General features: G+C 38.2%; 9 protein-coding genes across 24 annotated transcripts; 4 read left to right on the top strand and 5 right to left on the bottom strand.

Moving 5' to 3' along the window:
• The first annotated feature begins 10,890 nt into the window (after positions 1–10,890).
• On the top strand, positions 10,891–14,071 carry LOC118814693. Of its 2 annotated transcripts, none has more exons than XM_036580423.1 (4): positions 10,891–11,189; positions 11,456–11,489; positions 11,922–11,987; positions 13,137–14,071. In XM_036580423.1, exons 1-4 carry the CDS (start codon positions 11,001–11,003, stop codon positions 13,592–13,594), a joined length of 747 nt encoding a protein of 248 aa, XP_036436316.1. In that variant the 5' UTR covers positions 10,891–11,000; the 3' UTR covers positions 13,595–14,071. The 2 variants fall into 2 exon arrangements, with proteins under 2 accessions (XP_036436316.1, XP_036436314.1); XM_036580421.1 differs by having other exon boundaries at positions 11,919–11,987.
• A 33,098-nt stretch (positions 14,072–47,169) lies between these two features.
• sh3glb2b (SH3-domain GRB2-like endophilin B2b) lies at positions 47,170–106,337 on the bottom strand. 10 transcript variants are annotated; one of them, XM_036580406.1, is made up of 14 exons: positions 106,194–106,337; positions 96,522–96,663; positions 92,656–92,667; positions 88,842–88,970; positions 78,832–78,965; positions 73,864–73,956; positions 71,107–71,118; positions 64,442–64,504; positions 61,095–61,118; positions 59,425–59,514; positions 58,866–58,966; positions 57,028–57,042; positions 56,606–56,837; positions 47,170–49,887 (listed from the first exon to the last, which is right to left on the bottom strand). In XM_036580406.1, exons 1-14 carry the CDS (start codon positions 106,254–106,256, stop codon positions 49,780–49,782), a joined length of 1,218 nt encoding a protein of 405 aa, XP_036436299.1. In that variant the 5' UTR covers positions 106,257–106,337; the 3' UTR covers positions 47,170–49,779. The 10 variants fall into 10 exon arrangements, with proteins under 10 accessions (XP_036436299.1, XP_036436302.1, XP_036436300.1 ...); XM_036580409.1 differs by lacking the exon at positions 71,107–71,118; XM_036580407.1 differs by lacking the exon at positions 92,656–92,667.
• Positions 106,338–112,416: 6,079 nt separating this feature from the next.
• On the bottom strand, positions 112,417–132,498 carry pip5kl1 (phosphatidylinositol-4-phosphate 5-kinase-like 1). The gene is given in 9 exon segments (XM_036580418.1): positions 112,417–112,953; positions 116,489–116,649; positions 117,304–117,424; positions 119,774–119,829; positions 119,945–119,979; positions 120,084–120,208; positions 124,529–124,683; positions 125,787–125,837; positions 132,360–132,498. Coding segments are annotated over 9 exon segments (1,074 nt in total). The 5' UTR covers positions 132,462–132,498; the 3' UTR covers positions 112,417–112,685.
• Positions 132,499–140,361: 7,863 nt separating this feature from the next.
• On the bottom strand, positions 140,362–144,001 carry dpm2 (dolichyl-phosphate mannosyltransferase subunit 2, regulatory). Its single transcript, XM_036580428.1, has 4 exons — positions 143,930–144,001; positions 143,327–143,416; positions 142,254–142,356; positions 140,362–141,026 (listed from the first exon to the last, which is right to left on the bottom strand). The coding sequence occupies exons 1-4, from the start codon at positions 143,930–143,932 to the stop codon at positions 140,971–140,973; spliced, it is 252 nt and encodes an 83-aa protein (XP_036436321.1). The 5' UTR covers positions 143,933–144,001; the 3' UTR covers positions 140,362–140,970.
• A 1,354-nt stretch (positions 144,002–145,355) lies between these two features.
• Positions 145,356–207,944, bottom strand: fam102ab (family with sequence similarity 102 member Ab). Its single transcript, XM_036580417.1, has 13 exons — positions 207,853–207,944; positions 207,514–207,550; positions 206,916–207,232; positions 171,820–171,940; positions 171,160–171,189; positions 157,851–157,967; positions 156,476–156,522; positions 155,394–155,560; positions 155,196–155,300; positions 154,057–154,258; positions 153,301–153,422; positions 152,005–152,074; positions 145,356–151,870 (listed from the first exon to the last, which is right to left on the bottom strand). Exons 3-13 carry the CDS (start codon positions 207,059–207,061, stop codon positions 151,825–151,827), a joined length of 1,173 nt encoding a protein of 390 aa, XP_036436310.1. The 5' UTR covers positions 207,062–207,232; positions 207,514–207,550; positions 207,853–207,944; the 3' UTR covers positions 145,356–151,824.
• Positions 207,945–210,356: 2,412 nt separating this feature from the next.
• slc25a25b (solute carrier family 25 member 25b) lies at positions 210,357–239,419 on the top strand. Of its 5 annotated transcripts, none has more exons than XM_036580400.1 (10): positions 210,357–211,350; positions 231,299–231,425; positions 231,658–231,745; positions 233,294–233,405; positions 234,622–234,780; positions 236,109–236,261; positions 236,575–236,682; positions 237,065–237,232; positions 238,248–238,398; positions 238,587–239,419. In XM_036580400.1, the coding sequence occupies exons 1-10, from the start codon at positions 211,000–211,002 to the stop codon at positions 238,772–238,774; spliced, it is 1,605 nt and encodes a 534-aa protein (XP_036436293.1). In that variant the 5' UTR covers positions 210,357–210,999; the 3' UTR covers positions 238,775–239,419. The 5 variants fall into 5 exon arrangements, with proteins under 5 accessions (XP_036436293.1, XP_036436297.1, XP_036436294.1 ...); XM_036580404.1 differs by lacking the exon at positions 210,357–211,350 and adding an exon at positions 224,050–224,137; XM_036580401.1 differs by lacking the exon at positions 210,357–211,350 and adding an exon at positions 228,402–228,689.
• A 6,507-nt stretch (positions 239,420–245,926) lies between these two features.
• Positions 245,927–254,891, top strand: uap1l1 (UDP-N-acetylglucosamine pyrophosphorylase 1, like 1). Its single transcript, XM_036580405.1, has 9 exons — positions 245,927–246,382; positions 247,664–247,868; positions 248,355–248,530; positions 248,681–248,853; positions 249,193–249,386; positions 250,123–250,263; positions 250,514–250,699; positions 252,037–252,103; positions 254,578–254,891. Exons 1-9 carry the CDS (start codon positions 246,094–246,096, stop codon positions 254,674–254,676), a joined length of 1,530 nt encoding a protein of 509 aa, XP_036436298.1. The 5' UTR covers positions 245,927–246,093; the 3' UTR covers positions 254,677–254,891.
• A 746-nt stretch (positions 254,892–255,637) lies between these two features.
• Positions 255,638–261,962, top strand: zdhhc12b (zinc finger DHHC-type palmitoyltransferase 12b). The gene is made up of 5 exons (XM_036580420.1): positions 255,638–256,168; positions 258,720–258,859; positions 259,001–259,090; positions 259,206–259,372; positions 259,992–261,962. Exons 1-5 carry the CDS (start codon positions 256,072–256,074, stop codon positions 260,305–260,307), a joined length of 810 nt encoding a protein of 269 aa, XP_036436313.1. The 5' UTR covers positions 255,638–256,071; the 3' UTR covers positions 260,308–261,962.
• A 525-nt stretch (positions 261,963–262,487) lies between these two features.
• Positions 262,488–285,673, bottom strand: pkn3 (protein kinase N3). Of its 2 annotated transcripts, XM_036580392.1 has the most exons (22): positions 285,368–285,673; positions 281,989–282,265; positions 279,865–280,019; positions 277,962–278,091; positions 277,476–277,627; positions 276,685–276,904; positions 275,761–275,940; positions 274,543–274,652; positions 273,453–273,596; positions 273,121–273,196; positions 271,460–271,676; positions 271,110–271,212; positions 270,964–271,025; positions 270,398–270,467; positions 270,214–270,305; positions 269,210–269,386; positions 268,823–268,885; positions 268,653–268,729; positions 268,352–268,494; positions 267,210–267,317; positions 264,181–264,261; positions 262,488–264,076 (listed from the first exon to the last, which is right to left on the bottom strand). In XM_036580392.1, exons 1-22 carry the CDS (start codon positions 285,386–285,388, stop codon positions 263,876–263,878), a joined length of 2,859 nt encoding a protein of 952 aa, XP_036436285.1. In that variant the 5' UTR covers positions 285,389–285,673; the 3' UTR covers positions 262,488–263,875. The 2 variants fall into 2 exon arrangements, with proteins under 2 accessions (XP_036436285.1, XP_036436286.1); XM_036580393.1 differs by lacking the exons at positions 279,865–280,019; positions 281,989–282,265; positions 285,368–285,673 and adding an exon at positions 278,845–279,246.
• Positions 285,674–288,358: the final 2,685 nt, after the last annotated feature.

Raw genomic sequence — 288,358 nt, 5'->3', positions numbered from 1 at the left:
TGGAGGTGACTTCAGCCTTGAGCATAGAAAGTGTCACTGGAACTGGTTAAGCAGTTCCAGTTAATTGAGCAACCGGCTTTTTTATTTTTCGGTGTCAGAAAAAAAACAGTAAATCTACATTTAACAGAAAATTACACAAAAGCCTTCGTCAATAAGCATGACAACAAATCTGTCAGCATTCTTTATTTCTGTACACTCTATTGCCACTTTAGCTTTTCCATCGTTTCAATCTTTAAAAGAACCAGTTCCAACTATGCCTTCCCAACAAAAGCTGTTCCCAAAGCTCTCGCTAACACGTTCCTCTTCAAAGAAACACTAATATTCACGCAAACAACTACTCAAACTCACCTTAGCTGCCTTTAAATTTCTTTCTTATGTGAATCTAAAATGGCTGTTGGAGATCTTTCAGAAGAAATTAGACACAAGATAATCAAAGAGCATAAGGAAAGAGAAAGTCAAAGTGGAAAAACAGGAAATTTCCAAAACTGGAGTTCAAAAAACAATGAAAAGATGAGACACAAAAATGAGACAACCATGCAATCCTGGTAGACCACCAACACTGTCAACATCAGATAATTGGTGCTTAAAGCTTTCATCTTTGAGAGAGAGGAGAAAATCAAGCTCTACTTTTACTTCTGAAAGTGGGAGTTTCTCTCCATCCTTTCATTGTAAGAAGGATGTAAAGCTGTTGAGAAACCTGGACATGTGAGGTTTTATCTAGTAAGATTTTATGCAATGATGAGTCTTAATTTGTCGCTGGGATTACTTGAGTTGTGAGAAGTAGAAAATTCAACCAACTTCTAAGACTGAACTTTGAAGGTGTCGAAAAAAATCATCCCTTCAGATTTCTTTGAAAAACTGAAAGCAAATATCTATCTATCTATCTATCTATCTATCTATCTATCTATCTATCTATCTATCTATCTATTCCAGTATCTTGCAGGGAGCAGAGTCATTAAACAACAAATGGTGAGGAATGGAGTGAGGAATCAGTGTGCTTCCAAATCAGTGTGGCTCCGGAAATTTAATCTACGAATATAATGTCTCTTGGCCTCACCAAAGATGAGCATGACTGTTTTTAACTCATGGTGGTGAAAGCATAGTGGGGATGCTTGGAAAGGTTGCCAAAGCTTGCTTTTTCATTATGCTGGCCTGTCTGCAGTCCAGACCACACTGAAAATGTATGGTGCATTATCAAGCTCAAAACATGCTGCCTCATTAAGTTCCTCAAACACAGCAATAAACATGCTGCTGTACCAACTTTTTTAATGCTGCCACTGGACTCCGGAGCAGTGGAAATGTATTCTATGGAGTCAAGCATCACGTTTCCCTATCTGGCATTCTGAAGGACGAGTCTGGGTTTGGTGAATGCCAGGAGAATGTCACCTGCCTGATTGCACTGTGCTAACTGTAAAGTTTGGTGGAGGAGGGGTAATGCTGTGGGGTTGTTTTTCAGAGGTTGGTCTAGGCCTCTTAATTCTAGTAAAGGGAAGTTTTACAGCTTCAGCACTCCAAGACATTTTGGACAATTCTATGCTTCCAACTTTGTGAGAACAGTTTGGGGAAGGCCTTTTTCTGTTCCAGCATGACTGTGCAGTGCACAAAGTCCATAAAGGCATGGCTGAATGAGTTTGGTGTGGAAGAACTTAACTGGCCTGGACAGAGCCCTGACCTCAACCCCATCAAACGCCTTTGGGATGAACTAGAATGGAGATTGTGAGCCAGACCTTCTTGTCACACAGTGTCTGACCTCACAAATGTTCTTCTGGATGAATGGGCAAAAATTCCCAAAGACACACTCCAAAATCTTGTAGAAAGCTTCCCAGAAGAGTGGAAGCTGTTATAGCTGCCAAGGTGGGGGCTCAACCCCATATAATTGCCTATGGATTCAGAATCAGATGTCATAAAAGCTGCTGTGGGTATAATGTGTAGGTGTCCCAATACTTTTGTCCATATAGTGTATCTGAAATCCATTTGTGGTCAAGAATAGAGCAGGGATCTGATATTTTCTCACATCTAATTTCTCAGTAATCGCTATGGTCTGAGCTACTTATGCTTCCAGTGTAATCTGTCCCAGACCTAACAAGCTGTCATGTGTCTTGTGTCTTGTACAGTATGTTTACAGCAGCTGTCAAATTCACTTGTGTCAAGTCATAAAGTAAAGAAACTTTTTACTCTGACTTGGCGACACTAGTGGTACCTCCAAGCCCCTAATATTGCCAAATAAGGAGAGAACAGACAGGCTAAACAAACAACTGAACCAGGTAAGTTGTGTGAAACTCCTTTTAGCTAAACATTTAGTAAACAACCAAACTTAGTGGGGCATTCTTAGAGGCCTGATCCAATTCTAAAATTACATTTTAATATTAAGTCAACAAGAATTACAAGCAATACAAAATCTACGGTTTTGACAACAGTTAACTCAGGTTATACTCTTGTGACTGGCTAATTTAACGAAGTGGTTTTGGCCCCTGGCTGCACATGCACACATTAATTTTTGTAAATAGGAATCCCGTCTGTAGCAGTTTTCCACTCAACAGTGCAGTATTGTCATTTCCATTGCCAATTGACCCGTAACACACTTGAGTACACATGCTGAGTCAGAAGGTATGAGTGGAGTTAGACATGATCAAAGTTGACTGAACTTAGTCAGCGGGGACACAACATCCCGGACTTGTACAGAATCCTTGTAAGATTTACTCATCAAATAACAGTGAATCATGGAATTGTGATGTTATCTACTTTTGCGGACATAGTTTAAATGTAATAAGATAAATAAAGGAAATGTAAGAAAAACACCCATTCTGGATTTTTTTCAGGATTACAGGAACATGAAAAGAGAACCTAAACAGAAGAATGGATAAAAATAGGGAAAATCTCAACTGGTCAACACACTCACACAAACACATAACCTCACACGCAAAGGCTTAACTTTCAGATCAAAAATTTAAAGTAAATCAGCAGACTACAACTCTAAGAGCTGAGGGGGGCGGGTGAGAGCACATGCAGGTGTCTTTCCTGTCCAACACACACTTGGACAAAGCAGTTATAGCTTTATTTGCTTATTGCATAGGCAAATTATATGTAAAACAGACAGTCTACATATTCAATTGATGATTTATCATTACAAATCAAAACCATTATAATTATTGTATGTTATATTGGTTCAGAAAAGCCAAAGGCCTTGAAAGTTCCTGAATGGTCACATTTCACCCAGTTATACAGGGATGGAAACACCCAACTCTGGCTCCTGTACTATTGACCGTCGTCCTGTCTGGTATGACAGATTGGAGATGGGCATCAACAAGTCCTTATCTGATGTCACAGTGTCTTTCTCAATGTATGTCACAAGCCTTGCAGAGACACAAAAGACAATATTTTCCTAGCCTGTATTTTCTAGGTGTAAGAAATATATTCTTAAATAAAATGCTCCATATTAAAAAGATTCTAATTTAATTACGGGAGATACTACAGATATATCCCTTCAACTGTCCCTGGCATATACAATCATGCAAAAGTTAGAACACGTTGGGCCAGATTCATGAAACTCGGTGGCAACAGCACTATGCCACAAAAATATGTGTGGCATGATAAATGAGCTGTTTATAAAATCACCTTGGTGGTGATTAGCACGCTGGTGTCTTTTAATGCTGCAATATTTCTTTACCTGTGGGATTTGTAAAATCAACAACAATCTATATGAGGTTATATAAATTAAAGTTCCACATCAAGTGTGGCTCTAATTGGCTGCCTAAGGGACACGATGAAAGAAACAAACAAATCCAGAATTCTGAGCCACAGATTTTAAGGGAAGAAGTGCAAAATAATAGTAAATTGTAAATAGTCAAATAAAAGCTTCAAATAGTGGTAAATTGTTAATTAAAATGCTTTTAACTTTTAATCAAGAAAACGAGAATCGGAAAATGACGTATAAAAAATTTCATTATAACATCTTAAAAATGAATACACACACACAGACACACACACACACACTTTCTAAGCTGCTTATCCTTCTGGGTCGTGGGGGGAGCTGGATCCTATCTCAGCGGTCACTGGGCAGAAGGCAGGAAACTGAAAATGAATAAAAACTTTAGAAAATGAATAAAAACTTTTAATTGTAGGAATTATTTTCTAGCATGTAAAATTTTATTTCTGATTGGCAAGAATTCTTTATCTCAAAAATTCTATTTTCACATGTGAAAATGAAAATTCCACTAGTAAATATTACATTTTAACTAGTACAAATTCAGTTTTGTCTGGTAAACAATGTACTTTCACTAGTAAAAATGTCATTGTCGCATGTATAAATTAAATTTCTTTGTAGAATCCATTGTAAATTGAAAAAGGGGTACTTCTTGCAATAAAATCTATTTGAACATATAATTAGAATCTCAACACATCAAACTGTTCTTCACTTATATGCATTACAAGATAAGCCTACTATCCACACACAGGAGGGGAAATTTGTCAAACACTGAATCTGAAGGGAACGCATCTATTAGAAAAAGTCACTTCTCACAAGCTGCTGGTACTCGTTTGTGCCCTCTCCATATCTGGTTCTGGGCAATTCATAATGACCCTTTATAAACTGCATTACCCAGGGGGCACAATGTGACACTCATCAGTTTCCATTCTCCTGACAAGTCTAGTACAAAACAAGTAATGGTAATGCTAATCAAGTCAGGTGACAAGTATAGTAACGTAACGTTAACGCTAGTTAAAATAACAGCGATGACGAATAGAGCACGTACAGCCTTATCTCAGTGGTTTGTCCGCTGACCATGAGCAGAGGAGAAATAAGTTTGTGCAATTAATAAAGAAAGAAACGGTCATATGGAGGAAAAGATCCTCTGTGTCAGCATTTCACTGCTGCTGACTAATGTTACACTAAATGTGATTCGTGGTTTAAAGCTGCTGCTACAGCTGCTTCTCATAGGAACAGTTCATTTTCTCCCTGAACAACCATAAGCATCTGAGAGAGCGAGTGCTCGGCAGAGAGCAGATGTTCCTTCACTGGAGCCGGTGTACATCTACAGTCACAGGTGAATTTCTAGATTAGCTTAACGTAGGCAAAAAAAAGCTTTTCCAATAGGCCAGTGTTTCTCAACCCTGTTCCCGGAGGCCCACTGCTCTGCACTTTTTTGTGTTTTCCCTGCTCACAACACACCTGATCCAACTGATCAGCTCATTAACAGCCCATTATCGAGTTAAAGTATCTGTGTTAAAGCAGGACAAGCACAAAAATATGCATGGCAGTGGGCCTCCAGAACCCTGGGTTGAGAAACACTACAATAGGTGAAGAGCTAAATGTCCTTTTGGACATTTCATACCTTTTGGCTTAAGTTATCCAGTTGACTGAGAAATCCAGATTGTGAAATACATCCCTAGACTACATTTCACAGATATGCTGCAAAAATCTCAAAAACCACTTTCATCAACATGACTGCACCTGAAATACATTTCACAACACGTCTGGGCAACAGGCCGATAAGATATTGTCAATGACGGACAAGTAACTCGAGGGAGATGTGTAAAAGCTGAATCACCATTTCGAAAAACAGAGCTGAATCACCGTTTCGAAAAACAGAAAAGACTAATTTACCATTGAACAGCTCGTAAATATGTTGGATAATTGGGGTTCATGTTTAAGATGTTTGTGGGCACAAGGCCTGCTGTAATGCTAGCGTTATCACACTGTTTTTTTTCCAACTTATTTTTAGCTTAGTAGAGTGTAGGCAACAGAAAATAAATTCTGTTGTGCTTTGGAACTTCAGCTTGCCTGAAACTGACTCGCTGAAGGAAAAAAAAATAAATAAATAAAATAAAAAACAAGCTTAAGTGGCTGGGTTTTACCCCAGAGCAGCTAGCACTAACCTGGAAAGTTCTTTTGATTCCCATCTGCAGCCAAGAAACAGAATCAATACAAAGGCAATAAATAATAGGTACAAATAATGTTTTTTTTCAGGTTTACTGTTAAAACAGTTATAAGGAAGCCTTAAAATTCTCCACTGTTTCTGCTATGTGTAATTTACTTAGTAACATAGTTTTAAAAAATGTCTGGTTACTCAATATTAATATATGAATATATTTGTGGTTTTATTAAAGGTTTTCATAAAAACTGGTAATACGAAAAAAAGCATATACACTAAAAATAAAATAGCAAGTAGGTCAAAGCTGCAGTGGGTCTCGTGTATTTGCTTTGGGGGGGTGTATACATATCAATGATCACGTTTTTTGTTTAACTAGAAAATATTGTGCTAATTAATGTTAGATGTCACCCAGACTTATTTCATTTCATATTTTCACTTATTTCAACCTTTTCTAACAGTGCACTTCAAACTAAGAAAACACATGCAACTTGTTGCAAAGCCAGTCACAACACAATGGAAGTGAGCCACAACACAGAAGAAATGTTTCTAAAAGACTCTCAAAATGGATGAAGTATCTGTAATGGAAAAATAGTGAGTCGTTAAGAACACGGACTCACATTACAGTAATTTCCCAACACACCTGGTCCAATGATTAAGTTGATTAAGCGTGCATTAACATTATGTCAGCTCTCATTGCCTGCTCCAGTCAACTGCTGCTCCCATAATCCCACTGCCCTTTCATGATCTAAGCCAACAATTTGCCATATCCCAATAACCAAATCTTGCTAATTTGACTATAAAGTGTATCTTTACACACCGTGCTGATTTTAAAATAGTTAACAAACAAGCAGCGATGGTATTTCCTTGAAAGATGATATATATATATTTTAAAATTTAGATGAAAGATGGTATATATATTTAAATGTTTTCTCCTAGCAATGTAAAAAGTAACTATATTCGCAATGCTTCTTTTACAAAATGTAGCTTGGCGTGAATACAGATATACAATGTGGTATTCCCAATACTTGTATTCCATTACATCCCAACCCTGTATATATACACTTGTGTATGCCGTATGAGAATACAGGACATGGAACATGTAATTCAGCATAAAGAACACTCTTAAAAATGTTTCTTCAGTGTTTCAGTAGAGGCAGTCTATAAAGGCAATGGTTATATATGGAACCATCACAGCTGAAAGAACCATTTGAATGCTTTAATGGTTCTTTTGATGGTTAAATGGTTCTTCTCTATGATGTACAACCCCTTTGGGCAGAAGGCAGGAAACACCCTGGACAGGTCACCAGTCCATCTCAGGGCAGACACCCAGACTTATACATTCACATCTGGGGGTTATTTAGCATGTCCAGACATGGCCTGACTGCATGTCTTTGGACTGTGGGAGGAAACTCACACAGACATGGGGAGAATACGCAAACTCCACCCAGAACGGACCCTGGGCACCCAGCCAGGGAATCAAACCCAGGCCCTTGGCTGCCAAGTTTCCATTTTGGAAATAGCCTACACGCTTTCTTTGGACAATAAAGATATATAAGTTTTATATATGGTGGTATAAAGGGTTCTATTATTATTAGACAGAGATAGATTTTGCTAAGAGTGAATACAACTCATTCAGTCTGTGTCATGTTATATTGTATGGTTATACTGTATCATTTTCTTCTTAGTCACATGACTTGCCAGCATTCTGGCCAGTTGATTAAATTCACATACCCACATGACTCATTAGGTGTAAAAATGTCACGTCAATCAAATGCTTGATTGAGTAACGTACTCAAAGTAGTAAAGTAGTACACTTAAGTGATTTGTGTACATTCTAATTAACTACGCGGATTATTTATATATATATTACTCCAAAATTCTACTGTTCTACTAATTGAAATAGAAAAAGAATATAAATAAGATAATAGGTTTAAGTTAGATCTACATAATCCAAGTTAATACTGTGCTTCTGTGCTGTAATAGAAATATGCTCAGTGGTAGGTTACATGGTTGCCTGCACTTACAGCCAACAATCAGATGGCTAGGTGGTTAACTGTGGAGTATAAGAAAGTCGCACACATAATGGAAAGTAGGCCAGGGGAAAGATAGATGATGAAGCAAATGGGAAAATGGGAAATATGTTGAATTTCACTAATCAAGATTAAATTGACAAAGCAAACAATTATGAAGTACATCTGACAATGTCACTTAAATGAGGTCAGATTTTACAACATTTCTGCATAATTAAGTGGTTAAGATGTAAACAAAGTCATTCAGAGTGGTTCACTGTGGTGCCTTTAAAAGCTCTTTCACAGAAGGTTATTACATGAAATCGTTAGGAATACGCAGCCTGATGTCTGAGAGATTATAGTTTTGGGATAAAGTTTTGGCTTAAAACGTATTGTAACCAATTTATTTTAATCTATTTATGAAAGAGGGATATATGAAGTGTGTTCTAAGGCAAAATAGTCTCCAAAGAACACTTTTTTTTTTCAGATTTACCACTATTTTACCATCATCTTGGTTTCACTAACTCAGTTTCCCTGACCTACATGCATTTGTTAAGCCAAACCCAAGAAAGAAAACTAAAACAGCAGCAGAGCAATTTCATTTTTGAGTGCAGAGCCTCAACATGTCATAAATTCTTGATAGATACAGGGAAATTGATCTTGAGTTCTGCTCCCTTATATAATATAGTTTTTCTCAATTGCTTGCTGGCAGACAAGTCAGAATATCTGAAGCTTAGGAGTTTTTGACTTGTGTCAGTGTAGCATTTCAGTGCTCTTCTCTCTCATTACAAACTGTTTACACACTTTTATCAAATCACTAACCACAGTTCTCTATCTTTAACCACAAGTTTCATGGCAATCTCTCATAAAATTCAAAGATAAGATGCATAAATGTGGAAATTACTGTTACAGAGCTCAGACTGCAGCAGGACAAACTGTGTTGCTCCTGACAAAATGCTTCTTTTGAAACTGTCTGGTGCATTTCATCGTACAATCCGCTGGCATGTCAGTGGAGCAAATTACCTGACTGAAATATTCTTTTCATTCAGTCAGGTTCTTTGTTGGTCTTTGCTGTTGTTCTGGGACCAGTTGTCCCAGCTATACATAAGTTTGGCTCGCCAGCAGAGCCCAGCAATTCACCTCAATCTTTCCAGTCCTATGGGCATTTTGATTACATCAAAATGCTAGCTGAACTACTATTACATCAAAATGGTAGCCTAACTGCTATTACATCAAAATGCTATTACCCTATCTTATCAGCCCCTTTCAAAAATGCAGAAAAGATTTTATAGCAGCCATACAGTGTGTAAATCTTATCAAAGTATTTGGTGGCACCTCTTGTCATCATGGCACCTACTTTGCGAAGTCCTGCCCTAGAGGGCACTGTAGGGCATTATATCTCATTTCCTTCACTGGGATTTTTTTCTTTCCATTGCAAAAGCACTTCATCATGTTTTATCATTTGAAAGGGCATCTAAGGACATCAGAAAGACACCTGTAGGTAGACACCTGTAGGTAACACCATTTTCTCTACCAGAAAGGGCCACTGTCTGCATGGGACACTGTCATGCAGGGGTGGAATAGAGGGCACTTCATAATGACACCCTTTTCCATTGGAAGGGCACCCATAGGGAACGTCAAATTTAAATCATTGTAAGGGCTCATTACAGGACACTGTATCACGTTTTCTCCACTAGAAGGGCACTCATCAAGACATTTGTCAAATCTTCTTGCTCTAGAAGACACATCATCATAATTTATTGCATAATGGGGAATCCTAGATGGTACGCAATCATTTTTTCCAATGTGAAGAGCAGCCAATAGGACACTCTCTCATTTTCACTACTCTAGAGGGCACTTCAGAACACTTTTTTAACCACTAGGGCACCCAGGAAGTGTAAACAAGGTCATTCAGAGTGGTTTGGTGTGAAATGGAAACATACTGAGTCAGAATTGTTCACAGTGGTGGTGACGTCCACCTCTTCCTCACAGAAAAGTATTACATGAAATGGTTAGACATGCTCTGCCTGATGTCTAAGACATTGTCTTATAATAGTTTTGTGTTAATGTTTTGTCTCAAAATGTATTTAAATCCATTTATTTTATGTCGGAGAGGTACATAAAGGGCGTTGTGAGGCAAATATTCCTCCCAAAAAATTAGGCTCATCCATGAACTCACAAGTGACGTGTCTGGGAGCGCAGCTGTGCGCGCTTGGAGGTAAGCTAGGGTGGGGCGGGGGGGCTGGTGCAACACCACCAGCATGTATTCTCCCACACGTTTCTGCGTTTGCTAAAGACCACATGGAAATCTATCACTCTCTACGCCTCTAAGTGAAAACGCAATGGCCGGATTTCCTTAGTCAATGCTTAGTCAAACTTAGTCAATGCTTCAAATATAGCCAGAGGAGGAAACGTCTGAAATTAAACTGAGAAGAAAGCGAAACTGGGATATCTGTACAGACCTGCGCTCCCAAAACCTGCATCTGCACTCGGTGCGTTGTTCCTCCTTACGTCATCCCGTCAGGATTTCCCCTTGCGTTGGGAATCCCGTTGGGATGCATTCTTCTCTTCTGTGATGAAAAACCTGCTGTATGTTATGAAAAATGGTTCTGTACGGCACAGGTACACAGGCACAAGACATACAACAGTAACGTTACCATATGTAACCTTTTTTTGCTAAGAGTATTTTTGTTTTAGATTAATGGTCTAGACAGTAGGAGTAAAATTGCTCTAATAAAAAAAAAAACAATACATGAAGCATGTAGAATATAGGCCCTTTAAATGTCTTAGTGATAAAAAGCATTGTTTACTATTACATATCTTGATGGAAGCCTGAAATTGTTTGTTTTGTCGCTTTGTTCATAGTTTTCGATCACGTATGCGTCTGATGTGTCTCTAACGTGAGTGTGTTTTGGTGGAATTTTTGTGTATACAGTTCAGGCAAAAAAATAACTAGCCAATCGTAGCGCAGGGGGCGGGGCTTGTGGGAGTACGCGTGGGAAGAACGACGCTGTTGGGGCGGGTCGTTGATCCCGTGCATATAAATCTTTACAATGCAAGCCTGGGTCAGTGAAACACAGCTGGTTGTCGGTAACCGAAGTCCAGTCGACGAGTCTGTGCGATGGCGGCGAGCAGTAACAGCGAGACAGGCGTTCAGGATGTGGAGCGAGCAGAAATGGTCCGCCTCATGATGCAGCACTGCCGAGAGATGAAACGACACGAGACGTGCTCCCGCTTTGCCACTGGATTCCTGCTCCTTACGCTCTTCGCCGCTTTCCTCTTCGTCCAGGTCTCAGGACAGAGCAGTAAGGTAACGGAGTTTGAAACGTTTGAGGTAGCCTTTTGTAGTCGGTTTCGTATTCGAAGTTTCCGTTCCACCTTAAATCGTGCAGCATTCTATTCTGGCGCCTGTACAGGCGGCAGTGTGTAACTTGCACTGTTTAAGGTGGAACGGAAAATTCGAATAGGAAGCCAAATTCGTCCTCGTACGAGTTTACCGTTTGGACTGGCGCTTTGTGCAAGTTTGCATTGCTGTCAGTTCATTTTTCTAACTGTTTTGTCTCCCATTCATTCCAGGATGCACCAAGTGAGCAGCCAGTGACAAACACAGGTGTGTTTTACCTTCAAACACAATTTACAGTGGTGGTGGTAGGAACCAGGGGTCGTTTTATTTACTATCCAAAACAACCATGTCTTTATTTTTTCTGTGTAATGTTGGTAATGGTAAAATAGTGGTAAATAGGGGGAAAAAGTTGTGACTTAATGAACATGTTTTAAAAAGACCTTATCTTTCAACCATTATAAAACAATGTCTCAGGCACATTCAATTAAAATGAATTAAACAGGCATCTGGTTCCTGTCAGCACTACTGTAAACAATTCTGTAGGTTTCTGTAAAATAGCAAATTTTACATCAAACCACTCTGAATGACTTTATTTTATACCTTAATGGTGTAATCTTGATCTATCTATCTGTCGGTCTATCTGTCTATCTATCCATCTGTCTATCTATCTAAAAGGTTTGCCTTCTTTTTTTTCAGCAGGTCTGGTTCAGGCACGACGCAGTGGACAGTCTGGTAGACACCGTGTGCACTCTGTACATCTGCTGAGTAAGTAACTCAATTCAGTCACTCAGTTTCTAACACTTACACACACAGTGCACTGTATATCCAAACGTTTAAGGTCTGAAGTTTGAAAGTTTGGAACAACTGAAAAAGACACATTTCAAAACAGATACACTCAATAGCTGAAAGGGTTCTTCAGATTGATATAGGGTGTGCTGTAGATGTGCTTTAGATGAAAAGAGGACTAAAAAGGGTTCTTCTGTTGTAACAATCTTGACATTGTAACAATAGAAGAATGCTTTTAGGTGCTATATAGAACACTTTTAAAAAGCTTCTATGTAGAACCATGTACAGCACATTCTCCATCAATCTGAAGAGCCCTTTCATGATGTAAAGAACCCTTTAATCATGCAAGGTGTTCTTTGAGTGTTCATGGTTCTATATAGTACACTGTATGTCCAAAAGTTTGAGGTCTAAGATGTGATAGGTTGGAACAACTGAAAAAGCACCAGTAGTGCCACATTTAAAGACAGATATTCTCAATAGCTGAGTACAGTGATTTTTACTCAGTGTTTCTCATACTGCACTGCACAAAATCCAATTAAACAGGACTAATTATGCGATCTTTGTAATGATACATGTGGTTGGTCAGTGTTCTGTAAGTACTGATAATATACTCAGAATTGTTGGAACATTGCTCTAGGGATTAGATTGCATTCAGCAAAAAGCTTTAGTGAGGGCAGGTACTGATGTTTGATCATTAGCTCTGGATCACAAACGTCACTCCAACTCACCACAAAGGTATTGAATGGACACAGTTTCAGTCTCCACAGTTCAGTGCATGGGGGGCTTTATGCCCTTCTAGTCCACACTTTGCATTAGGCATGGTGGCCTTGTGCCTTTTGATGGCATTTTATGAGTGTGTGTGTAATGTAATGGGTGCACCTTGAATTGGCTGAATTCACTAAATAGAAATGAGAGTAGAATACTTTTGGACTTACAGTGTATATACATTTTAAAAACTGAACATTTAACCACTTAACAGGTAATGGATAAATGACTAAAAGTCATTGTGAGTGTGATATTGTACCATTGCTGCAACCTTCCTGTGTGTATGTATGATATGTATGCATTATGCCAAGTTAATGTGATCAATACGGCTAATTTTACCTTCCTCCCCTGATGTTTCAACAGGTCATCATCCGGATCCAATCACTGAGATGAAAAATGACACCCATGTCATCCGTTGGCGTGAATCCTCTAAACTCAAAATGATAGACAACAACACAGGTCTTGTTATCCCTAGCAACGGCTGGTACCTTGTTAACCTTAGAATATCATTCCGTGTGCCTTATGGGCCGTGTCCTTGTAAGCACTACTTAGGAGAATCGGAAGACGAGGAAGGCAAGGAAGACACTCTTTGCTTTTTGAGCATTGCTGTTAAGCAGAAACATAGTGAGTACCCTGGTTGGATTGATGTCGTACAGGCGAAGGAGACCATGCTTTGTACGCTCGGTTCACGTCAGGCCATTAATTTAAGCAGAGTGGTCAATCTGAAAAACTCTACTGTGCTAATAGTTACCATAGCTTCAGACAACCATGATCTTATCAGCAGGGAAATTCACGACTACTTTGAAATCACTCGTCTGTGATACTACTGTCACCTTTAACCACATATCGGTATTACTGTGCATTTATAAATGTATTTTCAGATTTATATTATTCATTGAACTATTGTGAACTATTTATGAGCTACTTACACTGGCTTTAAAAGTACTAAAGGGTTCATTACACAAGGAGAAAGAGAAGTAGTTCTACATAATATTAGCATGGTGGTTCTTGTGATTTTTTTTTCCTTATTTTTGTTTGCTTTTTGCCTGCTTAAACTGGTCATTGAAGTTCTTCTGAACTGCACTGTCCAAATTGTTATTAAATAACATGATTGCATGCATACTAAGTATCCATAAGGTATCATATGTTTTACTATGGTAAATGAGGTCTTTTCAGTCCTTAATGACAGTAGATTGGCACATTGTTGCCAGCTGGTAGGGCTGTTGACACGTTTTATGTTAAAACTTGTTTTGTACTCACATTTCATTGTTGTAAAATGGTGGAATGGACCAAATTGTCTTTTGAATAATAATAATAAAATCAGATTTCTGTAATTATCCTCCTGTGTTCATTATTGTGCCTAACAGAGTATTGAAAGAACATCATAACTGCAACATGCTTGTTGAAATGCAGCAAACATAAAGCAAGAATTGGTGTGGGATAGTACAGTACAGTAGCCTAAAAGGTGATAGATACATCAATAAAGCATTACAATGTTCACATATTTTGTGTTAAGAACTTTTGAGAAATCACATTTGCTAAAGTGAACTTATGCTCGTTGTTTAGCCTAAAATCAGATATCAGTTTGGGGGCCAGTTTCTCAGATGGAGTTCTCTAGGCTGGGTTGGGTTAAGTACACTCTAACGGCCCATGACCACAGCTTCCCAACTCTGGTCTTGGAGTACCATGCACATTTTTGTGTTTTCCATGCTCCCAGCACATCCACTTTAAATCATGCAGAGCTTGTTAATGAGCTGAATAATTGGATCAGTTGTGTTGGGAGCAGGGGAAACGCGGAAACATGTGGGACAGGGGGTACTGCAAGACCAGGGTTGGAAACCACTTTTCTAGACAGTACAAGCCAAGAAAAGTTTGAAAATGTTGTATGTAAATACTTCATGTCAGCTTCATGCATGTTTGAGAAATTACAATACATTCAGATTGCTGGACTCTTATCAAGTATCAAAGCGTAAATTTGTCCTGCTTTCACAAACTTTTCATTTTTCATCAGCATTTAATGTGTCCACACTTTGTCTCGCATTTTCTCTTCTTCCAATCCAAGTTATCCCAATTCCAAATTTCAACTCATCAGCCGTTAAAATCTTACTCCACGTCTCAGATGTCCAGTTTCAATGTTCTGGTAACACTTTATAATAAGGGTACATGAACTGGCAGTAATTAAGTAATTAAGTAATTAACTAATGAATAACTAATCAGAAAGTAATTAGTCATTAATCAGGAACAAATGAATAAGTCATATATTAACAACCACAAGACTAAAATACTGACACATGTACTAATGAATGAAGATGAAGGTAATGAAGGCTTTATTCAGTGCCTGAATTTATTAGGAATTCATGTGTTAATTAAACACCCGAAAAAAATGTTAGTACACATTGGCGAACTGCCAGAAGCTCTGTTAGTTTCATTCTATTCATGCAATTTATGATTACCTATGTCATACTGCAATGTCGTACTGTTACAACAGAAACATAAACTGTTGTATGTTTAATAAACTGTAAACTAGTTTCTTTACTGAAAATAGACATTTGATTTAATTAAAACTGTGAATTATCTTAATATATGCCACAGTTATTCTGAGAAATACCACCTTCAGAAAATGAAAATGTGTTTCCCGTTATACATCTATTATTCTTTTTAAAAATTTGCTATATCTAAATGTTTTATTAATGGAAACACAGCATTTTGCAATTTATGTTATTCCTCCTTTGACAGGGACTCTTATTGTGAAGGGCTATGTGTGTGCGGTGGCAGTGCTTCACAGGGCCTTGTAGTAAACAGACTGAGCCGAGACGGCGAGAGGGCGGTAACTGCGCTTAGCCGAGTCTAACCCAGCGCCGTATTCTCCCCTTTCTTTTGTACTCCGTTCTGAGTTTTTCAGTAAAGCTGAGTCACAGACTCGATCTTCAGCTTGTGTGAGTTATTTGGAAACACTGCTGCACTATGAATATCTTTGTGACTTTAATTAGCTGGCAGTTCTGTCCGTTTTACAGATGTTTGTGGAACTACAGAACCAGTATGTATTGGTTTCTGTTCATTTTCCGTGTTACAGTGACAGATTCACCTGCTCTAGTTCTGTGTATTGTGTAGAAGTCATAAGATGATAATAAAATATGCTTTTTTATTTCTGTGAATTTCGTCAATGTCATGTTTTCATATGAGCCATATTGAAGCTACTTATCCTTAATCACTGTTCTTGAGAGGGCAAAAGAATGACTGTCATTTTAGTAAGTAAAATGATTAACCATGAACTCATGAACTCATCATGAAGAATTAGTATATAATCAGTAATGAAGTGTGATTCGCTCATCACTTTCACGGGCACAAACATGAATTCATTATGAAGAATCAGTATTTAATGAGTAATAAAGTGTGATTGGTTCATCACTTTACTTTAGGCGGCACAAACATTATGAATTCATCATGAATTATCAGTAATCACTGCTTTCTTATAGTGAATTGAGAATTGACACTGCATAGTTTTGTATGTTTCTCACTCTGACACACCTCAACCAGCACAACAGGAGCTTGTAAATGAGCAGTTGAGTTCAATCAGGTGTACTAGATCTGGGAAAGCACAAAAATGTGCATACAATTAAGGATTCTTATGACCCCAGGAGAAAGACACTCCAATAATTAACTCATTTCTGAGTTCAGTGGTAACTGTAGGCTAAACTATTCCCTCATGAGGCACTGTATATCAATACAGGAGTTAAAACGTCATATTATTAACATGAAAGATGAATTAAAACTATGGCAACTGTCACAAATGAGGACTAGTTACAAAACAATGTCAGTGTAAGCTTTTAATTTTACTGAACAGTCACCAGGTGGGTAGAAACAGACAAGGTAACATAAGAAATCAAAAACAATAAACTCAAGACCTGACAGATAGAAACAGGCAAATACAAGGGCTGCTTACACAACATGATGAAGAAGAAGGACAAGATGATGAGAGGATGGAGCTATAAAGAAAAAAAAACAATTGACTTTGATAGGCATAATATTCCAGAGCACTGTGTCTCAGGGGGATCTTGTGACAACATTAATTAACACATGAATTCCCAATAAATTCAGGCACTGAATAAAAACTTTATTACCTTCATCTTCATTCATTAGTACATGCGTTAGTAATTTAGTCTTGTGGTTGTTAATATATGACTTATTCATTTGTTCCTGATTAATGACTCATTACTTTCTGATTAGTTATTCATTAGTAAATGCCTTAATTACTGCCAGTTCATGTACCCTTATTATAAAGTGTTACCAGTGTTCTAGTATAAACTGTCTTATTTTTTGTCTATTTTCTTTCCTCAGTAAGAGCTTCTCGACAGCTACGCATCCTTTCAGACGCATAGTCTTCAGTTTAGTTGTATTGTCACAATTAAAAGATGGAGAGAAATGAGGATCTTTTCAGATCTGATGCAAACAGAGCTTGATTTACTCCTCTCTCTCAAAGATGAAAGCTTGAAGTGCAGTTTTGGCAGTCTACCAGGTCTTGCACAGCTGTTAGGGGTCCAATTTTCTCTATATTTTTACTACACACTTCAAAAAACTGGTTCTTTAAGGGTTGTTTAGTAAAGAAAATGTTTCTAAATTGAACCATAAACACTCAAAGAACTCTTTGCATGATTAAAGGATTCTTTACATCATAAATATGGAACCGCCCCAGGACCCCCTGTATTTCACACCTTGCCTGTTAACCTGCCCAGATTATGATCCTTTAGAGCTATAGTGCCCCTCCCTAGAAACATAAAAATTTCTTAATCACACTTAGTGCATTTCCACTGACCTGATCACAAAAGTTGTCAAAATGTACAAGTATTACACATTCAGTGTTTATTTATGGCACATGGAACTCCCTAGTTAATTCATGACTCTTATCATTTGAGAACAAAGACCTTTCTCCGTCATAATTAGTCACAAGCAAAGTCGGAAAAAGGCCTCAAGTGGCTTTTGCTTTTGTGGAAACAGAAGACAGCATATATATTAATCAGCCATGACATTAAAACCACCTCCTTGATTTTACACTCATTGTTCTCTGTAGTTCTACAATTACAGACTGTAGTCCATCTGTTTCTCTGCATAGTTCATTAGCCCTCTTTCACCTTGTTCTTCAGCGGTCAGGACCTCCACAGGACCACCACAGAGTAGGTATGATCTTGGTGGTGGAGCATTCTCAGCACTGCAGTAACACTGACATGGTGGTAGTGTGTTACTGTGTGTTGTGCTAGTATGAGTGGATCAGACACAGCAGTGCTTCTGGAGTTTTTAAATACTGTGCGTTGGTCCACCTTGTAGATGTAAAGTCAGAGACAGTATCTCATCTGTTGCTGCACAGTTTGTGTTGGTCATCCTCTAGTCCTTCATCACTGGTCACAGGACGCTGTTGGCTGAATATTTTTGGTTAGAGGACTATTCTCAGTCCAGTTGTCCATGTTGTCTTTGTATTATTTTCGAATAAATATAGGGTTACAATGATTTGCACATCATTGCATTCTGTTTTTATTTACATTTTGCACATCGTCACAACTTTTTTGGAAACAGGCCAGCACATCTTCAAACAGTCCTATTGGAGACATGTCCAGCACTAAGGACTTGCAAAATCATACGGATGAATTTCACTTGCGAAGATCACTAACATCACAATCCAAGTTGAAAAAGTTGCCTAATGTTTTTTTTGTTTTTTTTATTGGATGTTTATGGCTGGATCATGAGACAAATTTGGTCTGTGAATACATTTGAAACAAACAGGACGTAAACATACAAGAAGGGTGGTGTCTCTAGCCTTTGAGTTCCCCATGGTCACCAGATGGTAGATCTGGTCAAGATTATGAGAATGAGGAGTGTGAGGCCATTAGCTGGTCTGACTGGACACCAATTCTCTCCTGAGCTATTGTTGTTTTAAGTGGTACAGCGTAATGACTCACATATGAAACCCTTCGAAAACATCTAGCCTACATGTCTACATGTACACTCTCACAAGGGTGTCCCAATTTTTGTTGTGAAGGAGGGGTAGGGTGAAGTGTTAGGGCTACATGGCCCTCCAAACGTAGGTTTTTCAGAGGCACAATCCAAATGGAGTGTTATGAGAAAAAAAGAAAAAAACGGCACAAATGGACCCACAAATGTAAGTATTTTCTCCATAAAAAATTACTTAACTATTGTATTATCTTAGGTTAATGTCGTTTCAATGTATTATGGTCGTTGTCTTCATAACAAGCATAAAAAATAATAATAGCTAATAAAACGCTAATAGCATGCTAATGTCTCGGTAGCTAGCTAGCTAACTTTCCGGTTCCACCTTAAATAGTCCAGCAGTATTGATGCCTGAAGCGCCAGAATGCCAAGTACATGTAACTGCTGCACCATTTAAGGTGGAACGGAAAAATTCGAACAAGAAGCTGGTGAATAGCTGACTTCAGCTTCATATCACCAAAGAATTAACAGTGGGTGATAATAAATAGTTGTCTTAAACCCCCTCTTTGAAAGCATGATGCCCTAAATGTAACTAAACCCCAGCAGTGAGGTTGCTGAACTTTTCCCTTCTCTGCTGTCACTGGGCCGGGTCGCCTACAGAGCACCACTAGTAGCCTGTTAATGAAGCGATGTTTTTTTTTTTTTTATTTGAGGATTGTCCCATTTTGTAGGGCAAGATTTCAACCACTACTCCTTGTAACTCAGTTCCAAGGGGTTAGGGTGACACTCAAAAACAAGGGATAGGGGTAAAAAGAAGAAATGGGATTGGACCTTACTCCTCCCCATTCATTCATTCATGCATTCAGGGCCTCAAGGGAGTACACCATCAAGCTACAACCACCCAGAACACTTTGTACAATTCACATCTACTACAGTCATCAGCTTTCATGTTATTTTCATGAAAAACTTAATGTATTTCATTTCATGAACATAATAAGCTAGATCAGGTGTGAAGAATTAGAGTTAAAGCTAAACTATTAAAACCATTAGTACGTACGTGGCATTTGGTGGACACTCTTATCCAGAGCCACTTACATTGATTATGATGCAGAGTTCAGCAAATGTACAGTTAGACATCTTGCTCAAGGACTTTTATTGGAACAACTCTGGCTGTCTAAACAGTTGGAACTGTTCATTTGTGGTCACGATTTCTTAATTTGTTCCTATGATTAAAAATGTATTCTCTCATTTTTTAATTGTGTGCATTGTTTCTTTTTAATTGTGTACATGTTTTTTATTCCTGTGCAAAAAACATAAATGCAGTAGATATTAGCCGTTTTACTTGTCCTGTGCAGAAGTAGCCAACAGCTCCCGAAAACTGTCTAACAGGTTTTATTAAGCTTAGACGGATGCGATAATGGACAGAGATGCTCATGGGTCTGATTTGATTTGGGAGCATTATGAGGACACTGCAGCTTCCTTTTGCAACGGGGCATCAGCTAACGGCCTAATTAATTCCAGACCCAAAAACCAAATTTAAAAAAATGGTCAGCTGATGCGAAGCTCATACTTAATAGTGGACCTCTTTCTGTGAGAACAGAATCTACACACACTAGCACAAAGGCATGAACAATTCTGTGGCTTAAAAACATGTCATGAATCTGACGTAGACTTTTTCTCAGGACCTTCCTCAAGAACACATTTAAGACGAAACTTGGGAAGATATTGGTGAATGAGGCCCAGTGGCTCTAAACTAAAATAGCTGTGTAGGCTATGTCAACATGACAAAACTAACGAAGACTATAACTGTGCCCTATTTAGTGCACTATTTGGGGGTTCTGCCATTTTGTAGTGATGTACTAAAACACAGTGTAGAAGACTAAGTGTAAGTAATGAGCAAACCCGTATAACGTTAGTGTTCAAAATCGTTTACCATCACTAATTCTGTTCTCTATAACAGTGTTTTATATAGTGATCCAGATTTTCAAATGTTGGGTGTCGTGATTAGGGGACCATTTCAGACATGGCAAATGTCTTCATCCAAGCACAAAGTCATCAAAGATAAGATTAAGATCCACTGTGATGATTCATGGTTTAGGTTCTGGTATTGTTCACATCACTGCCTACATTTCAGTTAGTTTATGTCATCTTCAGTGGGGTAAAAGTTGTGTGGATGTAAGCCTTGTAGGTTGGTTAGGCCTGCATTTTGGTCAATATGTATGTACATAGTCTTGGTTTTGTTTAGTCTGGAGTAACTTGTTGCTTTATTCCTTTGCTTTCTATACGAGTGACTAGCCTTGTTTCAAGCTCAGCTACATCAATTTTTGCCATACAGTGACAAGCTCCATCCATTGTGATGTTAGCTGTGCAATCAGAGGAAAGTCCGTTTCCTGAACATGCGATGCTGCATTCATCAATTGGATTACATTCATTGTAATACACTAATGAAAAGAGCCATTAAGCACAAAAATTCAGCTTGACCTGACATTTTGTACGTTATCCCTTAATTTACTTTGTGGTTTATTAGCCCTGCTGAAAAAAAGACATCAGAACTGCTAGGAATAGGTATTGGCTTGATGACTATCATTAGAGACCACTGTTTTCCTGTAAGACACCTTTAGACCCCTTTAGGAAACCATCAAATGCATCTGGAATCAGTCCCAGTACACCTGTGCCTGATGTGTGACTGTAGTGCAAGGTCACCGAACCTCCTCATGGAGTTTAGCTCCAATATGCATTTGATAGGCTGCCTCCACGGTGCATCTCATTCAGCCAATCAAGGACTTCTGAAGAAGATTGTGAGCTGGAACAGGTGCAGCAGACTGTAGTAGGAACTACATTCTGCAGGAAGGTAGATCTCCAGGACCAGGGTTGGTGACCACTGCTATAGTGGTAGTGCAGGGTTCAGGAGGCCTTAAAACAGGAGTGTTCAATCTGCAGAGGGCAGGTTTTCATTCCAAACAAGCACACCTGGGCTGTGTTCAGCCCTGACGAAACATAGTAAAACATTGATTTAAACAGAAACAGTCATACGTTGAGAACTGTTATGTCATGGAAGCGTTGCAACTATGGCAGCTGTTCCGTTCTTGTCATTCTTTTCAAAGAATTTTCTGGGCCTGATTAATAAAAAACACAATAAAATACTCCTGATATATTATATTTAATTATTGTGTACACCACACTGCATGTGTAGAGGACCTTATTAGAACCCATTGTGTGCACTGCCTATTTAATATGGCGGGGTGTATACACACGTCACTGCTGATTGGGTAACACCTCTGACACACTCATCAAACCAGAGAAAATGTACCCCAAGGTCTGTTGCACACCGTTTCACACCATGAAACATGTCATTCAACACAGAAACCATGGCAAAACGGTGCAGAACATTTCAAGACTGAATAACTGATCTTGTTTTATTGGAGTGAAAACCTGCAGCCACAAGGGCCTTCATTTTGTATGGAGGTTTACAGAGCTGTCTGTCAGTGGGCCAGATTGAGATTGCACTCACCACTTAGATGTTCACTTTAGAAATTTGCCCATTGAAATGCTGATGTTAATCCTTTAAAAGGCCTGAGCCCGCCGATGGGCCCAACGTTTTATTACATACTTCTACGACAGTAGAATAGCTCTACCAGTTTTCAGTGGAGTCCCTGTAGTTTCTAAATACTCAGCCTTAGTATGTAATAAGCCTGGGATTTTAGGAGTTATTCTGTGTTTGTGGGTGAGACATGTTTCATTTATTGTTAGCCTTGCCCTCTCCTGCATGATTTGAATCGCATTCTTCGCTGATGACACATCCCGCTCGCTCTTTGTTAATCCTGACGTAATTCAGACAGTGCAAGTGGTGAACACAAATTGACTTTTGAAAGTGAGACAGAGCACTTAGATCGCTGCAGAAATCAAAGTGGAATATTGTTCCTGTTCTTTGTGTGTTAAATGGCGTTTGTTATGTCCACCCTCTGACAACAATGAATTTTTCCGGTATTAGGCAGACAGACGTGGCACCGTGCTGTCCCTAAAACAACAATATCTCAGCCACCCATTACATATGTCTATGGTGTAAAAACAATTTTCTAGTGAAACTTGCCTGCACAATAATTAATCCTGTCTCCTTGGTCGGTTCATACCAGTTGACTACAGACATGTGACCTGCGAATAAGCAGGCAGGAGAAGCTGGCTGACTGATGACTAAAGAGTTGTAGAATCTGAGAATTCTATTTTTGTGCATATTCATTCAGTATGAGCAGCAGTGTAGAAATCCTACTCAAATGAGTCACCACTTACAGTGAGAAACAGTAATAAATGGAAAGATACGCCAAGCATAGTTGATGACACTCATCATGTGACACAATGATAAGGCCTGTCATAATTATTGCAAATTTGACCTGACTGCAATTAATAAAGGTGAAGAATATTTTCCACAGTATTTTACCTGCCAAAAGCACATGTTTACATTGCAACAATTAGAATTGAATTAGGTGTGTTTTCATCAGTTGGTCTGAGAGAAATACATATTAAAAAAAAAAAGCAGAAAAAAGAAGCCGAAAAAAAGTGATATATTAACCATTCCACATTTTTTTTTTTGGATTATTATGTATTATTATATTATTATTTTTGGATTTTTATGTGGCATGTTATTTATGTTATGTTTATAGGCTAAAAAGTTTGATATTAGGTTATGACAAACATACACTAGAGAGTCAACACTAAAAAGGAAAAACACTCTGTGTTCCACAAAGGAATAAAAGTTTCATTCCTTTAATTTAAGACTTCCATGTCTATTTCTTAATCCTAGAGCCACGCCGTCTTCAGGTTTCAGAACTCTAGGCAATGTAGTTGTAATATTTACCCAATGAACACCAATACAAATAAAATGAACAGTGAATAACAAAATGTTCACCAACATGTCACAGATCACATTCAGCAGAGGTTAGAAAGTGACAGTGGCCCAATCCTATTTCACCCCTTGCCCCTACCACCTGGCCCTTAGCCCTCTGTTTTGCGCGTTCACTTCTAGGGTTAGGGTGTCCCAATTTTTGTTGAGATAGAGGGGTAGGGTGAAGTGTTAGGGCTACATGGCCCTCCAAACGTAGGTTTTTCAGAGGCACAGTCCAAACAGTGTTATGAGAAAAAAAAAATGGTAAGATGGCTGCGCAAGCGACCAAAAAACCCACAAATGTGAGAATTTTCTCTGTTAAAAAATTACGATAACTATTGTATTATCTTAGTTTAATGTCGTTTCAATGTATTATGGTCGTTTTCTTCATAACAAGCATAAAAATCGCTAATAGCATGATAATGTCTCAGTAGCTAGCTAGCTAACTTTCTGGTTCCACCTTAAATAGTCCAGCAGTATTGACGCCTGAAGCGCCAGAATGCCAACCACTACTCCTTGTAACTCAGTTCCAAGGGATTAGGGAAACACTTGAAAACAAGGGGCAGGGGTAAAAAGAAGAAATGGGATTGGGCCAGTAACTCTAAATAACCACTACAGCCTTTACAACCTTTAATGTGTTAAAATGTAAACCTTCACAGTCGTACATGTTGTGCACTTTTTAGATGCTCCCTTAAAGAGTTTTGCTGTTTGGGCTTTTGTTGAGCAAAATTGATCAATTTTGAAATATCTTTGGTTGTAGTTTGTTCTCTGTGTTCTCAGCTGTGAGAGTTAGTCTGATCATGTTTATTTCATGAGAAATCAAAACAAGAAAATAGAACATCCACTGAATGTCTACTATGAAACCAGATTTACCGCGCTCGTTTAGTTGAAGAGCCCTACAGCTCGACCAGCACTAACACAACAAAAATGCTAACAGCTAAGTGCTGATCACAACAGCTCCAAACTAATCCCTCACCACAACTGCGGACTGAACCGCATCTGTGAAAATGAAATGAACTCACAAACACAGCTAAAAAGAAGAAAAATGGGCCTTAACAACAATTAACAACACTTCATTCACACCAGCAACAGCTGACGATAAACAAAGAAATGAACTGTAAATTAGTTTCTCCAGGATGCTCGACACAACTGGAGCGAAGTGCCCTCTTGTCCAACACAGTCTTTATACAAATAATATAAAGAGCACTTGTTTGTCATGTGCTGGATGTTTAAACATCCCATTCACTGATCGCTCATGAATAAACACCAGAGTCGCTATCCAGAAATCTGCCATCGACTTCAGATTAAGCTCATTCAGGGATTGTCTCAGTTTCAGTGAGGTTCTCTTATTCAGCAGTTGGTGTGTGGAGTACAGAGTTGCAGAGCTGTTTGTGTCATCTGTTTCAGGGAAGTATATGTGTCGGAAATGTTTTACAAACCCATAATCTGTGCCACAGTTTGGGAGCCACTGCTGTAGGGGATCTGTTAACTTATTTTCACTTAAAATCAACAAAATGTATCATACAGGCAGACATGGCCCCAGGCTGTCACTAGAGCAGCAATATTCCCAGCCACCCATTTCACTATTGTGCAAAACCTTTCTAGCCACACTATAATAGTCTGCACTATAAACCGACCAAAAGACAGGACGAATTGTAGTGCAGACTATTATAATGCAGCTAGAAAAATGGTGCTTTGGCTGAAGACACATGTTCTTCTATTAAGCAGGCAGGAGAGGCCGACTGACTGATGACTAAACAGTTGAAGAATCTGGAAAATCCATTTGTATACAAATCCAAGTCTAGGAAGCCTACATGAATCACCACTTATAATGAGAGACAGTTATGAATAGAAATACATGCCAATGCACTCTGTTAGAAATAAAGGTTCTGTGCAGGTAAATTTTTTTGTTCATCAAGGTACAAACAATGTGAATGTAATCTCAAGAGTACAACAGTGGTTTTAGGGTCCAATTGTGTACCTTAAATACATTTTTCCAGTACATATTTGTACCTTTTCATAACCTAATGTTTTAAAACAGAACAATAAAATAAAAAGCCTGGAGACGAGACGGGGTGTGGAGTCAATATAACTTGGAAAATATAATTTCAATGGATTATTGTACAGGACTACTGCCACAGTGATGCTTTTAAACTTTTATTTCTGAGAGTGTACTTGACATGATTATTAGGCCCTTTACAATTATCGCGTACTTGAGCTGAGCTTTAAAAGAAGCACACTTATTTTCCATAGTTGTTAGCTGTCAAAGTCACATGTTCACATTGCAACGAATAGAATTCAATTAGCTGTGTTTTCATCTGAGGCAAATACATGTAAAATGAAGCCGAAAACACATTTATTGAGACATATACACCGATCAGGCATGACATTATGACCACCTCCTTGTTTCTAGGCTCATTGTCCGTTTTATCAGCTCCACTTACTATATAGGTGCATTTTGTAGTTCTACAATTACAGACTGTAGTCCATCTGTTTCTCTGCATACTTTGTTAGCCCCCTTTTACCCCGTTCTTCAGTGGTCAGGACCCACATGGACCCTCACAGAACAGGTACTATTTGGGTGGTGGATCATTCTCAGCGCTGCAGTAATACTGATGTGGTGGTGGTGTATTAGTGTGTGTTGCACTGGTACGAATGGATCAGACACAGCAGTGCTGCTGGAGTTTTTAAACACTGTGTCCACTCACTGTTCACTCTATTAGACACTCCTACCTTGTCAGTCCACCTAATAGATGTAAGCCCACACAACGCTGTTGCCTGGATATTTTTGGTTGGTGGACTGTTCTCAGTCCAGCAGTGACACTGAGGTGTTTAAAAACTCCAGCAGCACTGATGTGTCTGATCCACTCAGACCAGTGCAACACACACTAACACACCACCACTACATCAGTGTTACTGCAGCACTGAGAATGATCCACCACCCAAATAGTACCTGCTCTGTGAGGGTCCATGGGCGTCCTGACCACTGAAGAACAGGGTAAAAGGGGGCTAACATAGTTATGTATAGTTTTACATTTCTTGAGACATTTATATGAGTCCCTCCAACAAAAAAAACAAAACCATTCCACCTTTTTTTGGATTATCTGCTATTATTCTGTTTTCTATTTTATTTTATACAACATTTTACATTAAAAAGCCAAACTACACTCTTAAAAAAGGTGGTTCTTCAAGGGCTCTTTAGTAAAGACAATGGTTCTACATAGAACCATGAACACTCAAAGAACTTAGGGGTGCTTAAAGGGTTTTTTGCATGGTGAAACTGTTCTTCAGATTGATGGAAAATGTGTTCTACATGGATCTCTCTAGCACCAAAAAGCTTCTACTGTTACAAGCTTGATCATAACTACAGCAGAACCCTTTTCAGTGCTACACAGAACTGTGTTCAAAAATTTTCCATATATATAGACTGTGAATGTGTTAGAATGTCTCTAATATTTGATCTGTTGACCGGTTCCATATTTCAGATTTATGGCACGCCTCGCTAGGCAGTCGCTCTCAAACACTGTCCACTTAATCAACTGAGTCAGTGTACTGGTGAGGGGGTTAGATGAAATAGGCCGACAGATAAAAGTGGTTTCATGCTCTTTTGGTGAAGTAGTATTAGTATTTTTTTAAATTAATACAGTAGTTTATTTTGACATTGCTGCTGTATTTCATGTCACAATACTTATTTTTTCAGACATCTGATCAGTTAGAACAGATAAGAAATAGTACTACGTTTAAACAAACACTAAAGAAGTGTGAACACAGTGATTTCTATTCAAAATGTGGCATACTGTGTTGCATTAAATCCCATGAAATTTTTGGTCTCTTTATAATGAAACTTGCAGTTGGTCAGTCTTCTACAGGTACATTAACAGGTCTCATAACTACATACATCGTTTCACAGTAGCTCATAAATAATAAGATTGAAGATTAATAGCTGACAGAAAAACCCAGGGATTTAGTGGTTAAAATGTTCAACCTGCCAGGATTGCAGTGTAGTATTGAGCTCTTAGTATACTATCATAAGAGGACAATAAGAAATAAAGCAGCATGACGTATGACATTATTATTCATAGGACATTATTTGTTGTGTTACTAGGATGTGACTGATCCCATGACTATTTTTAGATGAGGATATTACAACAATAGAATGTCTCCATTATTGTGTCAACACAAATATGCAGAGGAAGCGTTCAGTGGATATTACAGCTGATGACACATAGCTAAAATAAACTATAAATGCTATAAATGAATACTATGAATCTTAGATTGGTAATGGAAACAGCAAGTCCCTTATGTACACATATGAGGCATAACTGTTGGACTTATCTCTGTCATAAAAAGTAACATATGGAGATGATCTCAACAAATAATATGCATGAATGGGGGAATTCCCACTTTGGTTAGTGCTGTTGGAGGTAGGACTGGGTGATTAATTAAATTTTAGCTTATATTGCTCTTTTGGCTTCCAATGATTATGAAAAGAAGATAATCAAAATAAAACGATTGCTGAGCTCTCGTTTTGTTTTGTGGTATAAACAGTGCACCCCTTTTCCTTACAGTACCTAAATGCCCAAACTCATCTCATTTATTTTAGTAGAATTTATTTTTGTTTATTATTTTTATATATGTTTAGTAGTTTTCAGTAGGTTGTGGAAATGTACTACAATGTATTTATTAATCTAATTGTGTAAATAATTCATTTTGATCTTATTATTTTTAATGTGAGATATATATATATATATATATGAGTAAGGATTGATTTAGTTTTGATTGATTACTAAAGCTGCTTGAATAAATCAGATTCAAGATACAAGATATAGAATCACAAAACAAGACAAGGAATCAAATGTGCAGCACTGTTTCTGGACATTTGAGGACGCTAAATGACATATTACTTGGGAGCACCCACACATAGTAGTAGGGTAGGTGTACCCTCATCGTATTCTTTTTTTTCAAGAACAGCACAATACTTATTGTAAGAAAATATCTGGATCCACTGGGTTCTTTGACAAGTAATATTAAATATATTTTAATATTCAGGCCCCACTAGTGGCTCCTTGGCTCTAAGAGCCTGCTTGTTCTGCTTATGGCTAGATATAGCCTTGGAAATATGTACAGGAAGGAAGTTTGCAGCAAAATAGAGGCTCTTTAAATCTAACCTACATGTTTTAAGGAATGGGAAGAGCACAAATTTTTGCCATATGAAACCACATTCCAGACCTAGCTAGTATTTATATTCAATATATAAATATATTTATATTCAGCTAGTATATATTTAAAGTAAAGGTTATATATAGTCTATCAGTCCTCAAATGATATAGCCTCAATTTCATCTTTACCAACCTGCAGACTATCTTTACTGTAACTGCTTAAAAAAGAAATACAGTATATAAATTATTATGTTGCCACATGGAAATGGACATCAGATGGGCTTGGGTAGCTTAGCTAGCTAGCTGGTGATTTAGCTGACTTGCTTCAACTTGACTGCTGCAGTAGCGTAGCATGAATTCAGTGTTTCACCATTTGAGGTGGGCAATATGACGATATTTTATCGTTATGGTGATACATCACATATACATATTTTTACATCTTGGCCACACGAAACTGCCTTCTGTAAAGCCCACCACACACCGTTGCGCAGTGTCCAAAAATTCAAAACCATCGTTTTTAATGGAGGTACATACATCCACTCCAGCACTCCACATCACCGGCGCTCCTTAAATCCAAGCACTGTTCAATTTCTCAGCACGTCAGCGCAGGCCACGCAGCATTTTGCCATTATTACATTAAATTATGGGGCTTGAAATTTACACTGAGAAAGGCAGTCGGTCTATAGAGAAACAGAGGAATGCTAAAGGTATGTCACCTCAGCTAATGTTACTATCCGAGCCTTTTACAGCTCGTATCTAACAGCTCAAAAAAGGCCAGGTTGTGAAGAAGTAGTAAACTGATGCCAAGCGTGATAAGTGAACTGAACACTTTATTTCATTCAACTCATAGAGTAGAGTGTAAAAATGAACCTAGCTTTTATCGTTTCTCTCCATCAGCAGCACTCTGCTACATGCCGCTCTGCTACATGCCGCTATGTGGCAAGTCCAGTGTATGGCATTCAAAATTGTTGTCTATCTACTGATTTAAACTGAAAATGCTCACAGGACTCACATCAGATGTCGAAATATCTGTGGTAAGGCTACTGTCACATCACCTTTAATGAACTCAATGTGAGTCACATCGGAAAAATAATGATGACTGGGTTTGGTGTAATGTAGCTCAAGCAGCCCAAAACACCCTCCACAACAGAGAACGGCTGATCTTCCAGAGTAATAATTTTCATCACTTTTCCTGTAGCAATTGTTGCTTTTGGACTGTTTTTTTTTTTTACTTCTTAAAGAGCTGCTTAACTGGCTGAGTAGCTGCAGGTTTTGCTTGTGTGTGCGGAGTTGTAGCGCAGTCAGCGTCACCTAAACATTAACAGTAAATAAATAAATCATTAAATGTCAGTTTGAAATATCGGCAAGTTCTTAGCATCGGCCCAATGCCGTTTGATTTTTAAAAAAGCAATTATTGACCGATACTGACATGATTCCATTATCATCATGCATCCCTATGAGCAACCTCATGTTTCATTTCAAAAAAGAGCATACATAGTCCTGTTTGCTGCCAGAGAGATTGGTAGAAGTGCCCATCTTTTCAGGTTCTGTTTAATTCTGGACAACATTGGATGAATCTTGGATTCATAGTTTTTGAAAGTACTTTTAAAATGTGGCACTAATTTGTCTGTTATAACTTCTTATAATTGTGGGAAAAATAAATATTGTGACATATCATGTATTGTAAAAAATCGTGATATTACATTTCGCCCTGTATCGCCCAACTCTTGGGTCTAACCACCAAGAGTCTAGGGAAAATATTATACACAGTGGTCTCAGTCATGTAAATGTATATTTAATATTTAAATCATTAAAACCTAAATAATTCTTCTGGCATAAACATTAGTTAGCTAGCTAGTTCTTGTAGCAATCTTTTATACTGGTATAATTCTGATAGCTGATTTATGTCCAACAACTACATTTAGCATGATGAGGGAAAATGCTGCAGAACTTGTGATGCGTTTAAAGCAGTGGTGGGGAACTGAAGGCTGAATTCCTGCACAGCTTGGTGATTTCCCTGCTCTAACGTACCTACTAAACCTAATAACTAACTGAATCAGGTGTGTTTAAACAGGGAAATCACAAAACTGTGCAAAAATCCAGCGCTTCAGGACAGGAGTTCCCCACCGCTGGTGTAAAGTAATAGAATTTTTGTGTGGTTGTGCCCTGATTAAACAAACGTTTTTTTTTTTTTTTAACTAATGTACAACCCCCAATTCCCCCAAAAATGTAAATAAATGTAAATAAAAAGGGAAAGGAATGATTTGCAAATCTCATAGACCCATATTTTGTTCACAATAGAACATAGAACACACATCAGATGTTGAAAGTGAGATATTTTACCATTTCATGAAAAACATGAATTTATTTAGAACTTGATGGCAGCAACGCATCTCAAACAAGTTGGGAGAAGTAAGTGGTAGTAATGAAAAACAGCAGGAGGAGCAATTTGCGACTAACTCACATGACTGGGTATAAAAAGAGCATTTTAGAGAGGCAGATTCTCTCAGAAGCAAAGATGGGCAGAAGTTCACCAATCTGTGAAGAACTGAGTCTAGAAATTGTGGAACAATTTCAGAAAAATGCATCTCAATGTAAAATGTGAAAACTTTGAATATCCCACCACCTACAGTACATGATATCATGAAAAGATTCGGAGAATCTGGAGAAATCCCTGTATGCAAGGGACAAGGCTGATGGTCAATATTGAATCCGCGTGATCTTCAGTCTCTCAGGTGGCACTGCATTAAAAACAGGCATGTCTCTGTACTGGAAATCACTGCATGGGCTCAGGAACGCTTCCAGAAATCATTGTCTGTGAACACAGTTCAAAAGCCTGCATCTCTGGTGGTATGGGGTTGCATCAGTGCCTATGGTGTGGGCAGCTTACACATCTGGAAAGGCACTATCAATGCTAAACAGTATATAGAGGTTTTAAAACAACATATGATCCCGTCCAGACAATGTCTCTTTCAGGGAAGGCCTTGCATATTTCAGCAAGACAGTTTTAAACCACATACAGCATCCATCACAACAGCGTGGCTTCACAGAAGAAGAGTCCATGTGCTGAACTGGCCTGCCTGCAGTCCAGACCATTCACCAATAGAAAACATTTGGGGCAGCATGAAATGAAAAATATCCAACAAAGACAAAGAAGACCCAGGACTGTTGAGCAGCTAGAACCCTACGTCAGACAAGAATGGGACAACATTCCTCTCCTAAAACTCCAGCAATTGGTCTCCTCACTTCCCAGACATTTACAGACTGTTGTTGAAGAGGGGATGCTATACAATGGTAGACATGGCCCTGTCCCAACTTTTTTGAGATGTGTTGCTGCCATCAATTTCTAAATGAGTTAGTGTTCTTCATGAAATGGTAAAATGTCTCACTTTCAACATCTGATGTCTGTTCTATGTTCTATTGTGAATAAAATATGGGTCTATGAGATTTGCAAATCATTGCATTCTGTTCTTATTCAAATATATTTACATTTTATACAGCGTCCCAATTTTTTGGGAGTTGGCATTGCTATTTATTTTTATTTTTATATGTAATTTTCATATTTCATATTTTGTTGAGCTAGCAGACACAGAGACACATTGACATGGACCTGAATTATTTTAAAGTATTTTTATATTTGGTATAATTCCTGCATATTTGCCTTTAAATTATTTTTGAATTGGCATTAAAAACGTCTTACTGATACTAAACATGCCATGAGGGTGCCACGATAAACATACCAAATTGGGCTTACAGTCATGCTTTATCATCAGTGAGGATGCTCTTCATGCTGTGTTGTTTGTTTGGGGTGTTCCCGCTGAGTCACTCTAAATGTTGTTGCATCACAAATAACGTCTTTCCTCCAAAGTAGAGGCGTCTTTTTGGTTTTTGTTTATATGCAATGAATTTATCTTCTCACATCTATGACATTGTTTATGCACGATTAACTGTGATTAAAAGACATTAACATTTACATAGTTGTACATTATGGAGTGCTCTTGTGTAAAATTATAGGTGGGGAAGAGAAGGCCTACTGATTTTGATGAAAAATACATGTCTGTGATTTTTAGTTCACCTTTATTTAATAGAGTGATCATGCTTGTTGTATTTAAACTTATAGTTGAAAATAAATCAGGAAACTGTTCAATCAAGTGTAGTCCTACCATCACAAACATATTATTTGATATTATACATTGCACAAATACAACACACAACATACCTTAATTTCAAATTTTCAATCCGATTTGTAGCTTTCAATCTAAACTATATTTAGGTACAAAATGTTTGTTTGTTTTTTTTTGTATTTGAAAATTGTGAACTTTTATTTTTACTCATTTTTTTAAGAAGGCAATGTTTAATTCACTGCGATGGACTGGCGACCTGTCCAGGGTGTATCCTACCTTCCGCCCAATGACAGCTGGGATGGGCTCCAGCACCCCACCGCGACCCAGAAGGATAAGCGGTTTAGATGACGGATGGATGGATGGATGGATGTTCAATTCACTAAATACAAAAAAGATAATGTTTTAATTTCAGCTAATTATGGAAGTCCAGAGAGGCAAAGAGCGGTGGCTATCATTTTCTGCATTGTTATCTTAGGATAACAAGTTAATTATCTTGTGATCTTAAGATAACAACTTTGTTGTCTTGAGATCACAAGATAATTAACTTGTTATCTCAAGATAACAACCTTGTTATCTCGAGATAACAAGATAACTAACTTGTTATTTCAAGATAACAGCTTTGTTATCCCAATATAACAAGATAAGATAATTCTTGTTATCTCACGATAACAATTCAAAAAATTATAACTACCTTATGGTCTCTCTGGACTTATGGTCTCTCTGTAGCTAATAAAAAAGTGAAATAGTTCTACATTGGTGGTCCACTTTTATTTTTCCTATTTTTGGTTCTTTGCTTTTCAATACACGCCAGTGTTAAAAGGAATAAAGTGTTAAAAGCATAATGTTTCATTTTTAATGCTGTGCTCATTAGAGTGATAAATCATGTCACAATATGTCACAATGTTTTTTTTTTAAAAGGTTCAGCTTCAGCTTTCACTTGAATCCCCTTGTTTCAGTGAGCTAATTAAACAAAACAGAAGAAGCATTTTAAGTTGTGCATATAATGAGAGATGCCACCTAAATCATTAGAATCTGATTGCCAGTGCCAGAAATATAGCATGGAAACTTAAAGAGCTGGAAAGATTTCCAAGATGTTATGGCACGTTTCCATCAGGCCTGCAGGAACTTGTACTTTAGGTTAAAAGAGTTACCTGAGATCCTGTCAGTCATGTTTGGTTTGTACCTTTGTGCAAGGAAGTCCAATTAAACTGGCTCTAGCTGCAATCGGTCATGAAACACAAATGCCTACAGCTATAACTGCTGGTACAGTTATGCTGTTGATGTTTTTTCCACTACATGTAGCCTTGTTTACATTAAAGGGACAAAATGGTGATGATACCAATAATAATAAAATTAAAAATTAATTGCAAGTATAAAAAACGTGCAACACTTCTGATTGAAATCTGATTCTGCTGTTTTGGCAGTAAAATTTTCTTCTGAATTAAGCAGTGGTCCACTGTAGATGTTAGAGCTAGACCTTCAGTCACTATGGGATTTCCACTAATTTGTAAAATGTGTACCACTCTTTAAACAAAATGTGAGTGATCAGGCAAAACACATCTCTTATTTTAATGGGATTCAATTTAAACTATACGGCATCACAGAATAGCACAATCATTAAATGAAACATAGCAATAAAGAAAGTACTGAAATGGTTCAAAAGTTTGCATCTCCCTAGTTCTTAAAAATTTAGCCTCAATGACGACTTGCAGTCATTTGTGATAGTTGTGGATGAGGCCCATTATTTTCTCAGGTGGTAAAGCTGCCCATTATTCTTGGCAGGTCCTGTACATTCTTGGGTTGTCTTGCATGAACTGCACGTTTGAGATCTCCTCAAAGTGGCTCAATCATATTGAGGTCAGGAAACTGTGATGGCCTCTCCAGAACCTTCCCTTTTTATCTGCTGTAGCCACTGAAGGGTTGACTTGGCCTTGTGTTTTGGATCATTGTCATGTTGGAAACATGTAATCACATGTTGCATTCTGAATTCATGGTCCTAGCCCAGAAAAGGATGGCATGCCCACTCCAGGTAAGGGAAAAGGACCTGTCCCAGGTGGAGGAGTTTAAGTATCTCTGGGTCTTGTTCATGAGTGATGGGAAGATGGATTTTGGAGTCGGCCACAGGCTGGGACAGATGGCAGCAGTAGTGTGGTCACTGCAAAGCTCTCTCTTTACTGGTCAGTCTACATCCCAACCCTCACTTATGAGCTATGAGTCATGAGCTGTGGATAATGACCAAAAGAATAAGAATACAAGTGGCGAAAATGAGCTTTCTTCGCAGGGTGGTGGGCTACACTCTACTTGATAGGGTGAGGAGCTCAGTCATCTGATCAGGATTCAGGCATCTGATCAGGATGCCCCCTGTGCACTTCCCGGTGGGGGTTTACCAAGGACGACCTACCGGGACGAGACCCTGGGGTCGTCCTAGAACCCCCTGGAGGGATTATCTCCAAGTTAGCCTGGGAGCGGCTCGTGGTCTCCTGGAATCAGCTGGAGTAAGTTGCGGGGGACAGGGTTGTTTGGGATTCTCTGCTTTCCCAACTGCTTCCGTGACCCTATCTGGATTAAGCGGTTAAGGATGATGTTGCATTCATCTTGCCATCAATTTTGACTAAATTCCCTGTGCTGCTGTAGCTCACACAGCCCCAAAACATCAGAGATCCACCTCCATGCTTTACAGTTGGTGTACTTTTCATCATAGGCCTTGTTGGCTTCTCTCCGAACATAGCGTTTATAGTTGTGACTGTAAAGTTCAACTGTGGTCTCTCCTCCCTTTAAATGAGTTTGTTCCAGAAGGTTTGAGGCTCGTCTAGGTGCTGTTTGGCATATTGGAAGCAGGCTGTTTTGTGGCATTGGCGCAGTAGTGGCTTTTTTCCCATTTATGGTCAAGTACCTCGTTATTGTGCATTTTGAAACAGCCACCCTACTTTTTTGCAGAAAAGCCTCACCTAAAGTTGCTTGTGGGTTTTTTCTTTGCATCCCGGTCAATTTTCCTGGCAGTGGTGGCTGAAACTTTGGTTCCACCGCCATGCTTCCATGCTTGATGCTTGTTGGTCTACCTGATCTTGGTATTAACAGAACACCTAATTTCCACTTTTTAGAGTTTGAACACTACTCTTATCTTTTTATTTCCTTTTCCTGATTTATAAATTTCAACTACCTTTTTTCACAGATCCTTTACCCATGGCTCAGTATCCAGCACATTCAGCGCAGCCCTGAATAAAATGTGCTGGGGTTGACCCCGTTTATACCAGGTCTCTTTATTTGTCTAGTGTCTGCATTGTATCCTGATAAGACTTTAGCCACTTGCATTTACACTTGGTAGTCAAATGCATCTCCGGATAGTCGGACTGAAATCCGATTGTGGGACGGTGTACTGCATGGGGAGGAGTTTCGGTTGTACCGGGAGAGGTTTTGGTTGTCAAATGTGTCTTGGATAGATGGATGTGTTTACACTGCTATAAAATGTGGCTCAAATGCATCTCAGACCTGAAGTGGTTTGAGTAATCAGGTTTGTTTTAAATGCCTCTTGGGTGTGTTTACACTTGCATTTTCAGGTGGCTTGGCCTTTTTCGGATATAATCTTGATCCCCAAAACGCATGAAGTGACCAGGTGTAAACAGGGCCACTGACTATTTATACACAAACACTAATTACACTTAAACAAGTCACAAAGGTGGAAACTTACCTTTAACAGCCATTTAAACCTATGTGTGTCAATTTGTGTGTATACTATCAGGCCGAACATGCAAGGGTATATAAACTTTTGATCAGGGCCATTTGGGTGATTTCAGTTATACATTATGATGAATTAGAAAGGGCACACACAATTATGTTATAATAAATGGCTTCATTTGACCACTATTCCTCAAAAAAAAAACATTTTCTACATGATCTGTCATGTTTTATAAAACATTGTCAATATTTCACAATTCTGCCAGGGTATGTAAACTTATGAGTAGAACAGGGAACATTTCTTTCAAATCATATTAAAATCTAGCAAAAATGAATTTATATCAAATGTTTTTCTTTAAAACATTTCTGTATTGTACTTCCTCAGCGAGACAACTATCTTGTTTGAACACAGAAAAATGTAAAAGTTATACCCACATGTTGTAACTTTCAGAGTACTTTTACAAAACAGACATGAGGGCAAGATTTTTTTTATGTTTTTAAGTTCCCACAAATTAACACCTTGGCAACCGTTGGAAAAGTGTTAATTTCCACTTCAGCAAAACAATAACAAAGCAAACAATAATAGCTCTAGACTTGTAAAGGTTAAGTTGATGAGCAAAGTGTGTGCATCATTTACCATGGAAACCTGTATGGTGAGGCCTCATCACTTTTCAATGAAAAAAAAAAAATTGGCACAGACGCAAAGACTGCAGTGGAAAAATTGTGAAACGTGTTGAGCAACATCTGGAACTTGACACCACAGACAAAGCCTGGAGCAAAAAACTTTGAGGATACCCTTGACTGTGAACTCATCTCGCACGTCAAAATATCACCCCACCATTTCTCTCTGCTTGCTTTCACTGTAATGGCTAGACTATTGGTCATAGGACAGGATGCCAAAATGCAGACTGATGCTGGTCTTACTGGAGTACCATACCAGACTTTTTACCTAGAAAAACTACTCAGTTACAACTCATGGACAAGTCATGGCTGGCTTTTAACCATTTTACCCTAGGACTCAGCTTATTGGCAATAGGATATAACCAGGAAACACAAGGAATCCAATGAATCTGAGGTAGTGAGCATTTTAGTTTGGGGGAAAAAGGCTAAAATCCCTGTATATGTACATATATATACTGTGGAGCCCAGAAGTCTGAGACCACATTGAAAATCTGGCATTGTTTTCATTTAAACCTGTAAATAAACAACAGATTTAGAATCTTGAAAATTTTAAAACTAAAAACCTATGACCATTACAATGAAGAAGACATGTTTGAAATTCTGCAGTTTCCTTGGTGAACTGCATAGTACAGTTTTTAAAAATGTACTGTAATTAAGAAATGGCAGTTAACAGGAACAGTGGAGGTCAAGTTGAGGTCTGGAAGACCAAGAAAACTTTCTGAGACAACAGCTTATAGGATTTTGAAAAAGGCAAATCAAAACCTCTGTTTGACGCAAAAGACCTTCAGGAAGATTTAGCAGACTCTAGAGTGATAGTGCACTGTTGTACTGTGTAGCAACACCTGCACAAATATGGGGAGTCATCAGAAGAAAACCTTTCCTGCATCCTCACCACAAATTCAGCATCAGAAGTATCTAAACAAACATAATGCATTTTGAAAACAAGTCCTTTGGACTGATAAAATAGAATTTTTTGGCCGCAATGAGCAATGGTATGTTTGGAGAAAAAGGGGTGTAGAATTTCATGAAAAGAACTGTTAAGCACGGGGGTGGATCAATCATAGTTTGGGCTTTTGTTGAAGCTAGTGGCACGAGGAACATTTTACTAGCAGAACGCAGAATGTCTTCAGTCAAACACCAGAATATTCAGGAAGCAAACATTCTGAAGATGAAAAGAGGACGGCTTCTACAACAGGATAATGATCCTAAACACACCTCAAAATCCACAATGGACTATCTCAAGAGGCGCAACTTTACAGTCTCTTAACCTAAACATCATCGAAAATAGGGTAGACCTCAAAATAGCCGTGCATGCAAGATGGCCCTGGAATCGGCCCTGGAATCTGGAAGCCTGATGCAAGGAAGAATGGGAGAACATCCCCCCAAACAAGAACTGAAAGACTCTTAGCTGGCTACAAAAAGCATTTGCAAGCTTTGATACTTGCCAAAGGGGATGTTACTAAGTATTGACCATGCAGGGTGTCCAAACTTTTGCTTTGGGCCCTTTTTTTTGTTATTTTTGTTATTGAAGTAATCTTGCTTAAAATATTTTTAAAAAATGTCTTTAACTTTATGCCTTTTGGGAATCAGGTTATCTTTTACTGGCTTAGCTATAACGCAGTAATAGAGATTTTGACCCGGGGTGCCCAAACTTTTACGTGCCACTGTGTGTGCATGTAGTATTCGGTGTGTCCACTCTTTGCCTTTATCACAGTTTCTGTTTTTATCAGCAGACTTGCTTTCAATTCTTTGATATCTGCAGGGATCCTCCAAAGTTCAGTCTCAGAAGTTGCATTTTCTGCTTCTCACAATCCAAATAACACTACATTCACATTCAGTGATACTGAGGTCTGAACAATGTGGTCAGTCCATTGTACTAAGAACACCAGCAGCTTCTTTGTTTGATTTGAACATTTTCTTGTTTTATGACTATAAAAGAGCTTCTTGACAGATGTTCAGACCCTCAGCACTGAATGGACAGAAACACCTGTGGATTTTTTCAGATCTGAAGCAAGAATAGAGTGGATTTTGTCGTCTCTCTCAGAGATGAAAGCTTCAAAAAAAAAAAAAGATAAAAGGTCTATTTATCTGATGTCAGTTAGCTTACACCCAACTAACATCAGATTATCTGATGGTGCCAGTTTTGGTACTAATACAGATGTTGCACAGCTGTTGGAGTCCCATGTTTTCTATATCTTTTAATCATTTTAACAATTAATAAATTTTGGGAACTTTTTTTCCCTTTGATTTTCTCCTTCCTTATGTCAGTGGATTATCATGTTTAATTAGCTCAGAAGTATCTCCTGAAATATGAAGAAATCATGCTTACTACCGTTTTGACCGAAGGGTGATCTCTGACTTTTGCATGGTACTGTATGTATACACACACCTCAGCATTTCTCAGGGCCGCTACTCATCCCTGAATTGTTTTTGCATGCATCACACACTGTTATTAAATACCAACGGAAGTCTGGGGTTTTGTAGTTTCTAGAAGAATTTCAATGAGAAAGGACAGCTGCTGCACCTCCCTTGTCCCACATTACTCTCTGAAATTCCCTCTAGGCATGATGACAGAAAATGAATAATAACATTAATGATCTTATAGAATGGGCACTCCTTCACAACCTGTGCAATCTTGTACAGTAATGAACAGATTCACATGGGTTTCGCTTTATGCTTGAAGCTAGCAAGCAAGTGAAGTTTATTTATATAGCGCTTTTTACAACAGGTGTTGTCACAAAGCAGCTTTACAAAGAAATCAGAATTACAGAAAGAAATCCGGGTCCAAGCCCCCAGAGGCGACAGTGGCAAGGAAAAACTCCCTAAGAGAACAGGAAGAAACCTTGAGAGGAACCCATCCTCCTCTGGTCGACACCAGATAGTAAATATTGTTAGTATAAAGTATTATAGTACAAAAACGGGGAAAACAGGTGGAGCAAATGATTAATTTGATTAGTTCATGCAGCAGCAGCAGGAGCAGCAGCATCAGTGGGGTTAGGTTGTGAGGGTGAGGTTGCACGGCGTTGTACAGCATGAAGCTCAATGGTGGTCAAGCCAGTTCAGAGGGCTGGCAGCAGTGGCACCCGATCAAGGTAGAAGAGGCAGCAGCATCAGACACACAGGATGGGTAGCTGTTCAACTCGGCAAAGAAAAGAAAGAAAGGAAAAACACACAGAGAGTCAGTTCTGTAATGGGTGACTGATCACAGATTACTGTGTTAGCAGAGCAGCAGATACTCTGGCAGGTATAGAACCAACAGAGAAAACTAATTACCAAAGGCTTGACTATACAAGTAAGGTTTTAGTCTAGACTTAAAGACTGAGGCTGTGTCTCAAACTGAATCCCAAACATTAACAGGAAGACTTTTCCAAAGCTGGGGGGGGCTTTGTATGAGAAGGCTCTCCCCCCGATGTAACTTTATTAATTCTAGGTACTAATAGTAAGCCAGCACCCTGTGATCTAAGTAGGTATGATGGTTCATAGTAGGAGAGAAGTTCACTCAGGTACTGAGGGGCGAGTCCGTTTAGAGCTTTATAAGTCAGTAAGAGAATTTTATAATCAATGCGAAATTTAACTGGCAACCAGTGTAGGGTTGATTAAACTGGGCTGATATGGTCAAATTTTCTGCTTCTAGTAAGAACTCTGGCTGCAGTGTTCTGGACTAACTGAAGCTTGTTAAGGCTTTTGCTCGGACATCCAGACAGCAGGGCATTACAGTAATCTAGCCTTGAAGTAATAAATGCATGAACTAACTTTTCTGCATCCTGTAGAGACAATGCATTTCTCAATTTAGCAATATTGCGGAGATGCAGGCTGTTCTAGTAATATTAGTTATATGTGTGTTGAAGGACAGATCAGGGTCTATCATGACACCAAGATTTTGTACAGATGAACCTGATGCAACTGAGAAATTGTTAAGTTTAAGTGTTAAATTAGACAGTTTGTTTCTAGCAGCTTTTGGACCAAGAAGCAGAACTTCTGTTTTATTTGAGTTAAGAAGGAGAAAGTTACTCGACATCCGGTCTTTTATGTCTTAATTGACAAAATTACAACACTTTTTAGTGATCATTCTATATATGATCTATATATATTCTGTACATTTGTATATGAGTCTTTCTATAATTTGGGGTACATTCCATGTCCATTGATTATAATTATTGTTATTCTAATTATTTTCTTCAAAAATGTCATGTTTTACATAATAACCAAAAGCATGTTATAATATCACTCAAACAGTATATGCTTCATTTAGCTTCAAATTTGTCACAATGTTCCTAAATTGATAGCATTTGCTAGGGGTGGGGGGGAAATCGATTCTTAGACGCATCACGATGCGGCTGTGGACGATTCTGAATTGATTCACAAATGTGATAAATCGATTCTCTAAATTTTAATTGATAACGTAATGTTGACAGAACGCAAAAGGTGGAACTTGGAAGTGCGAAAGTGCAGTGCCCGGACAGTCTGTGGCGGCACATAACTGTATAAGCGAGAAATCCGACCGGCTCCCTCTGCATTAAAAGCTAGGTTAGGTCAGGAGTCGATAACCCAAATGTCAGGAAGAGCCATTTTGTCCTTTCAACAAAAATCAAACCATCTTGGGAGCCACAACATTTTATGTCCAGTATGTCTCAGTATGTGTTAATGTCCTAGTATAGGTTAAAAAAATAGAAACGAAGACTCAGACTTACTCTGCTCTGCTTTAAGCTTTAGCTATAGCCGCTTTCCTCCCATCTCCGCCAGAAAACTTTTCCTCAGAAGTAGAACAGCTTATTGTAAAATGTCTCTCAACGTTCGAATGTTTTACGAGGCTGAAGTCGCTTCTCATTCGCTGCTTCTTGTTCCCATTCCACCTTAAATTCTGCCTGAGGCGCCAGAGTGCAAATACGGCACCATTTAAGGTGGACCGGGAGTATTCGAATGAGAAGCTGACTTCGTCTTTGCAACTTTTTAGTGTTTGACAGTCATTCCAGATTTAACTTTCCAGGAAACCAACTGTGGTGCTTATAAATGTGAATGAATCCATTCGTCTCCAAATGTTCATCTTAAATCTCTCTCTTTGCCTTTTTGTTAGCAAGGCGAGACTGCGTTACTATGTGACCTGCAGTCTGCACGGCAGTTCTCAGTCGTTGAGAACCAAAATCGCTAAAGAAAACGGGTAGGATGGCTGTAACGTGATGCATGGACATCCATTGCCACAGGATCTTATGTCACCGTAACTGCATTTTATCACAGATGAGTGGCAGCAGCATCTCCAAACAAGAGCCTTCCAGTTGACTTGCCACATCACTTCCATTTGATTTATTAATAAAAGATATTGGACATAAATGCATTATGGATCATTATAAATATTTTGCTTTAAAAGTACCAAGTCCTCACACAGTGAGAAAACACAAAAACTGTATAGAAAAAAAGATGCATCGATAATCGTTTTAGAATTGCATCACAGCCCTCTGAATCCTAATTGAATCGAATCATGAGATGCCTAGAGATTCACACGTTTTTCAGTTGAGGGTGTTTTGGTTCCAAAATAATGAATAAAAACCATTGAAGTCAACAACAACTATTTTTTATTCATTTCAGAAGTTTAATACTAAAGAATTTGAACATCTTAATTTATTAATGTCCACAAACGTTCTGTCAACTATGTCACTGGCAGAACTCCCTCATGGTGTGTCCCAGTACCATATGACCAGCATCACATGAGGTCATTTTCCTCTGTGGTGGACATATTGAACACACTGTGGCGAGCGTCCTCTCATTTTTTTTTTTTAATATATTTTATCTATAATAGCACATGGTCAATGAGTACATTAATTGACCGTCAATTATTTTACATATATATTTTTATTGATTACAATTTTTAATGATTTCAATTCAATTATATATTTAACTTGGACATTAACCCTATTTAAGAAAATGTTATGTGGTCAGCAGGTCAAGGGCCACCACTGAAGTTATGGGTCAAAATAGGGAAATTGTGAACTATGTTACATGTCAACTAAGTTACCTAGTAGTCTACATCATCAGTCATCATTACCCCATCATTATCATTATCAGTCTACATATGTCACAACACATTTTATTCACATGGGCACACTTTCACTTCCTGAGAAACAGCCGAGATACAGCGTTCGTCAGGATGCTGATTCTACGAAAAGCGCATTCATATTAATTTTTATACATATTATTTAAATATTGAAATTACTTATTTTTTTAATATTTTGTTTTTAGGTTAGGCTTCACTTGGACCACCTGTGCTTGTTTGAAACCTTTACAAAAACACTGAGGGACTTGTCAACTATGTTACACCTCAATTTTAAAATTTAAAATAACTCAAATGGTGCTGCTGATATCTGTTAATGTACTGCACATCTACACAGTTTGCACTTAAAACTATTAGAATTATCCATATGCTATGAATAGAAAACATTTCTGTCTTCAATGACAGTGCTGAACATATCACATGTATATCTGGAAAAAAGATCAATTCTTCAAATTATTTTTAAAACATCATTGTATAAATGGCAGAATAGACTCACAAGCCCTTAAAATTGTGTTCTAAAGTGCAGGATTTAATCAAGTGACTAACAAATAGAAAACAATAAAAAAAAACAAATGACAAAGACAAATATAGATAGATAGATCTTTACTGTCATTGTGAAAAACAATAAAAAAAACAAATGACACAAATATAAACACAATAAGACCTTATATTTATATACAAACATACTAGTGCAAAACAAAATTATATATAGTGCACAATGAAAGGTATCTCAGTCTTGGTCTAGTCTCAGTCTTCGTCTTAGCCTTAGGAAGGAGCAGGAAGGGGTCTGTTAGTTTCTGATTGGAATCTCTTTCCTGAGGGCAGGGGGGACAACAGGTCATGTCCAGGGTGAGTGGGGTCCTTTGAAATACCACTGGCTGTCTTTTGGAGTTGGCCAGTGTAAATGTCTCTGAGGTGGGCTGGTGTTGTACCGATGGCATGCTCTGCTGCCCTTACCACCCGCTGCAGGACCTTTCTGTTCTCTTCTGTGTTGTTCTAATGAGAAAGAACATAGTTTTTGTACTTTTTGTTGATGTGAAATGTACCCCAAATCATAGAATGACCCTTATACACCAACCTTGTATCTACAGTCTGTCCATTTTATCGGCTCCACTTACCATACAGGTGCACTTTGTAGGTCTACAGTTAAAGACTGTAGTCCATCTGTTTCTCTGTACACTTTGTTAGATGCCTTTCACTCTGTTCTTCAGTGGTCAGGACCCCCACAAGACCACCACAGAGCAGGCATTACTTGGGTGGTGGATCATTTTCAGTACTGCAGTGAGACTGAGGTGATGGTGGCATGTTAGTGTGTTGCGTTGGTAAGAGAATGTTGTACGCCCCAACACCCCCCTCCCCAGTGTGTTCACTCTGCAACTCAGCAATTAAACAGAAATTGTGTTCTAACATTAGCTGAAAAATGCCATATTTAAGCTTGCTTCCTGTAGAGGACGTGTTAACTTTTTAAGTGAATGTAGTTTGCCTGGGGAGTTTCAAAGTTTTGCATACAACTGTAAATATTTATGAAAAATGTATATATTTCATGGTAAAAAGCTAAATGATTTGCATCACTTACACGTCACGCTAGATTTGATACAGTGAAGAGAAAAACAGCTGTCCAAAATGACTTGGAATCTCTTTTGTTTTCCTTCTTCCGTAAAGTTACCATTCTGGAAATACAAGAGAGATGCACATCATGTAATATAGCAGATTCCAAATCCAGTTGTCAAAGACCATCATTGTGTCAACACAGTCTCCTGATAAGGCATACATGAGCCAGGTCATCACTGGCATTCTGCCATACTTGCTTAACTAGACCAGGTGTATTGGGAGTTGGAAACCACTATAGCTAGTGGTGTCTAATAACATTCACCAGAATTTGGAAAGAACGGTAGATTAAAAAGTAACTTGTAGAGTAAGTTACGCTGCATTCTTGGCTGGGAACTAGGAATTTCCCAACTGGAATCTCCTACGTTCACCCAGCTATGACTGTTTGATGTCGGTAAAAATGAAGCTAAGGCTCGTTTAGTTGGTGTGTGTGTGTATAAAACGCTCTTAAACATCTGAATTAAATTTCATGCACAGAATAGCCAGAGAATAGAATCCGTGTGTGGAGGCACCGTGGTCAGCGCCAAGATGAACGGTTTGTTGTCACGCGTCACACGTCCAGAAGGCCAGGTGTCATGATGCGGGGTGCAATTTCATACTATGCCGGATCACCTTTGGTCTTCATTACAGGCACTTTGACAGCCTTACGTTACGTTAATGAGGTCCTGCGACCAGAGTCCCTACACTCGTCTGTACGCTGCTGCCGTCTCAAGAGCTCGCCTTAAAGACACAGATACTGTACCATGGCCAGCCGCATCGCCAGACCAAACCCTGACTGAAAATGTGTGGGATGCTATTGGACATGCTATCAACACTCCACCCCACCGCAAAATCTGCAGGAACCGCGCGAGAATATTCAAGCTGCACGGGATGGATTATCACAGGACACCATTAGGAACCTCTACAACTCCATGATGAGACATCTGGACATAGCGGCCTGACGCCATTAAGAGACGCTACTTCTGTATGTGTAGCTCAATAAATATCGCCCATATAAATCAAAACGGTTAATCATTTATAGTTCCTGGTAACCTTTATTTCCCCCCCGAACAGCACTGAAATCCGAGACTTCCTTCTGGGTGCAACTGTTTTTTTGAAGATGAGTAGTTATCTAGTGCGTTGGAGTACGACGGCGTTTTAGGGCCACTGTTAATAAAAATAAAAATAGTAGACTTCGAGAATAAAGTCGTTCTATTTCGAGAAAAAAAGTACTATTTCGAGAAAAGATCGTAATATTTCGAGAATAAAGTCGTAGAATTACTACATTAAAGTGGCATTAATAGCAGGAAAGGTCGCAATATTGTGGCCAAAGGCTTTACAAAGTGAAGGCAGCACCTCCTCGTGTTGAAATGAGGGGCGGTAAGGAGTTAAAGTTATACTCTCATATCCATTTTCACCCATAAAGAAACACTCAGTCTCCCTGTCTGTCCTGCACATCAGCACCAGCCTGTTACAGTATAAGAAACGGCTGTGCAGGAAACTGTTTATTTAGAGTAAAGAACCAGACGGACTCGGAGGAAACTGTCTGCCTATTTTGTTGAAGGAGAATCGCAGGCAGGGTCGTCTACACGGCTATCGGGGCTACATCTCCGCGCCATTCAAAGAGGGCATGAAGTTTCACAGACAGTGACAATGATGATCAAAATGATCGATCCACAAAGAGGAATGTGTGGAACTCCAGCGCGCCAGGACAGCAACCAAGACCCCAACGCGTTATGGCAGCCCCCCTACAGTTAGCCCAATTTATCCTCGATATATTACGCCTTTTTTTCTCGAAATAGTACGACTTTATTGTCGAAGTCTACTATTTTTATTTTTATTAACAGTGGCCCTAAAACGCCATCGTATTGGAGCGTGTACCTCACAGTTACCTGGTTAATGCTTAGAACTCAGGGGACTGTAAAAGAAAGCGTTGCCTAAACACAAATAGAAATTTAGAAAAAGCTAAAGAAAAAACTTAAAGCACACTGATATCATGTCATGCCATGTTGATATAACATCACAGTACAGCAATTTTGAAAACTCTGACTTTCTGAGTGGAAATTGTGTTAGATGACTGTTCAAATGGATTTTTCACACTCTGGGGTTGGAAACCTCCCATTTGTCACTTGGACATGAACGCAGACATGATTAAATCCTGCGATCATCATTTCAAGAGTGAATATTGTAAATGCTGACTGTGGTCAAAGGCTCTTCAAAATCATAATACAGTAAAAACGCCTCCATGTTAACAGACATGATACACAGCTGCTAAAAAGAGACTTTCAACAAAAGACATTTCAATAAAGCTATCTTTATTATTATGTTCAACTTTCATTCAATCAATACACATTGCTTTTTTATTTAAACAAACATCGATTACACAGATGAGGAATGAAAAAGAAAGGCTAAAGCAGGAGAGGTGTTTATGGTGATGTAACCAGAGAGCAAAAACGGAACAGTCAAATTACACTTAACTGGACCCATTTTAGGAATTGTTTACAAACCTCAGATTCATAAACTACACTATTGCATTTCCTGTTACATCCACTCTGAATCCACTGGAGCCAGGGCCTACACCAGTTCTTCCTGACACCATTAAACATATTTCAGATTCAAGCAATGATAAAAAGAAAAACACACAAACACACACAAACATCGCTAACTCAATTACAACAGCATCTGATGTGAATAAACTATTTACTCTTTTAAAGAGCTTCTTCCTGCAGAAGAACAGAAAAACCTTGTTTAAAAACTGTAGGAGTCACTGTAAAGAGATGGAAGTACACTGAGATACCTGATACATCCAGATCGTTTTATGGCTTGTTCAAATAACACATCAAACAGGGAACATTTAGGCATTTAAACATTATACAAGTTACTATAACCATCATTATTCTCAGTCTCACAGATTTCATTATCACCAGGATTCTTTAATTTAGTGCGACTTGACTGTCGTCAGGTATGAACTGTCTTTAATGTGGAAATTTGACTCTGTAACTTCAGTTTTTAATACTTTCTAAACTTTCTCGGTTTGCCTCTCTACCCTTACGAAAAAGATCTGCAGTGAAAAAAATATCTTGGCAAGTGAAATCATCTTAGATCCAGTCAATGATGTATACATTTTCTTGTTATGAGATTATTTAACTTATAACCACAGCCATTTTTTACTTAAATTCAGCATTCTATGTGCAGATATTTCTGATTCTTTCAAATTATCCACCAACAGAATAAGACACTTTCTCTAGATAAAATTACTTAAATAAAAAACATTTAGAAATTTTATAACATTTTTTTCAACAACCTCATCATGAGAAATATTTGATATTGACAAGAATTAAGAGGTTTTCACTTGCAAAGATGTTTTCTACAGCACTGTATAATACTTTCATAATAATGCATAGTATTTTTGCCTCTGGTTAATACATCTGTCTGTCTGTACTATCGTCTATTAATTTGTAATACTCATTCAGCATCCCTTAGAGATGGCACAACACCACTTTTTCCTTTCTGATACTGATTCTGAAATGTTAAGTATCAGCTGATACGATCCAATTATTCTCCTTAAAAAACTACTAAGCCTTAAAATAAGCTGTTTTTAAAAGAAGCACTTCACTAAAGATGAGTGTCTAAAGTATGAAATCATACTGAAACCTCTCAAACACTCTGCTGCCCCACAGGAAGACCTACACAGCTAACATCACATCACACGATGTGCGAGTGTGTGCCATTGATAGATGATAGATATAGGCTTGTAGTGTTATATAGTAACTGTCTAAAATAAGAAGAATTTACAGAAACACTTTTCTGAAGGTCAATTAGGCTCGTGAGACTATACGAGGCTACATTAGGCTGCATGAGACCTACCTAAGCCTTTATGACAAATGACATAAACCTTTATAAACATCTATATAGGTTTATGGCAACAAGTGTCAGTTGTCATAACACTTACTGAGGTGAAATGACGTCAAAATAGACAAAAGCAGCTTTTGTGACACTGGCGCTTGCTGAAATAAACCTATATAGATATTTAGGAAGGCTTATGTCAGTTGATCCTGAGGTCCAATTACAAATGTACATTCTTTATCAAAACGTGAGCATTCAGCACAGATTACTCGACGGCATGCTTCTCCTTCCCTTTTTTTCTTTTTCTTTTTTTCCTTTATCAGCTGTCTCTTTTTCTTTCTTTGTTTTCATGAAAGGCGTAACGTGGCCTTAAGCTGTCTTTCAGTAAAACGTCACCGGATCTACTATAGGAAAAGTCCTGCAGTATTACAAAAGTTCTTTTTCATAACGGTGCACCATCAGAAAGTCTCATTCTTTTCAATAATCAAAGCCACGCTGCCAATCATACAAGTGAATACGTCAAAAGACGCACAAAGACACAAGCTTGTATTTGAAGGAACAATGAAGTTTTTTCCTGTTAACTCAGAACACACTCATAATAATATCCATTGGGCAAGCTTGCCTATGAAATGCTTCAGCGATAGTGGTATTCCATATAATAACAAAACAGTTGTAGTTACTTTTAACAAAACAGACTGAAATCATCTTAGAACCAAGCAAAATGTAACCAGTCGTCATTGTAGCGCATTGGCAGATGTCAGATCTCTTAACGCACTACTGTGAGACTCCTAGCAAGACACTTTTGAGTATAGTCAAGTCCTTTGAGTTAAGGGAGTGAATGAATAGTTTAAACTTAAAAACAATCAAACAACAATACAAAACAACTTCATGAAGTCCCAGAGTGTTTACATCTGTTTGAATACTTGCTCATGCAAAGTTTCCATTACCATCCTGTAATATCAGTCATCACACAAACTTAAGGTCACAAACATAAATTGCACATGTGTGCATCTCTCTGTGTGCATCTGTTTAAGTATCTGTTTGTGTGTTTACGTGTGTGTGAGCATGTTTAGCTCAGCAGCTCCAGGTACGTCACCGGCACTTTGCCTTTCTGATTCCCTCTCTCCCCAATAAGCCAGTCTGGGTCCATGCCTGGAACTGTGTATACTGTGATAAGCTAAAAAAAGACAGAGACAGAACACAGAACACTGTCAGATGTGGCTCCAGTAGATCCATTCATTCCTAAGTTATTCACAGACCATTTTTAGAAAGTGTGACCACAAAGATGTTTACATCACAAGGTTTTCCCTTGGTAAGCAATCCAGGAAGAAGAGCTACAGTAGAGTGTAAAAGTCAGAGAGCACACTTTCATCTACTTCATTTCCAGTCAAATTGGCCATTAAGTACAAGAAGTCTCAACAATTAAATATAAAATTAAACTGTTCAGTACTGAATTTCTTTGCCTTTATAATGGATTCCATTCTTTTCGGCAGATTTGCTTTCAGTTTTTCAAAGAAATCTGCAGGGATATTTTTCCACACTTCTAAAGTTCTGTCTTAGAAGGTGGTTGCATTTTCAGCTTCTCCAAGTAATTCCAATGACACATTTAGACTCATCAGTCCATAAAACCTTACTCCACATCTCAGATGTCCAGATTTGGTGTTCTAGAGCAGGCTTTCTCAACCTGTGGGCCACAGACCATCAGTGGGCCGTGAAGCACCCTCTAGTGGCCTGTACTCAGGAAGGCAGTCATTTGTAGTGGGCGGGTAAAGTCACTGTAAGTCATGAAAACGTAAGTGGAAAAAAGATTATCTGGGAATTAAATGTTTTCAAATTATAACCAATAAAAATATTAACAGAGATGTACAAATAAAAATGTCGCAGTCGCAGGCCAATTAAATGTCATCAGTCTGAGACAACGTAGCCACAGGTGCATGATGCAGACAGCTAGCCAGAGATGGAGTTTCTCAGGGTGCTTTGTTTGGTGTGGACTTATCACACCTTTTTCTGTAGTTCGCTCCGTTTGGACACGTGTGAGCACTCCACCCGTATTCAGGTCTGCAGCAAACAGCTGAACCGGTCCATCAGAAACTGCAGGTCTCGGTCCGCTTCAAACAAACCCAGTTCAGTTTACTGCTGATAGAAACACGCTCTGTGATCAAACAAGGGAATTCATGAACAGAGCTGGCTCTCTTTCAATTCCAGAAGCATGTCAGCGCCGTACAGTCAGCATAACGACTGTTTTAATGAATGACTCTTTACAGAATCTCAGCACAAGCTGCTGTTAAAAACAACAAACAAGCCATAAAATAATATTCGAGTTTGAACTCATAGATTTAGAGCGTATATTTGGTCACGCATCAGCGACCTGAGTGGTTAAACTAGAACTGATAAACCAATGACAAAGAAGCAGATATCAAGTAAGATTTATCAGTATTGTTAACTGTGATGATGCTACTTCATTCAAAGCCCAGTGAATTAAATGTGTTTTGGCTATTTAAAATGAATCACAAACACCCTCAAAACTAAGAGACCAAGCAGTTTCTCACAGTGCACATCTACTTTGTACATTTCCTTTCTTTTTTCTTCCCCCCTCCTTTTTAACATCACTATAACCATTTTTTGCAATGTTTTATGTTTTTAAACATAACAGCAAATTTTGCAAATCTACTGACAACTAAAGTGTTCAGGTGTTCAGTGTCAGCATTTAAGGAAAGAAAAATAAAGTTGTATATTAAAAAGTTGATTTTAGTTTTCCTGTGGGCCACTCTGCTTTGTAGTAATAAACAGGTGGGCCTCAAAAGGTTGAGAACCCCTGTTCTAGAGCAATTTTTCTTCTTTTTTTTTTGTCTATTTCCTTTTCTTAGTTAGGGCCTCTTGACAGCTACAAATCCTTTCAGACCCATAGTGTTGAGCTGCCTTCTCAGGAAGGATGGATAGAAACCCCTGAGTTTTTTCAAAATAAAGCAAGAGTGGAGCTTGATTTTCTCTCTTTCAAAGATGAAAGTGCTGTTTATCTGATGGTGACAGTCCTGGTGGTCTACCAGGTCTTGCAGTGTTGGTAGGAGTCCCATTCTCTCTCTTCTCTTTTTTTACTTTTAACCATTTTTTTGAACTTCAGTTTTAAAAACCTGTTTTTTTTTCCTGTTTATTTTCCTTTAACTTTCTCTTTCTTTATGTAAATGGATTATCTTGTATTTAATCTTCTTGGTATCCTTTAGCCAATATAGATGCATATGAGAAATGAAATTTGAAGGCAAATTGCAATGTGTTTGGGTAGTTTCTTGTGTGAATGTTGGTGTCTCTTTGAAGGGGAACATAATGTCAATGTCAGTTTGGGAACAACTTTTATTTTTAGGATTTTAATGATGGAAAAGTTAAAGTGACTAAAGGGTACATAAAAGTACAGACTGCTGATAATAAAAATATTATGCTGAATGTTCAAGGTTTTGGGTACTTTTCTGTTAAATGTACTTTTCCTGCTTTTTTTCTGGCACTGAACATTGAATAACTTATACTTAATGGCCAATTTGACTGGAAATGAAATAAATGAAAGTGTGATATCTGACTTTTGCCGTACTGTACATGTGGGTACTCTTAGTAACCATAAAAGCTGTCTTTAATGACTACCCAGAATACTAAGCAATCATGGAGCATGAGGTTATTTGGTTGTGAGTCAGTTGTTCTCATGTCGCTAAAGTCTGCCATTTAAACGTTTGAAGTTTATCGTCTGATGTTTACTGTAGCTCTTCTTCATCCAGACATCAGCTTAAGGTCAGGTTTAGACAGAGTCATGTTCTTGATGTCTGCTTTACTTGCTGATTAAATGAGACATGCAGGCCATGTAACTGTTTACAAACTTTAAATTCAAAAAATAAAAACTGGCATCCAAAAGTGAGGAATGCTTCATGACAAACTCGGAAATGCCCACCCAAGATAAAAGCATATAATGACTCATGGACTTCTGGACTTCTCCATCCGCTTCCAAATAACCTGCTGTGTGTCAGTTCTGAATGTCCTATGTGTAATTCAAAGGAGACACCAAGCCAGGTCTCAGAAAACAGATGTGGGCGTCTAGCTTGACCCAACTTTTAGGTATGGCTCCTGTCAAATCTGCCAGTGCTTGGGGCTGTCCCAACGCTACCCTGGCTCATTTGGCCTTTGTCCACATTTGTATGAATTCCTGGTTGAGGAATTTCCCAGGGCTGTGAAGTAATTCAGTAACTACACATGCCAGAGCTAAGCAAACTGCCCAGAACTGCGGCAAAGAAGACCACATTTCTGTGTGTAAGTAAAGCCTGAAATACTTGTCTGAAGCTGTCAGGACGTGACTTATTGCATTGAGTTTGGTCGGGTTAGAACATAATTTCTCCAGTATTTCTCAGGCTTAGATCAGGCTCAGGTTTCATGTTTGGCCTTTTGACAGATTTTGGCCCGCTCTAGTTTTTTCCCTAATTCTGTAACCTTCAACAATTTTTAGTACTGCATGTTGGAGTCACTCGTGTTAGAAGACCTTGAAACTGACCTCCATGAGCGAAACACGTGCCAAAATGGACACGTAGGAAATAAGATGGCTGTAATTAGTGTCACAAGGCAATACTACTTAATAGCATACTGAATAGATACTGAATAGGCAATATGATTGCCTCTGGAGTTATTTTTGGTCTCCAATTGGTGGTGGTCAAGTTTAGAACAGCATTTTGTTGAGCTACATTCCGGTTTGTACAGAATTTAGTTGGCTACCCTCAGGTTGAGAGAAGTTTGTCAGTCTACTAGTTTGGACAGAATTTTGGTCGGGTTTAGACAGAAGACTGTCTGGCTACAGTCAAGTTCGGATAGAATTTTGTCGGCCTACCACTGGACCAGCTTAAGGTCAGGTTTAGACAGAATTATGCCTGGCTTACAGTCTGGTTTGGGCAGAATTTGGTCAGCCTGCGGATGAGTCTGGACAGAATTTTGTCCAGTTTACAGTCAGGTTCAACAGACTTTTGTGGGTCTGCGGTTGGGTTTAAACAAATTTAATTGAAAAGCTGTGGCCCAGGTTGTATCAAACTTAAGCAGAATGAATCTAAATTTCAGACCAAATTTAGGCTCTAAGGCACATAAAGCATAAATTACTTGCATGAATACATTATTCTTTAGAGCATTACATTTGTAGCCTATTCTGGCTTTGATTCATTAGTTAATCACATTGTTGCACTGATTCTAATCAATTCAGCACAATATCTGCAAGGACGCCCCAGTACACCAATGTTATACCATGGCATTCATATTATTGGACTGTGCTTATGCCATTACAGCACACTGATAATGTTACAGTAGTTTCAGACAGATACAACCTCTTGTTAAAGCTTCTAGTTTGGGAATAATACATTTATATAGTAAAATCTTGTTTAGTTAAGTCCTTGAAAAGACATCAGGTTTCACTACCTTAACTATACAGCAGCACTTTTACTCAATAAATGACACAGAGCAAAGACAGTAGGGAATTTACTCAACCATAGCATTTTAAAAGCCCCATTGTAACTCAATGTTTTCACAGTAAAAGTGAAAAAAAACATCATGTTCATTACTTATTTCCTATTTCCCATTTCCTGGCTGTAGACTGGGATCAGAAGAACTTTCTCTCCAGGTTAGAGCTAACTGCTGTAGGGTAAAACCCAGTCACTTTAGCTTGTTATTTTTTTAGTGCTGTGAGTCACTTTGAGGCAAGATGAAGCTTGAAAGCATGTTGGCATTTATTTTCTATTCCCTGCACTCAAGCTAAACTTAGAAGGAAGTAGAAATCCTTAAGTAGAAAAAAAAAACAGAAGAAACAGAATATTTTGGCAGGCACCCACACTTCTTAAATGTGAAGGCCACTTTTCCCAAAAAAATATTTACAAGTTGGTACAGTAAAGTAAGTAGTTGGTAGTTAGTACAGTAAACTAATCAGCTGCATTTCTCTCTGTGCTTTCCGAAACAGCGATTATCACCTTTTACACATCGCCATCAGGTTACATCATCAACGATATTCGATTATATCGGCCTATCTCCCAGGCCTAGTGACAAGATTTGAGCTTGTCCAAGTGCGAGACAGGATTTCATGATATGTGCAATTTATTTTATTTTCTGTTGTTGAAGGCAGAAAAGTGCATGAACCTGGCAATAATTTGGTTCTACCTTTGAAATGACCTCAGTAAATAACGAGAACACTATCAATCTTAAACTTAAGTGAAAAATATGCAGCAAGGGTCTAATTTTCACATTACTGTGGCATTAACATTACACTTGACTTTAGAAATGTTCTGTGCCAAGTCATGTATAATCCTGGCTGGACTTACCAAGAAGCTCCTTTCTTATGCAGAAGGAATAACATTACATAGTAGGCCTTAGTAACTGTAATTATCAGTTATTACTTTTAAGATTTAATTTCATAGTAAGCTCTGACGGTCTGGTACAGATAAAGTTTTAATCACATCTTAGTTGCATCTTAGTATGTCTTTAGGCATGTAAATTAAGTGCCTTTTTTCTCATGCCAAGACATTCAGACAAACAAAGGTATACATGAAAGCATTCACACAGACAAGTATATTAAGCAAAAAAACGGACATCCTTTATCCTGTACAAATGGTCTGTGGGAAGGGAACTGTGGAGGTTGGAAAGTAAGTCCCATGAAGTCCCCAGGTATTTTAAATTTAGTGCAAACAGAAATTAACTCCTTAAACCCACCCATTTGTGGACACACACGTCATAACAGTTCCTCACTCTCATGATCATATAACTTAAAATGTTCCATAATAAGGCATGATGGTCTAAAACTAGCATTTAATATGTTGTGATTTGTCATGTTATGTTATAGTTGGGCAGCACTGCATCCTTCCACCTCATCAGTTTGAGAGAATTTGCAACTGTATATTCTTTGTGTTTCCATCCATCAATTCTTTCACTACAATACCCAGCAATCACACTGATGTGACATTCGGCTGTCTAGCAGTAACATTAGCACAATCTGGCTTCCTTCTGCATCAGCCAGCTAGCAGGAAAAACTATTTTAAATGACCGCTAGTAAGCATCCACCCGAAAGCACTTACCGCCTTCAAAATACCTCATCAACAGGGGGTTTTTCTAGACAAAATGGAAAAACTTGCCCTAGAAACTACTGTGGCACTGCTGGAGGAGGTAAATGTTCACAACAATGTTGTGATGCAATGTATACATTTTTCATTTCGGCCAGGATGCCACTTTGAGTGGTAAATTATGAGGCAAGTGGAAAACCGCCCACAAACATTTTATTTTGTAGCAACTGTTAGAGGTAGGCCAGACTTTACAAAATGTTACCAATAATCTCATTCAACTTAAGAAATTTTACAGTGCATTTTTTTTCTGAAATTAGCTTCATTTAGAGTGTGTTGTTAATTTCAAATGAAATTTATTTTGTACGCGTGTGAAAGGTCACACTGTAGGCAACATTAGCATAATGGTAAATTTGTCATTGTTGTTTCCAACTAGCATATGTTCAGTTAGCTACAAAAAAACAGTCCAACTTGGTAGCACAGCATTTTGAAAACTGGACATTCCCATGTTATGTAGTGCTCATTTTTTCCCAGCATGCTGTAAAGCTAGTCCAACCTTACCAAAGTTGCTACGAAAGAATGCATTTGTACTCGGATGTCCCAAACTGACATAAATTTGTAAGAGGAACTCTAAACCAGCTTCTTTGCAAAGCATGCCTTTGCTAAAGTGAGTCTTTTGAGGGCTGTAGCAGTGTTTGCATTTGCGAGTGATAAACGTTTTGGTCAAAAAGCAAAAACAGATAAGCAGTGCATGAACACCGTAGTGGAGAATATGAAGTGGTTACATATTAATTTCAGAGTAGGTACTGAATAAAAGGGGTAAAGGGGTTAAAAGCCCACCTCATCAGCAAGCAATGACAGTTCGCTTGTGTCTGCAGCATCATAGTCATACAGCACTTTGGCCTTGCGTGTGCCTGTGGCTGGAGGCTTCACCTCCTCAATTTTCAGCGGGGCAGGGTCTAGAGGGCCGGAGGAGGCTGCGGGACAGCCAGGAGCTGAACCTCCGGAGAGAGGAGAGGGACCTGCTGAAATCCCTGATGTGGAAGCGCTAACAGCGAAGGCATTGGGGAACCTAGCCAACATAATCAGAGAGGACGCATGAGCATGGGAATCTGCACACACCTCCATCTCAATCTTTTTATAAAGCATTTATTTGTTCAAGGTAGAATGAACTGACTATATTCCCTTAAAAAAAACTACAATAACAACAATAATTTGCCAGGCTTCCTCTGCCGTTATGAATGAGGAAGGAAATTACTCACGTATCTCCATTTGCACTGAAGGCCAGGAGGAAGAGAGAGAAGGGAAGTGGTTTTAGACATAGCACAGCCACAAATATGCCCATCTGAAACTCTCCTATCCCACAACTAACCTCCTCTTCATCTACGGAGGGGTGGAGTCAAGCGTGCACTAAAAGGCTTAACCCCTGATAAAGGTAGCTCCTCTAATAATCAAACCAACTAAAAACAAAAAACGCAGGAAAGTACAGAGTAATATAAAATATTAATTATATACATAATCATCCTTCGAAAGAACTATGGATAATCCTCATTGTCCTTTAAAAGCAGAAAATTATAAAAGTTAAAAGCCATCACAGATGGCCCAACGTATCCCACTCCTGCAACAAAGGACACACTGTCATAAATGGCATTTCCACCTTCACCACAAACCTGTTTACCCTTCTGTGTAGGAAGTAGCATTTGGACTGAATCACCAGATTCCTTAAAGTTGTACATGTAAACTAAGCAGCTGACAGCTGTAATGAACCGCAGTAGCGATGTGGTGATGCTAAGGGAAACTGTTAAACTTTAAGTTGGGTACTTCATCATAAAGCAGGTTTCTTTCATTTCAAGCACAATTTGGTGATTTCCTTGCTCAAACACTCATATGTTAACTGCCAGGTTTAGTATGAGTGTTTGAGTGGGGAAATCACCAAACTGTGCCAGACACCAGCCCTCTTGGACCTGAACTGAGGAACCCTGCTGTAAAAAATATCCCAGGGAGCCATTCTATCTTTAAGGAGAGGTTGAGCCCCCTGAGAAGAGCTTAAAATAGCTTTTGAACCCAAAAGAACCCAACTATGTGTAGAACCTACGTTTGGGTTCTGGCAAAATCTTGTTGGCCTACATTTGCGTTCAGACAAAATCTTAACAGACTACAGTCGGGTTCGGACAGAGTCTTACTGGCTTACGCTCGGGTTCAGGCGAAAATGGGTCAGCTTTGGACTTGTCAGGTTCATGTCAGGTTCAGACTGTTTGGGTTACTCAAACCATTTATCATCTTGAAAGGATTTCTCAGCATTTAGACCTGCTTTAGTTACTTTGTTCTTCCTGCCTACTTTTATTGCCTATTATCTGTTAACAGTTTTAAATCTGACATGGTGTTTAGGTCCATCCAGGTGCACAAAGCCAGTATAAAAACAACATAATAACAACACAATTGAACAGATTTATTTATCAATCAAGGTTTTCTAACAACATTCGAAAAGTTATAGTTAGTCAGACGAAAACTTTTGGGATGTCGTTAGAAAACCTTGACTGATAAATAAATCTTTTAAAATGGAATTTAAACTTAATTTTAGATAGCTAATGATTGTCGGCCTAGAGTCGGGTTCGGAAGGAACAACATTGGCCTAAAGTCGGGTTCGGACAAAAAATCTCGTCGGCCTACAGTCAGGTTCGAACAAAACCTGACTGTAGGCCGACAAGATTTTGTCTGAACCCGAGTGTAGGCCGACGAGATTTTGTCTGAACCCGAGTGTAGGCCGCCGAGATTCGGACAAAATCTCGTCGGCCCACAGTCAGGTTCGGTCGAGTTCGGACAAAATCTCGTCGGCCTACAGTCGGGTTCGGAAAAAATCTCATCTGGCTTCAGTCATGTTTGGACAGAATATTATCTGGCCACATACGGGTTTTTCTTGAGCTACAGTCGGGTTCAGATTTTTTGTGGGGCTCCAGTTAGGCTAGGATTTAAAATTCATGGGAGGGAAAAACGGGTTCAGATGTAAATTTCAGGCCTCTATCCTAAACCAAAATAAGAAGAGACAATGCAGTTGGTGTGTAAGTGAGGGTTTTGGCTAGCAGCTAGATATTCCACACACCTGCTGAGCTCCTTCTGCAGCTCCTGCATGTGCTTGTGACACTGAGCATAGTAGGCAGCCTGAGCTTCCACAAATTCATGCAGGCAACGCAAATGATTCACCTGCATGGAAAAAGAGGAAAAACAAATCTCTAAAAACAAATCACTGTGACAAACCTTTTCTAGGAAAGTTTCAGTTACATAGAAAAGAAGATTCTGTTTTCACTGCACTCTGAATAGAAAACAGGTAGGTACATAAAATCCCAAAGCAAGTGGAAAATGTCGATGAAGAAAAAATATCACTTCTCAGTGAACTTAAGTGCATCATCACACAGGAACAAAGTATATGTTTCAATCCATGACACATTTGTTTATATTAAATATTATTCCTGACTTGTGTGGGCTACACAGATTAAATACACAAAGTAGTCAGTTGTAGGGGGAAATCCCAAATGAGACCAGCTGATGTATGCCAATACTGACAAACTGACACCCACAAAACTGGAGTATCTGTTTGTCCAGTGTTTGTTTTAGTGTGGAATTGTGTAGTAATGTGCTGCAGTAATAAAAGTCTGACTCACGTGTGTACTGCTGATGCCTTCTAGAAGGAGACGAGTCACCTCCGCCTGTCTGTCAAACTCTGTCTGAGCCACTCGCAGTTCCTGCTCGGCCTGTAATATACACACACACACTTACATATGCGACTGTGATATATCAGTGCTTTCTTATAGAGGAAGTACTTCTGATGCTGATCGGACAAAAGTAGTTCTTTAGAGTGACAGAAGCCAGGTATCCTGATGTCCACAAAGCAAACACAGTCATTTTATTGACACCCAGTGAACCTTCAAATGTTGTCTTCATATGTCATAAGTAATAAAATACATCCAAAAATTAAGTTTTCTTTTGGGGCTATTTTGCCTTAAATATCTTGTATGTACCTCTCTCGCCATGAATACATGCAAAACCACGTTTTAGGCCAAAAATCTTCTCAAAACTATCATAAAACAGTGTCTGAGACATCAAGCTGTGTATTCATTACTATTCTGTGTAATAACTTTCTGTAAGGTATCTGAGGCATTGAATTTTTAAGATTTTTGCACACAAAATGATTGTTTGCATCTTAATGATAAAAGTATGCAGACATTTTGAAACTTTTTATGTAAAGCAACCACGTGCCTACACTTATTGGCCATTTTATCAGGTACACCTACCATATAGGTGCATTTTGTACTCGCGTTTTTCTTGCGTTATAATCTGCTATCTGCATGCTAAAGACTTTGGAGGCATTTAAATTTTTTTTTTTTGGATTGTGTTTTGTTTTCACAGTTCAGGCTGAATTGACGTAACGGAGGTGAGAAGATGGTATTTGCAAGCAACTTCTGTGCATAAAAGCTTGACACCATAAAAATGTCCAGAATTTTTTGACAGAGATGTCTGTTACAATGCAAAACAAGTCACAAATTAAAACTATCAGCAGGAGCATCACTGTTAAACTAGTGCGCGATATATCGGACGGGCCCTACTTTGTAGGTGTAGAGTGCAGTGCATAAGTCAGAGACCATGTTTATTTATTTAATTTCCAGTCAAATGTGTAGCTGTTAAGAAGCTGAGAAAAGTAAATAGGAAAAAAGACAAAAACTTCAAACAAAGAATCAAACAAAGAAGCTACTGGTGTTCTCAGAATAAAAGACTGTTCACCCCAGAGTCCAGACCTCAAAAAAAATCAGTGAATATGTTTAGGATTGCTTTGACCGTGAGAAGCAGAAAATGCAACCAACTTTTAAGACAGAACTTTGGAGGTGTGGAAAAATATCCCTGCAAAAAAATATCCTTTGCAAAAACCGAAAGCAAGTCTACAGAAAAGAATGGAGGCTGTAATAAGTGTAAAGGGTGGATGTCTGTTAACTGAAATTATATTAAGGCTTTGAGGGGTCTGTGTAACTTTCTGTATGTTTTCTGGGGTTTTTTCCAACACTAAAAAACTAGTCATTTGTGCTTAGCAGATGTTTTTGCTATAATTAAAAAAAATAAAATAAAAAAACTTACTACACAGTACTGTATAATTACTGACTGTAGTCAAACTGTTGCTATGTACATCAAAAAGAACCAGAATATGGTAGACGTTTCTTGTAAAATGGCCAATGAGGCAAGGTACGTGTACCAAATAAACTGACCACATCCTATCATATTATCTATTACATCAGAAAAAAGGAGACTCAAGCAAAGTGAATTCTACAGTGGACATACTCACTTTGTCCACCTCTTCACTCCACAGCTGATTACACGCAGCAGAACAGATAAGAGAGGTGACATTAACATCAATAACATCACAGGAATATGGGGTGTGATGACATCATATTCACTGTGCTTATAGCTTCTTTGCCAGTGGGTTCCTTGGTATATATAAACACAGTCTCTTTCACTCCTTTATATGGTGGGTCTTTGTGTACAATCAGGAAATAAATATTATTGGTAGGAGAAAAAAAAAAGATACAGACTTTTTGAGATAGCCTGGGGGCAACACATTGTATTCTGTAAGGAAATCTTGTTAGCTAGCAAAGTCAGGCACTTGTTTAGTCTGCAAAATGGCAGGGATTATACACTTTCATGTCACTTGAAACAAAGGGTTTCCTTTAAACTATGCATGTCAAACTGGGGACCATCTGGGCCAAAGTGCTGCTGAGACTAGTGTTTACCCTCATCTACCACTCTGAATTCAGTTAATGCAGGCCTTGCTAATTAGTTGATGAGCTGAATCAGGTGTGTTTAATGAGCTAGCGTGCTGAAGTCTGCAGTGTAAGATATTAAAATCCAGTATTTTCTTATTCCACATGATGGTGCTAAGAAGACTTTTATTTTTCTTCCAGTTGATACTGTAATGTCATCATAATATTTACCATGCCATAAATATTTTTATATATTTATGCCAGACACAGAGGGTTAACCCACTACGTACGGTTGGAGTTGAAAGAGTCTGGTTTACATACCAGCAAGCTAGGAGACACTTCCTGCACTTAAAGGCACCTGAATCCGCTTTGGTGGGCTGACACAATGGCTTGGAATTCAAGGCCCAAGACAAATGCACAAATCACATATGATGATTAAGTGATACAATTTACCCTCACAGTCATTTTATTTCTTTTCCACCCAGGCACAAATAATCAAAAGGAAAAAGGTAACACTTTACTGTAGAACAATGTTCATAAGGCTCCATGGCACCTACGTTGGCGTCTCATGACAAGTGACATAAACCTGTAACGTTTATATCCAACATTAGTCTTTCACGTTTGCCAGCTTTAAATCATAATATCTATGTCAGTTCACCTGTCGTTACATTCTCGCATGATACTTTTTGGGGTAAAACGACAACCTGTTACAACAACTGACTTTGTAGCTCTGTGTAGGTCTCAGTGACATAATTTGATAACGTGACATTGCTTGCCAAATCAGACTAGGTTTTTGTCAACAGTCATTAAGAGTATGTATGTGCCATGTAACCTTATGAACACTGCCCTTCGGGAAAGTGTTACCAGACAAATGCAGTACGGCAATGTGTTGATTTTACACACCACAGCACATAGTCTTTGCAATACTTGTCAGGAAGTTTCCATCTCTTCATGACTCCTCCATAAAGAAGCATAGTGATTTGATTTTAGTTTGATATGAATTACACGCCCAAAAACATTACACAATACGCATAACACATCACACACCAAACACATTCTAGTGGGTGGAAACATGACATACAAACAGTAACAGCAAAACAGTGACCAAAATACAACATTTGATGAATATCTTGAAACATATCTACAACACCAAGTGTTGGCCTAAGTCTGATCTAAGTGTTTTCTACAAGCAGAACAGTCTAGTGAAGATAAATTAAGCAAACTAATTAAAAGGACACAAACCTACTTTTTTTTAAGCTGGTCTTCATACTTGAGCACTTTTAAAGCTGCACTACGTACATTTGGGGATTTGGAATATGTAATTGCAAGCAATTTGAAAAACATATTTGTAACGCGAACTGTGCTGTGCACCCCCAAGTGGATTATTTTGTGTGACAGTATTTACCATTTCGAAGTACCCTCCATGGTGCGACATACAATGGTAAGCATATATAGCATTGGGAGTCTAGCCCAAGGACTCTTATTGGTATATCGATTAGGCTTGAGCTGAATGATTATAGCCAACAGTATCGTGACTGTCAATCAAGTTAGAAGATTTAAATATCCGAAAACACACTGTTCGCATCTTTAAGATGCACAAAAGCAATTATATTTGTAAGAATTAATGTTTTCTGAATCTGCTCTAATATGTTGTCTGGCTTCAGACCGCCCTGTAGCAAGGTAGATCTTTTTTTTTTCCCCTACCCGTTGTCATGCCTTCCACGCATGGAACAGCTTCCCTTACAAAACATGAACAGGGATTTTTACTTTGTGATTACATCAGTTTAATAAAAACAAAAAGACAATGCGGTTATCTACAGTAACAGTAGCCTTTAGGCAACTTCTCATAGTTATGTTTTAGCCATTTTATTTTATTTATATATTTTAACAGTGATTTGTATTTATAAAGTGATTTATAGGCTGTAAACACAAACTTTATTAGACCTATAGCAAAAACTACCAAACCATAATGAGAACAAAGAATGTTTCTAACAAAGAATAGTTTCTGACCAGGAAACATGCTTATTTTGTCCAGTTTATGCAGGCATGTTAGGTCCTGTGGTGTTACCACAACCTGTCGCATTGAAATGGGTCTTTGCAGATAGTATTGTCAATTGGCAATAGCTAGGGGGCGTGATCGGATGATGGATGATAATCTCTTAAGCCTCGTGGAGGTCCTGCCACGATGGGAAACATTCCAGAAAACTCTTGCTAAATCAGACCTGGCAGCTCTAAACTTTAAATGTGCTTTAGTGTGAGACTCACTGCAGCAGAAAAAACACGTTTTCCCCTACTGACTCAGTAATGCTGCTTTCATTTTTAACAAAATCAAATATTTACGTACTGCAGCTTGAAGTGCCTACATTACTAAGCCACCATTTAACATGATTCTCTCCATCTATGACATTAATCACCTTTCTTTCAGCATTTCGCACTCGGATCCTGAAACTCATCAGCCCACTGAATGGGCCGTGTATGGAAGGATGGACAGAAAAGTAAAGTCTCTTACAGAGTGACCCAGCAAAAGTCCAAACACGTTCATTCTCTTCTTTCTCTCTTCTTTCCATCCTCCCATCTTTCCCAGTGATTCTTACCTACAGCTAGTGGTGCAGCCATTAGTATCAATAACAGTGGTTTACAAGAAATCAAAAAGGAAATGTCGTTATACTTTGCTTTTTGTTCTTTAAAACGTTCGGAAATTCCAGTCTCCAAACAAATATGCTTTCACATTTCACAGTGCGGAGGTGAGATGGGTTGTTTAAGCAGGAAATATGTGAATACAGAACATGGGTGTGTTTGGGAATCATTAAGCTATTGAAAGTGAGTGGGTGTGCATTTTTTTTGTTTGATGGAGGTTTGGGGAAGACAGAGAGAGAGAGAGAGAGAGAGAGAGAGAAAGTGAGAGAGACTATGTTCTCTGCAGCAGTCTTACCGCAGACGCACTGGCAGACAGAATATAATTGCGTGGCCTAGTCTCCTGAAAATCAGGTGCAGCCTAAAGGTGGAGGGGGGAAACAGAATTTTACACAGAATCATGCATTCACATAAAACTGGCTCAGCACACTCAGCTGAAAAAAACAAAAAAAACAAGGCAACTCAAACCAAAGCAAGCAAGCAACAAACCAAAAATGAGATGTACAGCCACACAGTAATCCTTCACCATTCTCAAAAAACAAGCAGCAGCAGTTAAAGAGTCAGGGATTAGTTTCAATTGGGGAGGTGGGGTTACGTCACTTCACGGCAGGACATCTGTGATGTTTATGACCGATTCAAACAAATAAGAAATCTTTATACAAATGACAGAAATGGGAGAGGCTACACATAAGCAGCTGAACATAAGCAATATGTTCAGCTGCTCACATACCCAAACATTGACTTAAATGTAATTTTGTTTACCCTCCACCAAGAGAGTCCAATGCTATCTGCACAGGGCCGATGTGGCTGTAGGTTTTTATGTCAATTAAGCTGGAGCACTCCTGAATATTTGTCTAATCAGTTGATCCCAGTTGAACAGCTGATCAGGTGTGCTCCTGCACTGCTGGAATGAAAGCCTGAAGTCACACGGGCCCTTAGCAGATAAAACTGGACACTCCTACCAAAGTGTCTTTTCAGGGGTTCTTTGGTAAAGGCAGTGGATCATTCTACCAAACTGGATCAAAGTCAAAAAGACTGAAACTGAAACTGTCACTACTGAAACATTTGGTAAAGTTTCTGTAGTATTATGACTGTTTTGGCAGTGATAAAATTGAATGTTGCATCATTTGTTTTAAATAAGTAACCATAATTCAGGTTTGGGGTCATTTAAAGCAAGAGGATTTTATTATAAAGTCCAAGTCAGTTAAAAGTCCAAAACATATTTTCAACTGTGACTTTGAGCCAATTTGGTAGAATGATCCACATATTGATCTCTATTGATCTCTATCACAACATAACTTGTAAATATCTTGTAAATGCCTTGTAGAATTGTCCGTACAGAACAGTGACAGCTCAAAGAACCATTTGAATGCATTTTTTTTTATTTATTACAATTTTTGAGTGATTAAATGACAGACAAGCCGATCTTCTTCATTGTGGAAAATCTGCTGTATATGGGTCTCTAAAGAATCCATTAAAATGATACTATATACCATAAACAAGGGCTCTGCTACTATTACAATTCATATGTACTACAGGTAGGTAGACTATTTTAGTTATTTACACTTAAGCCAAAATTGGAACTATATTATTATCATCTGCATATCGTCTGGCTTTCCTTATTCTGCTTTCAAACTCTGGGAGGCTGGAGTGCAGGGCCATAAAGCACCAATTTGTTGTGTGGTTGCTTAGTGCATATTGAATAATGATACAATAATGAACCTAAAAAATTGTGGTGTTGCGTTCTATTTTGCTAGATCAGAACAAAGAAATCTACTTGGTACGTTACCACTGATTTCTTACTGATGCAGACTCCAAGCTGTAGCTTTTGGCACTAACCACAAATGAGCAAGAGGAACATTCTGTAAAGTTACCGTGCATGTGGTGATCATTTTTCATCTGTCAATCTGAAGGTCTCCAAGTGGGAAATTCTAAAAACTAAAGCTGTACTGAGTATATTTTTACAGACGACTCCTCAAAGAAGTGAACCTGGTAAGCAGTGTTTACCCTCTGTCTTCACCCACTGTTATGCTAGAGTTGCTGGCGGACTCAACTTCCACCTGACACCTTTCTTCATCTGTACATTCAGGTTTAAACATGTATAGCTAAACCTCATTTGTATGGAAAAATGTGATTCTCAAATTCGTAATCATTCACAGATACAGAATTATGCTCAGGAATAAGTGATTCCTGTTATCCTAAATGACTGCCTTCTTTTAGCTACACAGAGAAGTTGTTTGTTTGTTTTTTTTGCATTTGTGTAGTTCATAGTAAGTCATACTGTGTTCTAAACCCCATTGACTTGTCTGTGCCACTTGAATTAAGAGGTTGCAAAGTAAGTATTTATGGAAACTGTAGTGTGACTGCTGACTTCCAGTGTTTTTTTTTTTAGCACTGGTAGGCTAGCAGCTCCAGTTTCTGAACTAAAGACAAACAAATTGAACATCAAGCATATGCTGGCTGATCATTTGCATTTGGGCAAGCGGAAAATCATGTAAATGTAATTTTTCTCCAAACGATTCCTTTAAGTGAACGCAATGTGTCATTAGCTTGAGAATTACTGCCAACAGTCAACATCATCGCATGAAGCAGAACTTCTGTTATTGTCAAGGTTTTAATGTTCTGAGACGTATTTTTAGGTAGGACAATGAATATCAACTTGATTTTGACTTGAAATGCTTCACTTGAAATGCTTCAAGTGCCTCTAGATGTGAAAACTCTTTTCACAGAAAATCATGGAATATTTACTGTCAGTTTGCACTGTATTAATATAACCGTGGTTATTTCCATGATTTGTTTCGTATTACAGATAAAGGATGCTGGAATTGAATCACTGGTAATACTTACATTACCCCACCTCCCCATGTAAATCTAATCCCACCTGTGTATTATTTTGTATTGTCAACATTCCGTTTCATATTTAGCAGGACATACCACATTGCTCTATCTGTTTGTATGGTTGTTTGTACCCCACACTTCAAATGCTCACTCCTATTACATTAGTTTATACATCAGCTTCAGAGCTAATTGTTACTTGAATAATTCAAAACAGTTACTGAATAATAAGTGTGCATCTAATTATTAGTAACTGAACAGTATGGCTGTAGGTTAAGAGATTAAATCTACTGTACTTTGTCAGGTGTGCATGATTGTGAATGTAAGGTCAGGTGCTGCCCTTTTCACATCAGACGTCATGTTAGAAGTAAATGAGTGTGAAAGTCAAAAGGGGAAAAACCCTTGGGCTGTTGCATAAGGCATTCTGTGGACATGATCCAAGCATTTTTATCATACTGGCACCCATATGTGTTGCTTTAGTGCTCAAGAGTTCAGTTACCCAAATAATCAGATTAGGAGGACTCATCACTCTGCCTTACTAGAATATTAACAGCTGTGGGCTGCAACTGGATTTTCTAAACCATTGTATTAATTTTCATATTCAAACAGACAATCTGCCCCACTGTTTTTTAATAACTGTCGTTACTGACAGGGGTGGAAAGGTTTTACTGGGTGAACTCTAGGGTTTTTCTTAAAAGCTTAACTTTATCTTACATCAGGGGTCTTGGACCTTAACTGAAAAACAAAAACATTCAAATTCTTCAATTTTGCCAATATCAGTATTTTTGACTGATTGTTGCAAATAAATCTAGATCTCTATCCAGTCTAGGCATTTTCATTATAATAATTAATTATATATTTTATTGTAATCAGTAATTCTTTGGTTAACTACAAAAAGTTCATTTGCAACTTAAACCTTCTTAAGTCTGTTTAACACTGTTCTTCCTAAATGCAGATGATGCATTATCTATAGAATCATTATGCTACCTTATATGTGGGTCACATTAACTAACATTACTAAATTACAGTAGACATTTTACACTGAGCCCACTGACTAAGTTTTTTAGCAATTAACACACAAATCATCAAATACTATTAATTACGTTGATACAAACAAATTCTGCCATAGTCTGAAGAAAATTAGAAAGCGAAACACCACATTTATTACCGATTGTGGAGTTTCTTGGCTGCTGGATATTTTTGGGACCAACAAAACACTACAAAATCATAAACTTTGTGTAATTATCTATTTAGAACAATTTTCTGACAAGTGATCTACCTTCAAATAACAGCTACAGCTTACACACTTACAAAAGCTACCGTTACTAGTTCACTTGCCAAACAAAAGTACATAACCATTCTCAGAACTCTGTATTTACAATTTATTCACAATATTTTAAGTGATTAGTTATATCAAGTTATATAGAGCCAGTGACACTAATGCTAGTTTTGAACAACCCCCTGCAACACTAAGCAGCCATTCAGCAAACCACTTTTAGTCTGAGTCAATGTCAGTTATTAACATTGCAGTGGCTGCATCAGGAAACTTTTGCTACTGCTACTTTCCTCCCCCTCCTATCCTGGAAGAACACAGAGAAACTGAGAAGACGAAAGGAACAGGAGGAATGCAGAGAATAAGCAGAAACAGCTGACTCCTTTAAATGTCATTAAAGCTGATGTCAATTACTGAGCCGATCACATTGTTTGCTTGAGGGCACACCGCCAACACCGCTTCACAGTGCCAGCCGATTCACATCTGTGTGATTTTCTACTCTGAATCTGTTGTACGAAGCCTGTTGTACGATAAACATTGTCGTCCGATAAGCATAAAACAGCATGTATTTATGCGTCCCAGTGATTTCTGCAAACAAATTCATGCAGTCTGTAATACGTAGCTCGTGGTAAACATACAAACAGCACCAGAATCCAGTGACAGTAGATATTTCACACTTGCACTGTATATGCTAAAAACAATGAATTATGAGAAATACATATTCAGTGCCGTGTTATGATGACACTGTAGGGGAAGCGGTGCTTCCTGTGTAGTCTTAAAGCAACCACAGAATAATACAGAATTAGAAACAGGCTGTGCATAATAAAATGACAAAATAAGTATGCTTCGGAGTGAGATTTAAAGCTTGGCTTGTACAGAACTCTAAATAACACTTGCCAGCTGTAATATATGTATTTTGTTGTTGTCAGCTCACCAGCTGTGCTTACTGAGTCATAGCTTAGGTCTCATAAACGTCATAGTGCCTGCTAATGAATCATTCAGACCTTCCCTCCCTTAACGTCCCCTTGCCAGTAAAGTCCAGCAGGTCTGATGGAGTCATAGTCAAATTTGACATTTGCAGACTGCGTTGCCTTGCCATATGGCCATGACCGAGGCTGGTAAGGAAGACTGGAGACAAAAAAATCATCCATTTGGATGCGGTTAGCAAGCGTGGTGACCTGTGTGCAGTTGCGTGTCAGTTTTCAAGTCATTGAGTCAACAGTCTCAACAGTCTTCAGTTATATAAATACTGTAGCACCGGGGCAGAGCTTCCCATAATGCTTTTTTTATTTGGGTTTATAATTATTTGAGTTTATGATAATTAGCTCTTATTTTTAAAAACTTTCATCAGTTGTGCGCTGTCATCATGTGAAGGGCTGAATCTGAAAGGATTTAACACATTTTTGTTACTTTAACCATGATGTTTGCTAGTTCAGCCTGTAACTAAAGTCAGTGACTTTTGACTACCAACTGGCGGAACAACATCTATATTGGTACTTTGTTGGTGAGATTTTTACTGATATTAAACTATTGACTGAAACTTAATACTAGCTGATAGAGCTGTCAAATGGGCTTCAATAAAATTCAAATTTTGCCCTAGTTTGTTGGTCAAATATTCTAATGTATTTGAATTGTAATTACATCAATTATCAAGAAGATAAATGCAGTGAATGGCATTTTTCAATGACAGTGTTGTGTCATAAATCTATACGTGGGCACCCAAATTTCAAATATCAATCATCCTAACACAACCCAACAGTGTTATAAAACAGTGTTTTTCAGCCTGGAGCCACAAAAACTCTTATTTGATACTATTTTTGGGAATGATCTTTACATAAAACCCCCTAGACCAGTGAGACTGCATTCCACACCAGAAAAATGGCGAGTGGTTGTGTGATTGAATGCAGAGTTGAGGCAAAGAAAGTATCCATCTAGCACAGGTGGCTGCACGGTACAGCATTACTTAGCCAGATAGCTAAACCAGCAGCTTACTTTACTACTTTGTGTGTGCAAACATTACGTGATTATTAGCTACAGAGAAATTATATACTACAGAGCACCTTCCTTTGGAGCGTTGGCTTGTCCAAAGCAATTCAGTCTTTAGAAGCAGACAGTATACAGACGCAAAGAAAGTATTTTCGCCTATTACCCTGTGTGCACACTGAAGCAAGTTTTGAAGCGAGTGTAGGCAGGCAGCCAGTTTGACTGGATTGTGTGGACATGCTAACTACACTTTTCTACACTTTGCCACTCTGAAAAAAAGCTGTAAGTGGCAGAGTCGCTAAAGAGCTGTCAGATGTTTGCAAAGATACAATTAAATACCTAATTTAGGGCAAAAATAGACAGCTGTTTTAATTTTTCTTAAGCAATGGCTTACTCTTCAGTTTCATAGCTGTTGTGTGTGATTTACTGGTCTGGGAGCTACAACAGAGATAGATTTAAACATCTGACATTTTGAAAGTGGTTTTTTTTCTTCATTGAATTTGATGACTATGCAAATTTTGAGTTTCATTTCGACAGCCCTGCTGGCTAATTTTATCAGCAAATATATCCGATGTACCTGTAAAATGTGAAAAAGGCATATGAATACAGCATGCTATATACAGTGTGCTATAAAAAGCAAATGCATACTGTGTACTGTTATTTTTGTGACCCTGGCTTAATAAAGCGTAGTCCAGCTATTTCTGTACAGGTTTTTTCCACGATTGCTCTTTTTAACAGACATGGAACTTGGTTGACTGGAAAAGAGAGGGGAAAGTCAATGCAAAGGTTAAACCAGGGGAAACGAGAGAGAAACAAGAAGCGGGATGAACACGGTCTTACACACACACACACACACACAAAACGGTACTCACATCTCCCTCACACTGTACAAATGACAAAGATACAAATTAGTGCACATAAGAGGAAGTACAGGACTGCTCTCTTCACACGTAAACACAGACAGATTTACCTAAAAACCAGAAATATGGAAAGTAGCAGCTTGTTCAGGGTATTCACCTGGGCTGGTTTAACACAAGGGCAGCAATTTGAAAGCAATTAAATATTGATAAGCATTGCAGTCGGGGTGGCCAATATGACAATACTTATTATTATCATGATATGTTACGTCATACTGCGCAGTGTTTCCCACACCAAGGTATTTGGACACCCAACAAATTATATTTCAACTGAAAAAAAAAATATTGAGCATTTTTATTCATCCTTTTTTAAGAAAAAAGAAAAAACATGCTTTTGAGTGCTACAGGCATGCAGTTCGTCTCATGGGGAGGAAGCGAGCGAAAGACAGTGAAGTAAATATTGAGTTTGCTTAAGATTTTTTAAAACTTCCATATAATTAAATGGTTACGTTGTAAACAAAGCCATCCAGAATGGTTTGACGTAAAAAGCTCCATTACAGAGAAATGTACAGAATTGTGGTGATGGTAACAGGAACCGAAAGTCCACCTCTAAAAAGGTCTAAAAGGTCAAGTTTTTTTACAAGGAGAAATCATGAATATCCTACCTGACCTCGGAGAGATTGTTTTACGATAGTTTTGCAATAGTCAGTTTTTTCAAGATTTTGCCATGAAACACTTTTTTTGGACCTGTTTAAACCTGTTCATAGCAGATTACATGTACATGCACAGTGGTGTAATTCAAAATACACCACCCCCACCCCAAAATCAAAATTACATATAAAAACTCAATGTAGGTTTTGAATAGTAAATAAAATTGCAACCCCCAGCTAATATCACCAACACTTTAAAGAAATCAGGTTTTCTGAAGTTTCTCTAAAACAGAAAATTTCATGCCAAACCACTCGAATAACTTTACTTACATCTCAGCGACTGAATTATGTGGAAATTTTGGAAAGCTGGTGGAATTCCCCTTTAATAGATGAGTACTGAGAAACATTTTAATGAGAAGCCACATGTGGAGGAGGAGGAGGAGAGAGACTCCTAGCTCAGGTACTCTGTGTGCAAATTCACAGAGAATCACTTTGCTGTCATTTAGCTAGTTTAAAGTTTACTGAAATACAGTCAGAAGAAAAGGCTGTATCTTAGGGAGGTGGATTTTTATTCATTAATTTTTTCATCTCAGTGGTCGATATTTGAGTAAAAGGCGATATTCGAGTCTACAGCGCGTTTTGTCAGCAGTTATGTTGTTTTCTGTAACTCATAACATACTTTAGTTCACTGTTATTCTCCTGCCAAATAGTTAAACAGAAAACAGCTAGCAGACTGTACTGCATCCTGCTGTAGCAAAAAGAAACCATTATTTATAAATAAATAAATAAATAAAAACAAAAACAAAAACAATCTTTTATAGTGTTGAAAGTTGCCAGGTAGGCAGGAGGTCAAACCATCCAATATATGTATCTACATGCCAGTATATAGCTTCAAAGTGGAAAAATACATCACTTGTGCTCAAAGAACATACACATATAAATTAGGCTTAGAGTCCTAGTGTTATGAATATTTGTAAGTAACTGCAATACCTACAAACTGCTTTTGTTAATACCCAAATCTAATTGTTAAAAATATATAATATTAAGAATTTTGTTATTTACTTCTGCTTTTGAATCAGTGTCTTCCCACCACAGTCCACCACACTCAGCACCAAGTTGTATTTAAAATATGTGGGAAACACTGCACTACATCATAATTAATTCGTTTGAACATAACACGGATATAATCACTACTTAAAGTACAATTGCAAGTTTTATTACAAAGAGCATAATTTGGGCTGTTTAACTGAATTTAGTTCAAAATAATGAATAAAAGTATTCAGAGGTTATGATAGTATTTTTTTACGCGGCACCAATGATTCTTTTTTTGTATGCCTCAACTTATCAAACCTTAGAAAATGAAGATGTCGTAAAGTATCATGACGCTATATTTTTGCCATATCGCCCACCCCTACATAGTGGTCTCATTTGTGCGATCAGTTTAGACAAGGCTAGTGGTCTCAAGATCCTGAGTCAGTTTTCCATTCATACTAAACTGTCCCTGCATAAAAACAGCTCTCAGTGATAAATGTGGCTCAGACTGGCATCCCTACTAAAGAATTTCTGACTCATCAAACATTTATGCAACTAAAAGAACACCACTGTAAGTCGATTCTGATTTAAACAGCTAGACAGATTGTGACATAATGTGAAATTACTTATCCTGTTACAAGCTTAAAAAAGCTTAAGGGCAAAGAGGTGAATTGGCTGCACTAAAAATGATAAGCCCAAGCCGAGTGAGGCAGAAGTGTTCATGACTAAGAGGTATTAAAGAAGACATTCTGCACAATGGCTAGTCAACTTCCCTTGCTATTACATGAGTTCCAGGAATGATTTTGGCAGGGAAGGGGTTTGTCTGGAGGCTTGCTGTGCTGATGCAACTCAGTCACGAGTGCACACTTAACCACACACTTCCCACGTGGTTCCATTATGCAAGGCACTGATTCATCAGGCAGCGCTGCACAACTGGTGGCTCCTCGCTGTGGCAGCAGCCGATTGGACACAAGTTGTGGAAATGGAGAGGTGAAATTTTGGGGAAATGGAAGTTACTGGGAGAAGACAAGGGTGGATCCAGAAACAGAGGGGACAGCTGTCAAGAAGGTCAAGAGACAAAATGACTCACAGCAGCCTTGGCCTCAGCTAGCTTGGCTTTCTTCAGCCGTGCTTTGCAGACGTCTAGGTCAAGGCGCCGGTTCTCCAGTAGCCTTCTCTCTTTCTGTAAACAGAAACAGAGCATGAGTCTTCTTTCAATATCTGTGCTTTTTGAAGGGCTGAATGCTTTGGGGAGAATATGTAATTGTGCTTTTTCTGACCAAAATTGCAACTTCAATTCCAGTGTGATTATTTCCTACAAATGAAGCTCTAAAATTTCCTATCTTTAGTCCTAAGTTCAGGTTTGACAAGATTAAGATAAAGATTTTTCATTAATGTGTACTACAGAAGCAAATCCTTAATCTTAATTTAGGAATAATGTCTTGTTTTACAGCATAGGAAATCTAATCCACTCAATGGAGGTTGATAATCGTTTGTTATATCTCTTACCAAGCAACCAACGATGTGCACACATACTCAAAAGAATGAAAAAAAAATCTAGGTTAAACTATATGGCCCAAATTGCGTGGACCAGAGCCATGTAGAGAGAGTCGCGTCAACGGAAGTTCAAAATGCTTGGTCACGTGATTCACGTAGACTTCAGATAGTTCCAGGAAGTTCTTTGCGGGCAATTTAAACCCATGAACACTCAGCGACAGAACTGCGTCTTTTGGAACAATGTGTGTGTGTGTAGTTACAACAATAAGATATATTTTAAAGTCAAATTCGCTACTATTTGAGGATTAAACGCTGTATTACTTGCCTTGTTGACATGTTGGGTCAATGTGAACATGGTTTCAAAGTGTGTTTCTGTTGTTTCATTGCTTTGACTTTTCAGTATTATAGATATTATGTTCTTAAACTTGTATGGTAGTTAAGATAGGTCATATCCTAATATTTATTGATAATTATTGATATATTGAGAGGGAGGGGAAAAGAAGGAATGTTTCAAAATTGAGATCAGATTACTTTTCAACATAAATAAATATAATTAACATAAATACATCTTTAATTAATGGTTGTTTCAGTAATCCCAAGGCCTAGATCATTTTAATGACTTGATGACTACTGTAATCTCTATGACTTTCCAAAAGGACAGAAGGAGAAGGAGCCAAAGAAATTTGTTTGGGTTGCATATGAAAAAATCTGTATTAAAAAACGTACATTAAAATACATCACATCCAGACAGGACAGGACATAACAAAACACGTCTATTTATATTTGTTTGTACACATTTAAACATATTTTATGTATCTTGTATTTTTACTATGCACATATTTACTGCGATGGATTCATTAAATAAAGCTATAACGAACTCAAACATGAATAGCATGGCAAGCAGTTTGTCTGTGCCCTTTTCTCCATGTTGTCCTTGCATATAGTCCCCACCATGGTTTGCTCTGCTGCATGGAGATGCTTCAATCGCTCTGAGAAAGGAGTAAAAATGTTTCTCCACTGACAACAGGGAAGAAAAAACTGCTGGCTCAAGTCAGCAGGAGCAATTACTAAATTACTTACCATCACAAAAGATTACAACAACGTGACATTGCATACGTTTCACAAACAAAAGCCACACCACTGGGAAGCTTAATGTTTTGTTTATTAAAAATAAGGAACAGGTAAAGAATTGCAAAACCCAGGGAGTTGAGACTCAGGGTGCAGGGTGGGGGTGCTGTCTTATTGTAGGGAGTCTTTAGGCTGAGTTGAATCCCCCAACGGTTCTTGCCATTAATCCAAAATCAACTAAACTGCAACATAATGTACAGATAACAGTCAACAGAATCACAAAGCCTGCAAACACTCAACACATACATCTTATATTTGTTTAAAGTCTCCAATATGCGCTCTAAATCCACATCAATAGTGACGTATCACGAAAATAGCTCTTTCTTTTTATCGTGTAACTTACGTTAGCTCGTACTCCAAAATGGATAACGATATTCTCATTTTAACTCCTCCACCTCCACTCTACAAACTCGTGCCCCAATGTTGTATTTAACTAATATTAACTCCCACCCACCCTGTGAAAAATCACGTTTAGAATCCTTTTCTAAGATTCAACAATGGTGGATGAAATGACATTAAAAGCAGGGATTTTACAATTACTAGGCTGTTTATGGTTAACATTATGGGTTGCTAACTTTACTCAGTATCCTAGCCTAATCTGTTATCTGTTAATGTTTCTTAAATTGGGGATAATCCACTGACATACTTTAATATACATGTTAATTTGATTCAGATGTGCTTATTATGTACAAACTGATTCTTTAAAATGTCTTACCTTTTAAAAGTGCATCACAACCGGTCTATTCTGCTGCAACTCGGTTGCGCTGCTAGTATTTGCTGCTAACTTCCGGAAACTATTGAGAGGCTCCACGATCCACCATTGCTGTAAAAAAATGGTCCACTGGAGTGAACGGAGATGACACTACTCTCTCTCTATATGGCTCTGGTGTGGACACCCCTCCTAACTATTGAGTTCAGGTGTTTCAGACTCACCCATTGCTAATAGGTGTATATAGTCAAGCACAAAGTCATCCAGTCTCCAGAGACAAACACTGGCAGTAGAATGAATCGCATGAAAGAGCTCAGAGACTTTAAACTTGGCATTGTCATAGGATGCCACTTTTGAAACATGTCAGTATTCAGTTTCTGCCGTGCTAGTTCTGCCCATCAACGGTAAGTGCTAAGTTTGTTAAATGGAGCAACAACAGCTCAGCTATGAAGTCGCAGACCAGGCAAACTCATAGAGTGGGACCAGCAAGTTCTGAAGCACATAGAACATAAAAATCCCCTGTAGCATCACTCACTACAGTTTCAAACGGCCTCTGCAAGCAACATCAGCACAATAACTGTGTGTCACAAGCTTCATGAAATGTGTTTCCATGGCGAGCAGCTGTGCACAAGCACAAGATCACTATGCACGATGTGTTGGCTGGAGCGGTGTAAAGCATGCCACCACTGGATTCTGTGTTTTCTGGAGTTGATGACTCACACTTCACTACATGCCAGTTTGATGAACAAAGCTGGGTTTAGAGGTTGCCAGAAGAACATTTTCTGCTTGAATGCACAATGCCAACAGTAAGGATTGGTGGAGGAGTAATAATGGTCTGGGGCAGTTTTTTAGGGTTTGGGCTTAGCCCCTTAGTTAGAAGGGTAATGTTGATACTACGGTACACAAAAACATTTTAGACAATTATATGCTTCCTGCAGTTTGGGAAATGTCCTTTCCTGCTCCAGCGTGACTAGGCCATAAAGACATGGTTTGACGAGTTTGGTGTGGAGGAACTCCAGTGGCTGCACAAAGCCCTGACCTCAAGCCTACTGAACAACTTTGGGATTAATTAGAACGTCGATTGTGAGCTCTTTTGACTTGAATAGGTATAAATTCCCACAGACACTCCAAAATCTTGTGGAAAGCCTTCCAAAAATAGTGGAGGCTGTTGTAGGGGGACCAACTCCACTGAATAGCTACCATATGTAAAAATGAAAAGGAAAACAAAACTAAAGTGTAATGAACTGGAAGTTTAAGTAACCTCAATCAAAAAAAATTTTGTGACTGCCTTGTGATTTTTTGAACTGCAGATTTAAAAGCACAAATCAATTGAAACCACCATTTGGTAACATAAATAAATGTAATGGCTGATGCAAGTTTATGTTAGTGAACTTACACTGATCAGGCATAACATTATGACCACCCCCCTTGTTTCTACACTCATTGTCCATTTTATCAGCTCCACTTACTGTATAGGTGCACTGTGTAGTTCTACAATTACAGACTGTAGTGCATCTGTTGCTCTGCATACTTGGTTAGCCCCCTTTTACCCTGTTTCTCAGTGGTCAGGACCCCCATGGACCCTCACAAAGCAGGTACTATTTGGGTGGTGGATCATTCTCAGCACTGCAGTAACACTAATGTGGTGGTGGTGTGTTAGTGTGTGCTGCGCTGGTCTGATTGGATCAGACACAGCAGTGCTGCTGGAGTTTTTAAACACTGTGTCCACTCACTGTCCACTCAATTAGACACTCCTACCTTGTCAGTCCACCCAATAGATGTAAAGTCAGAGACAGTAGCTCATCTGCTGCTGCATAGTTTGTGTTGGTCATCTTGTAGTCCTTCATCAGTGGTCACAGGACACTGCCCACAGGATGCTGTTGGCTGGATATTTTTGGTTGGTGGACTATTCTCAGTCCAGCAGTGACACTGAGGTGTTTAAAACCTCCAGCAGCACTGCTGTGTCTGATCCACTCAGACCAGCGCAACACACACTAACACACCACCACCACATCAGTGTTACTGCAGTGCTGAGAATGATCCACCACCCAAATAGTACCTGCTTTGTGAGGGTCCATGGGGGTCCTGACCACTGAGAAACAGGGTAAAAGGGGGCTAACCAAGTATGCAGAGCAACAGATGGACTACAGTCTGTAATTGTAGAACTACAAAGTGCACCTATATAGTAAGTGGAGCTGATAAAATGGACAATGAGCGTAGAAACAAGGAGGTGGTCATAATGTTATGCCTGATCGGTGTATGTTTGTAACAGCTGCCTAAAAACGATAAAATTCTCTTTTTTTTCCTGCCTCTGTAGTACTGTTCTTATCTGGAGTTTGGTTAAGGTTATTAACTTGGGAACTGTTATTCTGTTATAGCTATTACCACAAACTCGGTCCTAACTGACGTTGTTATGGTGGCTGAACAGATAAGATCAAACTTTAAAGTTTGAATGTTTCTTTAACACAGCCCCTGGCCTTTTTTCCTCCACAGGCTTATACATCGACTGTAGTGTGCCAGACTGGCAGTTCAGAAACTCTGCATTAGTAGGTTAAATTTCCCAATGAAAACTCCTACTTTACTGTAAACAACAACCGTTGGTTAAAGCTGAATAACAGGATGCGTTGGACATTATTATTTTCTAAAACCACATGATGGGAAAACAAATAAAAATCTTCTCACTACACGTGAGCCACATAGATCTAAAATCCCATGACAACTCACCGAGATAGTTCTCCAGTCGCCCTCTAGAAAGTTCCGGAGAGGAGTGAGAAAACTGACAGCCGATGCTTGTAAGAACTCTCTCTCTGCACCGCCAAGCTTCTTCTGATACTCGCCTACCGTGATCAGTGTACTGCCTGCAAACACATGCACATACAGGTTATCTGTAACATCCAATGTTTTACCAATAACTTTCAAGTGTGTTTGAAGTTTTCACTGATGAATCATGTAGTGTAAGATCTACTAGATGTTTACAGCGGCACTGACAGATTTTTAATAGCTAAAGCACTCACAGCTCGTTCATCAGAAACATTTTTGATGAGCTCATAAGCTCCTGCCACACACACACACAAAAAAAAGTGTTTTGTCATATTTTATTTTAAAAGACTGACCCTCAAAATTCATCACTCAAACATCATATTGGTTTTACGTAATGAAATACTCTTCACAGATTAAAGATATTGTCCTAACAAGGACACAGTTGGTTTGGAATTGGCCTCCACTTCTGAATCATTAAAAAAGCTCACCTTTCCTAGATAAGTTCAAATTCAAGTACCTTTTGTTAGACTGTGAATCTGAAGTAAAGCTGTGAAAATGAAGACTAAAGGGCATTCTAACGCAAACAGAGATAAGGTTAAAGACATGCACAAGATAGGAAGAGGCCATAAAGTAATATCAAAGTGTTCGGACAGCTCAGTCAGCACAGGTCGATCAATTGTGAGGAAACAGAAGCTGCATCATACCACCCAGGCACTGCCTAGACAAGGCCATCTGTCAAAACTCAGTATCAGAGCAAGAATGAGACTGAGCAAAGGCACAAACAGGCAAACAATCACTCTGAAGGAGTTACAGAGTTCAGTGGCTGAGACTGGAGTGAAGGGGCATCAGTCATTGACATCAAAATCTCTTGCCTGTATGGGAGGGTGGCTAGAAAGAAGCCATTACTGAAGGAAAAAAAAACATCAAATTACATGTGGAGTTGGCCAGAAAGCATCAGTGACCCAGATGAAGTATGAGTGGACATCCTGCTTCAATCTGCTAAAAACTAAAGCTTGGGAAAAATTTAACCTTACAGCAGGACAATAAGCACAAGGCCAAAGAAATACAGGAGTGGTGAATGTTTGGCATTATTTGAAAACTGCTGTCCACAAGCGTCATCCAACCAACCAGTACCACCTGGAACAAATCTGCCAGGAAGAATGGGAGAAAATCTCTTCCTAACAGTCTGCAAAGCTGGTAGAAATTTGCATCAATAGCCATTATTACAGCAAAAGGTGGTTCTAAAAGGTGGTTTTGAGGGGCTGAACACGTATGCAAACAGCATTTTTCCTTTTAGACCTGTTGACAAATAATACATTTTGAACGCTAGCATGGCTGGGGAAAAGAAGGTCTCTGCCACCTCCTCTGCCAGACTTCACCTCCAGCAACCTGTTTGAAGCCATCAGCTCTCCACCTCCCTCAGTGGCCCTAAACAACGACTCAGGGCAGTGTTTTAGTGATCAAAGACTTCATCGTTAAGACACGTGAAAGTGGCTGGTTCTAGAGGTAACACTGCTATGTCTTGTTTTTCAGGAATATCTCATTCCCACAGCTCCGAGCAAACACAAGGATGGCACTATGGCCATTCATGAAGGGGTGAATGACATCTCATCCCATTAAAGCAAAGTCCTAAAGGAGATTTTGGTTTACTTCTAGTAACAATTAAGAAGAAGACCAAGACCAGGATCCTCATCTCAGACCCCTGCCCACATACAGGAGAGGAAGCGAGGTGTTAAGCAGGCTCTACATGCACCACTGCTGGTTTCCGAGGCTCGTGCGATAAAAATGTGAGCAACTGGACGTTACGGTGGTAAATAAAGGATAGAGAGAGACAGTGATAGTGATAGGTAGTGACAAAAGCAGAGAGGTAAGTGCTTTTCTGATTCAAGATCTTAATAAGGAGTGTAAGCTTGATTATGTTTCTGTCAGAAATGTGGCCAGATGAAAATGACACAGCAACTTGAAGCTGCTCCTGAAAACAGATTTATTCATACAGTAAGACAGGGCAGGAGAGGAGGAGTGGCATGCATTTATAGTATAGTATAGTATAGTGACTTTAACTCCAAAAGTACCACTGTTGGTGAATTTATGACTTCTGTGTTATTAATTGTAATATATAGACCTCCAAAGCAAAACAGTAATTTTTTGGCAGAATTTGCTAAATGAATATCAAATGGTATCCACAAGCCATGATAAAATTATTCTCTCTGGCAACTTACATACTGATAATCCAGCAGATAGTAATGCAATCCTGGATCTGGTAATCAGTAAAGATTTAAACACAAACGTGTCCCTTATTTCTGATGTTATCTTATCAGATCATCTCTCTATATTCTTCAAAGTCAATACAGAAATAAAGAAGGAAATGCCAGACACTTATTTGAAAAGAAGTTAGACTGATTTTGTTTTAAACTGTTGACAAGTTTAAAAACACTGACAGTAGTGCATCAAATACAGTTCTGACTCTTTTCTATCATAAATCAGATCACACATAGAGGAAAACTCACCTACAGGTACATTATGATATGCTCAAAAAGCAGATCTCCACCTACAATAACGCTATGATAACATCCAGACAATCATACCTCTCTAATTAATTAATAATTCTAATTAACAAACACAAAGATAAGTGTCAGATGGTGATTTATCTTCTAAAATTTGTGAAGAGTTTGGAATTCATTTTCAAAATAAAAGAGTTTTTATAAGGTAGAGGATAATTCAGCCTACTGAAACAAGTTCCTATCACCTTCCTGATAAGCCATCTGGATCAGTAATGACATCTTCCTCTGTTAACAATAATCAGGAGCTTATACTTGTTACAAAAAAATAAGTTTGTCCACATGTGATCTTGACCCTGAGCATTTTTGACTGTGTTCAAAATGATGTCATAACTATTGTTAATTATTCTCTGTCAACAGATGCTTTTTTCTTTCTTTTTTTAAGTCTTAGAAAAAGTTGTTTTTAAGTTGCAACTAAATGCACATCTAATAACACAAGTTATATGAGAAGTTTCATTCAGGTTTTTATTCTAACCATCATACTGAGACAGCATTGCCGATACACAAAATCCTTGTATTGTGGTCTTATTGGATCTTAATGCAGCTTTGATACCACTGACCACAAGATTCTGAACCACCATCTTAAATACTGGGTCAGCCTCTCAGGCACCGTTTTGGAATGGTTGAAACCATATGATGTCATTAGGAAACACAATATCAATTTTTATAGCTGATGACACACAATCACACATTTTCCATACTCTGATAACTCCACTGACAGGCTTATGGGTGTGTGTTAGATATTTCTTAGTGGATGTCACAAAAATCACAAAAACTGAAATACTGATCCTTGGTACTCAAACTCAAAGATAAATGCTATATGAGATGTTTGGTTCTTTAGCTTTGTATACCAAACCTGAAGTACAAAATCTGGGTGTGATCTTAGACTGTGAGCTCTGGTTTATCCTGCATGTAAACACAGTCACTAAAGTAGCTCTTTATCACTTTAGAAATATTGCTAAAATTCTGCCTTTTCTATCTCAGAGCAATGCAGTGAAACTTGTTCACACATTTTTTACAAGTAGCGTTGATGAATGCTCTTCTTACTGGACTTGCTGAGAAAACAATACATCCTCTACAACTCATACAAAATGTGGCAGCACACATCCTAACAAAAACAAAAAAAGAGCTCCTGTTTTGAAAGCATTGCATTGGCTACCTGTATGTTTTAGGATAGATTTAAGAGTTCTGCTACTACTTTTTAAGCCTCTAAATAACCTAGCACCTGCTTACCTCACAGAATATGTTCCAATACATGATCTGCTGAGACTGGTCTTCTGCAAATACCTTCCGTAAAATATAGAAAATGTGGAGAGGCCTCTTTTCGGTTATTATGCTTCTAAACTGTGGAACTCATTTTCACCTTTTACTAGAGAGTCAACCTCAGTTGACACTTTTAAGAAACATTTAAAAACTCTTTAGCTTAGCATTTAATAAAAACCCTATGTCTATTTACTATTATCTTTTTAATTTAATCTGTGAAGTTTCTTCTCTTCACCTCTCTGTAAAGCACCTGTAAGCTGTCACAGGTATGAAAAGTGCTCTGTAAATAAAGATGTCATTATTAATATTCATTTTATGGGTTTCGAAGTGGAGACTGTATATGCTAATGTGCTATGTTTTGTTTCAAAAGAAAATTTGGATCAGAAAAATTTATTTCTGTATAAAAGGGGTTATTAGAGAAAGGTGCCACGAATAGCGGCTCACAGCCACTATAGTTAGGGTTAACATCTCCTTTGAAAGAGAATTAGACAACTACTTGTTGCTCGGGTTACAGTCTGGTACACAACCGACACTTAATGTGTTTAGTGAAGTGAGATAGAGAGATTTAAGGTCCCTGATTATAAAAGGGAAATACCTAAGCATTTCCCAGAAACATGCTAATAAACAACTGGCACAATGAGCCACCGCTAAAATACCAAAGATAACATCTATGTTTAAAACAGGGCGGAGCTGCCATCCTAGCCCTTTTGTTTAGAGACGGTGACACAAGTGTGCATTATTTGCATAAAAGTAGAGAAGTAGTAGAAAGAGAGAAAAGAGGTTGAATGTGTGTAGTGTAGTTGGTCTGTGAGTAGGTACATATATCAGTCTAACACACACACACACACACACACACACTATATATATATATATATATATATATATATATATATATATATATATATATATATATATATATATATATATATATATATATATGTGTATATAGTTGCTGTCCAAAAATTATAAAAGGGACACTATTTTATTTTTTTTCTACATCATTTGAGCTCAGCAGCTGTCCTTTACACTGTGTGGACATTTCAAGATAAATGGACCAAAAGAAATCCTCCAAAATTGATTGAAGTAACCTCTCTTTACAGTGACTTACATTACAGGTAAAGAAGGTTTTTGCCCTCTCCTTTAAGTTACCAATTTGGCGATAGTTGTTTATCTTTGGACTATGATTGGATACCAATCAGCCACAACATTAAAACCAACTCCTTGTTTCTACACTCAATGTCCATTTTATCAGCTCTCCTTACCATATAAGTGCACTTTGTAGATACAGACTGTAGTCCATCTGTTTTCCTGCATACTCTGTTAGTCCCCTTCCACCCTGTTCTTCACTGGTCAGGACCCGGTTTTAGTTTGTGTTGCGCTGGTACGGGTGGATCAGACACAGCAGTGCTGCTGGAGTTTTTAACACCTCAGTGTCACTGCTGGACTGAGAATAATCCATCAACCAAAAACATCCAGCCAACAGTGTTTTGTGGGCAGCTTTCTGTGACCACTAATGAAGGACTAGACGATGTCTCTGACTTTACATCTACAAGGTCAGGCAACAAGATAGGACTGTCGAGCAGAGTGGAAAGTGGGTGGACAGTGTTTAAAAAGTCTAGTAGCACTACTGTGTCTGATCCACTCATATCAGCGCAACACATACTAACCACCACACCGGTGTCATTACAGTGCTGTAATTGATCTAATATGTAGATAAACTTATGACAATACTGCTTTCTAACACTAGCCCCACAGGCCTGGTGCTAAAGCTCATGCAATTAATCTAATCAGCCAATCGTGTGGCAGCAGTCCAGTTCAAAATCATCATCAGAATGGGGGAAAAAATGTCTGATTTTGACCGGAGCATGATAGTTGGAGCCAGACGGGCTGGTTTGAGTATTTCTAAAACTGCTGATCTCCTGTGATTTTTACGCAGACCTCAGTCTCTACAGTTCACCCAGAATGGCGCAATAATGAAAAAACATCCAGTAAGGGGTAGTTCTGCAGACAGGAACACTTTGTTAATAAGAAAGGTCAACAGAGAATGGCCAGACAGGTTCAAGCCGAAAGGCTCCGATAACCACTCAGTTGCCAGTAAAACACTATATTATTTTGTAAAAAAAGATTTTCTTAACATAGAGGCACTTGAAAAAGCATTTACTTGTGTTCTCTGTGGCCAAAATCAAGCTGATATGTAACTTTACTGTCCTACCTCACATTTACAAATCAGAACATGTAAAAATTACAGAAAAATGTTGAATTTAATGCAGTGAAGTTGGCTGTTGGCTAATGGTGGAGCCAAAGACACAGTCCATTTATTTAAAACAGCAAGACAGATGGTTAGGGTAAATAAAATAATAGCTAAATTAAATGTTTTGATGCTTTTTCTACTTTTTTCTAGAATGAAGGCAATGTGAAAATTGAGCAGCCATTTCTATTCCATTTAATATTCCATGCGAATAAACATAACAGACGTCCTGTGGTAACTGGCATTATCCACCTCCCCATGTAAAAGTAATCCTGTCCAAATAGAGCTTAAGACTCATCACGAACAGTTTAGACAAAACATGGGTCATTCTAATTCATTCAGTATGCTTTTTCATTATTTGATCAACATTCTGAGAAAAGGACAAAAGTTATAACACTCTTCTCATCATCCTCAAAAACAGAAATATTTAATACTTTCTTACATAGTTAATAATGAATTTTAATTACTTCAACCTTTCAATTATTAATTTCCTTTCAGCTGTAGGTGCCACAAGAGCGTTTCAATAAACGAACCACAGCTTGTTATAAGTAATTATTCTTTTAATCATGTACTAAGGAGTTTGATGCCCATTGTGTAATAGGGTATTTTCTAAGACCTTTTGTAGCCATTGTGTTGGCGTGAATTATTCAGTCAGGGAACATGTTTCATCTGTGTTCACCAAAAACCATTTCCTTCAAAAGGAAATTCATGCTGGGCTAATAGCTCCCCTCACACATTACTTAATATAGACAACAGAAAAAGACTTCCAGGCCTTTTTTAACTCAAGTGTAAAAACAGCGGGTGCTTCCTGTGGTTTAATAAACTGTCTAGACTACACTGCAATGCAGCCAAAGCAAGTGTACCATATAGCTATAAAGCACACTGCATTAAAAAATTTAAGTCTAGGCACATTTTATGTTTTATGTTTTTATTCAATATTTTGGACAGAAATTGTGCACTAAAACTAGCAGAAAATGCTTTCATTCTGTTTGTTCCCTGTAGATGATGAACAAAAACATGTAAAGAAAAATTAACAAAACATGTATTTTGACTTTGTCAATGACGGTTCTTACTGAGTATAGAAAATCAGTATGGTACTGGGTGATTCACAGTCTTCAATACAGTCTTATTAGTAAAAAACACAGAAAAGCATATAGCAGGGGAACTGCTACTGTAACAGTATACGGTGGTTAAAGTAGTCTTAAGACACCTCTTTCATCGTGTATGTTTTAGAATTAATCAATATGTTAATGTGCTATAGAAATTTTCAAACCAGAGATCTCCACTGCTATTCCTGTAAAGCCACCGTCCAACACACCAGAGTCAAAATCTCATTATCATTCTGAAAAATACTGTTTTAGAAACCTTAAATATCCAGGTGAAGTAATCATTAATGAAATATTGTCTTTCAGTAACAAAATGTCTGTGAGAACAAAAAAAAATCCAAAATCAAGAGATGTCTTGGAAAGAGACAAGAAGTGTTTTGAAGCTGGTACATACTGGCCATACTGTCATTACTCTATGCCTAAAAGACTTCAAGCTGTCATACAAATGAACAAACAAGCAACAAATACTAACCTAAATATAATTCTAAACACTAACCTGCATAAAGGAAAGAGAAACTGATGTTTGTCCCATTTTCACTTGCTTTACTTACGCATTCAATTCATTTGGATCGTTTTTAGAGTTTTGAATTGAGTTTCCATTATTGACCATGATCGTTATTGTTGCTTATAATAACTTTTCTGATTGATACAAAGAAATATATATTGGTACAAAAACTGTATTCAGATAGCGTCCCAAGACTACTTGTCTAGTACTAGACTACTACAGACTACTGTTACTAAAGATCTCTCACAGGTTGCAATGACTGTTTGCTATAACATAAAGCCAGTTTTGTTGCAGATACATCCAAATATAAAATGATTTTGATATAATGCTAATACTATGAACATCCATTGATTTTTAACAATTTTGTAAAAAGCTGTAAAAATAAAGAAATTTCAAAATGACAAAAAGATGATTTCATCTGACTGAGAAAGCTATATTTTAACTAAAAATGATAGTTGGATAGTTGAATAGTGGTTCAATATTATCCAGAATGTTTGTGGATAATGTAACTTATCAGAATATAGTATCCAAAATGTTTATTCGTACTTGCAAAGGTGGATACTTTGACAAAAAAGTATAAGAGTAATGTAGACAAGATGTTTTTATTATTTAAACGTACACTGCATTAGTTATTATTAAATAAAATACGAAAAACATGGTAATATGACAAGTGAGTCCATATTTTTAGTGGTGCCAGTGTACATCAAAGTCATTATTTCCTCATGCTAAAACTGTCATAGGAAATACAAGGGCTCCCTCTAGTGCTGACCACTGAAAGTCATGAACTGTTCGGTTTGTTAAAGCAGTGTTATTCAGGTACTGCGTTTTCATTTATTCTACTACACCACACTACACAGTGCTGTATCATGTAGGGTGAATTTTAAAGAATACATGCACTTTGGGGAAGCTTGATACCAGTTCACTCTTTGGGTAATGCCCTTTTACCATCAAGCCTTTTTATCAAACCAAAATAAAACATAAATGCAGATAACCTGGCAAACCAAGTTAATCAGCATGAATGGGCCTAAAACAGTGTAAAAGGGGGAGAACATGTGAGAGCAGTTTTAAACAGCATGTGAAAACAGTGTGAAGGGAGGAGAACATTCAAGAGAAGTATGAATGGGGTGACATTCTTAAGCAGTTATAACAAAGGACAACATACAAGAACAATGTGAATGGAGTAGAACATTAAAGAAGAATGTGAATGGGAACATTCAAGAGCAGTGTGAATGGAGAGAACTCATTAGAACACTGTAAGTGGGGAGAACAATCAAGAACAGCATGAATGGAGAAGAAGACTGTGAATGACAGAGAACTTTCTAGAGTATGAGTGTTGAACTCAGGTCCTGAGAAGAAAATCTGAGAAGGGAAATACCCAAAATACCAGACCAGGACCAGAGTTACCCTCTAAAACTCCTGTTCTACAGACATCCAACAATTCAAAGTTTCAGCTCCTGATTGAAGCGATGAAGCTCTCCATGCTGCCATCACTTTTCCAAAATGGAAAGTAGCCTGGCAGTATCACCATTTGCCCATTTTGTGAGGAGTATAAGACATCTATATGCATCTGAAAACGTTCTACCCATTTGTTTAATTTTTTCGCCGTTTAAACAACACAGTGAGAAGATGGAGATGTCCTTGCAAGTTTTGGACACATACCATTTTGTTCTTCATGGATGCATGGATGTTTTTGTTGTAACCCCATTTTAAAGGTCAGCTACCCCTACAGTGGTTTGGGATAACATCATTTTGCATGACACGTGTTCTTGGCCACGTTACATGACAAAATGCAGCAGACTCTTTGACGACAGAAGTCAGGCTTATGAGAAGAATGTCGGTGTGCTCTACACAACTAAAAAAGATAGTTCTTCAAGGGCTCTTTAGTAAAGATCCTAATGTTGTATATAGAACCATGAATACTTAAAGAACCCGTTGCATGATGAAAGGGTTCTTTGCATGATAAAAGGGTTTTTAAGATTGATGGAGAATGTGCTGAACATGTGCTTTTTGAAAAGGGTTCTATATGGCACCAAAAAGGGTTCTGCTATTGTTAAATGCTTGATATCATAACAACAGAAGAACCGTTTTTGGTGCTTTACAGAATCCTTTTCAAAAAAGTTTTATATAGCATCATGTTTAGCACATTCTCCATCAATCTGAAGAACGCTTTAATCATGCAAAGGGTTCTTTGAGTGTTTATGATTCTATATAGAACCATTTTCTTTCCTAAAGCACCCTTGAAGAACCATCATTTTAAGTGTGTAGGCTTTAAAAAAAGTTCTGGCTTTACTTACCATAAGGAGTTCCTGGTCCAAAGTCTTTGGCAGCATCCTGCATGTACTGTCCCAGCAGCTCTCCATTGGTGGTTCTGGTTGGGATCTTTCTGTCCAATTTCTCATAGAAGAATTCCTCAATGCGGGCACCTGAGTAGATACTCAGATTAGATGGGCAAATAGACACCTCAAGGTTCACTTCATGTTCTCTGTCTCTATATGCACTGCAAACTGTGTCAGAGTACTATCCAACTACATGGGAACTACGATGGGATGTAAATCGATAACTTGATAGAAGACTTTACTCTTCAGGACTAAGTGACTGTCTTGTATTGTGTTTTTCTTCTCATGTTTTTACCAACGTCGCATCAATATTATCTTTACAGGACACAGGAAAGATATATATTAGGGACATCCTTTATGACTAAAGCTCACAACATGCTTATAAAAGGGAATTTCTGGAGGAAACATTTGGAACTTCACTTAGCTTTAAAACATGAAAGTGAACAAATCATGTTCTCATAAAACTGCTCTCTACAAACAAAGCTATAGTAAAAACGCTAAAAAGAACTGTTAAGATTCATGTTCATACATGCAAATATAAATCTGACATTGCTGCAAATAATGGACCTTTTATACTGTAAATTCTATATAATATAAAAATGCTTTAAAACATAACAAAAGAGTACTGCGCAAAAGTCAGAAAACCCCCTTTATTAATTTAATTTCCAGTCAAAATTGCCAGGAGTCCACTCTTTGCCTTTTGCTTCTATTCTTTTCAGCAGATTTGCTTTCAGTTTTTTAAGAAATCTGCTGGGATATTTTTCCACACCTCTGAAGTTCAGTCTTAGAAGTTGGTTGCATTTTCTGCTTTTCATGATCAAAATAATCTCAAACACATTCAGTGATGTTGAGGTCTGGATTAAGGGGTGGTCAGTCTATTGTTCTGAGAATAACAGCAGCTTCTTTGTTTGATTTGCAAATTTTCTTCCGTTTTGTTCATTTCCTTTTCTAAGTAACGGCTTCATGTCAGCTACACATCCTTTTTACTGAGTCTTGCACTGTTGTTATGAGTCCCATTTTCTCTACACCTTTTAATAATTTCAGTTTTGGAAACCACTGTTTCCTTTGTCTTTCCCCTTCCTTTTGCAAGTGTGTTATCGTTTATGTGTGATCTCCTCAGCAATATTTCCTAAAAAATTTTTTAATGGCCTTTTATGCCGGAAATGAAATAAATGAAGGGTAGTCTTTGACCTCTGTACACTACTGTATTACATAAAATTGTTAATATACATTTACTACAGGCCTAATATTTTGCACAGACCTTATAAACTCACTACAATTTCTACTTCTCAGCTCACTGCAGTGGCTTTGAATCAGAGCTGAACGATTTTGGCAAAATATCTAATTGCGATTTTTCTGACCAATATTGAGATTATGATTTAAATTGCAATTGTAAATAATTGAGGTATGGGCCCTTTCTTGGCTAAGAAGACCAGTGTGTATAATTTTTCTGGCTTAAGCCTTGAACTGTTGACACTGTGTGCCAGGCTGACAGTTATTTGTGGTTGTGATGTCACAGCAGTTCATAAGCTCCATGTTATTAGGTAAAATTTCTCTACTTAAAACTTGCATCATATCAATGTTGATAATAGACTGTAAGACTGTAATAAAAACTGCACTCTTTCAAATTGCAATTTCGATATAAAAACGATTAATCTTTCAGCCATACTTTGAATGGAATAATGAGTTTAACAAACAACAAGTACAGAAGAAAAGCAGGATGGAAAAAGAGACATAACAGCACTGTGTTGTGGAACCTATCCAGGGTTCTCTCGTTTTTCATCCCAAATTGATTTTGTTCTACTGGGAATAATGTTCTGAGGCTTGAACTGCAGCCTGTGTAGTTTAGAGTCACTGGGTGTGATTAAAACCAAGCAGACAAAGACACTGAGAGGTCAGAAACAGACATACGAAAGGCACAGAAGCACATGACAACAGCGTGACCACATAAAAATCAACAAACTACACAGAATCTCTGTAAAAAAGCCCGTCAGCAGGTCTGTGTTAAGTGGTGCAAGGCCAGGCGTGATCCTGTTACAAACGTCTGGGGACAATGAGAGATTTGGGGCTAAATGTGGATGGGAATATAGACTTATTAGGTTGGGAACAGAGTGAAATTTCAAAAACAACCCAACACTTTGTGAAGGTGGCGCTCAAAGTAGGGGGCAATGGTGCACTGGTCAACATTGTTTTATAGACAATAAGCTTGTCATTATGCCACAGATGTAACGTAAGTTAGTATGGCTGCAAAGTCCCCCCAAAAACAATAAACGGTATCTGTTGCAAAGGAAAACAGTTCTGTTGGCTAAAAATAGCGTTTTGCTAGATAGCTTGTTCTGCTCTGCACTCCGGACGTTGAAGTAGCATGAACTAGAGGAATGTAGGGTGGGATTTAGAATGGGCGTACCCTGTTAGAAGCGGATTTCACCTCAATCCATCCCCACTCGTTTAACATGCTGTCCCAAAACATGTAATCTTTTCATAAGACAAAGTCTGGTTGCGCAAGTCTGGATGTATTTCATCACTTCATAGCGTTGCTAGAAATACGTTGTATTTTTGGTAAATGTCTTTTGATGAGACTGGTTCTGTTTTCTAACGCTATTTTTAACTCTATTGCTTTTCCTACATTCAAAAAAGGATTTATTTTCAATTTAGAATGACTCACTGTACATGAAAAGTGGTATAACACTGAAAATTATGTTATCATAAAATTACTGTCCAGAAGGAAAAGTGGTCAACTAATCTCAATGTGGGTGCTTTGAAAAATAATCAAAAAATGACAAACAATATAGACTACTGTAAATAATGTCACGCCTTTATTTTGTTGACTTGAATGTGAGACTACTTCTGCTTTTTGTTTAAGGAATGCTTCCCCCACACCATCATTTGGACAAACGGGTTAGCTCATCTCTCCTTCCGCTTAGCTTTGATCAAGAGCTCATTAAAAGTGCAACAAGGAGGACAAATAGAACGCTGCAAGTTATGAACAATACCTAGTATTTGTCCTCTGAAAGAATATATAATCTTGAACAATGTCATTCTTTACATACACACTTTTGGCTTTTTGCAAAGGTTTACATTAATAAAATGATCTTTTTAAGGCCATTAGCAATGGCTTCATCGGTTTTCAAACAGCAGTCTACAAATATTACATGCTCTTTTTAAGCTGATCTGGGATCACATTCCCTTCAAGCTCTAATCCTAAATACAACTGTCCTCAGATCAGCATAAAAGGGCAATTTCCACCAACACCATTAGATCACAGATGGAAAAATTAAGAGCCCTTTACATAAACATTACTGTCACAGATCATGAAATGGAAAGCCCCTTGTGGATTCACTATGGATTCACGGTGAAGGAAAAACACATGATATTATCCTTTCCACCACTCTCAACAGTGATGAGGGGAAAAGACACAATCACTTGTTCTGATAACCAATACTGCCATAAGAAAGTTATCATAAGATGCAAATGGCTTTGGTTTTAATAAAAGCACATTAGTGGGAAGTGGGTGAGTCATATTTGATAACCATCATCATCATATTTGAAGGTATTACAAAACTTATTGGAGAAATTGCCTTCATTTTGCCAGAAGCAGTCATTGGCATTTAGCTTGCTCTACCATTTTACTGACAAAATTTCCTCTACTAAAGCAGCAAGAGGCACCAGCATTAAGGCTGGCTTTTGACTTCAACACTCAAAATGGGACATCTGGGAAAGAACTGAGGTTGTGACCTGAAGTGCAAGGCACTTCAATAGCAGACAGACTTACCAGTGTGGTCAACTGGAGCATGGGGAGGGTCAGAAAGTCACAGGTTAGAGTTCTCTCATTTACTACCATAGACATCAGCCTCTCACTAATGCCCAAACTGAACTTAAGTAGAAACAATCCCACCAGATGAAAAGGCCCAATCTCTCACCTTGTTCAAAATGCTCACCCATTTTAAATGTTGGTAGTAGAGCCCAACCGATACGAAAACTGTGATACCAATTTTAAGCATGACTGATAATACTGGCCAGTCTAGTTTAAAATGGTCAAAAATGGGGTTCACTTGTGTCTAAGGGTTCGCTCCATCATCAGAGACTGAAAGTTCAGTGCCTAGAGATGTAACATCGATCCCTTTTTACACTGGGCAGTGTGGTACGGCACAGAGAGGTTGTTAATCCAAATCCAGAATTACGTGTACTAGTGCTAACCAGTATACTTTTCCTACAAGTATAATACAGAATATACATGTTACCATTACGTTACCAATACCTCAATTTTTTAAATATTAGTGCTGTGCTGCACTCGCTTTGTATTGTATATACTGGAAAATCATCTTTATAAGCCTATATGAGTAAGCAAGGCCTCTGATTGTGTTTTCAGATAAGCTAATGAAGATAACACTATAGCATAGTGTTTCTCAAACCAGTCTTTCCCCCAAACAGTCCCGATTTTTGCTCCAACTGAACTCTGTAACCGTACACCGCAATTCAGACTTGTAGTAGATAAACTCATATTTCCGTGCTGCAATTTCTACCTGTAATATTACAGTTTATAGCTGTACACTGTGATTCATAATTGTGATAAATAACCTTGGGTTTCTTTGTCGCAGTTTGTATCTGTTATATTACAGTTTATAACCACACGTTGCGTTTTATCATCTTTTGTTACAGTGTCCATCATTCCTGTAGTTACAAAACTGAAAATTACAACATGGTCAATTTTACAGAACCTCCAAGAGAAATCTTCTCTTAGTGTAAACTGAGTGATTGCTGATTACTGATGTAACTGCCAGTTAGAACTGGGTGTGTCAGATCAGAGTTGCTAAGGAAGAGAATGAACTTTAACGTTTGATTACTCGATTGAATGCACTGGAAAACACATTAAAATGGCTGCAAACTTAGTCCATTATCAAGTGACCAGTACAGTACCTGAGTACAAATATTTTAGAATTTTCTTCCTTTTGCCAGGGTACCAAGCATATCAAACTAGGATGTATAAGTGGAGCTGGAAGTAGTGCAGGTCTGACTGGTCAAATCCAACCACCGCAATTTAGAAAAAATCAAAGACAGCAATTCTGGCTGCCGAATGTTCTCACATAAAACCAAATGCTACCACTGTGCCATACCACACTTGGGATGATTCGGGTTTTCCTCATGGAAGAGGTTCATTATAATATTAGACAACTCAGGAAATATCAGTGCAATTTTTGCAGATCAGGATTTTTACCCTTGGATCTCAATATCAGTCAATATTACCAGCCAAGCAATATATCGGTCAGGCCCTAGCTTGCAGCTATGAAACTCGCTGAATCAGTTGAACCCAATAATTCCGATATATAGTAGAGTACTTGTATCTAAAGTATCTACAACTACAGAATGTTCAATAGCAGCAAAAAATACCCTAAGAAATATTTGAAACCTTTTTATCTATTATGATGGAAAGCAGTCAAGGCCAGTTCACATTTGGAAATCATTCTTTTTAGGCAGAAATAACACACTCATTAATTTTTAAAAACGACAGCCTGAAAGTAGACGGAGTGAGAGACCTGAAAGAAGATGCTGTCATACATTTTAAGATGGTGGCCAGGTATTACATTTCTCTGCTGTACTGAAGCCTTAGTAACAGTTAAATCCTCCTTTCTAAACTTTATATGTATCACATTACATTGCAGTGGTGGCCCTCTTTGTGTACACAGACCTGAACATCAGTATAAAGCAATGTTTCTATTCTGTTCTATTCTATGCACCATATGTGGCAGCATGGTGCTACAGTGCTAATGGTAATATCAACATCATAAGACTAGACTCGACATTAAACATCAAAACTAGAACCAACATTTACGAGACAAGAGCCAACATCATTCACAGACACTTGACAGCTCATGCAGGGCTCATCTAACAGGTTATTGAGCAGACTTGCTGACATGGAATCACATTTTGACATTACTGTCTTTATCGTGTCTTGTTTTTGCTATGATTTGCAATGATGTACAATGTGTGCATGTATAAATGTGTGTAGTACATGTAATTATATGTAGAGTTGGCACTGATCTAATAGCCGATGTTAGTACGTAGCCAATTTCAGTATTGAGCTAATACTGAAATGCTTGATCAGCTATCAGATAAAAAAAGAACAAATATGATTCTAAAACCACTCTAGTCTCGATATGGGTCAGATATGATCTTGTAATGAGAATACACGTCTGGGGACAGCCATCAGAAAGTTGGGCTAAATGAGGCTGGGAACAACCTGAGTGTGAAATTTCTAAACCAATCCAATACTTTATGAGATCGCATGTATGCCCATATACATAACATGAGTTATCATGGCTGAAAAGTCCATCCAAAAAACGCCAAATAAGCATACAATGAGCGTTACATGCAGTAAAAATACACACTACATTAGCATTTTGCTAGCTAGTTTGTTTTGCTTGTGTTATTGATTACTGATGTTAAAAGAGTACAGACTAGAAGAATTTGGGGGTGGGTTTTAGAGGGAGCGTACTCTTCTTAGCAGCGAATTTGGCCACAATCCAGCACCAAAAGTTTAACAAGTGGTTCCCAGACCTGTATTCTCATTACACGATCAAATCTGGCCTCATAAAACTATAACCAAATCAAGCCTTAATTTTTAGCATAATACTGTTTCTAGCGCAATATAACATAAAAGAGGAGGATCAGTGATGTTTTTCTTTGATAGTGATATTGAAACCCAGATTATCAACTGATACTGATTTTCTTTTTTATAAACTACTAAAATAAAAACTACTAAGCTTTTTTAAATAGCGGCATTTCACTTAAGATGGGCCATCATGCTGAAATTGTTGTACCCACAGCTGTACACAGCTAACATCACAGCACACAATGTGCTGTTCAAAATAGATTTGTTAAGTTTGGATCAGATTGATTTTTTTTTTTTATTCCTTTTCTGATATCAAATCCTGAAATTGAAAGTTTTCTTCAATATTGGATATCTCATGCCAGACTGGTGAGATGCACAGCAGGGAGATAACTAATGTAACTATTCTCACTATCTGAATGTCTAAAATTTAAAATAAATTCTATTTGAATATCACAAAGAATAAAACATTATATTGTATTGTTCATGCAGAGCATCACTCTTCCATATAATCCCTGTTATCCTTTCTTTGCTTGTGGTCATCAATGCAGCATAACCTGTACTAGCATAAAATAAAGCACTGAATTCTCCAGTAAGTTAAAAAACATTTAATTTCATAATTTTTTATCTGTAAGCTATTAGTGTTTTTAGCAGTTTGTGAATGATACGTTTAGGTAGCCAAGTGAAGTGCTTCAATTCAAAATATTTTATTTTAATAAGCTAATTTTAAAAAAAATCAGTACAGAACAACACTCATGGTTAAAATATCAATATCAATATAGATACTTGTAAATAAAAAGTGGTATTGTGTCATCTGTAATTATGTGTGCGCAATGTCTGGTCACCCAGATTTTATCAGGGATCAGTGAAGTATATTTATCAATGTTTCTGTGTATTTATCTACACTCACTCTATTGGTCTCTCCAACATTCTGAATCGTTTTTCTAAAGGATACTTCTAATAAATGCTTCCACTGTCTGTAGCCCCCTCAAACTCTATTTTAGCACTTCTGCATAAGGAGTTAATCTTACTGGGGTTAGGCTGCAGCAATACTTCGGTCTGCCTGAAGATCTTCTCAGTCCAATTTTTGGTGCAGTCTCCTCTGGCAATTAGATTCTCAAGGTGGGCGTCCAGTTCAGTCTTCTCTGCCTGGCCCAACTTCTCCTCCGTGAACTGGCAAATAGAAGAAACGCAGATTGAACATATTGTCTTTTTTTTTACTAAGCATTTGGAGCAGAACTGCAAGGTTACAATGATGCAACCTTCTAACGAACAGCAAGAAATGCACACATAAATGCTGAAGAGAAACAAAATCCCTAACAGCAAATTCACAGATGCAGTATGGTACCGTGCTGCCTTCTGCCGTGACTGACTAAAGCAGATCTCATTTTATTAGCAAAGCAAGACTTACAGTGAGGGAAAACAAGTATGTAGACAACTTTGTTTTTGTAATTGAATATATTTCCAGTGCATATATCTACCTCAAATTTATACACAATGTCTTTTGACCTTCTATTTATAAATACGCATAAACAAAGATATGTTTCATAAAACTAAATTGATAGGGAAAATGGATAGTGTCAATGGCTGGGAAGACAAGTAGTAATCATAGTGAAGGCTAAAAAGCTTCCTAAAGCACAACATTATAAAACAACACTAACAGAAAAGCTACAAACATAGTAAAGAACTTAAACATTCCTGTCAGTACAACCAGTTTGACAATATGCAAGTGGAAAGTTTATGGATTCACAATTAATCGCTCCCCAACAGGTGCACCATTTAAGATTTCACAACATACTGTCAGACTAATAGTGAGGAATCTAAGAGAAAAGCCAGTAGTCACCCAAAAAAGAGCTGCAGGATATTACAGGAGAATTTAATCTCATTGCCCAAGAAACTGAATCTGGGGAGAAGATGGATGCTTCAACAACAATGACAATGACAGAGCCGATATATGCACTGAAAATATATTATATAACAAAATCAAATTAACACTAGCTTGTCACAGATAGGCAGAAACGCTTTAAAAATCCTTTTACATTGATGTCAGCAGCCTCCTGAACATGAGTCACAAATCACTGGCTGAAAAGTGCAGTGACATTCATCAAGACATGCAGAGAAGTATAACCACAGTGTTCACTCTCTGACGCAGTGAACATGTTGATGTATTAAGGATAAAGAGAAATGAAAGCAAGAATGAGGAAAATATGTAGAGAGGCAAACTGAAATACCGGATCATGTGTAAGGACACAGAAGCTGCATAATACCACCTGGGCAATGTCTAGACGAGGCCGTCCCTCAAAACTCAGTGTCAGAGCAAGAATGAGACTTGTGAAGGAAGCCAAAGAGAGGCCAACAATCACTTTAAAAGAGACTGCAGCGATGGTGCAGTCGATAAAAATATTGTTCTACGTACAACTGGCTTGCATATGAGGATGGCTAGAAAAAAAGCCATTACTGAAAAAAAAAAAAACACATCAAAGCATGTCTGGAATTTGCCAGGAAGCATCAGAGCGACCCAGCTAAAATGAGGGATAAGGTTCTGTCGGTCACAAGACCACACACTCCTCAACAAACACCATCCCAACAGTGAAGTATAGGGGTAGCAGCATGCTTTTTTCTGCAGGGACTGGGCAATATACAGGAAGATACTGCAAGACAACCTGCCTCAGTCTGCTAAAAAACTAAAGTTTAGGAGAAACCTTACCTTTCTGGAGCCCAAGCACAAGGCCAATGGAGTGGCTTAACAACAAGAAGGTGAATGTTCTACAATGGCCAGGTCAATGTCCAGATCTCAATCCAACTAAGAATCTATGGCATGATTTGAAAATTGCGGCCCACAAACATCATCCAACCATCCTGAACAACCTGGGGCAAACCTGCCAGGAAGAACGGGCAAAAATCTCTCCCAAACAGTGTACAGTGTTTTAAAAGCTTACTTAAAGTTGTTACTGCAGCAAAAGGTGGTTCTACTAAATACTAATGTAAAGGGGTTGAATACTTATGTAAGAAGCAGTTTTAATTTTATATATTTTTAAAGATCTGCTGTCAAATAAAGAATTTTGACATGGAAATTTACTTTAAGAGCATTTGTTTTGCAATATAAATACTAGCTGGAAAAATCTGTGTGTTAAGTTATCAAGCATGCACTATATATTTAATCAAAATCCTTTTCAGTTTTCTAAATGCCTGATTGCATTTTGGGAACTGTGAACATACAGTACAATACATGTATCAGTTATACAGATCTGCAGCTCTACATCCACTTTTCAGCATTATTTATTTATTTGTTTGTTTACTGATATTTGAGCCATAACACACGGGATAACTTTCAGTTTATGTTTCTATCCAATATAATAAGCCTGTCCGCGTCTTCTGACAGGGGGACAATTATCAGCTGACAGAAAATGTTTCCCCATCACTCAATAGTGTTGACTGGCTAAGAAGACATCAGCAGGCTCACCGCCAGCCATCTGCCCTCTCTCTCTCTCTGACTCATAACCAACAAGATCAAAGCACCTAATACCTGATATACTGCCTTAAATGGTCATCACATCAGCATTAGGACACTAAAACAGACAGAAGGTGGGCAGGCTGTAATTGAATATTCAGTTAACTGTTCCATGTGGCAGCGTTTAAACAGAGAAAATATTGAAAACGTATATTAAACTGCAGGGGGGAAAAATCATTGAAATATGCTGATATCACATGGGGCTGAAAGAGTAATCGTTTTTATGTTGAAACATTAAAATCTCTTTTGAGAGAGCGCAATTTGCAAATCGCAAGACCTGCAATTTTTGTGGGCTATAATCATGTTGAATAGTATCTTAATATATTTTAGTGTTTTGGTGGACAGTGATGGACAACATATATTAGAGGTGGGCATCTCTAGGCACCTCACGATTCAATTCGATTACAATTCAGAGGGCTGCGATGCGATTATAAAACGATTACCTTTTTTTTTTTTGATTTTGTAACTTTGGTTTTGGTCTCGTTGTAGAGAGTGGGGGGTCACTGTGTCAGTAAAATATCTTCAAAGAGTGCTCCAAAGAGTGCAACATGGCGCGCAAGCCCTGGTTCTCAACAACCGAGAACTGGTGTGCAGACCGCAGGTCACATAGCAACGCAGTCTCGCCCGGCTAGTAGCTAACAAAAAGGCAAAGAGAGAGATTTATGACGAACATTTGGAGACGAATGGACTTATTCGCATTTATAAGCACCACAGTTGGTTTCCTAGTACGTTAAATCTGCAACGAGAGACTGTCAAACAGTAAAAAGTTGCGAAGATGAAGTCAGCTTTCTTTTTTGAAGTTTTCCGTTCCGAATTTAAGGTGGAACGGGAAAATTCGAACGAGAAGCTGGGGAATAAGAAGCGACTTCAGCCTTGTAAAACAGTCGAACATTAAGAGACATTTTACAAGAAACTGTTCTACTTTTGAGGAAAAGTTTTCTGGCGGAGATGGGAAGAAAGCTTAAAGCAGAGCAAAGTAAATCTGCGTTTAGCCTATACCAGGACATCAGCACATACTGACACATACTGGACATTAAATGTTGTGGCTCCCAAGGTGGTTTGATTTTTGTTGGAAGGACAAAATGGCTCTTCCTAACATTTGGGTTGTGACACCTGACCTAACCTAGCTTTTAATACAGAGGGTGCCGGTCAGATTCCGCGCTCATACAGTGTTTTTGTTATGTGCCGCCACAGACTGTCTGGGTGCTGCACTTTCGCACTTCCAAGTTCCGCCTTTTGCGTTCCGTCAACACAACGTTATAAATTAAAATTTAGAAAATCAATTTTTGACATTTGTGAATCGATTCAGAATCGTCCACATCCGCATTGCAATGCATCTAAGAATCGATTTTTCCCTCCACCCCTAATATATATCCTGATTTTCATGCATTCTTACTGAAATGCATTAAAAGACTGATTTTTCGATCTTTTAACAAAGTTAAAAAAGTAATAACTTTTATAGTGCAAAACACAAAAAATGAGAATCAGCATGTCTGCAGGGAGACATTACTCAGAACTAAGAACTACGGATGAACATTTGAGTCAAATTAAATTTTCAAACTTTTAAAGCATTTGCCTCCACCACTTCCTATGTGGTATTACTCTGTTTTTTTACTTCCTGTTGCGCTTCTGTCCAGGGTAAGGTAGCTTTCGGGAGGCTGCAGTAGTCTTTCTAAGCCCTGTCCCAAAATGCAGCCCAAGCTCGGAGGTCCTTCTCAAAGTCTGAACTTTAGTGAAATCAACAACATCCGGACCAGTGGTGCAGTTCTAAGAAAAAAAAAGGTATGCTATCTGTTCTAGCCCTGGACACAAAGTTACCAAATAATGCTTGAGAAAACACTAACGTTAGAATAAATATCCAGTTAGGTCTATAAATATTTGGATGTTGACATATTGTTATTTTTAACTGTCTACCACAGCATATTGGAGTTGATGTTGAATATGAGCTCAAAGTGACTTTCAGCTTTAATTTGAAAGTATTAACATCCAAAACGGGTAAACAGTGTGGGACGTACAACCATTTTCATACATAACTGCCATTTTTAGAGCTCAAAAGTAATTGGACAATTGCCTACTCAGCTATTACATGGTCTGGTGTGTTATTCCCTCATTTTTTTACTTACTGTTACATGGTCTGGTGTGTTATTCCCTCATTTTTTTTACTTACTGTTACATGGTCTGGTGTGTTATTCCCTCATTTTTTTTTACTTACAAGTAAGCATATACAAGTTCCAGGGTTGATTTCAAGTGTGGCATGTACATTCGAAGTCTGTTGCTGTTATCTCTGAATATAAAGTTCAGTGAAGCCATCATTTGGCTGAAAAATAAAAAAAAACATCAGAAAGACAGCAAAAACATTAGACCATATCAAATATTAGGTACATTTTTAAAAAGAAAGATTGCACTGATGAGCTCAGAAACACCACAAGGCCCAGAAGACCATGGAAAACAACTGTGGTAAATGACAGAAAATTTCTTCCTCAACAGTTGGCCAGATCAAGAAAATCCAGGAGGTAGGCATATCAGTGTCCATGTCAACAGTCAAGAGAAGACTCCACCATAGTAAATACAGAGGGTTTACCACAAGATGTAAACCATTAATAAGCCAGAAAACAGGAAGACCAGATTAAAGTTTGCAAAAAACATCCAAAAAAAAACCCTGTACAGCTCTGGAACAACATGTGAAACAATCAAGCATGTATTTCACTTATTAAAGACAAACCTGAAGGTAAAACATCCCAAGAACAAGCAGGAACTGAAGACGACTGCAGTGAAGGCCTGATAGAGCATCACTAGAGAAGAAACCTATAGTCTGGTGATGTCTGTGTTCCAGATATTATTCTGTTATTATACATAATATCTTCAGTTCCAGATATTATTCAGATATTGTACAGTATCAAATATTAAAAATAGAAATTTCTAAAAAATCTGTGATTGCTGTTCAATTACTTTTGAGACCCTAAAAATAGGGCGGCTCTTTCTGAAAACTGGTGTAATTCCTATACCGTTCAAGTGATTTGGATGTAAATACTCCCAAATTAAAGCTGCACTTTGAGCTCACAGAATTTTTTTTTTTTATTTTAATTCAAATATGTTGTGGTAGGCAGCTAAAATAACAATTACTGTATTACCTGACTGTATACATGCAAATAATATTAATACAATAAACAATGATTTTCCACAGTCCATTCTTTCTGTGAGCAGACAAGCCAATGCTAAGGGTCTGAAAGGATGTGTAGCTGTCAAGAAGCCATTAATGAGAAAAGGAAATAAACATAAAAAGCAAAAAAAGAAAAGAAGAAAAAATGTCAAAAACAGAAGCTGGTGTTCTTTAAGCAATGAACTGGCCAGGCCTCAATATCACTGAATGTGTTTGGGACACTTGAATCGTGGGAAAGAGCAAAGGCAACTGAAGTCTGAAGGGTGGAAAAATATCCCTGCAGATTTCTCTGCAAAACTAAAAGAAAGTTTCCAGAAAAGAATGGAAGCCTCGAAAGACAAAGGGTGAAGAAAGTATTAAGTACTGAAGTATTGAAAGAATCAAACTGTTTCTTACACGGTAGTACTGAAAAAGCTCTGGATTCAATACATTGTGCAACCCTATGTATGACAAGCTTTTGGACTTATCCGTTATAAGTGACCCATCAGGTTAGCCGTCACAGCTTCAGCATTCAAAGAACCTGTCTAATGCTGAGCGTGCAGCATGGATTTCCCCTGAAGCACAAAGGAATACCCCTGCGCTAAATATGCCACTCACAGACAGGGAAGACCCCTGCTGATGCAACAGAAAATGCAGGATGCTGGAGTTAAAAACAGGCAGCTGAAACATGCTCAGGAACATCACTCATGTCTCTTACTCCTACTACTACCCTCACCAACACCTCCACACACACCTGCTGAAGAGACCTTCCCTCAGGCCCCTTTAACATCACATGAGTGTCTGGACAACACATATACTCTTCAGCATTAAAGCATTGAATAATGAGATATCCCTCCTGACCCACTGAGTACTGAAGTAGAGAATTCTGCAGGGAACAGAGAGCGAAAGAGCGAGAGAGAGAGAGCGAGCGAGTGAGTGAGATCACAAGAACACACACAATCAGCTGGCAGGCATCTTTCAAAGCTCAGCATACAACACTCAGTCATGCCTATTGTTAAATTTAACACAAATAAGCAGGTGTGCAACACAGTGTTTTCATCTACCATAAAACCTTATAACATAAGCGCTGGAGGCTTGGATGAGATACAGACATTAGGACGTAACTGGCAGGCTAATGTTTACTTCCTATCATTTGTTTTTGGCCAAAGTAAAATTCTTAATCTATTTTCATAATGCAGTAAAGTCTTTGTGCCAGTGGATCTCCCCATACTCTTTGTTAAACATTGTTGGCAGAATGGGCTGTTACCCAGTGTCTGCATCTTTGAATGGCAAAAAACAAACAAACAGCTTTACTACCACTATTACTTAATCATATTCACCGTTTTTGTGTAAAAACCAGTTGGCTTAGATATACGCACTTATTCAGCCAATAGCCCTGCCCATTCACTCTGAAGTTACAAGGAGCGTTTCAGTACGAACTGCTTTTTGAACAAGACACAATACGGGGCAGCCAATCAGAACTGAGCTCATTTATCTGTGTCAGTCTTACAGGTACAATAACAAAAATAGCCTTTTTAATAAAAGAGAAAAGAGAAAGTTGGAAAATGGTCATGTAAAAAAATGTATTATGACCGTTTTGGTACATAAAAACATCAACACAGGGGAAAAAATAAAAACACAAACAAAAATGTTCAAGATTATAAAACTTTTGGTACATTATATTTATTGTATACAACCCTGTTTCCAAAAAAGTTGGGACGCTGTGCAAAATGCAATGATCTGCAAATTATTGAAACTCTATATTTCATTGAAATTAGTAGAAAGACAACAAATCAAACGTTGAAACTGAGAAATTTTATTGTTTTTAGAAAAATATATGCCCATTTTGAATTTGATGCCAACAACACATTTCAAAAAAGTTGGGACGGGGGCATGTTTACCACTGTGTTTCATCACCTCTTCCTTTAACAACACTCTATAAGCGTTCGGGAACTGAGGGGACCAATTTCTGTAGTTCTGAAAGTGAAATGTTTTCCTGTTCTTGTTTGATATAGGATTTCAGCTGCTCAACAGTTCGGGGTCTCCTTTGTTGTATTTTTCATTTCATAATGCGCCAAACATTTTAGGTGGTGGCAGGGCTGGATTGCAGGCAGGCCATTTTAGCACCTGGACTCTTATTACAGAGCAATGTTGTTGTAATATATGCAGAATGTGGTTTAGCAATATCTTACTGAAATAAGTAAGGCCTTCCCTGAAAAAGACGTCGTCTGGATGGCAGCTTATGTTGCCAAAACATGTATATATCATTCAGCATTAATGGTGCCTTCACAGATGTGCACGTCACCCATGCCATGTGCACTAATGCACCCCTATACCATCATGAATACTGGCTTTTGAACTGTGCACTGATAACAAGCTGAGTGGTCTTTAGCCCAGAGGACACAGTGATTTGCCAGACCACAGGACACTTTTCCACTTCCCTTCAATCCATTTTAAATGAGCTCAGGCCCAGAGAAGGCAGTGGCATTTCTGGATTCTGTTCATATATGATTTCTTCTTTGTGTTTTAGAGTTTTAACTGGTATTTGTGGATGCAGCGACAAACTGTTTTCACAGACAGTGGTTTTCAGTAGTGTTTCTGAGCCCATGCAGTGATTTCCACTACAGAATCATAAAGCACTGCCACCTGAGGGCCCAAAGATCACAGCCAGCAAGTACTGGTTTTTGGCCTTGTCCCTTGCAAACAGAGATTTCTCCAGATTCTCTGAATCTTTTAATGTTATGCTCTGTAGATGATAAAAAGTATTCTTGAATTGTTGCACTATTTGATTGTGCAGTCTTTCACAGAGTGATTAACGCTTCCTCATCTTTACTTCTGAAAGACTCAGCCTCTCTGGGTGTTCCAGGTGTTTTCGTAGCATTACACAACTTTACCAGCCTTTTGTTGCTCCCGTCCCAACTTTTTGGGAGTGTGTTGTTGGCATCAAATTCAAAATGGGCATATTTTTCAAAAAACAATAAAATTTCTCAGTTTCAACATTTGATATGCTGTCTTTGTACTATTCTTAATGAAATATAAGCACAGTCATTCAGAGTGGTTTAATGTGAAAAGGTTCATTTGCAGAGAAACGTACAAATGCTGATTTCGTTACAGTTGTAGTGATGTGAACCAGGAGTCCCAACGTCTACGATGCAAATATATCCTTTTTATTTGCTCTCCAAAACCACTAGTGAACCCACATGAGTGTTTTATGTAACGTTGATGATGATAAAATAGTGGAAAATCTTAAAAAAAATAAGTTTTCCTTGGGGACTGTTTTGTCTCACAATGCTGGGCATGTATCCCTCCCCCATAAAACTACTCTCAGACAGCAGGCAGTGTATTCATAACAATCATTTTCTGCGAGGAAGCTTCCTGGTTACTATCACCACCACCGTGAACATTTCTGACCCTGCAAGATTCTCTAGAACAAAGCATTCCACACTAAACAACTCTAAATGATTTTGCTGACATATTAGCCATTTAATTATGCAGAAATTCTGAAAGCTCCCCTTTAAAGTTCTCTAATGCTTAAGTCGAACTGTCAGGTCTGGATGTTCTAGCCAAGGTTATTCTACACAGTAATGAAGTAAATATTACTGATACTGTACTAGTGATGATAATAATAGTGTTTGGTGGTGGGAGACGACACGAAGCCTCACAGCATGTTCATCTCCTGTGGACTGACTGCCACAGGCTCTCCTCTCTTTCAGTGCTCCTCTCAGGCACAGCCATGAATAATGCACGCAGGCTTAGCTTGTCGTTATCGGCTTACAATGACGAGGGGAAAAACACAGGAAAAAACACGTCGAGAAACATCCACATCCCTGTGCTTGAGTGGCTGCGGGAAGCCGACGGGCCATTTTTACAGAGGCTTTGCCTAGAAACTCAGAAGGAAAATGAGAAGGAGGGGACATATTGGTCCACTCACGCTGCACCACCGCTTATATCCACCGTCCAAACTGAAGTGAAGTGAATAACGTCGCCAGTGTCGCCTCGAGCACCGCTGACAAACATGTTTGAGATGTTTTTAAAATGAAAAATACTGCCTACCTGAACAGCACGGGTGAAGAAGACGCCGGCGTCTGACGCTAGTTTCTTGACATTGAAATCCATCGCGTTAGCTAGCTACATCAGCTAGGTTTGTAGCTATTCCTCCTGCAATGTAACGCGCGGATGGATGTGGTGGAGCTCGCGGAGGAGGCGAACGCGTTTTTGTTTCACACCCGTTTTCATGCAAACCCCGCCCTCTGAGCTGGGATTTGCTAGTTGTCTTCTACGTTCTGCGTCGCGATTGGTTAATAATTACTCACGCACAGCCCGCCCCACAACGAGCCAATGGCAGCGCAGGAGGCGGTATTTGTTAGAATACGGGTGGGAAAAAAATAACGCCGTTCTACCTACGCCTCTAATCCGCCTCCCATCAGTTACATCGGACATCCTCCACACGCCCTAGTTAAAAGGGACAAGTGTCGGTGCTGTCAGTCACGACTCAGCTTTATGTAGGCGAAAATCAAATTCTTTATTTTTTAATAACAGCTGAATCGTTATGTTTTTGTCTGAGGTCATGAACACTGTAGACTGACCTACCCATGCTTTTAAGGTACTGGTGTCCACTTGTAAAGATAAAAGATAAAGGGGAATTCCACCGAGTTGTCACAATTTCTTTATAATTCAATTGTTAAGATGTACACAAAGTCATTCATAGTATTTTGATGTAAAATGGTTCATTGTCGAGAAATGTACTGTGTCAGATTTCTTTACAATGATGGTAATGGGAAACAGGGGTCACAATGTGTATAGTCCAAATATATCCATTTTATTTACTATTCACCAGGGTATATTTTGGTTTGTCCATCTGAATTTACACGACCAAATTGTAAGGCAAATTATTCAGGAACCACATGAAATAAATGTAAATTTTTATTTTATTTATTTTTTTTTGTAAAAGCTCCCCTCAAATTAACAGAAAATATGTTTTATGATCATACACATATTGCTATATGCTTACAATTTACAGATGAAAGCCAAAAATCTTAGACGCTCTTTGTATTATTTTATAAAAATTATTTTTACAGAGCAGATCACTGAAGAGACACCATCTGTTTATAGTTTATAGCCCAGATTTGTGGAAAAATCGGTCAACTTTCAGTAGACAAAACAGTTTTGAGTTCAGCTTCTTTCATTATAAGGGTTTAAAATTACATTACCCAGGAAAGAAGACAGTCAGCTCTCATATGACACCCACCTTTTGAATGTAGCTTATGAAATATGAAAGTTATGAAGAATATGATGAAGTGCGTTTTGGAACCACCAGTGGTCCCAAGGAGTTGAAAAGGTTAAAACATCTGAGTTTTATATGTAATGTTGACAGTAGTTACATACTTTTAAATGTAAAAAACAGTGGTTAAAAAACGTTTTTATACAGAAAAATGCCAAATTAAATTCCATGGGGACTCTACAAGTTTGTGCCTCTGATCTGCAGATCAAACCTAGTCGTCTGTACGGGGAATAAGAATTTTAAAAATTGTACAATGGCCTTAACATAGTCAATTTCACAAAGTTGCTTCAATTTGAATAGCGACAGAGAAATAATGCAGAATGTTGAATATTTCTTCCTTATTCTAATTTCATAACTTTTCGTTGTTTTAAAGTTTTCAAGATTCTAAAACTTGTTTATTTCCAGGTTTAAATTAAAAAACAAATACCATATTATAAGGTGGTCTATGACTTTTAGACGTCACTTTATTTAAGTGTACATTCTATACTATACTTATTTTCACTTAGAAAACCTACAAAACATGTAATTTGACTGGGGGGGGTTTGTTCAAACTTTTGTCTACGACTGTAACATTCTGAGATTTTGGTAGATATTTTAACCTTTTGAAGGGATATCATTTTGGGTATTCATTAATAGGGCCTATAGCAGGACTTACTGCTTTGTAGAACAACAAAAACACATCTGCAGACTGACCTAATATTGTTATAAAATTGTTAGAAATATTGATAAAAAAACACCAAAAGGAATTAATCAGATTTCTGAGGTTACATTTTTATTACACTGCATCATAGCATACGGCTTAAATCTGCTTTTAAAAAAAAATGCTCACTTACATGGCTTTGAAAAGCAGATGCAACATGAATATCATCTGCAACTGAAACGTCTGTCTTTGGAGTTACACAGCTGTGTTATATGCCATTCCAGAATTTAAAACACCTTGACATGCTGTTACAGTGGACCAGTTCAGGCTTTTTCAAGTGCATCTTCACCAGGTATTGATTAGCCACAATGCTAGCACAAGTCACACCTTCTGTTGTACTTTTACAACATAAAATGAAAAGGTTGCATTGATTCTTTACCAGAATCCCTCAAAGGCCTACATCAATAGTTCAGTGATAATGGCCATAGATGTAGGACAGACAAAATAACCCAGGTTTCTGTTTTGTATTTATATGAGATTCACTGCCTTTGCTTATGTCATTTTGAACTGTACCATGAAAATCTAGGATATTGGTTCTCAGTTTTGGTTTTGGAGCTCTGCTGCCGTGCACAGTAATGATGTAAATGTACACTATATGTTCTACAGTTTGTAAAATCTCCATAGAAATGCATTGTTTTTAGCCTAATGTCACTATTATCAATGCCAAGCGTTGACTAGAGGGGTATAAAGCCCCCCAGCATTGGGCTGTGAAGCAGTGGAACTGTGTTCTCTGGAGAGACGGAACTACATCAAATACTTGAGTTGGAGCGTTCCAGAACTGATCATCCAACATCAGTACCTGACCTCACTAATGCTCTTGTGGGTGAATGCAATCAAATCCTCACAGCAATGTAGAGCCTGTCCAGAAGAGTATAGGCTGTTAACGCCTTAAAGGGGCGACAAACTCCCTGTTATTATCCTTGTTTTCAGAAAAAAAAAATTAAAAGTTATTTAAGAAGATATTTGCAAATTTAATTATATTATTTTTCAGTGAAATCTCCCACACTAGTGATATCACGTTACCATTATAAGCTAAAACAGAGAGTAGTTAAGTGAGTTGAACGTGTAGCCAAATTAAGTCCCTTACTGGCAAATGGGCTTCAGCACTTAGCCAAGCAGCTAACTTCACTTTTCTGTCTACCAGCCTTACATGATTATTAGCTTACTACGCTACAAAGCTTACGCATATAGAACAACAGCTTGTCAGAAAAAGTCTGTCACATGAAGAAGACCATTCAGTTACCTCATACGAGAACCTATTTCTGCCATTATGTTTGCAAATATTCTCAAACATTTTAAAATTCAAATTAAACCAGAAATAGATAGCATAGATAGTTTTTTTTCTGTGTATTTGGTAGCAGCTATGTGTGCTAATGTTGCTAACTTCTGGAAAGCAATAGAAGTAGAAGTAGCAATGTCGCATGTGTTTTAAGACTGTCATGGTTAAAAAAAGACAATTAAAACTGAGTGATTAAAACTGACCTTCTTGATGAATTAGCTTAGTGATAAGTTTGCATAAGCTTGGTATTCACAGGTCGTTATAAAGCCATGTTTGGCAGACTGAAAATTCTCCAACTGACATATTGCATATGCATCTGATTTTGAACAAAGTGAAAATATGTGAACATTTCTGCGATTTATATTTTCACATAGACAAGGCACCTATCCACACACTCGGGGTCCTCAAGTTTGGACATATGTTCTGATGATTTTGACACTGGAAATGGGATACACTGGCACAGAGGCGTCTCATTTTCTTTAAAACAACTTTCTAACATAGATGTAGAGAGAAATTTTTTTCCCTTTGTTTCTCTCTCTCTTTTGCAGGCTTTTTAGCCTAGAGGGTTTGGGGGCTAATGCAGATGGGGATATAGCCAGTATGGTTTTTCTTTGGAGCATTTTAACTATTGGCTTACTTAATGTCGTTTACTTACAGTTGTATGCAAAAGTTTGGACAGCCCTTGTCAAATGACGTTTTGTTAATTTTGCATTTTTCTTCAAATTTTAGTGCACAATTTCTATTTTTTACTGAGTGTACCTTATTGGAAAACATACACACACATTATCTAAGCCGCTTATCCTTCTGGGTTGCGGGGGGAGCTGAAGCCTATCCCAACGCCATTAGGCAGAAGGCAGGAAACACCCTGGACAGGTTGCCAGTCCATCACAGGGCAGACACAGAGACATATGCAATTTATTGGAAAACATCAAACATAAAATACAAAATATGCCATAACCTTTGCACAGGTCATATTTTATGGGTTTTTTTTTCCCCGATATGTTCAAACCATTTCACCCCTACCACCTGGCCCTTAGCCCTCTGTTTTACGCGTTCACGTCTAGGGTTAGGGTGTCTCAATTTTTGTTGAGATAGAGGGGTAGGGTGAAGTGTTAGGCCTACATGGCACTCCAAACGGAGGTTTTTCAGAAGCACAATCCAAACAGTGTTGTGAGAAAAAAAGAAAAAAAAAACGGTAAGATGGCTGCGCGAGCAACCAAAAAAACCCACACGTGAGAATTTTCTCTGTTAAAAAATTACGATAACTATTGTATTATCTTAGTTTAATGTCGTTTCAATGTATTATGGTCGCTTTCTTCATAACAAGCATAAAAAATCGCTAATAGCATGCTAATGTCTCGGTAGCTAGCTAGCTAACTTCCCCGTTCCACCTTAAATAGTCTAGCAGTATTGACGCCTGAAGCGCCTGAATGCCAAGTATATGTAACTGCTGCACCATTTAAGGTGGAACGGGAATATTCGAACAAGAAGCTGGTGAATAGCTGACTTCAGCTTCATATCACCAAAGAATTAACAGTGGGTGATAATAAATAGTTGTCTTAAACCCCCTCTTTGAAAGCATGATGCCCTAAATGTAACTAAACCCCAGCAGTGAGGTTGCTGAACTTTCCCCTTCTCTGCTGTCACTGGGCCGGGTCGCCTACAGAGCACCGCTAGTGAAGCGATGTTTTTTTTTTTTAATTTGAGGATTGTCCCATTTCGTAGGGCAAGATTTCAACCACTACTCCTTGTAACTTAGTTCCAAGGGGTTAGTTAGACACTCGAAAACAAGGGGTAGGGGTAAAAAGAAGAAATGGGATTGGGCCTAAAAGTGTGTTCTCTGTAGAGGATGTGGTCACTTATTATCACTTAGAAAAGCAACAAAACATGTCATTTGACCAGCGGCACGAGACTTTTGCATACATCTGTATATGGTTTGCAAACCGTTTTTAAGTATCCTGGCATGAAGGAATAAATGCAAATTTTTTGCTACACCATCCACTTGTCACCTCCGTCATTTGTTTGTTATAAACTGACTGGAAGTTTAGAACAGTCACATGTGTGCACACTGAAGTAAAACCTAAAACTGTGTAGAGTTTGAAACAGGCCATCAGTTCAACTCAAGAAGGGTGTGTAAATGAATTAATTGGTGGAGTCAGATGTATTAAAAATGTCCAAAACAAAATGTAGGATGCAGGACAAGAGGCCTCCAGGACCAGGATTGAGAACCACTGATCTAGTACAGCAACAACCTTTTATGTTAGCACTGTGGCTATAAAAATAAAGTTTCCTAAAAGGTTCTTGGCTTGGATGTATGGTTCTCAGAAACACCCGTAATTGATATTAAAACTTTTACATTATGTGGAACATTTATTAAACACTCGCACATCATTTACAAAAATGGTTCTTTAAAGAACCATACATTGAAAGGTTGTTTAGGGAATCAAAAGTGGTTCTTCTGTGGCACCCCTGCAAAGAACCCTTCAGGAAAAACTTTATTTTTATGAAAGAATTCCACTGAGTCTTAATAATTCAATTCTTAAGATGTAAACAAAGTCGTACAGAGTAGTTTGACGCAAAATGGTGCATTGTAGAGTCACCGATTTCTTTACGGTGGTGACAGGAACCAGGGGTTGTGATGCAATGTGCATCCCCTTCTATTATATTCCGCCAGTGAGCCTACACATGTCTTCTGAGTTCATATATGTGATGTAGATAAATCTCAAAAAAAAAAAAAATTTTTGGGAATTACTTTGCTTTACAACGCCCTGCATATACCTTTTTGCTTTGCATTGCAGGCCAAAAAATAAGATTTAGGCCAATATTTTGTCTCAAAACTATTGTAAAACAATGTCTCAGGCATCAGGCAACACAGTTGTAACCATTTTGTGTAATACCTTTCTGTGAGGTAGCTTCTTTTGGAGACATTAAATGCTTCAGATGTCTGGTTCCTATCACCACCATTGTGAACAATTCTGACTTTCTGTTTTTCTAGAACACATCAAACCACTCTGAATGACTGTGTTTATATCTTAATGAGTGAACTATGCAGAACTGTTCCTCTTTAAGACTGTAAGTGCTGAATGCCACCTAAAAACAAGCACTCTTTTTCAGCAGCTGTGAAACTAACTGTAAACTTATATCTGGGTGTCTTAAATTGCTGAAATATGTAGTTTCATAGTCTCAGGTTTTTTCCTGTTCCTGTACCAGTGACTGTATGGATGTGTAGCATGCTTCTGAGCACATTTCATATTTCCAGTCATTACTGCTGTCCCTCAGCACAGACTATTTGCTATGGTCATTCACCCACTGACATAGCCTTTGGCAGTAGACTGGAGGGCTGACAGTGGAGAAGGATTGCCCTGGATGCCTCAGTCTCTTCCACAGGTGTTCCAGCTTCTTCTTGAAGCCATAGACAGTGAAGATGTCGATGATGCCTATGAAGTAGCGCTGCTCTGGCCCGTCAATGACGTGCAGAGGGTTTTTGAAGTTTGGCAGCAGCCGGCGGTTCTGGGCCTGGAACTCTCGCAGTTCGGCCGATTCTGCCCCGGCCCTAGATGACCGCTCACCCTGTTCTGGAGAATGCCCTCGAGAGCCATCACCATGGATATCTGTGACGTGGCCCTGGGACGTCCCGCAGTCCACTTCTGGACCAGGAGCCAGGAGCGTGGAGTCTTCCTCAGGTACAGCCCCTGGGACAGCAGGACCGGAGACTGCACTGACTGACCTACACCAGCAGAGCAGAACAAGAGAGAAGATCAGAGAGAGATAGATAAAGAAATAGGGGTTTAAATCTCTGATCTCAGAATGACTCTTTAGGAAATGATTCAGTGCATCCTAAAATCTCAAATTTTGCCACAATTCCATTTGATTTGATTGTTTTGCTGCTATGCTGACGTATAATACTGCACAAAAGTCTTTCAATTATTTGATTTCCATTCAAAATGGCCAATAAGTAGAGGATATTCTTTTTATTGCATCTGGAAAAAAAGCAGAAAACATATTTAACAGAAAATACAGGAAAATACAGAAGTCTCAATGAAATCTGCAGGGATATTTGTCCACACCTCCAAAGTTCATTCTTAGAAGTTGCTTGCATTTTCTGTTTCTCACAATTGAAGTAATCCCAATTGCAGAATCAGACTCATCAGTCCATAAAACCTTACTCCACATCTCAGATGTCCAGTTTTAGTGTTATGGAGTGAATTGTCATGTTTTTTTGTCTATTTCTTTTTTCAAGAAAGTGCTTCTTGACAGCTACACATCCTTTCAGACTCACAGTGTTGAGTTGTCTTCTCACAGTGGAAGGATGGACAGAGACACTGCTGATTTACTCAGATCTAAAGCAAGATTGGAGCTTGATTTTCTCCTCTCTCTCAAAGACGACAGCTTTAAGTGCTGTTTATCTGAAGGTGAGAGTTTTGGTCGTCTACCAGGTCTTGCATGGTTGTTAGGAGTCTCGTTTTCTCTGCATCTCCGGTTTTGGATACTCCTGTTTTTTCACTTAATTTCCTTTGATTTTGCCCTTTCTTATGCAAGTGGATTGTGGATTATCTTACATCTGAGCTCCTTAGAATTATCTCTTTTAGCCATTTTAGATGCACATGAGAAAGAAATTTAAAGGCAGCTAAGGTGGGTTTGGGTAGTTGCTTGTGTAAATGTTAATGCCTTTGAATTTTTCAGCTTTTGGTGGGGGGAAATAGCTGTAACTGGTTGGTTTTAAGAATAGAAGAGTTACAGTGGCAGTTGAGATACATTTAGTGTTGGAAGATTTGTGTGATTTTCTGTTAATTGTATGTTTATGGCTTTTTCTGACACTGAAAAATGAAATCTTTGCACTTAATGGTTGTTTTGACTGGAAAGTAAACAAAAGAAAGAGTAGTCTCTCACATTTGCACAGTACTGTAATGTACTAAAATACACTGAATACGCAAATGTGACTGGAGAAGCAATGTATACAGTAGTGGAATACAGACAGTAAAAACAATACAATAGAAGAATATAAACAATAAAAACAATTTTGGATTTCTACATTAAGAAATAGCCCAAGAATTGTATTTTGTCCAAAATAAATGAGTAAATACATCATTGAATATTATTCTTAATATTATTATTATAATCAATTATAATTTTAAAATTATTATTGTAAAATTGATGCAGTTGAATCGCACCTTCAGACCAATCAAAGCATTTTTACACACAAACAAAGAAATGCTACACAATTAGCTTAAAATACGGTATCGGATGGCTTGGCGGTTTGTTAGTTTGTTGGCTGAAGCGCTTGGATTAGCTCCAACAAACTTGTCCACCTGAAACACCCATGCTTTCAAATAAAGCCAAAAAACGAGACTTCTGAATTATATATTATAAATACATGTGACGGTAGCAAGCGCATGCACAGTTATGGTTAAACAGTTCACAGACACTGGTTATCTTTGTGCTGTTATTTTGCAAATGACAGCAAAGATCACGTATGTCTCAGCTACATGCCTGCCTGCCATTGGCCTTGTGGAGAGCAAAGAGAAGGATCTGGAAACAGAGGTGAACATGGAACATTCAAAGTCAGGACAAAGCCTATAATTATTAACTACTGAGATAAGCACTTGGCAGAAATGGGGAAGGCCTAGTTTTGGTTTTGGTTCTGATAAAGCATTCACAATTTTCAGCTTTTGATAAACATTAACTATCAAACTGTAATGATGCAATTATGGCTATGATCAAATCAAAGTAATTCCTCAGTGATGAATCTGACAAGAAAGCTATAAAACTGAGACTAGATCCTGTACTTCCAGGCTGGCCACTAGAGGTCGTCATAAGAACCTATTTAACTCTAACTACAATCTGTTTAAAGAGGAATTTTGGCAATTTCTCAAAATCGCCACTTAATTAAACAGTTAAGATATAAGCACAGCCATTTAGTGCATTTTAATGTGAAATGTTCTGTTCTAGACAAACATACATAATTATTCATAGTGGTGGTGATAGGAACCAGATGCCCAAAGAGTTTAATGTCTCTAAAAGCTCCCTCACAGAAAGTTATTACATGAAATGGTTATGAATATACTACCTGATGTCTGAGACAATGTTTACGATAGTTTTGAGAAAAAGGTTTGACCTAAAATGTATTTTAAAACTCTATTCAGGGTGGATGGGGTGTTGTAAGGCAAAGCAGTCCCCAAAGAATACATACTTTTTTAGATTTACTACTATTTTACCATCAACAACATGACATGCAAATACTCAGAAGACGTGTGTAGGTTTACTGCTCATTTGGGATAGTAAATAAAATGGCTATAGTTTGTTAAAGACATTGTCAGAACTGGTTTCTATCACCACCACTGTAAAGAGCATTTCACATCAAATCACTCTGAATGGCTTTGCTTACATCTCAACCATTGCAATTTTAAAAAACTGGTGGAAGTCCCCTTTAACATAATATGATTAATCATATAATTTAAAAGACAAAACTCTTGCTTGTCCATAGTCTTCCCTGTAAATGTAATGACTGTTGCTCACCTCTAAAATGTCTTAAGTTTTGATTACATCACCGTGCATGAGTGGGCATAGAAAAATAATATTACCCAATAATATCATGTTTCATTCTCCCTTCCACTTCTTTCAATGGGAGAAAACGCTCAGGTAGCTCAGAAACCCTCCCTGATACTGTGTTTTGTGTCAGTATGGAAGGAAAATGCAGTGTAATTTTCAATTTGCATTGAACACTAAGGGCTTAAAGGGGAACTCCACTGACTTTTCATTATTTCTCAGTATGTGTGTAGGTTCACTGCTCATTTTAGATAGCAAATAAATTAAAATTTGTGTTGTTGACATCTGTGACATCTGGCAGCTGACACACATTAAAATCAATCAAAGTACCAGCTAAATTTTCCCAGAATATTGTAACGCTTACAAAACCTAAACATGTGATGCTGCCATGCTTTAAGCACTAAGGTCTCCTTTAACAATGTCTTCACTATTCCAGCAAATCCATCTCTGTACCAGTTCAGTTCTAAGTGTATGAACTGAGAACAAGTCCTTAAACAGATGTTTGCCTGCATGTAAAGTTGTGAGCTGCATGTGTGAAAGACCCTCACTTTTTGGTGCGCATGATGAGAGTGGCGAAGGAGAGGCTGTGGTTGCGCTCGTCTTGGTGCAGGGGCTGATGGGCCAGCAGGAGGCTGTAGTCCAGCACGTTCAGTGCCCGCAGGAAGGCTGTGTCGATCTCCACCTGACGCAACAGCCACGGCCGCTGGTGGTCTGTAACACATGCACACACGTCCATTGTTGCATGAAGTCATCCCAACCAAGTGTTTCAGGAAGTCACACTACACAATCACATCACTATATATTTCTAAAAAACTAAGATCTTTCGTTTATTTTACATTTTATTCTTTCCAGCCATCATAATTTTAACTCTATTAGTTTGGTTAGTGCTAAGTTTGGTCAGTAGGGGGGGCAGTGCACTCACTGCTCTACCTCAAACGGCCTACGAGCACTGCCATTGGCTCACGAGCTGCTGAAGGCTGTCATTTTATTGGCTCCCTACGAAACATCTGCATAAATTAGGGTGTGCTTCATGTAAATGATATGTAAATTAGGTGCGCTTGATTTCATGCACTGAAGCTGATTAATTTGCGCTCAGTTGTCTGCTTGTTTTCACGTTGTACAATAGTTTCATGAATCAGACGTAGAGAAGTTTGCATGTCCTTAAAGAAGGTCAAATCTGTGCTCTTTTCTATGTAAGGGCCATTATGTATAAGGGCCATTATGTGTTTACATATGAAGTGTATATATGCCCAGAATGTACATTATATAACAAAAAGCGTCTGAACACTTGATTCCCCTCACTGTATATGCATGTGTTTGCAACTTGAATGATTAAACTTTGCTAAGGTTATGACACATCCTTACCTAATGTGATAAACTGTCCCTCATAATTGAGATCCTTGAGAACAACAATGACCTGACTGCCCTCAGGTGCTGGGTCAGTCCACCGGCTCACCTCACAGCCCTTAATGTCATACCTGCAGTAAAGACAGTTACAGTTCTCAGAGTATACAGGGGGTCCCAAAAAAACTGACATCATTTCATAGTCTAATAACACAGCCAATTCTCCCTCAAATGATCTCAAATTTTAACAAAATGTGTAAGTTTAATTTTTAATGTTTTTTTTTTCAGGTTGAAGAATGGCGTTCACTAGAAATGAAAAGGCATTTTGTGTGTTAGAATATGCTCGAACAAGAGTGTGCAGCGTGCATTTTTGAGAAAATTCAACAAAAATGCACCAACTGGAAAGCAGATTTGGACATGGCACAAAAAATTCAAAGAGGAAGGCTGTCTGTACAGGACAGAGGGATCTGGACGACCACCAGTATCGGGAGATATTACATTTGTGAAGCTTTATAAAATCGGTTATAAAATCTACATCTCTTTGAATTTCTTGTTTGAATTTTGATAAATAAATCTTGTATTGTTCAACATGAAGCCTATTTAATTTCATTTGCCTAGGACATGTAGTTACTCAGATATTCACATCTCAAATGATGTCAATTTTTTTTGGGACACCCTGTATTTCAAATACCAGATTTTTAGTTCATTCGAAACAGAATGTGTTCATTGAAGATGCAGCAAAAAATTGACAAAGTAGTACATTGCAAAGCTAAAAACAGTAGCAGCAGCCATCTTGAAGCCTGAATTATATCAGTGATTTGGTCCCTGTTTATAGATGACATACAGTGGCAGAAACCACATTTTATCTCAGATTACTCAACATCTCAATGCAGTTTGAGGCAAGTGTGTAATGATTTAGTCTCAACAGCAGTAAAAGCTTCCATTACTTGTTAGCTACATTAGCATCGTAGCTCCAGTGCAAAACTAAAGAAGCAAACTTCAGACACAACACAAGTCTTGACTGATTAAGAAGGTTAAGAAGAAAACTGTAAGTTTTTTTTTCCACAAAACCGTTACTTTAAATGCTATTTGTTTAAATATATCCATAATATATGACCTTTGCCCACTAATTCATCTTTATCCAGCTAGGGGGTGGGGGAATACTGGCTTGTAATTCCAGACTGAATTAAAGATTTGGCATGGAATCCTTCTTTAAAGATGAGAGTCTTCACTGCTGTTGGTAGCCAGGGGGTTTGGAAGATTATGTAACCGTCCTTAAGATTAATGACTTAATTTTAGACTCTGGATGGTACAGATATTACACAGCACCAGAGTACTTGTATCTACAAAGAGGCACTTCTCAGAAGGAGCAAACATTTTGTAAGTGCTTACATGAATAGTTTAGCCAAAAATGATATTTACTCAGTTTTTCCATTTACCCCAAAAAGTAGCCAATCAGGCAAAACTTGTTTGGTGCTAACGTTGGTGCTATGCTAACGATGCTTGAGAGAAGATCAAAACACTCGATATAGCTTACATCTCAGTAGAGCACACTGGATGTAGTCCTTTTCATAGATAAAACTACAATCTCACAAGATTCATCTCTCGGTGGTTGTGCTTGCTTTCAGGAACATCAAGAAAGGGTGACAATGCTGCTTGGCAAAGTATTGATTTATTCTACTTAGGAAATTGTGATGACATACCATTACTTTTCACTTATTCAGAGAGACCTTTTGTCTAATCATGCTATCCAAGTACTATTCAAATACTATTCAAGTTTGGCCAGAGAAAGCATCAAACTCCTGTGTCTCTTTTGTCCAGGGGGGTAGTAAAATTAGAAGACTATAAACATTTGGTATTTGGTTCGTACTGATTTGCTGCTCGAGAATAGTCAAGAGTGTCGTGTTTGTCTTTGTAAGGAGCTTTAATGAGGCAAATATTGCCCCTACAGGAACATTTAAGGTGGAACAGAACATCTGAATCCAACATCAAGCCAACATCAGCCCTGTCTAGTTAGCTTAGTAATGTGCACAGAGTTTGATGCAGTTGAGTAGTGGTGCATACATACATACATCTCTGTTAAGGTGGTTCATCCAAAGCATTACTGTACCAGGCTCTCTCAGTGATAAAGATAACCTACTTTGTTATTTTTTGTTATTTGTTGTTGTTAATTTTTACATTTTTTTGTTTGTTTTAACTACAGCACCAGAACTTGCTGGTGCAGATTTCCACGTTTTCTTATCCAAGCAGAGGGGGATGGGGTGGTCTAATGTTGTATAGGGGAGGTCTTTATAAAATGACTGATAGGAGGTCAGAATAAACACAGACGAGCCTTCTGCTCCACCCTGCAGTTCAAAAACATTATTTTTCATCAAGTTCTACATATTTTTCAGGTTATTTGTATTAGTAATAAAAGAAATAAATCAACATCATTATTATGGCTTAGTATTTTCAATATGGAGGACACATCATTAGGCCGTTACCTGGCAACAATTCTCTCGTCAGGGTAGAAGACGCTCTGCATCACTATAAAATACTTCTGCAAAGAGAAACGTCAGACAAGTCTTGCCTATATAAATGATGAACTAGCAGCACACAGCTTTATATGACACATGAAATATGACAGTTAATCACGACAATCAAAGCTTCTGTACCTTCCTCCGATGGGGGATCTTGATTCTGTGAACACCTGTTGATATGAAAAGCACTTCAGATGAGATGCTGCTGTTCATTGACAACACATTCATGTTAAAGTCTGAGTGAAGTTTGAAGCTGTGGCTGTGTGACTCTCACCTAAAAACTTAACCAGAAGCGAGTGGGGGAACTTCTCCAGATGTTCCATATAAATCCTCAGATTAGACAAGAGGAACCGAACCTCCCTTCTGTTCTGTGTCTTCAAGAAGAACCGCTTATCATTCCTACAGTTAGACAGAAAGGAATACGTCAGTGAAGAGTGCAGTACCAGTTATGATAACAACTCAGATGTCAGAATCAAACTGCTATTGGCAGATAATTGTTAAAACAAATTTCTAGATTTAAACGAAATTTCAAACCGATGTTTCATGACGTATTTATCACTCTCCAGACAAGCAGAATGTTTAGGTGACTTAGGCTGCTACGTTAAAATACCTACGTTTTTATGCTACTTCAAATGGAATAAGTCTCAATTTCTACATTTTTCAAATTGGCGTTTAGAGATAAGTATCGGATATTGGCATCATTCTAGAAATCCCATTGTGCATCCCTATTACCAGTCAAACGTTTGAACAAACCTGATTGAATTAATGTTTTTCATAACTTTAAAGACATTTCAATCATTTCAAAGTGACATTCTCTCTGCAAGACAGTATGCACATAGTGAAGTTAATGGCTGAAGTTGATGGCTCTCCAAAACAAAAAATTTATACTATTTTCCACATTTCATAATAATAATGAAGACAGCAACAATACGAAATAACATATACATAACTTCTAACATATAAATATCTTCTATTTTAGATTCCTTTAGAAAGAACCCCTCTTTGCATTGATGAAGCTTTGCCCTCTCATTCTATCAGGCAGTTTAATGAGGAGACATCTGAGATGCTTTTCTAACAGAAGTTCCAAACCTTGTAGACTGCTGAAAACATCTTGTTGGCAGAATTAACATTGTTGTAAAATATAACATGTATGTTTTGGAAAAATTATACAAAGGCATTAACTCACTATTTATTTTTGTCTTAGAGCTGAATTTCAAGCATTTAAACATTAGCCTTTGTCTTTAAAGTCAATGTGAAATCAAATCAGAAATCAGCAACACGCTGTTTTTCCCATATCATGCCTTACACTATATGGCCAAAACTTTGTGGACACCCTTCCTAATTACTGAATTCAGGTGTTCCAACCACAATCATTGTAACAGGTGTATAAAATCAAGCACATAGCCATGCAGTCTCCATAGACAAAAACTGGCAGTAGAATGAATTGTACTGAAGAGATCAGTGACTTTAAATGTGGTACTGTTGTTGGATGCCACCTTTGCCGCAAGTCACTTTGTAAAATATCGGCCCTGATAGATCAACTGTAAGTGCTATATTGTTAAATGGAAGCATCTAAAAGCAACAGCTCATGTTACAAAGTAATAGACCATTTAAACTCGCAAAGCCAGGCCACTGAGTGCTGAAGTGCATAGAGCTCATTAAACACACTAGAAAATATCCAGTACTTTCTGTTAGTCAAAGTCTGTTAGCAAAACTTTACACTGATGTGCCAAAACCTTATGACTGCTTAATTTTCTGTGGGTCCTCAGCTCTGACCCACTGGGACATGGACGCTACAAGACTTCTGAAGTATCTGGCACCAAGACATTAGCAGCAGATCCTCTAAGTCCTGTAAGTAAGGTGAAGCCAATGCAGACCAGACTTGGTTGTTCCAGCACATCCCACAGATGCTTGATTGGACTGGGACCTGTGGAATGTGGAGGCCAGGGCAACATGTACCTCAGACCATTTTTGACCAGTGTGTGTAGTGTGACCGAGCACCTTTTCCTGCTGAAAGAGGCCACTGCCATCAGAGAAAACCAGTGCCATGAAGGGGTGTGCCTGATCTTCAGTGATGTTCAGGTAGGTGGCACATGTCAAACTGATGTACACACAAATGCTTGGACCCAGTGTGTCCCAGCAGAATATTGCTCAGAGCATCACACTTCCTCCGCCAGCTGGTGTTCTTCCCACAGTGCATCCTGGTGCCATCATTTCCCCAGGTAAACGGTGCTCACATGGGGCTCCCGAGTGGTGCAACTGTCTAAGCATTGGCCCTATCATCAGGAGATCGCGAGATTGATCCCTGGTGATGCTACAGCCATCCGTAGCTGGGAGTCCAAGAGAGCACAATTGGCCTCACTCTCTAGGTGAGTAGGATGGCCCCTCCTTCTCCCCCATCACTTAACGCGATGCTAGTCAGCACAGGCGTCTGTTAGCTGACAAAGGCGCTTCACAGGTCGCAGAGGAAGCCTGTGTTAGCCTTCACCCTCCTAGCATTGATAGTATTGTGTGATTGTGGGAGACTTAACTAGCAGGTGGAATTGGAGATGACTAAATTGGGGAGATAATTCTGTAAAAATCCCCCCAAAAAAATGGTGCTCACATACCTGGCCATCCATGTGATGTAAAAGAAAACAGGACACATCAAACCAGGAAACCTTCTTCCATTGCCCCAAGGTCCATACATTCACATGCCCGTTGTAGGCGCTTTTGACGGTGAACAGGGGTTAGAATGGGTACTCTGACCAGTCTGTGGCTACACTGCCTCATGCAGTGGAGGGTAAGATGCACTCTGTGTTAGGACATATTCCTCTCGTAACTATCATAAAAAGTTCTGTGACTTACAGTAGCTGTTCTGTTGTTTTGGACCAGACAGGATAGCCTTCATTGACCTTGCGCATTGATGAGTCTGCGGTACCTAACACCCTGTCGCTGGTTCGTGGTTTGTCCCTCCTCGGACCACTGACAGTAGGTACTCACCATTGTGGAGTGGGAGCACCCATTAGCCTTACCATTTCCAAGAGGCTCCAACCCAGTCGTCTGGCCATGACGATCCTGCCCCTTATCGAACTCACTCAGGTCTTCATGCCTGCCCATTTCTCCCACATCTGACATGTCAACCACAACAGCCAACTGTTTGCTTATCATCTAATTTATGCAATGTTGTTGTGAGATACTCAACATTATTTGCTTCATCTGTGAGTGGTCATAATGTTTTTACTCTTAAATGGGCCAAACTTGTATTTCAGATTCATTGATTGTGTATCCGTATTATTGGTTAACATTATTTTTTCCATCCACTGGCGCACAGTGATGTCACCACAAGATGGAGGAATTTTGTGTTTTAAATGGTATTGCATGGTAAAATCATCAATTTTTATTTCAAGTTGACAATAATATTGTGAAAAACATATTATTAGTTGTATCTAAACTTTTGACTGGTACTGTATGTGTAAGAGAATGGCAATAAACACACAAAGCACATAATACCATATGTGCTTTGCATGCATAAGAACAGCATAAATAAAGAGCCCTTAAAAAATCTGTTAATGTTTTAAAATGTACTGTTCACTCTCAGGTCTATGCAGTCCATATTTGAATTCAGTACTTTGTGATGTCAAAAATAAAAACAAATGCATTTACATATTGCTGTCTATTCAGTCTACAGCAGTTTAGCCCCACCCACTCATGATTGAGTTATAAGAAGTGTTTCAGTCAAGACAGCTTTTTAGCACAATGCGTGGTACAATACAGTGCAGCCAATCAGAACAAAGCTCTTTTACATATACACCATAAATGCTACCAGTATACTTTACTACAAAGTTTTAAGCAACTTTACTTATTTTTGAAAAAACTGCTAAATAATTAAAGATCTTAGAAAGAACATAAGTAATAGCAAATTTCTATGAAGTATTACTTAGAAATATTAACTTTTGATCCTGAATTTCCGAATTTATGTAATGCTTTACATAAGAATGAACAGTTTAAAATCAATTTGTAAACATTTTGTATTAATTAATTTACTCATTATAAAAAAGTTAGGCAATCTGTTTTCAAACTTTTTAAAAGTAAACTCAAATTTTAAAGAGCTCAGATCAGGAAAAAACTAATTTCCCTTGCTTTTCTGATATAAAACATGTAGCATATAAACACTGTAAAAGTTTCATATTCACTCCCTAGTCCATACATGGAAACTTAGCTGTAAAATTACCCCGTTGTGAATTCACTGTGTCTGTGATGTCACAAAAACCCAACTAATTTGTGTAGCTCTTCCTATTCAGCCTACAGCAGTTTAGCTCCGCTCATTCACACTGAAGTTATGTGCAGTGTTTCAGTCTGGCACAATACGGAGCAGCCAATCAAAACTCAAGACGAGGGATACAGAGGGGATGAAAATGGTCATGTAAACATGAATTAGAACCATTTTTGGTACGTAAAACCAGGAGAAAAACAAGATTAGAAAAAGTTTACAGCACACCTTAAATGCACATTAAGCACATTAATCATAAGCGACAACACAAGGTTCTAAAATGGTAACAAAATTCTACATAAAACCACACAAACATTATAAGTGGACCTCAGGGGATAAAAAGAAATGTGAAAGATATCAGCCCTTTAATATATCTACAAATGACAAATGGGAGATGGGATGATAGGCGTGCAAACGCGTGTCTGTGTCTGCGCTAGCTCGGCTGCAGGCTGTTTGTGCTGACTCACGTTAGGAAGAAGTCTGCTTTGCTCTTTGAATTGCTGATGAACTGCAGGTAGCAGCCTTCTGAGGAGAGAGAGTGCTGATACTCTTTCTCGGTCATCCCCAGGGAGCGGCGCAGGCTGGCGAACACCGGCCCTGCAAACGTCTCCATCCTGAAGTCCTTTACACAAGCAGAAACCAGAAATGCTGGTTATGACTATAGACTGTCCACTATACTACACATCTATTACATACATACAATAAAACAGCTTTAACATTGTACACTGTACACAACCATTCAAAAGTTGGGAATCACTTCTTTCAATAGTATAAGGTCAATTTGGGTGCAGACAGTTATAAAATTATTCTAATACACTAGTATGTAAACTTGCAACAAGTTTATTAACAAATAATTAGCAGGAAGCTGTAAGAAATAAATAAAGAAAGAAATGTTAAATATGTTCTGAATAAGGAACAAAGCTATAGATGAATGTAAAATATGCGTTTATGCTAAAATTAACATGCATAATGCCTTGTATTTCAAAAGTGACGATCACAGTGTGAGGCAGATAGCCTGACAATAATACATAAGTAAATTGGCTTGATTTGTCTTTACAGGATTGTAGAGCTTATTTGGGAGTGCACTTGTGCTTTTGGGACATACAGTATTTGTACAAACACAATTTTTCCCATAGAATGTTTGTATATATTTTATATATACACAAAAACATGTACTAGCAACCACCTGGGATACCATTGCAACAGTGTTGCAACATTTTAACAACTGCCAAGTATTCCATAATGTTGATAATGATAAAACAGTGGTAAATCTAAAAGAAAGTTTTTTTAGACTATTTTGCCTCATAATACCATTCATGTATCTATCCACCATGAAAGAGTTTAAAAAGTTTTTTCATAAAACAATGTCTCAGGTATTTGTAACTATTTCATGTAACTTTCTAACCTAACTTTCTGTGAGGGAGCTTTTATAAGCATTCAACTCTTCAGACATCTAGTTCCTATCACCACCACCTCTCGGAGCATGGTAGAATTTCTCTAGAACGGAGAATTTCACACCAAACCACTTTCAGTAACTTTGTCTACATCTTAACCATATAATTCTGTAGACATTTTAGCAAATTGGTTGAATTCCTCTTTAATATGGCAATTGATTTTGATTGGTATTGAATCTATATCATACAGTGACGCATATACAATAACAGCATGCAACAGCAAAAGTCGTTGAAAGTTGAATTAATAATGCTGAAGTTTGGCATTACGTACCTTATGGATTTGTGTCACCTCAAGTTTGTAATCATCCTCAGAGAGTTCGTCCTGCAACGAAAAAGATTAGCTAAGATGATTCCGTGTTTCTGTCCATCTGTTACAAACTGCTTTTCCAGCCTGTGGATGTAAACAACCATCGAAAGCTTCTCAGTGTAGCACCTTTGATTAGATGTTTGTACTTGGTTTCCACTGAGGTTAATTTGCAGTGTCAGAGCGCCACAGCACTTCACAGCTCAGTGCTTTCCCCACTCTAACACATCAGGTTGGGCTGAAGAACCACTTGATAATTAGCTGATGATGAGCAGAAGCACCTGTGTTTGAATCATGTGGCTCTCCAGCACTAGAACTGAAGCTAGCTGCCACGGTGTGAGTACAGTCAATTGCATATGGTCAATTATCAATAAAATATTTCCACTTAGAAAAGAACATATGTTGACTCAAAATACGCTTATAATAGAAGCCATCAGGCAGTTCTTGAATCATGACCAGTAAAAGTTTATTTAAAACATGTAGTTTTCAGAGGATGCACCAATATTAGAACAGTGGGCCAGTGCAGATATCTGATATTTTTCATGTGCATATCTGTGGTTGGCAATATATAAATATTTGTAAAATGGACAAATTGAAACTATTTACGTGCACACACATTACGGGGAAGTATATCTTTTATTTCTGTAGGGCTATTAATGCAGTACAATGAATAAAATGCTGATTATTTTAGCACAGCTGCCCAGCATCACCTAAACGTTCTGCTCTTCCCAAGCACAATAAATACAACCCTATTTCCAAAAAAGGGACGCTGTGCAAAATGTAAATAAAAACAAAATGCAATGATGTGCAAATCATTTAAACCCTATATTTAATTGAAAATAGTACAAAAACAACAATTCAAATGTTGAAACTGAGAAATTCTATTGTTTTTTGAAAAATATTTGCCCAATTTGAATTTGATGCCAACAACACGTTCCAAAAAAGTTGGGACACGGGCAACAAAAGGCTGGTAAAGTTATGTAATGCTAAAAATAACACCTGGTGGTTGATTGGCAACAGGTCAGTAACATGATTGGGAATAAAAAGAGCCTTTCATAGGTAAAGATGAGGAGGGGTTCACCAAAGACTGCACAAGCAAATGGTGCAACAATTCAGAAATAACATTTCTTAACATGAAATAGCAAAGAACATTTGCTTTTCATCATCTACGGTACATAATAAAATTAAAAGATTCAAAAAATCTGTAGAAATCTCTGTATGCAAGGGACAAGGCCAAAAACCAGTATTTGCTGGCCATGAACTTCGGACCCTCCCCTGTAGTGGAAATCACTGCATGGGCTCAAGAACACTTCTAAAAACCACTGCCTGTGAAAACAGTTTGTCGCTTCATCCACAAATGCCAGTTAAAACTCTAAAACACAAAGAAGAAACCGTATCCGGTTTCTTAACAGGATCCGGATCCGTAACAGGATCCAGGAATTCTGCCACCTTCTCTGGGCCCAAGCTCATTTAAAATGGACTGAGGGGAAGTGGAAAAGTGTCCTGTGGTCTGATGAATCAACAGGTGAAATTTTTTTTTGGAAGTCATGGACACTGTGTCCTCTGGGCTAAAGACCACTCAGCTTGTTATCAGTGCACAGTTCAAAAGCCAGTATTCATGATGGTATAGGGGTGCATTAGTGCCCATGGCATGGGTGATGTGCACATCTGTGAAGGCACCTTTAATGCTGAATGATATATACATGTTTTGGCAACATATGCTGCCATCCAGACAACGTCTTTTTCAGGGAAAGCCTTGCTCATGTGAGCAAGACAATGTCAAACCACATTCTGCATGTTTTACGACAGCATTGCTCCATATTAAAAGAGTCCGGGTGCTAAACTGGCCATTGTTCTTCAGTCCTATGTCAGTCCTATCACAGCTATGAGGGGGGGTCCAGCATTTTAGCTACAGGCCAAAAGCCGCCCAGAACTCCAACCCTCCAGTTCTCAGAGTTCTCCCCCCTCCCTCAGTCTTCCCTCATATTACCACCACATGTTGAAGACATGGACCAAATTCACAAACTAAGATATGTACTTTTAGAATGTAGCAGTTGTAGTTTCAAATTCACATGATATAATTCTATATTTCAAGCATTTACAACAACTGCCCATTCAACAACTGCTCATTGGCTCATTGGTGTGTTTCAAGTCAACAGGTTTTCAGTTCTTTTCTAAATACAAGGATATGGGTTGAAATTATTGTCCATTGTAACTGACTGTACACTACAGATGCACCAGATAGAGGTAAGGCTGAAAAAAGTAGGAGTATGTCTTTAATAAATGACTACAAAATAAACACATTGACTAAACTACTGAAATTTTGAGCTTGTTCACATAGTAGTGGTGATATTAAAGAGCATGTTAGATGTTAATAGTAATATCCTATAACATTACGTAATGTGTAATGCTATTCATGAATGCAAGTGAAAGAGGTGAAAAGTGCTTTGAATGAGAGACAACAGGGTGCACATTCATGAGTCAAACTGCTGCATAAGCAAGCTGAGCTTCAATAGCATAGCAATAGTGTAACCTTTACACAGGCCCTGTCTCTTCATGTGTTAGCACAAAGCTGCAAGCAACTTAGTGACAACTAGGCCGTATGAAGTTTTAGAACAGCAAAATACCTTAGTAAAAGGTCTTTTTTTCCAAATGTAGTCAGTCAGCCAAGACGTGTCTGGTGTCTGAAGTTTTTTTCTTTCGTTTTGTACTGCAGTAATGAGGCTAATGTAGCTAACAAGTAAGGAAGTTTATACCTCATGTATTAGCATCAGACTGCACAGCTAAATCTTCACACATTTGCCTCAAACTGCAATGAGTTATTAAGCAATCTCCAGTAGACCTGCTTACATTGTTTCTGACACTGTATGATATACTGTTATCTATAAAAAGTCGCATATTTCTATGTCTTTCAGCCTTTTAGCGATGAGCGATATAGATGTATTCTCTCTCAAATGGCCTAAAAGAGAGATTTTTCGAGTAAAACAACCATAATTTGGAGTAAACAGTCCTTATTAAGTGCAGTGAGGGCTATATTAAAAATCTCAATAAATCCATGGGCCTGATGTGGTTTTTACTTAATTTTTACTTAACATTTTGCCAGGACCCAAACTGGCCATCTTCAAAATACAGCAAACCTGCAACAGTAAAAATGGTACTGAATACTTGAACTATTCAAAAATAATTTTAAGTAAAAATAAATTGTTCTATATGAAACAATAGGCTACATTAGTGACAGATAACTGTTAAACCTCTTTAAATAGTCCCCTGGAGGGGACTAGACACCAGGCATCTTTTCTTTTTGGGCAACCACTGGCCCAAAGATTGTTATTGGAGAAAGGGTCTTAGAGCGCACATTATGTTGCAGAGCATGCTGGGGGTGCAGCTCAGGGTGAAACGGGCTAATAATAACAGAAAATTAAAATAATTTTACAGGCCGAATTTGATTGTGCTACGGGCCTGTTTTGGTTTGCAGGCCTTGTGTTTGACACATGGGCTCAGGTTTTTGCATGGTTTATATATTTTATAATGTGAAAAAACATTCTGTATCTATTAAGCATAAGGACATGCTATTTTTGTAAAGAAAATCAGAATCAGAGTCAGTAAGTTACTCTAAAATGTACCATTTCACCATTTGGTTTACATCTCAATGAAACAACCCAAAATCATGCCAAACTGTAATATTCGCTACATTATCGCTCAGCCTTATTCTCCACTTTTTCTGCAAAGAACTCTCAGCCTGCTGCTGTGGTACAGCTCTCTGGAATAATGACTGGTTCATTGTTGGACCCTCCACCCCTTTCCTACGCAGCCATCACAATAGTGTTTGTGTCACCAGCCCTGTGCTGCTCTCCTGTTTCTCCTCGGGGGCCAAGCACCGTGAACAGCCGCCCCTTCTAAAGCAAAACAATACAGCACGCCGCACGTTCATCACCACAAACACAAGGTCACTATGGGACCGCAGCTAAATACAGTTCTCTCCATGGGGCTTAATCCCCTCACTTACTGCTCAATGGAACGTTTGAATGTACAGGCTAATGATGCCTGGATGAAAGAAACCTGGATGTTGTATGTGACCACGGGTGGCCCAAACTGAGTAAGTCTACTTTGACACAACAGGATACTCTTGTTCTGGTTGACCAAAAGAGTCAAAACTCATTTCAGATCTTGCTTGAAAGGCTGATTTTTATATATGCCGTTCTTTATTAATAACTACACTCTAGACAAAAAAAAAGTTCTATAGAAAAGATTTTATAAAATAAAATACAAGGAAAAAAGTATTAAGACACTTTTGGCTCATTCCTCTTGCGTCTTCAACTCCCCAAAGTTACGAGGGTCCTTCTGATGTTCTCGCAATGCAAGCAACTTCACCTTCTTCAGAAGCAAGGCTTGAGTTATGTTTGGCGTCATTGTCTTGTTGAAGAGTTCGTCTTCTCCCCAGATTCAGTGCTTTGGCTAATGAGATTAAATTCTCCTCAAAAAGGTCCCAGTACATCTCTCCATTCATGTTTTCTTCAATAATGTGTAATGCCTTGGTATCGTCTGCAGAGAAGCAGTGCCAAGTCATGACGCTCCCCCCTTCATGCTTCACTGTGTGCATGGGATGCTCTTCGGATCATGCGCACAATTCTCCTTTCCTCAAACATGACAAGCTGAATAACTATCTCTGTGTTTCCTTTTTAGCAGAGGGGTTTTGTATGGGATTATCCCTGAGAACTTTAGAGAGTTTATTCACTATCTTTGCTACTTGTTGCATGAAAGCTTGCCAACCAATGACAACATCTTTTATGACATCAGGTGCAATTTGTACAAGGACATTTTCATTTTTATGTTTGCAGAGTTAATATGAAGATCTTGATTTTATTTTTAAGCCTTGCATATGTGTACAATTTTGTTAGACATTTTTAAGACATTATGTGTGTAAATTTGAAGCGGATGTGTGCACTATGTGAAGTATATAACAAAACAAAAGCAAAAGTGTATATGTACTTTTTTCTCTTTTTTGTTTAGCAGGCTAACATAAGACTGAACATTGTAGGTTGAGCATGCATGACATTAGACAGTGAATGATGCCAAGCTGACCATATTGCGTGTACATATACTGATCTGATCATAACGCAGGCTCGACTTCCTTGCTATCGGGACAGCTACATCACAACACATCACCACATATCTTAAAACATCATAAATGTATGTACAAAAGTATTTTAAATGTGTATGCAAAACATCCAAATATGGGACTCATCAGGTGTAAACAGGGCCTATGTCACCTCTACAACAGTGGCGTAAATATATGGTATTTATTAAGGTAAACATGGTATTACCTTTTTTATCTCATCTGTGTCATTGCTTTATATGATTTAAATTTCATATTTTTTTCTGTTACTGTTAAGCTTTATCACCTGTCTGTAAACCACTTTGAGCTGCCTCTGGTATGAAAAGCGCTCTATAAATAAATGTATTGTTTTTATTACTATTAAATAGAGTGGAGCTGGATAAACCAAAAATGATCTGCTTATACTGATAATCTAAAATCTAACATTATCAGCTCACATACTGATCTTTCATACTGAATTGCGTCATCCCTACCTTATAACACGCTAATATCATTTTTATTCTGAGATGGAGGTCCTGAAATCCTTGTCTCTTAAAATACCTCCAAAAATGCAGGGTCACTGTTTTTTTTGTAGTGGTAGTATCTGCTACAAGTCTCCCTGCATTCCAGCAGCTGTTCACCAGTCAGGACAATGAGGCACATCTTCTGGCCTGTTAACCAATCAGAACAAGGAGGGATTTCTAGTGGCCTGTCAACCAATCAAGACAAGGAGGCATATCTACTGGCCTGTCAACCAATTAGGACAAGGAGAAATGTCTACTGGCACGTCAACCAATTAGGACGAGGATGCATATCTAATGGCCTGTCAACCAATTAGGACGAGGAGGCATATCTAATGGCCTGTCAACCAATCATGACAAGAAGGCTTATCAATTCTTAATCAAGTTGCGCATGGACAGCACATAGTGAGAAGCCGTAGCTTTGCCTAACAGATAACGAGACCCTAATAAGCTAGTTCTGATAAGACCCTCTGCGAGCTGCTTAGTACTTCTAAAAGCACCAATGCAATGCCAATTCCATCTACATTTTCTACAGTGCTTACACTACCAAATAAACCAAGAAAAGAGAGACATTAAAACAGAAACTGAAAAGAAAATGACAGAATGGCCATAATTCAAAAGTAGTGAAAAGCTAGAATAACTCAAGTTTTCTGCCTGACCAAAACTGTGCCTGTGTTTCTGTGAGACACCTAGAGAGTGGCCTAGTCATGGTAATGTAAACAACTCCACAGCACCAAGCAGCAGGATTTCTTTTTGAAGCTTTTATTTTCTGGCAGAAATCAGACTTTATATCTGTGTGAAATGCAGAATTATGGAGAACTAACAGACAGCAAGTCAAAGCCTCCTGTGTTTGTAATACACCATGGTCACAAATCTCTGCTTCAAGATGGGTTCTCAAGCCCCACCACTCCTGGCCATACTCACAGGTATTGGGTTGTCAATGGTGTTCTGCACGGCCGCCGATAGTCCCTCCTTCATCATGCAGGTGAGGCTGTAGAACTCATGCTGCTGGTCAATCTCGAACATGCCCAGCAGCTTCCACTGCCTCAGCCCTCCCCACACCCTCCTCTTCACCGTGCGGGTTCGCCGGCTCCCACCAGGCCCAGACATCTCCATCTGCTGTGGGTCACAAGTCCATCGACATACACATATGAAACACAATGTAACATCCTGAACATTACCATTCAAAAATAAATGTGCATTGTATTAATGATTTTGTCGTTTTATTTGTAGTAATAGCTGATATATTGATGATGTACAGCCAAAGCTTGTTTTGTTCAACAATTCAAGTACTGTGGGAACAACAAGTCATTAAATGAGAAATAATATACTGTAATTATTTATTTACAGTGATTTTTGTCAAGTTATCTGGCTTAAGATATTAATTTTCTTTAATGTAATCCTTAATGCACAGTCTTCTCAGTAATTTTAGAAACACTGACAGCTCTGTTCCTCATTTATGACACATCTAACATTTCTTAATTTGGTTTACAGCTTCCTATCTTCATAGTGGTTATATATAACTTGTGAAGTTTCATTGGACTAGCATGTTAGCATAATTTAATAAATTTATCTGCAACATAATTGTTTTTATACTATTGAAAACATTGATTCCATACTGCACAGATCCATTAGCAGATTACATTACATTAACATATGTAACAAATGTATGTTTAGCTGTCCTGTGGGCGAGTAGAGTGTTTGAGTAATTTGAGCATGATAGCCTACTTTAAGGCTATCGTGGTTTTTCCACTGCATGTCCAAAAACAAGAACTGAGCCAAACAGGAACCATAAAAACTTACAGTTCTAGTTCTAGTTAATTTTCCACCAGTTGGAACCGTCATATGAACCATGATTAATGGTTATTGGCTTGGTTTTTTTGGTCATTTTATGCCACTGTAAAAGGTCTAATTTGGCTAAGTAGCTACCTTGCTTGCTAGTTGTAGTTAGCTTAACTTACTGACTGATATGAAATAAACTGCACCATTCAGACCTCACACAAATGCCTAGAATGACACAGACTCAGTACTTATTTACTTATGGCTAGCATAAATGCTAATAATGTTAGCGCTAGCTTCGTAAGTAGCGCATGTCACTACAGTGAACTCTTTACAAACAATAATTGTGAAATCAGCATTCGACACATCATCACACTGCTCCATCTTACATTCTGGTGCAGTTATTGGTGATGTAACAGTGCTTGGTGACTTGATCTTCACCTGGAAGGCTTCAGCTGCAAGTGTTACCAAAGAGTCACCAAAAGAGAGCATCCTCACACTGCCCAAAAAACCCATAGAAACCATGAAGTGCTTCTGTTCGTTTTGGCTTTTTTTGGTGGGTTGTTATCATAACATAAATGATCCTAATGGTTTAACAGGTGACCAGTGGCTCATTCTAAATGCATTTGTTGGTTCCTAATGGGATCTAAAGGTGTTCTACAGAAAACTAGTGGTCTCTGTTGGGCAAATTCCCATTAAAAAGCAAAAACATTTGGGTTTAATTCTAATTCTGATCCTTTCTAGTTCTAGTCCTTTTTCAGCAGGGCAAGTACCATTATGTCTCAAGCAGGAACCAACACAATAAAACTGGAATCTAGGGCAGGAAAAAGCACAGTTCCAGGTTTCTGGTGCGAAAGTTCTAGTAATTTGTGTGGAAAAACGGCTTTAGATGCTTATCTTAAATGCTTTATGCACTTTCTGTAAATAGAGATCATTTTAGGCCTCAAAACTCTAAAAATGTACTTTTTCCTTTGCTGTTCTAATCAAAGTAAGTGTGTAATCTTCAGAAAATGTCATTTCCCATATCAGACAGTCAAATCAGAGACTATAAAAGCTGTTTTTTCTGAAATGTTCAGCCTTTTTTTGCAACCCTGTTATCAATTTTTAGGGGGATGTATTAATGCCATTTAAAGGCATGTGAATTGAAGTCATTATTTTCCATCATGAAATACAGATATTTATGAAATTTTTTCTGAACTTTTCAAATAAATAACAAAAAATCCAAAGTTTTCTTGTGTTTTCCTAATGTCCTATATATATATATATATATATATATATATATATATATATATATATATATATATATATTTATTTTATTTTTTTTTCTTTTTTTTTCTTTTCTTTGAAGATGAAATATTAGTTCAATATCAGCCGATACTCAAGATTTCAATATCAGTATCGGAGAAGAAAAAGTAAAATCATGCCATCTCTAATTCCAAACCGTGTACCTGTTGTTAGATCAATGGTCTACGGGGTATATGCATGATTGTTTTCTACCGTGAACCATTATTGTTTTGTTGTGTAAAAGGAGAAGCTTAGATTCAATTCCAGATAAGCATGTTCCTGATAACCTTGAACCAGAATAGGCTGCTGTGTGCCAATGTGATCGCCACAATAATTCTCTTGCTGTACGACAGTGAAGGCAGACATAATTGTAATTAGCTCAGCGCACACAGAGACCTCCATAAGCAATGAGTATCGATTTCCCACTGCAGATCTCTAACCAGATCCACATGAAAAAAAAAACAAAGCATGTGGCCCACTCTCAATTCACAGTGTCACTGTTAAGGAGGATTTACTATAGATCCAGCAACATACTCCACTTACTACTAAGCATGTGTAAACTGTAACAGGAGATGATGAACTGCCTGATACCAGTTTCCTTGACAACAATATGAGTCAAGTGTGTTTTTCTCTCACAGTTGTCTGAGAGAACACATCTAGCTACACAATATGGATAAATGTTGGATAAAATAATGCATATGCAATAAGTTCTGCAATGTAATATATATGAACTAGTAAATCAATTATGTGATGTGGTTAAAGATTTGTTGGATAATTTAAATACTTTCATTAAGCAAAACACTCACTGTGTGGTCAAGATGCTTATAGCACAGTAAAAAACATACTGACTGGCTAGATGCCTCATTTGCATATTGCAGTCTTCAGTGATGTGGAAATACTATAAAGAAAGTAAAATTATTTGATTTAGTGTGTAAACACTCTTAGAGATGCATTATGTAAGTTTTGGGGATTTGGAGACCTCTCTGGTGGCAATGTGTAATTACACGCAATGTTCAGAAGAATATTTTGAAAACGTCAGTTGTGTTTCGGGTGATTGCGAGCGCGTTGAATAAGAATTCAAACAGAACTCAGTCAAAACTTGGTGAAGGACGTCGCTTTCGAGGATGTGAGTGAATTATATACTATTACTATCATGTCTTCATCAGTATAATGTTGATTTTACATTTGAGATCTAAACATCAAGCCAGACCTTCTTTTTGAAGCTGTGCATATAATGTTAACAAGTAAAGACATATGACGCGGTCCAAAAAACGTCTGCGAAATCTGACCCGACACCTCTGCTTGAATGAAAAATACAACACATAAATATGAAAAACACTGATTAAACCATTGATCAAACCTGTCTGAGAACTGTGTGGGCGTGGTTAGTGAGCAGTTTGATTGGCAGCTCTCTGTCCCTCACTGCTAGCCTGCTCCGCAACTCATACAGAACTAAAATCATTATTCAGCTGCAGTATGCAGACGGACAGATGCATGAATGAACAAACAGAAGCAACACATGAATGAAGAAACAGATAAACGAACAATGTTTGTGTGTGGATAAACGAATGAATGGGCAACACACAGCTCCAAAACAGGTGGTCTTGCTTGCTAGCTTTTGGTTATGCTGGGTTAGCTTTAGCTAGCTTTAGCTAGTTAGCTTTAGCTCAGCCTTGTGATTGGTCAGGGAAATGCTTACAGAAGCGTTAGAACCTCCCACATGACATCAAGATAAGAGAAACAGGGTGAAACATATGGGTCAGTTATTGGTCCCTGGAACATTGTTTACTGTTTCGCCTGCAGGAACAACACACAGATTCGGTTCCCTGGTTCTTTAAATTACTATTTCAGATTTTGCAGGGCGACGTACAACATTTTAGCATGCTTTTGCTGACTCAGTAAAGCTACTTCTTTCTAATTTAATTTATTAATTTTAACAAAAAACGTGCTATTCACTTGCTAATATGTGAAAAACAAACTGCAAAAACAGCCCATTTTGAATCACAAAAACAAATATATTAACATACATCAGCGTATTCTGCCTATAGCAGTTTAGCCCCGCCCACTCACGTTGAAGTTATAAAGAGAGTTTTAGCTGGAGGGCAACACAGCACAACCAATCAGAACAGAGATCATATCAGTCTTAAAGGCACTGTAACTAAAACAGCCTGTTTCATTCTAAGGGATAAAGACAGGGTGGAAAATGGTCACGTAAAATGTCATGAGACCTCAAAAAAAATAAAATAAAATAAATAAATAAAAATACAAGAAAAATACAGCCCTCCATGAGCTCTAGAGCTAACAGATGATTTGAATACTGTACTACTCTGATGTCTGAGGAGCTTCATATAAAAATAAATGTATAGTAGGGAAGTTAGCAAGTGATATACCTCTTAAATCATAAAGTAGGTCTACATGATAAGAAATATAAATGTGCTACCACAGCAACAGAGCCTGTATCAGCAAAACTGCACCACCTCCAATGCAGTCCACAAAAAGTGATTTGGTAGTGTGACAATGCTAGTGCAGTATCTACGCCCTTTGTGAAACCTATAGGCTTCGTTTTGAGGTAAAAAAAATGCAGCTAAAGGAACGAGCTATGTAACAGGAACATACATAGAGGGCTGTTTGTCTGCAGTGATGGGAATCAGCTGTTTTGAGGCAGGAGGTCCAGTTTTCAGCTCCACCACAAAGAACCGGTTCATGGCAATCTAACTTATTCAAAGCCACTCACATTCATGAATGAACAGCTACATACAGCAGAAGCGTTGCTATGGACACTACCGTCCATACTACCAGAACAAACTAGCCCCGTACAAGGTTTCTGTTCTAAAAATGCAGCTTAGTTCAGATTCTAAAGGTAAAAGTGTTAAATATGAAACTCACCAGACCCGTGCCTGGTCACCGATCGCCAAAACAGAGAGCAAATCTCAGAAAGTAAGCGCTGACAACGAGTCTAAAGCGGTATGTAGCAGCATTGCAGCTGTGATATCTGTAAAAAACACAGGAGTAAAGAGTGAAAAACGTACCTCTGCTTGATTCATAATGGAGTCAGCGGTTCATGTCATGTCCAGTGCGAGGGATCAGCGTATTCTTTCTGTCCTCAGATGACACATGGCTTTCTGTGGCCAGCTCCATCCCTGCCCCTGCCTCACTGTGGCTGCACTGAGCAGAGCAGCGCTGACTGCTGCTGGAGCTGCAGGCAAAAGCTTCGTCTCAGGCGAACGCAAGAGGATGCCATCCTACACCAAGCTGAAGTTAGCTTCTCACTCGAATTCCCCGGTCCACCTTAAATGCTACAGCTTTTATATTCTCAACCCCCGAGGTTTTATCGAAATGAGCCACCGTCAAACGCGTAAGGGGAACTCTCCGTTCTACCTTAAATGGTACAGCAGTTACAATGTGGCGCATGAGGCTGCTGCACCGACTGCTGCGCCATTTAAGGTGGACCGGAGAGTTAGGATACGAAGTTGGCGAATAGGAACTTCAGCCTCGTCCGACCTCCTCATCTGTTTCTCATCCACGTTGGATGAAAGGAACACAACATACGAGACATCATAAGGATAATCACCGTCAAATGTGCAAATGCAGATTATGGAGCGATTTCTCTGGGCTGCAGCTAAAGCTTGTGTCTGTAAATGTATTCAGTATATTTATTCCGGATATAGCAGTCATACTCTGGCTTAAATTTTCTAAGCACTCTTATTTTGAAGGGTGGGACTGTGTTTATGCGTGTAGAACAAGAAATCTCAGCAAGAACCTCTTTGTGTATGGCGTGGCTGTGGCCAACTACAGCTCACTAATAAAGCACAAGGACTTCCTTAATATCGGTAAATGCTACAATATATATACCATCCACTTTTTCAAAGGCCTGTGTGATAGAAAACCAAATTTGTATTGTTACACAGGTATTCCGGCCTAAAACTAGCATTTAATGTTATTTGTCCTGTTATGTAATATTCTGTAGCATAGTACTGAATTCCTGAGCCTCATCAATACGGCAGAACTCACAATTTTGTATCTGTTTTGTGTTTCATCCATCAATGTTCTTTCACCACAATACCCAGCATGCATCATGCACTATTGAGAACCCCCCGACAGAGATAAAGAAATCCAGTGATGCACTGATAGAGAGGCTAGTAAACATGCCACAGACATGATATTTGACTTCTGAGCAGTAATGTTAGCTATCTGGCATTTGCCAGCTAGTGGGAAAAACCAATGCATGCGTCCCAATACTCTTTTTCTCAGAGGCTCCTCCCATCTTCAAGAAACATCACCAGAAGGATGTTTTCTTAGTCTTTAAACCAAGAAATCTCAGACTATTGTGGCATCACAGTATTAGGAGAGTAGGCATGTTTGCAACCAATCTAGCAATGGTTGCATTTCTAATTTTGGCCAGTGTGCCTCTTTAATGTCAGTAAAATAACAACACCTCAATTTTTCTTGTATTATATATTTTTCTATTGTTCACTTATGACATCTGTGTGGTTTTTACATACCAAAAATAGTCCTTTTTTTGGTAAACCACAAATAGATAAAGATCAGAGCTTATAAGGAATATGGGAAATGTACTAGTCTGCACTAAAAATCCAGCTCACTTACAAATTATTGTTCATTGCTCCTAAGTGTATCTTAAATAAGTGGCTAGATGACAGACCACCCACAATTAACCTTTGGCATAATGAAATTATGAAAATTCTTCCCTTTGAGCGCTTATATGCTAGAGTTAAAGGTAATGATACAGAATTTGAGTGCACTTGGTCTCCCTTCCTTTCCAGTCTTCCACGTCATATATGTGAAATTATTAAATGTGCTCAGGTTTGGCCGAGATGTTGTGCTTGACAATGTTATTAAGGCGGATGGCTACGTTTATTTGTATGCGTTTGTTTTTGAATGGAATGTCTAGAATATCTACCATTATGTCTAGCAAGCTGTCTCTTGTTGTCAGTGGGATGGGGTAGGGTGGGTGGTTCAGTAATTTCTTACCCTCCTCTGTTTTGTGGGTTTTGTTTTTTTTTGTTTGTTTGTTTTTTCCTCTTTTCTTTTCCATGATTGAAAATTAAATAAAAATTGATATTGAAAAAAAAAATTGTCCTTTTTTAAACGTGAGAATTTTCCAAACTTTCTTTATCCCTTAGAGATAAACTGGCTGGTCTTGTTACTGTCCCTTTAATACTGATATATGCACATCACCCCTGTTCTGATTGGCTGCTCTTTTGTGCTTCAAAAGCAGTCTGTGTAGAAACACTCCTTATAACTTTAACATACATGGGCAGAGCTGACTTGCTGTAGACTTCATATTTGGTTATATGTAAAGGTTTTGATTTTTGTGAGATCACGAAAAGAATTTATCAGTCAAGTATCTTTAATTAAGACAAACTGTTTTCAGTTGAATTTCCATATATGGACTGGAAACTGAATGGTATGATAAGTGCCAATGAATGGGCCATTGCTAGGGATCATCTCTCACTGATAAGAGCATTCAGTGTGGATTTGGTTAATAAACAAGGCTGGTATTAAGTAAACAGTCCTTTTCAGTTTCTAAAATTGGAAGATTGAATCAATTGAACTGTTTTATTAACTACTGATTGAGACAGCAAGCTAATTGCATATCGAATGAAATAATATGTGAGCTTTATGTTATTATATTTATTAACTTCTTTCCATATCAACCATTTATGTGTCTTCTAATGGCCTTTGCAACTGATGCACAGCTGAAAGCATACACAACATGGTCTTCTGATGTATGAAAAGATATCTTTTGGTTATTTAAATTAATTGTTAAGCTCAACTACAGTGCACTAATTTAAGAACAGCTCTGATGTTAGCTTTAAAGCAACAGAAAAAATGTAAATCAAAGTGGTGAAATAGTTCTTTATTACAGCATATAAAAAATACAAGTGTACAGCTGAGATCTCATCATCCCAGCATATTTCAAATCCCTTACTGTTGACAATAAGCAGTGGGCATGATGCGCCGCCTTATAATTTACTAGCATACATTTAAATCTATTTACAGTCTCAGACGGAAGCAGCAGCACAAACGCGTAATAACAACAGTGGTCTGAATGGTCACTGAATCCAATAACGTCCTGATAGTTAAGCCACAATGTAACAGCTGCTAGGACAGTAATTCAATTGATTAGTTATTTGACTTGCAAGTGGGTCACATCATCCCAAATCATTACATAACTAGTTCTGCGGTCAAGGTTGTGGTCGCTGGGTTTTCAATACTAGGATATGGCGCTCTACTGTGTGGAGAGAATGTGTTGCCAGGCTCCCTTACAAAGTCATTGGTCATTTCCTCAGCCTCTTCTGTATTCCTATTCCAATCTGCTGGGTGGAATCTATAGGAAAGTTCAGCTTCAAAGAACAGCTACACATGAGGCTGAAGGACAGTAGCTGGTATGCAGGGTTAGTTTTTATCATGACCATTCTTAGGCAGCTGAGTGATCCACCACTGAGGAACTTTAGTCGACTTTCTTTGGTTTACGATTCTTCCATGTTACTACTCCAATGAAGGTACCTGTAAAAATAAATAAATAAATGAGTGAATGAATAAATAAATAAATAAATAAAACAACATAGAATTAATGTGGTTATTTAAGGCAGATACATATTAGAATACAGTGTTAACAACAAAATACACCTAGGGCTGTATGATATGGATAAAACACCATATCGTGATTATACTGTTACATATTGCAAATGCAATACACATAAAAAACAGTGATGTAAATCTGATGTGGCATTATTAAATAATATTGCCACATCAGATTTTCCCAGCCACTTAATACTAATAATTAAAGTGATAGTTTCAGCACCTTACAGCGCTCAAAGCAAACTAACAAAAGCAACAGCAAAGTGGAAAGTTCTCAAATCCATGAACTGTATGAATGAGAGCAAGATGTCTGTAATCATGGAGAAGCTGGAACCACTGACTGTGTATATGATATGTATGATACATACATATACTGGTTGGAACATGCAGCCACTGTTGCTCTCACTGGATGTTGGTGTTGAAAACTGAAAACTGCTTTCACTCTATGTATATTGCATGATTGTCTTCATTAGTTTCATGTGATCTTTACGTTCACATGATATAATATTACTGAATTTTTCAAAGTACTGAATAAATTCTGTTAAAGCTTTTTCTGCTTATTCATATGACAAAATACACTGCTTTTTGAATGGAAAACTTTCTTCTGGTTTTGAGCAAATTAGATTAACGACACAAAAATGTGATTAGGTAAATGCCTTAATTAAACCATCTACAAAAGCACATATCTGTAATATGACCAATACCTGCAATAATGATTCTGCAAAAATCATTATTGCAAAGGCCAAAATTGCAATCAACACTAACAAATGGTAAATTGTGAAGCCATAATTTTAATGATTTACAGTCTTGTTGCTGTTAACACAAAACATATTTCCAATTTTGACATTATTTGAAATTTCCAAATGTCATTCATAATCTGTCATAATCTGAGTTTCATAATAATCTGTCATAATCTGAGTTTCAGGACAAACTGACTACTAATAGAAACGCTCCAGAGTGAGTCTGTATAAAATATTGATAATTCAGATTGGAAATTAAGAGAGCGACGATATAATATATATTGCAGCACTAGTCATGACTATTGAGAAATTTGTTTTAGCCATCATTTTCAATATTAGCTAGCTATGCATCTTGATTTCATATGTAACTGAAATGTTTCATTATCTACAGAAGCATGCTTTCTATACTTACCAACACAGAGTAAGAGAATTAAAGCTGCTACTCCAGGAAGTATGATCGAGTATTCTCGAGGAAGAAAGTAACTGTGGATCACATGGTCACTGTCTACAAATGGCTGTAGAGAGACCAGAAAGGGATCTAGTTATTATATACATTGTGTACAAAACTGTTCAACTCAAACTCAACAACCTTAACTGGTGTGGCATTCGTCCACTGAGTTCCACAGAAGGACTACAATTCCCAGCCACTTAACACACTTTATGTCCAAAAGTTTGAAGACACCTGGTCATTCAGTGTATCTTTTGAAATCACAGGTGTTAGTAGAGAGTTTTCCCCCCTTTGCTGCAGTAACAGCCTCTACTCTTCTGGACAGGATTTGCTCTAGATGTTGGAACATTGCTGTGAGGGTCTGATTGCATTCAGCCACAAGAGCATTAGCAAGGTCAGGTACTGATGTTGAATGATAAGTCCTGGAACACAAACGCCACTTCAACTCATCCCAAAGGTGCTGAATAGAGCTTCATCACTCCAGAGAACACAGTTCAGATGTTTCAGGCTTTAAACCGTTGGGCATGGTGACCTTATGTTCATGTGTGGCTGCTCGAGAATGCCCCATTCTGTTGGTCAGTGTTTTACTATGGAGACTGTACAAGCGTGTGTGATCTTAAACAGCTGGGTGCACCTTAAAGTAGATGGGCTCACTAATTTGAGGGAGTGTCTGGATACTTTTGGACATACAGTGATCCATCTTCTGGTAATTAAGTGCAAAATTTCCTATTGTTTATATTCACAAAATAAATTATCAGTCATTTCAGGTCTAAGATGGCTTTCCAAAAAACATCAAAGCATAAAAATCACAAGATAACACAGTTATAAGTACAACTTTCTCTCTAATAGATAAGATAATGTTTTTATTTTATTGTCGTTTTCGTTCTTGTGTCTGCAAGCTTTTGAGAGTAACTGAGAATAGCCAGAAGAGGCCATACGATTTAGATTATCCCACTTCTGGATGAATATTATACATGGCGGATCTAAATAACATTTTCCAGAGGTACTAAAAGTCGATGTAGAATACTTTAACTTACCAGGACAATAACCCATATGGTGTAATATGTGAACAAGAATAGACTGAAGCCAACGAGGCCCAAACCCACAGCTTGATCTGCTCCGGTTGCCTTTCAAAAGAAAATGTGAGTTAATCAGTTATTACTGAGTTATAATCAATATCACGCTACACTGCTAGATAAATACAACTGAGATCCTACCAAACCTACATGTGTTGTAACATCACCACCACAATTTACTGGCTGTCTGGCATACAACAAGTATGCCACAACAAGTGGATATTCTGGTCTTCTTGACAAAAAAAAGGCCTAAACCTTAACTTACAGAAAACAATCGCAATTAAATATTTTGCCCAAATCGTTCAGCCCACCTAAATCTGCATGTTTACAGTCGAGTTCTTAATATCTTCTCACTGACTGGGCTAATCTAGTCAGTTAGCCAGCGTTAGCTAATGTTAGCTTTCGGTGAAGTTAACCAGCACTGGGAAATTTTAAAACACTTTAAATGCATTTTAATGATCGGAATCATAAATATATAACAAGCTTTCGCTGTATACTATTAAGTAGGAAAACGTAATGTACAAATTACAGTAAAAACAGCAAAAAATCATCATTTCATCTTACCATGGTGAACGCGTCACTCTCTAAAACACGTCTTTTCGTTTGCGTTTCCTATTTCCGGCGTACAACTGACACGATGGGAAATGTAGTTTATCAGAACTGAGCGCATACAGACGATCATGCTAGGCTAACACCACGAGAGGGAGCCAACGCACGACTAAAGAGAGCTGAGAAAGAGTGTCGAACAGTTATGATTCTATGCAGTGGCCCAAAAACAATTTCGACATCTGTGCCATACTGTAATACCTTTAGTTAACTGTGTTAGGAAACAAAAACATCTTAAACCAAGCGACACTAATTTTAAACAGACCGTTCCAACGCTTTTATTTTCCTTTTAGGTGAAGGATCCTTTCAAAATGCAACTGCTGTGTTCAGATGGTTGTCTGAGCAGTTTATCTGCAGACACTTGCGGGTTTACAGCCTTCACACACTTCTGAGTTCATGATCCCATCAATGAACTCAAGCTCACCGACACCTCCGCAAGAACAGCCCCTCACTTTTACTTCGCAGGATCTTTCTAAGAAACAGTGTAATGTGAGTGCAGAGCGTTCAGTGGCTTGTATTAGAGACAGAAATCTACTAATACGTGTTTTTAAAGCGTAAATATAGGAATTCATCAACATAGCGTCATTTTGTATTACAATTGTTTATTTAATTATTTTTTAAACCTTTTTTAATGTTTATAAAGTTCAAGTATTTCAAAATAAAAGTTGTATTAACATCAAACTTTTGCCACGCTCTAATGTATGTTTTTCACATTAATATCTCTAATATTACAAAAATAAAAGTTGTATTAACATCAAACCTGTGCCATGCTCTAATGTACATTTCCACATTAATATCTCAAATATTCCAAAATAAAAGTTGTATTAACATAAAGCCTTGATCTAATGCAGATGTTTTCACATTAATATCTGAAATACTCCAAAATAAAAGCTGGATTAAGCTCAAACCTTTGCCATGCTCTAATGTATATGTTCCCACATTAATACTACACATCGTTACTGTCAGAACAAAACCTTCTATCTCCAAAAAAGTAATGTTACTGGAGAAGGAAAAACCTTAACGTTCAATGTAAGTCAATGTAAGTCAATGCTTTATTGATCTATTTATTTGTCATTTTGGACCACTTCAATTGGCTATGTCCTCATGAAATTGTGACACAATGTAATCACTGTATGTAAAAATGCTTGTATTCGTAAAAACATATATATGTAAATACATACTTTTTCACTGGTAATATGTTTCATATTCTATGCTAATGATGAGCTTTGACTTAATATATTTAAGCCTCAAAACACTCATTAGGAGATTTTTCTCTCTTAAACAGGGCATCAAATGTGGACACATTTCATGCTCTGATGTTCAGGTCAGCTTGTGGTGTTTGCTTGGTGGCTGACAGCAGAGTAAGCAACAAAGACAACAACTGTTTTGGATGCCCAACATTTGCTTTATTTCCCCAAAATATTACATTAATACACCCCCAAAGACACATTTACATTACAGAATACGAAACACCCATATTCAAGTGTAGAAATATAGTTCCATCATGAGACAGTAATACACCAAATAAAACCGAATATGAGGTCAAGAAAACTTTGGAAATTATTTGTGTGATCATAAAATATACGTATTCAACAATTTTTATATAATCAGAAAAATAAACTCATCACTTCTGTGGTAAAGTTAAATATAGGTACTGACTTTTCATAGAAATCTGAAGTCTTTCAATATATTGATAATTTGTTAATTGTAACCAATATAGTGGTCAAAACGGAGTCTTTCTGTCTGACTCAAGTGCATAGCTTTTCAACCCTTTACAAAATGAGAGAGAAAGGAGACAAACAGCATTAGTTGTGGAGGATTTTACAGGTCTTGATACTTTAAACGTTAGTATTTAAGTGCCGTTGCGGTGAATGTTATGTCATTGGCCAAGGATTCGACCTTCCGGAGATCACAGTGTAGTTTAGCATTTCATTTATAATTAATACTCACTATTACAACATAAACATTTGAACACACCGGGTCAAATACTTCATTGATGGTCTAGGTGAAAATATATAAACACATCATCTAGATGTGGCATTTTCCTGCAAAGTTTAGCACACAATTTCTATTTATTTGTTGAGTTTAACATACTGGAAAAAGATAAAAGATAACAAAGTGCCAAAACCTTTGCACAGGCCAGATTTTGTTTTTCCAACAGGTTAAATTCAGCAAATAAACAGTAATTATGCATTAAAATGTGCACAAGTGCGTTCTCTGATGAGGATGTGTTCACTTACTTTTACATCAACAAATCAACAAAACGTCATTTGACCAGGGTGCCTAAACTTTTGCACACAACTGTACCATGTTCAAGAAGAACTAAAAAAACAAATCGTTCTTCTTCTTGGAAATAACCCTATAATTTCCATTATTTCCAAGGAGTAAATAACGACGTAGACTTGCCCCAGGATGAGTGAATTACACTGACTTTCAAGCATTATTTCTTTTTTTATAACAAAGAACAGCAAATGACACAAATACTGAATGTACAAAACCATTTTCCCTCAAACATCCCAATACCTTTATGTTCAGTTCTCCACAACAGCATCTTAAATCAACTTTACATCTACCTTGTGAATTTAAAAAAAGAGAAATCAATCACAGGTTACAGTCCATTATGACCGAAAATGATAGCACGACACAAGAGGCTCTTTTTTCAATGCAAGGAAAACAAAGACAGAAAGAACAACCATCAAAAAGTAGCCTCTTTAAGTTGTGAGTACATCAACCATTTCATGCTGTCACAATGTTCGTTCGACACTAAAGAATCAACAGAGAGAGCAGTGACGGCAACTGAATGTGGGGAAAGGTTCAAATAAACCAGCCCGCTGGTTTGGAAATCCAAAAGAACAGGACAGTATAAAGCATGAGCGAATCGCTCGTAACGTTGGCGAACAAAAGAGATGCAAAGACAGACAGACAGCAAACAGGCTGCATGCCTGTCTAACAACAGACAGATGAAAAGAAAGGGTGCATTCGAAAACAGAACATTTCAGAGATTCCCTTGATGCTAGTGTGGTACCCTAATTGAAAAGCACTCACTCTTTATATGCCCAGATAAGACTCAGATCAATGCGATCTCTATGGTCTAATCATATTAATATAATTAACGCTTACCAGAATTATTGGCACCTTTTTGAGGAAACTTTGTTTCAGTCAGTTCACTGAAAACCCAAGACAAATCAAAGCTTTCAGTGAGGTAAATAGCTCTATTAATCAAAATCTTGTATAAATATAAGTCTAAGGGACTCTCAAGACTCTTAAGACTTATGTGCTCGTTCATATACATTCCTGTGTAAACGTTGGGCACCTCTGGTCAAATTATGTTTTTTGTTGTTCCTAAGTGAAAGTAAGTTAACATTGCTACAGAAAACACACTTATTGAGAAACAATAAAACATAAATGGCCTCATTCACCAATATTTTCCCAAGTTTTTTCTTAAATTTGTTCTTGAGAAAGGTCTTAAGAAAATTTTATATTTCTTGCGTGTATAAAGTCCACTGCCAAAATACCTTTCTTGTAAAGGGTCTGGAACAAAACCCTTCGAACAGAAATTATGCACTAAAATTAGCAGAAATGTGCCACATTTAACTGCGCTCCCCGTGTGTACATGGCTACGGGGTGCCCAAACTTTTGCACAATACATGACCACTGAAAAGTATACAGCTAGATTTTGTTCATGATAAATAATTGTGCATGTACTTTTTCTTTGTGCCATTTTACCTCAATAAAAGCTCAGATTTTTCTCATATTTGCCTTTTGCTCATATTTACCAAGGGTGCTAATACTTCTGAAAGACACAGTATAATGATGAAGAACCTGAGAAAGTCATCACTCCATCACAAGGTCTTAACTAGGACATAATGAGTGACTTCACCACAAGATATTACAATAAAAAGGGCATTAAAGGAGTATTCCACATGACATCCATTCCCTAAAAGGCCCATATCCCACATCTGTCTTGTATTCTTTTTCCCCTGAGGTTCACTTTTTTGTGATTTCATGTGTCCAAAATAGTCCTAATTCATTATTACTTGGCAATTTTCCAACCTCTCTTTACACTTTAGAAGTAAACGGACTATTTTTTGTTAATGCGTGTTTAACACTGAAATATATATATATATATATATATATATATATATATATATATATATATATATTATATATATATATATATATATGATGTGATATCTGTTTTAATTGACCACTGTGTATTGTGCCTCATTCAAAAAGCAGTCCACTCTTTATAACTTCAACCTTACTGGAGCGGTGCTAACCCGCTGTAGGCTGAAAATGTGGCTATATGTAAACAAAAGACATCACAAAAACAAATTCAAATGGTTTTACAGCTTAGTTTCTGTACATGGACTGTATGAACCGAGGCGTGAGTGATATGTTTTGAAACTTTAACAGTATCTACAGTCATATATGACACTCCTGCTCAAATTTTTGTTAATTTTCTAAGTGAGAATAAGCTAACACATCCTCATAGAGAACACACTTGAATATGTGGCATTTTTCTGCAAATTGTAGTGCATGATCGCTATTTACTTGTTTAACATATTGGAAAAAGATTAAGCGTAAAAGATTGAGTGTAGTGCCAAATGTACTCCAGCACGGACCATATTTTCCACATCTGTTTTATTTTTTATGTTGAATTCAGCAAATAAACAGTAACTATGCACTTAAACGTGCAAAAACGTGTGTTCTCTCTAGAGAAAACCTCATTTGACCAGGGGTGCCAAAAACTTTTGCACACGACTGTACATACTATTTTTCCATGACATGGGCTATTTCATATATTATTCATTATGCAAAGGGTTTGTTATTTATTCTGTTTGTTAAACTGCGTTTAGCGTGAAATTCTCCTTTAATGAAGCATCAAGCCCACATTGCACTGTTTATGTAAAGACACAATAACAGAACTAGACGTGCAAAGAGCTCAGAGACTCTTAGTGTAAATTCTCTAGTCTGTTTGTTCTCTCAGATCAACTGAAAGGCTTTTTTTTCTCCATGACCAAGATCATGGCTAGCTCATTCAAACTGAACAAAACAAAACAAAAAAAAAACAAAACTGAAACAGCATACAGACCTTTAACTAACACACACACACACACAGAGGGGGAAAGCTTTGTTTCTGGACGCACACCAGGTGCTGTCGCCAAGTCAAGTCGCATGGTTGTGAGTCATCTGCTCTGATCTAATTCAACAAACAAAGGGTTTCTTCAGCCACATCCTCCACCATCCACGTTCCATTATACAGCACACATGCTCGTAATGATGAACACATTTCCTTGCAGCAGGACTGGCTGTGGTCCATTCACCAAACCACGCTGACTATTACGCCTGCTGAAAAGCAGAAGAGACCAGTGCACAGCACTGTAGTATAATACACTCATGCATTACTGGCTGAAACCAGCAGCCAGTGTCAGAAAATAACTTACCCTGGGGGCCTCTGAAATTGATTTTCAGGGGCAATTTTGACGTTTAGGAGGTTATTTTTTAGCAAGTCTGTTTTTCTAAGTACAACAATTCCATTCGAATTTACTGTATTCTGTTATTTTATTTATGTTCTCAGTGTGTTGCTCAGTATGCCTGTCCTCCTCTGATGTTGCAACAGATTGAGAAATTAGTGTTTTTTTGAGATTATTTTTTATTTTTTCCAATTTTATCAGAAATTTATTCATGTTCAGTTCTTAGTGATGTGGAAAGAAGGAGGCCATCCTACCCTCCCAGAAAAAGTGAGACCAATTAGTCTTGGAGTTCTGGTTACAGATGGCTGTGGCATCATTAAGGAACATACTAGTGTTTTCCTGATGATAGAACCAGTGTTTACATGGTTGCGCCACTCAGGAATCCAGTTTAGGTCTTTTTAAATAAAAAAAGAGTGCCTTGTTTCACCAACATCATTCGCTCAGGTATTGCCAAATTATCAAGTAACTTTAAAAAATAGTGTGTGGACTAACTGTGCATTCCACTGGACTCGGAACTCAGGAAATGAAATCTTTGACTCTGCAATGGAATGGCCACCCAAGTGATCGGATCATCGATTTTTATTTTATAAAAAACTACATTTGTTTTCTGTTATAAAAATGTGCTGTAACAGCCCAGCATTAATGTAGATTCTCTTAAGATGCTTATTAGGCTGCATTCATGTTACAAGTCTTATTGCTCAATTCCAATTTTTTTCAGACCTGATCTCTCTGTCTTGATGGTTCACATTCTTATTTGACGCATATCTGTCTTCAGTGTGAACGCATGTGAGTCCTGAAATAAGGACTCACAAATCAGATATGAATTGGATCGAGCGCCACATATGTACATATATATGGCTACATTCACATTACTAGGTGCAAGTGGCACAAGTTGGATGTTGTGCCTTTCTGTGATCCAGATCTGATGTGGACACACAAATCTGATCTTTTTTTATGTCGAACTTGAGCCACTTCATATGTTGTCCCAGAATGGATACATATCCAATTCACACAAAGAGACAAAATTGGTGCCTCTTTGATGAAGTAATGTGAGTGTGTACCTAAATTCCATGATTTGCCATACAAACATCAGTTTGCCATGAGAATGCTTGTTTCTTCATGCTTGGAAAGCATTTAGATTAAAAGTCAGAAGTACCAACTCGGAAGTTCCAAATGCAATGGAACAAAGCCATAAGCACTCAGGTGCAGGTGACCACATTCTATGAAGAAGGCATCAAATGTTTAAAAATACAGGACAACATGGGGCACTTTTACATGTCAAGCGCATTTTTAAAAATTTTGGGGCATTTTTTGGCCCCCATTCATTTCTGAGGCTGCCTGCAGCACATACGAAAACAAGAGAATAAGAGGGGAATGAGAGTGCGTTCTGGACATATGGACAGAAGATGTGGAGAAGAATGCCAATGAAGAAACTTGACTTGTGGTTCCACCAGGCCAGCTGGAGAACTTCTATGGAGAATCACATGTACTGACACATTTAACACCCCCAAAAGCACACACACACACACACACACACACACACACACACACACATTCACAAAAACAGAAGGCCCTAATCTATGGAGGAATGGCCAGAAGCTTCCATGTCCACCTCAACATGAACTGATTCTGTATGGCCAGCCATACAGCACTGTGTATATTCACCTTTGTGTCATATGGATTAATAAGGTCATTCCCGATGCAGGTAAAAAGACTGTGGTTAAGCAAAAGCAGGATCATTAGGAACATTCATGCTAAGACATTTTTTAACACATTTTAGTGGTATATAGCCCAGGCAGAACACACAACCTGTACTAAAAGGGTTTGGTTGTGCATTGTTAAAACTAAAAGGTGAGAAAGAAAACCGTAGGTTGAAACCATTAAATAATATCTGAAAGGCTAAGCAATATATAAATCATATTTCTACTGAAAATACTAAAGGCTGCCATTTAGGTCATAAACATGGTGGTTTATGGGCCAATGACAGCTTTTCACAGTGTTAAGACTATACTTCCCACAATGCCTAATTTCATCAAGGCATTTCCAGTTGGTTTACTTGCAATAAGGTGTCATTAAAGTGTTAATTAAGATATCTTTTTTTGATTACGGGGTTTTACAATACAATAATAATAACGAACTACCCACCACCGTTTCCATAAATGTGACATAAGATTTAAGGTGTTATTATTGTAGTGTGTGAGTACACAAATCAGTAATCAGTAAAGATAATAAAAAAAGAGACAAACGCAAGTAGAAAACAACTTGTCAGTGGGACGCCTGACGTGCACTCTGCCTTGATGATCCTCACTTGTCTGGACCATCCTCTTTATGTGAAGAGCCCAGTTGGACAGACAGTGCTTGGATGCCATGATGACACTAATGACTCTCGATCACAACCGGCTCAAAGACACCTGCCGACACCCTGCCGGAAAATGGAAACACATTTGTTACTCTTTATTTACTTTATTTCAATATTTTGCAGGGCTTGCAATAAGATGGGTGATAAGGATATAATTTAAGCATAATCCAGTTAAAGATGCCACTGGACTGGCTCACCTGTTGCCCAGCTGGATGCCGCCAAGGGCAGTGGTACCATCCCTACTGACAAACAGTCGCAAATTGCTATCTGCGAGAGAGAGAGAGAGAGAGAGAGGAAGAGAGAAAACAGTGATACAGAAGAACATGAGTGGGGGAGTTACTAAAAATGATGCTGATTACAGATGGTGTACAGACAGTTTGCACTGGGGAGGTGGCCAGTTCAGCAGGTTATACACGAACAACTTCCATGCAAATAACTTCATAACTATATAATTACCATATGACCAGAACAATATAAACCCATTTTGCTCATGTCCTTTTTGTATGGAAGTCCATTTCTGACAGGTAATAAAACAGATGTTTACTCTTAGTATCAAAAGTTTTCATTTCAAAATGAATGACTGCATACTAATGACTGCTGTCTTGATAGCTTGACTTGTGTTGAAAAAATGACTCAATGTCTAGAGATTTTGTAGTATGTCAAAATAATGATTTATTACTCTTTAAGAAGGTATAATTATTTTGAGAAACCATGATTCAACATTTTGAGAGGTAAAACATAAGCCAGCCCTTGAAATACTGCTGCCAGAAACCAGAAAAAAACATCCAGCAACTTTTTGCCAGCTTGCGGAAACAAACATCAATTTTGTTGGACAGGCGCCTCTGAGCAACAATGGCATCAAAAATAAGCCAGTATATATTATCATCTGCGCCTTTTATCTTACTCTGGGTGCTTAAGGGCCGTTACGCCTATATAGTAAATAAAACTTTACTATAGTTATTTTTTACCACCAAAATAGGGTTTGCAACAGTACAAACCAATAGTAGATCTGTTGCAACTCCATAAAATTAAATATGATATCTTATACAATGTAATGGAATTCATTTATGACCTTTTGTAAATCACGGGTGCTGGATTAATCTTACCAGAGAGAGTAAAACTGTCATTTTGTATGGGATTTGCCTTACTGATTCATATATGATAACGTGTAATGCCCCACCAGATTCCCACAGACAGCCCAGTCTGAAAAGTCAAAGCCCGGATGTTCATTTCATGTTCTGGTGCCACGCTCGATAATAATAAAAAGGCTGTACAAGGCTGCCTCCTTTAGCAAGTTTCGTTCCTAAAGTAGCATTAGGTGTATTGGAACAAGACTACTATCACTGAGAGAGCTTCAAATTCAAGTCTTTTAATCTGTAATTATAACTGAATCAGAACAAGGCTTTCAAGAAATTGCTTGGGACTCATTAGGGTGGACACAACATCTCTGATTTTTAAAACCGTTTTTGACACCTGTGTGATGTTCTACACACCCTCATTGTTGCTGGCATCGGCAAAGTTCTGACTCTGGACGATCTTCTCCACAATGTCATCAGCATCGATGCGCGTATCATCCACCCAGGTGGGGTGGTTCTCCACAGAGTCCTTCTTTCTCCTACAAGAGAGTCAATACTTGTAAATACACTTACAGCAGAGCTAGTCATATTACAGAGAGAAAGAAAGCAGAGGCTAATACATCAAACGTAGCTGACAGCAGGCACTGGGATAACCATACACTTTATTTCATCTACTTTTTCAGTAAATGATATGGGTGTAAAAATGCATCATGGTGCTTCAGTCAGAAGGTGGTAATTCTACTGCATTGATTGCAGACATTTAGAATCGATTATTATTCATAATAATCATAACATGCTGGCCAAAATGAAAAATCTCATTCTACTGTCAAATCTCAAAATCCAAAGAAAAAAAAAATGTTTTGAGTGTTTGTTCCACTACTGTGTAAATAATTCTTTCAGTTATACTTGAGTATTCACTGTATGCTTACTTTTAATTCTGAATCATATATATTTAATCAATGTATTGAATTGTTGTGAAATTGGAAATTTTATGATGCACTGAATCATTTCCTAAATTGTAATCAGACTGAATTGTTCAACAACCCTAACAAATACCCCTTTTCCTACTGTAGTGCTATTTGTTTAACCTGTCACCTGCATGTAATGCCTGTGGAACAGTCAGCAGTAAAAGGGTGTTGCTGAGTGTTGAGGGTTCAGGGTCATGGCTGTTACCTGGATGGTCGGTTTGGGAGCAGGGCAGGCCGTGGTGGGCGTGGAGGCTTTTCCGATTTCACTGGCTCTTTCTCTGGCTCCGGGGGGCTCTCACTAGCTGCTGCAGCTCCTGTTGAAGTGTTGCTGCTGCTGGTGGAGGTGTTCCGTTTGTGGTGGCTCAGATCCGTCAGGCTGGACGAGCGGGAATGCTCTGTGCTGTAGCCTGCAAGGAGGACCAACATATGCCACAAATCAGTTACCAGGCACTTGAGGGGCTAAGTGTGAGAATATCTTAAAAAACTTAAAAGTCGTTCTTTGAGGTAACAACTCAGCATTTTTTTTACATTTCAGAGAAGACAGAAAGGATAAATACCACCATGCATGTTTAAAATCTATGTTGCCAATAACATGAAAACCAATTTTGCTACAGATAAATGTTCACAATTATACTATATAGAGCTGTAGTTTGAGATGATACCTGGGAGAACTGCATGACATTGAAAATAAAGTTAAAATGACATTAAGATCCAGAATGCCTCATGTTTATCTCATAAATGGTGATCAATCCTCATGGAAGATAAACTGACAAGAAATTGCTATAAAATGATAATTACAGAAAATGACTTGGCAATCAATTAATTCTTATTGTTCCCCAAAAACCTGCAAATACTTTTAGTGTCTAGTTTATAATATTTCAACACACATTATATTAATTGTTATATGATTTTAATAAATTAACAATTATTAATACAACCGATGCTGAATGGTCATAATTAATTAAAAGAACACTTTTAAAAACTTTGAACCTTGGAAAAATGGACTCTTCTTCAACCATGAGTGTAATATGTAGCTACATGTAGAACCATGAGGGCTTAAACATTTATTTCTATGGTAAAATGTTCCTTCTATGTTGGTCTTGTTGGATACAGTTCTTTAAAGAACATTTTAAAAATGGTTCTACATACTCCCAAAAAGGGTTCAGCATAGAGTCACCAAACAATTTTTGATACTATAAAGAACCTTTTTACTAAGAGTGTACAACAAACTCAGAGGACTGTTAATATTAGGTAATAAGCCTATTACAAATGCATTCCACATATTTGAAGTAGATAAGAGAATAAATGGTCCAATCACATGCATGACTTGTGATGGAGTCTCACCTGAGACTTTGCTCTGCTGGCTGGCGTAGCTGGAATTCCTCGAGTGGCCTGTGTGAAACACCTCATCTGGACTGGAGAGGTTCTCATCTAACACCTCTGGCAGACCTACAAACACACACACACACATATAGAGTCAGGTTTGGAGCAAAATGCACACACTCAGTGTTACTGAGTTATTAACAAGTGGTCTCAGCTGACCTGAGCAGGGTGCGGAGGCTCTGAGTTTGAGTGTCCGGCTGGTGCTGATGCCCGGGTTGATGCCCGCTGGTGCAATTGGTTTGTCGCCAGTGCCCTCTCCTTTACAGTCCAGCTGCAAAGACGGGTCCTGGCCAGCGAAGGCTGTGGTTTTAGCCGTGCTCGGAGGCCTGGGACATGGGGAACACATACATTCAGTTACTCAACACTGCAGAGAAGCAATAACTGGGAGCTCTGATAGGAACTAAATCTATCCATCCATTTCTCTATTTCTCCATCTATTTTTCATCTATGTTTCCATAGAGCTCTCCAGAATATTGTGTAAAAGTCAGACGCTACCTTTTTAATGTAATTTAATTTAATTTACATGTAAAATGACCAGTAATTTGAATTATTTTTCAGCATCAGGAAAAAAGCAGCAAACAGAAAATTACACAGCAGTCTTCCATTCTTTTCAGGAGACTTGATGTCAGTTATTAAAAGAAATTTGCAGGGATATTTTTCCACAACTTCAGTCTTAGAAGTGGACTGCATTTTCTGCTTTTCTGTATTCTAGTGCGAATTTGTTGTTCTCGGTAACAGCTTCCTGCCACGGCAGCCTTTCAGACCCATAGCGTTGAGGCGACTCACAGTCAAAGGATGGACAGAAACAATAGGGTGCTCAAAAGTAAACAGTGGACAAATTTTTATATTACACTTGTTGAAGTGTTGGAGGCTTCTGTGTAATTTTCTGTTAAATATATATTTGCTGCTTTTTTTTCACTGAAAAGTTCTGAATAACTGAAAAACTCAATCTGTTTTTACTAGAAATTAAATAAACTAAAGGGTGTTTCAGCTAAAAAACTCATCACATGCCAGCAGGTGGCACTACATGAACAAGTATGGTGGCAGTTATGAACTTCTCATAGATTCTAGCGAGAAGATAATTCAGACCAGGATGATTCAACACACAATCACAGCTCAGTATAGAGGTGGTTATGTATTTGTTCCAAAGCCGCGTACTTATAAATGAAACCTCATGCTAGGTTCCACACAAAGATCTTTCAAAACCCCCCCAAATCCAATCCAGGAAAAGGATGACTCACGTTTTAAAGCAAGGGTCCCCGGAGAGTAGAGTCATACCAATGGTAACCTTAAGAAAAACAACAAACAAAACAAAAAAGAAAACAAACAGAACACTATTATTTAAAGCAAAACTTACCAACACATTAGCATATTTATAGTACCGTAACCCCAAAGCATCATTTCCACCTTTCTAAAATGAATGCCATCAATTACACTGAACAAAAATATAACTGACTCAAAACAGAACTTCTCTTTCAGTGCAAAATGCAGCTTTCACAAAATAGACCAGACAGTGACTCAGGCTAAAAAAAAGCATTCAAATTCAAAATTGGCTGTGAGTGGGTCGGTTCGTTCGCACGTTTCCCACACAGTCAACAAGTGGATGCAAATGAGCGCTGTGATTATGGGGAACAGCATGCATGGATATTTCCACACAAAGAGGTACTCCTGGTGCCCAGGCTGGAGTTAAAATAGACAGAGACGTAAAATGGCTAAAATTGTCTTTTACTCAAACCACTTCTTTGTGAGACAAAGCTATGGAACACAGAGTGATGGTTTCCAGCTGGAGGAACAGCCCAAGACACACATTACATATATGCATTATTTTGTGCAGGCAATCACGATCAACTATTGACTTGGGTGGCACGGTGGTGCGGTAGTGCTGTTGCCTCACCACAAGGAGGGCTTGGGTTCGATTACCTGACCAGGGTCCAGTTCCCATGTGCTAAATGTGCTACGTTGCCCCTAGGTGTGAATGTATATGTCATGTATATGTCTGCCCTGTGGACAGGGTGTTTCCTGCCTTCTGCCCATTGACCGCTCCAGTACCACCCCTGTGTGCTAGGAGTATAAGTGATTTAGATAGTGTGTGTGTGTGTGTGTGTGTGTGTGCACACATGCGTTGATTTGTAGTTAATCACGATTACCTGTTTGTCCTATATACACAGCTTATTACATGACTACTAATGCCATTAATTAGTAAATGCATTTTCCTAGTCTGACCTGTGAACCATCTGCTGTAAGTTGCTATGATAGAATCCATGACTGTAGCCCTCTTGTTCAAATATAGCTTTTATATAAAAGCAACAGCAAAGTGGATGCTACAGTTCTTTTTGAGTGTTTTCACTGTAACAAGGATCCATGAGCTCTATGAACAAGAATGAAAGCAAGAGCCCACAGTCACAGAGTTGGAACTCCTATGATATTGGCTGCACCCACTATTGCTCTCACTGGATATTCAGCCTATGGAAATCACATGATTTTCATGTCCAGGTTGCTGAATGTTCATGATATAAATTATTTAAGTATAAATATACATTCTGATGGATCTTTTCTGTCCACCTCTTTAGCTATAACATTTAATTATTACGTATTTGAAATGTTTCACAGACTCACCTTCAGGATGGAGTTGTCTTGCCGAGTGTTCTTGGTGTCATAGCCTTCCAGTATACAGCACCGCACGGTGGAGCCTGAACCTGCAAATTCCGCCATGTTGAGGTCAGCAAAGCCCAGCTGAGAGTAAAAGCAAAAAAGAGAGAGAGAGAGAGACATTTGAAATAAGTGCAGAAAAAAAGTACGTATCCTAAAAGCTTGAAATTCTGAACCGTTCCAGTGAGAATAAATGAGCTAAGATAAACAGCACATGACCTTTCTCAGTCATTTCACTGCACTCCAGACTTTTCCCATAAGAGCACTAAGAGCTTGGCGAATTGTCTCTCCACTAAGCCCAAAAGTAACCACTAACACAGATGGGACAGCCTTCATTTCCAAGCAATGCAATTATCTCATTACGTGGACATGCTGCACCTCTGAACTGGCATCAGCGTCTTTGTGGAATGAGCATGTTTCAAATACAAGTCTGCACTATGCACTGTCTTGTGTGGACTGCTGACCTACAGGCACGAACACAAAGTCAAACTCAGCAGCAGAACCAATGGACATCTTAGTGAAAAGAGCTGCAGATACACAAATGTGCTTGGTCACAGTTTGTTACCAGACTATGTAAATTTACTAAATTCAATATTTCTTCAAAACTTCTTCACTACTTATTTAATATTTCTTACCAATACCTTGCAAAACTAAAACATAATGCTCTTAACAAAATTCGATTCCAGTGAAATGCCCAAGGTTAAAACATGAGCCCTTTTTACTCTCAAAACATTATCGGGATACTTTTACCGGTAACGCTCAGTCCTTACATCATTCACACATGCAGCCCTTTAACAGTATTTTACCAGGATGCACACAACTATATGTTAACTTTACTCAAAATTAATTACCATTTCTGAGTAAAAGTGCATGTGTGAAAACACTAGTACTGGTTATGAATAGGTTTATTGTTGTATTGGAATGTTATTATATTATATTATAATCATGATATATGCAGTGCTGAAAAAGTTAGTCTTAGAGTGTCAATGGCTTAGTTGTCATTTGTTGGTCACTCAGTCACTCAGCTGCAGTTCCACTAGCATGGCAATAAGTTTTGTCCCACCACTTTTGGAGGAGCATGGGTCATGTGGATAGCAAATACAATGACTGTATTTGCATTGTAGACATTGCGACTGCTGGTTCCTGTCACCACCACTGTATAGAAATCTGTGTTGGTAAGTTTCTCTATAATGGACCATCTCACATCAAAACACTCTGAATGACATCTACACCACAAAATTATAAAGAAATTTGGCAAGAAATTTTAGAACTCCTGTTAAAATTCATAGTAGAACCACATCAGGGCTCAGGTATTATGATATCATATCTTGTGGCCTTCAGTGATTCCCACCAGAAAACAGCTGTTGCAGTTCAGATGACTGCTCATGCGGATTGTGTGCTTACGTGTCTGCACTGAAGCAGGCAGAGGAAGAGGAAGGAAAGGGTTAACCTCTATAAGAGCGCTGTTATGTAACCAAAGGCATGTGAAGCTGGCAAGGTCATTCATCTACGAAGAGCCCCTCTCACTCGCTCTTGATAAGAGCCTCCAACACACGCTCTCACTCACTGCTCTCCAACCATTTCTGAACATTTTCTGAACCGATTGCACTTCCAGACCCCATTCGTCTCCATTGTCCTCCACTTACTGTTTGCCCCTCCTTCCTTTCCAAGATTATCTGCTTATCATCTCACATCTGGCACAAGTGTCAAACTACTGCCCTTTAAAAATTCATAAAAGACTCCATTCAACCTGCTAACAATAGTAGAGTCACATCCAGACACGCACAAACATGCATACAAACACGCCACATCCACGGGCCTGAAAAAAAGCACAAAAGCACCAAAGCTCTTCAATTATTAACGGGACTTTTTGCAGAATTATCACACGGGAATTGAAGACAAAGCTCCAAAATCCCTGACAATGGCACTTTTTCCACGTAAGATCCCTTGTTCATTTAAAAAATTCAGCAAGCTAGAAATGATAATGGGATACAGTCCTGAATGAATATACTGGAACTGTGGTGTACCAATGAAAAATTCACATAACTGAGAAACGGGAGTGCATCATCTTCTATTTAAAGCGATAGTTCAAATGCACATAGTTTTCCCCTTACCTCAAATATAGTTGATCTGCCAAGACATGTCTGGTGTCAGAACTTTGCTTCTGTAGTTTTGCACTGGAGCTACGAGGCTAATATAGCTAACAAGATATGGACACCAACTGCAAATCTAAAACATCACTTGCCTCAAACTGTGTTATTAGGTAATGAGAAAAAAAATTGCTTATGTAGTTCCTGAAACTGTATGGCACCTTGTTATGTAGTATTATGAAGAGGCACAACCTAACATGAGGTAAAATGTAACAGATATTTTTGTGTAATGGAACAGGTTCAAGCTGGACATGTTGTTGCTCATGCATCTTCTTGTATTTCTATATCTTTGTCTTCTGTGATTTTTTACAGAAATTGGACAGATATTCCCCAAAATTCACTGTTAAAGAAAACCATCATCATAAGTGGTTTTGGGTTATGAGCTGTGTTTATACAACAGCATGATCTGATTGGTTAAGAAGTGTTCTACCCATGATGCTATTTGTGATAACAGTATGTTTTTTTTATAATACCTGTATCATTCCTCTGAGCACAGGTTGCTAATTAGCAAGTCGTTTTACACTGCGGCGGTTTCTATTTTAGCACATACAAAAAAAATGCACTCATCATGGAACTTCTAGAACATAATATTTGACCTGCAGTCAATTTGGTCAAATTCTGTAGGAGAACAGGTCTACATCAAATTCTGAACCACCATGGAACAACTAAACAAACTGGAACCAGCAACAAACAATCAGAATACAATTCAGCAAACAAGATGGGCTATGAAATGCTTTACGGTCTGGCTGGAACAGAGCTGAGCTGAACCTGATATAGCAGTTTTTTAAGCTACTACTTTTTTGGGCCAAAGAAACAGTCAATCTTAAAGCACCTTTGTTCAGGACTTCTTTGCTTTATTTTTTCTGATCTTGGAGAATTGTTGTATAAAAGCAACAGAACAGATGAGGTTGTGTGATATCATAAAAACATAAATCAACATGTTCTATAGCTTTAAAGTCAAGGAATTTAAACTATATTATCTGAATAATTGTTTTGGTGCTGTAATATAGTATTGAAGCATAAAATCAATTTGTGAGAGCTACAGTACAGTGAGAGCTAGCCAGGCTGAAGTACAGCCTCCACACGATGGGGTTAGTTTAAACTCTTAAGAACAGATTCTTTAGTATAAAAAAAATAAGAACAGTTCATTTCCTATATGTAAGTTCAAAATAGTTAAATTCAACTGTGCTATTTCCTATATTGTGGTCAAAATAAATTTGTAGTGTTTGGTATACTCTCTTTTCACCAGTCATACTCATTTTGGATATATTTTTATGTATTTAGCTTGTCTGGTTGAAAGAACATAGAATTGTATTGAATTAGTAATGTTCACCAGACTTTTCTAGAGAATATTATATCTAATCCTTCAGTGTAGTACAATTAACACCATCTGTTGGGACGTTGCAACACTGGCACTTGCACCATTTTTCCCTGAACTGTTCAAAAATGGTCAATTGTGGAAAATGCAAACAATGAAATACAGTAGTTACTGCTTCAAACGTTTTACATAAAAATCTGAAGCTGAGAATAATCACATATGAGGCATTTTGACAGGCTAATAATAATTAATAGAGTAGTGAGAGAGTAGTGTTCAAGCCCAGCACAGGAAAGCACTTGTAGGGCTTTTAACACTACGCTCTTGCCAACCTAATTATGTTACTCTAGCGCTACACGTGAGATAATTTGATCCATTCCGTCATTGCAGGCCTAAACAAGTTACTGTTGACTGTGCAGCCCTCATTGCTTGCATTAATAATTATTAATTATTATTTTAAATTATTTTAAAAATATATTGACAAAATTCAAGCTTCCAGTTGGCTGCTACTACTGTTTTTTTGTTAAGAAATATATTTTTATCCATGTTTTTAGATAACAGTAAGGATACAGTTTTGAGCTTCATAAGCAGGTCTGTTTGAGATTACTCAATACAATCTGGGGCATGTGTGTGATGATGATACACTCTGTGGGATGCTATGGCTGATAGGGGAAGAAAGAAACTGTGCAAATTTGATGTTTGGTCGAACAGTCATTCCAACAGCAGAGGGCCCGGAATGAAGCCAGTCTGACTGGGGAGGGGGGTTCCAGTATCAGTGAAACACTGTAAGTAGTCTCTACATCTGTAGTACTACTTGGGAGGGCGGGTTTGCTGATAAGAAGCTTTGCAACAGAAAGCAGCTTTGAGGCTGCAGAGGAGACTTAGACACATGGCGTTAGTGTAGTGAGCCACCTGCTTGACCCTCACTGTGTGGAAAGCATGTGCATCTGTCCGTCTGCTCTCTGTCTGCTCATCTGTCTGTTTATAGGGCCAAACACTTGCTTGCTTCCGATCCCTATCTACTTTCTCTTTAAAGCTTCCTCTCTGCCTGTTAGACTTCTGCTTTCAGGAGCCACCAGACAGGATTTGCCAAGTTTTGTTTAGAGACTGCAGCGGTTTCCTATCCTCTTTAAGAGATCCACATTCTTCACGTGATAGTAGGACGCTTCAGTCAGGTGAACGAGACTTGTGGAGCTCGGCAATCTCCATGGAAATGGAGGCCAAAGATAGAGACGGCCGGGAAGGAAATAATTAACATCTACTTATGATCTGAAATCTGGCCTGAAATATCACAGAATTGTTTGTGGTTCAACATAAAGTGAAATAACACTGACATAAGAACTAGTAGCCATTCAGCATTAAGTCTGCTGTGTACAATTTCTTTTTGCTGTCAAAGAGTTAAACTGAAAAAAAAACTTTGGTATTGTCTAAGTGGCTTTGTATTTCTTCCTGTAAGGTAGATGTTTAAGGCTACACTATATAGGTTTTGGGGATTTGGTGACATCTCTGGTAAAAATGTGTAATTGCATGTGTGAAAGAACATTCTGTAACATTGGTTGTGCTTCGGATCCCTTCCGTGAGCAGATAAATCTAATGATTGCAAGCATATTGAAAGAGTATTCAAAGAGAACTCAGTCAAAACCTGCTGAATGCCATGTCTTCCTAGGATGTAAGTGAATTTCACCAAAAAAAAATTTGTTGCATAGTGCAGCTTTAAGATTTGTGAGCACTGTAGAACATCATTTATAAACAGCTCACTTCACCACTTTTTTCTGTCAACACTCAAAGTTTCAGTACTGGTATCAGAAAAGAAAAAGTGATATCATAGCATCTCTGGCAAAAGAATTACTATTACATGTAGCACTGCTTGGTCATTCTCTCTCAGAGTTCAATTTAAGAGATGACATGAAGCTCTGCATAATTAATTCACTGAGCTGTAATGTCATTCCAAGCAATAGAAATAGTTAAGAATATGTTGTCTGATGTGTGAGATGTTGTTTTATGATAGTCTGCAGATAGGATTTTAGCCTAGAAGCACAGAAGTTGCCATGATTTCACATGAATCTCACAAATGCACGTTTGCAGTAGCACCTATTAAACTGACAGTTGAAGTAGTTTTTTAAAAGATGCTGGATTATCATGTTTACCACTGTTTTACCATTATCAACGCAGCCTATAAAATGTTCACAAGACTTACTAGTTATTTAGAATACTAAATGTGTATTTTACATATAGACATCAGAACCGAACCACTTCACATTAAAAAACATTCTGAATGATTGTTTAGATGATGACATTTTTTAAAAATCAGTAGAATTACTCTATACATTTGCGCTTCTAAGTAAAACAAATTCAGGCCAATGTAATCCACTAAAATGGGCAAGACAAGCCACAGTGCAGAACATTTGTTTGCACTCAGTTAAATTGAGTTCAGCTTACTGAATTAGATTGTCATTAAAAAGACTCACAAATTATGAGAAGACCTTTGAAAACTTGCTGTTTTGTCAAAAAAAGAGGAGCAGACATTAAGTTCTTTAAACACAGCACTATTCTTTACGAGACACCAGATTTTACTTACTAGGACCTCAGTGTCATTTTTGTTTTAATGGCCTTAATCTAGTTACATTTTTCACTGTGCGAGAGCAGCAGGAACTGGAACGACCTCTCTGGCCCTTATTTCTGTCTTTGTCCTTCTTGGTCAGATGGCCATAGTCCAAAGGTCTACCCTCTTTCCCCTCGTTCTCTTTTTCTGCACAGTCGGCAGAATGTTCCAGGACGCTGCTCTCTTGCCACACCAGCAAATGAGGAGGAAGCCAAAGTACAAGAGAGCACTTACCAAAACAACATTGCCCTGTCCTTCAAACCAGACCATCTACACTACCCACTATAATTGTATGGAAGCTAGCAGTTCCCAAAACAGTTTACAAGAGTCAACAACAAACACTCAGCATGTTTACTGACGTCTAGTTGAACCAAATCCCTTTTTCCAAGATAATTCATTGCTTTGCAGTAACATACTCTTATTCCGGTGTATTACATAGGAGAAGCCTCCACTCTTTGCTGATTACAGGCCCCACATTGAGCAGTTTATTTATCTACAAACTCTTAATTTAAAAGTCTTCAGTTTAAAAAGTCTTCAGGCACATCTAAACGGGGGAATCTGGTGGATCTGATTACAGTTAAAATAAAAACTATGTAGTTAAATCACCAAGAGTAAAACTAATTCATCAATACTAATTCATACATATATTTATTTCCATAGCAATTACTGAATCATTCAAAGTAGTTCCTGAATAATTCATAGTAGCTACTAGGGGTGCGGGAAAAAATCGATTCTTAGATACATCGCAATACGGACGTAAACGATTTCTGAATTGATTCACAAATGTCAAAAATCGATTTTCTAAATATTTAATTTATAACGTAATGTTGACGGAACGTAAAAGGCGGAACTTGGAAGTGCGGAAGTGCAGCGCTCGGACAGTCTGTGGCGGCACATAACATAAAACACAAGTGGATGAGCGAGAAATCCGACCGGCACCCTCTGCATTAAAGGCTGGGTTAGGTCAGGAGTCGATAACCCAAATGTCAGGAAGAGCCATTTTGTCCTTTCAACAAAAATCAAACCATCTTGGGAGCCACAACATTTAATGTCCAGTATGTGTCAGTATGTGATAATGTCCTAGTATAGGCTAAACAATATAAACGAAAATGCAGACTTACTCTGCTCTGCTTTAAGCTTCAGCTATAGCCGCTTTCCTCCCATCTCCACCAGAAAACTTTTCCTCAGAAGTAGATCAGTTAAATGTCTCTCAATGTTCGACTGTTTTACGAGGCTGAAGTCGCTTCTTATTCTCCAGCTTCTTGTTCGAATTTACCCGTTCCACCTTAAATTCTAACTGAGGCGCCAAATGTAAATGCGGCACCATTTAAGGTGGAACGGGATAATTCGAAAGAGAAGCTGACTTCAGCTTCGCCACTTTTTCGTGTGTGACAGTCTCTTGTTGCAGATTTAACGTACTAGGAAACCAACTGCAGTGCTTATAAATGCGAATAACGCATCGCTGCTATGTGACCTGCAGTCTGCACGCCAGTTCTCAGTCGTTGCGAAACAGGGCTTTCGCGCTATGTTGCACACGTCCCGTCTCAGAGATACTTTACTGACACAGCGATCCCCCCGTCTCTACAACGAGACCAAAACCGAAGTTATAAAATCACTAAAGAAAACGGGTAGAATAGCTGTAACGTGCTGCGTGGACATCCATTACCACTGGATCTTATTTCACCGTAACTGCGCATTTTATCGCAGATGAGTGGCAGTAGCGTCTCGTGCTCCAAACAAGAGCACTGAATGAAAGCCTTCTAGTTCACTTGCCACATCACTTCCATTTGTTTTATTAAAAAAGATATTGGAAGTAAATTCATTATGGATCATGACAAATACTTTGCTTTAAAAGTACCATCCATCATCTAAACCGCTTATCCTTCTGGGTCACGGTGGGGTGCTGGAGCCTATCCCAGCTGTCACTGGGCGGAAGGCAGGATACACCCTGGACAGGTCACCAGTCTATCGCAGGGCAGACAGACAGACATACACATTCACACAGACACTCACACCTAGGGGCAATCTAGCATGTCCAATCAGCCTGACTGCATGTTTTTGGACTGTGGGAGGAAACCGGAGTACCCGGAGGAAACCCACGCAGACACGGGGAGAACAGGCAAACTCCCTTTAAAAGTACCAAGTCACTTTAAATAACAATAACACAGAGTCACTTAGTCACTTTAAAATGTATACTGTCTCTATATTCTGTGTATATTTTGTGTATATTTAATATATTTCAGTTGGTTTTTCTTGTATTTTTATTTTTACTTATTTACTTTCTGTAGAGTGATTAGCTGAGCCTCACCACAAGCATTTCAATGCATAAATGTCCTGACATGTTGTGCAAATGACAAATAAATTTGAAACTTGAACTCGAAACTTGAGCTCACACAGTGAGAAAATATAAATGCTATATAGAAAAAAAAGATGCATCGAGATGCATCGATAATCGTTTTATAATCGCACCACAGCCCTCTGAATCGTAATCGAATCGAATCGTGAGGTGCCTAGAGATTCCCACCCCTAGTAGTTACTGAAGAATTCACAGTAGTTACTGGATAATTCACAGTAGCTTCTGACATTCACAGTCTAAATAATGTATAGTAGTTAGTGAATAATAATTTATAGTATTTACTAAATAATTTAAAGGAGTTACCAAGGAATAAGTCTTAAAATTAATAAATCTTAAAAAATTAATAAACCTGGAGATTAAAGGGGTTTTACTGACTGATATGATCATCACTTTTGTCCAATAAGCAACAGAATATTACAAAAAATGTGTTTATATATATTTATAAAAACGTGTTTATATATATATATATATATATATATATATATATATATATATATATATATATATATATAAACACGTTATATAAAAACATCTGGTTCCATTGACTTACACTGAAAGTAAAGTAGGTTTTTTCCTTCTCCTGTAAAGTTACCATTTTGGATATATATATATATATATATATATATATATATATATATATATATATATATATATAGAGAGAGAGAGAGAGAGAGAGAGAGAAGACACCTACAACTAACCTTATGTTTAAGCACCTCACACATAAGATATGTTCACACACAACAAAATCACTTTCTTGAAACATAATAAAATTTTGGTGCTCTATCTGCTGGATTTCCTCTAATGCTGGTAAACATGTGAAACCATGTCGAAACCAATATCAAACAATATACTGGTTTGGCACTAGGAGATAATTTTCTGTTCTGATGCCTGTCTCAAAACATGTTACATTAGAACTGCTTCTAAAATCCAGTAGCTGTTGGTAGGCCTGGTTTCCTGTTAACTGTCTTTCAATCAGCATGTCAGTCACACGCCTCCACTGAGATGGCAAAAACAAGATAAACAGCTGCTGAAAGAAGCCTCGAGAAGATTGTGCGGAGCTCAAAAGCTCATCAATCAAAGCAGCCGAGCAAGCAGAAAACACTCTGCTGCTACTGCTCCTTTGGGACGGTCCATATCATGTGATAGGGAAGAACTCTGACACAGAAGTCACATTTTTATAGCAGCAATACATTTACAGAATGCTGTAACTGCAGGGTCACTGGTCTTCCTTGACCTTAACATTTCATGGAATATATAGTACTATGCAGAAGGCATATGAGAAAATGATATGTTAAGCCATTTATCGGGGTGATAAGCGTTAAAAAAAACACTAGAATGAATACCAATATTCACTGAGCAAGCCTTGAGCAAGCTGGGTTACCATTCAATATCTGCGTTAGATAATCAATCTTTCATTAAAGAAAATGATCAAATCAGGTGTGCTGCTGTTAGAATTTAATACATTTATGTAATGAATGCAGTTCACTGAGAAGTCAGAAACCAACCTGTGATCTTTTAAAGTAAGCAGAATACCTCAAACTGAGACGATGTTTCAAAAAAATCTTTTTTTTGTCTGTAGTTCAATTTTGCTTAGTTCTTTTGAACTTTCAACACATATTGCTGGCTTTAGAAGATCACAGGTTGGTTTCTGACTTCTCAATGAACCTCCCTCAGTGTCAGGTGTCAACTTTACTGTTTACACTTCCATCCAAAATTTTGGAATTGCTGTTGAAAAGTTTGAAGTTCCAATAGCATAAAACCAAATTGGTTGCAGATACATGTACAAATTTATTTAGTACATTTTAATTTTGGTAATAATATTAGACTGTTTGGTATATTAGACATGGTTTAAGCTGTAAAATTTAATGATGAATGATGCACAGGTGTGTAGCAGATTCTAAAATGCTAAAAAAAAAACTGCAGAACACTGGAAATAAAGCTACAATAAAATGAATATCAATTCATTTTAATTCAAAAGTGAAATGTTGAAATCTAAAGTGAATGAAAAAATGTAAACAAATAATTAAAGCATATTATTTATCATAACATAAATTCTTGTTCCCTGAATTCTTGAAATATTGAATAAAACATGTAAAAAATGGCTTATATGGCAATAATTCCAAATTTTTGAGCAGTAGTATATAACTATTTTCATACAATTGAGCCAACGCCTTTAGATCAAATGTTTGTAAGATTATGAAAAACATCTCTAGTTACAAATATAGTGTCACACAGTTGACTGCAAAACTAGATCTTGTATATCGCTGCTGTCGAAAGAAAACCTCGTATCTCCATTTCTGTTTTTCAGTTTTTCAGTTTTTGACAGAATTCGAAAATACCTGTTGCCCTTTATATTGTGTGTAAATTTCATGAAGAAAGGACCAATAAAAGGCCCAAAATGACTTGGAAAAAACTCTGGTTCCACTGACTTACATTATAATTACATTACATTTCCTTCTCCTGTAAAGTTACCATTTTGGGGATATGAGGTTTTCTTCCAACGGCAGCAATATGCTGATACTGAATATCTCAAGATGCTACAAATCACTGGCTTCCCTGTCTATGGATGCCTGTATTGCTTAATAGTACATAAAATATGTTATATTGGTGTAAAAAAGTAACACACAGAAGAATGTACATGCAAAAGCACACACAGACACACACACACACAGAGCAGGAATTCCAGGGAGGGACTTCATTCCAAATACATGTCCAGACTAGACTGGGGAAGCTCACTGAACAGGGCATTACATTGGCTAGAACCTCTGAAACTATGCTTACTAGAACATTCTCTCTCTCTCTCTCTCTCTCTCTCTCTCTCTCTCTCTCTCTCTCTCATGCACATGCGCGCTTTTCTTACGCTCTCTCTCTTGCGCTATCTGCATCTTACTCTTCAGACCTAATAACTGATATAATCTGAACTTCCATGTAGGTAGTGCTGGGCGCTACTGATAAATTTCACTATATTTTCCAAATATATCACTGTATCACAGTATCAGATGATATGTTATTTGTATTAGTATGCATTATTAATGTTAATAAAGCCATGTACTGCTGTATTGTATTGTTCTCTCATTCTAAAAGAATGTTTTACAAACCTGACACAGCTTGTTTTGATTGGACTGTTTTGTTTGGTTTTATTTTTCTAAAACCAAAGGTGACCTTACACAGTATTGTACTGATTAACCAGGTACAAACCAAACATAAACCACACAATTACTACATACATACATCGCAGTTTTGTTATTTGTGAAATCTACAGATAAGATCTAAACAGTCATGAAAGTCTAAAAATAGTGAATTAGAATTTATGATTAGCTTTTCTCAAAGGTTATGTATTCTCATATGTAACAACCACGAGATGTCTGAAATTTATACTCCTCCAGGAGGTAGTGCAGAGTCTAAAAAGGAAATATACAAAGACTACTGCAGCTGTCTAAAGGCTACTGCACCACATAGACAGTAAAAAGCACAGCTATAGCACTTAGGAAGCGCAGCACAATACAATGTTCAACATCATGTAAATTTATCAAGTTTGGTATCAGCTAATTAACTCTTCATAAACTGTTTCAAACTAAAAGGAATAAGGTGAAAAACAATGTAACTAGACTAATAACTATAGCTGAGGTAAACGGACCCTTAGCATTTGTTTGTTAGCATCTATTTATCTTAAAGACTGTTTTTTTTTTAATGTAAATTATAAGTGGTCACCTACTATGAATTTGTGCTCTGGTCCTGGATGGTGTGCACACCTTCATTAAAAACAACAGTTTTAAATTTTTGGACACTGCATGTCAGCTGCCTGATGTGTCCAGTGTGCAGTAGCTTTAAGGCTTCTACGTGGAGCTTATTCCTTGTGTGGTGTTCGTGTCTGTGGGACGCATTTTCAAAGTTTACCAAAAAAAATTTTCTGTGAAGAACATATAAAATAACACATGTTCAATGACTTCACACTGTACATCCCTACACATTTATATTACGCATGTGGTGTTGGTGTGATGTTGCGGGGGATAAAAGTGTGGAGGTGCTGCATCCCTTCACTCAGTTCTCCTCCTACATGGCCTGCTGTTAGTGGGTGTGTGTCTGTGTGTGTATGTGTTTGTATATGTGTGAGGGTGGACAACATGGACAGGCTGCTGACTGGCTACAGCTGCTAAAGGAGAACCCTACGCTGACCATGTGTGATATTTTAAACATCTGGTATTTTCACAAAAATTGTTATGGCTGTTTTGATTTAAAAAAACAATAATGCGGTAGGTCCACCAGACCCACAGAGTAACAAAAACATAAACATCAAACGAAGGTTAAATAAAAATGAGATATGATGCACAATGCCTCACAAATTCCAGTAACAAATATGGCTGTTATGCCCACCACTAAAACTAAAAATCAGTATTGTGGTGCACAAGTACCATTTTATCATCGTTTTTTTGATGGTGCTTTAGTAATAGGGTATGTAAATATGGTCCTGCCAATAAAACTTACAAAACTGAATTGAATTATAGTGAGTGATGCAGTAAGGAGTATGACTTAGAGAATACAAAGTTGCACAAGTTTACACACTAACACACCAAATGCAGTAAAGATTCTGTTCTCTACATGAGTGTTCATGAAAACGACTCCACCACTCCCAGGGGAGCGTGTGTTTACAAACATAGGCTGAAAAGGATAAATGGACACTCTGACTTCTTCCAGAGAGAGAGCAAGAGAAAGGATGAGAGATGGACAGAGAGAAACAGAGAGATGGGCAGAAACAGAAGAATCTAAAAACAGAAAGATAAGAAAGAGGCATGAAGAGTAGGAAAGAGACGGGAACGCAATGGTCAAAGAGAAAGTTCAAGGCAGACTCGTACCTTTGAAAAAGACTTTCCACCCTTGAGTTCCTGTAAAGTGAGACAGAGAGAGAGACAGAAAGGACCAGTGAGAGAAGATAGACATGATTATGCAATCTGTTAGCTATTGCCATGGTTACTGTACAGGGTGAACAGAGTTCAAGCACAAAGGAAAAGAAACAAGCACCCTGAAACACAATATTACCACTCTTACAATGCAATATCATTTACTTCACAAAACATCTAATATCATCTTGTGAACACTGACATAAACAGTTTATAAATAGTTGAGTATTGATTTTAAATACATTATGACGTGCTTATTCATGTGTTATGATGATAAATATTATCATTAAAATAAAGTGCTACAGTATATTAGCCAAAGAACATTGACTATGTAGACATCATTTAGGGCAGTCACTGTTGACTACTTTAATAATCGAGTAAAATAACAATTATTTTCACAATTAATTAAGTAATCTGAGTTTTTAAGAAAAGGTAACTACAACTGACTTAATTATGACCACCCTAGTACCTAGTAATCGCAATCTTAAATCATATTTAAATATACATTTAAATATATTTAAAAGACTTGTGTTTAAATGTGTGCGAGGTAAAGCAAACCATGTTAATGATGCTTAATGCGCTCCTGAGTGTGAGAGTGTGGTTGTGTGTGTGTACCTTTCGCACAGACACACGGCAGATGCAGGGGTCCAGGACCCCTGTGTTAGGATTGGCACTCAGCTTACACACAAAGGAGAATTTCTTTCGCCAGCGAACACAGTTCTCCTGAACCTCTTGCCTGTGAATAGAGTGAGAGAGAAAGGAGAGAGAATGAGTGGATACCTATCACTATTACCATCATCACCATTATCGTCATCAGAGCCATTATCATCACCATTATCATCAATATAGTCAACTTTACCACCAGCATGATTATTATGATCATCATCATTATAAATACTATCTTCATTCATCATCATAAATGGCTGCATCACCCACACAGAGTACAGTATTAGACTCATAAATACATGCGGGCTCTCCATACATTCTGCACTCCATTCAGGCTATTTGCTCTTATAATCACATGACTCTCATGCAGGTCATGACTAACAGTGCTAGTAGTGCTTGCACGTTTGTGTGCTGGACTCAGATACGGTCACAGCTATTGGTATGGATGAGCATTTTAACCATTTTTGCTATTGTAATGTACATTTTTAATCAATGAGAAAATATTTATATTGTTATGAATAAAAATGTAAACAGAAAGATTAGCAGAGGTTTATAGCATGTAGCTAGGATAAGAGGTATCGGTGTAATGGAACACATTTTCAGGTTTGCTACAATTTTCGACACACCATTCAAGTTTGGCTATTCAATAATTTAAAATGTTGTGATTAAACTGTTATATATATGTTAAACTGTTGTGCCTGCCCTATAACAAAAACCTTCCAAAAAATCTAAACTAAAATCTAAATATAAAATCCTAGAAGCAGCAGATGAAAAAGTCATTTGTGCAAGGGTGTAGCATATGCCCCTCCTCACCCTCCACTCTGCCCACTTTACCCTGATAGAATGCACACATATGCTTAGTTTTGATCACTGACCATTGTTTGCATTAAAAGATGGTAAATGAGACACTCAGCAGAGACCAAGGGGTGTATCAGTAACTATTTCAGTAATAATTTTTCATATCTTGTTTGGTTGATTCAGTGATTTAGGCCTAGCTTTGTGTTTTAAGCATACATGACACTAGCGACTGACCTACAGAACAATAATTTGGCAATATACAATGTCACAATGAACAAATTTGACATGTTTGCATTTGAAAGATCACCCATCCCTAATTGAGGCTTTTTTCCACAATACAAGAGCGTTTAGAGATTTAGGGATTGTGAGTACACTAAAGCCCTCTATAACTTTTCTCATAAAAGTGGGTTCTGATGGACCAAACCAAGACCAACTTCTTCTTAGAGGTTCATGAAACTGAAGCCCAAACCCAACCTGTACCCACAGCTTGAGAACTGAGCCAACTAGGCCCGCATGGTATTGCTAAATTTTACAGGTTTACAGTGCACTGCACTTCAGTAGACCAGCAGTAAATGTCATGCTTAGAAAATTTTCATATCACATCAACAGTATTTATCATCAGTATATTTTATTGGAGTTGCTGATCATACCTGGCAGAGAACAACCTCTACCCTCCTCTAATCAAATGTTAGCCCTGCTGCACCAAAGTTCCTTACGCTGCTGCTTCTACTGTAGAAATGTTTAACACACTTTGCAGTGAACTTAACAAGCAAGGAGAAATATCCACTGTAACCTTTCACCAAGCCAACATATTCCTCTCATCATCCATCCAGAGAGAGAGAGAACTGGGTGGGAGTGCATAGAATTTATGTAGGCACAATCCTTCAAATTAAAAACAAATGTACTACATTAAATCACTGATTAGACAACCAACCTGAATCCGGCCCAAAACCTGACATTTTGTATGGCCCTCTTGGGTACGAGTTGGGTAGGAGACCTCAGACTTCTCCCACCAAAACACAAACACTAACTATCATAAGAGCAACCCCAAACCAGTCCTTAGATCAGCAGCATGAACTAGACCTAAATTCCACCACCGGAAGACTTCAATCACAGCTAAATCCTACTAACCAGGCTGCTGCAGTTCACAGTCTGACCGGGGTACTATAAATGTCAGAGAGAAACCATCCATCACTGATCTTGATCTTTCATTCCCCTCTTTCCCTCCCCTCTCTGCAGTGCTCACTAATGAAAGTGGGTCAGTGTGTCCCTTAATCTCTCACTACTTTCTCTTTCATTCCCTCACATCTCTCACTTTGCTCCAAATATTCTCTTTCCCTCTTCTTATTTTTCCTATTATTCCTTTCAAATTTCTCCCTTGGTCATTTTTAGTGCTCTTCCTTGGCAAAAATGTTAATCTTTATTAACCAAACCTGTAACTGGACACTGTAAGTACTTGAACTCCTCCTAGAATGTGCATTTACTCAGTTCATGTCAAAGCTTTAAACTATCTGCCTCTCTTGGATGAAGCTCTCAAGCTAATGCAGCAGCGTTGACCCCAGCCTCTCTCAGATTTCTGCTGTTTTCATGGCAGACATGTTGTCCACTCTCTGTCCTTTTAGCACACTGGCTGGTGGGCATTGCGCCAAGGCATCTGTTCCTGATATCTGCTGCTGTTTTAGAAAGACAACTTGCAGATCAGACAGCCTCACGCTGCTACTATCAAGCATGCGTCACCGTGACCAAGCTGGCTTTAAGCCAACAATACACCACAGGATATATCGCAATCCAACCTGCAAGGTCATAATACTTGAAGAGAGACTGACACTTCCGCCTTTGACTGGATAGTGAACAACCAAATCCAGCTGTTGGTACTGATAGCGGAAGCTTTCAGCATGGAATATAAACAAAGTACTATTAAAGCGACAATTTGTGGAATATGTCATAATTTTCCCCTTACCCCAAATGAAGATGATCAGCAAGGCCTGTACCTGACGCCAGTTAACATAGTTACTGCACTATATACTACAATAACACCACATTTATTGTACCTAACACAATGTTAGGTGATATAGTTCTATAAATGTGGCTGTTGAGCTGTGCTGGTTGAATGCAGACTACATCAGACATCAGACAAACCAGGTCTGAGGAAAAATACAAGTAAAATCATCTTTTTCTTCTAATACTCACTACACATACAGTAATGCACTATGCAGGGATTAAATTTGTAGACAAGCGATTTCACTTTTCACCTTCAAAACATCTGTGTTAAGATCTAGGTGAGAAGATATTTGATTTGTGGTCAAACTGAGAGGTCAATCTGTAGCCACTAGTCAGTAAAGTCATGGCATTTGCTTGGTGTCAGTAAAACCATGGCAACCAAAGGTCAGCTTGAGTTTAGAATCGCCCAAAGGCAATAAATGACCAGCAATTTGGGAGGTAAGAGGCCAAAGTCGCTGCTCGTGTGAACCCAGAGTAAGGAACCATGTCAAAATGACCAGATGCAAAAGCGTTACTATTATTATTTATTTCCTGAAAACAGTTATGCTACTCCTACCCATTCTCAAATATGGATTAATGCTGATTTTTTCTACTTGGTTATCCAAATAAGAGGATACGGGTCTATGATCAGACAGGAAATGTTTGGTGTCTGAAGTTTTGCACTGGAGCTACAAGAATAATGTAGTTGCCAGACCAACAAGTAATGGAAGCTATATAAAAATTGGGAAAAGTACAAACAAAAATCTACTACTTTTTTTTAACGATGACACACATTTTTGTCCATTTTAATAGATAATAGTATGTTCTACAATGTCAAAATAAGTAAGCAAGTCTATTTAGGGTTACTTAACAACATAACATCGTTTGAAGCAAATGTTAATTACCTGTTAGCCTTTGAACTCCAGTGCAAAGTAAAGAAGCAAACGTCAAACATCTTGGCCAATTGAACACATTTAGCAAAGAGATGAGGGTGTGTAAATTTGATTCAAGTTAGATAATCATTACACACTGTTAACTTGATCTTCAAATTGACTTAATAAACACTCTGTCTAGAATCCAATGCTTGTAGTCAACAAGTCCAGTTTATAGTGTGTCTCTAACATCAAGGAAAAGGAAATTGCACCCATTTTATAGTTACTTCATCATATAATTAGCATTGACACCTGGCCCAAACATCCACCTGTGGTCTCAGAACTCCAAGTTCAAAGGCGCAGTTACACCGACATGCCAAAAAGAATGCGCTTCCCTACTTTTCATGGAAGCAAAAGGCCCACCTGGTTTCTCTCCACCACAGAGCTCACATGCACATCTGCTACAAGTAATGGTCATGACAGCTTTAGCGGTGGTCTGCATATCAGAGGAAAATCAGAAAATCACAGTCATTTGATCCTCTCAGTAGGTGGAATCATCACAGACTCGGGAGGATAGAAGCAAAAGGAAGTTGGAGGAAGTGAAACTGAGGTCAACATGGAGTGGACAGGATGAGGCTGAGATGTTGACAAAAGAGAAAATGCTCTTGAGAATTCAAGGGACATGTCTTTGCTAACATGTTATGCTACCACTAAATCCTGGTCAGATTTCTGTTCAGTTCAATTGATACTTAATTTAATTGATCAAGTTTGACCAGTTTGTTAGCAAAGACATATCCTGGAGATGTTCCTTGAATTTCCATTTGCTACTCCAAACTCCTAACAAAGCTCTTCTATCTCAAACTGAACAGTAAACCTTAAAGTCTTTTGCCAATAAGTTGAACTTGTCATTGTATATTCCCTTTATCTAAACTATTTCAATCACCACAGCATGTGCTTGTCAAGCTATGGCTAGTCAACTATGCCCCACAAAAAACAAGCCTACTGGTAGCTGGAAGTCCATAAGGCCAAAGACAAGCTTCTTCTTAACTTTGTCCCAAATATGATACACTTTAGTGTAAAAGTCTCTTAGCAGAGTCAGAGGCAGCTACTGTGCAGACACAATGATCTAGCACTAAACACAAAAGCTACTATGCTACTATACTATGTACTCTACCACTCAACTTATTTTGTGGTCTATTTCTTGCTGGTCTTACAATTGTGAACTACTTATACAAACTTCTCAAATATGTTTACAGTTTTCACATACTCTTCAGTATAGGCCCCATTCTTTTACAATCGCTAGTAAAAAAACGCTTTACAGAGAAATCCTCTTGACCACACAATGCTGGCATTAAGTTTCTCAATAATGAACAGTTTCTCAATGATAGACTTTCTGCACTTATGACACAAAAGCATGAACACGCATTCACTACTGACTAGCCTCAATAAACGTAAGCACGAAGAAGACAAGACTGACTCAGAAAACCACCGGGACAAAACCACAAATTAACATTTGGTTCAGTTTAAGTTGGTGTTTCTCAACCCAGCCCAGGCACACAAGACGGATACACATTTTGAGATATGGGATAATGCAAAAAAAGTGGAAAAGTCACATGGGCCCCAAGAGCCGGGGCAAGAAACACTGGATTAATACAATACAATACAATACAATACAATATGTTATTTATGCACACATGCATTGATTAACCACTGAATTCAACAGAAAATATAGACTGAATCGAAATATTGGAAATAAACGCCCAATATCACAGTCACGTTGCTCATTATGGCCATAAAATGACATGACTATCATCATATCACAAAACTGACCTTCTGATACAGTCAGGAACAGCACAGTCAGTACACCTTGGGACAAATGCACTTTGCCCTAATAGAATATTGACAGAAGTCACAGTAGATATGGTGGGTCTATCACATTGCTTTTAGACATATAATCAGAATCATAACTAGGGTTGTGTTTGAAATAATAAATGCATTTGCCTCAGCTGATCAACACATACCCAAATAAATTCTGTTTGTTGCAATGTAAACAGATGATTGTTAAAGCTTACAATAGTGAAAAATAATTGTGATCAGGCGATTACATAACAGACTTAATCAACACAGTCATGGCTGCATGGGTATTTATAAATTTATAAGAAGCATGTTTGCACAAATTAAACAGATACTGCACAGAATCCACAGAGTTTATTACTTACGACATCCAGGCCATGCAAACCTGTGCTCCAATTGTCAGGACTTGTTGTTTAGTTATTATTTGTATAAAAGGCTCTGTTGCGGAAGAAAACTACTGCTTGTCTCCTGTTTTGGAGGAACAGAGCACAGAGGGAGGTTCATTCATTTTTAGTGTGCTGCCATGAGCGTGAATGAAGTAAGTGTCATTTATAAACTATAAAGCCATGTATGATCATTCCTGGTACTCAAGTTTGTTTCACTTCTTGGACTTGGTTTGTAGCCTGCTATGATTAGTGTTTGGTGTTCTGGTTATGTTTTTATAGAGCTGCTTCATGTCATAGTAACGATGTTCAAAGTAATCACTTTCTCATAAAATGAACATTAACAACAAGTGCAACCAACATTTACTTTAATATTATTTATTTAATATTCATTTTTTGGTTTATAAAGATAAACTTCACAAAAATAATATACATTTCCCTCATTTTATCTTATTAATTATCAATACTGTAGTTATTTTTAAAACATTTTAAAACAAATAAAACAAAAAAATGTGTGTTGTACTTCACTGTATCACATGGTATCGTGACACTCATTATGATACATATCATTTTGCAAAGTTACTGCCAATACCCAGCCCTCACCATAACCAAATGATATGCAAGTACCTAACATGCCATCTACCTTGTGATCTACCTCTATTACAATGGCTGTAATTTTCTATTACAAAACCATAATGACTAGTTTATTAGACATGTAGTTAGGCAAGCAGTGTGTGATACATGTCCCGACAGATGATTCACAGTTTTATTCCCACAATAAAATACAGTAAAGCAAACAATTAAGCTTCACAAAACAAAAAAATGCATCTAAATGGGTGTGCCATACTCTAGCTGTTACAGAGAACAGTATGAGAAATTAGGATGTATCATTATCATGCCAACTAATCGTTGCAATTCATTAAGAAGGTCAATTTTATTATTTTTTTTATTCTAGTAATCAGGCTTAATCGATTAATCATGGCATCCACACAAATCTTCTTTCCAGAAGACGCTCTTCATAAGATTCAACAAATGTTAAACATAGTCGATCAGCAAGTCTATAGAATGTTAAAAGTAATAAAATTGTATTTAGCAGTACACAGTTAAAACCCACAGGATATGCTACCGAAGGATTACTGCAAAAGTAAATCTAAAGGCCAACTCCTGGAGGACCCAATTAGAGTGTCACAAACACGGAGGTAGTCCCGCCAGACTAACAGTTCATTTCACATATAATGACTATGATTACATCATTAGAGCAAGACTGAAAAGGGAGTTTTGGAGCAGCAGGCCTGCTCACTGGCAGACAGAACCCAACTTTTGCATGTGTTTGGTTTGTTGTTGGTGGAATGTGTGTGTCCACTGTCAAGCACTGCAGTGTTCTTAAGAAAAAAAAAGTTCTTGCTTTTGTTTCGCACACTAGCTCTTCCTTTTTCCTTGGTCCAACTCTTAACGGTAGACATAGAAGTCTGATAACATGGTGTCTATTTGTCATTCGTGTCTATGAGTGTACATTCTTAAAGTAAATAATAGGGGTGATGGTAGCTTTGCGGTCAAAGACTTGGGCTTGTAATTGGTGGTTAGTGCTGTTGTATAAAGCTGCTGAGCAGCAAAGAGATTTAATGTGTAAAATGCAAACCCTGAAGTTCTATATTTGGGCTTTCTTCAACAATATTATGAAAAACAGCATTTATGCCTTAAAATGCCTCACCTTACATTCTAAACTTTCAATCTATAACACATTTGTGTTCATAAGTCAGAGTTATTTTATTATTTTATTGTTATTTATGTTATTATATAAATTGAATAAAATTACACTCTAAACAGTTCAAGCAATTACACTAGTTTTATTCAACTGAAAAAATACTTTGTTTGAAAGAAATATTCATTCAAATAACTGTTCAGGTTGAATAAAACTAGTTAATTTGCTTGCCACATGAAATAATTGGTTTAGGCTGCGCTGGTAGCCCTTTTTACAGTGTAGAAGCTAGCCTCATTGTTAATTATAAGAATTGTATTACTATGATGGAATATGCAAGCTACAGGGTAAGGTCTTGCTCACTTGTGGTACTTCATAACTGGCACATTTATTTTCTTTATTGCAATAGTTTTGCAGATGATAATTATTTGTTTACATTAACATTATCATCCAAGCTTACTCATTACATTCGACTGGTCGACTTCATCCTGGTGCAGCACACACACAGTCTGTTCTTACAGCCTTCAAGAAGGTGCTGCAGCTGGATCACCCATATTTCCTTTGAGGTTTCTCATGATCCATAAAGCACTGAACAGTGATTTGTTCAAACTTTTATTGTTCAATTAAGCATGTCTTGAGTTACATAAGCAATGTAGGAGTGTTCAAAAGACAAACACACAAGCACTCACCACTCCCAAGCACTCCCAAGAGAACTTCAGCAGGTCAAGACAGTATTTTGGTAACACGTCAGAGCATGCATGAGGAAATGCATAGCACCCGTCCAAGTAGACACAGTAGACAGTGCCAGGCCTTGCTGAGCAAGTGTAGAAACTGAATACTGATAGCAGTTTACACAAGAGTTATGTAATGAAATTTTGAGAAGCACGTATAGTACTGTCTAAAAGTCTCATAGCAACCAAGAAATTATTCAAAAAATAGTTTTTCTTGTAAAACCACTAACCGTGTAACAATTTCAATACAATATTGAAGAATAAAAAAATTTATTTTCATTCAACAAAAAAAAGAATTCAATGTTCAAAACATCCCTCATTCTCTTCTGAGGGGTCTCTCGTTTGTTGTCTTTCATGGAAAACCACTGTAAATGATCAAAGCTGAACATCTAATTGGCGATGTATGAGCTATGTCAGCCTCACAGCTCCAATACAAGTCTAAGGAATAAAACCTTTGTCATTTTGTCAGAAACAACCCTTGTGATTAGCCAATCATTTTAAGCCTGGTAGACCTACTAGAAAATGTGTAAACAGCCACATGTTTAGTTAGTAATTCATTTGATAATGGTCATGAATTGTAGAATTAACGGTTTTTGATGTTCTATTTGGGATTCATTTTCATTGCTGTTCAAAGTTTATTTCAGTGTATTTTGCCGAAAAAAAAATATTCAACTCCTATTTTCTACATGCCATGCCGATTCTGGGACACGTCTAGGACGTGCTGCCCCGCTGTTCCCGCAGCTCATATGAACGCTCTGACCTGTTAACAAAACAAATTTGGAGCAAGAAGTTCCATGTTGCTCATAACAGGTAGCGTGTATGAAACAGGTTTCAGGTTTTTGCAGTACCGCATGTCCACGTGTGCAGTGTACTCAGACACTCACACACTCATATGCATACAGTCACACACATCTGCGTCAAATCGAAAATGGGAAAGTAAGAAGCTCCAGAAACATTCCTCATCTGGATCATATGAAGTGCAGGAGAAGTGGGGGATAGGCAGTAATGAAGCAATGCGCAGGACCAATCAAAATACAGGAGAAAACACATATGCTACCACTTCTGCTTTGAGTTCATCTGTAAGGTGGAGCTGGACAAGCTGTGGATTGGAAGACAATGAAATATGAACCAAAGGTAAAACAAGCAGCATTCGTACAAAATAACATAACCTAAAAAACATGTTTACACAGGTTTGCCCTTACCACAAATGTACTCAATCAGCCAAAACGCCTTTTCCCCAATGCTGAAAAATGAATAACTTGTACTCTATGGCTATTTGATAACTGCACTGTACTGTACATAACAATATCAAAATGTCCTGACTGTTGAACTAAACTTGGGGTAAAGGAACAATTTAATAAATTAGATTTATTGCCAAACTACCTTTTACTTATAGCTAAACACAAAACATGTATGAGCCAGAAAGCTTCCCTCTCACTCCAAGCAAGTACTGCAACACTTAAGTATGTTTTAGAGGTTTTATGATGAGCGCCAGGCCAATAGCACCAGCCTTTACTGGAGCTATAACCAGACACCTGCTAAGAGCTCCAGCTGCTGCCCATGATAACGTTCCTGTAAATGTTCCTGCATCATCCCTGCAACCTCAGTGTTGCTACTTAACTACCACGAGCAGCACGTGAAAACGGGATACACGCTCTGTCTTAAAACGTGACCGACCATGGAGTAACAACTGCAATGAATTATTGAGGCTGCCTTCTTACATGGTGGATACCAGAGAGATAGAGAGTTAGTTCCTAAGACATGTGCAGCAGTACTGCGTGTCGGGAAAGCTCATATACATATTTCATCAGTTAGCTGCCTCACTGGAGAATCTTCTTAATGAAACTCGTCCTTGCTGGTCACATAAACATGGCTGTGTCATGCCCGCTATAGGTAATTATATTAATGCGAGAGGTCGTATAGTGTTCATAATCTAATGCATATCTAATAGGTAGTTTGTGGTACAAAAGTAAAAGAGTAATTAAAATGGATTCTTTCAGCATTAGTGACTACTATACTTCAATTTACATTGTTTTATTCAGAACCATACCTGCCTGCTTTCATCCATCCAGGCCAATGATGTAGAAATACACTATAATTATTACAAGAACTGTTCTGATAAAAAATTATGATTTTGTTTAGGTATGCAGTGATATGGGAATTTTGGATCATTGCCAATATCCAATATGTACATATCTGCTGATGCAATACATAAACATTTATAAAGTGTAGGAACTGGGGCTACGTGGATTAACATTACTAAAAAGTATAACATCTATTATAACATTTATTATATAGGATTAAATACAGCAAAATTTCAAAAATGTCGATATTTTAGCAGAGTAGCCCAGTGTCACGCATCCTGCTCTTCCGGAGTACAATACATGTCACCAAACATCTGACCATTGCCATTTTTTTTCTTGTATCAGCAGATAATATTATACACCAACATCATTGTGCATTCAGCTTGTATATAGTGTAAATATAATGCAAATGACTTTATTATAATTAAAGTTATGTGCCTCAAGATTCAATCAGCACTTTGAAATAAGAAGCAGCCTGGGTATTAATTTTATTAAAACTTCATTCTTTATGCTATACTCTCAGTTATTATGGAATCATCTACAAGTCTGTTTATTATTCCAGACGATCCAAATTTTTTGACTATGATCCAGCATCATATTATAATCATTTTATATATGAATCTGCAATCAAACTGAAAAAAAAGATCTTCCCAGAGTCTTCTTTCCTCTGCATTTCTCTGTAGTGGACGACCACATCGGAATCACTGAAATCGACTCTTTTGGCATAGGATCACTTGGCACAAGCTGGGAGGTTGCATGCCAGTCATTCCAGCGTTGAAGTGAAGGGGTCTATCTCATAAAGTAAACACTCCCACGCTGCACTCCTCATACTAACCGCACTCAGTGCAGGCGTCCCTGACCCACACACAGGGCTGCAAGGCCCCCCACATATCCAGCTCATCCCAGGCGATGGGTTATTACTTCTTGTCTGGCAGTCTCTGAGTGGATCAGATGGGCTACACATACTGACTTTTCAATATTAGTATCAGCAAAAGCTGTAATATGCAAATGAACCTCCATTCAATCACAAATATTTCAGTGTGTTCAGTGAGAACTACGGCTGTCACTGCTGATTATATTAGTCATATAATATTTGGATCTTTCTTCCAAATTGGTTTCAGTAGTGACTGTTTCAATAGTGACAATTTTAAGCAGAACTCAAAAACGCCTCACCATGTGGCCATGAGGGACAGGGATGCAGTCTCACGTCCTGCTTTAAAAGGCAGGGGTGTGGCTAAAATAAGGCTCTGCCTATGGACTAATACTCTTGGTTTTCGTAGTGACATGAAAATGTGGGACAGCATTTTTTGAAAAAACGTTTTGTCTTTAAAGTTAAACTCAAGATAAATCTAAATCTGCTACACTTTAAAAGACAACAAAAAGATCTGAAAAAAACACTGAAATGTAAAAATTAATTTCACAGGGTTGGGGTTTGGGACAGCCACCTTCCAACAGCGATGAGTTTGTATACATTTAGCCTATTGTTATCTCATTTTTTTCATATTTTCATTCATGAGATCCTTCTGGTGTAGGTTTTCTTGCTTTCTATGATACACACAAAATGATTTACAGTGATAATCCTCCTTGTGGAGAATCTTCAACTTATTCTTTAAAAATTAAGTTCATTGTGACAGTCCTAATCATAACCAACCACAGATGTTCCAGATGAGTTTCTGTGGGCATTTTTCATCCATAATGTACAGGCTTGCTACAAGTGGTGGCAGGCAAGAAATTAAAAGCTTTTAACACTAATCCCATTAATGTTAACCGAAAGGAGAAAGCCTTTTACCAACAGATCTGTGTCTTTTCAAGTTTAATGGGAAGAATGAGAACCCATAAGTGAGTTCTCTAGATAAGCCGGTGTTCCTTTGTTATTCCATTTGCCCAAAGGCTATTCCTGTGTGTGCCATCAAAATCCCAACTACTGGCCCATCTGCTCACGCACACACTTAATCCCTAGCTTTTATTAAAACCTTTCTCTCCATGTGCCACTAGAAAACATCTGGCTCAGAATAATGACCTAGACACACACAACAGGGAACAACTGAAGGGTTGGTAACATGGCACAAGTATAACATCATGATACTTGAAAGCATTTTCACAATACACATCACAGTATTTCAAAGTTTGAGATATAATAAGCTGGAACTGAAAAGAGTAAAACACCACACCCTTAAAAGTAAAGGTGCCAAAACAGGAGCAATGTCATAGAAAACACACTTCTGGTTCTCACAATTGTACTCACAATCTCCCAACAATTGAGCGGAACTGTAGACAGCTACGCTACAAGCTTGTAATGAAATACAGTCATATGCAAAAGTTTGACTAGGGATTTTCAAACTTAAGTATTCTTAAGTACTGACGATGCCCACTGTACGCTAATATGAGGCACAGTATTGTCCTCCACCAACTACAAGTTTTTTTGAAGGCTTTGGCTACAAGTATGAAACAATATTTATCTACATTTAGTGTGGAAAGACAAGCAGACTTAGTAAATGGAAATGCCCCAAAATTGGACGTGCAAGGTCACAACAATCTGCTGGCAAGTCCAATGAAGGAACCTACAAACCTATGACATATTAGCCAAAGACAAATAAGGAGGGAGCCAGAGACGACATGTGTGCATACAGTCTCTGGTACCCTGAGATTAAGTTACACCTGTGCTGGCAAGGAGAAACAGGGAAGGGGCACTTATGCAACACTACCCTCACAGACACAACACCAGTGAGTGCCTTTGTGTATGTGTATATGCCTGTGTGCGCACCATACAGGTCACGGGCATGGAAACAAGCTGCATAACAGTAATCGAACTCCATCAATAATATGCAGGATGCATTTAAAATCATCAGAGATGTACATCACAAACTCTCACCACAACCTCTGTTTAGCTCCAGCGACCTTAAACAAGTGCTGCATTGTCTATGGTCTAATCTCTGCATGTCTCTCTGCCACTCATTACAAAACATTATGAGGGTACCAGAGCTAAATAAACAGTGATCCATCTTGCCTGTAAGGTCTACTATCAACCAAAGGAAAAGGGAAATTACCCTAAAAATGAACTGAGGCTTATTATTAACTTGATATTTCGCAGCAGATATGCTGACGCACTCTAACGTATTTAATTGTTAGTGCTGGACAATTCATAGTTGATCTGGTAATAAGAATGAGACAACCCTAAGAAATCTGGGGCTTAATGTGGGTGGGAATGCTGACTGGAAACAAACTGAGTGTGGAATTTCTAAACTAACAGACAACAAGCCCATCTTTAGCCCATCTATGCAATGTAAGTTAGCTTGGCTGAAAAGTCCCTAAAAACAACAACAGCTAAGCAAGTAGGTGTGTGTTGTGTGTGGAGAACACACTAAATGCAGTAAAAATACATACCTCTTGCAATGGAAAAACAGTTCCATTACAGAGTTTTGCTAGCTAGCTTGTTTTGCTTTTATCAATTGCTGATTGTACCCCAGATGCTAAAATAGCTAAGACTAGAGGAATTTTGGGGTGTGATTTAGAAGGGGGGTATCCTTGGTTGCAGTTGCAATCCATCATCAAAAGTTAATGTATTTATATTACTCATATATACACATTTAGCTGCTATCAAAAAAAAAAAATCAATGTCCAAACTTTGAGCTCAGCAGCTGTCCTTTACTTTATGTAAAAAATTTGATGATGACTGGAGGAGCAGAAATGCTCCAAAATTGCTTCTAATAAAATCCCTTTACGTTTCATTTACATTGAAAGGAAAGAATGTTTTGGCCCTCTTCTAAGAAGTTACTATTTAAGAGACACTTGTTTTTCTTTGGACAGCTACTACATATAATTTTTTTTATGGTTTTATTTCAAGTCATTTTGGATTATTTCTATTGGTCCATTTATCATCAAATTTTGACAGAGTGTTAACAGCAGCTGGCATTTTCAACTATGTAAAAAAAAAGTGCATATGCATACACATACAGATTATACTTATACAGATGCTTAAAAGAACCTTCTTTTTTCCTGCTTTTTTTATTTGCTTTCTTAATTCACTCTCTCCACCTGCTCTCTCACTCTCACGCACCATTCACACACAGTAAAATCAATACACATCCTTGCAACTGATCAATTCACTCCTCTTCATTCATTATACAAACTTGCTAAATTTAGCCTTGGTAAACCGAGGGGATAACAGAGAGTGGGGTCAGCACTCCAGCTAACTGCACTATTTGCCAATTATATTTGACCTGTTACCTTCCTGTTACATCACAAGACTCAAACACACCTCTGAGGCCCATGATGCAGCACTTTGTGTGAGGAGGTAGGGAGGCTCTAATACTGCCAAAAAAATGTTCAACCTGTCATACGAGATTCCAGGAACAAGATCATGTATTCGTCATAGTGCAAATGAATAACCAGGACAGGGACAAAGGAAGGCTTGGCCACACACAAACACATGCACACAGACACAAAGACACAAAGACACACAATCAAACCTTTATGTAGGTTTTTCATTCACTTTTACCTTTTTAAAGCTGCATACAATTATGCTTACAACTAAATTTAATACATATTTTTTAATAATAAATAGGAAATCGTTTGGCTCAAGTTTCAAAAAGAAACAAGTAGGCAAGAAGAAAAAAATCATAAATATGCAAAAATACTGTCAGCATTTTAACAGCTAAATTTTACAGTAAAGAAATGATTGAGAAAAAATCTAGTTGACACAATTCTCAACTTAAGTCAGATGTAATCCATCAGCCAGGACGGCTTTGGTGTCCAAATTTTGCTTCTTTAGTTTTAAACTGGAGCTACAAGGCTGACGTAGCTAAAAACACGAAGTCAATAGTCACCCAAATCATTTCTGCAGATACATCCCCAATACCTTTCTTAGATTGTTTAAACCATATTCATGCCTTCAAAAAAGGTCATGCAGGACCTTTAGATGTGGTTTAGAGCACAGTGTGGCTTAATAGGAACCATAAAAATAAATAAATCTTCATAGAACACTGATCGACTACCTGTTTAATTACAAAGAGAACATAGTTATTTCTGTTTAACTGGATTTAGTGCAGTGCAGTATATGTAATGTTATCCTAAATGTTCTTATTATTTTTGTTGTTGTCCCTGAGGGACATATATAATATTTGTGAAGGTTTATGTACCAAAAATAATTCATTTTTACACAACTATTTTCCAACTTCTCTTTATCCTTTAGAATCTACATGGCTGCTTTTGTTACTGTGTGTTTAAGACTGACATATGTAAATAACTTCTATTCTGATACAGGCTGTTGGCTGACTAGGCAGATATATGTAAATATGTTTGGTTTTTTGTAACATTGCAAAAGCAGTGAATTCAAAATGAATTCAATGGGCTGTTTTTGCAGCTTAGTGTCCATATATAGACTGCATGAACTTTTAACAATGTTAACATACTGCACCAAGCTCTATTCTTCTGCAAAAGTAAGGGAAATCCTGGTTTCTGTGATATGGGCATCACAATATTATATTTCTAGCACACTGCCCATCTCTAATTTATTATCAGCTTTTGAGTTGAGTGAATATTCATCACTTAAAATAATAAAATAATTGTGTGAAAAATAAATGCAATTAGCCATACAAGGCGTAATACATGTATGTATGTATGTATGCTTTGTGGTTAATTTAGCAAAATCTATTGGGACCCAAGTTTTAATAAACACAAAATGTGTAAAAACTTAAGCATGTGAACCTTGAGAAAGAGCAAACACCCTTTTACGGACACGCACACATGCACACACATCCAAAACCTGGTTCCTGTCCACAGATAAGGTATGCAAACACCATACACAAGTCTCTGCCCATTATCAGCAGCAGCACAGTTACATAACTGACAGCAGGTACGAATGGAAACTACAGACACATACACTTCTCCCTGTCTGTAAATCTCCTGATCTTAAACTTCTAAAGCTTCTAGCTTCTTTTTAAGAGCCCAGCTACATTCTCATCATTACTCTTTAGAGTTCTATATACAAAGACACAGAGCTGCTGAACTGTAACCAGTACCATCTTGTGTTTGTTTGAATAGCTGCTTCAATCTTGGCATAGATTTTATACGTACTGTAGGAATGAAACACCAAAGGACAATCGCTCATTTGATGTTTTGGTGATGTTGGTGGGGAGCGCTGTCTAACATCGCAGTCCTAAACACCACAAATGTTCAGCTGAGATCTCGTGACTGTGAAGGCCACAGCATATAATTTACATCACTGTCATACTCATCAAACCATTTTGTGACCCCTTGTGCCCTGTGGGTGGGGGCACTGTCATCCTGGAAAAGACCGCTCCCATCAGGATAGAAATGTTTCATTATAGGGTAAAGGTCATCTGTCAGATTAACTTTGCATTGACTTGTGCTTCTTCCCTCTGAGAAGACAAGGGGAACGAAACCATGCCAGCATAGCTTAATAGAGCCACTGGCCTAAATGTAGGGGTCAAAGCATTCAGGCCTGCGCCTTCTTCTTGGTGTATGCTGCACATGCACTCACTTGTGGGAAAAATGGTGAAAGATGACTCATCTGACCAGATCATCATTTTCCACATCTCTGTAGACCAGTGCTGATGGTTTTTACACCACTTAACTCTCAAATGTGCATGTATAATGAAAGGTTTATGCATTGCAAGCCTACTACAATATAACGTAACCCCATCTTTATGTAAATGTCCATTCTTGCTGACACAGTCTGATCACGATCACGTATGCTGACACTCTCATGAGGAACAGTTGCTCTTTTGTTTGTCTTTTATATCACGAGGATCACGCTCATTAAATGTGTGCTGTCGAACGAATTTCCAACTTATTTACTGACATCTTTCATAGAGATCTCAACTTGATGTCTGTTTAATTGCTGTTTCTCTTGAAAGATTAGCTGGCTCATCCTAACTTTTACCAAAAAAATGTAACAACATGTTCACACATACACTTTAGATTTAAACAAATGAGAAAAAAAATCACAAATACATAACAGAATATCACACTCATAATACATCTGTTGCACAATCAACAGAAAATGGTACTCATAAAAGCATGAAAGGTTCATAAAAGCGCTTCTTTATGTCTTATAAACCTAAGCAAAGTTTTCCTTTTTTTGAAAAAAAAGCCTTTGCTGTTGGGGCCACATTTTCAATCTGGCCTTACTGATTCAAAAACAGTTTAATAGAAGCCTGAATGGTTCATAAGGGTGAGCAATATGGCAAAAATATCATGATACTTACAGACATTTTCAAAATACATGACTTGTGTTATGATATTACCTTTTTATGAAGGTTGATAAGCTGAAATATACACAATGTACCAGCACCTAAGTCATACTTCACATTTCAACTCCTGCATTTCTTGCAGTCACTTCCTTGGCCTGAATCCACATCACTGACAAAAGTACGTCCTGTTGAACATGTATACACTATTACTATGAATGTTACTTCGCTCTCTCGCTCTCTCTCCCTTTCGAGACTGGGGCTGTGTCGAGAGACAAATGTCTATTTCGAACTGGGCCAGCTGTAAGAAGGAAGGCTTGTAAGAAAAAGCAAGACGAAAACAAGATGAACAGAGCAGCTAGTGCCTAGACAGAAACTGAAAGACTGACAATCGTCAAAAATGAATCCTCTTTCGTCGCACAGAAGCTCAACACAGCTTACATCTGTGCTATTAGTAAAACATTGCATCTTGAAGATAAAATTCCAATTATATCAAGAGAAAGAAAGTAATTCCCATCACATGAGCTGGTCACAACCCTGATCTCAGTTTGTTCCCTCGTGAGAAACTGGGTGTTCCCACAGGGAATCTCCCCATCACAGCTGATCTCACACAAACACAGTCACTTGCTCCCATTCTTTATTGAGTCAGGCACACACATACAGACACACACATACACATACAGATGCACACATTTTGAAGACACTACCTTTCAAAACGTGTTTTCAATAATATAAAACCAACCTGCCTGCAAATATAAAAAGATAAAATGAATCTAAATCTTATAAATCTATACAAATCAACAGGTTTCAAGTAATTAGTAACAAATTAGAAATCTGTTTTCGGACTGCCTCATATTTCTAAAGAGGTGATGAAATCTAAGCAGATACCTTTAAAAATGACTTTAATCAATTGCGGTTAGAGCTGGCATGAGACCCCTTTCTCTTTCCTGATGCCAATACTGATATTGAAACTCTGAGTATCAGCCGATATCAATACCATATTTGTTTTGTAAAACTATTAAGCTTTAAAACATTCTATTTTTAACAGAGGCTCTTCAGGTATGGAACTACTCACTCTACCACCCCACTAGAGAAACCTCACAGCTACACATGACATCACCCAAAGAGTGTGCTAGTTCAGGCTAGTTTTGCTGCAGGATTGGATTTGATTTATTCTTCTTTTCCCTCTAATATCTAATACAGCATTGTCTTCTGGTACTGGCCCAGTGCCATCTCTAATTATAGTCTTGTATCATTGAATAACATCCTGTTGTTCCCACAATGATTAAAAATATCTTTATTGCATCTAATTTGTAATATTTAATCTATACCCCTAAAGTTTTTGTTGTCTGTAGAGTTACAAATTAATAAAATATCGAGATATATGAAAAGGCTGTGGCAAATCGCATCTATTAGACCTTCAGTTAAAACAGGGCCATAATGTCAAAACATGATCGAAAATCTCTAAGCATTCCTCTAAGGTAATGCGCCACAACAGGGTTCTAATAGAGTCCTAGTGCTAGTATCTAGCAGTCTAGTTTAATGACAGAAATTTCAGAATATTTCATGTTTTATTTGTAAACTGCTTGCTCAGTTTTACAGTGATTTTCTTGAGTAAAGAGCTCTGGCATTTAGTAGTTCGCTTGTCATGCAAAAATTCCAGAAAGCCTAGAGTGACATTTTTTCTCACAAAATTTGTCTCATCCACTGGAAATCAAGTCCTACCAAATGGGAGAGCTAGCTTGGTTGTATCAACCTTGACACCAAATAACCTTATTGAATATTTTTTTCATGGGGCATTTCAAGACTTTAACCCAAAACTTGACAATGAAATAAGGTATTGCTACAATACTTCTTTAAAAAAAACAAGGATGATTATTACATTAAATAAAAATGAACTAAAAATTACAGACTTGTATTTTAATTTTATAGGAATCATTAGGCCTTCTGTGAAGGCCTAGAAGACCCTGGGAGTTCCCCCTTGATGAAAACAGTCAGTCACACCACACAGTTTATTAGTCCATAACTGCTATTCCTTTTTATGGGTAAAGGAAGCATCATGTCTTTCAAATAGTCAAAAATACATACATAAACACTCACTTTATGGGATGAATGCCTCACAAAATCACACGCACACCACGTCATGAAAAACAGTTCACATTGTGTTTATCTGTTTCTAGTTCCCATGGAAGCCCCAAGCCTTGACAACTCGATTGGTGTTATGAGTCATACGTGCTGCTAAACGGCACTATGAGTGCCAGTGGGCAAAGTGACATAGTGAGAGTGAGAGCAGATCACTCATTTCTCATTCACACCCACTGCCATACAGTTACACACTCTTCTGGCGTTTCAGCTTCTGTAGGCCTGGAAGAAAAAACTGCTTCAGTCCTCTGCTGCTCCCATAATCCCACTGCTGTTTCATGAACTAAGCAAAAAACCTGCCAAATCCCACTAACAAAATACAGTTATGAGTTCAACTGATATGACCAGACCGGGCTGCGAGAACTCAGTCCTCACCCACCTGTCGGTGGCTACTCGCAATGAGGACAGCCTATTTGGTGACCCTAGAGGAATGCGAACTCTGACCAGACCTTCCCCGGCAGACTGTCTCTACTGAAGAGTCCACTCAGAGAGTTGTGAGAAGGTGTGCAAGTAGCACGTCCAAATCAGAAACACTGTGTGACTTAATGTTAAAACTCTAGCGCAAAAGAAAGGAGAGCTGATCCCAAATCCTCTTCAAAACAACAAACAGAAGACAGAGTGATAATCTTGCAAGGTACTGAAAATACATATCAGTGAAACACTGTGAAGTTTCAGGGAAGAAGGATAAAGAAGCTGGAGATCAGTAGGCTGATTGAAAATTAATGGCTAAATGTTTTTGGGCTATTTTTCCATGTTGTAGTTTCACAGTCATATGTTTATAAAAAAGATGAAATATAATAGTTGCATTTGACAAAATAATTAGAAATGACACTAATCTAAAACAAATATCGAGCCAACAGCAGCAGAAAAGCTGGATTGGATATTGAAGGAAAACAGAACAACTCCAACCAATTCTGAATTGTGTAACAAATCCAGCCTGAAACAGCACAGAAATGCTTGTAGCACAACACAATGTAAAGTGAGGTAAAATCAGTCATGTTATAACCACGCCAGTCCCAGGTACCCTGTCATGAAATGAATGGTTCATTGGAAAATCAAACATATACAATTCTACCTTTACCTTAAAACGGAGATCACCCAAGACAAGTTTGTTTTGAGGCTACAAGGCTAATATAGTTAAAGTAATTAAAGTCTATGTTACCTGAGATTCATTTTGTTATTGTGTTATACTCATAGTTCCACAGCAATGTCTTGGCTAACTGTTTATGTTCACAACTCCTTTAATTTAAAGTTAGACGGTCATCTTCAGTGCCATTGCGTTTAAAAACGGTTAAATTTAAAGCTCATCCGTTGTTAGAGAAAACAATATCACAGCATTGTACTCAAAGTTTAAGTATCAGTATCAGTACTGGAAAAGAAAAGGCAGTATCATGCCATTTCTATCAAAAAAACAGTTCTGCTAGTTCAAACTAATTTGTCACCCATTACTTTTCCTTTTTTCTCCCACTGTGGAATGTACACTTTGGCTTAGTTTTTGGCAGCCTGGAGGCTTTGATTAAGAGCCAGATGGAAAACCTCAAAGCTAGGATGAAGACAATGACGAAGATGAAGGGTGAGTGCTTGACTGATCTTAGGAATGACGCATAAACTCATTTGCCCAAATGTCTCAATATCAATTTCAATATTTATTTGTTGCTCACACAAACACCCACCCACAAACACACAGTTCCATGTGAGAATGTCTCAAGTTTCAGGAACAACAAGAATTTCATGTCAATTTAGTTACTCTGGAGAATACTAATACAAATACAGGTCTAAGCTAACAAAATCCTTGTTAGCACACCCTGAGTATCATCATACCAAATCATTACCAAACACTCACATCACTTCAGACCCGTAATTCAAGTGTGCAATATGTAGATGTGCTTTATTCAACTTTACGAGAGAAGAAGAAAGAGTGGAAGGAGAGAAAGCATAAACTGACCAATCACAAACTAAGGCTGCTTTAACCCCTGCTTTGTTTGGTGTGGATCAACAGAACTTTTTCTTTAGCTTAGTGTACTCTGATGGTACACCTGTATTTGGATGCGCACAAAACACATGAAACATGAACTAGAGCTGAACGATTTAGAGAAGATATCTAATTGCGATTTTTCTGACCAATATTCAGCCATTCATATTGCGGTTATTTTCAATAAAGCAAAATTCAGGCCTGTTTTTTTTTTTTTGCTCAGAACACCAGCATGTCCAATGTTTTTTGGAGACTGCCAGATTGCCAGTCAGTCATGGTTTGGTTGTTATATACACAGCACATGAATGTTTAGTTGCATCTGATTGGTCTAACTCGTCTACAATATTCTAACCTATCAGTTAGAAAGGAGAAAGAGGTAAAAATCAAGTAAGATTTACTTTTATTACTCCAATTTTGATCCATTTAGACATTAAGTGTCTCTAATTTCACCATAATAGGTGGGTTTACAGATCTGATGAAAAATGTATTTAAGCGATAGACCTATGATAGTCTAGCGAAGATTAAGAGGACTCATATCATGGAAAACAAGGTTTTCCTTGAATTCTTGAAATAAGAGTTTGAAAATTTCAGAATGTAATATTTACCCCCCAAATTCATTTGATTGAAAGTAAGCTGCAAAAGGCTGTTTTGAATATTCTGTTTTTTGGTGATGTCACATAAAGTAACATACCGCCTATTCAGCTTACAGTAGTTTAGCCCTGCCCAATCATGCTGAAGTTATAAGGAGTGTGTCATATTGTTTTTTGAATGAAATATAATTTGAAACATGCCTCTGGCTCTTCAAATTTTATGATGAATGAACAAAAAGAAATCGTCCAAAATTACTAGAGAAAACATCTGGTTAAAACACATGAAAGTAACAGATCAATTGCATCCCCACCCTATTCACAGTCAAAAAACACCCACACGTACAATATGGAGCATATTCTTATTCTTTGTACTGTGAAACCAAATATAAAAACATACGATGTTATAAAAACCTGAACACACCTAATGGTGCAAACTAATTAGGTGTGAAAACAGCCTCTGAGGTGCAACAGAAATATTTGACCTATGAAACGTTGAACCCTGAATGACCCGCGACCCAGCAAAAGCAGCAAGCAAAGACGCAGCTGGGGCTGGAGAGAGTGCAAGAATGCACACTCCTACTCACACATGCTTTTTCTCTGCCCACAAAGAGGCATATATACACTCTCATATAATTTAGAGTGAACAATTGTTTCTGAAGCTCGAAAATCCGACTACTGTATATACTTAAAATTAAAGGGTGCCAAAAGGGGTTCTTTGGAGTGATGCGAGGGAAGAACCACTTTTGGTTGCCTAAAGAACCTTTCAGTAGCTCTCTAAAGAAACATATTTTGTAAATGAGATGCTCTGTGAAAAAGCACGTTGTTTAACGAACGTTCGCATAATGTTCGTTTTTCCTAGAACCGTATGTCCAAAGCCAAGAACCATTCAGGGACCTTATTTTTATTTTTATTTTTATTTTTAAGTGAAGGAAACGTGCAGCTTGTAGAAAGAAGCAGAAAAGAGAGAAAAACAAGAGAGCAACCATGGCCTTCTGCAACACTCTCCTCCCTCAATTCCCTCAGGATCACATTTAACCTACTTCTCTTTAGAGCTCACTTCCAGATGCTACTCAAATTCCCCAGCTTTATCAATCTTTCCTTTTCTTCCTTCTTTCCAAGCAATAATAACAAAGTACCGTAGCAGAGAGAGAGCGGGCAGAAAAGGAGGAGAGAGACAGGCCTGGTAAATGACAGTGTAGAGACCAGGGCCTGTTTTCATTAAGCCTTTCAGAGCAGGAGTGCTGAGCCTGGATCTGTTCCTGTCTGTAAGAACACTGTAAATCAGAGAGGAATCTGATCATAGAGCTGCACTTCTATTCTGAGAGGCAAAGAAGGGCCCAGAATTTGCATTTTATTATGACTCTTTGAACAAACCCAGCTGTTCCCATTTGAATTATCTGAACACAGATATCTAAGCATACCACATAACTTGGCTCCTTCAGAAAAGCACAGTTAACTGCTGCACTCTCATTAGAGCCTTAGATAAAAATGCAGATATTAGACAACATTGGCCAATAAATTGTGCATGATGAATAATTACAGACTCCAATATAAGCTTGAATGAAAGACCATCTTTAAAATGTCAAAAAGTTCTCTTCACATTAAAGGTCAAAGCTCCAGACTAACCTTTTGTTTCATATTTTTATGCCGTGGACATATTTTGGGCTTGAAAGGGTTAAATGTTTGGGTGCTATGTGATATAATTGGCTAATTAGTATACATAACATGCACTCAATTGTGTGTATCACTACCATGTTTACTCATATTATAGAGATACTATAAAATTCAAATATACAATGTGAAATGTTACTTCAATGTCTGCTACAAGCTTTAATTAACCATGTTTAAGTTAGAGCACGCCAAAAAACAAATAAACAAATAAATAGATGCAAATGTTAGCTTGATGTTAATATTACATAGGAATTCCCATTGATAGGCTAATGGAAATTAGCATTATGCTAGTGGCAGAAATTGAATGAAAAATGCTAAAGGTGAATTAAAAACAGTTTCTAAATTCAACATTACAATATTTCAGGTGAGCATCAATGGCTGGCACGTTTATGATTTTATGACTATACTTTGAAGACATTTATTGCTATGCAGATCAATTATCCTTGAACTCGTTTAATGGAGATAGTGTTAGTCTGGAGACTTGGAGCAATCTTTTGAACAAAAGCATGTTTTGCATAAAAAACAATGTTTCATTAGAAGAATTTTCACCTATACAAATAAATCTGTGAAATTTTAACATTGGAACTCTATTTTATCTGTAACATGATATATGGATAAAGCCTGATTTCTCATACAATCACATTTTATACTATGAGCAATAATTCTTATTTTTTTATCTTCTGCACAGTGGCAAAGTAGAAACTTCAGTAAATACTTGTACATAAGTGGAATGACAAAGATGAGCTGAAATAATTCCAAACATCTTGAGCAAATCATGGCAGAAACTGGAAAAACTGTTTTCAAAAACTCAAACTCCAGAGACCCATTCACTTATTTCTGGCCATTTACCTGTGTCTGTCCTGTGTCCAGCATATGTTTAGCATATGGAGAGTTAAAAAGCTCAGTCTGTCCTCTACAAGTGCAGGTGGAACAGAGTGAAGCTCATCAGCTAAGCTCATAAAACACATGGACCACAGTAAGAAAATGTGACGTATCATACTCACTACCTACACTACTGTGCTCTGTTTATTTGTTGTTTACTCTGTGCTGTAGAAGAAAACCTGAAGCCACATGTAACTCCACTACAAACACTGGATGCGCCAATATGGGAACTGTGGGCCGATGCCAATAGCCAATATTTTTGATGTATTGATCTCCCAATACCGATACCAATACATAAATATTTGTGAATATTTTAGTGCTGATGATATTATCAAGGAAGCACTGTCACAAATATTCACGTGTGATATTGTTTTTAACAAAATAAACCTGGTTAGTCTTTAATATGTTAACATACCATAAACTCTGATAAAAACATGCATATTTGCATTAACTCTTTAAACTGTAAGGGACTGTATGTGGGTCTACACTACATTACCTACATATTACCTTCACACTAGTCACTGAATAACTTACAGTAGCAGCTCAATAAATAGGTTATTATGGGATATATATATATATATATATATATATATATATATATATACATACACACACACACATTTATATAAAACTGGGCTCAAGAGATTAAAAACATTTTTTAAAACTTTTGACAGGCAGTGTAAAAACACACATACAGTGGTCAGTGGCTCAAAAGCAGTGACCCAAGTCTGCTCCCTTCCAAGTCTGCAGTCTATGGCCACAGCCACTGGGCTACTGTAGCCCTCAGGATCCAATGACCTACTGACCTGAGTGTACAACTTCAGCTTTGAGCTCATGGGACCGAGGTCACTCACGCAGACATGTATATGTGTGCGTGTTTGTGTGTAGCTACTCAACAGGAGGTGGACTATTTTCAGCAGTATGGGCTTCCCTCAGACCAAAACCCTTTACAGGAAATAAGCATTAAAGAGCATTTAAAGTGTAGACAGAGAAACAGAGAGGGTAAGAGAACGAAAGTAAAAGAGTGAGAAAAGAGAAACAGAAAGAGAGGGAGGGGGAAAAGAGAGGTCTAATTTCCAACCTAAAACAAAGGTCTGTGTTTGTGTATCAGGGCCCAACTGATATTAAAAATTTTGTGACCGATACTGATGCCAATTTTAGGGGCTAAAAATTCTGATAACTGAAAATAACTGATGTAATGTGTTTTACCCACTGATATGACTGTCAGTTTAAAATCACCACACTTCTTAAAGTCAAATAAACAGCAGAAACTATTAAGACTGCAGTCTTATTATGTTTTATGTAGTGTAACAATTCAACAGTATTATCTGCCACCTTTCGCTTGTACTTTCATAGACAATTAAGCCATGAATCGCAATTACTGGTATGACAAATAATCATCAGCTAAAATTTAAAGACATCAAAATAGGAGCACTACAAGGCCAGAAAGTCTTTAAAAACATGTTAAAAGACTTTACAAAGCATTTAAATGCTATATGGCAATCAGTGCATGTCCATCTTAGTATAATAGACAGATGCACCGACATGGGAACTGTGGGCTGACGACAATATTTCCATATCTGCCATTGCTGATACTGATACACAAGCATTCCTAAAATGTAAAAACTGGAACTACATCTACTTGCATAGGCATTATGTAATGTACATTTATGTAGGATTACAAATAAAGCAGTAGCCCACCATTACCCAAAGCGAATTTAAATTCATACAAATTGGTTACTAATTACTGCTTACTTATTGACAAGTTTTATCAAGCAATTGTGACAACCCTATAGCGCACACAACAAAGACGTTGTTTTCTTCTGTACCATCAACTCATGTCAAGCTTTGTGTCTATCTGTGTGTGGTACAGTCCGTGTAATGTGGGGGTTAAAGGCTTTCACTATGCCACAGTCCCACTGCTCTTATGGTCAAACCAGTAAATCTACAAATGCAGATAATGCAGCTCAGAGCAAGAGAGAGAGAGAGAGAGAGAGAGAGAGAGAGAGAGAGAGTGTATTAGATTTATAAACCTGGTAATAAAATGGTTTAAACCTCAGTGCCAAATACTCAGTTTTATCCCAGTTTTTAATGCTGGGCTTTGCTTCACTGAGCTTCTATTCTATCATCCTCAAATTTAATTTCTTTCCCTCGCTCTCTCTCTCTTACTAAGCCAGTATCCTCGCTCAGCCAATAGCAGCTCGGTCACCCGGAAAATAGAAGACACCGAATACCTATCCAGCAGAGAGATGAAAAGAGAGAAACATAGAGCGAGAGAGACAAAGAGACACACACAACAAGAAATAAGAGTGAGAGGGAGAGAGAGAGACCTTTACCAATGCTAGCAGCACTGTCATCACTGACTGATAAAAAAGCTCTCCAGTCTTCGCTGATTAAATTACAGCCTAATCTGAATCTTAATCTCAATCTGCCCCTGGCTCAAGGCTAGACTTACCAGACTGAATGTCTATTCAGACATACATGCTGCCCCTACATTTCAGAATGAGGAATGAACACATGTGGATAGAAAGATTATGTGTGTGTGTGAGAAAGAGAGAGAATGTGTACATATACATATAATGGTACGCAAAAGTTTAAACTCCTCGAAGTCAAATCTTGTTGAGTTTGTAAGTAATAATTACACAAATTTAGCAAGTTAGTGAGTTAAAATAAAATATAAAATGTGTCATAACTTTTTCACAGGCCACATTTTCTGGTTCATTGTCCTCCAACATGTTAAATTCAGCAAAAAATGCATTCAAATATGCAGAAGTCTTCTCTTTGTAGAGGATGTGTACTTCCATTTGCCCAAGAAGTGCCCAAACTTTTGCATACGACTGGATACACAGCACTAATTGGCTTTGAATGTAGGGCTGTGGAATATTTCATTTAACCATCAGTGCAATACTGGCCTTCGCAATCCTCATATCAAAGAAGACAGCAATTTGCTACGTTGGTTTAAATTATAAAGGCCAATGTTTAATCATGTCCCTCAATCATCCACCAGCGTTAAATATATTGCCATGGCATATTGTAGTTGCAGTAGTAAATAAACCTGCAGAGCCCAACTGATCCGGGAGCTTGAATAATTTACCTTTGATCACATGTAACTAAGCAACGAGTGCAAACAAACCAGTCACATGAATAGGCCTTTGTCAGTAGCATTAATCCATGATATGTTCATTTCTTTTTCTATTTTCCAAAAGCTTTTGCATAAGCACCATCTCTCTTTCTCAAGAATGGACATGTGAAATATATCCTCCATCCCATATTCACAAGTAGGAAACACACTCAAATATAAAAATTGTCACCGACACCAAATTTAAGGAACTAAAAGTTCCAATAACGGAAGATAACAGTAGATATAATTTTATACGTTTAAAACTCGGCCCAAAGGTTTACAAAGTTAATGAATTAGTTACAAAGTGGTTACGAGGTGATTTATCAGAAAGAGCTCACAAAAATTGCCATGTTACATTAGTAATGCTAGTCACTACAACATTATAAGCCATATCAGTTCTGTTAATTAGAAGAATTTAACAAGCAACTCATCAGATAATCTATTCACACATAACTTGTCTAGTGGACTAACAGGCTAAACTGTTAAACTGGTTAAATGATAATACAGTCTTAATAGCTATAACATTAATCTACAAATGTATTGTTATATCACTACAGCTTATCACTTACAGAAGCTCAGATCATAGGAAGACCTAAGATGAAAAAAGTTATGCATGTTCTTTTTGTTTGTGAGCAGTAACTCAGAATATTGCAAGACATTTTGAACTTAGTCTGTGAAAAAGTTCTTTCATGAAATTCAGAGCGAATGTCAGAAAAGAGCAAAACATAAAAAAATCTTAATATAGTTGTTATTCCTCAATAGTTCATTTTATATTATTTTCTTTTTACTGAAAAAAATAATGCTCATTTTTTTATTACAGTATTTTACATTTACAAGCCACATTTAAGATTAATTGACATTATTATTACTGCATCCCTAGTTGCAATATAAAACCAATCATGAAACTTTCAGATACAAATACATTTGCAGGACATCAATATTGCATATCGGCAGATATTATTGGCCTAACAATATATTGTTTGGGCTGTAGATCAAACCAAAACATGCAAACTGTTATGGGTGTAAATATAAAAGGCCATCACATCAACACTGCTACACCAAAAAGGCAGCAATTATTTCAACCTCTGCTGTAATAATGCCGTTGTGTGTGTGTGTGTGTGTGTGTGTGTGTGTGTGTGTGTACAAAGAAGCATAACAGGAAGGAGCCTAGAGCAACATCTCTGTAATGATTACAATTACAGCGCAGTTTCATCACATCAGTGGAGCCTTAGAAAACACACCAACACACACACACACACACACACTCTCTCTCTCTTTCTTACTTGATGGTTTCCATGGCAACCACAACCACTATTCGCATGAAGCTTCAGCTTTGAAATATAAAGACAGATCTAAAGACTGGCTGTTTATTGCTCAGCTTAAAAGAATAGTTTAATTTATAGAACTTTCCCCTTATCCCAGATCAGTCAAGTCATGCTTGGTATTCAAATTTTACTTCTTTAGCTGAGAAGTGAGACTACAAAGCTAACATTACTAATAAACACTAGAAGTAAACACATACACATCTCCAAAACTTCTCAACTTGCTCTAAACGCGTCCTGGTCTTCATTAGGTCGCACAGACTTGTCGATGTGGTTTTGAGTGGGGTTTTTTCAACCACTGGGCCATGGACCTCAACTGGGCAGTGACGCACCCTTTGGTGGTCCTCGGGCAAGTGTTGAAGGGGGCAGTGTACCTTAGTGGGCCATGTGATGGTCATGCCACTTTGTCCAACACTGAACCTAAGTTACCCCATTCTGTTGCTACTTTATGTTCACTGATACATGTCATGTACTGCTGGGGTAGGCATTCAAAAATACCTTAGCTGCGTTAAAATTTCCCACAAATTTTAATTTTAAGCAAAAACCTTACGTTTTGTTTTCCTGTGGGCCTTCATGCTTTCTATAGATGGGCCTTCTCTGGGTTCTGGGAACAGCATAACTTACTGTGAACTATAAAAACGAATAAAACTGCAGGCCGTCAATTTAACTGTGCAAAACGTTGACTCCAGAATCAGACTCCCCTTCACGTTCATGCGAATGGGGGACATAAAGACGTTATGCGGACATATGGACACTAGATTACAGTTCTGTTTATTTCTGTTGTTTCTATTTGCAAACACACTTTAGTCTTGCAGTTTCAGCACTAAACTGAAGAAGCAAAACTTGGACACAAATCAGGTCTTGGCTACATCTACATCTAGGATGAGTCGACCACATCTAGGGTGAGTGGAAAATTGTGTATATTTGTTTTCGCCAAATCATTCGGTTAAAGCCAAGTGCAACGTCCTGCAAGATTAGCTACACTTTTAAAAATAAAGGTTCCTAAATGGCTGTTGGCTTGGACAGCTCTATGAAAAACTTGGTATACTATACTTGGTATGGAAACTTAACATGTGTGAGAGGTTTTTAATCGTTAACCTTCTCATTTAACCGACTCATTTACAAAAGTGGAAAGGTTCTTTAGCAAAACAAAACTGGCGTCACTCCAAAAAACTCTTTTGGCACAATGATTTTAAAGACTGTGGGCTGAAGAATGAACAACATTTGTATTTATGCATCTAAAAATGGTGGCTAAGCAAGAGAGATAACAGCACTCCTAGTCTCTCGCCCATGGTGGTGAGTTGATATGGCTGCTTTTATTGCAGGGATGTGATATACAGCTGTGCTTATCTCACTGCAGCTCTGCCATTAAACCGTTGTTCCACCATCAGCAACAACCCTGCCATCCTTCAAGCTTCACTGCCTGCTACTGGCTAGCTGCCTTTTGTGCTCGTCTAAAAAGGGTGTAAAATGCATATCTTAAGGAGGTAACTCCACAGCATTCATTTTGGAATGTTGGAATTAATTATAATAATTTTCATTAATGTATGAGCTCATTTTTTGGGCCAAAATGAAAGTTATTTTACAGAATTGACATAAAAATGGCCTCAACCATTCTGGAAAACTGCAATAGTGGGTTTCAGATCAGCATGAAAAGCAATAATTCAAGCCAATCTATTGTGTTGTGCTCTTCATTCATTGCGCCAGCTCAAGCGTGGCATCCTTCTTTGTTTACAAGATCCGCAGAGCCCTCTTTGGCCAATCAAGCGCTTCACAAGGGCAAGCCACCCAGATAAAGAGCGGGATGGAGAAGAAATATGAGAGAATGCTGGAAAAGAATGAGAGAGGGGAGGGAGAAGAGAGAGAGAGAGAAAGAGAGAAAGAGAGAGAGAGAGAGAGAGAGAGAGGGAGAGGGAGAGAGAGGGAGAGAGAGAGATGGGATGCTGTGGCTTAAGCAGACAAAAAGCTCTCTGTGTGCAGTATCACTTGAGCCTCTGTGTTTCTCTCTCTTTCTCTTTCTTTCTCTCATTCCACATCTCTGCTTTCTCCCTCATTCTATTTGTCTAGTTTTATCTTTTCTTCTTTTTTGCCCATTAAGCTCCAGCTCTCTCTAAACCTGCATGCATTCTCTCCATCACGACCACTCTTTCCCACCAACTCCTCATCTCACGTGGGACTGAGCGATACAAACAAAACATTGTATTGTGATTATGTTGCTACACACAGCCATTGAGATATATGTTTAGACTGATGAACCATTGAGGGGATGTGGTTATAACTAGAGTCTATACAGGAATATATTATGGATAAACACATGGCGATATGTGTAGCGATACAGCGATGGCAGTATTTCTGAATCTACTGTTACACAGGGTGTTTACGCACGAGTGAAACTGATGCTCCATTCAAATCTGACAGTGTACTATTTACAATGTCTAGCAAATAGCAAAACTTGGTATAATATTAGAGTTTTACTCTTATTTATTTTTATTTGTATAATAGGCTTTGTTGGAGAAGTTGTTTTACGCTGGTCCCTTGTTTGCACTTTGAGGGAAGTTCATTCAGCTTGTTTTACTTATGCTTTTGTGTCTACAAAGAAAGTGAGTATATTACCAACCTTGTTAAGAAATTTATGCTCTTTGTTAGTTGGGTACTCGAGTTTAATCAGCAGTAGTAGTAAGTTATTTGTTTGTAGCCAGCTGCGTTTAGCGCTTAGCCTTTAGCATGTTATTTACTTATTTATCTTTCCAGAGCCACTTCATGCTGTAAACAGATGTCACATGCTTTCATATACACATAGGCAATGTGTCCTCTCCCTGACTACTGCCTGTGCTGCTGCCTTTGCACCTAACTTCATTACTGTGGTTTTTTGTACACACATTTTAAGGTGAAATTAACTTATTAACATTTTTTAATCATTACTTCTTTGTTTATTATTATTGTTGTTACTTTTTTAACAAATTTTCAATACACATAGAAAATGTCAGTTGTTTATCTGGCATGTTGCATCATTTTATCAGACAGTATCATTTTGTGACACTTGTTTGTGATATACATCGTGATGTGATATATATATATATATCGCACATTGCAGCCATTTGTGATAACAGCACTGCAAAGATCGATTTTATGATACATTGCAGCCCTGATCTCTCCCTCCTTTCTGAAGAACAGTGATAAGTCAGGGCATCCGGGACTTAACCTCTCCGAGCCTCTGCTCATTAGACAGACGGAGCATTGTGCAGGCTGAATGTCGAGGGCATTTCAGTACATCGAGCCCACGGGTACACAAACGTGCCTGGCACTACCAGAGAGTCATTGCACCCACGCCACACCGCCCCCAGTGCCGTGTGCTCAAAAATACCGTGTGAACACAAAACACACACTGCAAACAGGCTGTGCTGACCGATTTATGGCTAGCATGGAGATACAGCCACAGACTGTAATAACTGTGTTGATGCATTGTGACGTATCAGCCTGAAGGTGCCAATTCAACTATATTGATTTTGGAATGTCAGAAAGGATTAGAATCAGTTTTAATACTCAAAATGTAATTCTCAGGCTATTTAAGGAGGCTCACATCTACCAGGTAGAAGAAAAACACTGCCTGTGTTTTTTTTTCTCTTCTTCTGCAGCAGTATGTCAAAATATTGACTTAGTATCTCTAAATAATTACTAAGTCAGAATAATGACCCATTTTCACAAAACAGTGAATTACTATCAAAATAATAATTTAATTACCTGAAAATACTTACTATAAAGACTTACTATATAGAAATAACGACGAAATAATAATTTCATTACCTGAAAATACTTACTATAAAGACTTACTATATAGAAATAATGAGAAAGCATTTCTAAACAATTATTTTTTTAAAATGTAATGATTTATTATTTTGGCATGCTACCTTAAAATCCTGATAAAATAAGTAATTACTTGAAAGTCTACTAAGTCAATATTTTGAGACAGTACATCATTATATCGAGACTCGAAGTCAATATTTTGAGGTGTTAAGGCCTTATTTCAAGACATTAAGTCAATATTTTAAGAAATCATTATTTTACAATGCTAAATTAATATTTCAAGAAAATCTGTAATTATTTCAAGACACTAAATCAGTATTTGAGGAAAATGAGTCATTTTGAGATACTAAGTCAATATTTTGAGAAAGCAAGTCATTAATTCAAGAGAGTAAATCAACATTTCAAAAAAATAAGTCATAATTTTGAGATACTAAGTCAATATTTTGACATACTGCTGACAGAAACCTGGAGGAAAAAGGCTTCCATCGTTTTCATGAAAGTCCAGAAAAACTTTTTTTCTATTAATGTGCTATTACTGGGTAAATACTGTGTAAATAATGATCAAACCGAATCCTGGTTAAATTTGAGATTACATGATGCACTGAATTCTACCTTAAAGAATCATAACAGAATCAAATAATGTTGAGGCCAGAGATTTCAAGCAGAGTAATAACCAGATCTGCTTTGTTTAACCCTGAAGTGATCCACTGAGGTTAAAAAAACGGCCTTAATTACATACACAAGGTGACTGAGAGGATGGATCTGTAGTGACAAGCATTTGTACTCGCTCTCTCTTTCACACACACAAAGCCACACGAGATTACAGTTATCCTCAGTAGTACGTATGCAAAACTGTACTCCACACCCGGCCGCACCTGTGTGCCTGACCTAAGCTCTTCTTCACATACACAAGCAAAGCTGTAGGCCTGCTCAGTGGCAGCTGTCAGCTGTCATTCAAAACCACAAACATACAACAGGTAAGTCTGGAAATGGGTGCACCAGCTTAGTAGCCTGATTAAATGCAATGAATGCAGGAAAAAAAAGCAGAACACCTGAACAAAACCTTCAGAAGCACACAAAAGACTAGCACAGATCACTGAAAGACAAGTAACATGTAGCAAGTCTTGTTAATATGGCCAAGACCTTTCTGCCCTTGCTTACCATTGCCACAAGACTGGATATATGACTTTAAGATTAATTAGGATTATTACAGATTACAGTAAAGGGAAAAAAGTACAGGACTAAGGATGCACCAGTATGGGAATATACTATATTTTCCATTTATGTACCTGTTGAAGCCAGTATATCTACTGGATTACCATTACAGAGTAATGTTCTGTAATTATGTTCTGCTCTTCAGAAGTACAATAAATACATCATCAAATATCGATTTGAAATTTTTACCAAATCTAAGCATCAGTCTGATGCCGATAACGATTCCAGTATCATTCTATGTAAGATAACAAAGAGCATCTCACACTAAACTAAAGCACTAAGAGTTGAACCAATTCTCATCTGTTCCAAAAAAATCTCCTGTAGGACACTGAAAGACTCTAGAATATGAACATCTTGACCAATCCAACCATTTCCGGGGTTTCCCAAACTTGATGTTCCCTGTGCATTTCAGTGCTTTCCCTGCCCAAACACAGCTTCATTACCCTAATGAAGAGCTTGACAGTGTGCTGATGAGCTGAAGTGGGCGTGTTGGAGAAGGGGAAACACTAAAGCATGCAGTGCCAGGGGATCTCTAGGACCAGGACTGCTCTCAAGTAAAGTGGGTCAAGCGAAAAGGTGCGAGAACTTGACCTGCGTGTTGCAAAATGTCTTGAAACCCCACACTGACCAGGCTTGCCACCCACCCTGGACAAAAGCTCCTAGAGAAACCCAAAGAGACAGACTAATGCTGATGAAGAAAATAACAGTTCTTACCTGGATGAAGAAATGGCAAAGTCTCCACCTTCCAACAGTCTGATTTTGCAGAAAAGCATCCCGTTTACGAACGGCACGGCCGTCAGCTCCTCCAGAGTGAAATGGACTTGGAACTTGAACTTCTTCTTTTTCATCAAAAACGCCATAGTCTTTTGTGCGTGGTTAACTGGGTGCTGCTGTTCCACTCTTAAAACTGAAGAAACACCGAAGTAGATAATAACACAGGGACAATCTGCCTTCTTAATCTGGCGCCTGGAAGTTCTTCTTCTTGATGCCTCTGCTTCGGTTCAGCATCTCAGGTGAATAGTGTGAAAGCTCTGTAACACAAAACCGCTGTCAGACGAAACGCCATATGCAAGATATTTGCACGAAAGGACGAGGCTGAAGTTGGCTTTCTATTCGCCAGCTTCTTGTTCGAACTGTCCCGTTCCACCTTAAATGGTGCCGCAGTTACATTCTTACTGAGTGTAACTGCTGCGCCAGAATGTAACTGCTGCACTATTTAAGGTGGAACGGGAAAATTCGAATAAGAAGCTGACTCCAGCTTCGACACCAAAGGCGTCCGTTGAACCTACCTAGGTTCGCTAACTTAACCTACCTCAGGGAAACCTCAGGATACCTCACGGTCCAACTCCCTGTGACAGAAACACATCAGTTATTATCGTTGAACAGTGGAGTAAACGACAAGCTCTCGACGGTAAACTGACGTTAGCTAGGTTAGCATATTTTTCCCGTCAATTTGTGAGCCGTTGCCCCTAACAACACAACGAACTGAACTGAGTTAACGTTATAGGCAGTTTGACAAAGAGACTACGCTGCGCCGAGTCCTTTTCATAGGCTATTTTTGTTCAAAATACTGACCAAAAACAGACAAAACAGGCATAATGAAGCATTACTTAAGCTTTCAGAGCTACTGGCAGAAACACAGTGAACCTACCCAACTGTAAGACCCTCTCTGTCTCTCGGCGTACAACGTACGGAGCAGCTTGACTGCCACTACTGAACTTCAAGCTCTGCTCATTCTTTCAGCCCAAGCTCCGCCCACCCTGACGCGTGGACTTCCTTAAATAAAACCAGACATCTGCACACTGCACTGAACTACATAGATGTCAAACAGAATAATGTGAATTATGCTGAAAACACACAGACCCCTTTCTTTGTTTTGTATAAAATCCGAAGCCTGAGACACATACAAATCAAACGTGTGTAATTTGTAATTAAGCAGTAAAGTGCATCTGTAAAGCAGTGATTTAAAACACGGACCTTTTTTTATGTTTATTCTCAGCTCCACCATGCATGCTGGGTTTTTTTCTCTCATGCTTCAGTATGATTCACGTGTCATGTTTTCCAATGCATGACAAAGACAGCACGGACCTTATATTGCGCGTATGTAGCGCCATCTGCTGACAATGAAATGTAAAAAACGATGACTCATTTTAGGGTGGTTTATTTCAAAACGTTCGCATAAATCAATGAGATTTAAATAAACTCACTCAGAGTGAAATGTATTGAATTATGGGGAAAATCCATGGGAAACAGTTACACTGGTGGTGATAGGAACCAGGCGTCATTCACATATGTAAATTCAACAACAAGCGATTGCAAATTATTTGTACCCCTGTGAAAATATTTGCACCGCTTTGAAAAGTAGTTTTAAAAATCTGAAGCATTCAATATGTCTAAAAGCTACATCTCAGGACGTTTTTACATAAAAGGCTTACAAATATGTTTCCTGATGCCTGAAACACTGTTTTAAAATAGTTTTGAGATAAGATTTTGGCTTAAATACATGCAGGGTAGAGAGGTACATGGTTGGTTGTTGTAATGCAAAATAGTGCACAAAGAAAGCTTTTTTTTCAGATTTATTATTTTGAGTGTTACATTTAAAGAACTCTGAAGACATGTGGTCACTGGTCTATTTGTATAGTAAATAAATGTGGCTATACTTATCCATTTCACGGTCATTTCGAAGAAACCAAAGTCACTATGTTTCTCTACAATACACATCTAACCACTCTGAATAACCTTGTTTACATCTCAATGGTTAAACTATGCAGAAACTTTGAAAAAATGGTGGAATTTCCCTTTTAAACCTACGCTTAGCCTGGAAAAGATTCTCAGTGGTCTGTAATAGATCTACCATCATAGTATAACATTGATAGTGTGCTGTATAATGATATTTTCACACAGTCATATAGTAATCTATAACACTTGTAGCATTGTGTGGTAAACCATAGTAATGATCTGAAACACAATACCGTTCTTAAATGAATCCTGTAGAAACCTCTGTGGTATTATTCTAACTCTTTTTCATAAAGGTGCTATACTGTTACAATGTAAGCCTTTTGGGTGCTATATAGAACTCTTTTTAAAAAAGATTGCAACCATGGAGTACCGGAGAGAGAGTGTTGTGGCTGCCAACGTGGGGCCAACATTTTCTTTGCTGCAGTTAAACCAACAAACAGAATATGTTTTTTTCTAGTTAGAGCCAGAAATGAATCATCATTTAAAGGCAGCAGCCTTACACAACATGATATTTCACTGTTCAGCAAGTCAAATAAGGAGGAAGACACCAATTTCCAAAATTATGTTGCTCATGGACAGTCCCGATACATATGCACAAAGGAGCCAATTTCACCACCAGAACAAAAATCACAGACTAGAAAGTGAACAAGTTTCATGAGAAAAACTTCGAATGAATCAGTTTATGGTCAGGATTACTGGGGGCAGCATCCAAATTTTTCCAGGCAGTAGGCCAATCAATTTCCTTCTCAGTACAGTTAAGGTCTCTATTGCAAGGGTGACAGACAGCAAGAGGACCACATACAGATATTAATAAAAGAGAATATATTTTTGGATACAAAACCTCTTACATTCAGGATTTCTTTATCACAGTGGAGGGATTTCAGATGATTGCACATCATTTTTGCATAGTGCATGCTGGGTATTGTACTGAGAGAACACTGAGGGTCGGAAACACAAAAAGGATACACAATTCGGAGTTCTTTCAAACCGATTAGGCTGAGGGATTTGAATAGAATAGCACATAACATGAGCAATCACATGTTAAATTCTAGTTTCAGGCCAGAATGCTAAGCACAAAAAAATGCATTTATGCTAAGGCTTTTGGATGTAAGATATGTATAAGATGTCCAAATGTATTGGTTTTGGAAATGACAAATAATTCTCTTTTCTAATCGCACAAGATGAAAAAGAATCGGTATCCGGATATTAGCCTTAGTATTACTTGATCGATCAGAAAATCGGTGATATCGTCCATCCAAGCATTTAAGACTACCCGGCGAGCGCTACAAATCTCAACTGTGATTGGATAAACAGACCGTCCATCACGCCTTTGTCTGCTCGCCCCGCCCCGTTTCTCGCCAACTCATTCATCTCCAGCTCCGCCTCGTGTCTCGCTCATTCTAACGTTACCGGCATTTTCATGTAGTCGGCTGTCAAATAGACCACCAATTTACCGGATTGTTTAGCTGTGTTCCGCCTAAAACTGGATTTTTTAGTCAAGTTGAAGATTACACAGATTTTTTCGCCACGTTCGAAGTTTTTATTTTGTTTTTTGTCGGTTTTATGAAACAAAAACTTCGACGCCGGCTTCTGGCGAGCTAACGTTACGCTCGGCTAGTGAGAGCATCCACCTCATCACTGCTGGCGGATTCTTCACTGCTAACGTGAGTGCCTCGGGTTGAATATGTACCTTTGGCTTTCATTTCTAACCTTTTTTGTATTTTGTTGAGACTGCTACGCGAAGAACAATGGAGTGGACACAAGCGTACGAACAACTCACTTGAACAAATTTGAACATCACCAGCAATTTTGCTGCTGGCTTCCTCGCAGCGGCGGAAAACTGACAATTAAGTACTTTAAGCTAGCCGGTTTGCTAGCACAGCACACCGGCTAGCCAGCTAGCGTTAGGTTAGTTAGAAATACACCAGTTTTAGTAGTGCTAGCGTTCCAGACACTTTGTAGAGGTTGTTGAGTGTAACTGAGAAGTTTATCTCCCTGAATTGTAACTAGTTAGGTTAGTATTCGCGAATAGCTCGTTTTAATCTGCCTGAATCGTGGGATGCACCAGGAAGGCTCGCTGGTTTCGCCTTTACTGAGCGGAGTTTTCTGTCAGTGTCGTCCGGAAGAGTATCACGGTTCAGACCCGGGTGGTGGAGGAGGTGGTTTTGGTAGTGGTGGACGAAGCCCAGCAGCCACGGAGATGCGTTCCTCGGTTGAACCCAGCGAGGTGTCGGTGGAGCCGGACGCTACGGCGCAGAGCTGCTCGGTGTGTGGCGGACCAGAGCAGGAGCATCGCTTGAAAGTGCTCTTCCAGATCCTGGATGTGAACAGAGACGGAGGGATCTGTGTAAACGACCTGACCATCGGGCTCAAAAAACTCGGAGTCCATCGCACCGAGCATGAACTTATGGTGAGTAATTGTGGCATTTGAGATCATTTTTTTCATCTCTTATTCGTTTTGGACCTAAGGTTGGAAAATGGTGGATTCATTCAAGTCTTGTGTTTAGCTTAAGACGTTTTAGAAGCTTAGTTAAATAGCAGTGAGGCTTTCTGTGAATAAAGCTCACCATTTTGCCTTCTTGCAGCAGAGTAAAGCACAGCTGCACAAACTCTTTATCTCTGCTGGCTGTATTCTTCTTAGGGGGTGGGATTAGTGAGGCTTTCAGTGCTTTTTGTTGTTCCGGCTGCTGATGTGGACAAATGGTCATTGTAATGTGTGGAAGCAAGAACAAAACCATTGGCACGGTTCTTGCTCTGGTCTGGAAAAAGTATGGAATTTTAAAGCATGCATTTCTAAACCTGGAAAAGTATGGGAATTTAGAAAATGTTCTGGGGAAAAGGAGCATTGCTGTCAAAGCTTCAGTGTGCCAAAATCTGCTTTTAGAAAGAAAATAAATCCAAACATGTAGAGAAATTGCCACATTAAAGGCTCTGCATCAGTTCCCATTGTTTCCCTTTGCTATATATATAGCTATGCTGTATTACTGGCCTTGGACTGACTAGCGTTGCAATGGAGAAGAGTGGTGTACATGGTAGGACAGTATGGTTTGTCCTGCCAGTTTTACAAAAAAATCAATATATTAACATTTATGTCTCAGTTCTATTCAGGTACACAGAGTAAAGCTGGCGTAGATGGACTTTGGTAGCAAATGTTGTTGTTGTTGTTGTTGTTGTTATTATTGTGATGATAAATTCATTTTTTAGTACGAATACAAGTAAATGAGCAGGGTGTCAGGCCAATACCTGATACCAGTATCAGTATCGATGCATCCCTAGTCTTAAGATTAATACTAAAATAATAGCCCTGCAGTTTAAGGGTTAATGACATTTACAAACTACAAGAGAACTGAACACAATGCAATCTGGCAAGAAAAAGATCTGGGATTTCTTCACGAGGAATGGACAAAGTGATGCTCCCACATCATTTCATTGGTAAAGCCTCTTTTTCTCAGGCCTGTCACTCAGAGTGGTTGTGGAGCTTCTGTCCACTATCCTACCTTCTGCTTTCTCTTTTAAATATGTTAGTGAGGAAAAAGACATTAGAAGCCGAATTTTGGACTGTTCGCATTTGGTTGCCATCAGCACGTCTGTTGATCCTGAATATTTGAGCATCTGATAAAAGTGTGTTGCTATTTGAATCTAAGAGCAAGGCCACACTAAGCAAATGGTCCTCTGACATGCAAAAAATTTCTTATGCCCAAATATGGTGGGGCATTTCCTAGGAATGTGACAGTAATTTTTAAACATGCCTGTCAGCAGCACAAACATCCGAAAGGAATCACAACATTTTCATCATCAGATAAAGACGTGAATCCTGCTTTAGGATACAGAAGGAGTAATCACATAACTAGGCAGAAGAAAGGGATCTAAGGATAATAACCACTGGTGCAGAACAAACAATGAAATGAAGGGTGATGCACCAGGGAAGTGTTTGATGACGCATAATATGTCACTAGTGCAGTGTTGATGTGACAGAGGTCTATGATTATGGTGCAAATGACTAGCACACAGTTGTTCAAAGTATTGTAGTCAGATTTAGAATATTGTTTGCAATGATGCTTAAGAGGGAATCATTCTGTTTATGAATTAACAACATTGGCTTTCATGTTCGACCTAGCTCTGAGACGGAGCTGCACAATAGAGCATTTATGAATAGTTGTTGAAATATTAGCCTTTGGTAAATTGGTACTGCAGAAGGCTAAAACATGCATGTTTATTTCTATGTGTTGTATGTTCACCTTCTTGCTCGGTGCTTTGACTCATGTAATCCAGTAGAAGTAAACTGCTTCTAATTAGTGAATTCAGCTACTTTAAGGTAAACACATTGTTGACATGGGTGTTCAGCTGCGCACACACAACTTCTATAATCGTCATAGAAAAGTATTGCGAATAGAGCAAAAACTGACTAGAAGGGTGTAAAGCCCCCCAGCACTGGGCTGTGCAGCAGTGGAACTGCATTGTCAGGACTGATTGAGCTCCATCCAATAACTTTGCAACGAGTTTGTGATCCAGAACTTATCAACATCAGTACTTGACCTCACTAATGCTTTTGTGGCTGAATGCAACCAAACCATCACAGCCAAGTTCCATCATCTAGTGTAAAGCCTTCCAAGAAGAGTAGAAGGTGGACAAACTCTTTATGAATACCCTTGATTTCAGAAGAAATATTAGATGAGCAGATGTTGACAAACTTTTGGGCATATGTTGGTTAAAATAGTGTGAGACAATCTTTAGCCATCTCATGTTATAGGTTTGCCAATGTATTTTTAATATATTGCAAGAACTATCGCAGTTAGTACGTAGCAATAAAATCCCAATGCTACTATGTTGCCCATATTGTACGGCCCTGCTCTGAGACTGTATCTTAGTGGTTGCATGGTGTTCTTTTGAAGCAAAGTGCCCATGTCAGTGCTGCATTAGAGCATTACTGCTTAAGCCGGAGTGGTCTCAATGATCTCAGTATAAGCAGAGTTTGTGGATCAGGGTGTTCCTGAATGCCTGGGATACTAATATAGCCTGGAATGTGGCCTACTTCTGCCAGCTCATGGGACCTACTGTCAGTTCTGATTTACTGTGCTACAACTTACTTGCACTGTGTGTGCATGTGTGTGTTTATTAGGCTTAAGTAATGTCTGGTCAGTTACAGTAGCTTCTCTCAGATGAGCAGATCCAGTCCTCTGATCACTGTACCACATTGACTCAAACTGTGGGAGCTTTTCTCTAAGAACAGGAAATGGTCATCTGCTCAGAGAAAACAGCCTCAACTGTTTTCTTTTTCCTTATGTAGTTCTCTTTTAGGCATCATTCCTCTACACCTTTTTTGACGCTTTTTAAAGCCTCTGTTTGTTTTTTTTTAGACCACAGCACACGTGGCCTGCTGACTACAGAAATTTACCATGTGATGTCTTCCTTTGTTCTGTAATTTGCCAGAGCACTTTAAACAAGATGGGAAGTTCTTGCGCAATAGGCTTGAACAGATTAGTGTTAAATGGTTATGTTAAGTAGTAGTCTTTTCAGAATAGGCCCCTAAAGTGACTAGTGTAGCCTGTGAAGGCGAGAGAATAAGAGAGGGAATTTCTCTTCACATACAAAAGCAGGTTGGGAACCAGAAGCTGACCTGAAAATCTAGACCAAGTATTTTGCAAATAAAATATTTTAATAGCCTGACAGTTTGCAAATTTTGTTCCAGCCACACCTTCCTGTTAAAGATGTTGAGAGCATTGTTGTGTGGGCTGTAAAATGTGCAGTTAACAGTTCTTTTTATTGATGAGTTAAAGTTAAGTTTCTTTATTTAACAAATTTGTCAGGAAGAGGAAGAGTACTGCTTTTTGTGTGGAAAAGAAATAGTTCTGTATTTGCGATAAAATTGCAGTCTCATACAGGCTGTTTAAAGGGATGTGGTCTATCGAAAATCCTCCGAAAATTGCTCTCTCCCTCTTTTTCTGTGTGTGCACGCGCATGTTTCCATAATGACTATTAAAAAAAAGCTTACAGGACAACACTAAGCTTTTGTCCTTCCTCCTCTTCTGCAGCTTGCACTGTGTGTGTGTGTGTGTGTGTGTGTGTGTGATCTTTGTTCTCCTGACCTTTTGCCCTCAGCCTTCCAACCAATTAATTTCCTCCCAAGCTTTTGGCCAGCCAGCTTCACTGGATCACTTTTTGTGAATGAGTGAGTGTTCAACCTATCACTCTCCATCTTAGGCCAGAAACATACTCATCACAAGAACAGGAGCACAAATGACCACCATCAGCCAACAGTGTCAAGGTACTTGTAAAGATAAAAGTATTGATCAGCTATGTATCGATATCTGATGATTTTCAGTCCAAGTATGAGATTGGTGATCGGCTGATATTTCTCTAACTTAGCTGATCATGGGAGCTGATTAGTGACGTAAAACCTGTAACATTTGGCTGCTTCTGCTTAGTGAGTCGAGAGGAATCTTAAAACGGTACCAGCATATCGTCATGATTGGCAATTTACACAATAAAACCTTATTATTTAATTCCAGTGTAAGTCAGTAAATCAGTGTCAGTCATTGGCCCAACAGTGCTGTGTGTGTGTTTTTAATTTTTAAAATTTTTTTTAATTGCTCATCAAACCGACAAAACATTGTCATGGCAGTGCATGCACTGACCTCATTAATAGGCTGGCGGTGCGTGTCAGGCTGAGAGTGCATGTCTGCCACTAGACCCTAGCTAACCTTAGTTACATTACTTGTTGTGTTGTTGTTCACCTTGTTATACCATGCCATTTGTCCATACAGTATTTGCGAAGGGTTTTATGGCCACAAAGATCTAAGCGTTGTTTGCCCTCTGCAGCTTTGAATGTGGTATCCAGCCCCGCCCTCAAACAGTATCGGCTGTCGGCCGATCGTGCTGAAAGACGATTCATGATTGGTATTGGCCCCAAAAACACTGATTGGTCAAACTCTGTCTACTTTTATACAAACTCAGCATACATGTTGACTGTAGAGGAATGTGTGCTGTTCTGTTGGAATGCAGAGGAGGGAACCAGTTCTGCAAGAGACTCATCAGACTGCTGGTCTGCCAAAGACAGTTCACTGGGCAAAAGTTTGCTAGCGGTATAAGTCAGCTTTGTCTTGGCTATGGTTATAGCACCTTTTGCTGCGGTGCTCAGAACACAGCTTGCTCTTGTGTTGCATAATGAATTATGGGTGGACAATATGACAAGATTATCACGATACATTTCCATGATACACAATATACATCACAATATTTTGCTACACAAACATAATGCACTACTAGTGCATTATGCAGACAATTCTGATTACGGTGTTTTTTTTTTTTTATTTCACTGAATTAAATCCAATTAAACAGGCCTAATAATGCTCTCTTTTAATGAAACATCCTGTCTTCTTTAACTGTTCCAGATATCCACTCTATGCTCAGAAAAGCATATTGTTTATCACAATAGCAAAATTTATCCCGACAGTTATCACCATATTGCCCATCTTTGTTGTGTGTTCACTTTTCTTGTGTGAAGTATGTTTGTCAGTGTAAAGATTTCAGTACATTATTGGAAAATTAGTATTCAGTATTTGTATTTACATCTACAGCTGGGTAATATGACAATCTGTATTGTTATTGTGATAAATTGCCACAATACAATATGGTTTTCTAAACGTATTGTGGATATTGTCAGTACTTGTACAACACTAACCAGTTATTCTCATTATAAAGAGAGCGCAATTAGTCCCATTTAACTGAATTTAGTGCGACACAGTATGCCAAATATTAAATAAAATCATTGTATTCACATTTTTTGATAGTATTTTTTAGAATGTAGCACTACTGGTTCTTTTTTCTCTGTTCCGACTGATCAGATGTCTGAAAAAATAAATGTTGTGACATCGTATATCATGAAAATTTCTTGACGTATTGCGATATTGTATTTTTTTGATTTACCATATCACCCACCTCTGTTTTATAACAGTATCCATCTTTTTCCTCTGGTCTCTTATGAGCGCTTCTAATTTGCTTTTGCTGAAAATGGTCACTAAAGTGGTCAAATAATTAAAACAAACATTTAAAAAATTAAGCTGACACTTGGTTTTAGTTAAAGGGGAATTGCACAGATTTTTCCAAATGTCTGCATAATTGAATTGATAAAACATAGTCATTCAGAGTGGTTAGATTTGAAATGGTCCATTCTAGAGAAACTTACCAAGTCAGAATTGTTCACAGCAGTGATGATAGGAACCAGATGTCTGAATCGTTTAATGCCACACAAAACTTGTATTACATGGTTACGAATTTGCTGCCTAATGTCTGAAACGTTGCTGGAAGGTTTTGCCCTTAAACGTATTTTTTTTACATGAATGCGTAGTGGAGAGGTATGTGCAGGTCATTGTAGGGCAAAGTAGTACTCAGATAATACAGATTTTCTCTGATATATCTGACCATTATCAACAAAGCGCATTAAAAAAAACCCCAGAGGACAAGTTAGTTCAGTGGTTGTTGTAGATAGTAAATAAAATGGCTTTGTTTGTGTTGAAGACATTGTGACTTTTGGTTCCTGTCACAACAATTGTTAAGAAATCTGACTTTGTAAGTTTTTCCTCAGTGAATCATTTCACAGAACCCTTTGCATGATTAAAGGGTTCTTTGCATCATTTCTTCAGACTGACAGAGAATGTGCTGTAGATAGTTCTGTATAGAACCTTTTTGAAAATTGTTACGGTGTCAAGCTTGTAACAATAGAAGAATGCTTTTGGATGCTATATAGAACCCTTATCCAAAGCGTTCTATATAGAAAGATTCTGTAAAAAACCATCTATAGCACATTTATTCACATTTTCCATCAATCTGAAGAACACTTTAATCAAGCAAAGGTTTCATTGAGTGTGCATGGTTCTATACAGAACTAATTTCTTTACTAAAGAACCCTTGAAGCACCATCTTCTTTAAGAGTGCAAACCCAACCAGTGTTTGTGTAAAAAGACATTTTTTTTCACATACAAAAATAAGATCTTGATCTCTAAATTGAAAACCTGCCTTACTCCCATGTCTCACACTAAACATGGCGTGATGTTGCTGGTATGCATGCATTCTTGAGGGCAGATCCTATCATATGACTTTTGGTTATTGCGTAGATAACTCAAAAACTTTATTGACAAGTGAGCCATTCTGCTCTGGGCCAAGACTGATTAAATAAATTGCCTTTACTCTGCATGGTTGTGTTCAGAACATGTGAACGAAGCGGACTGGGAGCACAGCGACATGACTTGTTCCGATTTTTTATTTTTTCTCTCGCTCTTCGAAATCGCTCCTAAATTGCTCAATCCTGTGAGCCATGCGTTCCTTTCTTTCCCCCAAACTGACTACCTGTGTGACATAAATGATGCAGCAGTGGCTGTAGCTCGCACATGATGGCCATTCATACACTGTGTCTACGAGCTTTTCGGCAGATCAAGATATTGGAAATTCACAGATCACAGCAAAGTTCTTTAGACATAGTTAGTCTTGTGTTGTCCATTTTGCAAGAATGATAAAAAAGAACACATTAAAAAGTATGTGCATTTGTTTACCTTGGGCAGATATTTAGATTGGGCTAGCAAGCCTAAACCTTCTGAAAAAAGCCTGTGTAGCTTGAATGTTTAATTCACTTTTCAGTTAATAACAGCTATAAATCATATGATTCATGAAATAAAGTGTGTAGTGTCTTGTCCATACATTCAGGACTTAAATATCATAAGAATGGATCATATAGAGTGGACATGGAGCAGGGTTTCTCTGACATGTGAGCAAATGAGGAGTGGGAAATAGAGAACCCAGAGCGATTACAGAAATGCTTTGAGCCAGAAGCAGAAATGTCTGCTTCACTCATGCTCTGGTTTTGTTAGTTGTGCCATGGAATACTGGAGAACAGGTGCAGAAGTGAACCCAATCTTGACTGATTAATTCAGCACACTCAGAAACCTCATCATTAGGGTGTCTCCAGGTGCCACTTACTTGGGCTCTCAAAGTCAAACGGCTTATTAGACTTCCTCAGCATTTCTAATCACAGAGAGTACTTATGAAGCCTACATGACTCACGGTGTTCAGGGACATAGCTTTCTCAAGTAAATAGCATACAAACATATGTACAGATTAAAGGAAAATCCCAAAGATTTTCAAAATTTTCATAATTAAATGGTTAAGCCATGTCAGTCAGAGTGGTTTGATGTGAAAAATTCTGTGCCAGAGAAACTTGCTGAGTCAGAATTGTATATAGTGGTGGTGAATGGAACCCAATGCCTGAGTTTAATGCTTCAAAAAGCTATGCATGACAAAGTAATTACGTAAAATGGTTACGAATGCACTGCCTGATGCCTGAGACGTTATTTTACATTATACAACATTTAGTTCCGGCCACGCAAGCTGATTTGTTGAGAAGCATTCTAATCGTGTTTTTATTTCGCCATAACATCAAATTTTTTTCACAAACACTGTATCACTCCGCTGAGACGCCATTGCTAAGCAGCAACATTGACAGCTGTAGGAGACGCTCAAGCCATTTGAACGTTTTTACTTCTTACTTTGTGCACAAACAGAAAATGGATACTTTTAAGATTACATTTGACCTACAGCCGATTTGGTCAGACTCTGAAGATGAGACTACACTAAATTCCAAAACTATCATTACCAACGAGCAAGCTTTTCAGTCGGCAGCTGTGACAGAAGAACACCTAAGCAACCTGGAATTAGCCAGAAATGAGCCGAATACCATTTGCCAAATAAGATACCATTTGCCAAACAGACTGCCTGGAACAAAACAACATTAATATTGATCTAGCAAAAATTGACAAAACTGAGCTAAACTTGATATTGCGGTAGTTGTATGGCTCAGTCCGTACTTCAGAAGGCGCGGCTTACAGCAGACTGTGCAGCGAATGAACAGAGTTTGTTACTCTGACGTAGTAACAAGCTGCTTGTTAAAGAACTATAATTTGGTGTAAGGAATTGCTAACATTAAAACATTAAATGCCACGTCCACGGCCCAGTTTATTTATTTCTTACTTTATTTATTTAACTGTTGTATAAAGGCAATAGAACATTCAAGGTTGTATGTTATCGCCAGTAACATCATGTGATGTTATTTCGCGATAACACACTCTCTATCGTGTTCTATTGCTTAAATAGCTTTTGAGAGAAATTCTTTGGCCTAAAATTTAAATCCATGGGGAATATTCTTTTCCAGATTTACCATTACTGTACTGTTATCAGCATTATATATAAAAACCATTCTGAGGGCATGCTTACATTTGTATTTTTTGTTCCCTTGGTCTAGGTCAAAGCAAAAATGGTGAATTGTTGTATTGTACTTCAGGTTCACTTACAGTTACCAGACCTTATCCACTTATACTGTTTTGTGTCTGTCCTCTTAACCGGTGTCGACCAGAGGAGGATGGGTTCCCCTTTTGAGTCTGGTTCCTCTCAAGGTTTCTTCCTCCTGTTGAGGGAGTTTTTCCTTGCCACTGTCGCCAAGGCTTGCTCACTGGGGGAGTGGACCTGGATTCTTTGTAAAGCCGCTTTGTGACAACATCTGTTGTAAAAGGCGCTATATAAATAAATTTGACTTGACTTGACTGTTGGACATATTCAATGATGTACGTTTTGTATTATGGTAGAACACAACCGTGGTCCTGAAGTACCCCAGCCCTGTACATTTTTGTGTTTTCCTGCTCAGTTCAACTCAAGAAAGACTTGTTAATTACATGGTCAGTTGGATCAGGTGTGCTGGGAGCAGGGAAGACACTAAAATGTGCAGGACAGGGATACTCCAGGACCTGGGTTGGAAACTACTGTTCTAGGGCAATAAGCCATCTGTGCATTTCTCCACAGCGGAGTGAAGTCGCTCTGAAAACATGCAGTATTGAATGTCTTACCATGTTTAGAAAATGACAAACTTTATGTAATATTGATGTGCATGGTGAATAGTATAGCTATATAGTGAATTTCATAATGGCTTCTAATGTGCCTCAGACACATTTTAAAACCAAAACCTATTCGTCTGTTTCATAGTTACTCAGAGCGCATTAGGAAATGTCTGTACTCATGTAAAAACAGTCAGTAATGTGTCTGTTGCAATACCAAAGAAGGTTTATTACGAAGAGGTCTGTTTAGATGTTTTTGGTCCATTTTGTGTTCATATTTCAACTGAATGACACTGTTCATCTGAAAGCATTAGAACAATTGAGAACACTGCTGTGCGAACTTTGAATGTGCACAAAATAAGCAGACCAAAACCCCTGAAAAGACTGTTCTCAGTCTGCCTATTTGGCACTTACCAGGGTTCACATGACCATGTTCTTGCTTGAGCCAGGGTTCATTTTAATTGAACCAAACCTGCCAAATGTGAACAAACCTGAATAAATTGTTTAACATTTACATCTCTAACATTAGATTATGCAGACATTTTATAAAATTGCAGAAAAACCCCTTTAAGTGTGTGTCTGAGTAGATGCATTTGAAGAAATCTTGGTATTTTACTTTAAAATGGAAACATGTGACTCTATGCAGTGTTACATGATGCATGTTATTTTGTTTTTTTCTGAACTTCTCTGAAATAAACCTGAAGCTGTGCTATGTGGGTACAGAGATAACCAACAGAGGGCACACTCTACTTATCTCATTACTGTATTTAAAGCTGTAGCGTCTTATGTGATCATCACATAATAATGCTCCATTAGATAACCAACAGAGATAACCAACAGACGGCACACTCTACTTATACAGAGATAACCAACAGAGGGCACACTCTACTTATCTCATTACTGTATTTAAAGCTGTAGCGTCTTATGTGATCATCACATAATAATGCTCCATCACTCAATAATGTCTGATATTTAACTTTAGTTACATTCTATTAACGAAAGTAAAAAGGTTCTCAGTTTGTAGCCACTTTCTAATTGGTTATATCAATTAACAGGGACAGAATTTGTATTCATACTAGCCAGGTACAATGTTTGTAAAGTCTGGCTATGCTTACAGGGTTTATCAGAGAATTCATCTCACAAGCTGTACCTTCATAAAGATGCTTAATCATAACACTAGGTGATATATTTTCTATACCAGTAAACTGTGATATTGACTTTCAGTTTTAGCGATATTGATGGATGGTAAGCATTATAACCGTAATAATTCTGTTCTATTTTCTGTCTGTAATTTTATTGTGTTCTGTTGCCAAGTGGCAAAATTATTTGTTTTTTATCTGTTTATTTCCTGTCATTGGCTGAATGCTTTAGAACACCTCAAATTGTAATAGTAAGGTTTCATTTCTGCAAGTGTGCTTACTGTCTGGTTATTGTTTACAATACTGTATCAAGTTTCCCTTTAAGAAGAAAGAGAGAAGAAAACAGAACAAAACAGTCCAATCAAAACAAGCTAGGTCATGTTTGAAAGATATTCACATAGAGTAGCAGTACATAAGAAGGTTTCCTGTCACATTATAAATGCAAACTTAAATTTCATCAAATACTGTGATATATGTTTGGAAAATATTGTGCTGTTGAATTTTATCAGTCCTTCACAGTTTACCCAAAGCCAATAAACACTGAGAATAGCACGGCCTATTCAGCTCCAGCAAATTCTAGGCCAGCAGTGCTCAGTCCTGGTCCTTAATTATCTACCACCCTGGAGAGTTCTGATCCAACACACCTGCCTCCAATGTTCAGACACCCCTAAAAACCTTCATTACCTGGATCAAGTGTGCTAGATTTGGGCTGGAGCTAAACTTAGCAGGGTGGTACTTCTTCAGGAGCAGCACCTCTGTTCTATGCTAGGTTTCCTCGATGTGGTGTGATTTATTGTTGTGCAGTAGTTTCTTTTTCTTTTTCTTTTCAGTGTGATCAATAGAATGAGACACAGGTTTTGGATTCTCCTGGATGTCATTAGGAAAACCAGGGTGGAGGGAGCTTCTTTTTATATTCAGAAAAAAAACATAGCTCTAAAACTGATTGAACTGAGATTCATATGAGAGTAATGACTTCAATACGTTTTCTACAAAATGTTTTGAAAAAACGACGACATGCACTCACAGATGTGTAAAGAGTAACTGCTTAGTAACATGCTTTGTCTGAGGAATCACCCCTCTTGGATGAGGTTTCCATGGTGATCCTGGCAATGACGGAATGACTAAGGGGGAAAAAAAGAGCAGTGTGGCTGTTTAAAAAAAAAAAAAAGGTCAGCAGATTTTCCACACTGCTGAATGGCAAGAGATCGATCCATTAGTCTTCAGTCTTCTGGCCTCTCACAGGTTGTTTGGGCACTCTGGGGGCTGGACTTATCAGTGTGGGCAGCTCTGATTGGGTGAAGTAAGGCTGCAGTGAGGTTGCACCTTTTTTATTTTAACTGCATCACTATTTGCCGGCTGTGGAGGCGGCTAGCGTGGAACTGACCGGCAGCAGCAGCAGACTGCTTTCTGCAGAGTGGGAGAAGCTGCTTTTTTTCATTTTGCTGTTTATTGTTCTTCTTCAGATGCTGTGGGAAATTCCTCTAATAGTTTTACTCTCTTTGGGTTTTAAGGAATGATCTGCAATTTCATTGTTTCTTATGCTGGTGGACCTTTTAAAGCAGCAAGGTGCAAAAAATTCCTTCATGCGGTGGAATTCAGTGTCCTTTTTGGTACTGGCAGAAGTTTGAAATGGTTTACATTTGTAAGAGGACTGGGAGACTTGGTTTGCTCCTCGGGTTGTGCGAGTGTGTATCTGAGTGTTGAAGAAGCCAGGCTGCATTTTGCCAGTGTCCTTAGCTGCCCTCTTCCTCCTGGCCCAGCACACTGTGTCTCAGTGCCTTACGCACATGCTCCAGCATCTGTGAATTATTTTTTGCATAGAACATAAGGAAGTGCATATAACACATACAAAGTTAAACCTGAGGACAGTGACCCAGTATCTATTTTTCATTATTCACACAAAAATCATCTAACCATCTGTAGCATCCTTCTTAAGATGCTGAAGGACATTTGGTTGTCTGTATCTGGATGGTTTTCGGGATTGTCAGCATGCAAGGATGTTACCACAGAGCCACCTACTGAGAAGAATGAACAAGTGGCTACAAATCCTGGGACAGTACTGGAGCTAAAGCAGCACAATGTTCTGGCAGATTCTGATGGGAAAAACGGGGAGAATGGTCCAACACCAGCAAAGAAAACCACAGTGCTGATATTGGTGGCGCCCACTAAAGACCTTCATCAGGTATTGCAGTCTCGGTCATGTTTCATTTAAGGCCAGACTAAGAATTTAAAGGGGCATAAAGTTGCAGGTAGGGATTATTTTTACAAAGTGTATTTTTTTTTTTTATTAAACATAAAGTGATTCAAAGGTTTTATTTATAAAAAATCTAGCCTAGTGTGTTCTAAGATCTTTCTTCAACTGTGATAATGAAAATGAATTATATTCAAAAAGGCTGTAATCTTGCTGACTAGACTTAATGTTAACGTTTAGACTTTAAAAGTACTGGGTTGAACCCATTTGCTTATTTCAATGTCTAAAACACTAATAAACCGAAAAGAGCCACATTTTACCTTCTCATTCAGCTATGCACTGAAATGGCTTTTCCTTTGATAAGTGGATCATAAAATGACTGAGTGCATTAGCCAGTTCCACAGTGACTGATCTCAATACAAAAAGAGTGGAATCTATATCTTACTGAGCTTGAGCAAAGTTGTCTGTCTAGTGCTTCGGAGTCATGCTCAGTTATACAATTTTGTAGACTGAACAAACACCCACACATCCCGCATAAGTGTGATTGATTTTTCAATGTCAGCATAGACTGCCTCCAAATCAGCTAATCATTGTTTTTTTTTTTCGTACATTTGAAATCAGAATAAATGCATTTATGTTTTTGATTAACCATAAAAAAGTTTGAGCTACATTTGAGTGGTAACTAAGTGTGAATTTTCCAATCCAGTCCCACACCTTGTGAAGTTGGAGAGCGATGGTGTACTCATTAACATTGTCTGACGAACAATGAACAAGCCTGTGGTCAGCTCACGAATGTGACATAAGTAAGCATGGCTGAAAATTACCCCCGAGGAATCTCCAAATAAGTATTTAGATGTGTAACGGGTGAACGCAATACTATGGTGTAAATAAATATTACCTCTCCAAAAGAACATGGACTAGAGGGATTTATGGGCAGGTTTTAGAGTGGGCGTACCCTTGTTTTTGGCAGATTTTGGCAAATTTCGCCACCAGCACCAAAAGTTTATTTATTTGTTTTTATTTATTTTTATATCTTTATTTTTAATTCTCATTATGAGGTCACATCTGGCCCTGCAAGACTAGGGGAGTATATGCACCATGAAAAGAGGAAGAACCTTTCTTTGCTCAAGAAACAATTAGGGTTACTGTAAAAAGTGTAACTGTGCCATAGAGATTACTACATACATTCAAGTACACTGATTTAGAACAGCGCACAAAATCTGAACAGTATGTGTTTTTGTATGGAAGGTAGGTGTGCACGCTCATTCCGAATAAGCTGAAATGTCCTAGGATGGAATGTCATGATTAGAGGGTGCTTCTGCTTGGCACTGTTGGTGTAACACTTTCCCTGGAGCCAGCAAAATATTAGAGGCTAGATGACAAGGGATTAATAGTGTTACCATTAAAGCACCTGACATCTAAATATATACCACAGTATAAACTAGCCCAATCATCTAGGCATTTCCTGTTTGGCTCATGTTGGCTACATTGAGATCTCTTTGACATTGTGAAGGGCTACTGACCTCTATGTTGGTCATTTTGGAAGAACAAGAAACAGGAAGGGGGCGGCAAGGTACAGTCTGAGAGCTACTAGGTTCACCATCGCCAATCTCCAAATACCCGAGTGATTTACAAAGGTTCTATCTAGTTCCTTTATGTAGTTCACCCCCTCTTTGGCCCAGGACATTCAAAACGTTTCAGGTAGAACCTTTCAGTTAGAAATCTATCCTTAAAGTAACTTCAATTATTTACTATATATCTACGTATGGTAGACTGTCTTCCTCAATCCAAACAGATTTGAGAACTGGTAACTTCTTCTGATTGTGCAGCATTTCAGCTTCTAACCCATTGGATGCCCAAAGCTTTTGTCTTGGAGGGCCAAAGTGCAATGTTTGTGGTAGGCCGAGGGCCCAAAAGACAAAAATGATATACAAATAAAGAAGGCGGGCAGGTTTCAAATAGAGTTTTATAACTTTACATTATGCTTTGTTATAAAAATACTTAAAATACAATTTTAAAAGGAAATTCAGAATTCAATAAGTGAAACATAGTGTAAAAAATAGTTTGATTGTTCTTTGTTTGGATGAAGGGGTGGGGCAACTTTCTGGCTGGCCAAATCAAACACTTGGGTGACAATTAAGGTGGCCAAGATTTTAAAATTATAACTTGTTGGCATGAAGACAGCACATTAATTAGCCTAAGTGCAGTAATAAAGGATGGAAGAGAGGGTTCCAGCTTTCTAAAACAGTTCACTGACATTTCCTATTTAAAAGGTTTTTTGCCTTATTAAGCCCTTCAAAATCTTACATAGTAAATATTACGTAGGTGTGACTAGACATTGTCCTTGAGGAACTTGAGGGGTTCTGATTTAAATGTAAGACTTTTAGTGGACCAACAAAATGTAAGGTGTAGATCCTCCATCTTCCTGAGGAGTGACCTTTCTGATCAGGGACCCACCGAACCAGTATTGCTCTGTTACCCAGACCTGCTTTTCCAAAGTGTGTGGACGTCCGTGGCGTATTTCCTGTCAACAGCTGTTTGACACTGTAAATATTACTCATGGCTTGATTCACTGTTTTACTTTTTGAATGGACTGAGATTAATCATGAGGGCCAGCATTAACATAAAATTGTCATATTTATGTACCACAGAAAAGAAAAAGCAACATTTAGCTTTCCAATGACTGTTAGCATGATTTTCCAGTCACGCTAACACTTGTTTATTAACTTACTTTTGTGGCATTATTGTTCTAGGCTATGTTAAGCCTTGTTGTATTTTGTGCAGTCTGCTTCTACAGCCAATTCTGAACATTATGTCCAGCATATCTGCTGCTTGTTAAGTTGGGAAAGCTGCAACAACAAAGCATCTTAAAATGTGGAGAGGTGGAATTTGATAAAGCTCTTCTTTTATATGTTCTTTGAAACCCGTACTTCCAACCTACGCTGCAGTGGCCAGTAAAACATGTTGTAAAAACCCAGGAATGAGTGTTGGCTTTCTGCTTGTGGACTCAAATTACACTCATACCTGTATCAGTATACATGTATATACACTGACCGGTAGTCCATCTGTTTCTCTGCATAAGTTGTTAGCCCCTTTTTACCCTGTTCTTTAATTGTCAAGACCCCCACAGAGCAGGTGTTATTTGGCTGGTGGATCATTCTCAAAACGGCAGTGACACTATTATGGTGACACAGCATTGTTGTCAGTGTTGGAGTTTTTAAACGCTCACTGTCCACTCTATTAGACACACCTACCTTGCTGGTCCACCATGTAGATGTAAGGTCAGAGACAGTAGCTCATTTGCTACTGCACAGTTTGTTTTAGTCATCTTTTAGTCAGTCGTCACTGCCCACAGGACGCTGTTGGCAGGATATTTTTGATTGATTGACTATTCTCTCTCCAGCAGTGACACTAAGGTGTTTTAAAAACTCCAGCAGCGCTGCTGTGTCTGATCCACTCATACCAGAGCCACAGACCAATGCCACCACCACGTCAGCATGACTGTCCTCACCACCCAAATAATACCTGCTCTGTGATGGTCCTGTGGGGGTCCTGAACTTTGAAGAACAGGGTAAAAAAAAAAACAGGGCAACATATTATACGCAGAAACAGATGGACTACAGTCTGTAAATGTAGACTACGAAGTGCATGTAAATGGTAAGTGGAGCTGACAAAATGGACAGTAAATATAGAAACAAAGAGGTGTGCTTAATGAAGTGGCTGGACTATGTATGTATGTACATATGTATGTGTGAGTATTTTATGCTTGCAGGTGAACCTGATACAGAAAGTGGTGGCTATGATTCCTTTTCTTTGACGCCTCTTTAACAACGTGACACTGCTATGACTCAGGCTTTATGGCTGATCAGTTTGGCATGATGTGTCCTTGTATGATGAAGTTTTGTAGAGTACCTTTACTCTCTGCTTGAATGTAAGGATGCACTCGTAATGATTACAAAGATTCTACTCTTTATATGTGGGATACATTGGGAGCTATCATTGCCTGCATCTTCCTATTGTAATTTTTATTTGTTAGCAAATAATCTGAACTGTTCAGTCAAGAAAGGCTTTCCCTCCCTCATAAATGTGCGACTCCTAAGAAATTCAGCATGGAGTGCCTGAATGAATGACAGCCTTGCATTTCAATTCACCAGTGAATGGAAGCGAGTTAAGCAGGGGCAGGTATTGCTCAAGCCAATCGCATTACAGAACATCACTATGAGCCAAGAGAGGAGGGACCATTGCTCTGCTTTATTACACCATGTGTCAGAGAAAGCACTGGTTGTCTAGTGCTTAGCACCACAGAGAGTGGTTAGAAACTTTTATACAAATCTATTTATTAATGACTATTTAAAGGAGTATTTAACTTTGGCATTTACTAAAAATGCTGGGCTTGTGTCTCTACGTGCCTGTCCCCAGTTCATCTCAGACAGAATTTGAATACTTCGAATCAAACAGTTTGCCGGCAGAATTGAAGTCTCTTTTCAAACTGAGTTTATTTCTTCCATCTCAGGAATTTACTACATACAGAAAATGGCGACAGGTATGTCCCTTTTTCTTATGTTTAATTACTACTAGATTTCATTACTATATTACTACATTGATACTTAATAATACTACATAATAATAATAATAATAATAATAATAATAATATATCATAATACTAAACTAATACTTAATATAAATTATAGTGTAGTTTTGTGGCTATTGCTTTTACATGTTTGGTTTTGAATCAATGGCTATTAACAAGTTAATTCATTTATTACAGTAGATTGCAGTAGATTACACATACTGTGAAAACAGACCAGCTTGTGTGTTTATCACTGTTTATGTCAAATTTCTAGATTCAGCTAGTAAGAATGTTCAGGAGCTTCTCCATTTCATCTCCTCTGTGATCCTATTTAGGTTATTTAATCCAGATTAGTTCACTTGCTCACTGAGTTCCCTCATTTGAGTTGGCTGGCTGCTGTGATGCAGACAGGAGTTCACCTTTTTTGGACCTAAACTCGGATTACAGTGATGTTAGAATCATTTGAATACCTTTTTAAAAGTATTGACTCTTTGCAATTATATTGTTTTTAATAGTAGGGACCACTCACTTGCTATAAGAGGAAGTTATACTCATTACATGTTAGGAAACAGTACACCTCTACTCATTTTCTCCCTTGAGAGGGTTCATTAACAGATTTTGCCCAGGAAGCACCTGTATCTTCTTGTAACTCCCTGTCTCTTAATCTCGCTACTGTTATCTTGACCCACTTGTCTGCCGAGGTTGAGTCTGTTGGCAGTGCAGCGTCCGGCTTAATGGCTTGCATGTCCCAATGTGTACAGTGCTTCTTTAAGATAGCTATCTTTAACCCCTGCCTTTAAGATTAGTCTAGTCTGCTAGTGGACAGCGATGCCTCAGGCTCTGGCTGGTAACCATTGGTTTTTACAGCTCTTTCTTTCTGTTTGGTAGTCTTGTGTTGATCAATTGTTTATTTGTTGTTAATAATAAAAAAAAACAATTTTGTTGCAAATACATGCATAAAATGATTTAAATATTATACTAATTTTGTAGGTTTCAATCAATTTGTAGGATGCTGTGAAAAATAAGAAAATTTCAATGATTAGCAGGGCTGTAGATGATTCAGTTATAATTGAGAAAGCTGTTTAGCGTCGAGAACTTATAATAAAACTAAAAATGGTGACCAGATCTTGCTGATAATGAAGATATGTTATAGTTTATCATTTAATAATATTTGCCATATTTTTTTACTATGTCATAACTTCAGTGATTCTTTTGGGAGGGAAAATAGTGTTTTGCAAGTTGTAGCCTACAATTTTCACACATGCATTTAACATCCCAACCACTAACTTGGCCAACCTGAATATGGAGGCAATGATTCTGATGTTTAGACTGAGACCAGGGGTCATAATACTCGGTCAGCATTTTTGATAAAGTAAAGGATCCTATGATATAAGAAGTGTGCACTTTGATGTAGACAGTCTGTGTCCCTGCCATTTCATTAGCCAGTCTTATTTTCAGTTTACCACTGAGGTCTGATTATCTAAGAGAAGGTTAATACTACAGGGTGGTGTATTTCTACTGAATGCCTTTGGCTCATAGAGTTCAAAAGTTCATGTGTTGCACAACAATTTGTAAGTCATCAAGTACACAGTCTGAGCCAGCTGGATGATCGTGGTTCTCTTAAAGTGCTGGTGGTCGCCAGCCACTACCTCTATTGTTGAATTGATAGTCCCTGTTTTCCATTACAATGACAGTCCTCTACAGTCCTGTAATACCGAGTTGAACGCATAGTAAAGAAGACAAAAATGAGGAACGAAAAAGAGTCTATAAGCCGAATTGTGTAAAATGCCTCCAACTAATCTGTGTTTACGCCATCTTATTTGGATGTAGGAGCTATTTCCACAGCTCTTGCTTGCTAACAACGTGGACAGTATTGGAGTTCAGTAGTTGCCCAGAAGGTAAAAAGTTTTGGCCATTGTAAGAAATGGAGTTGATGTAAGAACGATATGGCAATAGTTATCATTGTGATAAATTGTGCCATATTAACTGAATTAACAAGGGCAGGAAATGCCCTCTTTGGTTAGAGGCTTTACGTGTTCAAATATTCTACATGAAAGTTGAATATTTCACCTGTTCTAAGAACAAATATGCCAATTCTGCCCAAGGTGTTATTCAACGAATATAATATGGTTAATAATAAAGAGTTCATAATATATACTCAGAATAATTCCCAGTTCTGGGTAGTGTCTGAATAATTCTGTACATGAATGTAGTGATGTCATTCTCCTGGAGGGAACATAAAGTTAAAAATTAAACTTTTGCCTCCATCCTCATCTGCTCCACAAGCTCTTTTAAGCTCAATGGTTTGAATCAGAGCCCTTGATCAGACATCTCTCTTAGGCACTCGATACCTGAAAGCCTGTGTCCCCTCAACCAAATAAACTGTACCCTGGATGTCTCCAAACAGTGCTAATGGGTATGATGGTGTACACGGCAAACCTTTCAAAGCAGTCCTGACTAAACAAAGCCCATATGTTGTGAGTCTTCGGATAGCCATCATCTCCATGACTTCCAGAAGCTTCTGACTTGCTATGAGCATGTCCGTCTGACCTTTGCTCTAATTTGCTTGTTTCGTGTTTTAGAAAATTGTGAAAGCTGGAGATAAGGACCTGGATGGCCAGCTGGACTTCGAGGAGTTTGTGCACTACCTAAGGGACCATGAGAAGAAGCTACGTCTGGTCTTCAAAAGTCTGGACAAGAAGAATGATGGTAAGGAATAAGCTTATATGGATTTATCCTGCCAAGTGGCTAGTGCAAAGTCTGTTCCATCTGCACTACATATCAGGTTTCTGAATTTGCAGATGATTGAAGGGCCACTGACTTCTAGGTTACTAATTGTCCTGTGACCCCAACTTCTATTTTAGAAAAAGATGAATGGTAGAAATCTCATGTTATGACAGATTTCTTTAAATGTTTCTCCTCATCTTCCTCCTCTCTACAGGTTGTATCGATTCACAGGAGATCATGCAGTCACTGAGAGACCTGGGGGTGCACATCTCAGAGCAGCAGGCTGAGAAAATTCTGAAGAGGTGAGTTAATTGTGTTCACGGATGTGTCTGAACACCTGTTGTTTAATGCGTCCAGCTCTTTCATCCTCTTTTTCATATGTAGTGTCTTGCACATTTTGACCATGAAACTGAACAGTGATTTAGGTCTGTTGTAAGCCAATCATACATTTAGTATGACTTTTAAATATTACATTTAAGCTGTTTTAAGTGTAACAGATTTCCTCCATATTTAATCTCCTTATTGTATGACTTGTTCAGGAAGATATTTTTTTAATCATTTAGACAATATTTTCTCATTATTCATTATTCCGGAGATACATCTGAGGAGATTAGATAAGAAAAATTATCTGCAGATGAAAGAGTAACAGTTGAAGGAAAATAATTGGGGAATAAAACAGTTTCGAACACTGGAGTTAACAAAATGGAGAAATGGAGAAAAAAAATACTCCTAACATTTATGCAAGACCTGGTAAACCACCAAAACTGTCTGTATCAGATGAAGCTGAGATGAGAAAGTCAAGCTCCACACAAGCTCTGCTAGATCTGTCTCGGATCTCAAGAAATCCCCAGTTATGTCTGTCCATCCTTTCACTGTGAAAAGACAGCTTAACGCTGTGGTTCTGACAGGAGGTGTAGCTGTCAAGAAGCCATTACTTAGAAAAGGAAACCAAGAAGAGAATTTGCAAATTAAACAAAGAAGCTGCTGGTGTTCTCAAAACAATGGACTGACCACCTGACCAGTCCACACCTCAACATCATTAAATGTCTTTGGAATTACTTGGATCGTAGAAAGCAGAAAATACAACAAGCTTCTAAGACTGAACTTTGGATGTCTGGAAACATATCTATGCAGATTTCTTTGAAAAACAAAGCAAGTGAAAACTGTAAAAAGGCAAAGGGTGAACACACTAATTACTGAGAGAACTGATCTTTAGTTGCTGTGGCCACTTTAATTTACTTAATTTGCTTAATTTATTAATTTACTTACTGCATTTAGAATATTCATTGAAGCCTGTGTGTGTGTGTGTGCGTGTGTGTGTGTTTGAACTCTTTGTGTCTCTCTTTGCTCTGTCTCTTGAGCCACTGCATTTCTCTCTGCTCTCTCATTATCACCATCTTGCTCTTTTTGTCCCTCCTCTTCTCCACGTCTTCTCAGAATTAGGAGGGGTCATGTCTGGGCCCCTATAATGTAGTAAGTAAGCGGTCGTCTCTCCTCCTGCACGGCTTGCCTCGTCTTTTGCTTTATTTCTGTTTTTTTTTTTTTCTTCCAAACTCTCATTTGGTGCTGTTGTGAGGGGGAAAAAATGTAAGTCTGTGCTAGATGCTAGTTATGATGAGCTAAACCAACAGAATAGAATTTTTTCTTTTTCATGGTCTTGTAGAGCATTTCAGAGCATGAGAGATTTTTATTTCTGTCCACATGGCTGTAAACAAGAGCTGTTGGTCAAATCATTAGTTTTTGCTGTTAGCATTCCAGAAGGCAGTGAAGAGTAACTTCTATCGCTGGTTTGCCAATAAATACAGAAAATTTAGCTAAATGTCTGTCCTTGATTTCTTCTTCCTAAACAGCATGGACAAGAACGGCACAATGACAATTGACTGGAATGAATGGCGGGATTACCACCTGCTTCATCCTGCTGACAATATCCCTGAAATCATCCTCTACTGGAAGCATTCGACAGTAAGTTGAAATGCTGCACCCCTGCAGTTCTGCTAATACTGTACTCAACTGAAAATATCAGTGGACTGTATATGCATGTATTTTTTCTTCTTAATTTGTTTTAGTCTTTTGACCGCTCAGAGATATACTGAGCTATTGCATTCATTGCTTATATAATGAATAACAAGGTACCTGCTTCATACATAGAGCTAAATAAAGCAATACCTGGTTACTGTTGGTATACTGGCTTTATTGTCAATACTCAAGTACTTGGCCCTCATGGCTAGGAACTATTTGTTCTGCTGGAGGTTGTGCTTCTGCTTAAACACAGAGATGAACATACAGAAATTTACCTCCGTAGTCATTCATGGCAGTTAAGCTTCCCCTGAATTAGCTTTCTTGCGGGCGGAAATACTCTATTGAAGGAACATACAGGGTTCTTGTGTTCCGGTGTAATCCTGTTACACTGATCAGATCAACAATGCCACTGTATTTTACGTCACTTGTCCAACCTTTTGACATGATGCGTCAGTCTGTCTGCTCTTTGGTTGACTTAGGACACTCACATGTGCTTCTGGCTGGCACCTGTACTCAAATTCCCATGGCTAGGAGAAATGAAAACTACTCAAAGCGCAAGTTTTGTGTTACTGGTATTTTAAGATTTTTAATGTCAGTTTCATATAACATGCTACTATTTTGATACCAGAATTAGGAGAAATGTGCCTATATATTCATCAGATGTGGTACTGAGGAAGCATAACCCTTCCTAATAAATGTAGAGTTGAACACTTCTGAACTGTGACTGTCTGGGGCCTCCACCCTGCTCTGCTCTGCCTTTGCTTCTCAGATAAAGCTGACATGTCTTTATCATTGAAAAACAGTCAGTGATCAGACAGTCAGTGTCCTCAGTCCCATGTAGCATGGATTCTTTAATATAACCTCACATAACCTCATCAAGCTTACTCCACACATGATGAAATTTAGTTTCATTGTATTATTTTTTTTTTCCCCAGCTGCAGACATGTAATTCATAGTATGATTGAAACTAATGTGACCTCTATGGATAAACATGGTTCTAAAGGTTTCCAAGGCAGTTTGCTCCTCAAAATTGTACTGTTGAGTTATTTCTTAAATTTCATCAAGGCAAAACCAACATAGGTGGAGTACTCAACCCTCTTTACTAGCATTGATATGGTTGACATTCCTCATCGTCTCTGGTTTAATTCGCACTTTGTAGATATTCGATGTGGGGGAGAGTTTGATGGTGCCTGATGAGTTCACGGCAGAGGAAAAGAAGACAGGCATGTGGTGGCGTCACCTAGTGGCAGGAGGTGGAGCAGGCGCAGTGTCGCGCACCTGTACCGCCCCGCTGGATCGCCTCAAAGTTCTCATGCAGGTAAAGACCATCACTAAGCTGCAAGTTTTAGCTACTTAAAATAGTATTGGAAAGTTTCGTGTTTGAGAATAGTGCTGCAGTGCTGCAAAGTGTCTTTCAGTTGCTACAAGGTGTAATAAATCCCAGTATTAATAAATTATCTGCCAAAAAAGAGGTCCCAAACCTGTGTGCTCTGCACTCCTGCTTGTGTCAGCATTTTTATTAAATCATCAGTAACTCAACTCAGGAAGTAAGGAGTTATGAACTATGAGATGTAGGTTGAATTGTCTAGTGGTTACATGACTAGATAGGGGAGTGGTGAAACAGAGTTACACTGTAGTCACAGGACAGGGAAAAGCTACTGTATGGTCAAAGGTCTTAACAGCTGTATCCTGTTAGTAATAAAGTTCAAATGAGTCATTTACAGTTGCATTGTACTGTAAGGGTTTTTAAAATGCTCAGCTATGATAGCTGGACTTTGGATTACTGTGGCCTACGGTTGTAATCCAGTGCTCTATAGGTTGAAGACTACAAAGGAACAGATTACAGAGAATGGTAGGATAACACTGATAAAACTAGTATGTAAATTCAAAAACAGCAGAAGGGAAATTGAGTATGGATGGAGTTTATACACTGTTCCTCCTACCTTTTGATACCCTATGCTGGTCAGTAATGCTAACACATCGAAAAGGACAAGTGGAATATAGGTTAGTTTTAAATGTCAAAAACATCTGCTCTATCATTTAAGATACTACAAATAATGACTCATACTGAACAGACTGTCATAAAAGGCTTCAAACATCTTCGCTTCCTGGCTGCGGTGGCTAGAAACAAGGCTCCTCAGGAAGACTTGCATATTATCTATTACTCACCGATTAGGCCATGTTTGGAAAATGGCAGTGTGTTTTTGTGGGGTGTCTTAATAAGCAGGAACTGGTTTGCCAAGATCAAGAAAATATCTCTCCTGCTCATCCCACCTTGCAGTGAAGAAGAGTAAAGAGTGGAACAAACCTTATAAATAACATGTTTTTGTCATGTTTTTGTAAATGACCTCAGTCCCCAGAGAAGTAAGTTTTGAAAGGCCCCTTTAGAATCAAAAAGTATTGCTGTCAGGAATTTGTCTGAGACATGGAAGTCATGGCAGTCATGAGACTTTGAATTATGAAGTAACTATGAACTATGAAAATAACCATATAGCCTTGTAATCCTGTACTGCCTCCTACTGTGATGAAGTGATGAAATAACCCGAAACATTTGACTTTTTATTTCTCTAAGTTCTCCAAGGTTAAAAATGCATCATAGAACCAGCTTTAGACTTTGCTCACTAATTGCCTGATTGGTGTTTCTAGGTGCATGCCTCTCGTAGCAACTCCATGTGCATCGCAGGTGGCTTCTCTCAAATGATCCGTGAGGGTGGAGTTCGGTCGCTATGGCGAGGGAATGGCATCAACGTCCTGAAGATTGCCCCTGAGTCCGCCATCAAGTTCATGGCCTACGAGCAGGTAGGCCTTACTGTGAAACTGTGTGCTTAGTGTGTTGGAGAAACTCTCAATCTCTGTAGTCATTAGGCTAATTACAACTGAAGTGTCACAGAAATTAAATAAGCCTTATTAGGGTAGTAAATAGCCATCATGTCATCATGTAATTAGTGCATAATCGTGTTACAGCTGTTTCAGTTTGCCAATGTCTGTCATATCATAAGCTTTTTATCACACAATTATATTAAATGTGCTCAGTGTACACTGCCTGTTCAAGTTACCGTATTCAGTTGTTTATCATTTAATGAATGCTTTGTGGTTGGTCTCGTCTTACCAGATAAAGCGGCTAATAGGCAGCAATCAGGAAACCCTGGGCATTCTGGAGAGGCTAGTCGCAGGGTCTCTGGCTGGCGCTATTGCACAGAGCAGCATCTATCCCATGGAGGTGAGAGAATAAAATAAAACCTGCTAGAATGCTGTTTATTTTCCATCTGTGTGTAGAACTGACAGATGTTTGCACAGGTGTGTATGGAGAAAACCATGTCCACCTGCTTTGAAATGCCAGCTCCATTTCAAAAGCCAGCTTAAAGTAGGCGTTATTCTTCAACTTCGCTAAAATCAGTGACTTGTATTTTGTGGTTGTTCTTTATGTGCATTTTCATGTTCCATTTGATTTGAAAGAGGACACTCTAGACCAAAACGGTCTCTCATAAGCTTGTATTCTTAATTAACTTTGTGCTGATGGCCTGTTATTTACCACAAAGTGGCATTAAGAGAAGGACAGCAACTTCTTGAAACCTAAACAAAGAGTCTTGTGTTCACCAAAGGTTTTGAAGACTCGATTGGCCCTGGGAAGGACGGGTCAGTACTCTGGCATCGTTGACTGTGCCAAGCATATATTTCAAAAAGAGGGTTTGGCAGCATTCTACAAAGGCTACATCCCCAACATGCTTGGCATTATCCCTTACGCTGGAATAGACTTGGCAGTGTATGAGGTAGGAATCTCTTTATTCACTCCTCACTCATGGTTATTGATGGGCATATGTAGACAGCAAAGTATTTGTGCCTGTCTTCAAAGATCTTGTGGGGGTCTCTGTTTCACTGTTTCTCTCATTTTGCTTACATTTTTGTTGTATTAAGGCTTATAAATATGAAGGTGAAATTACAGTTCAGTTCACAGTTACAGCTCAAGCAATTACAAAGTGTAGGATACTGGAAGCATTTGACTTTAAGCTAAAATGATACACACCTGATGTTCTGGTAATTCTTTATCTAACTAAAAAGATTGAAAAAAACAAATTTTTTCCCTCAATTTGCTTTACTCTGACCTCTCAGGGTTATTTTAGGTGATGTTTTCTCCTTACATCTGAATAACAAGTTGAGAGGAACCTACTTCATATATGGTGCTGAAGAAATCAGTGCCTGGTTACTGTTGGTGTGCTTGATTTACTGTCAATACTCAAATACTTGACCCTCATGACTAGGAGCTATTTATTCTGCCGGTAATTGTGCTTCCAGTTAAACACTGACACATACACACACAGACATTTACCCCCTTTGTCATTCATGGCAGTTAAGTTTCACTTGAATTAGCTTCCTTGTGGGTGTACATACTTTGTTTAGGGATGTACAAGGTTGATTGTAATCCTGTTATACTGATCAGATGATGTCACTGTATTTTACGTAACGTACAACCTTTTGACATGCTGCGTCAGTCTGTCTAATGCATTTGTGCTCATCTTCAAAGCTAACGTTGTGAGTTTCTCATCATTTTCATTCTCATTAATGCTCTATAAATATGACTGTGAAATTACAATTGTAATAAAGCAATACAGAGTGTATGTATATTACAAAATCAAGTATACTGAATGTGTGGAAGTCTAAAGAAATCGAATATTAAAAAAAATGTAAAAATTGCGCCTATTGAATAAATTATTAAAATGTGTATATTTTAATATTAAAAGATGGTAAACAAATTCATTCTATCTTGTTCTCTTTCTTTTTCTACAGACTCTAAAGAACTCTTGGCTGCAGAGGTTTGCCACAGACAGTGCAGACCCGGGTGTGTTTGTATTACTAGCCTGTGGCACCATGTCCAGCACTTGTGGTCAGTTAGCCAGCTACCCCTTGGCTTTGGTTAGGACGCGCATGCAGGCTCAAGGTAAGGCTCTTTTTATTTGTTTAATCACTGTGACTCTTTTTGCTATTGCAGTTTAGCTTTATTTCTCCAGTCTCTGTCTTCTACTTTAAGCAATCCTGAACCAAAAATTGTATTCCTTTATGTCTGTAATCACACACCCCCACCTTCTCTCTCTCTCTCTCTCTCTCTCTCTCTCTCTCACACAATAGCAGCTTCATTGGAGGGAGGACCTCAGATGACCATGAGTGGCTTGTTCAGGCACATTGTGCGGACGGAGGGGGCAATGGGGCTCTACCGAGGTCTGGCCCCCAACTTCATGAAGGTCATTCCTGCAGTCAGTATCAGCTATGTAGTATATGAGAATCTAAAAGTCACCCTGGGGGTCCAGTCCCGGTGAGAGCATCAGGCAAACTCAGAACTTTTTTCCTTATTTTTTTCCATTTTTTAAATTTTCATCGGGATCTGAAGTGGGGTCAATGAAAGGAGGCCCCGAAACAAGATGAGAAAGGAATGAGAAATCCTGGGTGACGAGACCTGAGGTTTGAGGCAATGTTGTCATTCTGTGAATGCCAGAAGGGACAAGGAGAGTAAGAGTAGAGCTAGCGTAAGAATCCAGACCAGAAGTTTGAGAAAGAAGACCAGTTTCTCTCTTACATGTGGACTCTCTTTTATGGAATTGGATGAAATTTTGGGATCCTACATCTACTCTTCCAAACATCACACCCAAAGGTCGAGGCTCTTTTGCACTCTGATCATCAAACTGTAGTTGCCTGTGTTTCACTCGGGACCAAGAATATGCATGTCTGTTTGCCACAGACTGAAGGACTGCTCATAGTTTTGGAAAGCTGCTCAAGGGTCACCCTCTTATAATTCCAGTAGGTGGCAGTGTTGGACAACTAAAAGCTTAAGACCAACATTATCCACATGCACCAGATCCTACCCTGCCTTGGATTTTTATTTTGCATTGTCATGTTTATTTAAGCACTACTTTTTATATTATAATTTTGTTTATATAATTTATTAACCTAATGAATTTTTAGGTTTTTACTTTTAAAACTGCAGAAACTAACGCAGCCCTGTTTATTTTGAAAACGACAATGTAAGAACGTAGAAAAGATGCAAAGACTACAATTATTGTAAATAGTTTTTATTCTGAAACACTTGTTTTTTCAGTTAAATTGTCTTCATTTTTCAGGACCTCTGAAGCATTCATTTTGTAATATATGTTGTCCGTGTTTATTTATTTAATTCTAATCTGTACAGAAAAAATCTAAACATGTAAACAGCAGATAGAACATTGTTAAATGTGGTTGATAATTTGGTACAACGTCTGTATGTTTATAGCCTTAAGTGCAAGGATTCGTATTACCCTTAAAATAATCAGGAGCAATCAAGTTCACCATCCAGATCACACGTGTCAGGCTTCAGTCCTTGCGGGCCAGAACACTGCAGACTTAAGCACACTGCCTCATTGAACACACCTGATTCAGCTCATCAGCTAATTAGCAAGACCTTCATGAACTGTATTCAGAGTGTTGGTTGAGGGTAAACGCTAATCTCTACAGCACTCTGGCCCGGAATGTCCCCAGTTTGACATGCCTGATCTAGATAAAGAGCAGGTTTATTAGTCATTTGTTTAAATTCAAACACTACTTAAGAAACATTCTCAGTCTGAACGACAGATTTTGTTACTAGATGTTCTAAATTTTAGTACTGGTTATACTGGATGTTCTAAAATTAAATACTGGTATACTGGATGTTCTAAAATTACATGCTGGTTTACTGAACGTTCTAATATTAAACGCTGTGTTTCACCATACAAGGTGAAATGTATTGCACACATAGGGAAAGAGGGAAAGTGAATCAATGCAATTGCTGCTGCTTTGCACCTTGCTGTTGAATGAATCCTTGCTTTTAAAATTCATTTTCTCCCAGTATTAGTGTGCAAGCTTCATTGTCCCGTATTCTCACTGTGCTTCACAAACACCAAAACAAAAAAAGAAAAAAAAGGCGCTCAGGAACTTTATGGTAATCTATAGAATACAGACTTGAATTTTTTCTGTCAGACTGAATGACACTAGGGTGAGAGTGATAAATTTACTGGTTGTTTTATGTCTTCTTTTAAAACCTTGTTATTTAGAGCATGCAAATATGGATCGTCAGCGCAGGAGTGTGATGTTATTTGTTGTAGTTGAAAGGGAAATGCTTTGTGGGAGGAAAAAATGGGTTTTATTGGTATCATGACTGGGGCAGAAACTCTGCTGTCAAGTTTTAATACGTTCAGCGACTAGTTGTGGAGGGCCACAGCAATGTGAAGTTTAATATTTCCCATGCTCCAGCACATGTTCAACTTGTGTTAGTTTAAGGAAAAAACAAAAAAAAACTGACTTCAGACAAGTTTAGTTTTTGCTTGAGGCACAGAAATGTATGTAAAAAATTTAAGCAGACATTTTGCAAAAAAATGTACATATTAGGATTGTTACAGTTCCCCAAATTCAGTATTTGATTCAGTTGCTACAAAACTGCCACTTATGCAATGCTGATGTTTATGTTCTCACTTCATTAGAGCATGTAACATTTATAGAAGTACAATATTTGAAACAAACACTGAGCTTTAGTGTCTCAGTCTAACACTCTAGCCACAAGATAACGTACGCCCTAAGCTATCACACTAGCTACCAGCCAACTTGCTCTATTAGATAAAAAGTCACAATACAATAATACAACGTGAGATGCGGTGATGCAGTTTGATGTTATATTGTTACGTCCCTAGTATATAAATATGTTTTGTTTTGGACTGTTGGCCCACGTGTGGATAAAGATTGTGGTAAAAAATTTGTAGGCCTTTTGACGTAAGACCTGTTAGCCAGACCGTTTGAAATGTGTTGGGGTGCATGTCATGAAATCTCCAGTAAGCTTTTCCTAAACCTACTGCAGTCTTGTATCAAAGTTAAGCTGTGTCACTGCAGTGTAGGGTATACTATAACGAGGTATGTTATGTCCTATGACTGAACGGATGTCATTTGATAGTAGTTTTATGTGCTTGCTTTTTTTGCTGCTATGGAATTGTGAGGGAGTTTGTTTGTTTTTCGTCTTACATCAGTATTCTCAGGGAGAACTCCAGCAAACCTGGACAGTCTCCATTATTATACCAGAGAAGACTACCTGAGTTCAAAATTATGTAGTATATATTAGACTCACTGCAGGACATGAAAGCTCATGGTCCTTTGGAGTGCAACATATGTAAAGCAGAATCTCATCCCACATTCAATCTTCATTATTTCTTCTCTTTCTGTTACATGTAAAGCTTTTGTTGATCTGATCTAAAACCAGCTTCCAAATGATCAGTAATCAACGTGTAAACCTAAAGAGGTCTTCAATCTTTCTCCTGAGGAATTGGCTTTTAATAGAGTTCCAGGGTTTCATAGGTGCCTTCAGAATATTTTGTTTAGCTGAATCAGATGTTTTGTTAGATTTGGCTTGAAAGCAGAACCTTGGGAACAGGCTGGGTAACTGCCTGAATACTTTTTCAACTTGAGCTCTATCTGCCACATCTGTAGCATACTTATCATGCAGAACAGAGAAAAAAGTAGATTTGAAACAGACTTACAGTAAAAGCCAATGGGCAGGTGCTTCCCTTCCAAGTCGGTTTTCAGTTGGTTTTCTGTGGACGAGGACATGTACTTGGATTGTATGCTACTGATGCAGCAGACAGATTAGGTTGAAAAACATTGGACTGTTTCTATAACTAAAAAAAATTACACTGCAATCTGGTCAAATATTAGCAAAGGGCAAGTTCTACATAATCCTCTCTCGGTGGTCTTACCTTGAGCTGCATTTTCTATTAGCCTTGCTGTTACTATTCTAATGCATGCATGTGTATGTGTGGGTGATGTATAAATGTGCACGAATGATACTATAAAATATTATATATGCAGGGCTTTAACCAGCTGAGGGCTTTGCCTCGAAGTGGAGGCTGCTCATTTAGTAAAGTTTTTTCCTAATGCATTTTGCACTTTTACCCCCTCTAATGAAATCTCTATGGCCCAGTTCACTTGTATGCTAGTCATTCGCTTAATTCCCATAAGATACGGAATCCCTAAAAGGCCAGGAATTAATGTTTTTTTTTTAACTCCTTTATTTTCATTGGTTTTCTTAAGATCTTGATATAAATATGTCATCATGACCTGTTTTCTTGATGTTTATGCCATTATCACAACACAACGAATGTTACCTCAGCAAAACAATGTAATGTCGTGATAATGATATGACTGTCAGAACTTGTTACCACAGAAAAACATGCAACTTCTTGGCCTTTTAGGGCTTGCGTAATAAAAATGGGTCTTCATTAGTTTAATCCTGGGGTCAGACTGATCTTAAGTATGTGGCTCCTGTTCCTTGTGTGCTTAAAAGGCACATTCAGCTGGAAACATATATATAACTATAATACTTTGTTATTTCATGAGTACTGGCCCAGGCTTGAAGCTTGTCTTTGTAACAAGAAGCAACAATGACCCCCTAATCCTCGCCATGCTGCCTGATATTTAGCGCCTTACTTTTCAGCAGCCACTGTCAGGCCTTTGTATGTAACTGCTTTTGCAGAACCGAAATAGTGGTGTTTTGCCACATATATATTAATATGTACTGTTCAACATGTGATCACTTGCTAAAATGACTGGTGCATGGCAGTAGTCAAAGTCAAAGTGGAAAATACCTGGTAAGATGTGATTTAATTACTGTTTACAATTCCAGTAATAGGTCCCATGGATGTGTGATATGGAGGGATTTGGCTGCTGGACTAACACAGGCTTGAAATCAGAAATGTCCAGAGAGAATATTCAAATATTTGTACTGCAAGACATATCTTTATATGGAGTAAGGCTGAAAAAAATGACACATCTGAGTTTTATGCTGAAATGTAATAATCAATGCAAAAATGTGTGCTGCACAGAGTCTGAGTGTTGTCCCTGATAGAATGCCTAATGTGTGAATGTAGTGGAAGTATATTTATGTTTGTATGGGAATAATGTTCAATAAAGAGATTCTTATTTCACTTGCCTCTTGCTGTTTAAATATGAACACGGGCAAAACCTGCTTAGCAAGAATTACTGTATTGTTTGCCTAATGCTATTTCAAATATATATGAACACATGTCCAGCTCTGTCAAACACAAGTGCGTCTGGATTGATAAATGTCTATAACCATGAAGTGTGTTATTCAGTTTTAAAATGAGCTGCTGTTGCAGATGCTTCCAGTCTTTTTTTTTTTGCAAAGTGTAAATTAGTGAGAGAAAACAAGCAGAGAGTGAGGGAAACGCTTTTTTGAACCACAATTTACCCTAATCTCAATATAGCTGACTACTACATACATGTTTTTTGCAAAGCATGAACACATCATATATTTGGATATGGATTATACAATTCAGGCCTAGTTCCCAAGACATGGATTATACCTACGGTAAAAAAGGGGGCTTGGGTTGTTGTAGTACAAACTTTCAATAATTTTGATTTTTCTTTTTAACAGAAAATGACACACAAGTCACAAAATCTAAATATATCACATTTTTCAGTATCGAGTGTTCTCGATTTGCCTTTATTACAGCTTGTTTTTTTGGGAGACTTTCAGTTTTTCTCAGAAATTAGGAATATTTTTCCACACCTCCAAAGTTCAGTCTTAGAAGTTGGTAGCACTTTCTGCTTCTCACAATCCAAGTAATCCCAAATGCATTCAATGATGTTGAGGTCTGGACTCTGGGGTGGTCAGTCTGTTGTTCTGAGAAAACCAGCTTCTTTATCTGATATAGAAATTTTCTTTTTTTGTCTAGGTTCTTTTCTCAGGGTCTCTTGACAGCTACACACCCTTTCGGGCCCATAGCATTGAGTTGGGCTCTCACAGAGGAAGAATGGATGGAAATGTGGATTTTTTCAGATCTGAAGTAAAAGTGGACCTTGATTTTTTCCTCTCTTTCAAAGATGAAAGCTTCAAGTACTGTTTATCCAATGGGGACAGTTTTGGTGGTCTGCCTGGTCTTGCATGGTTATTAGGGGTCCCGTTTGCTCGATATCTTTTAGTAATAACTCCAGTTTTTAGAAACACGTGCTTTCAATTACTTTCCTTTGACTTACCCCTTTAACTTACTTCTTTATGCATGTGGATTATATTACATCTAATTTTCTTAGAAAAATCTCCAGAAGACTGAATAACTTATTCTTAATGACCTTTCGGGTTAAGTTACAGGTTTAATAACAACAACAACAATAATAATTATTATATTTATTGTTTTTATTACAATACATTTATTTCAGACATGAAAATTCCTTTTTTTGATAAAAGCCAATGCACTCTTAAAAGATGGTTCCTTAAGGGTTCTTTAGCCATTCTAAAGAATATGGTTCTGTATAAAACCATGAGCACTCAAAGAAGGGTTCTTTGCATCATTAAAAAGGGTTCTTCAGATTGATGGAAAATGTGTATAAATGTGCTACAGATGGCTCTACATAGAACCTTTGGGAAAAAGGGTTATCCTATTGTTACAAGCTTTACATCCTAACAGTAGAGGAACCTTTTTGGTGCTATATAGAACCCTTTTCAAAAAAAGTTCTATATAGAACCATCTACAGCACATTCTCCATCAATCTGAAGAAACTTTTCATGATGCAAAGAACCCTTTTGTTCATGTAAAAGGTTCTGAGTATTCATGGTTCTATATAGAACCCTTTTCTTTACCTTTGTGAAAAGGGTTCTATAAAGCACCCAAAATGTTTTTTTTTGTTTGTTTGTGTTACAAGCTTGACATCCCAGCAATAGAAGAACCCTTCTCAAAAACGTTCTATATAAAACGTATAGCACACACTCCATCAATCTGAAGAACCCTTTCATGATGCAGAGAACCATTTTATTCATTCAAGCGGTTCTCTGAGTGTTCATGTTTCTATTAAGAACCATTTTCTTTACTAAAGAACCCTTTAAGGAACCATCTTTTTTAAGATTGTACATCTCGACCACACTGAACACTGAGAATCTGTTAGCGTGTTTGTCAGTGTGTAAACATGGCTCGTTAAACGGAAACCTTAAACTACCCCAGACTGACCTCAGTCCAGATTTGGACGCTGAAAAGGCGCCCAAAAGCGATATTTCTACCTGTGTTTTTTGGGCAACAAGTTTCCAGAGTGAGGAGGGAATAAGGAGAGCAGTACAGGAATCATCACATGACGGCAGGCAGGAAGTTAACGCCTCTGGAGAAAACTGAATCTGCTGAGTAGCGGCGACTAGCTGCTGAATTTACCAGATGTTTTACAAACGAGTCTCGAAAAAAAAAGATAATGACGAATAGCGGTTATAATGGCAGAACAGGAGTTTCACAAACACAAGGTCAGCTGATAATTTGCCAGCCGTTCACTTCTCCACCATTTCACTTCTCACAATGTTTGCTGAAGCGAGCTTCTTGTTCGAATTTTCCCGTTCCACCTTAAGTGGTGCCGCAGTTACATTTTGACACCTCAGGCGCCAGAATGTAACTGTTGCACCATTTAAGGTGGAACGGCAAAATTCAAACAAGAAGCTGGCGAATAGGAAGCCAACTTTAGCCTCGTGTTTACTTGATTCCCTTTTTTTCCCGAACACGTCGCAAGTCACGAGTTTTAGGCGTGAAGAGACGATAAGTTAACAAACCCTCGAGTCAGGTGAGGCACAGTAGACATTTCCACACAGCGAACAATGTTATCGTTTGAAGAAGCTACTGCTAGACTGCAGGCTGCTGGTCAGCCCCACGTCCTGCGGTTCTGGTCTGAACTTTCAGCGGAAGAGAAGGATGTTTTTCTAGATGAACTGTCTCAACTGGACCCCGAGGAGCTCAGCCAGCACTGCCGGGCTGCTGCCGAGGCTGCAAGCCGGGCTTCAGGCGAGGAAGAGCGGCTGGACACCCACATGGAGCCCGTTGCTCCGGAATTCATTGGCAGTGTCTGTAAAAGTGACAAGGAGACACTGAAGCAGTGGGAGGATGAGGGTAGGCTCTCAGCTGACCTTCATTTAAAGGGAAATTACACTGATTGTTTAAAACTTTCTGCACACTTCAGTCATTGACGTAGGAAAATTCGTTCAGAGTGTTTTGATGTGAAATGGTTCATTGTAGAGAAACTCAGAAACTCAGATTTCTTTACAGTGGTGGTGATAAGAACCAGGGGTCACAGTGTCTACAATGCAAATTTACTATCCAAAACGACCAGCGAGCTAGTGGGTTTTGTATGCAGTAGATAAAATTGGTAAAATAAGTTTTCTTTGGGGTGTATTTTGTCTTACATGTCATTGCAGTGTATGCAAGTTATGTTAAGGCATGTCGATAAAGTCTACTTGACTGCTTGACAGCGCTTTGCATGGTGATATGGCAAACATATTACATCATAATACTTAAGGACATTTTCATGATATGGGATATGCATCATGATATTTAGTTTATAAATTGATGTTTAGTTTTTCTAAGATTTAATAAGTTGAAATAGACAAAATAGAACCTGTGGAGCCACATATAAAAATACAATAATAATAAACCGACAACAATAATTTTCTTTCAATCATTCACAAACTGCACTGCACTAAATCAAACAGGCCTAATTATGCTCATGTTGTAATGAAACAGTCAGTGTTCTTTAAGTACTGCCGATATCCACAATATGTTTAGAAAAGCATATAGTGACATAATTTTTAACAATAACGATAAAATATTGTCATGTTGCCCGCCCCTAAATGCCCTGAATGGATTAAAAAAAGGCTATAACCTGATTTTAAACCTTTCATAAAGCAGTGTCTTATACGTTAGACAGAGAATTCATTCACTATTTCTTATTATACCTTTATATGTAGCTTTTAGAGCCAATTGAATGCTTCAGACATCTGGTTCCTATCACCACCACTGTGAAAAATGGTTAAAACAGTTGTTAAAGTCTTTACAAAGGTACATTTTACATCCAGTCACTCTGAATTACTTTGTTAAATCTTAACATTTTAATAATGCAGAAATTTTGGAAAAAAAAATAGGGAAGAAAAACAGTCTTTGAGTCCTGTTACGTAAAATGAGGTGTTCAGGCATCATTAGTATTCAAAAAAACTTAGATTCTTTAGTGTTTTCTGCTATGCATCCAAAAAACATAAGTATTAAACCTAAAAAAATAGAGATAAATAAAGATATTTTTGTGTGATGTTTTATGTAATGAACTGTGTCTGGATCATCCCTCTTACCAGTATTAAAGAACTGAAAGATTAATTGTTTATGCTTGCAATGTTTTTTCAGGTTTTTTGCAGATAGCAGAGAACAGAGTGGCAGTCCTATTGTTAGCTGGTGGTCAGGGAACCCGTCTTGGAGTTCCCTATCCCAAAGGAATGTATAATGTGGGTCTACCAAGTGGCAAAACCCTGTATCAGATCCAGGCAGAGAGGATTCGGAAGGTGCAAGAGCTTGCAAGTGAGAAAAACGGTTCCAAATGCACAGTTCCCTGGTGAGTTTCTTACACCTCATCAACATTATCCATTATCTTTGGATGTACGAGAATTTCTGAACAATGGAGGGCCCTAAGCGACATTTCACCCACCCTAAACACCTTATTGTGTATGCAAAAATGAAAAAGAGAGTTTATTAAACGCTAAGACATAGTAAATAACTAGACACAGGACAAATACAGTATAAATTGTTCATGGAAATAAAATAAGCTAAATTATATTATAAATAAATAGTAAGTGCTCACAGGGCTGCTCCTCTGCTGGCTCAGGGGCCCCGAAATGACTACTTATGTAGCTTGTAGCAAGAAATGGTTCTGGGCAGAGCACTTATGTGCATATTGCAATTGTGATTAACAAACAATATATTGTGTAGACTTAGTTCAAACTCTTTAAATGTCTAATTAACCTTGTCTGAATGTATTAGTAGAATCAAAACAGTTGTATTATATGGGACAAGCCTGTATAACTGTTTTGTGTTCATACAGGTATATAATGACCAGTGAGTTCACCCTGGAGCCCACAGAGAAGTTCTTCAAAGAGAATGGCTACTTTGGCCTGGAGCCATCCGATGTCATCATGTTTGAGCAGAGGATGATCCCAGCCGTCAGTTTTGATGGAAAAATCATCTTGGAAAAGAAGAATAAGATAGCCATGGCACCAGGTATGAACTGTTTTCATTGAGAGTTAAACACCTAAAAAGGCAGAAGGAATCGTCATCGACATAAACTTCATAATGCTGTTTGATGTCTAAGCAGTTCCCCTGCCTTCCTTTAGTCTTTTCTGTGTATGTGTGTGTTTCGGTCATTCACAGATGGCAACGGAGGCCTTTATCGTGCCCTTGTGGACAACAACGTTCTGGAGGACATGGAGAGAAGGGGAGTGCAGTATGTTCATGTCTACTGTGTAGACAACATCCTGGTTAGACTGGCTGACCCGGTCTTCATTGGTTTCTGTGTGTCAAAAGGAGCAGACTGTGGTGCTAAGGTATGCTTAAATACAAAATAATACAAGCTTAAGTTTTTACTTTTGCCTTTATTTTACTTCTTATATTGGTGGGTCTGGGAGGTGTTTGCATGTTTATGAGTATCTGCTGTAGCTCCAGTCCAGTGTTATGCATTCTGAAATTTTATTTGAGTCAACGCATCCCAGAACATTGAATGAATGTTTAGGTATATTTATAGGAACGTTTTGCTGAAGAATCATATTTCCACATTTTTCTCTGAATTTTGTCTATACATTTGTATACAAATTAGTACACAACCTTTAAGTTTTTGGTTTGCAAAACACACTGAATTCTATGGCTCTTCTCTCCCTTTATTTTAGGTAGTAGAGAAAGCGTATCCAGCTGAGCCTGTAGGAGTCGTGTGCCGTGTAGATGGGATTTATCAAGTGGTGGAGTACAGTGAGTTGAAGCCAGAAACAGCAGAACAGCGCCACCCTGGAGGAGAGCTGGTGTACAGCGCTGGAAACATCTGCAATCACTTCTTCACCAGAGACTTCCTGCGAGAGGTTGCTCAGTGAGTGGCACATGTACTTACAGTACATTTAGCTGTTTGTATCCATTCTTTACTTACACAGCAGAAGAATGACACACTATATATGTATATTCCTCACTTTAGTAACTGCATGACTTGCAAATTAATTTGATAAATCTTTAATTCATAACCGATTTATAACAGAATATTCAGCAACTGTAGTGAGCAAAAAAGCATGGATTTTTCTTCCTCTACAGATTATATAGTGGACATTTTTTCACAGAGGGCCGATAGAGGTATTCTGACTGATCTTGTACAATCCTAATTTTTTTTTAAATATATTTTTCACTTATTAAGCACGTTATCATTTTGGTACAGTCTTAGCATGACCCCCATGCCGTTTGTGTTTAGGGGTGGAAAAAAATAATCTATTCTTAGATGCATCACAATTATCTCTTGAAAGATTCTCAGTGTATTCACAGCATGACATAATCAGATTTTACATAGGTCTTGCATTTCTCTCACTATTGGTCATACACAGCTAGAGACTTTATAAAGATACTTTTAGGCAGTCCTGCTGAGAGAATGAAAAAAAATTGCAGGATCTCACTAATGCACATGCATTACACAGATTGTGTAGGCTACATTCAGATTTAACTATGCTAACCCTAGTTATTGACAAATACAGAATGAAAAAGTGTAAGGTAGGCTATAGAAACAGAAAAAAAATTGACACTGAATTCAAACATAATCACATTTTGTCTTCCTATTTCTTTAGAAAGTTTCAGGGACAACTAAAGCAGCATGTGGCCATCAAGAAAGTGCCATTTGTGGATGAGGATGGCAGCCTTGTGAAACCCACTAAACCAAATGGAATCAAAATGGAGAAATTCGTCTTTGATGTTTTTCAGTTCTCAAAGTGAATATCGCACCCATCACCCATGCTGATATTTCTTATTTTATATTAGGAAGACTCAAACTCTGGTCCTGTAGTGTTGCAATCCAGCACAGTTTGTTGCTTTTCCAGTTCAAAAACACCTGATTCAACTGATTTAATTACAAGGTTTCTTTGAAAAATCACAACACTGTGCTGGACTGCAGTGTTCTAGGACACTAGTTCTGTCTTAGATGTATTCAGATGTGATTTGACAGAACACTTCTTTTTACAGGAAGTTTGTTGCCTTTGAGGTTTTGAGAGAGGAGGAGTTCTCACCCCTTAAAAATGCAGATGGAGCACCTGTTGATACACCGACCACAGTGAGGCGCTCCCTGTTGGCTCAGCACTACCGCTGGGCTGTGCAAGCTGGAGCCAACTTCCTGGATGAGCATGGGAATCCCATCACACCAAAAATCAGGTGCCAATGCCCAATATTGCTTCTGCTTACATCCTTCGCTCAGAGGAGCTTATAATTAATGAATCAATGAATCAGAATCGCACCAGTGCCTTAGCTTAGCACTGCAGGTATGAGTCATTTGGATTAACAGTGAAAAGGTAACCGAATTCTGTTGAAAGCTGGGAAAAGAAGTCTGTGCTGAGTAGGGATGCAGATGGATTAACCATTCCAGGTGCAAGTATTCAGATACTAAAATCACTATTTGAGTATTCATCATGATGTATCAGAGAAAGTCATAAAGAAAATATACAAGCTGTAATGTGACAGTTTTGCTCATATTCTGTTATACTTCTGATTTAGAAGGCAGAGATAATGCAGCCATAACGAGCCTAACTACTCTATCTGATGTTAGCTAGAAACAAAAACAATGAAAATATATTTCTCTTTTGTCAGTAATCTTGGCAAGCTAATGGAGACAAATTATCATTATCTACCACTGCATCGGTTAGCTCTAGTGTTAGTGTTCATTAGCTCATCTGAAGCCTCCATTATTCGAACCTTAACCGACACAAAGTCTGAATGTCCTGAGTCTTTAGGCTTCTTAATGGCTTGTTCAAGATATCTCTGATTGTCTTCATCCATCTTGTTACTGGCCGTCCTCTTCCTCTTACTGTCAGCTGTTTCAAGCACAACTGTCTTTTCCAATTAATTGGTTCTTTCCATAATATGTCCAAAATAAAAGAGCTTAGTTTGGTTTTCTTGGCTTTGAGTGAGGAGTGAGGCTTGATGCCTCTCTGATCTCTGATCTTTCTTTGTAGAGACAAATCATTAGAAACGACAGTGCTATATATCTGTTCTGAATATCTTTTAATTCTTATGGTTGGTTAAATTTACACTTGTGCTTTCATGCGTTTCATGTCCGGATACTGTCCAGGTAAAATTTATCAGTCTTCAGCTCAGTTTGTATGCATCACTGTAAGAAAGAGCCAGTTTATTTCTTTTTACCTTGATTCTTAGTATTAGATTTCAAAGTTTGGAAAGAAATTTTGTTTAGACGTGTGAGGCAGTGATTAGGCTATGTGATTGTGGCTTCGTACGGTAGATTTATTAAAGGTTACCATGTTTTGTGTTTATTCCATTTCACTTTAACCTTTGCAAGCCATTCAGTGAAGTTCACACCCAGACATGTGCAAGCTTCTCTGGAAATCTCCTCAGTTATTAGTTTTGAAGTTAAATATATCCAACCGTGTTAGGAACAGTGGATTTTTGTATAGAAAAACCACTTGAATCTTAATTTTCTTACAGTTTTAATTGAATTCTCAGTACTTACTGACTGATTGTATTCAATCAATTTGCAGGACAGCTCAGGATGAGGATCCTCCAGCAATCTGTGAAATCTCTCCACTTGTGTCTTATTTTGGAGAGGTAAGACATCTGTGAGCCACTAGTCTGTTAAACTCTATATAACAGGTTTCTAACAGAGCATCTCCCTATCAAATCTTAATTCTGTTTATTTTGGGGTGATACATGTTGGGTGCTGTCACTGGATAGTCTGTAACAGTGGTCACCAGCTCTGTTCCTTGAGATCTACTTTCCTTCAGCTTCAGCTCCAACCCTTATAGACCTCACCTCATCCATCTAATTATTGTCTTCAAATACCTCCTTGATTAGCTGAAGAAGTTATTTTAAATTTGGGTTGGAGACGACTGGTCTATAGCTTAATTTAATTATACAATATATATTTATTTTGCACCTAAAACAAATGTTTCTGTTCATGTAGATAAAAAAAATCTTTTCAGATCAGACCTAGCAGCAGTTATATTACAGTGTTTCTCAGCTGCTTGAAGACCTTTGTTTGTTCAGAAGTTATATTCTCAAAAGTTAACGCATGACACTAAGCTGAGACTCGCTGGCTGAAACAATGCACTTTCTTTGCTTAATGGCCCCCACAAATCGCAATAAAACACTAAGCACACACCACAAAAGCAACATTTACCATCAAACACTGCAACTTACATCAGGTGAGTTTAGTCTTTCAGTCCGTCACTAAACAACAACCAAAAAAAAAACAACAGATTTTAGTTTGAATCTATTCAGGCTTCATTAGTGCTGCATGTTTATGATGTACTTTCTGCAGAAACTTTAATGGTAAATAATTCTAGAATGTGGCAAAGTGAGATCTGTTCTTATCTCTTAGGTATAGTCTTAAAAATAAAGGTGCCACAAAGGGAGAAGAGCCACTGTTGTTTCCTTAAAGAGCAAATTTTGTTAATGAGATGTGTGAGTGTGAAGAACCATTTAAAGGTTTAAAGAATCCTTACCCAGTGTAAAAGGCTCTATACCAATTCCATACCATTCAGTGAAAGGTTCAAAAGGTTCAATAGCATTTCGAGGTTCTTCTCAGGCTTTTTTAAAGAATTTATTTTTACCAAAGATACATTTTAGTACAATGTAATTCATATGCTCAGCAAACAAGCAAAATATTTAACTCAAAGTTATTCAGAAATATTCAAACAATTTCTCTGCTTTTTGCTGGTAGAAGGCAACATTGTCCCAAATCATGCCATTCATCTGGGTTTATGTATTTGTCAGTAGAGGGATATACTAGGTTGGAGGAGATCAAACCAAAGGCCCCAGCATACATATCATACTGAACTGAAATTTCCAGTGACATTTGGCAACATTTGAGCCCTTACAGTGAAGGTATGGTATGGCATTGTTTGATGCCATGTATTTAAAATAATTTAATGTAAAAGGTTGTACAAAATAAAATGGAAAACAAAATAACTGATAATTTAAAAAGGGTGGAAAGGTTAGTATATGTTTTTTTCATTGGAGGGGCTTATTGTAGACCGTGAGTGCTGAACTAGGATCAGAGTCCTCTCTTATTTACTTTACATTCAGTAACAGTTCATAGATCAGCGCTGATACTCTGAGAAACTTCAGGACCATGCCATCACTCATGGCTATTCTATGACAGAAGGTGGAAGAAGGGTCCAACCCAAATTTACATTAATGTACTATAGCATCCCTTGTACATTCTTTTTTTATGAGGGAGGTGCAGAAAATTGCATCAGAATGCATGGTTGTTGTATCTCTAGCACCATCCATTGGCTAAATCTTCTCAATAAGTAAGTCTGCCGTTGTGTAAATCAGCTTTACATATTATATATTATCTGTCTATCTCAGCTGACTGCTCAGTTGACATTACTTAGTTCACACAAGTGCTGATAGTAAATACAACAACTCTGAGAGTATTGTGATTTTCTGTGAGATCTGTGTTAACTGTTTTGAAAAAAAATGTGTAAAATTGTGAAAGCAAAGTGGTTGCTCTACTCAGACACACTCACTAAACCTGGTAATTAACAGATGAGTGTAATCTGGTGCGTTTGAGCAGATAATTCACCAAATTCTGCTGGACGCTGGCCCTCAAGGACCGAAGTTGTGCATCCCTGTTATATCACTTGAATGTGTGGGGTTAAACTACTGTACGCTGAATAAGGGGATATATATAAATGTGTTGGTTTTTGTGACATCACAAAAACAGTAAATACAAAAGGAGCTGTTTTTGCAGCTTAGTTTCCCTTTATGGACTGAGAACTGAATGGTATGTTTTGAAAACAAACACTTTTTATTTTGAAAAAGCTACAAAACTTTGGTTTTCTGTGATCAAGCCCCTTTAAATGATTTAATTTATCATGTATAATTTTTAGATAAATATTTGTATGTTTACGGTTTAGGGTAGAAAATCAGGTCAAAAGCTGAGGCCACAAATGTGAATGTACTGAGCATGAAATGAATTGATGCAGATAATAACTGAACCCAGGGGAGGGTTCGAGAGACAGCTGTGTCACTCTCACCCTCTCATCCTTCCTTTCTGTCTCTCACTTGTTTTGCAGGGTTTGGATGAAGTGCTGAAACAGAAGAACTTGAAATCCCCTTTTCTTCTTCATGAGAATAATGAGAATAATGAGTCTTCTTCCAAATTCTTAGTCTAAACAGGTCTCATTCAGTGTGTTTGGAATAAGGGAACCGAAACATTGCCTTCAAAAAGGCTATATTTTGTAATGTAATCCATTGTAGAATTGTAGTAGAACAATGAAGTGTCCAATTACGGTTTATGCCCATCAGTGAAATGGGATCTTTTAATTTTATAAAGGGCACAACAATCCCAAGACTTCAATAAATTATGTATCATGCATATCACTTTAAATGGCTTTGATGGTGTGGTGAATTTTTAAGTATCTCTATTTGAGACATTGGGATTTTTTTTTCATCAAAATTCATGTTCTAAGTTTCAAAGGGGTACGCCACCAATTTTTCAAAAATTCTCCATAATTAAATGGTTGCGATGTAAACAGTCATTTAGAGTGGTTTGGTGTGAAATGCTCTGCTCTAGAGAAACATACAGAGTCAGAATTGATAGGAACCAGACATCCACCTCTAAAAGCTCCCTTACAGAAAGTTATTACAAGAAATAGTTAGATATATGCTGCCTGATGTCTGACACATTATTTTATGATTGTTTTGTGATTACATTTTGGCTTAAAATGCATTTTAATCCATTAATTGTAATCCATTTATGGCAGAGGGGTACATACAGGGCTTGTAAGGAAAAATAGTCCCCAAAGAAAACTTATTTTTCCAGATTTATTTACTATTTATATTACTATTTATATACCGTCATCAACATTACATATGAAAATCAGGAGATGTGTGTAGGTTCACTGGTCGTTTTGGATAGTAAATAAAATGACTGTGTTGTGTTGTAGACATTGTGACCCCTCGTTCCTATCACCACCACTGTAAAGAAAAAAGTTCCTCTACAAATGAAACCACTCTAAATGATTGTTTACATCTCAATGACTGAATTTGTCAAAGTTTGAAAACTTGGTGGAATTCTCCTTCACATGTTAGTAACTGTGCGGTCACGTGACAAACGTCGGCCAATAGAGAGCGTCCGTTTTGACAGCGGAGGAGCGGAGCGGAACGTCAACAAGCTTATTAGAGCGAGAAAACGGTTAAAACGGAGAAACTCGACGATAAAAAAACGCCCAGCAATGCATTTCCATTTGACCACAGCTCTCTTGTATATAAAGGTAACCTGATTATCAGTCTCGATAGCCTCCTAGGAGCGAATCTTCGGCTTTCTACTAAAAACAAGGGCTTAAATCCAGCTATGTGCCCAAAGCTGGAGTGTACTAGCTGCTAACGTTAGCCAGCCAGCCATCCAGCGCGGAGTCCCCGTTAATTAACGGCTGTTAGATTACCGTCGAGTCAACGCTAAGAAACAACAGATTAACAGCTTCACCTGCAGAGAGATATGTATTTACCTGCGGGTTAGGCAGATAACGCATGCTTAGGTGTGTAAACTCATATTTAAGCATGCTAGGATGTTCAAAAATGTGTTCGGTTCAGGATTTCTCGTAAGAACCGCTCATGTTATCCTGACATGGGTTATAACGCTCATCCTCTTCCTGCACGACACCGGTGAGTATCTGTTCACATCTGTTTATATCACCCAGTGTGTCTCAAAATGTTGAGCTCCTCAGTGAACATTACGAGCTTAAACCGTTCATGAACACGAATGTGAAGAATGTAACCAGCGTTATTGATGCTGCTAATACTGAGCGATAGGCTTAAATGTGATTTTTAACAAGTTTTTCCTAATGAGATGGTCAAGATGTAAACAAAGTCATGGTGCAATGCAAAAATATTGCGAAGGGAACGCAATGCCATTTTTTTTTTGGCCTTAAGGGCTCCGTACTATATTGGAGATGCTTTTTTCCCCGCCTGATACCTGTGACACTGACTTATCTCAAATGGCTCCCTACTCCCTATGAAGTGCACTACTTGGGAATTAAAATAGTGGCACGTGTACCCAGACAGTGCATAATATCGAACAACCAGCCATTTGGGATTCAGCCACATGTGCACAACTCCGTACTGGACAAATAATGCACTAGTTGGGTGTAGAACGCAGAATTTCAGGACTAACATAGGGAACTGTATGGGAGCCATTTAAAAATCAGTAATTATTCTGTGACAGTTTTGAGACAAGCCTGCAGAAACACATTCAGGGCATTGTGAGGCAAAACAGTGTTACTTATATTTTACCATCGTCTGCATTACATATAAAAACTCCGGAGATCTACTTTACATCAAAATGAATGACTTTGTCATTTGTGTGTTTCGACAATCATACAAACATCTCGGCAGAATGTCTCTAAGTTTATGTAGTATTTATTGTCTTTTGTAATAAATTCTGGCATTTTTTTAATGGTCCTTAGACTGGAGCCTCTCTCAGAGAGATGTTAGGGGTCCTTTTAGTGGTGTACTTAGATTTGTTTCTGTGTTCATCCAGAGAGAAAGAAGCAAGACAGCAGTTTACCAACCTACATGTTGATAGTGGGAGATGCTTTCATTCCCCACACTAAATACCCCATAATAATAATGAGAATAAAAATATCCAGCAGACTGACAAAAACTTCTCGCAGTGCTGGGAGTCATTGAGATATACTGTAGTATCACAGTATCAGATGATATTCAAGTTTGCATTAATAAAACTGAAGACTGCATGCTTTTTGAGTGCTACTCTGCTTTGCTAACAGAATCTCTTACAAACCTGACATAGCTTGTCTTGCCTGGGCTGTTTTCTTCTCTTAAAATAACACAAAAGGGAACCTTACACAGTACTGTAAATGTTAACCAGTTAGAAAACAAAACTGTTTTAGTTTTTGTTTATTTTGAACTATTCTTTTTAGATATTTTGAAGCACTCAGGTTTACAAGTTAACTGTCAGGTCCTGATATCATAAAGTGTGCAAAATATAGTTAAGAAGCTAAAAAGAAATTGCTTGACAATGGGAGCCTTTTTTTAGGGTTTTTTAATTGTGGACATAGACAATGTGTCTAATGAAATATATTGGTAAAAATGCTGTTAAACTGAAAGGCAGTATTATAGTACACCAGTGTAGAAGATATATCATCCAGCGTCTCTGCACTTTCGGACTCCAGTGAAATGAATACTCAGTATTATTGTCTAACCCATTTAAAGTCATACTGAAGCAGCATTAGCTATCCTGTCAGAATATGAATGATTATAATACTGCCATTACGTAGAGCAAATAAGTCAACCCAGTACCAGTGTTAATCCTGACCTCACTTCAAGCTGTTCACTTTTAATCACTTTTACTGTAGTTTAATCAGGCATCCAGCACCACTTTGTAGAAATACACTATGGGTTAGTTTCCTGGACAGGGATTAAGCCTAGTCCTGGGTGTTTTTTCCTTTTAATGGAGAATCTAGTTTCAGAATACTTTGTATTCCAGGACGAGGCCTGTCCAGGGAGTCGACTCCCTGTGTCTTGTATACACGTGCTCATCCAACATGTCTTCTGAAATCAAGGTTATTCATAGAGAGTTGGTCCTCCTTTGCTGCAGTAACATCCTCTACTCTGCAGGGAAGGCTTTACACTAGATGTTGGAACTTTGCTGTGAGGATTTGATTTGATTGCATTCAACCACAAGAGCATTAGTGAGGTCAGATACTGATGTTGGATGATTAGTGCTGGATCTTAAATGGCACCCCAACTCATCTGAAACATATTGAATGGAGCTTAATCATATAGAGAGCATGAGTTAGCAGTTCCACTGCTGTACAACCCAGTGCGGGGGGCTTTATGTCCCTCTGACTGACACTTGGCTTTGGACATGGTGACCTAAAGCTCATGCACAGCTGCTCCAAAGCATCCTTTTCTATTGATCGTGCTTTTCTGAGGAGATTATATATGATGTGTTTGCGCAACTGAGCACCTGTGTCAGCAATGGGTGCACTTTCAAATATTAGAAGAGGTGTTTATGTACTCTTGGACATATAGTGTGTATTAAATTAAAGGAAAACAAATGTAACCAGCAGATGAAATAATTAAGTCCATGACAAGTCCATTTCTTGTAGAAATACTGAGGTTTGTCTTGGCTGTTTGTTACTAGAGCAATTGATGTTGGTGGATCAGACATTCAGCGTTCCCTTTTTCACCACAGATCTCCGGAAGCAGGAGGAAACAGGGGAGCTTCTAGTGCCCATTCTCTTCGTGCTCCTGGTCCTGATCTCTGTGCTGCTGTACTTCGCAGTGTCGCTTATGGACCCTGGTTTTGTCCTTTCCGATGACTGTGACCTGCAGGTGAGGCAATGATGTGTTACCTGACACCGTGGCTCTACCACTGTGGTGTGGCAGCTGAACAGACTGCAGATATTTCAATTTAGTGAAGTAATTGCATGATTATGAAGTAATTATTCACTTGTAATTGATTGTATGTTTCAGTTCACTCTTGGCCTCACTGAAGAGCAACAGGACATGATCCCCCAGACCAAGACACTCCGTCTACGGCGCTGTGGCCATTGCCTGTTGCAGGTGTTGGACAAAAGCACATTAGTTTCATGCATTTATGATGCGTTATATATCCAACACAATGATTTACTGTTTGACTATAGATATTTTACAGAATCTGTGTATATTTTCCTCACAGCAACCAATGAGATCCAAACACTGCCAGACTTGTCAGCATTGTGTGCGTCGATATGACCATCACTGCCCCTGGATAGAGAACTGTGTTGGGGAGAGGAACCATCGCTGGTTTGTCCTTTACCTGGCTGTCCAGCTCATAGTCCTGCTATGGGCGCTCCACATGGCCTGGTGAGTCTGACCAAAGTCATCATGGTAATGCCCCTTGGCAGTTACTTCCAGTTATAATTGCATAAAACATTTGAAGCATTTGTCTTAAGTTAACCTCTTAAGTGTTAAATGTAAACCTGTAAACTGAAATTTGCAATTGTCAAAAATTACAATTTTTTTTTTTTTTCACTTTTTACTTAAACATTTCCATGAAAAGATTTTATGCAGCTCCCTTGAGGTAAAGGAAAAAATGTAAGGCCAAAATTCACTTAAGATGTTTTATGCAAATCACCACAGGCTTCTATCTCTTTGAACAGAGAATCATAAACCTGAAACTGATTTTAAAGACATATTTAAAATCACTGGTAAAATCTTACCAACAAAGCAGTCGACTCCTTTTACAAAAGGGTGAGACTTTCTGTAATACAGCTGCCATGTTGAGGCAGATCACTGTACACAATTTTTCCCTTAGCCACCTCAAATGTAGTCTGTCAACATGTATATTGTTGTATAAGTTTTTTGGGGAAAATACGGTTAAAAATGATGTGTGATATTTTCTTAGTCTGTGTGCTTAAATAATGCAATCCTCACTTGCTCGTGCTCATTCTCATTTGCATTTGAACTGTATCTCCATGTCCAGGTCAGGCTTCAGTCATGCTCCTACATGGCAGGTGTGGCTGAAAGCTAACGGTGTGCTGCTGGCTACGGCTGCCGTGGTGGCGGTTCTCTGTCTAACGGTGCTGCTCCTTCTGGGCTCCCACCTCTACCTGGTGTCCCTCAACACCACCACGTGGGAGTTCATGTCCCGCCACCGCATCTCCTACCTCAAACACTGCGGCGCAGACGAGAACCCCTTCGACCGTGGAGCGTTACGGAACCTCTGGGGCTTCTTCTGCGTTTGGGGGACAGTGGTATGGGAGCAGGTGTACTTCAGGCAAGACTCTGATCCCATTTAAATGAGTGTCCCCCAGTCAGATTTTAAACATTCAGTGGTAAGTCAATCAAGTAAGTGAAAGTGTTACACCTTTGATGGAATTCCAGTTTGACTGCAGTGACATCCCTTTTACTGAGCCATTCTTTCTTAAGTGATTCTTAAATGCATGGACATTGTTGTTAGAGTTCTTTATGATCAGTTTTACAAAGTCTGATTTCCTGAAGAGGTTTGTAATGACAATTTTTTACATGTTTTCTGCGAACAGATGTATAGAAAACCCTTATCAAGTTGCAGTGCTTATTTTGCACATTTTAAATGTTATGGGCAACAAAAGTTCAGGATTATGATCATTTTAACTAATAGATAAATTCAGGAACAGTTCTGAAAGTTCAAGCTGAATTGTTTTTTTTTTCTACATCTGTCAGTTGTAACTTAAATATTTAAGCCTGTTTTCTTCAGATACAGATAAAGCCTGGACTTGGATTAAGCTACAAGGTCAGTAGGGATTAAATATTGAGAGTAATAATATTACTAATATTACTACTACAGTTCTATAAGCTTGCCTTCTTTAGTAATTGGAAATCCTAACACATTTTCCTTCCATGGATGGCATATAAGGGAGGGTCTCTGAACCAACGAAGTGTTTTTTCACTTGATCATAAGTGGGGGGGGTTGTACAAGAGGGAGGTGAGACGTGATATTCTTGCTTAATATTGTCATGTTGACACTTTCAAAAATCAGAAGAAAAAAAAAATGAGAATTTTGTCTTTAAAAGATCATGAATTATTTATGATGGGCACAAGCTAACAAAAAAAGGAAGGTTCGTTGGGATATCAGGTTGACTTTAAAGTCTCTCAATGCCTCAAAGAGGCTTCTGTAAAGTACAGATGGTGAAGAGCACTAAATCACTTTAACATAGCATAAAATGACGGGGTCCAAAAGAAAAAAGAAATTTGCTAATGTGTGAAGCAACGGCTTTTTACAGCATCAGGATATTTCTTTGTACTTTTTTTTAGACACCAGTTCCTCCAAGCAGGGTAGTTATCAGTGTGCTAGTTAAAGGTTTTATACTCTCTCTTTTGATTGGATATTTTATACATCAGTGTTTTACTTCCATTGCCCTTTGTCAAGTGACTCCCACAAAATATATAAAGATCGTAAAGTATTAACGATTCAATAAACTAAACATTGGGGAAAAGAATAAACAAACCTAAGTACCTGTTTTGTATAAACTTGGCCTTTTCCTTTTCATACTACATATCAATACTAAATAAAAAAAAAAAAAAATCAATCTGAGTGCATGTATGAGTATTTTGACTGTTGTTTTTTTAACCTCATTTCGTACTATAGGAATGTTTGTTAAATGAGTGCAATACAGTCTGTACTGTGTGATCCCTTCTAGATAAAATGATTAGAATGTCTTATGTGCAATATAAAAATATTCACAAAAGAATAAGCAATAATTGTTTAATATTACTGAAAATCGCTTCCATTGACTTTTTGCACTTCAGCGTTTTTTTTTTTTTCATGTCTCAGTGTTTGTACTGAACTCTAATAGACTTCTGCCGCTTTGATCAAAAGTTATTTATGCAATGTTTTAGTGACATGCAATGATGTATTGATTCTGAAAGGATTAACCTGCAATGTCAGTATTCAATAAACTGAACAAAACATGGTCATATTGTTTTTTTATTTGTGAAAATACATTCATCCCCTTCCATTATATATATATATATATATATTTTTTTTTTTCCTTCATTTGGCATGTATAAAGGACATTTCTCATTTAAATACTTTAGTGTTTGTTTTTTTTTACTCACAGTATAACTTCAGTAGTAAACCATTGCTTCAGAACTCTTCATAATGACCCAAATGTAAATACAGACCAACACAGAACCTGTTTAGATTACAGCATATTACAGTTGTTCTCATTCAACACTTTAGCTGCTTTAAAATAGTGTAGATACATTGTAAATGCACTATATCTACCATGCTGGAACATCAGACAGAACGGAATTAGCTAAGTTGGCTTAAAGGTACAATATGTAAAATGTTAAATAAAACAAATTTAACGGAGTGTTGATGAGAATATGTTCTGTGCAATTTACCGATACAAAGAGGTGAAAGGCCATATCAGTCTATGATCCATTTCTTTCTTTTACCTATTGCTAAAAATGGAAGTTGCTTCAAGACATCAAAGTTACAAACTGAATATAAAAAAAAATACCTATTGTACCTTTAAACTTGAGGTCTATCACAATAAGCTAGTGCACAGACAACAGACAGACAGGCAGGGTGGGGTCATTTTAGTGCTGGTAAGTTGTCTTCCTGGTCCAAGACCATCTCTACCTTGTTAACATTGATATTACTTTTAAAATAAGTGAAGGCTTCTGGATCAGATCAAAGAAGGCAACCAGGTCCAGCACTGCTTTCATTTGGAAAATGATGTGGATCAAAGCCAGTTGAGAGACGAGTCTTGATCCACGAGCTCTGCCAGGTCACGTATTCAATTACAGACCTTTGACACAGATACAGTACACAGCGTACAGACAAACCAGAGTTTCTAGGAGCTTAATTTCCAAGCATTCGATCTACCATTTTAACAAGCATTTGGTCACCATCATCATTTAGTTGCTTCCATCTCATTGTTTCAAGGTGCATATACAGTTTAGAGTTGCATTCGTTGGTACATCCTTAAAAGTGGAGGTCCAGACAAGGACACCATCTCAATCGCTATTTGTTCACACAATCCTTATCTGTTCAGTTTCAGTGCAAGAATGCCTCAAAGTAGGGCTGGGCAAATTGTGTTATTGGGATAAATGTCACGATATCATAGATATCGTCAGTACTTAAGGACCACTGAGCAGCTGCATGTTTCATTACAAAGAGCATAGTTAGGCCTGCAGCGCAGTATGCAAATCGCTCAATAATATGAATCAATAGTTTCTTTTTTATACCACTGTTTTTTCCAGTACCGTTTTTTTTTTTCCCAGTGGTCCAACTTCTAAAACCTCAGAAAAATGAAACATGACACGTAAATGGTGAAGTATCATGATACATCACCACGCCTACTTCAAAGTTGTACTAAGCTGGGAGACCACTGACAATGCTGCACAAATGTACATGAACTGGGGGGGGGCAACTGGAGGCTTCCTATTACAAAAGTGTGCAGACAATAAACAGTACAAGACAGAGGCTAAACACATCCACACCTACACATAACCAACCAATCAGGAGCACTGCAGGGCAGGTAAAAGCTTAGCTTACTCACAGTGATAACGGGTCCTCTATTCTTGAGACAGAGTAGCAGTGTTCTGGTAATATGCGAGTCATTGCAGGCACTGCTCCACCTTCTTTCTCTCTTCAGAGCAGGTCTGTATTGGCTTTGGAAGGAACTCAGGTGTAGCTCAAGTTGCATGACAGCACAAAGAGAGTTTAAAGGGTAACACTGAGCCAACTTTACTTGGTTTTGCTGCATAGGTAGGTAGGTAGTTAGAGAGACAGAGAGAATTAAAAAAAAGGGAGCACAAGCAGGATAGGAAACAGAGCCTCGATATGTCAGAACTGCTTATCCTTCAAGTCCCAGGCAGTCAGTGCAGTGAGGAGAAGTCAAAGTCTGCAAATATCTCCTGCTGCTCGGCTGTGAGAAACAAGGGCGTTTGCGGAGGGCTGAGCACGGGCTTCTGGCGTGTGAACTCCTCGTCAAAATTACTCACGTCCGCATCTGTTTTGATTGTGGGCAGGAATGGAGGTTTGATTCGCTTGGCTAACAGGGCTTCCCAATCCACTCCCTGTGTGCAGTTACAAAAACAAGTCAATATGAAAGAGACATTGTATGATGGTATATTTTTAAATAAGTCTATAAAAGAAGCTTTGAATGAACGAAAACGGTCACCTGAAAGAACCTGTGTCTTTTCACTTCATTAGCATCCTGCTCTCCAGCGCCTAGTCTTTTCTCTGGGTTTTTCTGCAGCAGCTATGGGGAAAGAGAGAGCAATATCACTACCCACAAGAATGACTGGACCACCAGGCAACAGAAAAGACAACCTATTAGTACCAAGTCGCAACACCTGATTGCGTCGCACATAAGGTTGTCGTATTACAACAGCATCAAAAGTTGAGAGCCTTTGTTGTAGGAGGTGGCTGTTTTTTTGCTTTGTTTTGTTTTGTTTTTTTAAACTCGTCTCTTTTTTGTGTTAAGAAAGTTTGATAAATATGTGCTTTTTTTATTACATTGAATTGAAATTAGCTAATGTACTAAACCATGGCAGCCTAATCTAGACTTTATTTAAATTCAGATGCAAATTTGCAAATGCTAATTCAATTGTGTATTTACAACTGCATTTCCAATGTGAGTGTGCATTATTTAAAACTAGTACAAAATGATATAAAATTAAATACAAAACATACTTGCATTATCATTTCTGTGTATAATGTCTGTTAAAGTTAATATGGAAAAGCTAAATCCTTTTCACATTTCATTTTTCTTGTCTTAATGGTTTGACATATTGAAAACAGAATAACAAATGCCTGTTTGCAATTGCATTTCCTCATAGTGGCGGAAATTGCATTGCAGCGCTTCAGCTTTGCCAAAACGAAAATGCTACTGCAATCCGGTTTGCAACTGCATCTCACCATCATCAAGGTTTGCTGTCAATCAAAAGGACATCGGGAGGGACTTTTGAGTGTGGGGTCTGAGGAGGAAGTGACGAGTCTAAACTTTGGCAGTTGTGGAGCAGAGCTAGATGCTTGTTTAAGATGCGGAGACAGCAATAGCAACCGCCACTACTGACATTTTAACACTTGCTAACAAGGCCAAGAAGAATTCTACCTTAAGTGATTTTTGTGTGGAAGTGATTTCTGATTCTTGAAGAGAGCTTGTGTGCGTTACACGCACCTATGTTCCTGACACTGTGACCGGAGGCTCGCAGAAGAGAAACAGTAGAGAAACACTGCTCTGCACATTTCAGTGCTTTCACTGCTTTAACAAACCCATTACAAATAGTAAGGTGCTGTTAACCAGCTCCTCCGACAGTCCTGTGAACCTCTGCCTGAAGCCAATGTTGCATCTGATCCAGTTCCTTCTCAAATTCACATTCCCCCTGATAAATCATGGCCGATGACACGCACGTTCACGTAGCGATGAGACAATGGACAGCAAAAATCTAATCTGATTAACGCAAAGATTTACACCTTTCTTGAACCTTTTCGTTTCTGTAGTTGCTGTGTTTGGTGCTGATTTCTGCTCAATGAATGGGCAGTCCTGAGGGCTTTATTCGTGAAGGTGCAACAAATTTGAGGGGGAACTGAATCAGCAACACCGGTCACCATGTCACTAACACTGGTGCTTGTAACAGTCACAAGCACTCCTAGTCAGTCAGGAATTACTACCTCACAAAACAACAGCTCATTAACAACTGCTAACTATGTGTACCAGGTGTGTTAAAGGAGGGTACACACTAAAACGTGCAGGGCAATTTTAAACAGGACCAGCGTTCTTCAGACAGTCCTGCAAGCCTCTGTGGAAATCCAGGCACAGTGTCACTAACATTGGTGTTCATAACCGTAACAAGCAAGAATCACTTCCATACAATAATCACTTTGGACAGAATTCTCCTCTGCCTGGTTAGCGAGTGTTAAAATGTTGATAGCAGTGGTTGCTATTGCTAGCTCCATATCGTAAACAAGCATCTAACTATGCTGCTGTAACACCAAAGTTTAGGCAACGTTTTTTTCCTTTTTTTAATTTGTTAGACCATTAAGACAATGAAAATGCGATGTCAACAATACTTTGCTTTTCCATGTTAACTTTAACAGCCATTATGCAAAGAAATGCAAATGCAATAACAAATTTTGCATTTGAATTATGTCTTAAATAATGTGCACTCACACTGGAAAAGCAATTGTACATACAAATTTGAATTAGATTAGAATTAAATTTCTATTTAAATTTGAATGAAGTCCGGAATATGATGTCATACTAAACAATATGTTGAAAATGGCAATGACACCAGTGGCCAATTTGATGTGTTAGTCAGTATAGTTTATGTGGAGAGAGAGAGAGAGAGAGAGAGAGAGAGAGAGAGAGAGAGAGAGAGAGAGAGAGAGAAAGAAAGAGAAAGAGAAAGAAAGAAAGAGAAAGAGAAAGAAAGAAAGAAAGAGAAAGAAAGAGAAAGAAAGAGAGAGAGAGAGAGAGAGAGAGAGAGAGAGAGAGAGAGAGAGAGAGACACTAGAATGGCACTTTATCCACACCTGGCAACCCTAGCTGCATATTGATTTTAGTTTCAGAAGGTATTGAAGGTTATGGTGTACCATAATGCCCGGTGGAGAAATGCCATTTGTTAACTACAAAATATCTTGTTTGTTTCCATTGATTTTGAAAGAACAATTCAAAATACAGAACTAAATGAACAGTAAAAAATCTTTATGGAAATGTGCTTTTTGTCTAGGTTTCCTTAAGAAAAGAAATCAAATCCAACAGTCCAATTGCAACAACAATGGCAGGTATGCAGGACTTGCTTTAAGCATTAGTAGCAGTACTCAGGCAGCATGGGCTCATTAACATTATGAAAGGAAACTGGCATCTTCTGATACCGTAGGATATTTGTGAAAAATCATGAGAGTGAAATTTATCAATACCACCCAGAACAAACTATTCGCAAATATATATTGTGTCTGCACTGGCACTTGCAATGAAATAACATTTGTTACAGCATCTACAGTTTAGAACATAGCTTAGATATAACTTGCACTTTGAACTCTTTGGATAGAGGATAAAAATACTGCAGGCTTTCAACATTGAAGTCTCTTTATTGCATAATCGAACAAAGCAGCTGCCTATGAGATGACAGGCTGGCCTGTAAGGCTGCCTGAGGTTTGCACTTACGGTGCTATGCAAAAAAAAGAAAGTGAGTGAAGAGTTACCTTCTGGATTATAGAGACTGACTCTGGAGAGAGAAACCTGGGGTAGCGCACTTCATCATTCACTATGCTGTCAAACACTTCCTCTTCATCATCTCCTGGGAAAGGAGACTGAGTGGGAGAAACAGACGCATAGAAAGACGAGTCACTACCATTATCATGATTGACAGATACCAGTGGAAGAACACTTTTGGGAGTTGTCTTACAAAAGTTAAGATTAAGCCTTCGTACCCACATCATTGAAAAAAGGACAGTATAATCAGTTACATGGGGAAATCTCAGCATTATTACTTCAGACTTTAACAAAATGATTACACCATACATTGGTGTAATACTGTGTTTATTCATTTAATATGGGTTGTAGCTATGGGCCCCCCTGCAATCAATCAATCAATAAAAACCTAGCATGTGAAATCAATATTGTGCAGTTGAACTGTTTTGGTGATGAGGCTGTGCAGCTCAGGGTGAAAATCTATTTCAAGGTTATGAAAATGTGTGAGATTTACATTAACTGCAACATGAGTCTCTACAACACTGCAGTTCTTGATTAAACAGTGAGGCTTTATTGCTTAAACTTGTTATTTGTTTGCTAAGCTTCTTGTGACACATGCAATCAGCCAAGTGGGCTAATTTTCTCATTATGTCCTGTCAAAATAGCATTCTAGGGGCACACCACTGTTGAAAAAAATCTGCATGTTTTTATTCATACTTAGTGAAGTCGTATGCAACTCAGGTCATAATCTACTCTTGCACCAGTGATCCTAAATTCTGTTCACATTTATCAGAAAACAAATGTGAGCCTTTTGCTTGCACTGTAGAACCTAGTGCTGTAAAAGTTAGGCTTCTGGTTTCTCAGCCAATACTTGTTGTGGTATGTGATCCATTATTACAAAAACAAGGCAATTAAATACAAGGACAGCAATCATGTTGTTTAAAATTTCACATGGTTTGCCTCTCTGGTAATAGAAGCTACAGTGAAGCATGCTGGTTGGCTAGTTGGCTAGTATCTAGGCTTCACTGGGATATAATGCTTCCTGATCTTAAGCTGTAACCAGAACTGACCAAAGACTGTGATCATAAATAACAAGGTTTATTGCATATTTTTTTTAAGTCTGCAATAGCATGAAGCCAGGGTTTTAACGGACCTCTCCCACCAACATCTCATAGATAAGCACTCCAAGGCCCCACCAGTCCACAGCACGTGTGTAGGTGCTGTCTGTCAAAACCTCAGGGGCCAGGAACTCTGGGGTGCCACAGAATGTAGATGTACGGTCACCGTGCCCCATACCTGAACACAAACAAACAGCAAAATGTTAAACGGGGTCATTGATTCCTGAAGCAATTGAACAAATATATTCCCTACTATTGGTTAAGTATCAAGATTTAACAAGCCTTTATGAATGTATTATAGAACAGTTAAACAAAATATTAAATATTTGACATCACCTTCTTTGCAAAGACCAAAATCTGCTATTCTCACAAAGCCATCGGCATCCATTAACAGATTGTCCAACTTTAAGTCCCTGTTTAATAAAAAAAAAGAATTGAATTTAGTATGCATGTTAAAGTGACCGGGAGCTGTAGTTCTAAGCACAGAACATTAATGGAATATTTACCGATAAACAATTTTGTTTTGATGCAGAAACTCAAGACCCAGAAGTACACAGGCTGAATAAAACCTGAACAGAACAGAAGAAAAGCATTAAGTCAGCTTGTTTAACCAGATGTAAATACAACAGGTCCATTTTGGTGACTGTACATCTATCTACAAGTGTTGTTTCTAAGACTGGAAGATTTAAAATTAGTACCGTTTTCCCTTAGAGAACCATCAGCTTATGAACAATAACCCATGTACTGGGGAGTGAACAGGTAAAAAATACAAGCTTTGTGCATGAGAGTGCATGTTCATATGTATGTAAGAACAGCATTTAAAGCTGCTAGTGAAAGAGGCAGTGTGTGCACACGTGCATGCAAGAAATGCTGCGCATGTGTGTGTAACGTACCGGGTCTGCCGCTCAGTGAAGATGCTGTTGTGTATGTGGGTCATCAGGTCTCCCCCAGGCGAGTACTCCATAACAAAGCACACGTGATCACACGTCTGGAAGCAACCATGCAAATTCACCAGAAATGGGTGACTGGACGCATTAATGGTCTCAAAAATCCTCTTCTCGCACATCAAACTGGTGGAGTACATGCAAAATATAAACCAAAACTTCTATTAAAAACACAAGACTAAATGGAATATAAAATGTAGTAGAATTAGTAGTACAGTTTTTTTTTTTTGATAAACTGAAAGAGAGTGCATATACAGCCCAATAAAATCATCAGAAGTAGAAAACGGGCATCCTATGGAATGTCAATATTAGGAACATGCATGTGTAGCCTATTTAAACAAATCAGGATTGTCACCTTTTTTTTGGATTTGAACTTTTCCTAGCTAGTAAACATAGCATACATTAACAAGCCTTAAAGCTACTCTATGTAAGATTTAGGGATTTGGAGACCTCTCTGGTGGAAATATATAATTGCATGCAACGTGCAGAAGAACATTTTGTAATGCTTGTTGTGCTTCAGACCCCTTCCCCGAGTGGATGAATCTGATGACTGCAAGTTGAAAAAGTAATCCACGAGAACAAGTTAAAAACTGATGAAGGATGTGTTTTCAAAAGATGTAAATGAATTAATTATATGACTCCCATGACTGTTACTTCTTTCAAATAAAAAAAATCTTACATATTGCTGTTTTAATAAAGCTAACAATGTAAATAAAGGTTAATAGCATCTTGAAGGGGCACTTCGACAAAAATAGGAATGTAACCACTGTTCTAAATGTACCTACAGTGGTGCCATGACACGTGAGTCTCTCAAGTAAGATTTTCCAAATTAAAAAACAAAAAACTCTAATTAAAGTTCAGAATGCCCCTTTAATTTACACAGCTCTCATTCATCAGCAGTGTTAACATTTTTGGTATTCCTTCAGGTACTAAATAAAGAGACCACTGTTCACCTGTCAACTTCATCGCGCGTCACTACATCCCCTTTCTTCAGGGCTTTAATGGCGTACAACTTCCCTGTTCTCTTGTATTCTGCCAGCAGCACCTGCAACAGGACAGACAGAAAGACTCTGCAGCAATGCATCTGGATGCTGCAGTCTTAACGTCGCAAAGAGAAGCTGAGGGCTGAAACTGTACCTTTCCGAAGTGGCCTCTACCAAGTACGGAGACACAGTTGAAATCCTCCATGTGAAGCCACTCCTTTTTTCTAAAAGAGAAGCAGGAGAAGACATGAGCAAAGCAGTCAGTCAGTCTGAACAGACAGAAGGAAGACGCATTTGAGGAAAACACAACATGTACTAGACAAAAGAAATGCAAGATCTTTCTAATACCAGTTTTAATTTAGGACCACTAGGGCAAAAGCCCTTTTGCTGCCCCAACTGTCGTTGAATTGTAGATAAATACATCCAAACTGCACAAGTACAAACTACAAATCCAATGGCATTACACTGTTACACATTTAAGACAAGGAAATATACGGAAGAAACAGTATAAACATTTAAGACTTTTCAAGGCCTTAATTTAATTCAATTAAATGTAAGATCTTTTAAGGACCTGCAGACACTCTATAAGAAACAAGAGAAAGACATTATATGGTTGGATGGAAATTCAGGAGAGGGAATGTGTGAACATGTGAGACAGAGTGAGAAAAAGCCTAATTAGAGAGTCTATTTAAACTTTCACAGATGCCACTGGCAGCTTACTTAGGTGCGGGCTGATGCACGGCTCTGTTTTTGGGATCTTCACAAGAATTCCCTTTGGAGTTCTGCACAAGAAGGGAAAGATCATAAATTTTAAAGAATGATGGACATGAGCAATACATTTCATCCAGTAATGTGTAGGAGCTTACCATGGACACTGGGCCGTCTGATGAGGGGGTCTTCGTCAGGTAGAGGCGTGGGGGTTTAGGAGGTCGCTCCTCGCTGAAGTTCAGCTTGACAACTGCTGAGTCTCTGTAAGCAGCAAGCAATAAAAGAATCACAGTGATGGCAAATTAGTAGATCATAAACACAGCAAGTCATAACCTGCTTTTAAAGAGGATGTGGATTAAGCTTAGTTTGGACATCTATAGAAAGACCTAAAACATGTAGTACCAAGACTACTGAGGTCCTAGTTCCAGACATAACAGATACATAACAGATACCACCATGACACTACTTAACATAACCCCAGTAATGCTGGCTGTAAAAAGAGGCTTACCCTGGAGGAGGAGGGGTGGATATGGAAGTTTTCTCCTTAGACGGTGGCGAAGTGGGGTCAGGCCCAACAGGCAACGGGGGGGAGGGCAAGTCAGAGGCGGCCAGTGGTGGGCTCATGGCTGTGATGGTGCTGCTGCAGGGTGGCAAAACGCTCATCATCAGGCGCCCCCACGTGGCAAAGTTCATGTTCATCTGTGCCGCCCGCAGGAAGTTTTTACCTTATGGGGGGAAAAAAGGGAAAATTCTCATTGATGCCACTTGATACCACAAGAACCACTAACAGAAAGCACCAACTGAGTGCTAAGAATGCCCCCTTCTGGAGAGTATTTGGCCTGCTAAACTGAGTGAGCGTGTGAGGTACATGCCATGTACAAGGTGCTTCACATCATGTTGAAAATTGCAGAAGTGAGGATGCTAAACCTTGTGATGCTCTAAAAATTGTTTTTCAGTGTTCTCATATGTAAAGAAAAAATAAAAGTAATTAGGTAGTCAATAGGTTGCTAGCTACCAGTACCACTCCCCCAATTGTAGGAGTTACTTTTGTACCCCTGTGGCAATTTGAAAAGATAATTGGCTAGAAAGTGCTACCCAGAATTTTACTTACTCAAGGAAAAAATGGTTATGCATGATGAAAGAATAACTTAAATATCTGAAAACTTGCCATCCACAGCTTTAAGATGCACAAAAGTAATTATAATTGTCTTGCAGTCGGTTTACTCTTAACCAGTTTTCTTTTAATGTGTAACGTAAGTGCATGTACTGAATAAGGCCTGATATTTTGTCTGGCCTCAGGACGTTCTGTAGCAGCACAAGGTTAACCTTCCACACAGAGAACGGCTTCCCTCACAAAACACGAACGGGGTTAACAAAGGTCACTTTACATGCTGAAGCTTAAGCTGTTTTATTATTCTAACAAGAAGCAATTTATAGGCTACAAACACATGATTTATTAAAACTTGAAAAATTACCAAAAATGACCAAACAATAGCAAGAGCAACAGTTTCTATCCAGAATGCATGTTTATTTTTTTGGTTTAGACAGGCCCGACAGGTAGTGTGGTATTAGAACATTACCAGCTATATTTACGCTTCGTTTTCTGCACCTTTTTTTGGAAAGCTAGCTGAAACCGCTGCCCACAACGGTATCATTAATTGATGACGTCTGGGGGCACAGTTGGATGACGGTACATCGTAAATAATATTGCAGGCCTAAGTTTAGATCACACACAGATTCAATCAGTATGCATGCTCACCCTGGGATCAGGACAACTAGATCTGAATGCATCCAATCAGAAATGGAGTTACACTTGCCTCAGTGTGCATGCACTCATTCATTCAGTTTTAGCTTATAATGACAATTTGACATCAGCATGGAAGAGTTTAATAATAAAAACATCAAATATTATCAAAAATATAAGTATACATGCTTTTCTACTAATAGTTCCATGAACTAAATAATTTTGTGTCCTCCTACAGGAGGGTGCAACCCTCAGATTGAGAGCTAGTGATCTAAAAGCTTTCATCTGTCTATGAGGAAAGCCAAACATTTGCTTACTTCAGGTAATTATACACCCCGTACTTTCACAGGTTTATAATACTTAGTCGCTCTTTTTTGTTTTATAGGACATTTATGCCCCCAGGATTTTATGGGTTATAAGTGTACCTTTCTCTTTGGGAAATATACGCTTCTGTCTCTGTAGTTTTGGGTGCCGCTCAATGACCGGGTTGATGAACCTCACCTGCAATTAAACGAATATACATTTTCAACACAGCTCTCATTTGATTCATTTCTGAAGAACACCACAAACTGCTAAAGGAAACAAATTAAACACTTCAGATTGGGTAAACTAATGTAATTAATGCATGCAGTCCAACACAAGCTGAAGCCTCAGATAAATATGGCCCATGTAAGGCTGAACAACCAACCAACCACATATCAAAATAAATACAAGCCATAGCCCTCAGCCAACGGCTTAAACTAAAATGCGCTCATACCTCTGTGAACAGTGTGCCTTGTGGCTCCAAGTAAAGACACATTCCATGCCGCTGGTTATCCAAGAAGTCCTCCAGACGAAGGAACTTTACGGCACACAGGGCCCTCCAGTCTCGCCAGTACACTCCAATCTCCAGCTCCCGTGACTAGAAGAGCCAGAGAAGCTCATGTGAACACAATCTTTTGACTCATTTTTCAATTTCAGCCCACTATACCATGCTCATTATTATTACTATACTATACTTTAATAAAACGCAGTGTTGATGAAGGCAAAGGATAGAACATGTTATTACTACACAACACATATGTCAACAGCCAGAAACACTAAGATGCATTCTATTAATGTGAACATCAACTTGAACATCAACTTGACTGGAAATGGACTTTTCTGCGATAAAAAAAATGTTTAATGCAATAAAACAGATCTCATGTATAATGCATTCTGCTAACGCAAGGCATATACATGCTGCTAGTCACACGTAATATTAAACAATATGCAGGAGATAACTCCACCCCAGTGGGACACAATTTCACCCCGTAGTGAAGCACTGGAGTTAAGACATGTACAACATCTCTAACATCTCCATATCCGATAGAAAACGATGTTCTCATTTTGAGCAGATACAACCGAATCAGCTTGAGGCTGACCTTCAAAGACAATCTCTGGGAACCAGAATTGAAGGCAGCCTTGGCCAGAATTCAGGCGCCGTGCTTGGCCTCCGAGGCGAGTAAAAGATTAGAGTGATGTTGGGGGATTAGTTATGGATTACAGTTAGAGAGAGGAAGGCTTGGAGGGGCTGATTGCACTTTACTAGCAAAGCTGTGTTGATGAAGTCAAAGGAAAGTCTATAGACAAACAGCAATAGCTGCCAACAGTCTAGTCACAACAAGCATTTTTGTTGTCTGATGATGCACAGGACCCTTAACAACTAGACTTCTTTATCTCCTGGGTAACATTTGAGACACATCAGCTTCAAGCTTCTCTCAGGTTTAGGGGGTGCACCTTTGAGCTATTGCTAAATAAACAAATGTATTTATTCATTTACATATGTATGTATGTATGTATGTATGTATGGGTTCTTCATCACTGACCCGCTCCAGTTCGATGCTGAAGCTCTGATCCCAAGCCTCTTTACCCACAGGCCTCCAATGTGTGCGGCCCACCATCCGGTTATCCACCTTCAACACTGCGCTGATCTCCGCTGCAATGAAGGACAGAACGCATACACAAACAAGATGTCTGTAATTAAAGGGGAATTCCACTGATTTTTTGTTTTACATTTCTGCACAATTTTGTCCTTACGACAGAAGAGTCAGCAAGTCAGAGAATCTGAATACGTTTCTCTGCAATGAACCATTTAAAATCAAGCTATTCTGAATGATGTTACTTCATCTCAACGATTGAATTACACAGAGCTTTTTAAAAATATCTGTAATTAAAAAACACAAATATGCACTAGTCCATTTCCCATTAAATGTAACAATACCTTTCCTACTACACCATTTTTGCTGGGCACAACTTTAAGAAACTGACTCAGCCATGAAACCCATGACTCTGCTCACTGGTAGTTACCTTACTCTGAATCTAGCAACTAAGAAAAGAAGACAAAAAAGTGATTCTGTCATTTGAAAGTCAAAACATTGAGTCTGTTTTCTAACACTAGAAAGGCAGAAGTGGTCATTTTGACCATTTTGAAATGTTGTGATAGTTTGCATTGTGACAGTGTGATGTGACAGTTTTGACAATATAACTCCCCCCCATATCTAATGTTTCCTGACTTTGAATGAGTGTACATTTTAGTCTGACAATGTTATGAAACCAATTTTACAAAGCACAAAAAGTTACGTATTTCTAGCTTGTATGGCCATTAGTAGTCATTTTGACTGTATACACTGGACTTTCTTCCTGCTATTCCAAAGAGGTGGATGTTATTATATCAGCAGTTATTCAGTAGCCAACTCACCTCATCTGATTTACCACACAAAATAGCTGGAAACTGGCAAATAGCTTAAAACAGGCCAAAATAGAACAAAACATTAGCAATACTATGGAACAGATTAGGGAATATGACTACGGAAAGCAAATCCATCAAATTATCCATTAAAAAACAGCCTTTGTTGTCTAGTACTGTCGTTTATGGATTAATTAATAAAGGATCATCAAAAATCAGAATTAAAATTTGTAATTTCTTGAAACAATCCAAAAATACTTATTTTTACAGTTATTTTTTGTTTTGTCAAAATGACCTCAATGGCAATTGCAGTAGTCATGGAATTCCAGATTTTTAGTCATGTGACCTTTGGACTCACTGGACAGATCGTCGGTCTTGGCCGTCTTGCCATTGGTGCTGCGTGTGGACAGGCCAGTCCGCATCCTCAGGGACTTGGCCTCAGAGGGGCTACCGGGAGTGGAGGTACATGACATACGGCAACGGCCTGGCACAGACTCCAACAGATCCTGACAACCCATCAACCTAACCTCCAGCCGACCTACACAAACAAACACCCTTAGCAAAGATTGTACACATAATTCACACATTTACTAATACTCCCAATAAACCACAATTAATGACAATGGTAATTTCTTTTGGTATTTAAATATAATAACATTAATAAAATCTAAAATCCAATATCCAAGAACAAATATAACCTTTTAAAAATGAAAGTGCTAAAAAGGGATCTTTGGGGTGATTATATAAAAGAACCACTTCTGGTTCCCAAAAGAGCTTTGCAACCTTCCTTTGAGAAGAAAAAAAAACCTTTTTGTAAATGAGATATGTGAAGACATTTTTTCAGAAGTTTAATGAATATAAAGAACGTCCACATAATGTAAAAGTTCTATTACCAGGGCTACCACAAATATGGCCTGCTGGCAAAGTTGGCCTGTGAGGACATTTGATTGGGCCACTAAGAAAGTTACCCTAATCCCATCCCAACACTCAATGAGAAAACAAACAGGTTTTTATACAATAGCATTTGTAAAATGGCATTTTCAAAGTTATAAAAGAACAAAATAGAGAGTAATGTTTAAAACTTAATTTGAAACCTACCTAGCTTCTTTATTTGTATATTATTTTGTCATTTTGTCCCTCAGCCCACCACAACCACTGTATTTTCTTTCCCCAAGACAGAAATTTTGAGCACTACCGTTACACACCAATTAAGAGATTTTCTGAGAACTGTGCACCCAAGCCAAGAACCGTTTAAGTCTGGCCAAGAACACAGTGCTTGTACCTGTAAGGCTGGCTGGTTTGAAGAACGATGAGGAGGATGCAGAGGATGAAGAGTGTTGTCGCTCCTTCTGCAGGCCTACAGTGGGAGAGGCACCAACAGTCAACTCTTCTTTAATGGCCCCTCGTTTAGGATGGTCATGGGGGAGTTCTCCAAGCCTTTGCTCCAAAGACAGACGCAGAAGATCCAACTTCTGAGAGGACTCCTGCAAACGGGCTTGGGCCTAAACACAAAAATGCAGTCTACTCAGATGTTGGACAAACAAAATGGATTTACATCAACAAGAACACTGAAGTAGTGAAACTGTAGAGAAATTCCACACACTTGCATGTGAAAAGCTCTTGCACAACGTTCAGCGTATGAAAAAAGGTGCTGCCGTTAATGAATACAGTAGGGGTTGCACAGACTAGACCAGTCCGCATCCTCAGGGACTTGGCCTCAGAGGGGCTACTGGGAGTGGAGGTACATGACATACGGCAACGGCCTGGCACCTTTCATCACATAACTGTCCACTTTGTAGTCATGCAACCCTTACTATGTGGTTTATGTAGTCAGTATACACTAGCTGTGGTTAATTGCTCTATATCTGTATGTATCTCTATATTTCTACAGGATAAATATAATTTCCTCATTCTCTAGCCGCAGCTGAAATGCTACATCACTACTGAGCTGCTGAAAAGACCTATTTTGGTTTCCAATTTTTCAATCCCTATTCGGTAGCACCTGTTTCATGATGAGATGCAAATACACATGACTAGTTTAAATCAGTGTCAACAAACAAAAGCCTGGCTCACCTCAGCCAGTGCACGGCGGTCCTGAACTCTGCGTCCCCCGAGCTGCTTCACCACGTTCTTGGCCCCTTCTGCTACTGCAGCCTCAATTCTCAGGTGGTGCCTGAGCTCCTCCATCCTCAGCTCCAGGGGACTGATGGTCTCAGAGGGCCGGCCTGCAAGCATGAAGACCACTTGTAAGATTAATAAACATAATATGCCTGGATTTGCCTGGAGAACAGAACCGGCAATAACTCTTATGAATGGTGCACGGAATTCACTATTTGAAACTCAATGGAATTAAATGCTTGCAATGGGAATTTATAGGTAATTAGCCTGTTCCGGAGAAACATCTTTATTAACAACCCTCTTGCTGAACCTCCCCTAACTCAAGGAACCTACTCAAACTACACTTATTTCATCTGTCCTACTGTCACTAACTATTTTTGTGCTTTCTTATACAGCGTTTTAAGATATGAGATATGTTTGCCCATGTTGGTCACTGCTAACCATCTTGGTCTGTGGCCTCTCGCTCTCCCTCTCTGGCCTGGGTCACTTTCACAATCTGCATGCGCAGCAGCTCAATTTTGGTCCGGCTATCCTGCAGCATTTGCTGGGCTGTGGACAGCATCTTTCGATCCTGGAAAGAGGGAGATTGACAGATGGGTGAAAGGAAGATAAAGACACAGGAAGTGTGTGAGTGAGAGAGCAGAGAGTTAGATAGGAAGAGTTTGTAAGAGCAAGAGAAAGTCAAGTGAGAGACAGAGGGGAAAAAAAAGAGAGACACAATATAAGGTCAGAAAGCACAGGCTGACCTTCCTTCAGTAACATGATGACCAGCAGATCAGTTGTGCTGTAGCCTTTTATAGCCACCCATCTCTTTCTGTGATCACATCCATTATAACAGCAATCCAGGTGTACAGCAAACCCAGCCACATACTGTACAAACAACCCTGACTGTGCTATTTTTATTTTTATAGCAAAGCGTTACGAGCAGTCATGCAAAATAACATGTAATGGCAACACAAACCTAATTTTAAAGCTGCATTCTATAAAATGCAATCATAACCAGAATTCTGAGTAACACTGAGTAAATCCATTCAAGGTTTGTTGCTGACAAGGGACAAGAAGCATCACTGCTCAGTAGAGAGACAGGGGCATTGTTTTGACTACATGGCATGTAGGGGGCAGTATTTAGAACATTAAAGAACGCAGCTTTAAGCGGTATGGTAATGTAAACAATGGACATGCAGTCACTTGACAGGCAACATTCTACTACAGGCTTTGCAAGGCACTTTCACCTTCTAAAACCCAAATCCGTATTGCAAAGAGTGCTGATCATCCAAAACCCCACAAAGCAGATACAAGTTGAAAACAAGCACAAAAACACTACCGTCCACAGCGCTCTCCCCCGCTCTAGGCAGTTTAACAGCTCATCAGTCATCTTTTGTGGACTTTCACACTGCTGTAAGACATCTTTTTCTTCCACTCTCCCCATCAGACGTTCTCTCTTGCAGTCAAGGTCTTTTTATCGCCCCTAGTCAGACCTGGTCACGCTGATGGTCTGTTTGTGCTTGGACCTCAGGCATTGCCTTTTCCACTTGACCCGCAGCATGTTCCTCATCAGCACCCGACAAGCCATTTCTCACCTTCTCCTTATTGTTTTAGTGTCCTTGCATCCTGTTCACTTCCTTGCGCTCTCTCTCTCTCTCCCCCTCCCTCAGTCAAATGCCTCTGCACATCCCCTTTTCTCACTCGTTCTCTTCTCACTCTCTCTCCTTCTCTTTCTCCACAAGAGTTAGCTAGCTCTGTGCCAGTACTGCTGCTGTTTTTGCCCAGCCTGGCTGGCCCAGACCAGAACGCAACGGCATTGGTTGGCCCTCGGTCACATGCCCTGCTGCTGTCGCCAAGCCCAGCACAAGAGAAACCGAATCAGAACCAGCCTGCATCCTCCCCTTAACACGCATGTGTGTGTGTGTGAGAAAGACCGTGTCAGAGTGCATGTGAGACGGCGGGCTTGGTACTCAAGCTGTCTGCTTCCAGGATGGTGGCAGCAGCAGTGTAAATCACAGCCTGCAAGAACAGAGTGTTCTAAGGCAGTTTGGCTGATAGAAATACGTGGTCAAACACAATCTCAGCTCCGCTAGAGGACATGGGTCCATCAGTCTAAAAGGGGTTTAAAGGAGGAGGGAAGAGGGGGAATATAAAGCCTTCAGAGAATGGGGGAGGTTTTCTGGCAAAAGCCCAACCTAAAAGACAGGGCCAATTATGATAACATAACTGAATCCACAGTATAGGGAAAAAAAAGGTTAGTTGATTTCCAGAAACATAATGCATTGGTATTAAATTAGAACTACTGAGTAGATTAAAAGGGGGTAGAGATGGGGGGAGGGGCACTGCAGGAGCTCCTCACCTTGACCGAGCTGTTTGCATACGTCTGGATGATGTTCTCGGCTCCTTGCTTCACTTTCAGCTCCATGGTGAGCTGTTTCCGCAGAGTGCGGATGCGACTGGCCAGCGGAGATGTAGCGTCTTCCCAGTGGCAGGGATCCGGAGATGTGGCAGTATCTGGGAAAAGAAGTCATAAAAAAGCCTATCAGCCAGCTCGTCAGACATTTAGGGTCAAAAACTAAATACTACAAAAGCAGCACTGCCCAGCATATTTGTTTTCTAGACACAAAGTATGTGAACACATTACAAGCTTTGCTGAAGTGGGCTAAATGTCACGTATGTAGAGTGGGGGTGTTTTGCAATAAAAACTACCCCCCACTGGGTCTATTACGATCATGGCATTTTAGCTCACAATTAATTGCCATAACAATTATGCATTATGTTAATTATGCATAAATAATCGCAGTTAATAATTCGTATTTTTTTGTTCATTGTCAGCAACTATTAAAGTACAAGCTTAAAGCGGCCAAAGTGGACGATTTGCTATGTTGTTTCTTAACTGTCCATACTTAGAAGCTTCCAACTGAGAGACACAGGTGGAGCTCAAATAAACAAACATTACTCACCACTGCCCTCTAAAGGTATTCCATGAGCACCAGTCAGAAGATAGACCTTTATGATGCTTTGTAAGTCCTATGATGTGTCTCAATAAATACATTTTCTGCTTTATTTTGCCTTTACCTTAACTGATGAAAACTCAATTTTTATTTGCTGAGATTAGGGACTAATTTTGATATGTGTTAACGAATAGATAATCAGTTAACTGCACGGAGCAGAAACCAACAAAAAACATTGTTAATGTCGACTTCAGATGACATTAACACAGGGCTATAGGCGAACCTTTAGAGGTGAAAATACTGGCGTTACATAAAAATGTACCAGCACATAGAGGTACACATGTTCAAGTTTTTTTATTGTTCAAAAATAGGGAAATCAGTAGGTTTTTGTGTTAGATGCGTAACAGAAGCTGACTCTCTGAGTTATTGAGCTAACAGAAATAACGTTAGTAAAACGTTTGATGCTGATGAAAACTTATCTTCTTACAGGTAGTATTTTCTCCTCAGTGGATGATGTGCCCATCATGTTAACTGGTCAGAGAAATTTATTTTCACTGTTTCTGGACCTAGCTAACATCAGAAAGAGTACTTATCCTAGTTAAAGCAGTGCCAGAGCTAGTGTTCTAACACCAGCCATGTGCTCTCTGCCTTCTAAGCTTTGTCCTTAACAAAGCGCTCACATAAGTGTTTTAAATTGGAATGCAAAATAAAAGCATTATCACTGGTGGTCTCAGAGTTCTGGACCCCGACCAGAGTATATGGGTGGTGCGGAGTGGACGAGGAGCAGAGCAGCTGCGCAAATGATAAAGAAGATGATGATAAACATGTGTGTTTATTTACCCTCAGCAGTTTTCTAGTATGTGATTGCCAGTCGCTTCAAGCCTAAACCTTCTGAAAAAATCCTGTGTGGCCCAGAATGTTTTAACTAGTTTTGCATTTATAAATGACCATAAATGATAAAATTCATGAAATAAAGTGTGTCAAGTATTCTCCACACATACATATTTTTTTCTACACCCACATAACTATACCCTCCTAATCTATCGTTTAGCTTTGCCTGTGCTGTTTCACAAGTTGTTGCTAAGTCAGGAAGTGTTCAAGCAGTAAGTGCTGTAGACTTTAATCATCTAAAATGTGTTCTAATACTGCCATCTTTTGATTAAAGTCGGTTTCTAAGTGTCACTGAGGCGTCAGCTTGCTGTATTGGTCTGCGGTTGATCAGTTTAAAACATCACCTCGTAGGGCTTCACATCTATCACAATGTGTTTCTCAAATTATGTTTATATTAAATGTGTTGACAACAATACGCTCATTTAGCATATGCATGGTAGCTGTAAACATGAAAAACATGCAAAAAATACAAGCAAATCATGCACAACAACAATACCAAGAAACAAGAGCAGCTAGAATATATTCAAATTTCAAATGAGATTCAAAATGATTTTACAGATTTCTAGCATCGGCAAATTCAATTTATGAAATAAAAGAAAATGTACATCACTACACCACCACAACAGTACCCCTCTCACCCGTGGCGGTCTCTTTTTCCGTGGCCATTGCGAGTGCATTCAGCTCCTGGAGCTCCCAATGGAGCTGCTCCAGCTTGCGACTGGAGGCACGCAGCTGGCCCTCCACATCAGCGGCACTTTTTTTGTTGGTGACAGCCTGCCGCATCCGCCCTGCTGCCTCCTTGATCTTCAGCTCGCGCTGGATCTCCTGCCTCAGCAGGGCACGCGCATCCTCCAGCCGCTGCTGAAACGCTGGGTCCAGGAGATCGCCCTCGGCCAGGCCCCGCAAGGAACCAATCTGCAGTAACATGGATGGAGGAAAGAGAAACTTCATTCATGGATCAGTATTACTGATAGTATTACTGATATTTACCGATATGGTAAAAACATATGATATTTATATGATTTACAATGTGTATCACCATAACCGTTTTTAAAATACTATTAAAAACTACAAGTACACTGACTTTCCTAAAATTATTGCATAAAATAATGCAATATTCTCATATTTTCCACCCCTAGCAAAGAACATGCTACACAAAAGGGGGCTGTTGCCACAGGTCCTAAAACATTGACAGAAAAATCAGGGCTAGACCCACGTAGTGTATTAGCTTTTAATAGTGGTCCTATACTTTGACAGCACAAAGTAGCACAAGTCCGTTTTCTGGACTTGAGGCTTTAGGGCTGTATGTAGTGTGTCAGGCAGCCAGTTCACAAACTCTGTTTCATGAGGTTAGTTTTTCCCACTTACGAGTCGTCAAAGGGAATTCCATGGATTTTTTTTTTCTTTCTGCAAAACGAAACCATTAAAAATGTAAACAAAGGCATTCAGATTGATTTGTTGGGAAATACCCCTTTCTAGAGAAACCTGTGTGGTGGTGATGGGAACCAAACTTCTGAGGCATTGTAATGTATTTAAAGCTCCCCTAACAGAAAGTTATTACATGAGATGGTTACAAATATGTTACCTGCTGCCTGAGATATTGTCTTATGACAGTTTGAGACATGATTTTTGCCTAAAACTTAATTTTCTATAGATTCACTGGTGGTTTAGGATAGTAAATAAAATGGGATGTAGACATCACAATCCAGTTCCTATCATTACCAGTGTAAGAGTTGGTAGCTTTCTCTGGAACAGAGTTATTTCACAACAAACTACACTGAATGACTTTGTTTACATCCTAGTGAGTTAATTATGCAGAAATGTGAAAAAGAACCAGTGGAATTCTCCTTTAAATAATGTGAATAACATATGGATATCATTAAATTGCAGCTCTCATTACTTAATAATTGCCTTTTTCAAACTGCAATTTCAATATAAAAATAATTAATTGTTCGGCCCTATTCAAGGTATCCAGGGCCTGACAGCTACCTGCAATGTATGTCATTTACTGGGTTCTTTAAATTTGTTTGGAAGTGTAAAATCCATTACAAAAACAACCAAATATATAGTAAGTTTCCTTTCTGGACATCTCTTCTCTGTCTGGTGTGCATTTATAACACCGCGGACGGTTCCTTTAACGGCATTTTAAGTCAAGAAAACAGAACAAAAGAGTCCAATCAAAAGAAACTGTAGGGTTTGTAAGAGATTATTTTCTGATCAAGGATTAGCACTCAGGAAGCACGGCCTCAATAACTTCAAATATTGTCTAATAACATGATATTAAAAAAAATGTGATTAAAATGTTATCAGTACTGCCTAGAACCAGTCCACTAGCCAATAATGGAAGTGTGACATCTAAGTTTATCAAAAAATGTCTGCAAACACATTAAATAATTAATGAACCAATCAAAAACCTGCCCACTGGATCAGGTAAACATTTAAATAAACTACGGAAAACTAATTATCATTTTTAAGCAGACTACACAGGGCAGATACTGCAGGATATCATTACCAGATATGGTAAAAGGATTCGCACAGTGCTCCATAGGTCCTATGACGATGCTTTTAAAGGAAGGATGATGCAAAAGAGGTCAGGCAAAATCTGAGTGCCTAATGTTGTGTGTCCATTGCAGATGGGGAACTGGTCACTTTAATCTAAATCAGTAATGAGTATGTCAAAGCTAGCTGATAACACAAAACATTCTAAACCACAGCATTATTGGTTTTGTGTGAACTGTGGACTTCACCCAGCAACAACACTCTACATTTAGCATTCTTAAAAGAGGATTAGACCCCAGGCTTGAGCATGGTACGGGTCAAACCATAACATAATCATGTGCATTTAGAGATGCAAACAAGTTAAATTGAAATGATTTTAACTAAATGGGCCAAAATGAGAAAACAAGGCAATACAGATATCCCAACAGTAAGCCCTTATCGTTAAAAAAAAAAGTCCCAGTCCATATATAAATATTAAGCTGCAAGAACCGCCTATTTTAAAGTTGATTTTACATACCAGTAATATATCTGCCTAGTCTTTCTACAGCAGTTTGGCCCACCCATTCATACTGATGTCATAAGGAGTGTTTGAGCCTGGACTGAATGAGGCACAATACAGGGCGACCAATCAGAACAGGGAACAGACATTTACATATCAGTCTTAAAGGCACAGTATCAAATGAATCCATACATAAACTCAAACAAAAGTCACATGTAGATCTTGACCTTAAAATAAAATCCAACAAAAGTTTAGGATATACATGACCCTTTAACAAGTATGGCTGGGCTCACTATGAACGGTGTTTCATTGTCTCTCCTAGGGTCAATAAACATAAAGTAAATATCACTTTCAAGGTTGACTTCTAGCTTGCTTTTAGACAGTGTCCCTTTGACTCAATAGCTGCCGGAAAAGATTAAAAAAAGTCAAGAAAAGAAATCTTAAATTCAACAATATCCACCTGTAGAAGAGGAAGCCAAGCCCTGTCAAACCTGCTCAACCTGAAAATCTGAACAAGCAGCTATCCACCTTAACGATGACTCTACATCTTGACAAATACAAACAACACTACTTTAAAAATGATTACTCTAGTGGAACAGGAATGGGTGGCTTTAAAATCCGTGTACGGTCACGTCTGGTGTGTTTTTAAAATCCTACCAAGCTGGAAAATGTTTTCTCTGAAGGCGGTGATTTCTTAAGCTTCTTATGAAGTTGAGAAATTCGCTTGGCCAAGAGAACTTGAGAGTAAATTTCATTTCCGAGTTATGTCCACCAGTCACTTCTCGACTGAAACACGACCTTAAGAGTGAAATTTCTCAACACTTTTACTAGTTTTATCCGCTTTCACATATTCACGTCAACATTGCAGAGCTAACGGCTAACTTTAGTGACCTGAGCTAGGTGAGCTAGCCAGCTCGCTAACTAATAACTTGCACTATCCACACATTTGCAGACTTATTTCACTACTCCGTCAGTGTCCTTCTCTCAAACTAAAAGCCAAATACTTAATTTATTCTTACCTGAAGTGTCACACCCGCCATCTCATGTATGAAAAAGTCAAACAAAGCAGGCAGTTTCGGTTCACTGAATAACCGGCCACCTGACTGAGTTAGCGAGCTTTGCGGGAAGAAAAATGAGCTGAGCCGTCTTGTAAATTTAATCCCATTTAACTGTTGAAAGTGACAAATGAAAACATGGCGACACGTCAAGTTAAATCCTGTAGAGCACTATTCAACAAATTCATCCATGAATAGTCGTTAAATATTTCCACTTGTCTTAAACGGATGGAGGACAAGAGAGACAGGTTGACAAGAGTCGTTTCGAGTGACCGGTACTTTTGGGAAGTTTTTCTCCTCTTTTCCTGAGGTTTGAAAATCCCCTGACGCCTCCTTTGCAAATGATTGGTTAATGGACCTGTCAATCATAGACAGTGACCAACCAGAGCACTCGGAGGGAGAGGCGAACCAGTCAGACTGATTTTCTCCAATACATTTCATTCGCATCGCCTTTACACAGGACAAAATGACAAAGAACCTGTAGGAGACATGAGTACTTTCTCAAAATCTTACTCAGTTAAAAATGGAAATGTGGGTCCAAAACTATACTTTACTTAAAGTTTTATACTTGAGTGGAAGTCAACGGCCACTTTGACGATCTAAATGAAAATGTAAGGAATAATAGTATTTTTTTCTCTATGAAATGTAACAGGGTGAAAGTAACGTTAAGGGTATTCCGTTTCAATAACACTAGAGTAAAGTATAAATCTTTCATAAATAATATTTGCGTATAATAACAAATTAGAACTACTCAAGTATTTTTCACTCCTGCCTGCCAATCCTGTTTATTCTTGAAGCATAAGTTACTCGATTTATACACCTCAAAAGTTAAAAGGCACTCTCTTAGTCAACCCTCAGTCAATTTATAAACCTTTAAATTATATATTCATGTAAGTTAAAAGCTATAATATATAAAAATTAAAGGCTATACACCATAAAAAGGTCAAAGCTAGGGATGTAACAATACAACGCATCGAATTGTATCACAGCATATTGTATTATATTGCGTTGTACTGCTGAATCATGACTAGCACGTTAGCTTGTAGCTAGTGTGTTAGCTTGTGGCTAAAGCATTCCATCATAAAGCACAGATTCTGTTTAAAATATTGTACTTTCATAAAGTTAAATGCTCTAATAAACTGTAACTGAGAACCACTGTATCATTTTGAATCAAAATCTGAATTTTATGAATCGTTTCAGCTCTAGTAAAAGCCACTCTCTTACCCAATCCTCAGTCAGATTTGTATGTCTGAAAGTTATAAGTTAAATGCTATATACTTTAAAGGTAAAATCTAGGGATGGAACAATACAATATATCGTACTGTATTAGTGCACAATGCATGTACTGTATTGTTAAGCAATGATATGTTGTATAGCATGTTAGCTTGGAACTAAAGCATTAGATTGGGACACTATAAAGTTCAGTTTTTGTTTCAAATATTGTACTTTCATAATGCTGAACAAGCCAATAAATTGAAAATGTAAGCATTGAACAATTCAGCCATTCCTTATTTTTGCTGTTTCAAAAATTGTGTAGAATCAAGAATCAGAGTTTTGTGAATTGTTACACCTCTTGTAAAAATCATTCTCTTGCCCAGTCCAGTCATAACTTACAGGTATAAATGTAAGCTAAAAGCTAAAAGATACCTTCAGAGCCATTTTTATTCAGAGTAGTTAAAAAACAATGTTAATGCACACAAACCAGTTACATTTTCTATTAATAGACTTTGATTGCCAGTAGTCAGTACTAATCTCATGCTGAATTATCTAAGGTGCTTTGCTTTTTTCTTTTCATATCAGAGGACTAATGTTTGCTAATTTTAAGCCACACTATAGGCCTGCTGCAATAGTTATATACATTCATATTACCTAATGTGCTATTGTAAAATATTTTAGGACATAACAAAGACAATATCATTTGTTAGTGCCCTTCCTGATCTGACAAAGTGGTGAACTGAAGCCAACAGCATCTCAGCAGTCAATGTACGTGTAAATGTATACAATCACATTTACATCAAGTACAGAAACACCATCAGGCACTCACCAGGGGAATCATATTAACACTACCTAATGACACTGTCTGGACCATACTTATTTTTCAAAACATGCACTCAAGGAGATATAAGGTTAACCAATAATCAGTCATATCCAGCAGGTACAATCAGACTGCTCTCAGTTTAAAGCCATTATCCATACTAAACAGTGCCTAAATGAGAGAAAGTAGCAACAAATAAAGCTAAGAGAACAATGACTAACAACCAAGAAAGTCTCTTGAGATATTAAAATAATTGATATAGCATTTCATACACTATCTATAACTGTGCAAAAGAATTATTCTTTCATTTCTTTAATTTCCAGTTAAAGCAGATATTATTTTTCAGATCTAAAGCAAGAGTGGAGCTTAATTTTCTTCTCTCTCATTGGATCTAATCTCCATAGAAAAGCTTTAGTAACAGATTTGGATGCACTGGAGCAGCCACACATGAGCATAACGTCATCCTTCCCAGTCCGAAGTGTCATCTAGAGGAGAATAAAGCCCCCCCGTATTGCACTGTGGAGCAGTGGAACTGTGTTCTCTGGAGTGATGGAGCTCCATCCAGTACCCCTGAGATGAATTGGAGTGGAATTGGATCCAACCTTAGCATTTGACCTCACTATTGCTTTTACAGCTGAATGCGATCAAACCCTCACAGCAATATTTAAGCATATAATGTAAAGTCTTCCCAGAAGAGCCGAAGACAAACTGCCTTTTAACACTCTTGATTTCAGAAGAAAGTTGGATGAGCAGGTGTCTATAAACTTTTGGGCATACAGTGTATCTTTTCTGACACTTACAGCTATCCATGCATTCATTCTGCTGAATAACATAAAGATTCTGTGTGTAGTTTGTGATGATAACTGAGCTGTTAATAACGTTGTGACAATAATAGTTTTGGGTAAATCTCATATACATAA

The sequence above is a fragment of the Colossoma macropomum genome, unplaced genomic scaffold (assembly GCF_904425465.1).
Source record: "Colossoma macropomum unplaced genomic scaffold, Colossoma_macropomum, whole genome shotgun sequence".
NCBI lineage: Eukaryota > Metazoa > Chordata > Actinopteri > Characiformes > Serrasalmidae > Colossoma > Colossoma macropomum.
The sequence above is the reverse complement of the archived record's forward strand: the minus strand, read 5'-3'. Positions and strand labels throughout refer to the sequence as shown.

What these genes read in the sequence shown, in the direction of transcription:
- fam102ab (XM_036580417.1), bottom strand. Translation starts at nt 207,061, where the DNA reads ATGGCGTTTTTGATGAAAAAGAAGAAGTTCAAGTTCCAAGTCCATTTC. An exon ending in GCCGTGTGTCTGTGCGAAAG is followed by an intron (nt 171,190 to 171,819) that starts GTACACACACAC and finishes CTCACTTTACAG; the next exon opens with GAACTCAAGGGTGGAAAGTC. An exon ending in CTCCCAAACCGACCATCCAG is followed by an intron (nt 153,423 to 154,056) that starts GTAACAGCCATG and finishes ACTCTCTTGTAG; the next exon opens with GAGAAAGAAGGACTCTGTGG.
- sh3glb2b (XM_036580406.1), bottom strand. Translation starts at nt 106,256, where the DNA reads ATGGATTTCAATGTCAAGAAACTAGCGTCAGACGCCGGCGTCTTCTTC. An exon ending in TGTCTGCCAGTGCGTCTGCG is followed by an intron (nt 61,119 to 64,441) that starts GTAAGACTGCTG and finishes GCGTGTAATCAG; the next exon opens with CTGTGGAGTGAAGAGGTGGA. An exon ending in GGAGTGAAGAGGTGGACAAA is followed by an intron (nt 59,515 to 61,094) that starts GTGAGTATGTCC and finishes TGTATATTACAG; the next exon opens with GCCGAGCAGGAACTGCGAGT.
- LOC118814693 (XM_036580421.1), top strand. Translation starts at nt 11,001, where the DNA reads ATGGCGGCGAGCAGTAACAGCGAGACAGGCGTTCAGGATGTGGAGCGA. An exon ending in TCTCAGGACAGAGCAGTAAG is followed by an intron (nt 11,190 to 11,455) that starts GTAACGGAGTTT and finishes CATTCATTCCAG; the next exon opens with GATGCACCAAGTGAGCAGCC. An exon ending in GCACTCTGTACATCTGCTGA is followed by an intron (nt 11,988 to 13,136) that starts GTAAGTAACTCA and finishes ATGTTTCAACAG; the next exon opens with GTCATCATCCGGATCCAATC.
- slc25a25b (XM_036580400.1), top strand. Translation starts at nt 211,000, where the DNA reads ATGCACCAGGAAGGCTCGCTGGTTTCGCCTTTACTGAGCGGAGTTTTC. An exon ending in GCCTCAAAGTTCTCATGCAG is followed by an intron (nt 234,781 to 236,108) that starts GTAAAGACCATC and finishes TGGTGTTTCTAG; the next exon opens with GTGCATGCCTCTCGTAGCAA. An exon ending in GACGCGCATGCAGGCTCAAG is followed by an intron (nt 238,399 to 238,586) that starts GTAAGGCTCTTT and finishes CTCACACAATAG; the next exon opens with CAGCTTCATTGGAGGGAGGA.
- uap1l1 (XM_036580405.1), top strand. Translation starts at nt 246,094, where the DNA reads ATGTTATCGTTTGAAGAAGCTACTGCTAGACTGCAGGCTGCTGGTCAG. An exon ending in GATGTTTTTCAGTTCTCAAA is followed by an intron (nt 250,264 to 250,513) that starts GTGAATATCGCA and finishes TTCTTTTTACAG; the next exon opens with GAAGTTTGTTGCCTTTGAGG. An exon ending in CCCATCACACCAAAAATCAG is followed by an intron (nt 250,700 to 252,036) that starts GTGCCAATGCCC and finishes ATCAATTTGCAG; the next exon opens with GACAGCTCAGGATGAGGATC.
- dpm2 (XM_036580428.1), bottom strand. An exon ending in CCATATGGGTTATTGTCCTG is followed by an intron (nt 142,357 to 143,326) that starts GTAAGTTAAAGT and finishes GTCTCTCTACAG; the next exon opens with CCATTTGTAGACAGTGACCA. An exon ending in AATTCTCTTACTCTGTGTTG is followed by an intron (nt 141,027 to 142,253) that starts GTAAGTATAGAA and finishes TTATTTTTACAG; the next exon opens with GTACCTTCATTGGAGTAGTA.
- zdhhc12b (XM_036580420.1), top strand. Translation starts at nt 256,072, where the DNA reads ATGTTCAAAAATGTGTTCGGTTCAGGATTTCTCGTAAGAACCGCTCAT. An exon ending in CCGATGACTGTGACCTGCAG is followed by an intron (nt 258,860 to 259,000) that starts GTGAGGCAATGA and finishes TGTATGTTTCAG; the next exon opens with TTCACTCTTGGCCTCACTGA. An exon ending in TGGGCGCTCCACATGGCCTG is followed by an intron (nt 259,373 to 259,991) that starts GTGAGTCTGACC and finishes CTCCATGTCCAG; the next exon opens with GTCAGGCTTCAGTCATGCTC.
- pkn3 (XM_036580392.1), bottom strand. Translation starts at nt 285,388, where the DNA reads ATGGCGGGTGTGACACTTCAG. An exon ending in GGAAAAAGAGACCGCCACGG is followed by an intron (nt 280,020 to 281,988) that starts GTGAGAGGGGTA and finishes TTCTTTTCCCAG; the next exon opens with ATACTGCCACATCTCCGGAT. An exon ending in TATATTTCCCAAAGAGAAAG is followed by an intron (nt 271,677 to 273,120) that starts GTACACTTATAA and finishes TCCCCCCATAAG; the next exon opens with GTAAAAACTTCCTGCGGGCG.